Source organism: Panthera leo, chromosome C2, assembly GCF_018350215.1.
Source record: "Panthera leo isolate Ple1 chromosome C2, P.leo_Ple1_pat1.1, whole genome shotgun sequence".
NCBI lineage: Eukaryota > Metazoa > Chordata > Mammalia > Carnivora > Felidae > Panthera > Panthera leo.
The window spans coordinates 132,577,209-132,825,808 of NC_056687.1; the positions used below are offsets into that span (position 1 = coordinate 132,577,209).

A 248,600-nucleotide genomic window follows, 5' to 3' on the forward strand; every position below is an offset into this window, starting at 1 on the left:
TGGATCCTCCAGCCCCAGTCCAGCCTTTAGGTAACTGCCACCCTGGCCAATGTCTTGACTACAACTTTCTGAGAGACTCTCAGCCAAAACAACCTAGCTACGCCACTCTCGAATTGCTAACCCTCAGAAACCTTCAGATAAATGTTTGTTGTTTTAGGGGTACCTGGGTGGCTCAGTCAGCTAAGCATCTGACTTCAGCTCGGTCATATCTCACAGCTCGTGAGTTTGAGCCTCGGGTCAGGCTCTGTGCTAACAGCTCAGAGCCTGGAGCCTGCTTCAGATTCTGTGTCTCCCTCTCTCTCTCTGCCCTTCCCCCACTCATGCTCGCTCTCTCTCTCTCTCTCTCTCTCTCTCAAAAATAAATAAACATTAAAAAGAAAGAAAATTAGGGGCGCCTGGGTGGCTCAGTTGGTTGAGCATCCGACTTTGGCTCAGGTCATGATCTCAGAGTCTGTGAGTTCGAGCCCTGCGTCAGGCTCTGTGCTGACAGCTCAGAGCCTGGAGCCTGCTTCAGATTCTATGTCTCCCTCTCTCTCTGCCCCTTCCCTGCTCATGTTCTGTCTCTCTCTGTGTCAAAAATAAATAAAACATTTTAAAAAATTAAAAAAAAAGAAAATTAAAAAAAATGTTGTTTTAAGCCTCTAAGTTTGGGGGTAATTTTTTACACAACGATAATGAATGCAGTAATCTTCCTGACAGCACCTCAATCCCCTGCCAAAATTCCAATGCATCTGATGCTCTGTCTTCCAGCTGTCCTGACTACTGCCCCTTTACAGGTCTCTCTCCCACTATATATGATACAAGTGCTACTAGTAGTTATTATCTGCTGGACTAGCTCAGAAATAACCTTTCTTTTCTCATGGTTTTGAAGACTGAAGTGCACCTGGGCAATATTCTCAAATAGAGGGAGAAAACCACAAAGAGGGGCCCACAATGAGCAGATGTTGGCTGCTTTGAAATTGGAAGTTCTAGAAAAGGCATTCTGAGAGTGGCCAGGAGAATCTTCCTGTCTCCAGAATTACCTAACCCTCCGCCCCCCTCCCCACACCCGCCCCGTCCCCCCAGCCTGGCATCATACAGACAGTGGTTCTCAAAGGGTGGTCCCAACCCAGCAGCACTAGCGTCACCTGGGAACTTGTTAGGAAAACAAATTCTTGGGCTCTGGGGATAGGTCCCATCACTCTGTGTTTAATAAGCTTTCAGGTGATCCTAATCAAGTGTGAGACCATTACTCCAGTGCTGTGCATTTTTCAAAGCATGTGTGCACGCCTTAGTAATCAGCTCCCCATATCAGTTCTCTGAAAGGGGCAAGTGTGTCCATTTTAAAGAAGAGAGAACTGAGGCTTGGATGGGAAGTGCCTTGCCCAAGGCTAAACCAGTATCCTAGCATCAGAGCTAGAGCCTGGAATCCCCACCCCAGGACCGAGGCATAGCTAGTTTCCAAATGACCAGTTCAGAACACTCTTCTCTCCTATCCTCATGCTAGTTTTCAACCCATTATTCCCCTTTCTGTGGGACTTTTTTTGTCACCCAAATACATTACTTTTCTTTGATCAAAGACAGATCAGTGTGGGGAAAATATGATCTATAGTTAAGGAATTGCCTTGCATCAGGTTGTGTGTAACTTTGAAAGTTCACAAAAGGCTTCATGGGAATGCAGAAATCTTATGGAAACTATCTGCAGATATTTTTAAAAAATTTTTAACATTTATTCACTTTTGAGAAAGAGAGAGAGACAGAGTGTGAGTGGGGGAGGGGAAGAGAACGAGGGAGACACAGAACCCAAACCAGGCTTCAGCACAGAGCCCGATGTGGGACTCTAACTCACAAACCGTGAGATCATGACCTGAGCCAAAGTTGGACGCTAAACCAACTGAGCCATTCAGGATCCCCAATCTGCAGATATTTTCAGTATAATCCCTTTATTCAGTTCCAATGGAAGAAAACTGGCATGGAATGCTTTTGAAATCTTTTAATCTGGTGCTTCAACATTTTGAATAAAATATATAATAAGATGGTTGCTTGTTTTTATGCTTACTGGACATGCCTGTACTAAACCTTCCATGCAAGTCAGATGATCGGTTTTATCAATACTTTCAGTGTTTAAAATTTCTGATATATTACCACCTGATTTGGCAGAATGAAATTCTTGATGCTGTGCCCTTTAACTTCAAGACTTATTTTGTAGTTTATCTTATGAATCCCGAGTTAATTGCCATAGGGTCCTGATGTGATAACTAAAGATACTACTACACTGAAAGTAAAGACACCGCCTTTCTCATTTCCACACTCTAAATATTCCTACAGAACCTGTAAATGGTCAGCATTTACATTTTCTCTGAGTACTGGAATGTTGAAAGTGGTATCTATTGATCTCAAAGAATTGTAGGGTTCCTAAAATGATTCCTGAATAATCAAATAAAGATAAAATTATGTACAGTGTGATTTTAAGATAAGATGTATTTGGGGATTCTAAGTCTTTAAAAATTATTGACTCAATTATGAATATCTTGCAGCTCATAAAATCAGGTGTGAAAATTAAGTGTTAGCTGCACATAAAATACTGTGTTAGAAATTGTACAGTTTGTAAACACATAAGAAAAGACTATTATCTTTAGAGAGAGCTTACCACCTAAGGCTCATTTAAACATGGGATTTACACACGCGCGTGCGCATGCGCGCACGCACACACACACACACACACACCCCAAAAGAAATCAGTAAAGCATATTGTGGTAATTTATTTTCCAAAAATGTCTGCAACATTTCCAGTGCTACTTGTTCCTCCAAAACTTTGCCATTCCCCATCATGAGATCTATGCTCCTTCCCTTGACCCTGGGCAGGACTTCATAACTGCCTCCATGAATGTAGTGTGGCAGATGTGACACAGTGTGGCAGACATGACTTTCAAATCTAGGTCGTGAATGACTTATATGGTTCCTGTCTGGTTCTTTCTTGGGGATTTCACTCTTGGAACCTAACCACACTCCAAGGAAATGAAGGCCGCATGGGGAGATTCATGTGGAGAGAAATTGAGGTCCTCAACTCTCAGCCCCAGTTGGGTTCCCATATGACAGCAGAGCCAGCTTCTCAACCATCAGATCCCACAGCCCTCAGATAACAGCCCCAGCGTGCCGAGCAGAGGTTGGCTTCCTCCACCTTGCACTGACCAAGTTGCAGGTTCATAAGCAAAATGAGTGGTTATTTTAAGCCATTACATTTTGAAGTGGTTTGTTACCTATGACAGTCAGAATGATTTAAATCAACCATAGAAGTTTGTCAAACTTTAGGTTATGCAGGCCCTGGTAGGCCATGGCAGGAGTTTGAGTTTATATGGGAAGCAGTTAGAGGGTATTAAGCAGGGGAATGGCACAGTCAATTAAGTGATTCCTCTGGCTGCTGATGGGGTTTTCAGAAACCCCACTCCTTCCTGAGACAGTCACAGTTCATGACCATCCATGAGGACTCACCAAGAAGCTCTGAAAAATAGTTTAAAATTTATAATAAATTAACTAGTAATTGAAGGGAAAAAGTAATTATTTGGGATTATCCATTTTAAGTTTGATATTTTCTAATATAATCCTGCATCAGTTTTTAGAAGACTACTGAATATGTCAAAACAAACGGAGAAAAAGAACCCCTGTATTCACAGATAACAGACAGACATTTGTTTTCAGTAAAATACACATCATCAAAGAATGGCTGCAGTCCAAATTTTTCAGCCACCATTGAAAAAAAACAAAACCAAAAACAAAAAACCAAAACCAAAAAAAACCCACCAAACCTAAAAAACATAGAAGGATGTGTCCTCTGAATCATAATGTGCTGAGTACTGGGGGTGGGGGGTTGGGGGGGGAGTGAATCATCATACAGTGAGTGTGAAATGTATAAGGATAATTAGTGGGTTGATGGAATATAGAGACAAAAAGATACAATAAGAGCCCCTATTTTGGCATTACAAATGAATCTGAAAAGGGTGAAGATTTTCATTGTTTTGCAACTAGTATACCAAAATTGGCTCCTACATTCCACAGGCCCTGATAACATTCTGTTTCAGACCTTTCCTAGGGACATGGGCACTGTCTGCTGAATGTGTAAAATGGATGTGTCACAAAATAGATTTGTTCCTGCAAGGTAGCACAACAAAAATATAAATAAACCAAGAAATAAAATAGTATTTTTAAAGTTCTGGCTTGAGAGTGCAGAGGCAGGCCTAGCTTCCTCCTAATTGCTGTGTGACCTGGAGCGCCTTCTCTCCCTTTTCCAAGCCTAAGGTCCCATCCGTAAAAGGGGGTTAGACTCATTGATTTCAGTGCAAACACCCTTGGAGACTCTTTTCCCTGTGTCCTTTCTAGGAGTAAATAAGGACATAAACAGCATCCACATATGACAGGAACTCTTGTATTTTGTAAAACAACTAAAATGAGGACCTAATTTGTAACATGAGTCATCGTTTCCCTAGGCTAGAGACTACCCACTCCTTCCAACTCATTCATTTGTTTAGTGTTTAGATTTTCATGATCAGTGTTGTGATTACTGCTAAGTAACAGAACTACCCCGAAATGTAATGACTTGAAATAACCATTTCAATTTGCTCATGGCTTTGTGTGTCAGGAATCTGGGAAGGACTCGTGTGTGTAGCAGCCGGTCTCTCTCAAGCTGGAATGGTTTAGGGCTGGCAACCCCACTTTCAAGATAGTTCCCCCACTCACATGCCTGGCACACTGATGGGGGCAGCTGACAGGCTCTGCTGGGTCTCTCCATGTGGTCCTCGAGCGTGGTGGTCTCAAAATAGACTTCTAACAGGACATCTGTTAGAAAAGACAGGAAGGGGGAGTTGTCAGTTTCTGAAGGCTGGGGCAGTGGCTCTTCTACCATATCCTATTGGTAAAGTTGCTACAGAGCCCATCTGCATTCAAGGGGAAGAAACATAGACACAACCCATTGGTGGGAAGAATGTAAAACAATTTGTGACCATTCTAAATCTACCTCAAAGGAGACTGCAATATTGATAGTTTTTATTTATTATTATTGGGCATAGTGACTCAATTAATCTTTCCAATAACTCTATGGGACAGAGATCTATATTATCTGAATTTCACAGAAGAGGAAACAAAGACATTAAGGTTAAACCACAGGCTCAAGCCCACTCAGTTGTAGGAGCCAGGTTTTGAAACCAGGCAGTGTGTGCATGGTAAATCAATGAATTAACTAGGCTTTCTTATCACAACTTCATGTAATCATCAACATCAGTAATGAAGCATATTGCAAGCACTATGCAAGAGTGTGGACTTTCTATATTTCAAATAAACACCCCTTCTCAGGTGTGGATGGTCCCAGCTGCCTTTTTGGTATGGGTTTATGGATCCAGAAGATGGTGCCTGTGGGTGAGGGGTTGAGCAAAGGCACCTTCTGCAGGAATCTTTGGTACCCTTAATTGAAATCTATTGGCCATAGATGAATGGGTTTATTTCTAGACTCTTAATTCTATTCCACTGATCTCTAGATATGTCTATCATTAAGATAAAGCAAGTACCACATTGTCCTGATAACTGTAGCTTTGTTGTAAGTTTTGAAATTAGGAAGTGTGAGTCTTCTTTGTTCTTACTAAAATTGTTTTGGTATTATGAGTCCTTTGCCATCCCGTATGAATTTTAGGGTCAGCTTGCCAGTATCTGCCAAAAAGACAATGGAATTTTCACAGGGATTGCATTCATGTGATAGATCAATTTAGGGAATGTTGCTATTCTAACATTAAGTCTTCCAATTCATGAATACAGGATGTCTTTCCATTTATTTAGGTATTCTTTACTTTCTTTCAGTGAGGTTTTATATTTTTTGGGTACACCTCTTATACCTCTTTTGTTAAATTTATTTCCAAGTATTCTTTACTTTTGTGGATGCTATTATAAATGGAATTTTCATTTCATTTTTGGATTGTTCGTTGCAAGTGTATAAAAATGCAATTGATTTTTAAAAATGTTTTATTTTTCTGAGAGGGCACAAGCAGGGGAGGGGCAGAGGCAGGGGACAGAAAATCTGAAACAGGCTCTGTGCTGACAGGGCGAGAGCAGCAAGCCTGATGTGGGGCTGAACACATGAACCACAAGATCGTGACCTGAGCCAAAGTCAGGCACTCAACTGACTGAGACACCCAGGTGCCCCCAAACACAACTGATTTTTGTATCCAGCAATCTTGCCAAACTTATCAGCAGTAACACTTTTTTGGTGGATTCCTTAGGATTTTCTATATACAAGATCACGTAACCTACAAATAGTTTAACATCCTTTTCAATGTGGGTATCTTTTTTTTCCTAATTGCTCTGGCCTGAACTTCTAGTCCAATGTTCAATACATGTCATGAAAGTGGACATCTTTGTCTTGTTCCTGATCTTAGATGGTAAGTTTTCAGTTGTTCATCATGAAGTATGATATTGGCTGTGGGTTTTTCATAGATGCTCTTTATCAGGTAAGTTTTCCCTATTCTTCCGTTGTTACCATGAGATGTTGAATTTTTGTCAAATGATTTTTTCCATCAATAGAGACAATCTAGTGCCTCCTCGCCTTTATTGTATTGATAATATATTATGTACTTCATTGACTTAGTTTTGTATGTTGAAACTACCTGGCATTCCTTGGATAAATCCCACTTGGTCAAGGTGTATAATAATTTCTTATGGATTGATGGATTCTATTTGATACTATTTTGTGTGTGATTTTTACATCTGTATTCGTAAGAGATATCCCTGGTGTACAATGCTTTCTAGATAGTGATGGGTTCAGTTTGATAGGATTTTGTTAAGGATTTTTTACATCTATCATCAGAAAGGATATCGGTCCGTGGTGTTCTTTTCTTGTGATACTTTGGTTTGATTTGGTATCAGGTTAAAATCAACCACATAGAGTGAGTTGGAAAGTGTTCCTTCCACTCCTTTAAGGAAAAAAAAAGTTTTTGAAAGAAAGACTGGTAATTCTTTACATGTTTTGCAGAACTCACCACTGAAGTCTTCTGGTCCTAAGCTTCTCTTTTTGAAATATTTTATTACTAATTCAACGTCTTTACTTGCTATGGTCTACTCAGATTTTCTGTTATCTTCCTGAAACCATTTTGATAATTTGTCTTTCTAAAAATGTGTCCATTTTGTCTAGGTTAGCAAATGTGTTGGTATGTAATAATTTGTGTTATTTATTCTTTTATAATTCTTTTTATTTTTATGAAGTCAGTAGAATGCCCCCTCTTCATTCCTGACTTCAGTGAGTATTTTTTTCTTCTTGGTCATTCTAACCACAGATTTATCAACTGTGTTGATCTTTTCAAAGGAACAATTTTGTTTTGTTGGTTTTTCTCTAAGGTGTTTTGAATCTCTACTTCGTTTATTTCGGCTATAATATATTTATTATTTCCTTTCTTCTGCTTGCTTTGGGTTTAGTCTGCACTTCTTTTTTCTAGTTTTTTTTAAGGTCAAAGATTAGGTTACAGAATTGAGACCTTTCTTTCTTTTTATGTTTACAGCTAGATTTCCCTCTAAGCACTGCTTTCACTGCCATCTCATAAGTTTTGGAATGTGGTACTTTTGTTTTCATTTATCTCAGGTATTTTCCAGTTTATTTCTTGACCCATTAGTTATTTAGGAGTACAGTCACTAACAGCTCTTTTGGTTGCTGTTTACATGGTTGTTTATTTTATCATCTTCTTACTTTCAACTTGTGTCACTGAATGTAAAGCGTGTCTCTTCTAGGCCGCGTATAATTGATGTCTTATATTCATTCTATTAATCTCTATCTTGTAATTATAGAGTTTAATCTACTTACATTTAATGTAATTACTGATAAGGTGAAATTTACAGCTGTTGTTTGTTTTCTATCTGCCATATCTTTTTTATTTCTCTAGTCCTCCATTCCTGGCTTATTTTGTGTTAGATATTTTCTAGGGTTACCATTTTAATTCTCATTGTCATTTCTTTTATATTTTATAGTTATTTTCTCAGTGTTTGTCCTGGGGATTACAATTAACACCTTAATTTGTATCAATCTAGTTCAGATTAATAAAACAAAATTTCAACGCTATACAAAATCTTTTCTCCTATGTAGCTCTATTTCCTGTACCTTTGTGCTGTCATAAATTACATTTTTAGGCACACATGGTCCTTATCAACGTAATTTGTAATTGCAGCTTTATGCAGCTTTTATTTTTTATTTATTTTTAAATATTTATTTCTGAGAGAGAGAAAGAGCACAAGCAGGGGAGGGGCGAAGAGAGAGAGGGAGACACAGAATCTGAAACAGGCTCCAGGCTCCGAGCTGTCAGCACAGAGCCCAACGTGGGGCTCGAACCCACGAACCATGAGATCATGACCTGAGCTAAAGTCAGATGCTTAACCGACTGAGCCACCCAGGCACCCCATGCAGCTGTCTTTTAAATCAGACAGGAGTAAAAAAGAGTTACAGAAATACATTTACATATTGTCCTTTAAATTTACTTTGCTGTTACCTTTACTGCTGCTCTTTATTTCTTCATGCGCATTTGAGTTATTGTCTAATGTTCTCTCGTCAGTCTGAAGGACTCCCTTTAGTATTTCTTGAAGGGCAGGTCTGCTAGTGACAAGTTCTCTCAGTTTTGGTTATTCTGAGAATGTCTTAATTTGTCCTTCATTTTTGAAGGATAATTGTCCTGGATAAAGAATTCTTGATTGATAATCATTTGTCTTTCAGCACCTTGAATAGGTCAACCTACTACTTTCTGATCTCCACTGGACTCTGATGAGAAACTAGCTGTCAATTTTATTTAGGATTCCTTGTACACGGTGATAGTTGTTTCTTTCTGCTTTGAACGTTCTTTTTTGTCTTTTGATAGTTTGCTTATAACGTGCATACATTAGATCTCTTTGAATTTATTCTACTTGGTGTTGAACTTTTTTTTTTTAATATTTTATTTATTTAGAGTGTGTGTGTGAGCAGGGGAGGGGGAGGGGAAGAGGGAGAGGGAGAGAGAGAATCTTAAGCAGGCTCCATGCCCAGTGTAGGGCCGACATGGGGTTCAACCTCACAACCATGAGATCATGACCTGAGCTGAAATCAACAGTTGGAAGCTTAGATGACTGATCCACCCAGTCACCCTGGTGTTGAGGGTTTTTTTGTTTGTTTTGTTTTTGGTTTTGAAGTTTATTTATTTTGAGAGAGAGAGTGTGAGTGGCGAAGGGGCAGAGAGAGGGGAGAGAGATGGAGAGAATCTCCAGCAGGCTCCATGCTCAACATGGAGCCCGATGCGGGGCTGGATCCCATGAACCACGGGATCATGACCTGAGCTGAAATCAAGAGTCAGATGTTTGGGGCGCCTGGGTGGCGCAGTCGGTTAAGCGTCCGACTTCAGCCAGGTCACGATCTCGCGGTCCGTGAGTTCGAGCCCCGCATCGGGCTCTGGGCTGATGGCTCAGAGCCTGGAGCCTGCTTCTGATTCTGTGTCTCCCTCTCTCTCTGCCCCTCCCCCGTTCATGCTCTGTCTCTCTCTGTCCCAAAAATAAATAAAAAACGTTGAAAAAAAAAAAATTAAAAAAAAAAAAAAAAAAAGAGTCAGATGTTTAACTGAGTCACCCAGGCAGCCCCTGGTGTTGAGTTTTTTGAATTCGTACATTAACATTTTTCAAACTTGGTCGGTTTTCAGTCATAGGTCTTCAAATATTCTTTCTGTCCCCCTTTCTGTTCTCCTTCCAGGCTTTCCCTTATGTGTATGCTGGTATGTCTGATTATGTCACACAGGTCTCTCCGTGAGTCTCTCCCACCTCCAACACACATTCCTTAGGCTGGCTACTCACAATGGACATATTTTCAAGCTCACTGATTTTTTCTTCTGCCTACTGAAATCTAATATTGAGACCCTCTATTTCAGCTATTTATTGTACTTTCCAAATCAAAGATTTCCATTTGCTTTTTAAAATATAATTTCTAAATAATTTATTGATAATCTTTATTTAGTGAGGCATTCAAAAATACTTTCATTTAATTTTTTAGACATGGCTTCCTTTAGCTCCTTGAACATAATTTAAGGTCTTTGTCTGGTAAGCCCTATGTCCTTGAAGAAGGACAGTTTCAACTGATTGTTTTTCCTGTGTATGGGCCATACATAGCTTTTGTACGTATCAAAACCTTTTGTTGAAAATTAGACATTTTAAATAATATAACACAGTTCTGGAAATCAGATTCATCTCCCTCCCCAGATTTGCTGTCATTGCTACTTGTTACAGAATTCTGAATGAATAGAATAACAAATTCTGTAAAGTCTGCATACTTTGCCATGTGTGGTCAATGAAATTTTTTACTCAGCTTAGCAGCTGGCTAATGATTAGACATTTCCTCAAACCCCCGCAACAACAACAACAATAACCACAACAACATAAAATTTCCCAGTTTTTGCCAAGGGGCTGTGTGTGTATGTGTTAAGGTATGCCTTCCTAACAGCCTAGCAGTTGAAAACTAGCTTCCACTTGTTTGTACAGCCTCAAAATTAGCCACAGGTGAGAGCTTAGGGTGGCCTTAGGTCTTTCACAGGTGGCAACAGCCCCGTGTGTGCATATGACATTGTAGATTCCTAGAACTATGTAAGAGCTTTTCAAAGCTCCTGTGGATATCGATTCCCTCGGCTTTTCCTTTTCAACTCTTTGGTTAGTCTATTTGCTTGACTCAGCTCTTTTCAATCACCTAAGGCGAGTGCAACATTAAGAGTCTTGCCTACAAATGTTTTTAACAAACACCCCTCCAATGAGAGTACTTTTTATACTGGGTCCACTCTGAGTTAGTTCAACTACAGACAGCCTTATAAATGAGGTATTCCAGGAAACCATCAGGCAGGCCAAACAATGGCATCTCTTTGGGAATGAGGCTTCAAAAGAGCTCTAGCTTTGTTTTGTTCTCTCTGGTGACTAATAGACTGCATTGGGAATGTGGACTGTTAGCCATCTGCTACTGCAGAGCTGGAATGAGGAATGGCATTAGAGCAAGTTAAAATGTCACAACGGTCACTGTTCTTACAGGTCCTTCCTCTGCCATTTTCACTGACATCAGTTAGTAAAAGCTATTTGACCACTTAGTGTCTAATCCTATTAGTTGCCTAACTGCAGGCAATTGACAGACTTCTTCCCATGCCTACACATTTATTGCTACCTAGAGGTAGACTGAGACAAATGCCTTCAACAGAATCTCCTATCCCTTGAATTCTCCTCATTCACATTTTCTCAGATTTTAGCATTTCTTACCATGCATATCAGAACCACAAGCTACTTTTCTCTCCTGTGTGCTGGGTCCTGTCATCTTTGTGGCAGACATAAGGGCTCAAAAGCAGGTTATACAAGAAGCAGGTCATGTAAAAAACTTACCTATCAACATAAAAAATGCACTTTGATTATTTCTACTAGGTCTGAGACAGTGTTACTCATAGCACCCGCTATTATTTTGGGTACCAGAAATGAACTTCCCATTTTGGTGGGGGAGGGTTGGCCAACTATTACATTAGCATAGAGCTCAAGTTTGAGAGCTTAGTGCTAACCTGTCCAACCTTAAGCATTGTGCCATCTTCATTTTTAGTTGGAAGGTGAAGCAAGTTACATGCCATAGACTGGGGAAGGTTGACCCAGCAGGCATCTAAGAAACACTTTCAATCAACCCAGATCAAATGATAATCGATCCCTAGGTTGACCTATGACATGCTTTTGGGTCAGTTAGCCTCAGCAGAATCCCCTGGTTTACTTTTGTGGATTAGCTCACCCTCTCAATCTATCCTTTCCTGCTTTTATTATTTTGTTACTTCAACATTCTTCCACTTTCTCAGCAAAATCTGTGTCTCACATCAGAATATTTGTGTAATCCCCTGGTGCACAAATGGCAAAGCATTCTTTATCCTCAAGGACCTCTCCCTCCTATCCAGGTATTCTCACAAATCCTTCTTTACAGAGTAATCACGTTCTGTCATCTTTCTTGTCTGTCTCCCCAACTAAAACATGAGCTTCTTGATGGCAGTGACCTCACCAGGTTTATTATTGTATCCCTGGTACTGCTCCAGTATTTAAACAGTATTTGTCACAGTATATGTACTCAAGAAGTGTTTGCTAAAGGGCTAAATAGGCCTTAAAAGTAAAAACGTGGGGCGCCTGGGTGGCTCAGTCGGTTCAATGTCTGACTTTGGCTCAGGTCATGATCTCACGGTTCGTGAGTTTGAGTCCCACGTCGGGCTCTGTCCTGACAGCTCAGAGCCTGGAGCCTGCTTCGGATTCTGTGTCTCCCTCTCTCTCTGCCCCTCCCCCATTCACGCTCTGTCTCTCTCAAAAATAAACAAATATTAAAAAAAAGTGAAAATGCAGTTTTTCTTAAAGTTTAGAGAAGGGTAAAGAAAAGAAAATATTTTAAGATTAAACTACTGGCTTTTCTAATTAAGGAAATAGCACTTGAGCCTGTATTTCAGTCCTAATTTAAGAGAGAAGACCACTAAAAATCTTAAGTGCAAGAGAGTAAAATAACCATAAAGAAATGAGAACACAAAAAAGAAAAATGAAGTGGAGAAATAGAGACTTACACAAGTGCTGGAGAGGGTGAGATGGAGAAATGATCTAGATAGAGTGGAGCACTTTATACACTAGCTTTTTTTTTTTTTTTTTTTTGCCTTAAAAGTAAGTCACTTAGCCAAGCTTTACTTTCTATCTTCCATTAGACTGGGCTCTGGTTTGAAAGGGATGGTCACAGTTAAGATCCAAAAGGGGACTGGTACTACATTCTTCTGGAGTTTTAGGTAGGCAAAGAGTTGACTTCACCACCTCTGGAAAAGGGCAAATCCAACACCTAACCAATCAGTTCTGTACTGTCAAAAACTTTACAATTCAAAATAAAGTCTTGCTACCCAGTTTTATATGTGAACCACCTACACCACCAGAAGGGGGACCACAAGAAAGGAAGGAGCCAGAAAACAAAAGACTACCAAGAATGCCCATGGACAAATTGCAAACAATGACAGACTGGTTGACTCATCAGTTCAGGGCTAAGTGAATTGTGGGAACTGAACTCAAACTATCCCTCCCCAGTGGGCAGAGCCAAATGGCCCCATCCCACTGAGGCTGGGTTGGCCATGTGACTTGCTCTGGCCAGTGGAGTATTAGCACATGTGACGCACACAGAAGCATAAACTGTGTTTGTGTGATTAGGCTTGCCTTCTTGTGCTTTTGTCATCGTCACTGAGAACTTCTGGACAACTTCTGCAGTCTAGTCCAAGTCCGAAGAACACAGATGGAGCAGACCCGAGCTCAAATCATGGCAAGTAGTCAAGCTCAGCCAGATCTCCAGCTTGAAGCAGTCACCCAGCCAAGCCTGTCAGCCAACCTGCAAAAGCATGAGTGAGAACGATTATTTTAAGTTGAGCAGATTTGGGGCAGCAATAGCAACTGAAACCTAAGTACGTATCATTCTCTTAGACTCATCGCAAGGGCAAATCTTGTTCCCTTTTCCTTCACTGCAACATGCCCAGAACCTAGCAGTTTCTGTACAGAGCAGATGTTCAAAAAACATCTGTTGTGGTCACATTTATGTTTCTTCTAAAACTGGGGACGGAGGAGAATAACACTGAAAGGAACTTACATAATTGAGTTGTCAGGAATGTGGTCCAACTTGAAAATCACCAATTTCAGCAAAGACCAGAAAGCACGTTAGAGATCATTAGTTGGATAAGAGCACAGACAATGGAAATGACTGCTGGGATTTAAATTTAGGCTTCAGGAATTACTGGCCAGGCAATCTTGGGGAAAAGTCACTTCACCTCTCTGCCTCATTCCTCACCTGTTAAATGGTACTATTAATAGTACCTACCTCATAGGATAGTTCGTGGATTAAGAGATGTACTTCAGTTTCTTACAACCTCGCCTCGTACATGACAAACACTGTACAGGCATTTTGACTTATCATTACCAGCATAAGATGATTTTGAGCAAGGTTATTAAAGTCCTTTTTGCCTGCTCCTCCAGTCACCTATTTATATCTATTTGTTCTCACTTTTGTAGCTCATCTCCGTGCATGTGTATAATTAGCTCTTTTGTAGGTCTGCATGGTCTTTTTGTGCTCTGGAGTGCTAAGTGCTAACACCTATTCCATCCTCTCCCTTTCACCAGCCATTTTACAAACTACTGATTTTGCTCTTCTCACCTAGGCTAATATTTGCCCCTCTCGACCTGCCCAAAATATAGCTGTTCCTCCATGTCCAGTCTCAAGGTCATCTCTCCCAGAAAGCCTGTTTTGATCTTCCTTTTGTTCTCTGACCTCCCCTAGCAGTTCATCTCAATTATACTTTTGTCCTTTCTATTTTCAGGTATATGTCTTTCCATGATGAGATGAGAACTCCTAGAGGATACCACCATGCTTTCTAGGTTCTTTCTGCCCATCCCCACCCTCAAGTATATGGCAGGCAAGCAATAAATATTTGTTGAGTGAATATTTGAAAAACCCCATTAGGCTCATCTAAATTCTAAAACAGCTTTTGTGAGAAGTCAAGTTTTTAAAGAAGGGTAAAAACTAGTCTGAATACTAATTAGCCATCAAAAGATAAAGAAGTTTGAAAAAAAAAGTTTGCATGTAAAAATGAAAGACACTTGATTTATTGCATTAAAAAACTTTATTTCGTTTAAAAGGTCCAATATAAGCCAAATTAAACCCCAAATTGACAGCTACACTTAGAGATCTCCTGAACTAAATGGCACTGTTTGAGATGAGTGTCTTGTTAAAGGAAGTCATTTGCTATTACCACCATTTCCCCCAAAGTAGTTCTAGAGCAGAAGCTGGTTTTACTATAATACACATCAGATATTTCAGATGTCATCTTCCATGCAGAAGTTAAAAAAGCAAACAGGCTCTTCTATTCTGTATGAGGATAAAAACCACTTCAGAGCAGGGCCTGAATGCTTTTAACATACAAGGTGTAACTGTAAAGGAACTTACTGTGGCCCTGTGTTCATTCACTGAAGCTGTCCATGTATGTACTCCAACCATACTAGTGCTGCTCAAATACTATTTGGACCAGTAGCTTGGGATTTCCCCTCATTAGGTTCAGACCAAAGAAGTGGCTGATCAGTTGGGGACAGACTATCACAAAATGCGACCACAAAGCAAGGAAACAGATTTCCTAGTGGGCAAGCAATTGAAATAACCACCTCACAAACAATTTCAGCAGTGGCATCATTTACATAAAGTGATGCAAGACCTAAGTTTTGGTGTGTGTGAGGAGAAATTAAAAACAGCTTGTTACTTTATAGCTACACCTTGGATTTCATTAGATGGGTAAATCTAACAGTGTGTTTCATGAGTCCTTCTGGAAATCACTTCAGCAGGTAAGTCAAACAGCCTGTAAAAGAGAAGACATGGCAGAGGGCGTAAGATTCATCCTTCCAACGTTCTCAGCGTTCTCTTGGAGGACAGACCCGGGCACAAGGACAGAGGTTACCGGGAGGGAGGCTTCAACTCCATCTAAGGAAGACCTTTCTAACAGTTAGAGCTGCTCAACAACTGAATGGACTGCTTGGTGAGGTAGAGTCACTGGAAGTGTTCAAGGTGGAAAGATCACCCTTGTAGAAGGGACTCCTGCATTTTGTTAAGAGGTTAGACTGGATGAACCTCAGGTCTCTTTCAATTCTGAGATTCTAGAAAATTCCCTCAGGGAATTCAGAAGAGAATTCCTAAAAGGAAAGAGAAAGCACACATATGTATACTTTTAGAATCCTCTTGAGTTTTTTTTCATTTTTTTCAAAAGGTACAATAGAAAATGTAGTCCACTGTCTTTAAAATGCATATTCACCTTCCTACCACTAACAATTAGGAAGGGTCCATTATGACTTCTTTATATTATAAAGAAAAGATGGAGGATTACATTTATAATTTCTGTAAATATTTTAGAAAAAAAATGCTTAAAATCTAGTAGTCAATGCCCTAGAAACTTTATAGATTTTTAGGTAATATGCACAGATACAAATACATTATTCATTAAATACAACTCACATCTGTGTTTTATTATACTCTAAAATATACAGGTATCTTGATGTACTGAAAGAGTGCAAGTAAATACAGTATTCAAGCAGTCACTATTTCTATGTACATGCTCATTAATTCTTCAAAAACCCCACAAAATTATCAAATAGATCAAAATACTGTTCTGTGTTTTCACACTTTATATTCAGAAAAACCAGCTGATAATTTACAATGTCATAAAGTTTCCAGTTGCACAATACAAAAAGGATAAAATGAAATTGGGTATCATTCTGTGAAAATTTCTGGAACTTCACCCAGATCTGTAACACCCCTTACATACGTGAAATCACTCTTACTGGGAAAGTGACAGTTACAGTAAAAGCAGAACCATATAAATGGTTATTTAAAAACCTAAACATCAGCCTTTCTGTTATTTGAAAGGCAGTCTTCCAATTCGACAGGCAACTGCTTCCTTCCCCAAGTAGTAGCATGTTTAAATCTGAATAGGACCCAATACAGAAATGCCTTCCAAGAGACCCGATGATGTTAACATATCAATAACAAGGGATTTTCTTTTGATTATTCACCAAACAGTGAAAACAAAAATCCCCCAATCCATTGTGGAGGCACAAAAGTAACATAAGAGACAAAGCTGTACCATCCAAAGTAGTGAGGTTGAAAACTCCATTTCCCAGGACCATATAGCTGCAATAGGGTGAAAATAATCTACTTTTTTGATTTCACGAAATTTTCTTCTTCTAAGAAATTCTTTACATTTTGAAACAAAAATAGTTCAATTTTAAACCTAAACCATTCAAAAGTGGGCAACAACAGCCCGACTCCAATCTATCTCATGTCAATATCACCAGTATTTTCACCCTGACTGCACTCAGTCAGCTGGTTTTTAATTCTAATATTATAAAAGTTGGAATTTTTAAATTTTTATGTAAAAGAAAAAATGTAAAAATACATCTGCTTTCTCTCATGGTTTAATACAGTATTCGAAGGCTTTCAGATGTTTTCTTAAAAAAAAAATCAACGTTTAAAACCAAATCTCAGCTTCATTTTCAGAAATATTAAAGTTTGGTTTAGATAATGTCTCATTTCACCTATTCCAGTTTCCACAAAATGGCATTCTATTAAAAAACTTTTAAGTTACTTGGTCCTTTGGCAATTTGCTGTGCACATAATGCCTACTATACCAAACTTTTATTGCCCTTAAATTTAGTTGTAGTTTTATTGGTAAATTTTTAATCTAGTGTCCTTATCTCTTCTTTTAGAATAGTGTTGCTTGTGTAAGCAGATTAGGGTGCACAGTGTCCCAAATTATTCCTGGCACTGCAAAACCAAATTAAACAACTCCACAAAGTAACTTGACATCAAAGTGTTTTTCTCTGGTCAAGTCTATTTCAAGATTCTAGAAGTTCCTTTTGCAAAACTTGCCTTTAAAACTCTTCTTCCTAATGTATCACATTTCTCATACTTGCTCACTCTGTGATCTCTCCTTTTAGGTTGAATTTGTACGTGAGTAAGAAAGTGCCTTTTTCCTGAAAAAGCACAATCTGAAGCGTTAGCGTCAGAACTCCTCACTTAGACCTCTGGCTCAGCCTCTTAGTAGGTCTCGGAATCAGAGTCATTGAGCTCGTCCACATCGGTGTATAAGTACTCCTGTTCCCCGCCAATGTTGTTGAAACTGCAATAGGAGCTAGGTTCATTCCTCATGATGGGCAAGGCTTCAAAGCTGACTGTTTTTGAGGTGTTGGTATAACGGTTAATGGCATTGAATGTCAGGGATGATAAAGGGCTACTTGATGAGACAGGCATCATGGTGGCCAAAATGAGAGCCAGGCAATCAGCCACATCCTTATTGGGAGCACAGGCCAAAGCTGGGGTATAGCCTAGAATTAAAGATAAAATTTAAATAATTAGACATCCTGAGACCCACTGCATGGATATAAGGAAATAAGCTCAAATGGCCTTCAATTTCAGACATGTTTTAAATTACCTGGTTTATAATGAACTGTTTGTTTAAAACGATTTAGAAAATTTCCACTCAGTAGAAAAGAGAAAAGTCATAGAAATCTAGTATGAGAGGAGACCTTAGTTATGTTACAGAAGAGGAAAGAAACTGAGGCCCAGAGATGGTGATTGCTTCAAGATCCCAAAACTTAAACCATATCCACCTGAGTTCACAGAAGATACTGAGCTAGAATTTAAAAACAAAAACAAAAACAAAAACAAAAACAAGAACACCTCAGACTGATAAAGCTTCCTTCAGAATGCCGGAAGAATCTTAATCATTAATTTATAGTTACTTAAGAGTTTACATGCTGAGAAATCTAAAAGTGTACACATTCATGAATGAGGCACTGAGCAGGTGCCCAAAGATGTGTATTGAATGAAAGACAGTTGGCTATCGATCAACTTTTTGGTAAACTTTATTATTATTATTTTTAATGTATTTATTTTGAGAGAGAGAGAGAGAGAGAAAATCCCAAGCAGACCCTATGCTGTCAGTGTGGAGCCCTACCTAGGGCTTGAACCCATGAACTGAGATCATGACCTAAGTCAAAACCAAGAAGTTGGATGCTTAGCTGACTGAGCTAACCAGGCGCCCCAAAACAGGTAAACTTTAAAAACTCCTAAGCCAAAACAAATATTTTGCTTTCAACTGTTTCTTTCGTTAGAAGACTGACTAAGCTTAGCCTTAAGGCACTGCAAAGTATCAACAAACTGAGTAAGTAAACATTTGGTACCCCGGCTGGTACAAGACCCTGAGGATGAAGTGAAAGAGAAGATGGGGAGAGCACACAATATGATGCTCAGTTTAGATCACCCCATATGGAACTTTAGCAGCAAATGTCTTGAAGTTTTAATATACAGCTTCATTTTTGTTGCACATTTGGACACAGTTTTCCCTATTACTATATACACTCATGTTTTAGCTCTCATACTCATATATGTACAAGCTGACCCTTGAACAATGTGGTGGGAAGCTAGGGGCATTGACCCCTGCATAGTTGAAAATCTGTAACTTTTTAAAAAAATTTTGAGAGAGAGCAAGAACACGAGGGAGGGGAAGAGAGAGGGAGAGAGAGAATTCCAAGCAGGCTCTGCGCTGTCAATGCAGAGCCTGACGCGGGGCTGGGAACTCATGAACTGTGAGATCATGACCTGAGCCGAAATCAAGAGTTGGACACTTAACCAACTGAGCCACCCATGTACCCCAAAAATTTGTGTGTAACTTTTGACATCCCAAAACGTAACTCTGAATAGTCTACCGTTGACTGGAAGCCTTACCAATAACACATAACAGTTAATCAACACATATTTTGTATGTTGTATGTACTATAAACTGTATTCTTATAAGAAAGTAAGCTAGAGAAAAAAATCCTAAGAAAATACATTTATAGTACTGTAAAAAATCCATGTTATTAAATGACATGTGGTTCAAACCTATGTTGTTCAAGGGCCAGCTGTATATATTTTGTAAACTCGTATTTATTTTTTTATTTAAAAAATTTTTTTTTAACATTTATTCACTTTTGAGAGACAGAGAGAGACAGAGCACAAGCGGGGGAGGGGCAGAAAGAGAGGGAGACGCAGGATGAGAAGCAGGCTCCAGGCTCTGAGCTGTCAGCACAGAGCCCGATACGGGGCTTGAACTCACGAGCTGTGAGATCATGACCTGAGCCGAAGTCAGACGCCTAACCGACTGAGCCACCCAGGCACCCCTTGTATTTGTTTTTTAAATAGCTAAATGATTTATAAAAAAACATTCATGTAACCACCATCCAGATTAAGAAAGAATATTCTCAGCATACCAGGAGACCCCATGTTCCTTACTAATCACTACCCTTCTTCTTTTTCACAAAGGTAACCACTATCCTGATTTGGTAATAAACACCTGATGTGGTAATAAATACCTGATGTAGTAATAAACATGGCTATGCTTTCCTTTCTAGTTGTATTCATAAACACTATAGTTTAGACTTTTTTTGAACTCAATATAAATGGAATCACACAGTATATATAAGTTTATACCTTGATTCTTTTGCTTAACATTATGTCTGTGAGATTTATCCATGGTATTGTATATAGTATATACCATTTTCACTGTTATACATTCCACTATTGTGATTATACCATGGTTTAGTTATCCATTCTAACTACCGGCATTTGGTGGTTTCCAGATCTCCTATATATTTTTATCCATGCTGTATTAGCCTTCAGAAAAAAAAAGTTGTTTTTTCCCCTTCATAAATCTTCCCTTTGTCAAGGGCTGAAGGGAACAGCTGGTGCCCCTACAAGCTTGGCAGGAGTGACTGAAGCGTGTGCATTTTCAAATTAAAAAAAAAAAAAAAAAAAAAAAAAAAAAAAATTTTTTTTTAAATACTTATTTATTTTTGAGAGAGACAGAGTGTGAGCGGGGGAGGGGCAGAGAGAGAGGGAGACACAGTATCCAAAGCAGGCTCCAGGCTCTGAGCTGTCAGCACGGAGCCTGATGCGGGGTTTGAACCACAAACTATAAGATTATGACCTGAGTCAAAGTCGGAAGCTTAACTGACTAAGCCACCCAGGCACCCCACATGTGCATTTTTAAATTAAACCCTGTTTACTCAAAATGTGTAGGAGAGTACTTCAATGCCCATACTTCTTTCAAGGGCTCTGCTGAAAGTCTGAAGGTACCTATTGTATTGTAGTCAGAGTGACCCATTAGATAGGCCATGATCCCTTGGATGAGTAGGGATTGGGGGAGAAGAGCATCTCAGGAGTGTTTTATAGCTGGAATATGATGAAAACCAGGCTCCTCTCATCTGCATGGAGTTGATATGGTCAGCTAAAGAGAAAAGTAAGAGAAGTAAACTGCCTGAGGACGAGGGTCTAATTTATCCCATGCAAGTATAAAACATTGCGCTTCCTCCAGAAAATCCATGGAAATATATTGCTATGACATATCAACTTTGGACCATGATTACTATTTCACATTGCAAAGTGTGTTAGAAGATACCCAGGTGGTCATAGGTGACCTTCATTATTATGTTATATTATCCCCTGTATTTCTTTATAAGGAAAAAATATATATAAAATCTTCAAAATGATCAACAAAGATTTGAATGTTAGCTATTGATTCAGAGTCTCACAATGTGGCCAAACATATACGGTTAGCATTTTAGGCTCCTCATTTTAAACTATATATAGTAGCTATATTTCCAGAAATGTAATTTACTGATAATGAAAATTTATTTTAAAGCTATGTAAGTCTGGGGTGCCTGGGTGGCTCAGTCGGTTGAGCATCCGACTTTGGCTCAGGTCGTGATCTCATGCCTTGTGGGTTCGTGCCCTGCATCGGGCTCTGTGCTGACAGCTCAGAGCCTGGAGCCTGCTTCGGATTCTGTGTCCCTGTCTTGCTCTGCTCCTCTCCTGTTTGTGCTCTGTCTCTCTCTGTCTCTGTCTCTCTCAAGAATAAATTAACATAAAGGAAAAAAAAAAGCTATGTAGGTCTGAATTTATAGGTGAGAGCATTCACTTCTTTGGATTTCATGACTACATACACTTATGATTCCCACATCTCTATGTCCAATCTAGATCTTGCTTTTGGGCTCCAGATCCCTATGTCCCATTATCCACTTGGGAGTCTAGCTCTAGCTCTTCCTCCTACTTTCTAATCTTAAACAACAGCACTTCCATCTACACAGCACTCGAAGGTAGGTGGTGTGAGACCTCTTCCCTCACACAGTCCCTGTGAGTCCCATCATAAGATCTCTAGAAACAGTTAAATTTTTTCATCTCCAGTGCTTCTACCATAATTCTGGTCACTACCTTATCTCAACTATAAATGTTAATTTGTTTTCCCATTCTAATCTAGCAGACTAACTGCTAATTTCCTAGTGCACAGATCCTTTTTGCCACTTGATCTAAGAGACTCTGGTGTACTCCAATAGTTGGTGTCTTCTGTTAGATTTTTAAACATGTCACTCTCTCCCTACTTTTTTTACTTGTCCTTTGGATTTTGGCTTATAAGTTGCTTTTTGGGGATGCCTTTCCTGATCCTGCAAGAGTCTAAAGATTCTCTTAAGTGTTTGCATTGCATTTTAAGTTTATTCCAAACGAACCACTTCCAGGGCACTCTAACAGCCTGTTTATACTCCATTCAAGGAAGTAGACGGTCTTATTCTACATCGTTATCTTCAGAATTGAGTACAGTGCCTGGCACAATCACTCACCCAACAAATAATCACTATATCCAGGCACTCACCTCAGCACTCAGAATATAACAACGAATGCAAATGATATAGATTCCCTGTCCCCATGGAGCTTATCTTATGTTCATTCTAGTGGGGAGACACACAGTCAACATAATAAAAAAGTAAGTCATATACAATATATTAGAAGATAAGCTCTATGGAAAAAAGGAAGAGGAAAGAATAGAGCATGTTAACCAGGACTAAGCATGCTATGGTAGCTGTCTATAGCAGGTTGCAGTACAGATGGGGTTCAGGATAGGCTTCAATGAGAAGATAAAACTTGAGTAAAGATTTGAAACAGGTGAGGGACTTAGTCAAAGACTGAGTGGGGACAGAGTGTTCCAGGCAGAGAAAATAGCCAGAACAAAGATCACAATGCGTGTACATTCCTGGTGTGCAGAGGGGCTGGCATGGCAGAATGGAGTGAGAGAAGGAAGAGCAGGAGATGAGGTCAGAGAGATAATATGGCCACGGACTAGTCATGTAGGGCCTTGTAGATCATTATAAGTGAAGACTCTCACATATTTTAAAAGGACCCAGGCCAGGGTGGTAAGAATAGAAGAGAAAAAAGTGGGCCTTTTTTGGAGGTAGATCAATAGTATATGAAGGACACTACACTAGGTGAGAGAGAGAGAAGTCAAGGATGACTCCAGGTTTTTGTCCTGAGCATCTATAAGGATGAGAATTGTCATCGACTAAGATCAGGTGGCTGTGGGGAGAAGGGGCTTGGCAGGGAAAAGGAGATCAGTTAACTTCTGAGCAGGTTAGGCTTGAGCTGTTTATTAGACATCCATACAGTACTGTCAATTAGGCAGCTGGATCTGCAAATGGATCATATCTCCACAGAGATTATGAGAGGTCTGGGCTACAGATACAAATCCAGAAATTCTCAGCATGTAGGTAGTATCCAGAACCAAATGACTGGAGGTAGATAGGGAAAGGAAAAAGAACCAAGGACTGAGTCCTAGAGCCCTCCAATATTAAGAAACTGGGCACAAGAGGGAGAAACTCCACAAAAGAAATTGAGAAGGAGTAGCTAGTAACATACGACAAACCCCAAGGAAGTATGAAGTCCTGAAAGCCAAGTAAAGAAGAGTTTTAAGAAAAAAGTATATACCTGAAATTAACATTAATATTGCATGTTAGTTATGCCTCAATATAAAATAAAATAAAAAATTAAAAATTTTGGTTCCACTGAATCTGGTTATTTAATCCAACCATCAAAATACCAAATTACAAACACTCACCTGGTTATTAATTCAAGGAACCATGTATTTGTGGATGAAGGCAGACTGTGTTCACCTAAAGAAGGATACTATAATCTTTTTTTTTTTTAATTTTTTTTTTTTTTAACGTTTATTTATTTTTGAGACAGAGAGAGAGACAGAGCATGAACGGGGGAGGGGCAGAGAGAGAGAGAGAGAGAGAGAGAGAGAGAGAGAGAGAAACAGAATCCGAAGCAGAATTCAGGCTCTGACCTGTCAGCACAGAGCCCAATGCGGGGCTCAAACCCACAAACCATGAGATCAAGACCTGAGCCAAAGTCAGACACTAAACTGAGCCACCCAGGCACCCCTGTAATCTCCCTCTTACCCTGACCTAAAGTAATCTGTACCTATTTATCCATGTAACTGTGTGCAGTATAAAGGGAAATATGGAGACTCTTTGGATTATTTGCCACAGACACTTGCTATGGCAGATTGCAACCTTCACATCCCCAGTTAGTCCCTTATTCCTGTCTATTTTTAATTCCCTATTAAAACCCTTATTCCTATAAAAAAAAAGAAAAGAAAAAGAGAAAGGCATAATCAGTTATGCCAAACTCTGATGTCACTGGTGATCTTGAGACAGTTTACCGGTGTGGTAGGGGCAAAGGTCTGACTGGAGGGCCCATAGGAGAGAATGAAGGAGGAGAAGAAATGGGGATAGCAGAAAGCCAACACTTGAGTAATTCTGCTGCAAAGAGGAAGAGAAATATGGCAGTAGCTGCAGAAGTAAATTAAAGGAAGATTTTTTAAGATGAGGGAAATAATGTTTATATACTCATGGGAATAATCTAGGAAGACTCCTACAAAAGGTCCTTATTGCAGGACACAAAGTGAAGAATTGCTAAAGTGATAGTCTCAAGTAGGCAAAAGGGGATAGGATCTAATGAGTTAGTAGGAAGATTAACTTTAGGGCCTTGGTAAGTATTTGTTGACAGAACAAATTCTTTGAATACTAAGATGAACAAAGGTGGTAACACTAAACCAAAGTTAGTGAAATTCCGAAGTTCATCTGTTAGACAGACTTTTCTTATTTTTCTTGCCCTTATTCCTTTTGCCACAAAGTACTATTCAATATTAATTTCAGCTGTTCTCTGTGACCAATAAAAAATATCCACATTTACTTTACTTCAAATATGGATCAAAAGATAAGAGCTTCTAGTAAAATACAGTTTAAGGAAAGAAAATACAGAACCTACTTACCATTTTCATCTACTGCAAGCACACTTGCTCCTTTCCCCAAAAGTTCCTGAACCACCATCGTTAGCCCATTTCGGGCAGCAACATGCAGAGGTCTAGAGGAAAAAATGTATATATGTACACACAAATAGGTACAAGGCCTTGCATGTGCATGCGCGCACATTCTCCCCCTCTCTCTCTCTCTTTCTCTCTCAATCCTGGTTGTTGAGGAGCACTTTTGCAAAGTTATGATGACCCAGAGATACAAAATTGAGGCACCCAGTCCTAACAGCAATAAAGATGGTAATGGGGGACAAAAAAATCAGCGTGCAGAGTACACTGTCAAATCTTGCCAATGTGCATAAGCACAACCCCGGGCCTCACCAGCAATTCACTTTTACCAATACCTCTTGTTTCCTTCTAAGACTCAATGTTTAAAAAGATTTTACTAACTAAACTGCATTCTTAAGTGGTTGTTTTGAGAAATGAAGTTGGCAAATGCATATAATAGAATATACAATAAAAGTCATAAATTGCAATAGCACAAATTCCAATAGGCTTTGAAAGTAATTTACAGGTTCCATGACTAGTTTCTAGAACCTCAAGAGATATGGCTGATATGTGAATGGGAACCAGTATTATGAATTTTTTGTTGTTGTTGTTGTTTTTACCAAGACTCAAAGTAGAATAGCAAACAGAAATTAGAAGAGAAACATGGGAGATGTATGTCTAAGACTTAAGCAGTCACTTGAAAGATGGCTGCTCACATTAAGAACTTGATTCTTTCTGAAATCTCTCTAGTTTACAGACACATGTAAAGCTTTTACCTCATATACTGCTGGTGTCAAATAACATATCATTCCGGTTCATTTCCATAAAACACACAGAATAGTATTACTTTTCTTCATAAAATTATGGGTAATCAGATCAAGAAAAAAAAAATCCACAGTATTTTCCATTATAAAGTTTCAGTCCAAAAACTTTTAAAATGATAAGCCTTTTAATTGTGATGACTTTAGAAATGAATTTTGTCAATTATAAAAATGATACTCTACTTTTTAACTGCTTCTGTGACTGAGACTGATGCCAATAGTCCCATGTTAGAAAAAAAATAACTATTAATCATTTTTATAATTCTAGGTCACAAGGTTTATACCAGACGTGAAAATACTCACGTTTGCAAGGCTGCATTGGTTGCATTGATGAGGTTTCTATCTGTTATCTTTTCCAGTATTAACAAGGCACTAGTTTCATGACCCTAAAATTATGGCAAATAACTTTTAAAAACGTAGGTATCATTAAAGATAAATTTACAAATACAGTAAACCTCAACTCTAGTCCATACAATATGTACATCACCATATAAATGCCATGAATTTTCTTGGCTAATTATGCCTTAAATATTTGTCCAACATGTGTTGGTGGAGTAGGCTTAGGGCAGAGGACAAGAATATTTAAGATTGGAGAGATTAAAGGAAGATAATAATTACATTTAGGCTTATACTCCAAAACTTACTTGGCCCACTGGAGACTTTCATATATCAGGGTGACTAATACAATATTTTCTTTTTTTTCTCAGGAAATTTGATGTCAGTCAGAGATATCATTACAGAGGTTAAAGAGGTTACAGATCATTACAGAGGTTTGATCTCTAGCTCTGTTCACTTTAGTGAAATGGAAAAATTTTAAATGCCATTGTTGATATTAACAATGAAAACATATCCTTAAAATGAGTACCTACCTTGCTGCAAGCCAAATGGAGGGCGGTGTTTTTACTGTTATCTTGTAAAGTCAGATCTGCACTAGCACTGCTAACCAGCATCTCTGGGAGGAAAATTGCATCAAATCTTATGTTTATGAATACATATCTTGGATTACTAATAAACTCACTATAGAGAAAGATACAAAGCAAAAATATCCCTCTAGTGAAAGTTTAAGGACAAGAAAAATACTGTAATATACAATGTACATACTACATGGTCACATTACTGTCTAAGGCACAGACACAACAGCAACTAACTGTGAGAGTTTAGTGCCCTGGATTCATATTCTCCAGTAACTCTACAAAGTAGGCCCCTGTTATTTTTCTCAACTTTGAAAATTAAAAAATTGAGGCATAAGGTCATTTAATTGGCAGAGCTAGGACTCACATGCAGTCCATCTAACTCCAGAGTCAGTGTCTTAACCTCTATTCTATACTGCCTTGCCACAGTGGACTGTTCAGTCAGTAAGGGCAAATGAAAACATTGTGGCCCTAGATAAAAATGTGGGCTGAAAGCCGGTTAATAAAGGTTTAAAGCTCAAGGGTGGGGAGAAAACTGGCAGATTCAATAGAATCAGAAGGTTTGAGATCCAAGTTTTCCATAAGTTAAACATACATAAGCAACATAGCATTATAATAATAAAAGCCTTAACCACTTTCTTTACCAACTGTATTTGTCTGTCCATTTTCTGCGGCCATCATGAGAGGTGTTTTCCCAGAAGAGTCCACAGAATTGACTTGAGCATTATGGCTGAGCAGCAGCTGTAAACACTCTACGTGGTCTGTGAAGGCGGCCGCATGGAGAGGGGTTCTGTAATGCAAAGAAATGGGAAGACTTCACTAAATCTGTAGGTTGTATACTCTCGAAAAAATTATTCCTGAATTTATGATAAGCAATTTTCAAGGGTTTACATATTAGGCTATAAAATCATTGCGTGGATACAAATAGGTTTACTGGAGCTTACTAATTTCTAACAGAGTAATTTGTATTTCTGATAATGTAAAAGGCCCTTAATCTAATATAACATAAAACTGTTAAAAAAATTACATCATTAAAGAAATAAAGGAAATAAATCCTGACCCAGTATTGCCACCCATTGCAACCACTGGACTTTCCTTCAGTCTTTATTCCTATTTAGAAAGCTGCTAACTTTATTAACAATAACCTCTGGGTAATAAACATACCTTTAAAAAAAGGGAAATCTTTATATTTTAAAGTTTTAAAGAGGAAGACTGGCTAAAAATCATAATAAAAATAAGAAAGTCTTTTATAATGAGAACATAGTTAAGATTTTATAATTAATACTTGCAAATATAAAAATCAGCTTTTAGTTAATAAAGGGTTCTCTACAAATTCTTCCACACTAGTAGTTAAAATTTTTTCCTATTGCAAATCAAACTATTTCCTACACAGTGGAGTTCCTACCTTCCTTTTGAATCTGTGGCGCTCACGATGCTGGCACCTAATGTATCGATTAACATTTCAGCAGCACCTTCGTTGTCATTTATCCTGTGTAAGGTAGCACAGTGATCACTCACAGCAATGGTGCACTTCGTAAATAGTTAAGAACAAATGTGATTCATCTGCCTTTACTTACACGGCACAATGCAAAGGACTGAAAGCATTTCCCTCCATTTTCTGGAAAACTTCCTGTTCTAAAAGGAGTTCTACACATGTCTCATGACCTAAATAAGTAAATGAGAATTGGATATTAAAATCCAAAAAAGATACTGAAGTGCCCACATATACACCCACACATCCCTAACACAGATAAGAAAAAACTTTACATGGATTTAAAATAACTAGAGTTCAATGAATATGTTAAACATCACATTTCTAGGAGTTTGAAATCCAAAGCACAACCTCAAGACCTGAAATTCAGAAGCTTCTTATAATTTTATAGCAGTTTATTAACTGCTATAAGCAGTAATAAACTGACACAACAAATGTTTGTTTTATGGGGAAAAAAATTAGTCTCATTATCTTTTTCATAGTAACTAGTTCCAGTCATTTTTAAAGTCATATTTCTATAGCATAATAGAACTTTAAAATTAACATATTTATACAGCATAATTAACTTCAAAATTTAAATATTTTCTGATTTTACTAATGAGCTAATGATAAAATCTCAAATACTACAGAAGTGTCTGGAGGGAAAAAGTACATGCCCCTATCCCTACCCCCAACTCCAGTTCCACTTTCTAGACTGTAATACTATTATCTTAACACTTCCAGAAAATTTCTAGGCATATACAACTACATGCACATAAACGTGCACTTCTTTTTAAAACTTTTATGTAAATTTTTAATTCTGCAACTTGTTTTTCACTTAATAAATTGTATACATCCTTCCAAAGTAGCATATAAAGAAATTGTATTCTTCAATGTTTAGAAAAACTTCACAGTATTAAAGTCTATCATAAATGATCTAATTTCTAATTATGTATTTTGACCGCTGGTTTGTTTTTGTTATAGGACCAACAATACTGTAAATGAAACATTCCAGTACTTAAGAAAAAAAAAAAAACATTTTGTAGGACAATTTTGTAGGACAATTTCCTAGAAATGATACTGCTGGGCTGAAAGACAAGTATATGGATTACTGCTAGATTTCAGGCTCACACTTTTTAATAGCAACTTTGAAGACAAGGAAAAACCCAAACCTCAGATTTTCTTTACCCAATTTTCAAAGCAGGGTTTTAGTTTTAAAATACCCCAACTGCTGTACTAATTGCTGCCAATGAAAGGTTGCATCCTTTTTTATTTTAAAAAAATATTTATTTTTTTATTAAAATTTTTTTTTAATATTTATTTATTTTTGAGAGAAAGAGACAGAGCATGAGGGGGAGAGGGACAGAGAGAGGGAGACACAGACTCCAAAGCAGGCTCCAGGCTCCGAGCTGTCAGCACAGAGCCTGACACAGGGCTCAAACTCACGAACCGTGAGATCATGACCTGAGCTGAAGTCAGACGCTCAACCAACTGAGCCACCCAGGTGCCCCAAAATATTTTTTTTATTTTTAAGTAATCTCTACATCCAATGTGGGGCTCGAACTCACAACCCCAAGATCAAGAGTTGCATGCTCTACCGACTGAGCCAGCCAGGCACCCAAGATCTTCCTTTATCTTATAACTGTTTTTACCATAAAAGTATGTTTTAGGAAATCTGTAGTTGTTCCATCTTCTGTCAGTTCTTTTCTCTAATCCAGGGATTCCCAACTGGAGCAATTTTGCCTTTCAGGAGACATTTAATCATGTTTAGAGACATTTTTGCTCACCACAACTGAGGATGGGGTAAAGGAGTGCATACAGTGGGAAAGAGGCTAGGGATGCTGCTAAACACCTTCAATCCACACGTTAGTCCCTCACAACAAAGAGTTATCTGGCCCACGATGCCAATAATGCTGAGGTTGAGAAGGCTTTTATTTAAGTTTAATTTTATTTAATTTAAATGTTTTACTTATTTTGAGAGAGAAAGAGAGAGAGAGAGAGCGAGCGAGCATGGGAGGGGCAGAGAGGAGGAGACAGAGAATCCCAAGCAGGCTCTCCACTGTCAGCCCAGAGCCTGACCTGGGGCTCAAACCCATGAATCGTGAGATCATGACCTGAGCTGAAACCAAGAGTGGGACACTTAACCCACTGAGCCACCCATTGGTGTCCCTATGTTTATTTTTGAGAATGAGAGAGGGAGCATGAGTGGGGGAGGGGCAGAGAGTGAAGAAGAGAGAGAATCCCAAGCAGCAGTGCCTGCCACTGGGGGTGTGTGTGTTGGGGCGGGGGGGGGGATCGTAGGGGGCTCAGTATCAGGAACTGTGAGATTCTGACCTGAGTCAAAATCAAGAGTCAGATGCTTAACTGACTGAGCCACCCAGGCACCCAGAGAAGCCTTGCTTTCATTCTCTCCAAATGTCAACTCATTACCAAGAAGTAGCCATGGAAATTTGTCCATTATAGATTTAAGGGTTTCCTATTTTCCTAGATAGCAGTTCTCAAGGTGTGGGTCTGGGGAACCTTGGGGTACCACTGATAACTAGTGTTCTGAACTAGCCTGTAAAGAAATTTGCCACTCTTCTAACTAAAATTCTTTTTTGTTTTGAAAAGAGGTTATTTTTTATAAAAATGTTATTTTATACTATGTTTTTATAATGTTATTTATATTATAAATATGTTTTTTATAAAATGTTATTTATATTAACATTTGATGGATTACTTTAATTAATATTCTTAAGTTTCTGTTCTCATTTCCAATATAGTAAATATTAATAGCTCTAACTCCCAGGTCCTGAGACTGAAAGGTTTGAGAATCACTCTCTGAGCAGACTGCATACTGCAAAGACAGAGTTCTGGGCTATGGATTATCTCCAGCAATGATATCAAGGTGAAAACTCATCACTTTGTGTCCTTGTTTATGGAAGGATGAGAAAACTGGTCTCTTCATGTTTCAGAGGGATATTCTGAAGATACATAGAGCTTCACAAAAATTTATAAATTTTTAAAAGCAACAAAAGGATAATATAAATACCCTTAAGAGTGTCCTGTGACTGAATGACTACATAAACTGGAAATCTGGAACTCTAAAACTTAGCATGTATAACCAATTCTTTTGTAATACTTTGTCATCATTCCATTTTAATTTTTAGACAAAGGTTGTTTTCTGGTCTACTGGAGTGCATCCAGTTTTGTTTTTAGCTATACAATAATTACTAGCGGAAGTAAAACCATTTTATATATTCTACTCTCAGAACACCAAACTATAAAATAGACTTTTGGCTATAAATATGGTATTAATTTTAGACTGTCTGTATGGTCTCTTATTGCATATAGCCAATACACATCTAATTCATTCCAGCTCAATTCAGAATCATCACAATTTTGCTACAGTCTGGAAATTAGACGCATCTGTTATGATCCTTAAATGGCAACCAGGCATGAAGCTCATGCAAAATTTTGTCTATTTTGTCTCTTGTACACAACATGTTTAGAGTCTGAATTCAGCAGTAATACAGCAGGAACTCACTTTAGGGAAACCATGTTCTTCATAAAGATCTGATAAGAAATGTACTAGATAGCAACTCTCCAAAGGATAGTTACAGCAGTGTATTCACACTAAATACTCTGCCTGAGGACAGATAGCTTACTGTGTGATTTTTCCAATGGTTAATTCTGATATGTTTAAAAAAAAAAATCAAGCAATAAAAGTCTGCTTCAAAACACTTTCATTTCTTAAATAAAATTCACATCCATAAGGTGTATCCCTACTATATTAGATCGTTTTGGTTTTCCTCTACTTGCAAAGATGTCAAGTTACATCATAAAAACAAATTCCATTGGCAAAATACAGTATCTTTTTTGACTCTGGACTTCAGCCTGAATATTTGGCCACTTCACTCTACTCATTAAATACCAACTTTACTGAGTTAAAAGGGAAAAAGAGAATCTAAAATCCCAAAGGTTTTAATCTTCAACAAAACTGTTCTGGCTAGGGATCTGAGGCAGTAAAAATGAAACTGACTAAACTAAGCTTGTGAATTAGTAATACATTGAACTATTCAAGTTTTGATGGTACCATCAGTACTCAGAGATGATGGATGCCCAACAGTAATCACAGAACAATCCTTAAGAAGAGATCAAAACTTTCTCACAGCAAAAGATTAGAACTCTCAATTCTGGCACAAGGATTAATATGAGCATTCAAATACTGCATCTATAAAATACTTATGAAAACATTTAAACTATAATTTTGCAAGATTCAGGTTTCTCTTCTTTCACCATAACTCAATAACATTATTTGTCAAAATGGCTCCAGTAGGGGGTGCCTGGGTGGCTCAGTAGGTTAAACATCTGACTCTTGGTTTCAGCTCAGGTCATAATCTCACAGTTTGTGAGTTTGAGCCCCACATCAGGCTTTGTGCTGACAGTGCAGAGCCTGCTTGGGATTCTCTCTCTCTTTCTCTCTCTCTCTCCCTCCCTCCCTCCCTTGTTCTTTATCTCTCTCAAAATAAGTTAAAAACAAAACAAGAAAAAAACAAAAAACCTCAAAATGGCTCCAATGAAGAACCATGAAGCAGCACAGTACAGAAAGAGAGAAACCTAAACTCTCTCATAAAGCAGACAGCTGAATTTTAGAACAGATACTATACTTGCTTTTTTAAGCACGTCAACATTTATATCAAGAGGCAATTTATATTTTCTTAACATTTTTTTTTAAATTTTTTTTAACGTTTATTTATTTTTGAGACAGAGAGAGACAGAGCATGAGCGGGGGAGGGTCAGAGAGAGAGGGAGACACAGAATCGGAAGCAGGCTCCAGGCTCTGAGCTGTCAGCACAGAGCCCGACGCGGGGCTCGAACTCACGGACCGTGAGATCATGACCCGAGCCGAAGTCGGACGCTCAACCGACCAAGCCACCCAGGCGCCCCTATTTTCTTAACATTTTGAGGGAAAGTTGTTATGATTATGAACTAGTTTTTTCTAGGTATGCTCCTGACAACTAATAGTAATCTGAATGCTACAATGAAATTCAAAACAAATAAAAATCTTCTATCCCTGGCTAAGCCCAAAGCCCAAAATTTGACAGAACTGATGTCTGGAATGTATGTCATGTATCTTAGCATTTTATAACATGATCAAATCTGTGGCCCTACACAAGGCAAAAATCATTCTCTCTCAACATGCCTCATTACTTATTTTAGTGATATTTCATAAGCCAAACTCCATTTTGAACATTTATACCTTAAACATAGCTCTATACTTCTCTGAGTGAAGTGAGCTTACCTATAAAAGGAGTATCTGGCTGTGAGCCTCTAGGAAGCTAAAAGTATGTGTGTTCTAACTATGCAGCAAAGTTAACAATAGAAGTTTCTGAAGTTTCTACTTCTGTGATCTGCTAGAATTTTATTCCCTTAAAATGTTGAGCATACATGTTACTATTGACATAAGGATCTATGCAGCAAAGTTAACAATAGAAGTTTCTGAAGTTTCTACTTCTGTGATCTGCTAGAATTTTATTCCCTTAAAATGTTGAGCATACATGTTACTATTGACATAAGGATCTTATCTCACAATATGCTCTGAAAACATGCACAGATTTCAGTTCAGAATGTGATACAGTTTCATTTTCTCCACCTTTTTTTGCCTAACACAAGTGCACTTAGAAAGTAAAAGAACATAATCAAACTACAAGCATACTATCCAAAAGACATCACACATGTTATAAAAGTATGTTAAAAATGCAAAATACCTGTTGAAGCAAAGATTTAGAAAAAATTCAGACTTAATGAAAGCTTATCTCAAAAGATCTTTGACAAACTAATGTCTTGGCTTTAGCATGACAAGGGATAGGAGTAAGCTAGAACTATGTAGTAGATGATGTCTATGCTTCCTACCGATCTTACACTTTGCCTTACAAATATTCATGAATATCAGAGTGCTATATACTAGAGTTTCTTGTCTCTACTTGGTGCATTAATGGTACTTAATGTAGATTTGCATGTGTATACTTAACCATTGTAGCAAGCCCAATGAAGTGCTGTATATCCATGATTGTCTGCTATGGCTGGATTTGCATCCACAGATGCTGCTGACTGCAAAAGGGCTCCAAGAACACCAATGTGTCCACAGGCAGCTGATAAGTGTATAGGTGTCCGGCCCCTGCTATCTCGAAATAAGCACTTAGCACCATGTTGAAGTAATGCATCTACACATTCTTCATGGCCTGTAACTGCCTGAAAGAAAAATTATTTGCAGGTAGTTGAATATGTCATCTTGGGTAACATGCCAATTTTTGCTAATTAAAAACTTTTGAAGTCCGTATTTCCCATATTCTACCATCAATCAAAGCATTTATCATTTTTTGAGTAATTCAATATTTTTATTGAAATTTGCCTAAAAGTTTATCTAAAGCATTAACTTTGTCAAAATACACATATTACAAAAAACAGGAACAAAGGAACTTATAAATCAGTGAAAACAAGGTAAAAAGGTGAAAGGTTTCAAAGGTGAAAACGACAAAAATGTGTAAGAAAATAGTTGTGATGAGAAAAAGTAAAATTGACATTAATTCTACTTAAGGTCTTAGGTTTTTAAAATTTTGTTCCAACATTATTGTTTCCTGGATTAAGTTGTGTTTTACAGCTGTTTAAAATTCGCACTCAAAAACTATAATACTAAAAGAAAGAGTAAAGACTATCTGGGAGAAATTTAATGAAGAAGAATAAACATAGCCTAGTTCAGTTTTAGATAAAAGGAGATCCTAAGAAATTTTTGAAAGGCAATGGGAATATTTTTGCTTACCCCTCTATGCAATGCTGTCCTTCCCCATTTATCTTTGGCATCTACATTTGCTCCTTTGTTCAGCAGTGAGTAAACACAGTCCGTGTGCCCGTTGAGAACAGACAGCATCAGAGGAGTCCTGAGCAACAAGAGTAATAATAGGTTCAGTGTTACAACTTAAGACTACTCCATGAAAAACAAACTCCTGTTTTCTAAATATGCCTTTTTGTGATACAACTTCTAAAGTATACTTAAAGTGAGAAAACTGTATTTGTTGTTACTCAGTTACATAGTATGACAGACTTTTAGGGTTAAAAGTATGAAGATTAACACACATCTTAAAAATAATTTAAAAATTATTAAAACTTACTGTCCATTTCCATCTTGAATGTCGACTGCATTCTGTGGTTCTGCATTTCCTATTAGTAGCCGTAAGCACTCTGAATGACCATTTGTTGCTGTAAAGTGGTATTTTAAAATTTCAGTAATTACAATGATAAAATAGAAAATTTCTATCATAGAGCACATTTTCTGGATATAACTGTGGGATAGCTTCATTGAATTTAATAGTCTAAGAGAAAAATATATAGATACAAAGTTTTATATTGCCTTTGTTGGTGAAACTGACTACAGGTATCAATTCCTCATGGTTAATTATGGCCATAGCCATCCCTCACCATCTGCCCTGGTATTATAACGCTCGTTTTATCTGGTTTTCGTGGTGGCAATGTGGTCAAGGGAATGCCTTCAGCTAAGGGATGAAACCATGATTAGATCAAGTCCATCACAACTCTGTTCTCTGCCAATGACAGCTTCCAAGATAAGTGCTGATCCAGTTCTGACCACTGAGATGCTAAGTCTGAAGGCTTCTGGGAAATATTTTTATCCCTGATAATGACAAGTCCTCCTCCTTTTCCTGATTTTAGAGGTGATACCGTAAAGAAGCAGTAGCCATTCTGTGCCATGACTGCAAAGGCAAGAGAATAATAGAGAGTTCTGGTACCACTGCTGAATCAGTCAATCCTGGAACTGACTCTACCTCTGAACATTTTATGTAAGAGGTTAAAACTCTTGTCACTTATGCCACCTTTTAGTTGGGTACTATGAGAATTCCAACTGATACATATACAATAAAAGAAAAAATGATCTTTCTAAAGAATGCATTTATATGTCCAAATACATAAAATGGGCAACGGTATAAAGTAGAAGTAACCAAAAGAAAATAATAAGCTTTTAAGGTAAATTAAATTCTCTGCAAAATTCAGGTCCTTCCCATAATATAATAAAATCTGAAGTTGAAAGAAATATGTAAGTCACGTAATGATGCAAAAAGGAATATCTGTCACTATTCTTCCTAATTAAAAGATGACAATATTTTTTAATGTTTATTTTTGAGAGAGCAAGCGCACGCGCACGCGCGTTGGAGTGTAGGAGGGGAAGAGAGAAAGGGAGACAGAATCCAAAGCAGGCTCCAGGCTCTGAGCTGTCAACACAGAGCCTTACATGGGGCTCAAACTCACAGATCACGAAATCATGACCTGAGTCAAAGTCGGATGTTTAAAACAACTGAGCCACCCAAGCGCCTCGAAATGACAAATTAGTGAAAGCAAGCTAGGTGCCTAATATTCTATAGTAACTTCTAAAAGCTATATTAAATTCTAATAGCGATTAAGATTTGTGGTAACAACATCACTCCACATCTGTATGCTACACTCAGCCAGCAACTCTCATAGTAATCAATAACAGCTGTCACTGAAGCATCCCACCTGGGGATGTGTCGAGGAAATTGTTTGACCCACCATTTCTTTATTTTTTTAACTGCTATTTATTTATTTATTTGAGAGAGAATAGAATAGAATAGAATAGAATAGGAGTAGAATCTTAAGCAAGCTCCATGCTCAGCTCAGAACCCAATTCGGAGCTCGATCCCACAACCCTGGGATCATCACCTGAGCTGAAATCAAGAGTTGGATGCTCAACCAACTGAGCCACCCAGGTGTCCCAGCCCACCATTTCTTTAAGTGACTCGCTTGCACTCAGTACACAGCAGCTACTGAGGAGTTTTTGTGTTTTCTAAGTTCAGTATCTAAAATACCAAGCATAGTACCACTGTAGGAGAAAACTGGCTCACTTTCAGAAAAAAAATAAAAGATCACAGTGTTCTCTTCATGACTTATGAGTACGGTACTCCCTAGCAATCTCCTAATTTGAAAGACATGTGTAGAACCAAAGCTTGTGTTTACTGAATAGGTTGGCACCAACAGTAAACTGCAGCTGTTTCACTGGATAGAATTTATAGACTATATGACATTGGTTAGCGTCTTGGTTCAATATTTATCTATAAAGAGTGCAAACCACTCCATAAAAGCTTTAAATCAGCTCTTCAAATGATCTGTGCTTACGGCATAATTTTTCAAGTTGCTGAATGATATATAACTTCATTCTTTTTCAGAATAAGATAACAGAAAATGGCAGCATTTTGACTTAATTCTTACCATATAACAATATACACACATTTATAGGCGTTTTATTCCACTTAAAAATTTTTTGTTTTTGAGTCCTGCTTAAATATCTAACAGTTTCTGAAAGGCTGCTCTGGAGCAACAGAGGGTGTCACCTACCTACCTAGTCTTCAAAAAGACAAGTTTCCTAAAGGACTAGAAGTAAAGTTCAAAACCCATATTAAAATGTGGTTCTTAAAAATCACTCTACAAAAATAGACTAAGTGAAATGTATCTAATCATATAAAGAAGAAAATAGTAAGGTTTTAAGGTAAATTAAGTCCTCTGCAAAATTCAGTAGTGGGGGGTGAAAAAAAAAATACTTGGCTAGGATTCCTTCCAGTGGACCAGTCTTATTTGTTTTATTCTTTTAAGTCTATTTATTTTGAGAGAGAGAGAGAGAGAGAGAGAGAGAGAGAGAAAGAGAGAGGGAGAATGTGAGAGAGCACAAGCAGGGGAGGGGCAGAAAGAGAGAGCGAAAGAGAAAGAGAGAGAATCCCAAGCAGGTTCTGTGCTGTCAGTGTAGAGCCTGAGGCAGGACTTGATCTTACGACTGTGAGATCATGACCTGAGCTGAAATCAAGAGTCAGACACTTAACCCACTGAGCCACCCAGGCACCTCCTACCCTTTTTTAAGTTAGTTTATTTATTTTTATATTTATGTATTTAGTTTTTAATTTTTTAAATGCTTTTATTTTTCAAAGAGAAAGAGAGAGAGAGGAGAAGGGGTAGAGAGAGGGGGACAGAGGATCTGACACAGGCTCCGCACTGTCAGTAGACAGCCCAATGCGGGGCTCGAACTCATGAACCCTGAGATCGTGATCTGAGCTCTAGTTGGACGTTTAACCGACTGAGCCACCCAGACACCCCTAGTCTTAGTTATTTAAAATGAATACTGACTTGTAGTAATTCCTGTGGAGAGTCAAGAATTTGTATCTGCTAGACATACACAGCTACCAAGTCCTCACAATGACATGGTTACACAATTTTGCATTCTGACACATTTGCAACATCACAAAATCACACCGTGGAGTAGATCTTGCATAAAGTAGGTGCTCTATAACTCCTGTGTGAATACACGTTAAATGTAGTACTCTGGTACAATAAGTCAAAAATTGTTAACCGTTAAATGAAAGCACATACTAATCCAAAATAATTTCCATCAAAAAGAAGTAAAAAATATTGTATTGTTTTGTTGATAAAGTACTTCAGAAGTTAGACTATTACATAAATCCAACTTCTAAGGTAGACAATGATTTTTAAAAGCAATTATAATCTTGCTGTTGGCTTTTCCCTGAGAGAAAAATCATTCGACCTTTCAAAGTCAAGATTATTAAAATAATTACCAGGAGTATAACATATGAAAAATTGAAAAAGAAAAGAGTATTAGAAAGTGGTAAATAAAATCATGCGTAATATTTGACATACCTGCTGCATGTATAGGTGTTCTCTTCAAAACGTAATCTTTTACTAAAATGGAGGCTCCCTGATTAATGAGTACATCCACACATTCAACATGGCCCTTAAAGGCTGCAAGATCTAAGGGTGTTCTTCCACTACTGTTTCTCACATCAAGATCTAACAAAGACTGTACCAACACTTCCAGTGCTTGGTGGTGACCATGATAGGCCTAGGAATAAATAAAAATATAAATTAAAAAAATACATATTTAGACTGACTTCTCAGATGTCTTTGAAAACAAAGGAAGTAAACTTGTCTTCACATTATTATTATATTTGAGATAATCCAAAACTTGCATTATTGAGAATTCAGAAAACTTAACTGTAAGTATTTCTAATAACCAAATAGTACAACGTTAGAGTATATGTTAGAGAACAGGTATACTGCAGAAAATAAATGTTCAAATGACAGGTGATTTTATCACTAGTATATAACTTTCTGATTCATAGCATTCAATGAAAGTGTAACACAGATCCAATTAAAACTTTCAACCTAAGTCTATAATTCCAAAGCCTGTGTTCTTTTTTTCTTCTTTTAAAAGTTTTTTTTTTTTTTTTAATGTTTATTTATTTTTGAGAAAGAGAGAGACAGAGCATAAGCGGGGGAGGAGGGGCAGAGAGAGAGGGAGACAGACACAGAATCCAAAGCAGGTTCCAGGCTCTGAGCTGTCAACACAGAGCCCGACGCGGGGCTCAAACTCACGAACTGTGAGATCATGACCTGAGTCAAAGTCGCACGCTTAACTGATTGAGTCACCCAGGCACCCCTCAAAGCCTGTGTTCTTAATCACAATTCAGTGCTCCACTTAACTCCCTGATAAAATTTGACTATACTTAAATTATAGAGATGGCCAGCAACTGAAGTTAATACTTAAGTCTTCTGATTTCTCAAATTAAAATAACTATCCTTACCTCATAACATGCTATATCTAAAACAATAAACATTTGTTTTAGCACAAAAACAGACAGACTAAATCTGGCTCGAGTAACTGCTATGTGCCAAGTTCTGTCTTAGCTGTACAAAGAGAACACAAAAATTTTTAAAGATTTGTCAGAATGAAGTCCTCTTCTTTATCACAGTTGAGGAAGAAGCTTTCCAGGTAATTCATTTCAAAAACCAACATATCAACTGAACATCTATTACTCTCGTTGGACTAGATGCTGAGCAAGACCTAAAGCAATTAACAAGACCCAGTTCTGGCACAAAACGAATGTTGTCTCTAGTTCACTCATATTACCACTTTGTAGCTAAAGGACTTTTACAAGTCATTTCTGACACCATTCAGACCTACAGCTTAGCAGTTTGTTATCACAGGTGAACTTTTCACTGGGAACTGAAAAATGTAAAATTGTACCATACTTGAGCTAAATCTGAAAATATCCACTTAGCCAGAAATGGGCCCCACACTGCAGCAAAGGGCTGTAAAGTTATTTCGTGCAGAAAATGTCGGAAAGTACCAGAAAGAGGTAAAGTTGCTCTGGGCCTTACTGGTCTCTTTGATGTTTCTCACTACCTACAGAGTTTCTTGACCACCTCGAAGATTAAAGTAACTGGAGATTATGGAACTCTACCATCCTAGGATCACATCTAATCTTGTTCCGTAATAACCTGGTCAATGAGATGATGCTATTAACAGAAAGAAATGTGAGAGATACACCATATGCATAAGACACTAGGAGTGTATAACAAGAAGAGACACAATAAGGATGACAAGAAGCCATGACGAGTTGCCAGAGAGCCTCCCATCAGGATGTCCTTGTATAGGACTGAGACAACGAATTTGTACACACAGTATGTACAAAGATAAGAACCAAGACCAGTTTCCTTAAGCCTCAAGCTGGTGTGTTTTCACAGCATTAAGGTGTCTTGGATGGGGTGAGTTTGGAAGGGTAAAAAAGCACTTCGAGTCATTTCTGAAAACCTCCTAGGAACAGATATATAATGTGAAAGTGGTGATATAATCACAGTTCACTGAGCCTAATTTACTAAATTTTAACAAAATTGGCTCCATTTCAGCTTAAAACCACTATTTAGCATACCCATGTTCATATTTTGTACCACTATTCATAATAGCCATGGAGTAAAAACCTAGCAACCGCCCCCACCCCAAAACAAAAAACCTATAGTTTCTGAGGTAACGTATTCATAAACTTGGCAAAATGCTTAGTGTGGCACCTAGTAGATGGGAAGGGACAGTGCTAGTGTAAGAATGGTGGTGACGGAGCAGGAAGAACTGCCTTGCCATCTGCTCAGACTGCATCTCTCGCCACCAACAGTAAAATGGCTGTTTTCTCCACGCTGGCTTTGCCCTTTCACAGGACTTATTTACTGGGCACATCTGGGAGAGTACATAGTATTTCCAAAGATCCACAGGGCAAGGAAGCAAGAAGCTGCAGCATGCCTCCCTAGTTATTTAGGAAAGGGCAGGAAGTACTAGTGGGGAAAAGGGCAAGAAAATTCAATGAACGTGTGTTGGTGTTACGAAATACGCAAGGAGAATATTATAAAAAATAATAGCATATATAAGAAGAAACAATTAAATGGATCACTGAACTTGTAGTGATCCATTAACTTAAGTATACACCCTCCTTATAAGCATTTTACTATATTTAAAACCAGAAGTCTCCCAAAAAGCTGGTGACTATATCGGAGTCTCCTGACTCTTAGTCTCTTTCTCACCCCCAACAACTGTTAATGTGCTCTGTTCCAAAAACAGACTCTTCTTGTAGCACAAAAAGAACTAGACTGGGCCCTGCTTGAAATTTCCTAAAGTAATTCATTCCCACATTTGATTTAAAGAATTGTTACACTTCGCTAACCTTCTCCTCTTAGGGACTAATCATTAAGAGGAAAAATCCAGAGGTTTCTTTTTTTTATAAGTTTATTTATTTTTGGGGGGGGGGGGGCACAGAGAGGGAGACAGAGAATCCCAAGCAGGCTCTGCACTGTCATCATGGAGCCAGACACAGCGCTCGATCTCATGAACTGCGAGACAACGACCTGAGCCAAAACCAAGAGTGGACACTTAACTGACTGAACCACCCAGGTGTCCCAAATCCTATAGCATGAGTAACTGAAGGACCAGTGAGCACACACTTAGTGCTCCAAGATCAAAAAGTAAGCAAAAAGTTGTAGAAATACCACAGAAAATACAGTTCTGTTTAGCAAGTTAGAAGCCATTCCTTTAGGGCAGTGTTTTTTTTAAATTCACATCATAGGTATATTCTCTCCCTTAGAGTAGAGTAGGCCTTTGGGGGAAATCCAAAGACCACAATTTTTTTTTTTTAATAAAACAAAACATAACAAAGTGCACTCAAGAAGTCTCTGAATTAAAAAAAAATTCTTAAGTTTTAATTTCATGATCATCATACATGGGTACTAGTTTGAGTCAAACAAACATATATGAGATATTTTCAGTAAACCAGCCATCAAGTTGGCTGTGAAGGTAGTACTCACAGCCAAATGTAAAGGGCTTATTGTCGCTCTATTGTCTGAATCACTCAGCATGTCTGTCCCCGAGGTTTCCATTAACTGGGAAGGAAAAGCGTTTGAAATGTCAGAAATGGTACTTTTGGATATATTCTAGCAGTTATTCCTGCTCCCTCTCCCCCAAGTTTAAATCAATTTTAGAGTAAAAATTGACACTTGAACCATTGTATTTTAAAATCTTAGTCCATTATATTATGAAAAACTCCACTCAGCAACCTTACACAATAGATCATCATGCATGTGTGGTAAGTACCACAGAATAAGAACTCTGAGGGAGGGCTATAAACTAGCTTGAGGGAAATGCTATTTACTCACCACCAAGTAAGAACCCCTTCCCATCCCCTGCACATATGATTTCTGTCACTATGTTTGTTCTTAGGAATGTGTAAAACAGGCTTCAGCTCTAGTGAGAGCAAAGAAATAATACTCTGAATAGTAAAGGGGATATTCATTATTACTTACAACATCTAAAGGAGTTTCGTTTGCAATCTGAAATAAAATTTAAAATAAGAATATTTAGCTTAGGAAGTATTCATATATATTAGAGATAAATGTTAACTACAGGTCTATTTATTCAAGGCTTCTGTTAAATTCTATTCTGAACTTGTGCTTCCTTTGTCTCCCAAGATTGAGTCTTTTAAATAAACAAGTGTATAACAGACCACAAATCTACATTCATGGGTCTAAGATATTAGTCTACAAGATACATAGTAACCTAAGATAATACCTGTTATTTCTGACAGCAGGTTTTAAGTGCTATATTGAATATGTCAACCTGCTTTTTCAATCTTTAATACTCACTCTCTTTGAGGGGAAGCAAAGTTTAATACAATTTATAAGGTAAATCTAAATAAAGAAACCTTTAACTTGAAGCATTTGTTACACACTTGAGAATCTTTTAACTTGTCTTTGATTTGGCAAAATGGAGTGAATGGTGCATATATTCAAGGATGAGACCATAACTGAAATAAAAAGTTCCTTTGCAGTATTGTCTCCCCTACCAGGAGAGGCTGTAAAAAGAACGGGCTTTTCAGAACTCTAAATATGTGGGAAAAAAGGCCTCCTCTCACAGAAGACATGGTTACAGTTCTTTAGAAATTTCTAGAAAACATTTATTTAAAGGAAGAGAAATGCTACACCAATGTGATGTGGTAATATAAGGGAAGGACAATAAGTAGCCCTCTCCAGAGATCTAATTTTCTCCTTCCCCCTTTTTTTTTTTTTTTAAAGTATGAAACTTATTGTCAAATTGGTTTCCATACAACACCCAGTGCTCATCCCAACAGGTGCCCTCCTCAATGCCCATCACCCACTTCCCCTTCTCTTTCTTTTTGAAAGGGAAAAGGGAACGCAAGATACTGAGGCAAGCAAGTATGAATTTAAGAGGTATATAGGTTCTAAAAATATTAAAAAGTGATAGTTTGTATCTTGATTCATTTATTCTCATTTTCATTATGTTATTAGAATATAAAATCACATTAGCCCTTCCACAAGAATTCAGGAATCTTACCAGCTGAAGACATAGACGGTGACCATAAGCAGCTGAATAATGAACTGCATTGTATCCTTGCTTGTCACGGATCCCTGGATTTGCATCATTTCTTAATAAGTATTCCAGGCACCTATATATAGTAATAACACATTCAAAATTCTAAATCTTGCATTTTACCAAGGATTAAAACAGCCTGCAACCAAAAACTATTTTTTTACAATTACAATTTCTTACAATTCTTTTCTTGAGTAATGTAAAAATCATAAATATATCTACACTACATAAATTTATCTTTAAATGACATTGACTGTAACTATCGTAAGAATACAAGCAAGATGTTCCTAAGAATGAAGAAAATTCATTCAGAGTGAGTATCTCCAGAGTCTGTCAATAAGCTCAGTGTACCTGCGGGCTGTCTTTTACACAGTCACTATGTATGGCACCACCTATTCCACTCAAACAATATCTGACAGGATTAAACTTAGTGGTGGTGAACATCCAATGTTGGCAATATTACTGCTGACGTATCTGGAACACACAGTGAGTGTAAGATCTCATTAGGAAGCTGAAGAAAGGATATAAAAAAAAAATCTCAGGAAAACAAGGTCAGATTTCAATGATCTCGAATCAGAGGACTGAGAAGGGTGTTCTCAGTAGAAAGTGGTATGGTGGTAACAAGAAAGACCTTCCCATGGTAGATTTACTTCATTTCTGTGCTATTAAAACATGAGAAAAATAATTTTCAAAGGCATCATATGGTTCATGACTTGTTACAATTTTATTACATGTTATTGTTACTGCAGCAACAAAGAGCACTGAATTAGAAATGAAAAGATCTGTCCATAGAACTTGTTATATACTAGTGATCTTGAACAAATCAAATAGAAATTTCAACTTTATGGTGAAATGGCCTCTGTTTATTCATTTGACAGATGGGGGGGAGGGCAGAAATCCAACTAAGGAAGCTAAACTCCATTCAGGCTCAAATTCCAAGTTCATAATTATTCATTCATAATTTGTCTAATATTGCAATATTGACTGTAATATTAACTAAATATTAATACAACTACTGGGGGAAAATTTATAGTCAAATATTCCTTGTTAAAAATTGAAGTTTCCTTAAGGAGTGCACTTGTCATGATGAACAATGGGTAATGTATGGAATAGTTTAATCACTAAATTGTACACCTGAAACTAATTTAACACTGTATGTTAAATATACACAAAAAATTAAAAAAAAAAACCTATGAAAAAATTCGAGTTTCCAAAAGCATACTGAAGTTACACAAAAACAAAACTCTAAAGCAACGTAATTGGTCTTTCAGTAACTATATCATACATACACATAACTATCATCTATATCTTATCTATATTATCTATTATCTACCCAGGCTATTCTTTTCAATGCCAACCCTTATTTCTTTAACACTGAATTGCTTAAAATCCTTTCAATCCCCTAGGAATTACTTGCAGAATCTATATTTATTATACTATCCTCAATGGTAGCAAATGTCTATGCTTTTAAGTGGGATTTTTATATTTATGTACAGCTAAAATTATTGGTCAAACATGGTGAACTGGGTATCATTGTGATTAAAACAAACAAACAAACAAACAAACAAACTCAATCTGACTCTATGGTAAGAAGACTGGTATTTTTTGGTATTCATAAATTAGCTCTGAGGAGCCAGTACAAATTGTTCTAGGCAGGGCATAAACTGTATCCAGTTTTCCTAGGTATCCAACTCAGAGGTCAATGCTCACTGGAATGCATAAAAGATCTGCAGGGCTGGAGGACAGTCTCACTGCTTTGCAGGCACAAACATTTCACACAAGGGCATATCTATCTTTAATCAAGTTCTCTAGGTGAGAGAGAGAGAGAGAGAGAGATAGAGAGCGAGAGAGCAGAAATAGTTCTCCCGAGACCTGAGTACCAGGAAGATTCTATCCGTGGAACAAACTATTTTAAGATAACTTGCTGATATATGAGTACTGAAAAAAAGATTTATTTAAGGAAGGCAAAACAAGTAGGTAAGTTCATGTTTACTTTCTGAAGTAGGAAAGCACATCTCAAGGCATTATCCATAGTGACTAGTCCAAATATACAGCATTAGTGCAGTGTTGGTGGTATAGCGGTGAGCATAGCTGCCTTCCAAGCAGTGAATGGTTTCAAATAATTTAAGTGTTACAGATGCAGTAGGTAGTTCTTATCATATTATTTATTATTTTTTACATTCACATTATTCAGATAATTGGTCTCCTGTAACAAAACAAAGGCTAACAGTTGATTCAAAATGATAAAATTCCTTCTACTGGCATGTCTTTTAGATTTTGCTAAGCAATATAAAATTTCTTAACTACTTTGTGAGATGAGCATTACCTTTAACAACTGGAAAAATTACTGTGGCTCACGAAAATCAAATCATTTGTTCCAAATCTTTTGGCTAGCATATGGCAAAGCAAGGACTAGACCTTAGGTTTTCTTTTTATCCAGTGCTCCTTTCATGCTACCAAATGCCTTAGCACAGGAATTAATGAATTAGAGTGATACTTTAACCTGGGTACTTACAAAATACTGAACCACAAATTATGTGATCTCGAATATCTGGACCTCACATTTAATTTGCAAATAAAATGGAGGGGAGAAAGTCTAATTTTCCTTTTTCTGAAATTGTAAGTTAGCACACACACTGATTTTATACAAGTCAAAAAAATTAAGATGAATATTCTCTTTAATCTCTCTTTCCCCTAATATAAGCTGTATGCAAAACCTGGAGCAATATTCATGGTGAAACAGCTAAGTAATAAACTGTTCTTACTGTTGCATATTTTGTTTCCTTCATTTAATATGTTAGACAAATTAAGTATCATTCCAGTTAAGCACATAATTTAAACCAGAGTACATTTCGAACTATTTAAATTTCACCTACTCTTCCCCTACCACCCATGAGTCCCATGGCTGGTCAGAGCTCTTGGTAAGACCCACTCAGCCCGGGGCAGGGAATGTGGCATTGTTACCAGAGGCCCTCCTTCCTCTATTTTCTCCCATTATGGTGTATAATAGTGTCTGTTCTTATCAAAGAAGAAAAAAGAAAAAGATATCAAGCATAGTTTAAAAAATACAGCTCATCTTTATAGGAAGATTAGAGGTACTGTTCTAGGCATTCAGATACCCTACACCTTATTTGGCCATTTGAGTTAGGTCAGACTATTTCCCCCATTTCACAGACAAAATGGGTAGAGAGATGTAAAGTAACTTGCCCCGAGTCTCACAACAGGTAGCAGAGCCACTATCAAACCCAATGTTGTCTTACATACATTTTCAAAATGAGTTACACAAGCCTGCTGAATATAAAGTCATGTACAAAAGCTAAATGTATTTCCTCTGTACCACAACAAAAGGAAATTTAAAGATAGGTTTATTTTGGCAATAAAAGTATTAAGTACTTGGGAAGAAATCTAAAGATTATAAAGCTTCTACACAAAGAACTGTATGATGCCATTTATATAAAGTTCAAAACAATGATATTAGAAGTCAAAATACACCATTTTTGTGAAAAATGCCAACTATCACCTTAAAAGTGGATCTCAGTGAAATATATATACTCATAAAAACATTTATATACAATTACATGAACACAGAAAAGGCTAAGGAAAGGCACATACCAAGGCTTTAACTTTGATTAGACTATGATGGACATGAAATGATCTACATACACACACAGAAATATTCAGGTTAATAGTGGTTATCTCAGGAGAACAGGCATGAAGAGGATTTCTTCTTTATGTATAATCAGAAACCCCCCCCCCCCAATCTTTTCCTTCTCTTATACATACCACATGGGTATGGAGGAGATCCTTAACCATCTTGCTCAAAGACAGCCCTATTTCTCTTCAACTGGCAAAGAGAATTTTACTTATTAATATTTAGTACATTAAATTAATATTTAGTACATGTTTCTTGTGACAGCAACTATGTATTTGAGTCATGACTGTCTATAAAGAATGCAGACACTAGGACAATGGGGGTGACTAAAAGAATGAGTAGAATGAGTCAAGAAAGATTTTACGTATTTTTCTAATATTTATTGAAACTGAAGACAGAGGGACATTAAGGCAGAGGAGAGTTATAAATACTTATATCGCTCTTGGATAGCAGAAAACCAACGTCAGGTATCAAAAATTCCAAAATATAAATAACTTTCCCTGGGGGTGCTGATAGGAAATTAGTAAGTCATCATCAAAAAAACAAAGCAACACTTATTACTGAATAATAGTAACATGAAACTATGGGATTTTGTGTTTTAAGAAAATATTTCATACTTGCTTTGCCAGAATTATATATGAAATCATGCCAAATTCTCTTATTATTCGACCTATACCTGGGAATTAAATGAGCACAACGTAGAAAAAATAAATCTTTAATGCTACTATTTAAGCCTCCAAAACAATCACTTATTGAAAGGATGCCTCTGGTATCCTAAAATGGTTACTGTGGCTTATAGCTTCCACAAAGTTCTCAGGGAACAAATCACTGAGTCAATAAATGATGGCATTAAACAGGATCTCTGGGATTCTGATTCTTTAAGGAAACAGAGGCTCTAAGAAACAGTGCTAGATTCTTTTATACCCATGATCTCAGTTTTCCCCACAATTCTAAGAAGTACATTTCTTTCTAATCTTACAGATAAAGAAGATTTTGCTTGGCAATTACTTGCTCAGGCTCAAAGAGGTAAAATATAGAAACTCCAAGATTTAGACTGGGTCTTTTGGACCCCAAAGCTCATGTTCTTTCTATACATTAGGCTGCTTGGTGTAGACACTGAGAATTAAACGTTTAAGCAATAAATATTAGTAGCTATGGCTCTAAACCATTTATATGGCATGAGAAAACTAATGATTTAATTCACTTTAGTAGTAGTACACCTCTAAAGAAACAGTACATTGGCTTAAAATAAAACCACAAATCCTAAACAGTATGGGCTGAACACTGTTGCTCTTTTGATTTTTGTGCAAGAAGTAACATTTAATGTAATTTTCTAAGGACAGGAGAACTTTGGGTAATCTCAATGTGCATGTGTGTGTGTTTATGTGTGTGACCTCTCAGTGGAATTTATGTAGATTCTGCTGAGCAACACCCAATAACCAGTCTGTGGGAGCAATGGTAAAGGATTATTGGTAGTGATATAGTCATTTTAGGCATAACCTATTTCAAGAAAATCTATAAATCGAATCCTGAAAGTACAAAATTTATAAATCAGAGGATGATCTATTTTATCCAAATTTACCAAAATACTTTCTTATTTACAAAGTCTTTACCATAGATTTTCTTTCTTTGAAGAGGCACTACCTAAAAACATAGTCAAATAATTTAACTTCTCCCAAAATCTATCTGTACCTAACTATTCTGGGTATATATGAAATTGTACAAAGCGATATATTGTTGTAAACAAAAAGTACATTTTACTAGTGCTTTCAAGATTAGAGTTTTAGCTATAAACCAACATAACAAAGTGCTACTGATAGAAATGGCTTTGATATCAGTTATAAAATTTATAACAAATTAACATTTGTGAATAATATCATCAAATTATGCTTTTTATTTTGAGGGTAAAAAGCAAATAGTAAAAACCAAAGAAATAGTTCTATGTTAAATAAGACTTCCTTGACATATATTTTATAAAATCCTTCACTAAGAATCACTATTTATTTTTTCTTAAGGTTATTTTTGCTCTTAACTGACCCAGACACATGGAGAATACCACAGACTGAAGATCACGGTCTCCAAGGAGGTTATTTTTTTCCAAGAAGGCAATATATATAAGGTACTATAAACAGTTCTGATCAACTTTAGCTGAACATTAATTATAAAAATAATTTACACATCTCTCAATCCTTTGTTCTTATTCAGTCATTTTTGGCCAATATTTAGTTAGCCTATTATCTCATTTACTTATTTAAGTAATATTTAGCAACAACTACATGTCAGATTCTGCGTTTGGTTACTCCCTTATTGGATACCAATTTATAAGGGTCTCTTACAAATATAAACTCTCTACCTCTGACGGATACTGGTATTCCAATCTCTGCCCCATCTTCTGTTGGCATTGTCCATCTCTCTTCTCCTTCCCTTTCCCTACGATAAACTCAAGGCTGCTGCCTCTGAGAAGTCAGAGGGAAAAAACACGGAGGTGATATTGAGATGTGCTTTTGGCAGAGAGGACGACAAGAGGCCTTTATCTTTCTTCTACCAGACCAGTCAATAAGGCAGGTTGCTGAGTAGAAATAGGTAGTAAACTATGATTTAGGAATAATTATGAAACCAATTTATTTCCCACACCAGAGACTAAAAAAAAGTACAAAAAGAAAATATAAAATTGCATAAAAAACCAACAGCCATCCACATGGAAGATGCTGGTTTATAGAAACAATCCTTCATTCTCACCACATGATACTTACTTGCCATCTGTGTCTGATGTAGCTGCATAGTGCAGGGGTGTGCATCCTCTTTCATCAAGGTCATTCACACTTGCTCCTGATCCCACAAGAGCAAACAGGCACTGGTAATTGCAGTTGGCAGCAGCATAGTGAAGTGGAGATCTTTTGTGCCCAAGTTAATATCAGAAAAATAAAAGCCAGGGACATATACCAGTAAACAAGAGCTTACTCTTACTTGACCCAGTTACAAATAATGTATTTATAGTGAGCCTGAGATTGATTTCTGCCATATACTAAGTCTTTTGGAAGGCTGGACAGAAAGCCAGCTGAAGAAAGTAAGATGGCAGAGAACCTCTAAGAATAGGGAATAAAACAGAAACACAGTTAAATTATTTCATGGTCCCCACAGTAACAATTCTAGTCTTTTGAGTATATCACAGATACCTTCATATTCTGCTCAGAAACTTCAAAACTTTCATTTTAACAAGGCTTTTCTTATACTAATAAAATGTTTTGCAGTACAGAGGTAGAAGAAACGTCTACTCCAGTCTCAGTAGAAGAATAAAGAGAAACATAGAAGCATTTAAAAGAATGCCCAGTTGTAAAGTATACAGTAAAGGTGCACAGTAATAACAGGATTCTTAAGCAAAAAATGCATATTGTTCACTATTCAGAAGAGTTAGAGTACTGTTTTTAATTTCTAAAGAATGAATATTTATTTGTAGCCATTTTCATCTCAGTTACTGAAATGCAACAGAATGTTACTAAAGTTAGGAGTCCCTAGTCTTTGGATTACAACTCTATGATGATCCCATGACTTTTCACTTTAAAAAAAAAAAAAAAAAAAAAAAAAAAAGGAGGGGGGGGAGGAGGAGAAAAAAAAAAAACAAACAAACAAAGTGAAGGTAAATACAGTCCAGAGTCTTCATGGTATAATCTCTTCTAAAACATTTACTGAGTGAGATGACAGTAAAACATTATTTTACTTTATTGGATAACAATATACTGTAGTAATCGCATTTTAAGAAATACAGTTAACCCTGAATTACTTTCAAGCTTCTAAACTCAGAATATGCTTCCGAGGCCCTCTCTGCATCTGTAGTAAAAAACTCTTCAAGTACTACAAATTAACTAATACAAGATGGATTACAGTACAATTATAAAAGCAAATTGGCTGTAAAAATATTGCATTGCAAAGCCAAAGTGATTTTTGATTTTGCAGGTCATTAGTTCTTTCTATTAGTAAGCCTATGAGAGCAGTCTATTCCTCAAAGTAATTATGGAGTCAAGTAGTTTTTTTTTTTCTTCTGTGCATTTCTGATTCCCTACCATACATAATTCTGTTTACTTCTGTACTGGCCCATCACATGCACTGACATACATCCACACATTTCCTTCTGACACACACTCTTTCTTGTCATGTACTTTGATATAATTCTCAAGACACACAACCTTTTTTGCACTGCCACTTTTATTTTTTAAAGTAGGCTTCATGCCCAGCACAGAGCCCCACATGGGGCTCGAACTCAACCCTGAGATCAAGACCTGAACTGTGAGATTAAGAGTTGGATACTTAACTGGCTGAGCCACCCAGGCACCCCTCCACTTCTGTTTTTTAAACCAATGTGAACTGCCTTCCATCATTTCCTGTATGGCTTTAGCACATGCTGTATCAACTCCTACTCGAAATAACTTCGCAGGTCGTGGTGGATATAAGTACTGCTACCATGAATGCTAGTCACAAAGAGGCCTGGGGCTACACAGTGAGAATAAGGATTAGCTAAAAAGACTACAAAGAGACTGTCACTTCACAGGTGCTTTCCTACCAGTCATATGAAGGGGTATGTGTGGATGTGTTGTTATGTGTGTATGTTTACACGGGAGAACAAAAATTTCATATATATTTATAACCTATTTCCCCATAGGGGAAATGACCATGAAATGACTTATGGGGAAGGAGAAATGTATTACTGAGTTCTGGGTCTTATGAGTTTCTTGAAGGAACTCAGGCACCATGGGGGTTTACATTTTCATGGTATAAATATGGGAGGAGGAGGAATGATACCAAGATATACAGAGGTGCTCATAAGGTAGACCTGGTAGCCTGGGGCTGTGGCAGGGGCCCAAGTGGAAGACGACTGTGGGTAAAAATGAGTATTTAGAAGTTACTGACTTATTTGGGCTTCTCAATCGTGATCACAATGCAAATGATACTGAACGGTTCAGTTAATTCTCAGAAGCCAGTTAGAAGGTCATGCTACTCATTAAGTAAATAACATTAATTACGTTCTATAGAGGAACTATATCACACCGTACCTCCCAAATTTGTCCTTTTTGTTGAAGTCTGCACCAGTATTCAGCAGAAGGTTTAGGCACTCCAAATTCCTAGATGGGAAAATACAGTTATAAGACTTAATTGTCAATAATTTTAAAATGAAATTGGTAGGTTTAAATAAGTATCAAAGCATGCTTTCATTCAAGTGAAGGTAAAGTGAATAACATGATTTATATTTTATAAAAATTAAAACGTTAAAATTCACCTTATCTAGAATTTTTAAAAGTTAGGTACACACATATTGATCGGCACGTTGATAGGAAATAACAAATGAATCACGTTTAACCGCTATTTAAAAGAAAGTTCACATTTGTAGTTTTCCTGAGAGTTTTTAGGAACCTTTAAAACAAACTTCAAACAACATGCTTTTAATGGAATGGTTTAAATTTAAGTGGTTTTTAATACCAAAATAAATGAAAATGGGCAAAAAAAAAAAATTAAACCTGATAACACAGATAACATTCCAAGATGCTTTCCTTATTTTCTCCTATACTATAATTGCTTAGATGTTTCCTTAGTTAAAATTACAGGGGAGTACATGTGTGGATATTTCTATAATTTCATTTTCAAAAACCAGAACATCAACTTACTACATTACAATAAAAACTGTGACTGCCAAGTGATCAGATACTCATGTTTTCTTTTGTCCCTCTCTGTGGAGGCAAGTAACACGGAAGCTAGCTTTTAACTGGAAGGTTCTTTGGTGACCTTGGAAGAACAAGAGGACCCAGTCATAATAGTTCACAATCCATCTCTGGAACTGAGACTGACCTAGTGGCAGTCTTGGTTCAGCACACTTGTCATCTGAAACCACTGGGAATTATTAAGGAATTATTATCAGGAATAAAATTCTTATAAATGATGTTTTTGATAAATCATCATGAATTAAATGGCTTATTATAGATTTAGGATCTAAACGATCAGAAACATTAGATTAGCAGCATGCTTCAGAGACCAAGAGTTTTAACTGAAGCTTGTTTATTCAAACCAACAGCCTGTTTTCCCGTAGGAGTAGTATTTAAAACTTTGTCCAAAATCTTTCAATCTCAAATTTTCTTCTTCCTATATATTAGCGCTGAGTAGAGGTAAGACATAAACAAACCATCAACACTTTTTTCCCTAAAATTATGACCAAAAAGCCCCAAATACTTTCCCAAAGAACACTAATATTACTCAAAACATCTCTAAATGTTTTGCTGGCTCTCATTTGAAGACATATATTCTTTTCACTTATCCAGAAATAATTTTTCTCTGATAGAAAGCAATAGTTCCTTTTACAGTTTCGCTCTATCTCTCCCAATCACAATTTATGACTCAGGTGGAAGATTTAAAAAAAAGCATTTTCTACTATCCTGGACTTTTCTTCTCCCAAACCACTCTTATTACAGTTTGTTTTCTATTTTGAGGCAGCTCAGAACTAATAAAGAGAAACAAAGAGAAGAGAAAAAACTGGCACAACCAACTACCTTCTTCTTTAAAAAGTAAAAATTTTGTTAACATACCCTCCAGCTGCAGCTGCATGTAGACAGGTCCTGCCAAAATCATCTGGGGTATCTATGTCAAATCCTGTAAAAATGGATATATCTTATATAGTATCATAGATATGTTACTTCATACTAAAGTTCTAAGTCAAGAAATGTCAAGTGTCACATACACCACAATCTCAAACAAAACTGAATTACAAATAGGCACAAAATTATTGAAAATAGCTTAATAATGTCTAATACTACCAAAATATGCCTCTAGAGGACTGGGAGTTTTAGGACAAGTGCTGGCATACTTGTTTAAAAGCCATAGGATACAATGCTTAGTTGGTTGAGCGTCCAATACTTGATTTAGGCTCAGGTCATGATCTCATAGCTCATGATATTGAGCCTCACGTCAGGCTCTGTGCTGACAGCGTAGAGCCTGCTTGGGATTCTCTCTGTCTCAAAATAAATAAACACTAAAAAAAAGCGCCACAGGATACAATGGAATATTATTCAACAATAAAACAACAACAACAACAACAACAACAACAACAACAACAACAAAGTACTGACACATGTTATAATATGGATGATCCTTGAGAACATTTGGCTAAGTGACAGAAAAGACCACATCTTGGGTGACCATTTCTATGAACTATCCAGAACAGGCAAATTTATAGAGACGGAATGTAATGATTGCTTAGGGAGAGGCAGGAGGAAATGGGGACTGACTGCTAACAAGAGGATGAGAATGTTCTAAACCCGACTCTAGTGATGGTCACACATCTCTGCGACTATACCAACAAACACTGAACTATATACTTTAAATGGGTGAAATGTATGTTATGTGAACTATCTCTTAGTACAGTTGTTTTTAAAAGAAGCCATAGGTGCTCTGCTATCTGTGGACTATTTCTAACACTGAGGAGAAATTTTAGACTTCTCTTTCATAGATAAATGGGTTTGTGAATACTTGTGGAAATACACAAACTTTTAAAGACTTAAAGTAGAATTAACTTAAAAAATTACTAAGAAAAAAGAAGTGTTGTCTCACACAAAATGTTAATTTTCACTGAAACTTTCCCGTAATTCTTTCGGTAATCGTGAGTATTAACATACAAAATATGTTCAACTTCAACACTCTGAGAAACAGACTATCCTTTAAAATCAATGAAATCATATATATTCAGTAATTCTATGCATTTAATAAGGATCATAGTTTTGTAATGTTTATAGAAAGCTATAGACCCTGTTTTGTTTCAAACGGACTATGATTATGGTATTTTAACACAGTAATTAGATATGGTATAAATATTTCACAAACCTGGGAGACATTATAGAATGGCTATCAGCTCCTAAAAAAGGAGCATGCAAATGAAGATACTGTTTCTAGGCATAAAGGGACAATACAAGAAAACTACCATCCAACGAACAGAAACTGCTCTAGAAATATTCTACAACCCATTCCCCCACTAACAGAAAGAAGGAAATCCCTGAAAGATAAAACCTTTCCCAGATCTGAAGAGAAAATTGAATGTTAAAATTAAAGAACCCAACATCTTCTAAGAGGACTTAATAAATGATTCACATTTGGACATATCTATAAGTAATTTTGGGAAAGCAGGATAAAGAGATTAAATTTTGGGGGATTTTGTGGAGACACACACACACAAAAAAAAAAAAAAAAAAAAAAAGGAGAATCAGTCTGTAATGGTTCCACTTACCAGAAGAAAGAAGTTTCCTGCAGCAATCTGAAAAACCACTTAAAGCTGCCAAATGGAGGGGGAACATTCCATGTATGCCACGCCTAAAATAAGTAGGACAGTAACCTCAATACAAGAATAATATAATCATTTAAATAAGTGACAAAGAAACTAGCTACAGTGAAAAGATAATGAGTCCACACTTTTACACTTTGAAGAGCAATGTGGCAAAAGGCTAAAGGTGACTGCAGCTTATTTATTATCTAGCAATTTTCCTCCAGGAGTAGGGTATTTCAACCAGGGCATTATTGTCCTGATGAACTTTGTTGGATGTGGGGGGGTGGGGGGTGGGGTGGCGGCTATCCTGTGCGTGCAGGATGTTCAGCAGTGCCCCTGGGCTCTACCCACACCAGATGCCAGTAACATCCTTCTACCAAATTATGACAACCAAAAATGTCTCTGGACATTGGCCTAGGGTGTGAAATTCAATCCCCCTGCCTCACTCTTATTGAGAATCATTACCACAACACAAAATGTTCAAGAAGTTTCACTGTAGTAATTGTTGTAGCAATAAAAAATAGGAAGCAACTTATGTTTGCAAATAAGTCGAATGAATAAACTGTGAATTCTTTATAAATAATTACATTTTATAAAATGAATGAACTAGAGGTATTTGTAGAAATGTGAGGAAAAAGCCTGAATTTTATCTACGTGGCTAAATCAAAAAAGTTGCAAAAAGCATACAGTGGCATCACAGTTACAGAAAGTTTACAAGGAGGTTTAAAACATGTTAACGAATATATATAAATGTAATAAAATGTAATAAAAATATAAAGGCACACAAAGGAATGATAAACATCAACTTCAGCAGGATATTTACTTTTGCAGAACATGCAAGAGAATCCATCTTTCTAACAACATCTTTTATAGAAACTTTTATAAAACAGACAAAGCGAGCTGTTCCCACCAAATGAGGGGGCAAAAGACCTACAGGTAGTAGTATTTGGATGAAAAGGAAAAGCATTCAGCATATAAACATTTTTAGGTCTTTCATTTACATTTAGATTACAAATAATTAGATCAAAACAATGAAGAGCTCTAACCAAAACTGCTTATTATTCATAATCTAGAATGAACTGGGGTAAAAAACATAAAAATACACTATGCTGCCTTACCAAATGAAATCATACTAAACATCTATTCTAGCATATCATCAACACAAAGGGGAAAAAGCTCAAGCAATGAATACCATATTGGGCACAAAATCCACACTTCTACTTGAAATATCTAGAAAACTACAATTCACTGCCATCTGTGTTTCCCAGTCATCACAGCTATCGACGCTGTGTTAAGTACTTACTTTGCAGTGTCAGCACCACTTGTAATAAGAGTGTTGATTAGCAGCTCATGGCCGTACCTTGCTGCTATGTGCAAAGGGGTGTTTCCATTCTTATCCTCACAGTCGATTACAGCTCCTGCAATAAATAGCATACCATCAGATAGTGGACTAATATTAAGTCGCATCTGTTACGAGGAAAGTAACATAAAACACTATTCAAGCATAAACTAATGAATATAGAGATCTAACTAGAGTTCATTCATAGGACATTTATTGGGCCAGGCACTGCAGTTATAGATCTTACACTTAAAACAATTTTGTAAACTAAGCATACGTTTTTAACATTTTACAATGACAAAAGGGTTCTGGGGTCCAGTAAGTTTGGAAACCACTGTATTAAAACAAAAGTAAACATATTTCTTTAGAGCAAGACGTCAGAGCTTTAATGTGCAAACTTCATGTGTCATCAAGATTGCAAGCAATGCTTCAGGAATTATTTGATCATGAAACTACTACTTTTTCTTTGCAGAACCGTAACAGCTATTATTTTGAGAACTACTAACAGTTGCTTGGAACACGGCTTGGCAAACACTAAAGTAATGTACCGAAGAGTTTTTATTTAAAGGTTTAGCTTGGCTAGTGCTACTTCAAATGCAAAAGAATATAAATTCAGAAAATAAATGAAAATCCTAAAAATAGTTCAAAACATTCAAAGGGGGAAAAAAGATACATGCAACAGAGTTTTGTTAACGTGTAATACAAACTGCGATGGAAAGGCAAAGTCTTCTATTCAGCAATGCTTCAAAAAAGCCCACACTAACTGCTGGAGAAATTATATTTATAATTCAGGGGAAACAAAATGAAAACAAATGAAAAACAAATTGTGAAAGATACATATACATGGCATTTTGTACTCTTCATTATTTGATTTTCATAAGATCTGAAATCAAATATTAAAAATATATAGACTGTTATAACAATTCCACAATACCATTCATTTTGTGGATGTTTTTACTACATTTAAGAAAAAAAACAAACAGAAATACTTTTTACCACTCTGGATAATGGTTTGTGATCTGGAGAATCTACCGTGGAGGGCAGTCATGTGCAGTGGGGTTTTCCCATCCTTGCTCTGAAATAATCAAATAAAAGAGATTTAAAATTATTATTACATCTGTCATATGTAATCCTTAGTTTTATTCTGAATGTCCTCTCACATCTTTATTTTGTAAAACTATTACTCAAACATTAAGTTTAGTTCAAGCTTATGGAGGCAGAACAGTTCAAGCTGTTCAAAATTAGGCACTTTTAATTAATTAATTAATTTTTAAACATTTATTAAAAAAAATTTTTTTTAATGTTTATTTATTTTTGAGATAGAGACAGAGCATGAACAGAGGAGGGTCAGAGAGAGAGGGAGATACAGAATCCAAGGCAGGCTCCAGGCTCTGAGCTGTCAGCACAGAGCCTGATGCAGGGCTTGAACTCATGGATGGTGAGATCATGACCTGAGCCGAAGCTGGACGCTTAACCGACTGAGCCACCCAGGTGCCCCTAAACATTTATTTTTGAGAGAGCATGTGCACATGAGCGAGCACGTGCAACATGGGGGAGGGGCAGAGATGGGGACAGAAGATCTGAAGTGGGCTCTGCACCAACAGAGAGAGACCAACGTGGGGCTTGAACTCCTGAACCATGAAATCATGACCTGAGCCAAAGTCAGATGCTCAATTGACTGAGCCATCTAGATGCCCCAAGAATTTTTTTTTAAGTACAGATATTATAAAGCACAAATATACAAAAAACCCTCAATACCGACCATTTATAAAAAGCTATGCATGGTAGATATGGTATAATCTTAATATCTTTCCTATTTCATAGGTGGGTAAACTGAAGCACAAGGATGTTAAATGATTCAACCAAGGTCACATAATCAGTAGTGGTACAGCTAGGATGTGTTTCCCACATTTTAAAAATTCACATTGCTACAATTCTTTCATTCTAAGAAATGCTAAATCCCTCCTCAACAAAGAAAAAAATGAATATCTGAATTAACTCCACCACTATAATTCATTTAGAATACTTTATTAATTTGGTCATAATTATTGATAATAAATAGATTTTTTCTCAAATGACTTAAATTAATCAGACTGGCTGTGCATGTATGTATTTAATATTCAAGTTCTGAAATTCGAAAGGACTTTGTCAAAACATGCAATATGCGGGGCACCTGGGTGGCGCAGTCGGTTAAGCGTCCGACTTCAGCCAGGTCACGATCTCGCGGTCTGTGAGTTCAAGCCCCGCGTCAGGCTCTGGGCTGATGGCTCGGAGCCTGTTTCCGATTCTGTGTCTCCCTCTCTTTCTGCCCCTACCCCGTTCATGCTCTGTCTCTCTCTGTCCCAAAAATAAATAAAAAGCGTTGAAAAAAAAAAAATAAAAAAATAAAAAAAACATGCAATATGACTGTTACAAAGGAAAGAAAATATTTTGCAATTCCTAATCCCTCAGCAATACTCAGCATACTTTCTGTGTGCATATGTATGTTTATATATATATATATATATTTTTTTTCTTCCAAACTGAAATGCGGCAAGTGTCCTAAGGTTACACTAAAATTGTATAATGCAGATCTCCTTAAGAAATGCTCCTGTCATAATAATGGAGTGTTAGACGAACTTCATAATTACTTATATATATTTGATTCCATAATTTTATATTAATTTTTTCAAGCAAACAAGCCATCCAATTGGCAATTTATCTCAAAGAACTTTCAAACCTTTGCAGGCAGTGTGTGCACAGGAGGGAAAACAAAACAAAACAAGCAAGCAAACAAGGTAGGCTCTGGAGTCACAATGACCTGTGCTGAATCCCAGTTCTCCAATTACCACAGCAAGATTTAGGAGAAACTGCCTACCGTCTTGAGCCCCCACTTCTCGACTGACAGTGGACACAAATTACCTCTACCTCATAGGTCTGTGGTACAGAATAAATAGAATAATCTTTGTAAAACACCCATATAACATACCAGTGTCTGTTATGTTTGGTGTTTTTATCAATGTACCAGTTGTTATTCTTTCAACCAGAAAAGAACAAAACAAAAAGTACAAAAGCATTTTAATAAAGGGATTCTAGTTTGTAGTATCTTTTCAAAATGTTCCCTATATAACATATCTTGATTTTTTTAAAGTTTCTTTACTTTGAGAGAGAGACAGAGTGCGCGAGCAGGGGAGGGACAGAGAGAGAGGGAGAGAGAGTGAATCCCAAGCAGGCTCCGTGCTGTCAGCACAAGCTTGATGCAGAGCTTGATCTTACAACTGGGAGGATTAGGACCTGAGCCAAAATCAAGAGTTAGATGCTTAACTAAGCCACCTAAGCACCCCAACATACCTTAATTTTGTAATGTTAATTTTTACCTATAGACAGACATGTTTTAACAAAAGAAAAAAACAAAGTAAAAAAAAAAACAACAAACTAAACTGTAATATATATTTTGAATGCATAAAATGATGAACTTTGAAATATAGCTAACATTTACATAAATAGTAAGCACTATGTTCCAGGCAGTTTTATTTTTATTTATTTTTAATCTTTATTTATTTTTGAGAGTGAGAGCAGGAAAGGGACAGAGAGAGAGGGAGACACAGAATCTGAAACAGGCTCCAGGCTCTGAGCTGTCAGCACAGAGCCCGTTGTGGGGCTCAAACTCACAAAGCATGAGATCATGACCTGAGCCTAAGTCCAGCGCTTAACCAACTGAGCCATCCAGACGCCCCTGTTTCAGGCAGTTTTAAAATATTTCATATACATTAGTCATTTACTTCTCAAAACCCTATGAGTTACATACTACTGACCTGATTTTATAGGCCATGGGGTTAAGAAATGTAACAAGGTCTCATAGCTAGTATGCAGTCCTTTACTATATACTATAAGGCTATAAGTAGCACTGGATTAACATTTTTACTTTCTGTATACTTACTGATTACAAAAAGTATTCCAAATATACTAAAAAAAAAAATTCAGATTACCAACTGAAAAGTCCACCATAAGCCATGTTAGGAAGGGGGAGGGCACATTTATTTCCCTCTGAATTGGGGAGACAATGGGTAAATTTCTTTTTTAAGTCACCTTAACTAATTTGAGAATCAAATTAGGAGTTTTAAACAAAAAATAAAGATCTACCAACATTCTAAGAGTTGGTTTCACAGGTGACCATAAACAGCAACAACAATAAGTAAGCCACACATACTACTTCCTAGATTTAAGTTTTAAATAAAATATTTGGGTATTTTATCTGACCAATATTTATTCTTAAGAATAAGGTTAAGTGGGAAGATACACATTTCAGTGATACAATCAACACAGTAGGGCTCATGTAAAGCAAGGTAAAAAAACCCGACCTATATTGCCTTTTAAACTCCATTCACTTTATGCAGTACTTTGAAAGACAGCCGATTTAAAAACTTATAAATGAATAACTGAATAATTTCAAGCTTAAATTCACATTCCAATTTCTAGTCATCCACAAGTTGATCAGGGACAGAAACACCAAAATGGAGAAAGAGATGACTTGATACAGAGAATATGAGGGCTACACCAAGTAGTATCTTTTATAATGTAAGGCAAGTGTCAAAGCCTTATTAGCTTCTTAATCAAGCAACAATTTGATAGGCACTATATTTGGCAATGATAGTAAACACAGGTGTCTGGAATGAAGATATATTCTTGAATGAATATACATTCTTATTGGTTGAAAGCACATAGCTATCAATAATTTTTATATAATTTCAGATCTGGAAGGTACCTTAGAAGTCATTAACAACATGGGAATTGTGTTCCAATGGAACTTAGCTAGAAGATAACTACACAATTGCATTTAAATGGGATGTCGTACATCCCTAGGCAAGATTAAGGCAACTTTTATGAAATCTATTTCTTTTTATCTTTTTTAACTTTTATTTATTTATTTTGGGGGGGAGGGACAGAGAGAGGGAGAGAGGGAATCCCAAGCAGGCTCTGTGCTGTCAGTGTGCAGCCCCATGCGGGTTTGATCACATGAACCGTGAGATCATGACCTGAGCCAAAACCAAGAGTCAGATACTGAACTGACTGAGCCACCCAGGTGCCCCTATGAAATCTATTTCTAAACCAACATCATAGGTTGTTGCCTTAAAATCTACTTAACCACCACATCTCAATTGCTTTCCTAAAAAATTCCCTTGTCGTGTATAAAATCCACCATTGGTTTTTTTCTAAATCAATAAAGAGGTAGCTTCAAATAGGACCACTGGTCTAAGCATTACACTGTAAATGAGCCTCATGTAGGACTAATTCTCATTTCTATATTTCAAAAGAAAACAGAGTTAAAACAAATCACAAATAGAGTTAAAACAAGAGTCAGCTACATAGGCAATGACATATGAATCAAGTGATCTATCATCAAATTATATTCAACATTCATGTCTAAATGGCATTGTACAAATAAAAAGCTTAATTTTTACCCCTTAAAGACAGCACAACAGAAACTAAAACATGTGTCACAGCTAATGATACAGGTAAGCCATGATCCTTAATATTTCACACACAAAAGATAATTTAACTATAGTCACTTGATCATAAACAGATCTCATAGAGACTAAAAAAATTTGGTTGTGGGGCGCCTGGGCGGCTCAGTCAGTTAAGCACCCAACTTAGGCTCGAGGTCAGGATCTCACAGTTCATGAGTTTGAGCCCCACTTCGGGCTCTGTGCTGACAGCCCAGAGCCTGGAACCTGCTTCGGATTCTCTGTCTCCCTCTCTCTCTGCCCCTCCCCCACTTGTGCGCAAGCACGTGTGCACGCGTTCTCTCTCTCTCAAAAATAAACATTAAAAAAATTAAAAAAAAAAAAATCAGTTGTGATCTTTTGAGGAATGTTAAGACCTAATCTGTATTAAAAAATATTACTAGGCTTTTGAGGAAACAATTAACAAATTTCTTTCCTTCACAAATGTTTAAATATTGTTCTGGTCCCCAATTATCCAAACAGCAGGAATTCTTCAAACCAAAACAAGGAGTTCAAATTTATTATAAAAAATTTTTAGCAATTTTTTAGATGATTAAAAAAAACTTTAGTATGTAATATGACTGAGAACTGGAAACCTGAAACATATATTAGGTATTTTAAATTTAAGCATATAGGGGGCGCCTGGGTGGCTCAGTCGGTTAAGCATCTGACTCTTGACTTGGGCTCAGGTCACGATCTCCAGGTACATGAGTTGGAGCCCCATGTCTGGCTCTGTGCTGACAGCGCGGAGCCTGCTTGGGATTCTCTCTCTCCCTCTTTCCCGGCCCCTCCCCTGCTTTCTCTCTCTCAAAAATAGAAAAATAAACATTTAAAAAATAAAAATAAAAAAATAAACCTAAGCACATATATAACAGGAGTTCTTTATGATACCTTATATCATATCCTTTCCTTCCTTAAGTATAGTACGCATAAATTTTGTCCTGTAGCTGAGAGGGTAATTTATAGAGCAAAGACCTAATTATGTATGGACTTGCTGCTATTGCAGCTGTCAGACAGGAAGTCAGTGGCATCACTAAAGGCTTATCTAAAGTTAAGAGACATAAGAAAATGGATTCTTTTCTCTACCAGTCTGAAGGACACTGGCTCATCATACCCACAAAAGATGAAATCTTAAGAAATTAAAGTTCTGAAAAACACATTTTAAGGTTAAATGTTTTCACTAATCTGAAACAGTTCAATTTTTTTTTGTGCTTTTCTTTTCTTCATAACACAAGATATGGACTGGCAAATACTCAAATAATGAACTGATGAATTAACACAGAATCAATGAAAATATCTTGGAAAAATCAAAATGATGATTACACATTATAAAGTAGTGATGTTCAAAACTGTGGCTGCATGTGGCTTCTCATAGAATTATATACTGACAGTATATTTATCGGGGCTCCAGAATTCTCACGTATTTCAAAATTCAAATGCTCATTCCTAAAAGTAACCGTAACCAAAAAACAAAAAACCAGCTATTCCTTACATGTAACGCATTGATACTGGTCTTTCAATTTTTATAAAATTGAAAAAAAAAAATTGAAAACAGAAATGTTGAAAGATTACTGTGAACACTCATATACATAGCACCTAAATTCTATCACTAATATTCTACTATAAGCACATCATCATATACCAGTGTGTCCACCCTGCCATCTACCCAATTATTTCATGTTTTTCAAAAGTCGCAGATATGTCTAAATAGGTTGGTATGCATATCATTAATTAGGGTTCAACATCAGCTTGGTGTGTTACCTCCTAAGGGAAAATTTATAAGCAATGAAGCACATAAATCTTAAACGTATTATTTCATGAGTTTTGACAAATGCTTACTTATATAATATAAAGCCTGTCAAAATATAGAATATTATCATCACCCCAGAAAGTTCTTCTATGTCCCTTTTTCATCAATCCCTCCTCACAGGGGCAACTGTTTTATTTCCACTACAGAATCTGGAACCCAATATAGATGGAATTTCATCTGTTCTAGAACTTCATATAAATGGGAATAATATGTATAGTCTTGTGTAAGGCTTTGACTCAGCATAATATTTTTTTTAATGTTTATTTATTTTTGACAGAGAGAGAGAAACAGAGCATGAGCAGGGGAGGGGCAGAGAGAGAGGGAGACAAGAATCCGAAGCAGGCTCCAGGCTCTGAGCTGTCAGCACAGAGTCTGATGTGGGGCTGGAACTCACAAACCGTGAGATCATGACCTGAGACGAAGTCAGACGCTCAACCAACTGAGCCACCCAGGCGCCCTGACTCAGCATAATATTTTTAAGATTCACCTGTGATCTTGTGTCTATCAGTATTTTGTTCCTTTTTATTGCCGAATGGTATTTGTTATCAATATTGTTTTAAACACCCAACTCCTAAATACTATAGTATGGATTCTGATTTTATTTCATACCTTCATATTGACATCAGCCCCATTGCCTACTAGAAGCTCTAAACACAACGCTCCATGTGTTGATGCAGCAGCAAAGTGCAAAGGAGTAAATCCTTTTTCATTCTTTTGATTTACATTAGCACCACAGTCTATAAGTTCATTCACTACAACATCTTGTCCATTATAGCAGGCTACATGAAGAGGTGTATTTCCATAGGCATTTGGTTCATTCATCTATTGGAAGAAAAAAAATCTCAATGTTATGAAGCAGTCTTGCTTCTTGCTTCAAGAATGAAGGTTATTTTAGCACTGTTGTGGTCGCAATCAAATTATTAAAGTGAGAAACAAGGATAAATACACAGATAAGGTTTATAATCCTAAAGTTCTTTTAAAATAATGAATATTCACAAAAGCATTTTGGTGTGAAATAGATTTTGTACATTCAAGGAATATAATTTATACATACTATGTCTGCTTCATGACAAAATTCAATGATTTTGAGAGAGAGATTTTAGGTAAACGAAAACTAAACGTATTTCTAAAAGCTTTCAAAGTAAGGTACAGTTGTAAGAGTTAAATCTAAGAATCATGACAAATTAATGTAAACTGAAAATTCTGAGATATACTGAATAACATGCATATTTTCAATCTTTTCACTTGAAGTTGTTAATGAAGATTAAGATTTTAAACAATGAGTGGCATCTTTTTCTACTTCATTTTTGCAACAAAGTTGGAGTCTAGATATTTTCCAGCCTTACATGTTGATGCTGTAATAAAATGAATGTGTTCAAACGAATATGCTCAATGTTGAGAAGTAATTCTTGCAGCTCAAGTTTCTTTTTCATTTTGTTTCTAATAAAATAGGTGAATACTTTATAGTTTTTTTTTTTCGTTTTTTTTGTTTTTTTAGAGACAGAAAGCATGTGAGATAGAAAGCATGTGAGTGGGGGACAAGGGCAGAGGGAGAGAGTAAGAATCTTAAGCAGGCTCCACACTCAGCCCAGAGCCTGATGGAGGCTTAATCCCATGACCCTGGGATCATGACTTGAGCTGAAATCAAGAGTTGGATGCTCAACCAACTGAGCCACCCAGGTGCCTCTCTATGGCTTTTGTGTAAAGAACCAGACCTTTGTCCAAAGAGATACCTGGCCTTTGCCCTTGTCTTCTGGGAGGTAATCTATGGCATACTTGATAGAAGGGTCCTTTATTTAGGGTGGGAGCTGGCTACACTGGATCTTAGAATAGGCTTGGCCACAGTCAATAGTGTAAGGGCAGGATCTGACCATGCCACATAAACCAACTGTGTCATTTGAGGAGAAGGGGGAGCTTTGGCGCTCTCTGTTATCAGTGGACTTGGAGACTGAAATCAACCATGTGGGTAATTGATCAACCAATCACACTTATGTAATGGAGCCCCAATAAAATCTCTGAAAACAAAGCTATGGTGAGCTTTCCCGGTTGGCAAATACCATGAGCATATTCTCATATATTGATGCTAGGAGAGTAGGGAGTCCTAACTTCATCAGGAGAGAACAATGGAAGCTTTGTGTTTAGAATATTCCTGGGCCCAGCCCTATGTGTCTGTTCCTTTGGCTAATCTTAATTTGTATCTTTTTGTGTAATAAACCATGGGTATAATAGTTTTCAGTAAATTTTTTGAATCCTAGTGAATTATCAAACCCGAAGGTAGTTCTGGGCAACACTCCAAACTTGTAGTTGGTTGGAAGTAAGGGTGGTCTTGTGTGGAGACTGTGCCCTCTAACTTTGAAGTTGGCCCCAACTTACCACAACTCTATTTTACATTTTCTTTTCTGAAATCTCTGGGAACAGAAACTGAAGGAAGTGAAAAAGGAACACACTTAACTTTGGTCAAAGTACCTAGATTTCATCACCAAAAGCTAAGACACATGGAATAGATTCCCCTGAGTCTCCAGAACTTTGAGAGATTGAATCTGTTGTTTTAAGTCCCTTACTTTATGGTAAATTGTTATGGCAGCCCTGGGAAACTAATAAATTATGCAATTGGAAGCCACATGTCACTAAACAGCTCTAAGTCTGACCACTTATTTTGAAGAATGCTGTCACCATGGTTTACAAATGTTATTTTACTGTCAATAAAAGAAATTTTAAAAACTGCACTAGAATGGATGTGAAACAGAGCTATAGAACTGCTGAGCTGAAATGAAACTTCTATCTGTTCATACTCTACAGGACCCTACTTAACAACGTTAGGATTTTTGCAACTTCTCACAATCCTGACACATTTAGTAACTATTTGCTTGCTTCAGGCAGTGTTTCATATAATCCTTAAATTGAGTCTATTCAGCTCCACAATTCTGCCTTGCATTCTTTGTCCAACCAGACTACCATTTACCTTTTATTGTTTTTATAATTGATCTAAAACACCTCCCTCTGAGGCAAACCATAAGACCCTCTTAAATACTGAGAACAAACTGAGGGTTGATGGGGGAGAGGGGAAAGTGGGTGATGGGCATTGAGGAGGGCACCTGTTGGGATGAGCACTGGGTGTTGTATGGAAACCAATTTGACAATAAATTATATTTAATATTAAAAAAATAAATCTTATGTGAAACTAAAAAAAATAATAATAAAAAAAATAAAACACCTCCCTCTGGCAGAGCCTAACCCTCTCTCTCCTTCTAATTTGTTCTTTAAAAAAAAAAAAAAATTATTTTCAAGAGAGAAAGAGCTTGAACAGGGGAGGGGCAGAGAGAGGCTGGGGACAGAGGATCTGAAGCAGGCTCCACAATGACAGCAACAAGCCTGACATGGGGCTTGAATTCACAAAATGTGAAATCATGACCTGACCCAAAGTCAGATGTTCAACCAACTGAGCCACCCAGGTGCTCCCTTCTAATTTGCTCTTTTTAATCTATTTTGAACAATCAGGTGAGTTTGTCAAAACTGTACCTAAAATAAATATACTAAGAGAGGTATATAAGCACAAGTGCTTAAAGGATGGCCTGTGAAAGTGACAGGCATTCTTAACTATCTCAATTCAGAAATCAAATATATTCTGATAAAGCAACAACCTTCCTAACCAAACAGATTTATACAGTAAGGAACACTTACAGTTGATGGGCAAGAAGCCTTGAGTTTTCCTGCCAACTCTTGCCATTATTTTGTAATGTGAACTGCTACAGTCATTTAATGGGAATACTAGACTAACTACTAAGCAAGTAAGACTAACAGTAGAGACCCAGCCATTTAGGAAAAATAATCCAGGTGTGTCTGATCTGCTCATTTCCATGGCTAAAATGGAGCTACAGGGCTTGAAATGTGAAGCAGAAAAACCTGCATCGTCATTCCCCTTTGGAATGTACTTTACCTCTTGATATACTTTGACTAATTACATGATCAGATATTAGTGCACTATTATTATGTAAAGAACTATAAATATCTAATTAAAAGACAAATATTATTGTATAAAATTATCTTTTAAGTTTGAAATAAATTCTGCCAACAAGGTAATCACAAACATACAAAATGCCTCCTTCATTTATACTGCTCAATCTATATACCTACATCAACTCCAAGATCCAGAAGGTACTTGACCACGCTGATCATTCCACTAGAGGCTGCTGCATGAAGAGGTGTATAAGACTTCTTATCCTTGCATGTCACTTCAGCTCCATGTGCCACAAGTAATTTCACTACTTCGATGTGACCTGAAAATGTGTTTAAGAGAAAAAAATAAAAGCAGAGGAGCATATGGAAAATATGAAATATAATCGTGGATATCTTTTAAAAAAAGGTAAAAATGCAAATTAATAAATAATGCACAAGTCACCAATAAATCAAGTTATAACCAGAGAAAGGATGGAAGAAAAAGAAGTATTCAGATAATTTCGATAAATCTTGACAGCAGTAAGTAATTGAAAACTATTGTATTTATTATTTTATCCGGTGACAACCTTACAATCTATAACCCTCCGTTTGTCTAGATCTTGATTTCAAGGTTGTTTTAACACATTCGATTTTTTTTTTTTTAAATGTTATTTACTTTTGTGTGTGTGTGTGTGTGTGCGCGAGAGAGAGAGAGAGAGAGAGAGAGAGAGAGAGAGTGCGCGCGCGAGCGCAAGCGGGCGAGAGGCAGAGAGAGGGAGACACAGAATCCAAAGCAGGCTCCAGGCTCCAAGCTGTCAGCACAGAGCCTGATGTGGGGCTAAAACCCACGAATCATGAGATCATAACCTGAACCGAAGTCGGACACTTAACCAACTAAGCCACCCAGGCACCCCAACACATTCAAGTTTTGAAGTTAGCTTTTTATGTCTGATATAACACATAAGTTTATGTTTCTCTGCCTTAGTGGAATCTTATACTTGAAAATCTGGGAGTGACATGGGCTTGGGTTTCTTTAAAATGTTACTCTTTAGAACATGTGGTTAAAGACTTCTCCCCTATTACTTCCACCAGATGTCTTTAATCAACTTAGTTTGTTATTCACCTTTGTATCAATCAGGATAGGCTAGGTTATGTGTGCTGTGGTTAAAAATCAGTTCCCAAATCTCAGCGGTGTTTTATTTCTCATCATCACCATGATTGCTTGGCCAGAGGGCTCTGCTCAGTCACTCAAGGACCCAGGTTCATATAGCTGATACCACCTTGCATGTGGCCAGCCAGTACCAAAAGGAGGAATAGACTGCAGAATCTATCTTGAATCAGCAATTAACTGCTCTGGTCCAGAGGTGATGCTGCTATCAATTCACTAGTCAGAACTAGTACCAGGCCCCACCATACCAAACAAGGAAGCCAGGAAGGGGGACATGTATCCAGAAAGTAGGAGAACCACTATTCTCTTTTTATATCCCCTTGGTCTTTATCAGATTAGATTATACAGCGCTTTTTCCTCCTCCCATAATGCTTCCCATCCTTGTGCCTTTGTTTATGGGATTCCTTCATTGCATGGAATGTTCTGCTTGGATGTCTCTTTCCAAGGATTGTTACTAACCCTTGAAGGCCCACATCAGTTCCCATCTTCCCTGATCAACCCCGTTATCTCTCTTCCCTAGAAGCCTTATAAGCCAAAAGCACTACATACCTGTAAATACTATCTAATAAGTATATAATACCTTCTGATGGTTCTTAAACTTAAATCATTATTTAATTGCCTCTAATTACTTTTATGTATTAGCTTCCCAAATATATATTTTCAAAGGCAAAGCTATATTCCACAGGGCTGAGAACAGTGTTATAAACAAAGAGGCACTCAAATATTTGTTAAATAAATTGTTCATGACACCATTTTTTTATATCCCTTCATAGGGAATGAATATGTAAAGTTAATAACTATAAAAATGAAGCTTTCAAACATAGGCCCCTCTTCCTTGACAAAATTAGGCCAGGTTATAAGATGCACAAAAATCAAGTAGATTTAATTGTTTATATGTAAATTACCAACTAAAGTGGATACTTTCAGCTATTTTTGCCCCCATCTCAATAAGAAATCTCTACCATATTTTTAGGAAAAAAACCAAAGGAATATCTATCAAATCATTAGGTGCCAAATCAAATGTAATTATCACATAAGAGTATCACCTGGCCCAAAGATCACTCACTACACATTACACCTTCTGATCTATGGCTCTAGAAAGATAGCTACTTGCATTTATTGTAATGTGTGAAAATCAGTACCTAGAAGCCTCACACATAAACATAGCTTTTCAACTGGGCAAATGCATATTATTCACTAATACACCAAAAAGAAACAAAGTTCTCTTGATGTTTAAGACTAAAAGGCTCATAATACTAACATACTAGAAAAACTGTTCAAAACCAAAACATCATTCATATAAATGGCACAGAACGTATTAATTGTGCATATAAACTAGTAGATTTCAGGAAGTATGAACTTCTCCTAACATCAATAAAACTTGAAAAGGGGCTACGCATAGGCAAATTTACAATTTTAAAACTGACAAATACTTATTTAAGCACATTTCAGAAATATGGATAATTTCCTTTAACTGAACCACTGAAAATATGAAAAAAGGGGCCTCTCCACAGCCAGTTTGAGGGTGACTTATTTAAAAGAAAAAAGGGAATAAAGTTCCAGAATGAAATAAATGATATTTGTTCTACCTACATTGTGGCCCTGGCCAGAACAAGTATGTGTCCTCCCTGTCAATTTATAGACTTATGCTACCAGGAAGACTAGATTTCATGTAATTTGTCTAGGTATAGTTTTAGAAAATGGCATTCTTTGGACATGTATAGTATACATAATTTTACTTGAAAAATTCCCTGAATTTTTCTTTTGTTCATGACTGTGTAAAAATAAGGAAAATGAACTGTGATCAGAATTTGTAAGTCTTTATGAAAAGGAAAGGAAGGAGAAAAAAATACTATTTCATATTCATTCAAATTATGCACTGCTTTAAGAAGAAATTCGGGAATGAGTTGCTAATCAAGGTAATTAATATTTATTCAGTACTTTCTATGTCAAAGTCATCATGGTAAGGTGATTTGAGGTAGAACTTGGCTGAATATTGCTAAAAGTACTGAAAGCAACAGAAAAGATGAGTGTATAAAAGGGATATCAATGGAGGTTCACAGTCAGAGTGAACATAGGGTAGGGAGGGGGATATGATGAACTCTTGGGGGATAGAGATATTGTTGCCAAACACTGACACATAATTCAGTAACAGCATAGGGATAAATGGTAGAGCCTAAGAGAAGAGTAAGGGGAACTTCAACCAGGGATAGAAGTCCAGGGCAAACTGGAAGTTTGTGAGAAATAAATTATAAGAAGACTACATGTAATTTTAATGTCTCTTTCACAAATACTGACAGATTCTCTGAATATAACCCTAGTAGGGCCAAAGACCTGGACACGGGGCTTGTCTATTAGACCAGTCAATAGCTCCCTACTTTTACATGTTTAGCTCTCTTTAATCCTGAATGCTTAGAACAGCTGAACAGTTTTAGAAACTATGTGTCAACATTCTTCTTCTTCCATGCTGAAAGAGATAGGGAAAGGAGAATTATAAATCCCTGAATGTTTATGCTCAAAAATTAAATGAGGCCCAAGAAACACAGAATACCTTTTTTAATCCACAACTGGCCTGAAAAGTGACATTCAGTGCACCAAAGAAAACAAAGCTATCAAAGGAGGGCTCCTGAGATATACACACCCAGCTATTCTGGGAGCTCAATTAGAGGCAACCCACAAAATCTGCTGGCCTTCAATTTCATGAAAACAACTGCTTAGTTAAGTCTTAATTCTTTGGAGGTAAGAGGCCTGATGAATTCTGCTTCATGTTTAAATCCTTTAACATAAGGTGTACCAAATCATTCAGAATAGATGCTCCAAAACTATCTGGAAGGATAAGCTACAGAAGAATATTCAGAAAAGTCCCCAAGACTTAAAATATGAAAAATATACAGGCTGTGAGGAAGGGACTTCCGGATGCTACAGGAGACGGGCTTCTGGATGTTTTACTTTCAAGTTACAGAAGAAAATTGCCCATGACATAACTAGAGGCATGAATCTCTGGTGTGAGAGAAATACCAGAAGCCCAAATGTTCAGCATCTGGCTTTCAAAATGGGGACATCCGACAAGGATATTAACCTTCAAGAACCTTCATTTTTGATCATTCCTTATACTCACACTAAAGGTCAGACTTGCAATTCACTATGGATTCTGCTGCTTTTGGTTTTTTCTACTACAGGCAAAAAATGCTGGACCTTGGGGTTATCTACACAACTGGTTTGAGCTCATTTATTTTCTTCCAATGTCATATTTTACAATTTTATATAGTTTTAAAAATTAATAATCTTCCATCAAATCTTCCTTTAATTTTTTATTTTTATGTCAGAAACAGGAAAAGACAAAACCAAGAGCAGGGAGTCCTGAGGATAAGCTATGCCTATAAGAAGGGTAGCCAGCTAAATGTCTTTGTAATTAGGTAGTATGCATGGCAAATCAGGGAATGACTCTAGTATTACACATAAGGTGTCAATCCATATGTGATTTTTCTTAAGCCAGAGGAGCCAAAATAGCAGAAGGAGAATTATAACCTTTGGCAGGGAAGAGAAAAAATTCTGAGGCTCCATCACTACAAAGGGAGGAAGAGTTCTTTCAGTTTTATTTTGAGAAACTTGAAAAATGAATGTCTATATCCAGCTCTTCCTCCCAGAGGTACAACCCTAGCCTTGTAGGACTTGCAAGGTTCGTGGCAGGTTGTACTTCATCCATACTTCCACCTGCATGGTTTTAGCACCCACAAGCCTGTTCTTTTTGTGCACTTAAAAATATCTTGAGGTAGGCTCAAGATCTGCCTGCACTCTAGCTGTCCAAGTCACCTTAAGAACCAATTAATGTTTCTGTTAGTACTCTGGTTGCCTGGTTTTGGGTAGTCTACCCCAAGACTGTTTTCCCACGAGCTCTGTCAGGTTGTAGGGTGCAATTTTGCAAATCCCAAGATTTTTCAAGAACATATACATGTCACAGCAGAAAAGCCTACACTCTAAGCCTTAGTTTCTTTCTGTGAAATTACTGTTGTAGAAATCAAACACGATGTTGCCTATTCAACCCAGTGGCCCAAAATAATAGGCTTCTTAAAGCATCTTCATAACTTCTATCTTAATATTCCCATGAAAACAAGGATGGATATAAGAATGGGCTTCTAGTAAACCACCAACTAAGATTATGCTTCCCAGACTTGTGTCTAGGATGTCTCTCCCTTTAAAAGTAAACAGAATTATTTTCAAACAGCTTTAAGAAAACTGGACCTGACATGTCCCCCACTACCAGGCTGGGTCCACTTGGGCAGCAAATTTAGATATGGTGTAACTTCTCACTATCCTTAAAAACAGATGTTATACCAAATGCAAGAACTAAAATGTACAAATTTTCCTGAATACATAATGTCAAAAAATGAAACTTAAAACATACATACCCATATATGCTGCCCAATGAATTGCCCGTCTATCTTTCTTGTCAAAAGCATTAATATTGGCACCTCTAGACAAGAGTAGTTTGACCATCTGTAATAAGAATAAACACAGTTTCATCAAAATTCAGTAGAAGAACTGTTCATGAATATCCCTTATGATGACTACTCATCTCAATCTCTGTGGCACTGAATTTCTGTGTTGTAGACTAAACAGTGAAGACCCTTTAACATAATTCAATAAATAATAGGACAAAATATGAAAAAAAGATTTACAGTGCACGTTACTGAAGTCAGGCATCAGTATCTTTTAAAGATGCCCTTTTGTGTCCTGTCCTGGTATTTTATGAACAAAGAAGTACAAATATGGGAAGTCTAAAGGTGGAATATTTAACAACAGGTTTTATTTCTTTTAATAGCCCAAAGTGCTGTTAAGATGTAAAGTGCATTCTTATCCCAGAAATGTCTTAAATTTAATTCAAACACAAACGTAGTATCTACAATACGGTTAGATCCAAAGGTCACTGGGTAGTCTACTTACCTCATGATGTAGTACCTCATAGATTTCTATTCTGTCTAACCATATTTATGATAAGTTTCCCCACAGGAAAGGGCATTCCATGTTCCAAAAAAGGGGACGTATCTTGTGACCTTAACTGCAGTGAAGGCAAGGATTCTTTATGTTGCAAAAACAGAGAAACAGTGAAAACAACACTGCAGCCACTAGCACTCAGGCATGGAATCTTGGGAATGTCACTTTATCTCTGAGTTTCTGTGTCTGCAACAAAAATGAAGGATGGGCAAGCTGGCCTCAAAGGTTTTTTTGTTACTCTGTCTTTCCTTCTTTACTAAGTCTTTTATGTACACATAAACCTTACTCTTTACCATAACAATATCTAACATGAAGCAATGATTGTTGTAGAAGATAACTAAATATTGGGGTGCCTGGGTGGCTCAGTCAGCTAAGTGTCCACCTTCAGCTCACATCATGACCTCATGGTTCGTGAGTTCAAGCCCTGCGTCAGGTTCTGTGCTGACAGCTTGGAGCCTGGAGCCTGCTTCAGATTCTGTGTCTCCTTCTCTCTCTGCCCCTTCCCTGTTTGTGCTTACTCTCTCTCTCTCTCTCTCAAGAAAAAAAGAGAAAGAAAAGAAAACTAAATATTAATTTTCTTAAATTATTTCCTTTCATGGTCTGTTATCAAAGAATTCTTGACTAAACATTGATAATAAATGATAAGAAAATATTTTCTAATCTCTGTTTTCCTTTTTTACTATCTTTCTGGGAGCAAAATGAAACTGCTCTATCTTTCTGGATTATTTTTTCCACAATGCCAGAACATACTTTTCACATTGTGTTTAGCTGGCAGTGCTCTCCTTCATCTTCTGTTGTCCTTTGACCATGAAATTCAAGTGTATAGGGCTATATCTGATACGTAAACTTCAAAATTTGAGAATGTTGTGTCACAAATTTTATCATGAAAAGAAGTCGAGGATTTGCTAAAGGCAAAATTAGACAAAAATGAGCAAGACGGATATTTCTGTTTGCTACTACCATGGATTGAGTGGCTAAAAAGGGCAAGTTCATTAATAATTAGATTGGTGAGTGGGAGGATGATGGGAGAGAGAATCACTGTCTAACTGAACACTACCTACCTCACCATGTCCACTAAAAGCTGCATGATGTAATGCGGTCCTCCCCGCTCGATCAGACACGTTTACATTACTTAGAAGAGGTACCAAAGCTTCAGCACACTTTACAGCTTTATTAGCAGCAGCGATGTGTAAAGGGGTTTGCCAATTTTTGTCTCGAGCATTAACATCTGCAGAATGCTTCAAAAGTACCTGCACTGCTTCCTAAAACATATGAAGGTAAAAGTTACAAAAGACAAATGGGTTAACAGTTTTAGAAATTATATATATATATATAATATATACATATCATATATATTAAGGAATCATATATATAACTTATATATGTAATATATATATATTAAATTTAATTCAAGGTTTATATATGTAATATATATATTACATATATAAATTATATATATTAAGGAATTAAAATTTCCTAAGGAAATAAAAAGTCTGGCAGAACCTGCTATAAATGAGTCGGATTTATTCAAGAAAATAAAATATTCTGAACTAAAGGCAGTACTACTCAGAGCCATTATAAAATGCAATGAGATAAAACATTGCCCTTTTCTGTTGTCCAATTAAAGGCATACCAACATTAAAATGTGCAAGAAATACTAACAAATATTCTTTAAAAACATTCATCAGTTCTCATTTTTCTAGATGGCAAGATACAATTAATTTGTACTCTAAATAGTTTTAAAGAGAATTATTACTTTGACAATAAATACATAAAAATTTAAAACATACTGTCTCCCAAATTAATATACACGTTGTATTTTATAAAAGGAGAAATCACTATTATCTGGAGAGAAACAGACCAACAGGTAAATAAAGAAACAGATGCTGTGATGCTAACTGGTGAGAAAGTTAACAGGCAATTTAAGAGTTTAGTATCCAAAGGGATTTGTCTTCCAGAAACACAAGGAAAACTTCACAACACATCTATAAATTGGCCTCATGGCTAGATACTAAGGAATCCAGTATGCAATCTACAGTAAGCAATATAGTCAGAACTAAACTTAGCAAGAAGTTTTTCCTTGTAGTAATAATCCTATCTTTGGCAGATGAATGACAAACTATGTATGAAATAAAAAGGCCCAGAACAGAAATCATCTCAGTTCATTTACCAGGTATAACTATTTAAGTCTAGTAATAATGACCCTTGGTTTTCTTAAAAAAAAAAAAAAAAGTACATGAAAAGTGTTCGAAAGTGTCAAATAACTAAGTAGCGAGGAAGACTAAACAAAATACTATTATCTCTGATTCACACATAGCTTTCAAAGCCTTTCAAATAAAAAGTAATCAGAACTGTCTGAAATATGGGAAACAGCATAAATACTTATTAACAGGACTGACAAAGGCTAGAGAGAGGCCCAGTAACCTATCAATCTGCTAAGGAAGTCAGCCAGTCATATACATGTATATGTGCGTATATATATGTATAGGCCTACTCTAGACCCCACAATTCCACTCGTTATCTGCCCAACAGAAATTTAAAAAGACCCATCCAAGAATGTCCACAGTAGTTTTATTCAGAAGAGCCACAAACCAGAAATGCAGACAGCCATTAACAGGAAAATGGATAAACTATTGTACATCCATATAGTGAAATACTCTTCAGCAATAAAAGGAATGAACATTCAATTCACGTAATATGGAAGACTCTCAAAAATATTAAGTTGGGGGCCCTGGTTGACTCAGTCAGTTAAGTGTCTCTTGGTTTTGGCTTAGGTCATTATCTCAACAGTTAGTGAGATCAAGCCCTGAGTTGGGCTCTGCACTGACAGCACAGAGACTGCTTGAGATTCTATCTCTTTCTCTCTCTTTCTGCTCCCCTGCTCTCAAAAAACAAACACCCAAAACCAAAAGACAACCAACAACAACAAAACTTAAAAAAGTATTAAGTTGAACAAAAGAAGTCAAGATACAAGAGTACATACCGTATGGTTCCATTTTTATAAAGCTCTAGAATAAGCAAAATTATTCTATGGTGGAAGAAATCAGAACAGTGGTTGCCTCGGGGACAGGGAAGACTGACTAGAAAGGGACATGAGGTAACTTGCTGGAGTGATGGAAATCTTCCATATCTTGATTGGGAAAAAAGGTTACATGAGTGGATACATGTGTCCAAACCCAAGACTACACATGTGTTCATTTACTGTAAATTATACTTCAATGAAAAAAAGGAGTATAAAGAAAAGGATACAGACAGGAAGTGGTACAAACACACCGTCAGGATTCTCCAACTCAAGAAGGGTATATTGTGATTTGGAGGATAAAACTAACATTATCCTGGGAAATGTTAGTAGATATGTTGATGGATGTACTAGAAAATAATTAAAAACAAAATGAATTTATAATTGGATTAAGTTAGGCAAACAGTGGGAATAAGTGCCAGGCTTCCCTTATTCATTCCCACTCTGGAATTCACAGTGTATACTTCTCAAAAGTATGGAGAATATTTATGTTCCATTAGCAAGAAATAGAAAAATCAAAACTATTTTTTTGTTTTGCTGAAAAACAAGAATAAATCCAGTTAATGGTAGGTGAGGGTGGGTAAGACGGCACCTAAGAAACGCTATAAACATAGTTACCAAGATCCTAGAATCAAGACAGACCAAAGTTTGAACAAGGGGTTCACTGCTATGGACCGAATTGTGTTCCCCCACAATTCATATGTTGAAGCCCTAACCTCCCAGTGTGACTATATTTGGAGACAGTGTCTTTGGGAGGTAATTGAAGTTAAATGAGATCATAAGGGAGGCAACCTGATCTGATACTTTAGAAGAAGAGAAGTGAGAAAGATCCCCCCCCTCTTTCTCTTTACCATGTGAAGATACAGTAAGAAGTAGCAGTTTGCAAAGCCCAGAAGATAGCCCTCATTAGAAACTCTGCTGGACCTTGATCTGGGACTTCCAGCCTCCAGACTATGAGAAAACAAATTTCTGTTGTTATGCCACACAGTCAATAATATTTTGTTATGGCAACCCAAGCTGACTAACGTATCCACCATTTATCATTCACAATAGGAGGTCAGATCACAACAGCAGTAATCTTCGAAAATTCAGAAAAAAACAAATCGCTACAGACTGGAGGGAGACATTAAACCATACCAAACGCGGATTTCTAGAAATTACAATCAATAAGCCTGCTGTCAGAACTAGTAAAACTCTAGATCATATTATCAGCACATTATAAGTATTTAGAAAATAATATAGGAATAATAAAAGGTATATACGGTTCCACTAATGATAAATATTACCATAGCAACCTTAATTCCAATTTTTCCATTATTAGAGGCTATGTATGAGTAAGAAATACTCCAGGTGTGCCTTGACTTTAAAAAATCAGCTAAGTAGGGCGCTCGGGTGGCTCAGTCGATTAAGCAACCGACTTTAGCTCAGGTCATTATCTCATGGTCCATGGGTTTGAACTCCGTGTTGGACTCTGTGCTGACAGCTCAGAGCCTGGAGCCTGCTTTAGATTCTCTCTCTCTCTCTCTCTCTCTCTCTCTCTCTCTCTCTCTCTGCTCCTTCCCTTTTCATGCTCTGTATCTCTCTCTCTCTCTCTCAAAAATAAACATTAAAAAAAATTTTTTTAAGAAAAAACTCAGCTAAATATCCTATGACACAGATTTTAATAAAATTATGACATATGGGGTGATGACAAAAGGTTAAATAATTTTATCCAAAGAGTATTTATTCATTGCTTGGGGTCCACCTAGAAGAGTTTCTACAGCACTAGCTGTCCCTGGCTCTACCTTTTTAAAAGCAATTGTTACCAATGATTTGAAGTCAGGCATGGGAAAAAGAAGGGCTAACACATTCGCAAATAAACGTAATAGTGGGAGGGACTGCTAATATCTCATGTGATAATATAAACTTGGGGTCTTGACAGAACTAAGATGTAATTCCTAAAGTTAAAAAAGTAAATGTATATCTTCCAGAGGATTTAGCAGTGTGATGTGGCTTCTTAAAAAAAACAAGCTAAAAAAAACCAAAACAAGAACACACAAAAAGCCCTAATACTCAGTAATCAATTTATTCAGAAGAATACTCAGCATTGAGAGAGCTAAATTGTATGCTCCGACTTGAAGAATGGCAGTCACAAATCACCACTGGAGATGAGATGAGTCAGCCAGCCAATACGATGAGGTGTGTGGAAGCCATGTCACTGAGGGAGAGTGAGGAGTTTAGGATTTGTAACCCAAAGCAGCCTTTCTCAACCCAGGTAAAGTGCAGGAATTAAGCACTAAGGCATCCTCTTTGTGATGAATTAACTTCTCCACTAGTTTCCAAAGGCCTTGGAGGATTGGCACCCTCTTTAGGGCTTTCTTCTCTCACAGTACTTCAAAAACATGAACCAAAGCTGCCTAAAATTTTGTCTTTTCCATACCCTTCTGTGGCTATATTTCCTTATTCAATGAAATTAAGTACAGCACTCTTTTGCTCTCAGGATGTAGTAGAAAAAATGAAAAGAACATGGGTGCAACTGGTATTCTTGACTAGGTTTCCTACAAAAGAATACTACTACACAGCCCAGTAATTTTTAGGCTGAAAGCATACTCAAGAAACTTATTAAGATCACTGCTTTCTAACCTACAGCTTGCCTGTAAGTTCAGGCTAAGTACATAGTTTTAAAAAATCAGCTGTTAATCTTTGGGCGGAACCTGCTACCTTCCTCTAATATTAATTATCTTAAGAATTTCTGGTCTGTTTTAATTATCTTAAGAATTTCTGGTCTGTTTTACAATCTCTACAAATATGCAAAGTGTCCCTTATGACTTAATTTGGCAAAACTCCATTAATTTTAATAATCATATTCCCAAGGGTCATACTAAAAACTGGATAGGTATGACTAACTTATTAATAGGTCCCAATGACAGTAATGTTTATCTTCCTTAACTGCCTTGTTTACAGAAACTCTTTATAAGAGGGCTAACCACAAACTTAACATTACCAAGGAATTTCAGAATTCAAAATATTTTGGTTAATGTCTTAGTTTTCATGATAATCCCCAGATCTGCCTAAGATCACAGAGCTAGAAAGTGGCAAGTGATATCTGTAGCCAGTTTCTCCAGATCCAAGTTGCACATTCCAGCAGCTACAGCACATCACAGACCCAGATGTGGTAAGATGTGCTCCAGTGCACCACCCACGGTTCTCTCCCTCCCGTTCCTCCCAACTAGGAGGCTACAGCTAACAGACTGCCGCAGTCACGTTGCAGGGTTTGAAATCCCTCCCAGCCGCTCACCCTCTACTTCTCTTCACTTGTTTAATTCGTGTTCTGGGTTCAAGATGTAGTTCATAATGAGAAATACAAAGAAAAGTGAAGAGATAAGAGTTCTTTGGACACAATGCATTTTTAAAATGCACCGAATACATTTTAGAAAGAGTAAAATGACAGAAACAAGAGGGTCTAGGTTTTCATCCCATTTCTGCTACTCAAAAGTTGAGTGGTTTCTGGCAAATGATGAACTACAATTCCCTCAAAATATCTATCCTACAAGGATGTCATGAGGACTAGAAGTATGAAAAACATAAAAATGAATGTTCTCCAAAAATGTCAGTTATCTTGAAGAGTAAATAGTATAGGGTTACAAATAAGAAGAAGCTGTTCTTCCCCATAAGACACCTAGAATTGTTAGGTTATATATTTAGAACTGGTAAGATGTGAGATCGAGCAATGTTTTTGAAGCTAATTTCAGTGTTTAACCAAACAATACTTCAATGAATCGTTATATACTGCTGAGATTATTTCTTGATTACACTCAGCAGAACCTCTGCAGCCTGTCCAGTAGAGATACGATTGAGGAGGATTTTATAAGATAACAAATAATTTCTCTTGTAGGACATATACAAGGAGGGTTTTCTATTCTTTGCTATTTCAGACTCTTCAAGAGACCTTAGTCACAAAAGAGAAATGGGGAACACTTAACTTGGTTTGTACAAATTCTAAAGTCAAATAACCAATCTAGGTATTTTCAGTTGCTTTTTCCTACTTGTGAAAACACAGAATTTTAATATGGGCTCACAGGCAGGCCTACTATAATGTTTTTATATATGATGTATTTACTAAGAGAAATTTCATACCTCACTACAAGATGCAACTGCTCTGTGTAAAGGTGTCAACCATTTGCTGTCTTTGGCATTAACTCTAGCTCCTGCAACAAGAAGAAAAAAATAAATTGAAATATTTTACATAAAATATTTTAAATAAATTTCCTGAAATATTAGTTATATATAGTCCAAATTGGGTAAGTAACAACTGAAAAAGTAGTACTTCATTTTTTTATACTTTCTGCTAATAAATTACCATTAAATCACAAAACAAAATTCTCCAATAAGGTATTAGCTCTTTTTATTAAAAATAAAAGAAACATCCTTTTATATATAGACTAGAAAAGCACCTTTATACAGAGCATATTAAAGTAAAAATAAGATCCCATTTTAAATCGTGTCTTAAAAAAGTCAAATACTTAATAAGAATACTCCTATCTAAAACGCAGACCATTACAAAGTCTTCATTACATTTCTTTACTAGGAATCTATCATGGTATAAAGCAATATAATATCAAAATAGTTCTTCAATGAGGATAAAAACTGCATTGGGTATTCCTGTGTAAAATGGATACAATGGCTACCGACTTAAGGAAAAAAAACTGAGAAAGAAATGAATGAACCCACATGTCTTTCTAGGTTACACCTAAAGGTTTAAATAATTACAAAAATATCAACTACGTACAGTTACTTAAAAATCATTGCTGGGGCACCTGGGTGGCTCAGTCGGTTAAGCATCAGACTTGGTCTCAGGTCATGATCTCACAGTTTGTGAGTTCGATCGAGCCCTGTGTCAGGTTCTGTGCTGACAGCTCAGAGCCTGGAGCCCGCTTCAGATTCTGTCTCCTCTCTGCCCCTCCCCTACTCACACACTGTCTCTCTTTCTCTCTCTCAAATATAAATCAATGTTAAAAAAATTATAAAAAGTCACTGGCAATGGATAAAAATTATCCTTAATAGAATATAAATACATTTAGTGAGACCAAAAAAAAAAAAAAAAAAAAAAAAAAAAAAAAAAAAAAAAAAAAAAGGAGGGAAAAATCTATTGGCTATATAAAATCCACTGATTTTGTACCTAAATCCCAACCAAACAGAAGCAGCAACCAAACTGTAGCATCAGTGTATATCTAAGTAAAAACACACAGCCCCAGCTCTTAAAAGTGTAGAAGGACTGGCAATAGGTCCTACACTATAAACAATCCTATATTTATATCCAAGATCATTACTAGCTAGTAAGAAAGGCCTTTAGATATCTAGTCCAAACTCCTTATTTTCTAGATGATGAAACACAGGTACAGTGGATAGCTTAACATCAAAGTATAGTAGAACCAAGGCTAAATTCAGATGTCTAATGTTTACACTGTATGTTTTGAGTGTGAGGTTCCAGGGAATAATCAAGTGCAGTGACTCGAAGTTACAGCTCTAATAACTACTAGCTATGGGTTCCTAACTAGCTGTGTGATCCCTCTCAACCTGTTTCTTCATCTATAAAGCAGATCTCCTAATACCTTGTTACAAAGATTAACATGATAAACACACAATACATGTTTATTAGAATAGATTTAAAAGTCTTGAATCTGAGAGAAAAATGAAATGAAATGTAAGTGTATAAAACCATCCACAAATGTAAGAAGTTGAAATTCTGAGAGTAGCTAAACTCTGAGCAGTGACAGTGAGGACACTGAAAGAATCAAGAACCAACATGAGAGCTTTTCATGATTGTTCAGTTAGGCTTTGGGTGAAAGACAGGGGCTCAGCAAAATGAAGAACAGCTACAGAGAGTAGTATAATATTCATGTAATAAACATCTGAACAACCATCTGCTAGGCTCTTGGGAGACCAAAATGGTTAAAACACAGACTGCCTGAGTACAATAAAGTCAGCATTTATTTTGTGTAAGATCATCATCAAAAATCATCATGTAGATAGTGCAAACATTTTAAATGTTTACTGGTTAGGAGGTTAGAGTCCTTAGAGACAATAAAGGGGCAATATAGAAGCTAGGCTTCTTCATTCTCCCATTTATCTGGTTGGAATTTCAATTCTTCTCCATTATCCTTGTACCTCTCTCTACAATTTTTTATTTATGTGTATAGTTGAAAGGCAAGAATTGGCCTTAAAGCCTCAAAGGTAGTGACACACTCAGAAAAGACAATTACTCTGGACAAAGGCAGAAAAGAATGAGGCCTGATTATGGATCTTCAGCAAATGGGAAGGGTCAAAAGTCTGGTTGCAGATATTAATTAACAAGGAAATAGAATGTGGCTGTCATGAAAAATGAGAAGAATCTTTATGTGCTGATAAAGATCTGAGAAATAAAAAGTGAAAAAAGCAGTGAGAACTGTTCGAATAATATTCTTTAATTTTATGTAGAAAATGGAAGAGATAAGTATCTACGGAAAAGATAAATATCTATATTCATATTTGCTTTATATGCAGAAGGAAACTCTGGAGGAACACTAAGACATTAATAACAGTGGTTGCCTATACATTTGTGTAGGTGGTGGGGTACAATGAGAACTGTGTGATAGAGGACTGGGGTAGAAAGGCAACTTCACTGTACCACATACCTTTAAATATATATTTAAAATTTTTAAAATAAAATTGAAATACGACTTACTAAAAAAAAAAAAAATGTACTGAAGAAGGAATAAAAGGAATGGCCATAAAAAATTCCAAGAATTTGGCTTCAAGTGCTTCAAATTGGAAAGTAACTAGGAAGAAAGTAGTTTTGTCTTTCTTTGGAACAGTTATCACATACATAGTTGAAGGACGAAAATCCAATTTTCATGGCCATTTGTCAGCCCAAAGTAAAAGACTCTGCTGGTACCATTTTTCCACTTTAAGTTATGATAATTAAGTAGTCTTTCTTTCTCTTCACTTATTTTTTTTTAATGTTTTTTTTAATGTTTATTTAATGTTTCTCTTTGAGAGAGAGAAAGAGGGAGAGAGAGTAGGGGAGAGGCAGAGAGAGAGGGAGACACAGAATCTGAAGCAGGCTCTGAGTTGCCAGCACAGAGCCTGATGTGGAGTGTGAACCTACAAACTGTGAGATCATGACCTGAGCCAGTCTGACTCTTAACTGATTGAGCCACTCAGGTGCCCCATCTCTTCACTTTTAATAACAAATTTTATTGTTTTTATTATTTTTTAAATGTTTATTTTTGAGAGAGAGAACGTGAGCGGGGGAGAAGCATAGAGAGGGAGACACAGAATTGGAAGCAGGCTCCAGGCTCTGAGCTGTCAGCACAGATCCTGATGTGGGGCTCAAACTCATGAACTGTGAGATCATGACCTGAGAGGCAAATTCGGACACTTAATCGACTGAGCCACCCAGGTGCCCCATAATAACAAATTCAAAGTTAATTTATCAAAAAAACATGAGTGACTGTAACAATCCACTGATAGTTTACTGAGGATACAAAATACTACTACTTGCTATTAATGTAACAGGCAACTTGATTAAAAAATCTGGCTTGTTCTTTGTAGATTCTAAAGATAGTTATCTGAAGGAAGAGGAGCACCATAGGATTTTAGACATCTGATCATATCTTTTTCAGAAGACACTCATCTTTTGTTTAAACCATGTGTTTCTTCTAATAGCATTAATCAAATGTTTTAATTCCCTGGAAATTAAAAGTCAAGTAGATGAGAAATGGTTGAACTACTTCTAAGGACACCAACAGAATATCTCGCCTGCCCACATCCATTAATTAGTATGCGCTTTACATATTAACAGGCAAATACAGCATAGCAATGCACATTATAAGAGCAGCAGTGGGTATAAAATGAAAATGGAGTAAGAGCAACAAGCATGGCGGCACACTTCAGATGGCCAGGCTCCCAAAAATCATCTTAGGAGAATTGTGAAGGTAACCAGACTTCTGTTCTACACAGAGGGCTCCAAAATTAACTATATATTCATAAACACAAACTACAAAGTCATTCCACTAATGGAAAATATATTTCTAGAGTAAAGTTTACTAGTCTAATAGCTGAAAACCAGTCACAATGGCTAACAATGAAGATGGAGACAGAGGAAAAAAGATCATATCAACTTAAAACATAAAACAGCCTTCAAAGAGAGAAAATCAAAATGTAACAGCTCTAGTGACTACACCACATACTCTATACATGGCAGAGTACAATATTTGTGGTTTCTAAATCACCAAGAAAGAATTAATTCCTTTACTATTTCCTAATCATCAAAACAGAAGAGAATATATAACAGCAGCTCCATCCCTAGTGTTGAAGTTAGGTTACTGGGAGGCCCTCGGGTAAGAGGAAGAACTGCTGAGAAATTGAAGAAAATTAAGATAGGAATTTAAGAATGGTATTACTGACTACTGCAAACCAACATTTACAGAAAATCTCTCAGTGCAAGAAGCACATTTCATTAAATCCAAGACAGTTATGTCCAATAGTATACCAAATACTTTCTTTACGAGACTCCCCCCGCCGCCACAAATCCACGTATAAGGGAAATCTATGAGCCTTCCCTTAAGATAATAAATAAGCGGCCAGCACATATGCCATGTCAAATATCTGAATTTGGATCCATCTTCCCAGAGTAGAAATGTGATTAGATTTCTGCAATATTAAAAGCAAAAAAGAAAACAAGCAAACAAAAAACTGCAAGGTAACCAAAACAGGTTGTATCCATTTGATACCAGAGTTAATGATTATATAGAAAAATTCAGATAACCAGCTTCTCTTTTCATTTCACACAGTCTTTTCATTTAATAATGCATATATATAAAAATGTACTCTGACAGTTTATAAAAGAAAAAAAATTAAGGTGAGATTTCCAAGATTAAGCAAATGCCTAGTTCATTTGAAGATAAACAGGAAAGTAATTTTTTTAAAAATCTGATTTACTTACATCAGTCTATTCTGGGCTCTAGACAACAGTGTAGCTGAAGAGAGGTCTGCACTCATGAAGAGACAGTCAGGGGTTAGTGGAAGGAGCCGGGGAGCAGGAACTGTGATCTAATAATGGCTCTGTAACCAGCAGGCTGTGTGACCTGGGGCTGTTCCCCACAACCCAGACCTTCATGTTGTTAATCATAATCCCTGTCTCCTATGCCTTGCTGTGTACATGGAGGGTGGGGTAGAGGGCGAGGGAGGATGGGCCCCAGGTTGAAACAACAGAGGGAGCTCCTGTTTCCACAAAGTGGGTTCCACACGTCAGGAACTCAGATCAGGAGCATCCCACTTGACTCTAGGTCTCAACTCATCTGTTTTTTCCCCTAATCAGTCAACAAAATGTGCCAAATCTCTGAGCTTTGAAAACTCAGTTATTAGTAAAACAAGGGTTTTGCTAAGTGATCTGTATGATCCATTTCTAGTTACAACATTCTATTCTATTTTGAAACAGGTACCCAGAATGAATTATTTCATACTTATTAAAATACCTTGCCCTACCTTAACATTAGGTAGATGAGGTAGCATCTTCATAATCTATACCAGGGTGTCTTCAAATTACAGCCCACAGATTGCCAACCACCTACTGGGTAAATAAAGTTCTACTGCAATACAGCTACACCTATTACAATGTTAACTATGTGGCTTTCACATCAGAGGAGTAGAATTAAAAGTAGTTGCCAGGTGTCTGTCTGGCCCTTTACATAAAAAGTCTATTGACCTCTGAGCTAGGCTAAGTACTTGATAGTAGATATTATTAAAGTTATTTCTATTGTCAAGGTGTTTATAATCATTATAAGTACTCCCACTAATAATATTCTCAAGCTTCTCCTTACAGAGAATAATTCTCTTTGCTACTCCTAAGCTTCAGAGGAGACTGTCCAAATCCAGTGAGCTGGGCCAGGAGCCAAACACTTTCATTACTCTTTTCAAACTGGAAATAATGCTTTCCTTTGGCTGCCTACCACAAGCAGTGGTAAAAGCTTCAGATTCTGTTTTCAGGTTGGGAGTGGAATAAGCAAAAAACAATTACATTTCCACTTTTCCACCTGCAATGCTAAAAAACAAACAAACAAACAAACAAACAAAAAATCCAAAAGCTGCTGAACTGTATCATTTATGATGGTATTATGGACACCAGATACCGTGGTTAAACTGTGTCCCCTCCACCCTTCCCAAATTCATATGTTGAAGTCCTAAACCCAGCATCTCAGAATGAAAACTTATTTGAAAACAGGGTCTCTACAGAGATAAGTTAAAATGAGGTTATTAAGGTGGGCCCTAATCTAATATGACTGGTATCCTTTCAAGCAGAAGAAATGTGGACTCAGATATGTACAGACAGAAGACACAAAAAGAAATGGTCATCTACAAGCTATGGAGAGAGGCCTAGAACAGATCCTTCCCTCACAGCCTCATAATAAGTGATGCCACCAAAACCTTGATCTCAGACTTTTAACCTCTAGAATTATGAAAAAATAAATTTCTGCTGTTTAAGTCACTCAACTTGTGGTACTTTTTTATAGCAGCCCTAGCAAACTAATATACCAGCAATGAAGGTTTTCAAGGGCCACATACTTTATGTCTAATTCCTAATACCAAAAACGTAATATTCGTATTTCCTTATTAAGGACTATATTTTCTATAACAGACTAACCAAATGAATTTTTGACTTACACAACACAGTCATTTACCAGTTAATCACACACTAGAAACAGTCTGAGGTACTGCTAAACCTATCATTTTAAATACAAGCATTAAATGAATAGCTGTCATAAAAATATATATAGTTTGTAGCCAAGAACATTTAGTCCTTAAAACAGAAGTTCTTCACTAAAAGTAATTATCTACACAAATTTTGCTAAGTCAGTGGGCAGAATGGAGGGGGCAGAGTGAAGAGGGGAGCAAGACTACAGCAGAGTAACTTTTGGCCAGTTATTATATCTAAATACCTTAGTTTCCCTCTCTATAATAATAATACCTTCACAGAGTTAAGAGTGAAAAAGTAAATTTAGAATAGTACTTGAAAGGTAGTAAGAGCACAAAGTTTCCTCTTACTATTTTACCTCAAAAAATAATAACTGTGAAGTTAATTCCACTAGACTCCAGTGTTACTATAGATTCTACAGAAGGATTTACTTGTTTGATTACACATAACACGTCAAGAATGATACCCCTGATCCAAAAATCTTGGAGGTGCATCATGTACAAATGTATGATTTCCAATGAATTTAGTTCTGGACTGCAGGTTAAAGAGAGTCTGTAGTTTTGCTCTTAACAAAAAACCTAACCAAAATATAAAAGAGAATATGAGGAAATAACATCCTTAATACAACGAGAAAACAGTTGCACCTGTAAACCAAACTATGAAAATTTCCACCAAATACAGTGAAATCTATACCAAAATGAGGGAGGATACCAAATGAAGCTTCTTTGGATTTGGGGAAGGCCACGGAGTCTTCTAAAAGAATGTGTTTGTGTGTATGTGCATCTGTCCTTTTTTCCCTGCTGTGTCCCAGAACCTCTTTCTAACAATCTTTTAGATGATCTACAGCAGTATGTGGGTAATTCACAGAACTCTAACTTCACAATACAGAAGAACAAAGTGGGGCAGTTCTAAAAGAGGGACCAACCAGGCATCTTTACTACTTTTGACCCAAATGAAGATGGAGGGTAAGAGCCAAACACCAGCAGATGACTACCTAAGGACCTGTGATCTAAGGAGGTAATGACATGAAGTACGCAAAGAACTGAAGGAAGCTCCTCTGCTAGACTGAGAAAACCCATTTAGCGTGAGAGCTACTGGAACAGACAAACCTAACTGATGCTCACTTTTTGCCCCTGCCTACTCTATTTGTTAGCAAATAGCTGTTTCAGAGAGAAGAATATTCTTCAAAGATACGTAAAGATGCAGCATGGGACACTAGGGAAAATATATATGGGAGCAGAATAAACTGAGCAAACAGTCAATAGGTATATCTGAAAGAAATTATCCCAGGAAAGCAGAGGATGAATCTATAAACTACTCTATACACAACCTCAGAGAAAGTAAGCTCTGAAGAGAGACCTTAAAGAGTTCCAAGACAGAGGAAAAACAATGCAAAGGGATGAGAGCTGGCAGAGATAAGAAAGAAAGAAGGAAAATAAGACATTCATAGATAAAAGCCTAGAAATTACAGAAGGTAAAATAAACATGATTTAAAACACAGCCAGGAATCTGAACCACAGTCAAAAAACCTACATCAGACCAGGTCACTTCCCTCAAAAACTCTCCTTTGGCTTTCCACGTCACTTTAAGGGCCAAACCAAGTCTTTGCCAAAGCCTATAAGGCCACACATGATCTGGAACCTTGCTACCTCCTCCACTTCTTTTCCTGTTTTTTGCACTTGCCTCCAAACATGCCACCACCTCAGGGTGTCTGGTCTTGTTCTCTCCATTTCCTCTAAATATCTGCATGGTGTACAAGGTTTGCTTCCTCATCTCCTTCATTTATCTGCTCAAATGTCATATAACACTGAATCTTTTCCTAATAACCTAATATAAAACAGGAACTGATCCCCACCCAATATACTATTGCTTTAATCTTCTCATAGCAATTATCACTTACAAGACAAGCTACAGGTATTAACTTCTGACTCCTCCATCAAAACAAACTCCATGAAGGCTGGGACTTCCATCTATTTTATTTACTGCTCTACCCACAGCACCTAGAATAGTGCTTGATACACAGACACGCTCATTAAATATTTGATGCATGAATGAAGGACAATAACCTAAAACTAAAAGGAAAAGATAAAATTACAATCAGAGAAAAAAGCTCATAGAAAAATATACAGTAGAAAAAATTTACTGACAGAAAAACACAGAAATAAAATATTCAAAGATTCAGTGGACAATAAACATGAAATAAAAATCTAAGTTTTAGGGGCATCTGAGTGGCTCCATCGGTTAGTCTTGATTTTGGCTCAGGTCATGATCTCATGGTTCGTGAGTTTCAGCCCTGCATTGGGCTCTGCACTGACACTGCAGAGCCTGCTTGGGATTCTGTTTCCCTCTCTGCCCCCACCCCCCTGCTCACTCTCTTATCACTCTATCAAAATAAAAATAAACTTTAAAAAAAAATCTAAATTTCAGAGCTAGAAGTGCATACTGACATTTCCCAGCAAAAATAATCAACAGATTTAGCCTACGTAAGTTAGTACTGGATTTTAGGGATAAAGAATTGAATCCTACAGGCATCCAGGCAAAAGAGAAGTGACCATAATGGTGGAGGTGGTATTGGGGGCAGGGGGGGTGGGGGAGGGGGGGGGGAGAGTGGGGAGATGGAAATGGTCAGTAGAGAAGAGCCTGATCCAAGACTTGCATTTAATGCTAGAAGATACTGAAGTAACATCTATAAAGTTGAGAGTAGAAAGCATGAATCAAGAATTTTATAAGTAGCCAATCTACCTTTCAGTTAAATAAAAAAGGCAACAGTCCCAAATAAATAAGAATGAGCTCTTACTGAAAATTAAAAAAAAAAAAGAAATAACAACAACAACAACAAAAAAACACCCAGCCCCCAACAACTTGATGCTGTCTATACAACCAAGAGATACACAAAAATAAAAAAACCTGGGGCTAGAGAAGCAATGGATAAAGACTGGGGGTGTGTGTGAAAACAGTGGGAATTCTGATTACAAAATAGAACGTAAAGTCATAATTCTTGACAATGAAAACACAAGAGTGAAACAAATTAGAGAACACGGTTTCCTACTTCCCACCATAGGAAATCAGAAAACAATCAAAATCCAAACACGAACATGGAAGGACAGGACTATAGGCTGATGTCAACCTTTCTATCTTCTTCATTTTTCATTTCAGAGAAATATGTAGCAACAAATAACCTTGTTATCAACACCAAAGTAGTTTTTATAATATAAAATTAATGCATTTACTTTATTGTGTTTTTATTCAAGCATATCATGACTTTGGTATAATACAAGAGCTAAATGGGGATTGTTTCACATTAATTTTCTTAAGATTATTATTTTTTTAATTTAAATTCAATTTAGTTAACATACACTGTAGTCCTGGTTTCAGGTAGAACCCAGTGATTCATCTCTTACATATGATACCCAGTGCTCATCCCAAAAAGTACCTCTTTAATGCCCATCCCCCCACCATTATGACTATAAAATGTCACTAATTACTATTATTTTCCATTTTTTAATGTTTATTTGAGAGAGAGAGAGAGAGCGCGCGCACGCACACATGAGTGGGGGAGGGGGAGAGAGAGAGGGAGACACAGAATCCAAACCAGACTCCAGGCTCTGAGCTGTCAGCACATAGCCCGATGTGGGGCTTGAATTCAGACCCGAGATCATGACCGGAACCAAAGTCAGACACTTAACTGACTGAGCCACCCAGGCACCCCAAAATGTCACTAATTATTAACATGAAAGGCAGGAGCAATCTGCCCTGAACTTTCTATGTTAACAGTTTTCACCGCTAACATGGGCAGATTAGCCTACTTTTGTTGCCTACTTTCTCCTCTCCATGTATTCCATTCTCTTCTTTGTTTAGAGACTCGATCAGGTCAAACACCTAGTTTCAATTCTAATTCCTAAGTAAACTTATTAAAAGTTCATTCAATATGATTATAAAGTTGTTTGATGGACACAGAATTTGAAATCAAGGGTATGGAAATCAGAGTCTAACCTGGGCCTCAACAACCACAGCTTTCACACCAAATTTAAGTAGAACTCTTAAAGTACCACTACACAAACTTAAAGTCTACTTTTGCAGATTTAAAGTATACTATTTGGAGACTACTGTATTGAGTGATATTTATACTTTTCCTCACAGTTTTATTGCAATATAACTGACTTATTGACAACAAATTTGATATTAAAAAAAGATATAATTGACTTATATAAAATGTATTAGTTTAAAACATACATGATTTGAAACGTATATTGTGAAAAAATTACAGTAAGTTAACATCCATCACCTCAAATAGTTAAAAAAAAATTTTGTGACAACTTTGACGATCTACTCTCCTATAACTTTCAAATATACATTATTGTTTACTATAGTCAACATGCTATACATTACATCCCCAGGACTTACTTATAACTAGTAGTTCCTACCTTTTGACTGCCTATACTCATTTCCCCCAACCCTGGCAACCAGCAATTTCTTCTGTTTCAATGAGTTCAGTTTTTTTCAGATTCCACATATAAGTGAGAATATGCATTACTTATCTTTTTCTAACTTATTTCATTTAGCATAATGTTCTCAAGGTCCATCCATCTTGTTGGATCATTGACCAGTTATCTTTTTTATGGCTGAACAATATTCCAGTGTACACATACACACGATTTCTTTATCCATCCATTGACAGACATGTAGGCTATTTCCATGTCTTGCTTATTGAGAATAATGCTGCCATTAACACGCGAGTGCAGATATCTCTTCTAGATAGTGATTTCATTTCCTTTGGGTATACACTCAGAAGTGGAATTGTTGGATCCTATGGTAGGTAGTTCCATTCTTAATGTTTTGAGGAACCTTCATACTGTTTTCCACGGTAGCCCTACCAATTTACACTCCTACCAACAGTACACAAGGCTTTCCTTTTCTTTACATTCTTGCCAAAACTTTTCACCTCATCTTTTTCATAAAAACCATTCAAATGAGTGTGAGACGATATGTCATTGTGGTTTTGCTTTGCATTTCCCTGATGAATAGTGATGATGAGCATCTTTTCATGTATCTGTCAGCCATATGTAGGTCTCTTTTGGAAAAATGTCTTTCCAGTTCCTTTGCCCAAGATTTAATCAGACTGTTCTGCTATTGATTTGTGTGAATTTTCTATATTTTGGATATCAATCCCTTATGAGATACATAATTTTAAATATTTTCTCCCATTCTGTACATTGCCTTTTCATTTTGTTGGTTTCCTTTGCTGTACTGAATGAAACCTTTTAGTTCAATGTAGTCCCTGCTTGTTATTTCTGCTTTTGGTGTCAAATCCAAAAAAATCACTGCCAAGACTGAGGTCAAAGAGCTTACCCCCTACAATTTCTTCTAGGAATTTTATGGTTTCAAGTCTTTAATCCATTCTTAGTTGATTTTTGTATATGGTAGGAGACAGTGGTAAGGTTTCATTCTCTGCATGTGACTGTTCAGTGTTCCCAACACCATTTATTGAAAAAACTGCCCTTAACCCATTGCATAGTTTTGGCTTTGTCATAAATTATCATATACACATGGATTGAGTTCTGGGCTTTCTTTTTGCTCCACTGATCTGTGTGTCTATTTTTATGCCATTACCATACTAGTTTGGTTACTACAGCTTTGTATATAGTTTGAAATCAGAAAATGTGATGCCCTTAGCTTTGTTTTTCTTTTCCAAGATTGTTTGGGTTATTTGGGGTCTTTGTGGTTCCATACAAATTTCAGTACTGTTTTTCCTACTCCTGTTACAATGCCATTGGAATTTTGATAAAGACTGCATGCATTAAAGCTGTAGATTGCTTCGGGTAGTATACAGATTTAACAATATTAATTCTTGTAATTCATGAGCATGGAATATCTTTCCATTTATTTTTATCTTCTTCAATTTCTTTCATCAATGACTTATTTGTTTTCAGTATACAAATCTTTTACCTCCTTGATTAAATTTGTTCCTACCTATCTTACTCATTTTGATGCACTTTATATCTTTTTGATGGGACTGTTTTCTTTATTTCTCTTTCTGATAGTACATTATCAATCTATAGAAAGAAACACAATGATTTATGTATACTAATTTTGTATCCGGAAACTTTACTGAATTTATTAGTTCTAACAGTTTTTTGGTGAACTGTACAGTTTTCTATATATAATGTCATGTCATCTACAAATAGAGATAGTTTCACTTATTTCTTTTCAATTTGGATGTCTTTAATTTCTTTTTCTTGCCTATTTGCTCTGCCTGGGATTTCCAGGATTATGTTGAATCAAAGTGAAGAGAGTGGGTACCTCCATCTTGTTCCTGATTTTAGAGGAAAAATGTTCAGCTTTTCACTGTTGAGTATGATGGTAGCTGTGGGTTTGTCATATATGACTTTCATTAGATTGAACACTATGTTGAGTGTTTTTATCATGAATGGATGATGAATTCTGTCAAATGTTTTTACTGCACTGAGATGATCATGTAATTTTTATCCTTCATTTTGTTAATGTGGTGCTTCTCAATGATTTGCAGATGTTGAACCATTCTTACATTCCTGCAGTAAACCCCACTTGAAAATGGTGTATGATCCTTTTAATGTACTATTGAATTTGGTTTACTGATATTGTGTTGAGGATTTCTGCATCTGTGTTCATCAGGAATACTGGACTATAATTTTCATTTCTCGTAGTATCCTTGTCTGGTTTTGTTATCAGGACAATGCTTGCCTCATAAAAAAAGAAGTCTGGAAGTGTTCCTTCTTCTTCCTTAAAATTTGGTATAATCTACCAGTGAAGCCATCTGTCTTGACTTTTCTTTGTTAGGAGGTTCTTGACTACAGACTCGATCTCCTTACTAGTAATTGGTCTGTTCAGATTTCCTATTTCTTCATGATGCAATCTTGGTAGGTTGTATGTTTGTACAAATTTATCCATTTTTTCTTGGTTGTCCAATTTGTTGGTATATAACTATTCATTGTCGCTTACGATCCTTCATATATACATATTTTTTAATGTTTATTTTTGAGAGACAGAGTGTGAGCAGGGGAGGGGAAGACAGAGAAGGAGACACAGAATGGGAAGCAGGCTCCAGGCTCCCAGCTGTCAGCACATAGCCTAATGCGGGGCTCAAACTCATGAACCCCAAGATCATGACCTGAGCCGAAGACGGATGTTTAACCGACTGAGTCACCCAGGCGCTCCTGATCCTTTTGTTTCTGTGGGATCCGTTGGCATGATTCCTCCTTCTGATCTTATTTAACTTGAGTAACTCTCCTTTCTTCTCGATAAGTCTCATTAACAGTTTGCCTATCTTTTGGGGGAAAAAAAAGTTCTTAATTTCATTAATTTTTCTATTGTTTTTAGATTTTCATTTATTTCTACTTTGATCTTTGTTATTTCCTTCCTTCTGGTAACTTTGAGCTTACTTTCTTCTTTCTCTTGTTCTTTGAGGTGAAAAGCCAAGCTGTTTGAGTTCTTTCGCTTTTCTTAATGCAGGCAATTACTGCTATGAACTTTCCTCTTACAATTGCTTTTGCTACACCTCATAAGTTTTGGTATATTTTCATTTTCAATTGTCTCAAGATATTTTTTGCTCTTTTATTTCTTTTTTTCACCCATTGGTTGTTCAGTAACATGGCACACCCCTTCTGTATAGTTTTAAAATCCGCCCCCCCCCACCTTTTTTTGATTCTAGAATTGAGTAAGAATACTGTGTACAGTCTATTTTGTTTCAACCTTTGTCTTTCTTGGTTGTGGAAATAAACTCTTATCTGTATTTCCCCAATAGACAAGTCACTCCTCCAGTTAATCATTTCAGAATGTGAGTGGATTACACAATGGGGAGAGGAGAATTTTTAGGAGATTGTATCTAAAAGTCACAAAAAAGGTAATTCCTGATATCAGGAATTTATTTATTTATTTGGCAGGACCAAAATAAAGTTGAGGAAAGAAAGGAGTGCTTAAAAAATAATAACCCAGGGACTCCTGTGTGGCTCAGTCAGTTAAGTGTCCAACATGGTCTCAGCTCAAGTCATGATCTCACAGTTTGTGACTTCGAGCCCGCATGAGGCTTCTGCACTGACAGTACAGAGCCTGCTTGGGATTTTTCTCTCTTTCCCTCCCCCACTCTCTCTTTCACTCTCAAAATAAATAAATAAACTTAAAAAAATAATAGCCCAAATTTTAATTATCTATGATGTACCAGGAACTTTTTCTAGATATCTTAATAACATCATCTCATTTGCTTCAAACCTATAAAATTTATATTAGAAATACAAATGATTTATATTTAAAATGTAAATTTTAAAATATATATAAAAATATTAAATCTGAAAATAAATATAAATTTATAAATTCCTTCAGAAGAGGAAGTTAAAGCTGAGAGATTAAACAACCTCCCAAAGTTCACAAAGGTGCTAAGAGGTAGGACTAAGATTTGCACCTAAATCTATCTGGCCACAGAATCTATGCTCTTTATACTATCTTCTATCTACTATCTACTATGCTTCTCCTGGCAACACAGAGCCTGGTTCATTTACTTTTTTTTCATTTGTAAGTAGAAAATGGAGGTTCTGGTTTAGCAGAAACTTAGCCTTGGACTTCATTCCAACTCATTTTATTCCAGATCCAAGTAAGTTTTTATTTATTTTTCTTAGAGCCTACGTGGTTGTCTGAAGAGAAACAAAGTCTAAGGAAGAGCTTGAGTTGCATCCATAAGAAACAAATCATTTGTCTTCTTTCCTTTTCTTTTCTTTTTTTTTTTTTAAATTTTGGTATTTATTTATTTTTTTTTTAATTTTTTTTAACGTTTATTTATTTTTGAGACAGAGAGAGACAGAGCATCAACAGGGGAGGGGCAGAGAGAGAGGGAGACACAGAATCTGAAACAGGCTCCAGGCTCTGAGCTGTCAGCACAGAGCCCGATGCGGGGCTTGAACTCACGGACCGCGAGATCGTGACCTGAGCCGAAGTCGGATGCTTAACCGACTGAGCCACCCAGGCGCCCCTCTTCTTTCCTTTTCCACTTACCCTGCACCCCCACATTCCTACCTCATTCCCACCTCTCCCATTCTCACTTCCACGAAAGACCTTAGAAACTGAGACCAAAATGTGAAGAGCCTAAACTTATATTGCTATAACCACACATTCACTCAACAAGTATCCAAAACTATTGTAGGTATTGGGAATAAATATGTTAGAAAACAAAGCTGACTAAATCCATCCTTGCCTTGGAGTTTGCATTCTAGTAAGGACAGAATGATTGGAAACAAGTAGCAAAATTTTAAAAGAATATCAGATAATAAGTACTAGGAAAAAAGATAACACAAAGGAGAGGGAAAGGATGGTGGCGGTGGTGGCAGTGATCAGGTGTCACTTCCCCGAGGGGGTAACATCTGAGCAAGGACATAAAAAAAGGTAAGATCACGTGGCTATTTGAGAAAAGACAGTTTGAGGTTAAAGAAGGAGCAGTTCAAAGACCCAGAATGGAAGGCCAGTGGCATTAGAGCAGAATGTGCAAAAGGGAGAGTAGTAGAAACTGAAGGCAAAGGAAATTTGGAGCCAGGAAATAATACAGTGAGAGGTTAAGGTAAAAATGTAATTTTTTATCCTGAGAACTATAAATACAACTATATGAACTATTACCCATGAAACTGATAAAACATAGTATTAAAAGTATTTTTCAGAGACAAGCTGAAATAGTTTTTAATAAATGTATGGTGGTTAATTTTATACATTATTTCTATTCATATTATTCAAAAGAAATTAAGCATCCTCTCAAATGTTTATTATTTTGAAGCTGATATCTGATATTATCATATCATAAGGTTCATCTGACTATATAATACAGAGACAAGGAAGTCAACCTTCTATAGGTAGCTAAAAATCCTTGGTGCATTCACTTTAAAAGCCAGGGATTAAGTCAAACTTTGAGCATTTGAAAAGCTTCTCCTAGGTTAAAAAATTAAAAATGGGAAAAAAGAACCCTCCATGTTAAGTCATAACATCTTTGCATTAAAATGTGAAGTAAATAAACAGAATTCTGTGTTAAAATTAGAAACCTAGCAGTATAGTTCTTATCCAAAGTCCTAGACATTAAATTAGCAGGAACTGTACTGTTTGTAGCATACCTATTTCTTAACAAAAAAAAGAAACTGTTTCTTGGAAAATGTTTGTAAAGAAAATTCCATATATAAATCTATATCCATCAATTCATATTATTATAGTAGAAACCTTAATTAAGAGGAAATATGATTTTTCTCTTGTACCTCCTCCGTTCTTATCTCTAGTAAATTTAAGCTAGAAACTAGGGAGCTAGCATTCACAGAGGAACAGACATCTTCAAGGAAGTTCATCTGTGATGAAGTTACTCATGAAGAAACTAATATAAGAATATCATCTGGGAAGCACTGAGTAATGTGTTTGTTGTACACCTGAAACTAATATAACATTGTAGGTTAATTATACTTCAATAAAAAAAGAATATTAGCTGGGTCAATATTTAATTATATTTAATTCTATATAAGCATACAATTTGTTATAAAACCCAGATTTTAAAACTTTCATAAACTTATAAAATGGCAAAAGTCTATTTAGGCTATTGAATTGGGATCTTCATTCAAAAATTCTCTCAGTGGTCTTACTCCCCAAAATTAAATGAATGATACTATTTCTCCAATTGCACTGTGTGTATATCGCAATTTGACAACACAAGCACAATTCAAGCACGTGCATCCTTTTCCAACAAATATAATTTATAATAACTTGGCTACAACAAAAATGTATCTGAACTCTGTTTGACGACAGACCGTCTGATCTGTACAATAAAGTACAAGTTCCTAAAATGTATTTTACCGGCCCTCAAAAAGAGTTAGATAGAAGCTACTTACAGATAGACACCTGGCTGCCATCACTTTCAAAATACATCAAATTACTACCACTTCTCAATATCTCCACTACAGCACTTGGTCTGAGCCACATCACCTTCCCCTTGAAGAACTGCAATTGTCTCCCAGTCACTCTACGGTGAATCAGGCCTACTATGAATAGTCGATGTACTGCCTGAGCTTATATACTGCTCATCTCACCCCATAATTCTCACCTACCTTTTTATTTTTCTATAGCAGTTATCATCTTCTAACATGCTATAACATTTATTTACTTGTATTTATAGCCTGTTTTTCCTTATTAGAGTATACACTCCAGAAGGGCAGTAATCTTTGTTTTGCTCTCTGATGTACTCTACGCACTACAGTAGGACCTAGCACCTGACAGAAGGTCAGCTGTAGAATGAACAAGCAAGTTTCAGCTTAGGAAACAAATATAAGGAAATAGTCAACTAGGTTTGATAAACATTAATTATGACAAAAATATGCATCATGTGCTCTTATTATATAGAGCTTTACATACCAGATAAAATAAGCAGTTCAATGATTTCTGCATCTCCAAGATAGGCAGCAGCATGCAGTGGAGTTCTCTTTTCATTGTCCTGTGAGAAGAAGGAAATGTGGAACTTAAGTTTTAACATAAACTTGATTTCAGTGTACTTTAAATGAAGAAGAACCATGAACTACCAACTTACAAGTTCCACAACCCTAGTCTAAGTCAGCAAGTCCCATTAACAAAATATTTCCTTGCTAGGAGAAGAAAGACCTGAAAAAATATTTTGGCCTTAAATATAAAGTACAGCAAAAATAAAACCCAAGGTGAACAGAGAAATAGCTTCTTAGGCTTTCTTTGACTAAAGATGCCTATATGCTGCTGATATACGAATGCAAATTTCTTTGACTTCATCCTATTCCTCCTCAATACATTTCCACAATTTTACATAGTTTGGAATTGTTAACCTAACTAAATAAAACAAACCCTAACAAACCAAAAGTTTTGCCTATCAAAATGTTTCCACAGGTACCCCAGAATATTTCTCTGGGGATTTGAAGCTATCCCTTAAAACAGTCGTAAGGTTTTTCTTAAAATTCCTGCCAATTTTGTTTGTGGCTCTAAAATATATTCCTATCTTTTTAAACATAAAAAAATATACAGTTTTCCATTTTGCACAGCAAAAAAAAAATAAAGCATCAACAAAACAAACAGGCAATCTACTGAATGGGAAATGATACTTGTAACTGATCTATCCTATAAGGGGTTAAATCCAAACTATATCAAGAATCTGTATGACTCAACCAAAACAAACAAACAAACAAACAAACAAACAATCCAATTAAAAAATAGGCAGAGGACCTGAATAGACATTTTTCCAAAGAAGACATGCAGATGCCCACCAGACACTTGGAAAGTTGTTCAACATCACTAACCATCAGGGAAATGTAAATTAAAACCACAATGAGATATCACCTGTCAGAATCACCAAAATCAAAAAGAGAAGAAATAACAAGTATTGGCAAGGATATGGAGAAAAGGCAACCCTTGTGCACTGATAGTGGGAATGCAAATTAATGCAGCCACTGTGGAAAACAGTAAGAAAGTTCCTCAAAAAATTAAAAATAGAATTACCATATGATCCAGTAATTCCACTATTGGATATTTACCTCCAAAAAAGAAAAACACTAATTCCAAAAAATATATGCATCCCTATGTTTACTGCAGCATTACATACAACCATGGAAGCAACACAAGTGTCTATCCATAGATACATGGATAAAGATGTGGCATATATACACAATGGACTACTACTCAGCCATAAAAAAAAAAAGAATAAAATCTTACCATTTGCAATAATGCTAAGTGAAGTAAGTCAGGCAAAGAAAGACAAATATATGAATTTATGTGGAATTTATGAAACTGAACAAATGAACCAAGAAAAAAAAGAGACAAAAAAAAAAAAAACCAACATACACACACTCTAACATACACACACTCTAAAATACAGAGAACAAACTGGTGGTTGCCAAAGAGGAGATGAGTTGGGGGATGGGTGGAACAGATAAAGGGGACTCAGAGTACACTTATCTTGATAAGCACTGAGAAATGTATAAAACTGCTGAACCATTACATTTTACACCTGAAACTAATGTAACAGTGTATTTAATTATACTGTCATTAAAAAATACATAGTCTTCCAAATCTTCCTTCAAGAAGAGAAGCTACAACTAATGTAAGGCGTCATGTACCTCCCCTGCTCAAACACCAATGATCTCCAGTTTCAGAAGCAAGATTGTGGGGTAAAGTGACATTCAGGGATTTTTAATTCATGTTTACACCTCATCTAAAGTTACAAGGGTATTGCTGACTTGGTTGCATCTGAGAAAGCTATTTACATAGAGTTATTTTGAAATTTACACCCAAATTTTTGGATACAGCTTTGTGATAGACTGTTAGTTGTTTTCCATTATTTATTTTCCCTTTTGTCCATACAAATAAAGTCGTAGCTGGTTATTTACCCATGCAGTAACAGAATATACTCCTAGTCTGCCTTTAGGTTTTGTTACTTAGTGTGAACCAGTGTGGTATGTAAGGTGGAAGTAAAGACACAACTTTCAGGTCATCTTTTTTTTTTTTATTTTTTTTTATTTTTTTTTTTTCAACGTTTTTTATTTATTTTTGGGACAGAGAGAGACAGAGCATGAACGGGGGAGGGGCAGAGAGAGAGGGAGACACAGAATCGGAAACAGGCTCCAGGCTCCGAGCCATCAGCCCAGAGCCTGACGCGGGGCTCGAACTCACAGACCGCGAGATCGTGACCTGGCTGAAGTCGGACGCTTAACCGACTGCACCACCCAGGCGCTCCAGGTCATCTTTAATTTAGCAGACAACCACCTTAGAGAAGGACTAATACTTTCCCACTTCCCACAGGCTGGAAGGCAGATGTGAAACTGAGCCAGCTTTGATTCTACAGAGGTTAGGCCAATATACTAGAAGACTATCAAGCAATTAGATGTTGAATGATCTTCTATAGAACAGAGTTGCTCTACAAACCTGTACCACTAACTCCTATACTATTAGGAGAAATAAATTTCCTATTTATTTATCTATTTATTTGAGAGAGCACATGCATGTGGGGGAGAGGGGCAGAGGGAGAAAGAGAATCTTAAGCAGGCTCCATGCTCAGCGCCAAGCCCAACGCAGGGCTTGATCCTACAAACGCCGGGATCATGACCTGAGCTGCAATCATGAATTGGGAGGTTCGACCAACTGAACCGCCCAGCTGCCCCAATAAATTTCTCACTTAAAGAGGTTTGGTGTCTCTTACCGTATTAGAATATGATAGCTTTCAAATTTTAAGAAAAAGAAAAAGTTTATTTCACGATGCAGTAATTTTCTAGTTTGGCAATACCCCAAATACTTTAAGAAAGAATAATTGGACAATTGAGAATAAATTAGGAAAAAAGTTGCTAGTCAAAAGAGAGATGAAAAAAATATTAATAGGCAGTCCAAAAAAGGTTTAACAGTAGCATATAAAAAGGTATTATAAAAATGTGTGTATTTATCACTTGCTCTTCATTGGCTTTTTCATATAACTTTAATACATTTGTGATACTGTTTTTTATCATTTAGGTATTAACAGATGTTTCAGTAACGGGAGGTTGGTACAGTGGCTATTAAAATTGTTTAGTGATAAGAGCTCATGTCTCTCTAACCACAATTAATTTCCACAAGATCATGTTTTTTATTCCAGTATATACCCCACCAAACAGAATTCTTTGCACAGAAATCACTGAATAGTTGTTGATAACCAACATTAGAGCCACTAAAATCTCAGACTTTATTCAAAGCTGAGTCCTAATTTAGTCATTTTAATAAAAGGATCCTTGGTTTAAGGCTTTTCAGTATTAATCATTAACACAGCAAACTTCCCCAGAGTGTTTAAATATGATCAGACTTACTCAAATTGAGAAACATATCTATTGCAAAGGATAAACCACACACACAGCACACACACAAAGTGAGTCATTTATGTGTGAGAGATGTCTGGAATTCTATGACTCAATGCATTGAATACTATTCATGTATTTTATGACTCATGAACATAGTTTTCCTCTCTACAAATCAAACTAAAGGAAAAAAGGAACACATTGGATAATTTTAAAAGAAATAAATCTACCTATATTTTACTTTACGATAGTTAAGTATTGATAATTACACAATATTTAAGATTTCCCTCTAGCAAAATTTACTAATATGAAAAAATGACTATCCCCTTGTATACACTAATTCTAGTTCAGGGAATTTTTAGATAAAGATATTCCTACGTATATGCAAACAAAATGATTAAGTATATTTATTGATTATTGTAGGAAGCAAAATGCTGGAAACAATTTAAATGCCCACCAACAGGCGAATGGCGATCTAAAACGAAATACAAGAAGCTCTTAACCAACCTTCATTTAACTGACTCACATGATTAATTGATACTCTGTTTTCCTGTGTAAAACTAATGAAGACTCTGGCACACGGTGTATTTTGACTATTAGGCTACCACTTTTATTCCCACCACTGGGTGTCTATTTATCAAGGATAAGATGTGTTTGTTACCACAAATGTTCGTCCAAATTGCAATCATAACTATGTAATTTAAGTATTATTTAAGCTGATAAAATAGGAGTGGGAAAAGCAAATTGTTTCTATGATCACTAGACTGAATATCACATAAAGACTCAATAAAGGTAAGCTATCAAAAAAAGTGCTACTGAACTGGGTGTGCTGAGAAACGAATCACTAAGGCAAATAGTCAACAAATGGGCAGTTTTGCCCTAAGTTTGATTCTTTTTTTAATGTTTATTTATTTTGAGAAAAAGAGACGGAGAGAAAGAGAAAGAGAAGGAGAAAGAGAAAGAGAAAGAGAGAGAGAGAGAGAGAGAGAGAACAAGCAGGGGAGGAGTAGAGAGAGGGAGAGAGAGAATCCCAACCAGGTTCCATGCTGTCAGTGCGGAGCCTAACCTGGGGCTCAATCCCATAAAGAGTGAGACCATGACCTGAGTCAAAATCCAGAGTCAGAAGCTTAACTGACTGAGCCACCCAGGCTCCCTCTAAGTTTGATTCTTAAGTGTCTAAATTCTCACACCACTTAAAGAAACCCAAAATGGGTTACAGATAATGCACTGGGGGCAGGGTCTATACAAGGAAGATAACAATGAACAGCAGAATCCACATTGTCAACAAAAAAGCCTCGGCTCAATTAAAAAAAAAAAAAAAAAAAAAAAAGATGGCTGTCAAGTAAACATTATTACAATAAAAAGCTCAAAGATCACTTTTTATAGTTCCCTCTGTCAAACTTATTAACTACCAGTTATAAAAGCTATCAGATGAGAGAACTTCTAGTTGTACATTCATAAAGTGAAATACCATGTAAGGGTTCTACATCCAGTTTCATTGTGTAGGTTTTTTTCCCTCCACACATCTAAGCAAAGCCCCAATACACAATGGTGTTACCATTCAACTCAGACTAGGGGAGAGCATCAGATCCCATAGGCTAAAGGTTCAGTCTTACAAGACCTCCCCCTGCACTTGAAACGCCAATAGCAAGTCCAGGTTGTGTACCTGTACTTCTAACCAAATGGCTATTAATCAAAGGTTCCCCTGACACCCTCCTTGCTACAGTGCTCACAGGGTTCAGTAAACCAGTTTTTCTCACTAGACTGCCAGTTCATTACAAGGACATTAGAGGGTACGAATCAACAGCCAGATGGAAAAGAAACATAGAGTGAGATGCTGAACAAAGAACTTTAATCCTGATAGTGTTTCAGGTCCAGCACAGTGGCAGGTGTAAGGGTTTCTGGTCAACCAACCTGGAAGTTCTCCAAACCCCCTCCTTTGGGACTTTTATGGAGGTTTCCTTAGTAGACATGACTGATTGCATCAACACCTGCTGGCAACTAAGCTTAATCCACTCCCCAGAGGCAGTGGTACTGGGGAAAGGGAGACTGAGAGTCCCCACCCTCTAATCACAAGGTTGGCTCCACTGGCAAGGAGCCCTCATTCTAAGCTTTCCAAAAGTCACTTCATTTACATAAAAAAGACATCTTTCATTGCTCTCTCACAGGAAATTCCAAGGGTTTTTAGGAGCTCACTGCCAGAAATGGGAACAGAGACCAAATATATGCTTTTTATTATAAATCCTAATATCACACCATGCCCCCAATTTAAAAAAACAAGCAGACCTCAATGTTCCTTATCAATGGAAAAGTCTTTAAAGCACAGTGTTAAATGAAAAAATGCAGGCTTAGCAATTGTATGATAAAAGGTTCTACATCCACTTTGGCTTGATTATGCATAAAATATCTTTGGAAGGATACTCAAGAAACTAATAGAGTGATTACCTCTGGGTGAACGGGAACTGCCGGACTAGGGTTTAAAGTGTGAGAAAGAGTTTTCACTATTTGTAGCCTTTGGTATTGTTTGGAGTTATTACCATGTACATGTTTCAAAAAGTAAAAAAGGAAAAAATTAAAAATAACATTTATACCAACTGAAAAGCTATTTATTAAAAATCCTAAAAATATTTTAATATCCCAGGCATTTTCACAAGTACCAGGTACACATTACAAAAACAATGTTTCTCAGATATGAAGTCAGTTTTTTAAGAAACCACTGCATCTCAATGTAGTATTCTTAAAATAATCCCAACTAGAAATATTGAATATATACACTAGACTCAAACAACAAATATTAACTTTGATCACATAGATTTGATCATATATTCTGAAGTACACTTGTCTTACAGTTCTTATGTAACTACTCAGAAAAAATATTTTGTGCACATGATTAGGGCAACCAAAACTTAACTGCTCACACTCCCCAAATAAGAACAAACAAAAAATAGCTATAACTCTTACAAATGATAATCCTGAAAGAAGATGGCCTACAACAGATGGGTTAAGAAGATCAGGGATTGCTAACAATTTGGGGTTGGGCCAATATGCTGAGCTGGTACATACAAAAGAGAGATACGCAAGTGATCGGAACGTGAAGGAGTTCTTCACAGTGATGCAACAGTTCTGTATCTTAAACGTGTTGGTAGTTATACAAATCTACACATGTGACAAAATGTCATACGATTATTCATAAAGACGATGCCAAATAAATGAATGCAAAATAAATAAATGAATGCAAAAAAACTGGTGAAATCCAAGAGAAGTCTATTCTGTAATTAGTTGTATTGTACCAATATCAGTTTCCTGGTTTTAATAATGCACAGTATGATGTTACCACATTTGAAGAATCTGGTTGATGGAAAGAAAGGATCTCTCTGTACCACTTCTGCAATTTCTGATGTATCTATAATTTCTTTAAAGTTTTAAAAAAGTATTCAGAAAAATCCTATTATATTTTGGTTTATATGTTGTGTTATAGTGAGCTCCAAAAGGAGTCTATAAAACATAGGCAAGCAAGATTGGACAACCTAGGGAATGAGGCTGTGAGAAAGAAGGGAATCCATGGTAGATCCCAAGCACAGGTCAGGAAAAGGATTGTATCTAAGGGGAAGTATCTTAAGTAAAATCTGGGAACTAAAACTGTACTTGTACATTCTCAATATTTTGTGTAGGAGCTTTTAATATAAAGCAGATTTCAGGATCAGGTTGGAATGAGAGGAAACATATAGAGTAGGAAAACCAAAAAGTGAAAAGTCAGAAATGCTAAAGTGAAAGTGAAACAGAACATTCGTACAAGAAATACTTAGAGACTGTGAGAATTTATCCACTTACATGGATTCAACCACGACTTTCATAGCAAGGACTCAATTCTGTAATTCTGCCCTTGTCCAGTAACTGAAAGTGTTTATATATATTAGCTATAACCTCTTAAGAATAGTAATCCTAAAAATCTCAACAATCAACACTTATCTAGTGCTTACTTTCTGCTAGGACTGCCCCAAGCACTTTACCCTGCAGTGTTAAGGAACCAATGTATTTCCTTATTCTACAGATAAAGAAATCAAGGCACAGGAAGGTTTAAGGAACTTACTCAAGATCACGTGGCAGTGGCAGAATCAACATTCAAACACAGGCAGTTGGGCTCCTAACTTCTTACACAGCCTCTATTTGTAATGTTCCATTATGCACGGGAGCTTTAAGCACCATGGTCTGCTTAAAACTAATAATTCTCCTTCAAAACATTCTGTGGCCTGACTTCACTTTTCTTACCAAATTTTAATCAAAATTTTCTTAGTAATTTTTTTCCCTTTCTCTTTTATCTGTACTATCAGACTGAAACTCCCATGTATAGTAGTCAGCTATTAACTTTCAATGCTGTTTGTGGTCCACAGAGTTCAGCTGAACTTACCTAGGACTTTATCAGACCCAATCTTGTCTTACCCTTTCATAAATAAGTTATAAGGCCTGGCTGTTCTCAAAACTGCACACAAGGAACCTCAGCCTTGGGATACAGTTCTGTAGGGTGCTGGTGGATGTCTGTAGCTGCTTCAAATAAAACTCTAGCTTACTCTGGTACATAAGTGGTACTTTGTATACTTACAGCTGTTTGGAACAATCCTTACATTGTGTTTTATTTACTTTTTTAGTTTTTAAAATTTCATTTTGGGAGAGACAGAGTGCAATCAGGGAGAGGGAGGGAGGGAGGGAGGGAGGGAGGGAGAGAGAGAGAGAGAGAGAGGGAGAGAGGGAGAGAGGGAGAGAGGGAGAGAGGGAGAGAGAGAGGTAGAGAGGGAGAGGGAGAGGGAGAGGGAGAGGGAGAGGGAGAGGGAGAGGGAGAGGGAGAGGGAGAGGGAGAGGGAGAGGGAGAGGGAGAGAGAGAGAGAGAGAGAGAGAGAATCTTAAGCAGATTCCACACTCAGTGTGGAGCCTGATGCAGGGCTCAATCCCATGACCTGGGCTGAAATCAGAGTCAGATGCTCAACTGACCAAGCCACCCAGGTGCCCTGATTATGTTTTATTTTTAAATTCACTACTATCCTCCAACCTTATCCTCTCATCCTCAAATCACGTTAGAGATCCAACTGGTTTACCTGCTAGCAGATCAAACCTGGAAGGCAATTTCACATTCATTAGCTACCCTCCTCAATCCCTGTAGTGACTGTGACCACCACCAATCATCTCCACTCTACCTCTATAACCTGATATTCAAAAGCCACTAACCTATAGCTGGAACCACAATAGTTAATTTCTATTAACAGAATGAGTAATGGCACATTGTCATCTTTCACCTTTGTTCCCTTTGCCCAGAATGTCTTTCCCCTACCCAAATCCCTTCCAGTCTTCACAGCCCAAGTTCTATCTCCTTTACCAAGGCTTCAAGACCATGTGAGTACACTCAAATCACTCTGTGTTCCCTATTATGACATTATCATCTGTACCACACAGCTGACATTTTGGTTATTGTTCAATTTTGGGTTTATGTCATGGCTTCATTATTAGGTAATAAATATCTAGAGAAAATAAGTTGTCTAATTTTATGCCCATATAGCACTTGACTCAAAGTTATATACCTCATAGGCACTAGAGAGGTTTAAATAAATTAAAATATTAATGAAGAAAATTTGCCATGAATCATGATATTCTAATGTATTATAGGTTGTAGAAGATTTCTATAATTGACTTTGGGGTCCTAGAACAAAGCACATTCTAGAACTGCCTTCTAAGAGATGGCTATCCAAATTCCTGGGTACAGACAACTCTTCATAAATGAATTAAAAACCAGTTCTAAGATGTATGCTATCGCTCTTTCCCAAGAAATATTATGAAAACCTCTATGGAACCTTAAAGTTTCAGATTATGACATGAAAAATCATTAGCATTTAGCAGACTAATATAACTTGAAATAAAAAGTGTTTCAACTAAGTACATTATTGTCTTGTTCTCTAATTGCCCGTAATAGTTACTATTTATTTAATACAGGTATTAGATATTACTGGGTGCAAGTGACAGAAATCTAAATTAAACTAGTTTAGGCAAAATGGACTTATTAAAAAGAGTGAAATGCCTCATGGAATTGGGTATCAAACAAACAAAATTTAGGTAAGGAAGGGGCATGGCTAGACCATAAGAACTAAAATCAAGCACTTTACACATTCAGGACCACTTTTTGTCTCTGTTTTTCCATGTATCAGCTTTTTTTTCCCCCCTTCACCAACAACACTTTTCCTCATAGTTCAAAAAAACAAAAAAAACAAAAAACAAAAAAAAAAAACCATCCATACAGATCCTGAGATTTACTCTTAGAACTTCAGTAGTCCAAAGAGAAGTCTTTTAATTCCAAATCCTAAAATAGTATTCTGATTGACTCTATTTTGGTTAGATCCTACTCATGTATCAATCAAGTGAGAATAGGTAAAGAAGTTATATTTTATGTACAAAATACAATATCAACATACTGATCACAGTAACTATGTGGAATGGGGAGAGCTTCTCAGAAAATGAGGGCAACCCTACAGATCTTTATTTTGTGGTAGGCATTGCATAAAGCACTTGAAACAGTTGTTTTACTTTGCAAACTTACTGTATAGTTTAAATATTATTTTTAAAGATGAGGAAACTACCTCCAAACTCATGCTTTTCATTAAAATGTTCTATTGACAATTATAATTAACAACTACAACTAAATGTAAGCAGCCCATTCAATCCCTATCTATTCGAAGCTGGACCAGCTGTAGCTTCTCTTGAGCGTCTTTGAAAGCAGCAAAACTGCTCCAAGTAAACTGCTCAGCAATTTGGGCTGGAGGTGGAATTTCCCCACACCTTAAGCTGGAGGCGGAGTTTCCCCACACCTTAAGGAAGCTGAAATCTAGCTTATTACTTTTAGACACAGGACAGAACTATCACTAACCTATAAATGATGTGTTTCTCTATTCCCTTTCTATAGTCACACAGAAAGGAAAAGGAATAGCTAAGGAACAATCAGGTAATAAGAATACTACCTTTCTTTTCATCCCTTTAGAAAAGCTGTATTAGCTAGATCGAGATCAGGATGTATATATTTAAATACTAGAGACGCTGCATAGGTATGTATGTCTAAACTCCTAAGTTTCTGAAAATTTAGCAATAATAATTCTACCAGACAATTTACCAATGAACAATGTAATATAATCAGCTATGTTTCAAATAATATAAATGAATCAGTTAATTCTTCTGGTTAAACTAAAAAACAAAAACATTTCATCTCAAATAACATATCTTATACATGGCAAGGGATTCTTCATAAATCCTAATCTCTTCACTACAACAAAGGTAATCCAATCTTTAAGAAACCCAGAACAATACAATGGATGTTTAATAAATATTTCCTAGCTTGAATTTATCAAACTCATGGTCAAAACTCCTAAGACAGATAAAAATTAAAGTCAAACAGAAGCACAATTCAAAATGTAAAGTAACTACAAGAGTTTAGTTTTTGACAGTGACAATCACTTTGGATGACAGTAGACAAGGAGATTTTACATGACCCCTCAGTTATTTTACAAAGAACACTGTAATCAACATATTCTAGGGAAGCTAGGGAAGGGGAGTAAGAGATAAGGAAGGAGAAAGAGAGGCAGGAAAAGGGAGAAAATTATTCTCTTAGTTCAATTCTGTATTAATGGGATTTTTAAAGCAGCACTATCAGGACACAAAATTAATGTTTACAATTAGTGCTTTAATTGTATTCTATGTAGCTTTCCAAGTACAGAAAAACACTAACTAAAAATGGTTTAAGGGGCATCTGGGTGGCTCAGACAGTTAAGTGTCCAACTCTTGATTTTGGCTTAGGTCATGATCTCACAGATCTCACAGCACAGACCTGCTTGGGATTCTCTCTCCCTGTCTCTGTGCCCCTCCCCGGCTCACACTCTCTCTCAAAAAAAATAAGCATTTTTAAAAAATGCTTTAAAAATAAGATTTACTCTTATACAGGACAGGGGTAAAACTGGTTGATTTAGCAACTCAAAGACATCAACCAGGTGTAAGAAATTCTACCTTTCTACTTTGCCAACCACAACCACATAACCAAAGTATAGGCTCATCCAAGCTAGTTCACCCCAAACAACAGCCAGTAGCAGGGGGAAAAAAGCCATCTCTTCCTCTCTTGTGCTCTTACTTTTTATATTAAAAAAATGTTTTTTTAGTTAACATTATTGTTGGGGCACCTGGGTGGCTCAGTCAGTTAAGCAACCAACTTCGGCTCAGGTCACAATCTCACAGTTTGTGAGTTCGAACCTCGCATCAGGCTCTGTGCTGACAGCTCAGAGCCTGGAGCCTGCTTCAGATTCTGTGTCTCCTCTCTCTCTCCCTCCCGCCTCCCCCCCCCCCCCCCCCCCGCCAAATAAATAAACATTAAAGAAATGTTTAAATAAACATGAAAAAAACTATATAAAAAAGAGACAATTGTTTTAGATTCACAGTAAAATGAAGGGAAAGTACAGAGATTTCCAATATACTCCCTACTTCCAGGCGTGCACAGCACTCACCATTATCAACGGCCCCTAATAGAGTGATACATTTGTTACAATGTACAGTGTAGGTGATGGACCCACACTGACACATCATAATCATCCAAAGTTTACCTTGGGTTTCACTCTTGATGATGTAAATTCTATGGGTTTGGACAAATGCATGATGACACTTATCTATCATTATATTATTAGAGTATTTTCACTGCCCTAAAAATCCTCTGTGTTCTACCTGTTCATCTCCATCCCCCACCAACCCTTCCTGTTTATACTATCTCCATAACTTGATACTCTGCTGTTAGGTGCATACACATTAAAGTTTGTTATTTCTGGGGCGCCTGGGTGGCGCAGTCGGTTAAGCGTCCGACTTCAGCCAGGTCACGATCTCGCGGTCCGTGAGTTCGAGCCCCGCGTCAGGCTCTGGGCTGATGGCTCGGAGCCTGGAGCCTGTTTCCGATTCTGTGTCTCCCTCTCTCTCTGCCCCTCCCCCGTTCATGCTCTGTCTCTCTCTGTCCCAAAAATAAATAAAAAACGTTGAAAAAAAAAAAAAAATTTAAAAAAAAAAAAAAAAGTTTGTTATTTCTTTCTCAAGAAATGACACTTTTATTATTATTTAACACCCTTCTTTATCCCTGATAACTTTCCTTGCTCTGAAGTCTATTCTGTCTGAAGTATATATAGCTACTCCTGCCTTCTTTTGATAAGTGCTAGCGTATTTTTCATCATCCATTTACTTTTAATCTATAGATTTCTTTTTATTTAAAGTAGGTTTCTCAAAAACAACATATAATTGGGTCTTGTTTTATGATCCACTAATGACAATCTCTGTCTTTTAACTGGTATACTCAGAGCATTAGTGATACAGATGGATTATTATCTACTATATTTGCTACATTTTTGTTTGTTTCCCTCATTTTTTGTTCCTGTTTTTATCCTTCACTCTTTTTCTGCATTTTGTGGTTTTAACTGAGCCTGTAGTATGACTCCATTTTCTTTTCTCAGAATATTGGTTATACTTGAAAAATAATTTTTTTAATGGCTGCCCTAGAGTTTACAGTAGAAATTCACAACTAATCCAAATCTATTTTCAAATATCACGATACCACTTAATAGGCAATGTCTTATTAATAACAAATTAATCCTAATTCTCCTTCCTGTCCCTTGTATCATTGCTGTCATCCATTTCACTTACATAGAAGTATAAACAATGAAAAAAATATATATGTGCGTATACACACACACACGTTGTATATACGTAGGATATATATATATACACATATATAAGCACACATAATACGTTACTTTAAACAAGCTTATACATTAGATTAAAAATAAGAAAACTATTTTCATTTTACTTTGACATACTCAATTCTCTTCCTTATGTAAATCTGAGTTTTTGATCTGTGTTATTTTCCTTCCATGTAAGAACTTCATTTAACATTTCTTACAAGGCAGGTCTACCAGTAACAAACTTCTTTAATTTTTATTTGCTTAAGAAAATCTTTATTCTCCTTTACCTTTTTATTTCACTTATGTATTCATTCATTCACTCATTCATTTATGAGAGAGAGCTAGTGAGCGCAGGGGGAGGGGCAGAGAGAGAGCAAGACATAGAATCCCAAGCAGGCCCCACGCTGTCAGTGCAGAGCCCGACACAGGGCTCAAACCCACAAACCATGAGATCATGACCTGAGCGAAAATCAAGAGTCAGATGCTTAACTGACTGAGCCACCCAGGCACCATTCTCCTTTACCTTTTTAAATATTTCACTCCACTCTCTTCTTGCTTGTATGGTTTCTGAGAAGTTGAATATAATTCTTATCTTTGCTCTTTTATAGGTACGGTATTTTTTCTCTATCGTTTTCTACAATTTGCAAAATGATACACCTAGCTGTTGTTTGTTGTTGTAGCTGTGTTATTTATATTTATATTGCTTAGTGTTCTCTGAACTTCCTGGATATGTAGCTTAGGGTCTTTAGTTTGGGAAAATTCTCAGTCATGATTGTTTCAAATGTTTATTCTGCTCCTTTTTCTTCCTTTGCCTTTTGGGATTCCTATTACAAGTTGGTTACACCTTTTGTAGTTGTCTCATAGATACTCTGTTATTTTAAGTCTTTATTTTCTTTGCTTTCTCAGTTTATGAGGATTCTATTGTTAGGTCTTCTAGCTCAGAGATTTTTCTTCAGCTATGTCCAGTCTATTTAAGAAGTTCAACAAAAACTTTTTTTTTTTTTTTAATCTTTTACTGTTTTTGATCTCTAGCATTTCCTTTTGGTTCTTTCATAGGATTTCCATCTCTCTTCAAACTGTGCTTTTTGCCTTTTATATATCTTCTAATTTTTTCTTGATAACCAGACATGATGTACTGGGTAAAAGGAACCACTGTAAATAGGCCTTTCATAATTAATGTGTTGTGAGGTGTGAGGGGAGGGGAAGTGTCCTATGATTAGGTTTTTTATTTAGTGAGCTTATACCTCTGGTCTGTGAACTTCACAAGTGTTTCCCAGCCACCCTCCCCTGCCTCCAGTGGGACAGAATGGCTAGAGGGGGCTGGAGTTGGGGATTTCCTTTCCTCCAGAGTCAGTCAGCCTCTGGTTAACTAGTCTCCCCCAGAGGGCAGGCCTTGTTAAGAACAGAGTGCTCTGGGGGCACCTGCATGGCTCAGTCAGTTGAGCATCCAACTTCAGCTCAGGTCATGATCTCACAGTTTATGAGTTCAAGCCCCACATCAGGCTTGCTGCTATCAGCGCAGAGCCCACTTCAGATACTCTGTCCCTCTCTCTTTGCCCCTCCCTGGTTTGCACTCTTTCAAAAATAAATAAAACATTAAAAAATAAAAAAGGAGAGAGTGCTCTGTCATATTTCAAAATGCTCCCCACCCCCCCACCCCGGGCCCCTGCTAGAAGCGTGAGGGGTTTTCTCTGATATTTACTGTGAGAACCTCATTTGGCTCCTGGAGGTAAACCTTACAATACTGTGGTGGCCTGTGACTGGATCCCCTGGTGTTTTCAACTCTCAGAATTATCCACACTGAACCCTCAGCAATCTGTCAATTAAAGTTCAGTTTTTCCTTCCCAGCACTGATTCCTGAGCAGTTGCTACTCACGAGTCTGCTCTTCAAGCCTCAGCTTTCTATGTTCGTTTGTGTCTATCTGATCTTAGGGGCAGTGGTTTGCCCTGGGTCACAAGAAGGGCTGTTATGGACCCAAGAAGAGCTGTTAAATTTTCAGTCTGTTCAGCTTTGTACTTGTTAGAACAGAGTGGCAACTTCCAAGTTTCTTACATATGGAACTAGAAACCGGAAGTGTCCTTTATGTCTATTTTTAATCAGTGAGGAAACTGCCCCAAAGGCATCCATGTAACTTTCTCTCACTTCTCATTGTCCAGTCTTGTGTCACCTGCTATGCCTACATCAACCACTTGATTATGACACCCTGGAGGTAGGAAGGGGATCATTTTCCAGTGACATGGGGGATCAAATGCCCAAACAAAATCAGAGCTCTGCTCATTAGAGGAAAATGGGAAACAAATGGGCACTAACAAAATAGTCAAAGTTTCTGCCACTTTGTGATTTTTATATAGCCTTTGATGTGTGTAAGAAAAGTAGAACAAGAAAGACACCTAGAGAAAATATTCAAATCAATATTGTTACCACTCACTGAAAAGGGTAACAGAAGAAAAAAGGAACCATTAACCTGATTCTTAACTAAATCTGCTGAAATACCCTCCCGTTCCCCCCAAATTGTTGTGAAATAACCCAGACTTAAGTGATATAATTTAGAAAGCAAATATAATAGTTTAATGAGTTGTCAAAGTAATATATTAGGGATAGAAATAGCCTTAGAGAGCAAGTTCAATCACCTCATTTTACAAATGAGAAGAACAGGGCTCAGAGAGGCTAAACTACTGAAAGACAGACTAGAGTCTAGTTTGCCTGATTTACAGATCAAGGTCCTTCTTGCTGTTTACATTCTGGACCTCTTCACTTCCTTGGAGTTTAAATAAGTTAATAGCAACAGTGATGTAAGCAATCAGTCATTTTTCATGTGCATGTGTTTATCTCTAAATATCTGAACATACGTTAGATTCTGGAAAATAATGTATTTTTAAAAATCATACCAGTAACAAGGGATTCCTCACCCTTACGTAACTGTAGAAGTATGGTCCCACTCTAGAAAATTTTTTCACAATATGGCAATCTTAATATTATTTTCTACAGCTCTCTATTTGGGTTCGTTACAAGTAGGTGATACTTACAAAGTCTGGGAAAAAGAGTGAGAGATTTTCATTTCTTAGAAAAGAATCAGAACACAGGTGAACCTACCATAAGACAAATCATTTTAGCATAAAAATACCACATTCTTGTCTACAAGACTATACATGCAACTGAAAGATTTATATATTTAAACCAATTACTAACACTTTCAGTTTATGGCTAGTAAACAAGTAAGATACATCTAACAAATAGCTTCACTACTCACACTTCTTGATCAAACTTTTTTTTTTTTTTTTTTTTGATCAAACTTTTTAAAAAACTAAATTAGTGCCTTGGAGTGACAGGACATTTCACTCCATTAATAAACAAATACCTGAATGAGGCTACCCAAACATGCCCTCACTCAACTTTAAGTATTAATCTACAGCAGTGGTAACATTTTATACAGTAACAACTTGAAGAAAAATAAATCTAGACTGTCACAAATATATGCACATACACTGTCTATAACCATGATATTTAACTGTTAAATTAAGCATATATTCCAACTTAATAAAGGTAATCTGAATATGCAACACTTGTAAATTATACATTTCATAACCTTAAACCTTAATTTAGAGTAGAACTTTAAAATCATGTAAGTTTCAGATTCTACAGCTACTATCAAAGGGGGGGGGGAATCTTGAACTTGAAATATACCAGTTATTTATTTTTTTTTAACCTTTTTTTTTTATCATGAAATTTATTGTCAAATTGGTTTCCATACAACACCCAGTGCTCATCCCAACAGGTGCCCTCCTCAATGCCCATCACCCACCCTCCCCTCCCTCCCATCCTCCATAAACCCTCAGTTTGTTCTCAGTTTTTAGGAGTCTCTTATGTTTTGGCTCCCTCCCTCTCTAACCATTTTTTTTCTTCCCCTCCCTCATGGTCTTCTGTTAAGTTTCTCAGGATCCACATAGGAGTGAAAACATACGGAGTCTGTCCTTCTCTGTATGAGTTATTTCACTTAGCGTAACACTCTCCAGTTCCATCCATGTTGCTACAAAAGGCCGTATTTCATTCTTTCCCATTGCCACGTAGTATTCCATTGTGTATAGAAACCACAATTTCTTTATCCATTCATCAGATGATGGACATTTAGGCTCTTTCCATAATTTAGTAATTGTTGAGAGTGCTGCAAACTTCTTTTTTTTTTTAATTTATTTTTCAATATATGAAATTTATTGTCAAATTGGTTTCCATACAACACCCAGTGCTCATCCCAAAAGGTGCCCTCTTCAATACCCATCACCCACCCTCCCCTCCCTCCCACCTCCCATCAACCCTCAGTTTGTTCTCAGTTTTTAAGAGTCTCTTATGCTTTGGCTCTCTCCCACTCTAACCTCTTTTTTTTTTTTTTTCCTTCCCCTCCCCCATGGGTTTCTGTTAGGCTTCTCAGGATCCACATAAGAGTGAAAACATATGGTATCTGTCTTTCTCTGTATGGCTTATTTCACTTAGCATCACACTCTCCAGTTCCATCCACATTGCTACAAAGGGCCATATTTCGTTCTTTCTCATTGCCATGTAGTACTCCATTGTGTATATAAACCACAATTTCTTTATCCATTCATCAGTTGATGGACATTTAGGCTCTTTCCATAATTTGGCTATTGTTGAGAGTGCTGCTATAAACACTGGGGTACAAGTGCCCCTATGCATCAGTACTCTTGTATCCCTTGGGTAAATTCCTAGCAGTGCTATTGCTGGGTCATAGGGTAGGTCTATTTTTAATTTTCTGAGGAACCTCCACACTGTTTTCCAGAGTGGCTGCACCAATTTGCGTTCCCACCAACAGTGCAAGAGGGTTCCCGTTTCTCCACATCCTCTCCAGCATCTACAGTCTCCTGATTTGTTCATTTTGGCGACTCTAACTGGCGTGAGAAACATACCAGTTATTTAATGGTGAAAGAGTAAATGTTTTCCTTCTAAGATCAGAAACAAGGCAAGGATGTCTACTCTCGTCATTCCTATTCATTCTCATACTGGTAGTCCTAAGTCAGTAAGAATAAAAAGAAGCAAAAGGCATATAGATTGGGAAAGAAAACATAAAGCTGTCTCTATTTATAAATGACATATTGTTCATGGAGAAAATCCCAAGAAAATTTATTGTAAAAAATCCAAAAATGAGTTTATAAAAGTTGCTGAATGCAAGGTCAATATACAACAAGCAAATGTATTTCCACATACTAGCAATTAACTGGAAATTAAAAATGTTAAAGACTTTACATTTACAATACAAAAGAAGGAAAGAAAGAAGGAAAGAAAGAAAAGCCAGAAAAATGCTTGGGTATAAATCTAATAAAATCTTGCAGGATCCGTATACATTCACTGTAAGATACTCATTAAAGACTTACAGAAAACCTACATAGAGATAACATGTTCATGAATTAGAAGACTCATTATTGCTAAGATGTCAATTTGATCTATGGATTCAATGTAATCTTACTCAAAATCTCAGCAGGATTCCTTTTAGATATTAACGATCTAAAATTTACATGGAAAGGCAAAGATACTAGAACAGCCAGAGCAATTTTGAGTGAAAAGAACATAGTTGGGGGATGGGGGTCTTACACAGTGTGATTTCAAGAATTTCTATGAAGGGGCGCCTGGGTGGCTCAGCTGGTTAAGCGTACAACTTCGGCTAAGGTCATGATCTTGTGGTTCAGTTCTTGAGTTCAAGCCCCACATCAGGTTCTGTGCTGACAGCTCAGAGCCTGGAGCCTGCTTTAGATTCTATCTCCCTCTCTCTCTGCCTCTCCCCCATTCAAGCTCTGTCTTGCTCTCTCTCAAAAATAAAAATAAACATTTTTACAAAAAGCTCAAAAGCATTAACCATAAAGGAAAATATTGAAAAATTTTACTGCATTAAATTAAGACCTCATGTTCAATGACACAAGAGTGAAAAGTCAAGCTGGACTGGGAGAAGACATCTGCAACATACACAGTTCACAAAAGGTTCATATTCTGCATACATAAAGAAATGTAAATTAATAAGCAAAGAAAGAGAACTCAAAAGAAAAATGGGCAAGAGATTTAATAGGCATTTGATAAAAGAGGCTATGTGAATGTCTAATAAACATATAAAAAGGTATTTGACATTGTCACCAAAAAAAACTCAAACTTTGTACAAATAATGAGACACACTAACTACTACATAACAAATAGAATGGCTACAAAACAAAAAGGATGTAGTCCAAAAATGTGGAGCAAAAAGAAATCTCATACAATTTTCATGGGAGTATAAATTGCTTAATACAGCATTCTCATTTAAGCTGAATGAACGTATGCAGAGCCTATATATCAGAAATTCTGAGTGGGCATATATCCTAGAGAAATGCATGCTCATGTGCAACAGAGGCACGTTTCTGAATAGCTGCATTATTCATAATAGGCAAAAAGCTGGAAACAACTATCTATCAATAGCAGAATATGGATAAACTGTGGTGCATGCATTCAGCGGAATATTATGAATAATCTTAGGCTCACATAACACGGGTAAAGTTTTGAAATAAGATAATGCCGTGCAGAAGAACCCAGATCCGAAAGAATATATGTTGCAAGATTCATTTAACTTAAAAATATGCAAAATTAAATTGTATTGTTTGGAGAGGAAAGATTAAATGGCAAAATTATAAAAGAAAACAGAGAGAGACTATTATACAAGTCATAGTAATGCCTATATTGCAGGATGGGAATAAATACTTCTGATCATAAAGCGGGCACCAAGACAGCTTTTGTAGCAATAGCAACATTGTCTTTTTTGATCTGGGTAGAGGTTACATTTAAATAATTCATTATAGTCTACATTTGTTTTACATATTTTTGAGTATTAAAAGATTTTTAAAAGATTTTTAAAGGTTTTTAAAAGATTCAAAGAATCTTTTTTAAAATTTTTAAATTTTTAAAAGATTAAAAGGAGAAAAAACATTGAACATGAGTGTTCAATCACTTGTCTAAAATATCAATTAAAATACAACTGAACTAAAAGGAAAAGCATATAAAAACCTGGCAGAAGACACAGGACCTAATATGGTATTTCAGCTTAAGAACAACAATAGTAGCTTCCTTTGTTGGTTGGGCAAGTTTTGTTCTCTTGAACTAATGTTCAAAATGAAAACGAAAAAAAAGTCACCTGAAAATTGAAAAAGAAAACTACTCACCCCTTGCACCCATGCCCTTCCCCCAACCACCAATTTGGGTCTACAAAGGAATTAAGAATAAAAACGGAAATTATGTTGACAGAAATTTGTGTAAGGCAATCTTAAAAAACCCAAACAAAAAAATTAATGTAATCTAGCTTCTATGTAAACAAAACCCAAAACCCTCACTGTACACATTTATCTTCCAAACTAATGATAAAAACTTGACATAAAGCATTTTATAAATCATATTTTTCTCATATGCAGAGATAAATGTATTCTAAAATAACTTTATTATTAATTTATTGAGCTTGCACAAGAGAACATGATTTAAATCACTGTGGTAAGTAATATTCAAATCATTAGTTCTGTATAAAAACTACCAAAGAAAACAATGGTACATTATTAGTTTAAAATATTTATGTTGTTTACCTGTTTTACACAACAAGTAATTATAATAAGATACAGAAAAACATATCTCAAGATGTGTCACTGTAATTTTATGGAAAATGTTTATTCATTTAGTAATTAATCTATTATTAATTAAATCACTCACTTTCATCCTAGGTAATTTAAGATTATGTAATTAAAATATGTTTTCTTGGGGCGCCTGGGTGGCGCAGTCGGTTAAGCGTCCGACTTCAGCCAGGTCACGATCTCGCGGTCCGTGAGTTCGAGCCCCGCGTCAGGCTCTGGGTTGATGGCTCGGAGCCTGGAGCCTGTTTCCGATTCTGTGTCTCCCTCTCTCTCTCTGCCCCTCCCCCGTTCATGCTCTGTCTCTCTCTGTCCCAAAAATAAAAAAAAAAATAAAAAAGGTTGAAAAAAAAAAAATTAAAATATGTTTTCTTTGTGACTACATGATTTGGGTGGGATGGGAGAAGTTGTTTCCTTTCCCAAATCTGACTCTGGCTATTACAGGTACTTTGTTGCTGTTGCTGTTTTCTTGTCAAACATTTATTTATTTATTCCATGAAACACTCAAAGTTTAGGTCAGTGGGAAACAATTTTAATCAAAGAACTGTACAATTTCTTCCCACATATTTTGATTTGTAATAGGAAATGACATTGCAACCCATTTTACTAAAATATTACAAAATATTTACAAGAAAATATTAAAATAGGTCAAACACAAAAGGCAAGATGGGGTAAAATAAACTTTTTTCAGAAATCTCTACTCCAGTGCCAATAGCACACAAGAAGAGAATCAAAACAAGTAACAAAGATCCCCTGACCATGTTTCCAAAGAATTGGAGAAGGGAAACAAACGGGATGAAAATGGTGGTAAGAAGGGAATAGATGTTAGCAGCCTGGCTTCAATAACCAATCTATTCTGAATGAAATAACTCTCTCTTATATGCAATAAATTCTGAACAAGGCTAAATTTTAGGATATTTCTTGAAATGAAATTTAAAAATACCCTGGCAGCTCTTTCACTAAGTTTAATACGAGCCTCTTTCCCCATGAACCACACATGCGAATAGAAACCCGTTCTGGCATTAAAAGCTGTCACGGCAGGGGCGCCTGGGTGGCTCAGTGGGTTGAGCATCCGACTTCAGCTCAGGTCACGATCTCACGGTCTGTGGGTTCGAGCCCCGCGTTGGGCTCTGTGCTGACAGCTCAGAGCCTGGAGCCTGTTTGGGATTCTGTGTCTCCCTCACTCTCTGCCCCTCCCCCACTTGTGCTCTGTCTCTCAAAAATAAACATTTTAAAAAATTAAAAATAAAAAAGCTGTCACAGTAGTCCTTCCATTTCTTTCATGAAAGCTTCATAAACATCATCCTTAGTTTGCCCCGAAATGGGAACAGATGGACCAGATTTGGGGGCTGCTTTGGCAAGAGGCACAGCAAAATCATCCTCTGACTTTCTCTGGGGAGCAGCAGCGGTCCCTTTATTCTCTTGATGTACCCTCATTGCAGTGGGCACAAATCAAGTAATCTCCGCCTAGGGATTGGTGATCCGTGGCTTGGCACTGATGGATGCTGTGGCTTTCTTCTCAATGGTGGCTGCGCTTGTATCATCCGCCTTGGGTTGCTGAATCAAGTTGGGTGGAGCACTTAAAACCCCCGGGTTCAGCAAGGGAGCTGGTGGGAAAAGCCCAGGTGGGGCAGGTCCAAGTAGAGGCACCAAAGGTGAGCACATCATGCCAGGACAGGGTGGAGGAATACTTGGAGGTGCAGGGGGAGGTAGCCTTGGTGGGGGCCCCCGAAGAGGAGGGCCAGGAGGCAGACCTGGAAGTGGACCTGAGGGAGGGCCAGGGGGCCAGCCTGGGGGTGGGCCTGGAGGTAAAAGTCAAGGTAAAGGCCCTTGGAGCCCTGGCATTCCAGATGGTCTCAGGAATGGAGGAGCTCCTGGAAGTGGTCCAGGAGGAAGGCCAAGTAGGTGGTCCAGGTGACTGTAAAGGTGGAGCAGGTGGTGGTCCAAGAGGAGGTGGTTCTGGCATGGGAGATGCTTGTATCTGAGAAGGAGGAACAGACTGCGTGGGAGCTTGCTGCTATGAAGAGGCGGGAAATGTGCCATCAGAAAGAGAGATTCCTCTTTATGCTGTTTTTGTGACTGCTTTTCCGCTTCAGAATCATCAGAATCACCTTCATCATCATCCTCTGAAATTTCTTCTACTGCTCGTCCCTCCTCTGGGACTTCCTGACCTGCCATTTAAAGCATCATGGCTTGAAGAGGAGTCAGCTCCTTCATGTTCTTTTTCTTCCTTGATTTTCCAGGCATATGTGCAAATCTTACACTCAGACCTGACTTTTTTTCTTCATTGTTGTCTCTTTCATTATCATCACAGTGCACAAATTCAGACCCTTCACTTTCTCCTTCTGACCCATCAGTGTCACTGTCATCAGTACTGTCATCATGCTTATCTTGATCCATGTCCTCAGAATACCATCATCTTCACTGGTGCTGGAAACATCATCATCATGACCCTGGTGAGCAAGTTCAGGACTATATAAAATGTCTTCATCCCACCTATGAGGGGGAAAGATCTAGAGCAAAGCCTACTTTACAGCCATACATTTGCAAGACTTGAGGAGGTGGTGGACCAGGGGGAGGACCAGGAGGTTTTCTGCCAGGGGGCAAATGTAGAACACCATGTCCAAGAAGAGGAAATATAGAAACTACCTGCGTTGAAGGTCATAGGCGAGGACGTTTTAAGGATGGAGCGTGGCTGGGCACCAGGAAGTGGAATGTCCTGGATCAGAATGTTGGAAGGAGCATGTGGCATATCTGGCAAGGGAATGCTCTCCACTTCCACATGCTGAGCATTCTTGACAGCATCAAAATATTGGCTAGGTTGAGCCCTCTTCTGTTCATACTCTACTTCTAGCTTTCTCAATTCTTTGTAAATATCCAGATTCTCTTCCACAGAGTTGTAGAATATGTTAAAAGGTTTCACGCAGCTTTTTACACTTATCTTCAGCACCTTCTCATTTAACTGTTTGCTGCACTGGGTTAAGCTCCATTTCATCCAATTTCTCCATGTCCCGAATAATCTGTTTGGGATCTTTCATCCTTAAAACTGCAGCCCGTACCATCATGCACCGTTTTTTGTTCTTCTTTAATTCTCTCTTCTGGGCTTCTTTTTGATTATTACAGGTACCTTGGTTTATGCACAATTACCAATATATCAGCTATTTAGATTTGTTCATATGTGGCACTGCTCTGGCAACATGAAGAGTGAACCCCATGTTATCAAAAACTATACACTGGGCTTATGAGGCAGCTTTTAACAATGACTGGCAGCTTCCAGCATCTCCTCTTCACCTATGAAGTTTCCATCATTTCCTGTGCTGCTTCTGTGCTGTGTGTTCAGCAATTGTGCAAACTTTACTTTTATTTAATGATGATGATTTGGACGTTAATACAATAATATGAAAGCTGCTTTCTAGTTGGTCAGGGAAACTAACACTAAGAACTTTATTAAATGCCTTCCCTAGAACCAACTTCTATTCCTAAGCATTGGGGGCAAGATGGGATTTAGTCCCCTTGACAAAGAACTCGGTAGAATATCCCATCTCATTGTCTCTTTAAAGTCAATGCTCTGACAGATCATCAAGAGAATACTGCAAATGATAAAGTTATTACAGAAGAGTGCCTTTGTCCACATGCTCCCCTCCATGTTCAAAGTCAGCAACACAGAACCTGCCTCACATCAAATCCCTTACTGTCTTTGTTTCTGACTCTAGATACACATTTAATTTTTTTTTAATATTTATTTTTGAAAGAGACAGAGTGTGAGCAGCAGAAGGGAGAGGCAGAGAGAGAAAGGGAGACCTAGAATCCAAAGCAGGCTCCAGGCTCTGAGCTGTCAGCACAGAACCCGATGCAGGACTTGAACCCATGAACTGTGAGATCATGACGTGGGCCAAAGTCGGCTGCTTAACCGACTGAGCCACCCAGGCGCCCCTAGGTCCACATTTAAAGGGTTCATGTAATTAGGTCAGGTCTACTCAGCTAATCTCACCTTCCTAGTCAACTGTGCCAAATGTTATAAAGTAATCACAAGAGTGCTATCCTATCATATTTACAGTACAGAAAATTATACAGGATATGTACATGGAGGGGGAGTAAGATTCTTCTGGGCCATCTTAGGAATTCTGCCTACTATCAGGGGTAACCTAAAGAACAAAGAGAAACTGAAGATGAAGCAAAGACTGAATTGGAGACAACGCAGGCACAAGCGATATCCTGAGTCAGGAAAGAGCAGGGAAGAATAGGGGGAAAAAGTATGTATGACTGGACTTGTCTCCCCAGTACCCAGCATAGTAACTGGCACATAATTTTTCAAGGGAATGGACCAACATACCAAGTTATACCAAATTAAGCTAGCAGGTATTTACTAAGAGTTTACATACTTAATAGCTATAGGACAAAAGCTAAGAAACTTACTGTAATGTGAAACCACTAGGCAGAATTGAGGGGTGACAAACCAATGGAGACAACATGGACAGAAAACAAACTGGACATTAAGAAAACTAGGCTCTTATGCTATCTCTGCTAAATATAAGTGACCAAATCAAATAAACTCCAAGACTTTAGTTTTGTCTCATCTTTAACAGAGATGATATAACCACTTAATTTCTAAGATCCCTTTCCAGTGCTACCTATCCTACAAAATGGAAGGCATGGTTCTTGCCCTCAAGCATATTCTATTTAGGAAGTTTAGAATGTAAGTATTAATTCATGTTGTAACCCACACATTGCTCTATCAGTAGTAATATTAAAAAGACAATAGGAAGAATCCTATTTTAAACACTGAATTTACCCTCTTCTATAGATTTAGCAGTAAACAGATACTCCTATGCTAAGATTTACTTGCTCTTCCCAGTAAAAAAATAAAACACCAAAATTACATATCTTTATTTTATTATTTTTTTTAGGTAGGCTCCATGCCCAACGTGGGGCTTTAACTCACAACCATAAGATCAAGAGTCACATGCTCTACCAAGTGAGCCAGCCAGGTGCTCCCAAATTTACATATCAATACCAGGTCCTATTAGAATAAGGCAAAGTAAGGTAATGCCACAGTCTGGGGAGAATAGGGACTAGAATTCTCAGGACAGAGTAACAGAGAGAGGATGGTACAGCTAGAAAATGCCAGAGATCTTCAGATTATGCACTTGTATACTCAACTAAGTACTGAGCAGCACAAGTGTATAAAAATACTACCCAAGTCTGGTGAAAAGAAGCATCTAAAGCAATTAAAGTAGTGCTTCTCAACCATTTTCTCCTTATCATCCTAATCCAGGAGGTTTTTGATACTTTATTTTTCCTAACTGCCCTCATGAAATTTTACTACTACTGTGTATCTATCTAATTTCTACAGTTTAATCCTTTGGAAGGCCATAATCATTGTAATATGCAAGATTCTCTCTCTCTCTCTCTCTCTCTCATACACACACACACACACACACACACACACACACACACACACACACACACAGCAAAAAAATAAATTTTGCCAAGTTGGAGGTGATAGCATCACCAGTGAGGATACATGGATTTTGAAGGAATAGTGCCTGGATTGCATACAGGGAAGTAATCTGTTCCCGCCAGCCAGGGTAAAAAACTTGTGTTTCCTGGAGCACTGGAGAGAGTACTCAAAAAGAAACTTACCTCAGCAGTACTGGATATTTAACATATTTTGAATTAAATACCATTTATAGTAAGAACAAAATTTGTAAAATATAAATTTAACAAAGTATGTAAAAAGGCCATCCACACTGAAATTACAAAATCTGCTGAGAGAAATTAAAAATGACCTAAATAAATGGAGAGCTGGGTGAGAAGACTCAATATTGTTAAGATGTTAATTTTTGCCAACTTCACCTACAGATCAACATAGTCCAATTTTCTCCCCAGAGACGGACAAGCTGATTCTAAAATATATATAAAAACACTAAGTACTCACACAATTTTGAAAAAGAAAAAAGTTGATGATTTCAAGACTTATTATAAAATGCTACCATATCACAACAGTATGGCACTGGCATTAACAACTGACTTAATAAAGACACAAAGACAATTCAGTGAAATAGTCTTGTTTTTCCACAAGTATCTAAGAACTGAATATATCTACATATTAAAAAAGTGAACTTTGGCATATACCTTGCATAATATGCAAATATTAACTCAAAATAGTCTGTAGATCTAAATGTAAAATACAAAACTTCTGGGAGATACAAAGAAAATCTACATGATGCGGAGATAGAGATCTTTTTAGATACAACACCAAAACCACAATCCATAACAGAATAAACTGATAAACTGGACATCAACAAAATTTAAAACTTCTGCTCTTCAAATACATTCTTAAGAGAATGAAAACACAACCACAGATTGAGTACTTGTATCCAGAACATACAAAGAACTCTCAAAACTCGAGAGCAAGAAAACAATCCAATTAAGGGGGGAAAAAAAAAACAAAGAAACTAGCAAAAACATTTGAAAGACACTTCACCAAAGAGGATAGATATACAGATTGCCAAGAGGCACATGAAAAGATGTTCAATATCATTAGTCATCACAGAAATGTAAATTAAAACTACAATGAGATACACTGTGGGATGGATACACATCTATTAGAATTTTTAAGATTAGAAAAGACTGACCTTACCAAATATTGGTGAGAATGTGGAAAAACTGGCATTCTCATGTCTTGGTGGTGGGAATGTATAATGATACAACCAATTTGGAAACAGCCAGCAATTTCTTAAAAAGTTAAACATATAGATACCTACCATATGGTCTGACCTTTCCACCACTAGACATTTACCCAAGAGAAAGGAAAGCCTATATTCATACAAAGACTTGTACAGAAAGGTTCATCATAGCTTTATTCGTAATAGATGAAAACGGGAAACAACTCAAATGTCCATCGATAGTTAAGTGGATAAACAAATTGTGTTTATAGTTACAATGGAATACTACTCAGCAACAGAAAAGAACTGTTAATACCATGCCACAACATGTGAGATTCAAAATAATTATGCTGAGTGAAAAAATGCCAGACAAAAGGAAGACATATTGTATAATCTCATTTATATAAAGCTCTAGAAAATACAAATTAATCTGTAGGGATACAAAGCAAATCAGAGGTTATGGAGGGGCAAATGGAATCTTTTGGAAGTGATGGAAGCATTAGCTACCTTGATTATGGTGAAGGTTTCACAGGTATATGCATATGTCAAAATTTATGAAACAGTATAATTGAAATATATGTAATTCATTGTATATCAATTATACCTCACTAAAACCTAAAAAAAAAAAAAAAAAAAAAAAAAAAGGCTGAGGTACTAGCTGAGACTAACAGACCAATTAGTAACTTTAGCTCTGTCTAAAATTTAGGACAGAATTTATGCCATTTTTGTTATACTACCTAACATATTACTTATATACAGTTATGAGTATAAAAACTCATCAGCATTATTTCAGACTATGCAAGTAAAAGTACCTGATCTCTATTAAAAATATCACAGTTGGGGTACCTGGGTAGCTCAATCAGTTAAGTGTCCGACTCTTGGTTTCAGCTCAGGTCATGATTTCACAGGTCCTGAGTTCGAGCCCCGCGCTGGGCTCTGTACTGACAGTGCGGAGCCTGCTTGGGATTCTCTCTCTCCCTCTCTTTCTGCTCCTTTCTGAGCATGTGTGCACACACTCTCTCTCCCTCTCTCAAAATAAATAAACTTTAAAAAAAACATATCACTGTTTACCCAACATCTATTTATTTATACATGTCCAGTAAAATTGCTTCAAAGAACTAAGAGGACATTTAGTCTATTTGGAAAGATGATAATTTAATAATTTATAATAACTATAAACATTCCAAAATTTTTGCATGTCCACTGAAGCAGAATTTTTGTTTTCTTGGTGAAAAGATCTCAATTTATTTCCAATTAGCAAGATTTAAAATAATCCAAATGCTCTCTAAAAGGGGACTAGTTAAATAAATTACATTATAAACAATGGAAAATGATGTGGCTATAAAGAAAAATGAGAAGTTCTCATTACTAATATGGACTAATATACTACATTCCCAATATATATTCCCCAAATATATTGGAGATGAAAAATGAAAGATTCAGAATGTGTATATGCTAAATAAAAAACAATACATGAATGGAATATAAAAATAAGTCACCATCAGTCTCTAGCTGCAAAAACAGCTAGTTTCATTAGATAATACCTTCTTTGTTTCAGAATCTTCCAAAGCCATTTATAGTCACAATGACAGGATGTAAACTCATTTAAGATCTTGGGGGAAAACTGACCATTGGTGAAGAAAATTTAAAAATCTGAGGCTAGATGCTAGAAGCACTGGCAAGAATAGAGGAGAGGTGTCATCTCTAGGCACCTAGAAACTATAGAGGAATTCTCTCCTGGGTGTTAACTGAGTTGGTTCCTTGCTCTTCTTCACTCCCCCCCTTACTACTCAATGTTCCATGGAAGCCAGCTAGAAGTTGGGTGGGTACACTTGAGAAGGGGTTGAAGGGTTGGTCACAGGTTCCATTACTAATTACTGTAAGTAGCTAAAAAAGACCATGTGCACATGTACAATTTTAGGGCAGAGAGTGCACATGACCTCAAGTAACTGAGTGAAGAGGTTTTAAGAACTTAGAACACCAACAGTGTGGTATACTGACAGCCAGCAGAAGTGACATGTGGCCACAAGAAAGACTGGTTAAAGATTAGAGCATTTCATGGGGCGCCTGGGTGGCGCAGTCGGTTAAGCGTCCGACTTCAGCCAGGTCACGATCTCGCGGTCTGTGAGTTCGAGCCCCGCGTCAGGCTCTGGGCTGATGGCTCGGAGCCTGGAGCCTGTTTCCGATTCTGTGTCTCCCTCTCTCTCTGCCCCTCCCCCGTTCATGCTCTGTCTCTCTCTGTCCCAAAAATAAATAAAAAACGTTGAAAAAAAAAAAATTAAAAAAAAAAAAAAAAAAAAAAGATTAGAGCATTTCTTGTTAATTTCCAGAAAAGACTAGAGAACACAGTGAAGGATGGGGGTGGGTAGAATTCAGGCAACCTGTGTAAACTCAGGGTTTACTACTTTGTGTTAACTGCCAACAATATTATTATAATAATAATGAAAACTAATGATCTGTTTGTATGATGTGTATATATAGATTTGCTGAGCACTTCATCTGACAAAGTAAAATCAACATCATTTCAATGATCCCAGAAAGTACTTTTGAAAGCTTAACGATGTTAATAATTTGGAAGGCTATTTTGGCAAATCAATCCCAAAATACTTTGAATGACAAAGCTAAATTCAGAAGCTAATAAAATATACAAGATAGCATTTTCAAAAATACTAAGTTATATGGTAGATATAGGGAAGATCTACTTATTGACTAGCTCTTAAATCAACTCTTTTGTGTTTAAAAAGGGTCACTCATAATCTAAGCATTCCTGTTTTGAATACTGAGAACAGCATTGGCTAAATTATAATTACCTCTAGTTTGGTATTATCTTGAATGACATTTTTATCCAGCCAAAAATTAAGACATCAGGGAGGCTTATGTAGTCACTCATTTGCAATGCTAACATTAACAGCACTTGGTATCATGAAAATTAGGAATCCACTTGAATTACAGTTTAAAAGATAGGAGTCCATAGAATCGACCTAACTTTTTGGGGGAAAATCCACTTCTGAACCATTACTGCTTTATGGCACTATTTGACAAAAGAAAAAAACTATTTCTCTCTCTCCAATTTACTTTATTTTCCCAGTTACTATCAAGTCTGACATGGGTTCAAATTCCTGTTCCTGCTATACTTACTGGTCCTGGAGATATTTAACCTTTCTGAATTGTAGTTTTGTTATCTATTAGTGGAATGTAAATGCTAACCTACCAACATTACAAGATTGTTGTATGAACTGAATCATAACATAAAAAGATTTAGGCATATCACTGTCTCTGAAATAAAATTCTATAATTAACACCAATTTCTATCACTCTGGATACAGGAAAACAATTTCTTTGTGTAGAAATAATTTTCTGACAAAGTCAGACCTTTCCTCTGAAATATGTTATTGATATTTTAGACTAAATTATTTGGACTCTACAATAGGGCATTAAGTTCTACTAAATCCTCGGGAAAGGAAATAACAATAATTATTATTTTGGCTACATATATTTAGAAATACAAATGAAACCTTCTGGGCAAAAGCAGGAGGTCATTCAAGGTCATTCAGAATTTTTAGACCATCTTAAAAAATTTTTTTTAAATGTTTATCTGATTTAATTTTGAGAGGCATGCAGGGGAGGGGGCAGAGAGAGGCTCCAAAGCAGGCTCTGTGCTAACAGACAGCCTGATGTGGGGCTCAAATTCATGAATGTAAGATCATGACCTGAGTTCTGAGCCCAAGTTGGATGCTTAACCCCTTAATCTACTGAGCCACCCAGGCACACCTTAGAGCATCTTAAATTTGGAGAGGCAAACACCCTGAAAGCCATTATTGTAATCCACGCATTTTATAACAAAAGAGAGCCTCAAAGAACTTAAACGGATTTGCTCAAGTAGTATATACAGGCAATAAGGTAAGAAAACAGGAGTACTTAGGTCTAATAACTTAAATTCCAATTGTTCTTTACACTATATATACATACCACTCTGCTTTCATAAATTTTTGACAGTATCACCTTTTTGATTAACAGTGTTTCTTCCATAACCAGGTAACTTATTTTTCCAAAAGTTTGCTACTTCAACTGCTTCTAGGCAATCAAAAATCTTCTATTAGGTTACTACCGAAACAACTATTTCCCCTTTATGCCTTCCTATGAAAATGCGAATTTTCTCCACATATGGAATGGTAATATAACCAGTGATGATAAGCCTCTATTCTTGTCCCAGGGGATGAACCAGGTGAAAAACAATGACTAATCTAAGCAAAACGCTAATCCCATTCTACCTTTGCTGGTGGATTGGTTTAGAGTAAGCCAGTAACCAATCCAATCTCAGGGGGAGTTTGGAGGGGATTTGGAAAAAGATAGTTTTGCTTGATTAAAAATACAAAGAAAAAGGAAACTTACAGGGAGAGTCCCCTTTCCATTTCTTTGGCTGTGTGTCATAAGCACAAAATGCATCAGTCATCTCTACTAGGAGAAGAAAGCTTAAAGCCTCACAGAGCCACTCACCCAGAGCTCTGACAGTACGATCTTAACCAACCAAACTGCCTTCCTCTAGAGTAAATTATTATAAAAGCAATAAACCTGTATTTAGTTAGGCACTCAATTACTTGTGGCCCAAAGCCTCCAAATATGAAACTCCAACATTTTTAAAAATTTATTTGAGAGAGAGAGAGAGAGAGAGAGAGAGAGAGAAGAGAGCGCACACGCATGAGCAGGGGAGAAGCAGGGAGAGAGAATCCCAAGCAGGCTCTACGCTGCTAGTGCAGAGTCCGATGCAGGACCCAAACTCAGGAACCGTTAGATCATGACCTGAGCCAAAATCAAGAGCTGGACGTTTAAGCAACTGAGCCACCAGAACTCCAGCATTTCTAGTGAAATCATCTTACCTAAGCCTCCACAACAGAAGACTTCCTTCTCAACCAAATAATACACATGTATTTTAAATTAAGAGTTTTGTTAAAAATCAATTTAGGTATGTTACTAAGAAAAATGCTATTTGGTGATTCACAGTATCCAAAACTTCAGGACATGACTGAAGAAACTAAATCTAAAAAAATACAATGTTCATTTAACAGTACAGAAACAAATCTGAATTTGTATACCCATTCTAAAAACTGATAAAAACAACTTCAAAAACTGTACGTTTCAAAGAGATGTTATTCTCAATTACTTATTTAAATAAAATTATTTTTAAAAAAACACCACTGTCACACTGACATAAAGCTTAAACATACTTTATTACCTACCAACAATCACAGATTTAACTCAGATCACAGATTTAACAAATTGTAAAATTATGACAATACTCTCAACTACTAAGAGTCACATGAGAAAAGACGTAAAAGCAGCTGTAGAATAACTTGTCAAAAACCCATGAATCACTGAAGACTACTGAAGTCACCCACCCTCAAGAAAAGCCTACTGATTTGAAGTACTAACCTTTTAGTTCTGCCCTAAGTCACAGTAAGGGCACCAGCTAGGAGATGTTAAGAAATGGTGGTTATTATGGAAAGAGCCTAAATGTCCATCAACTGATGAATGGATAAAGAAATTGTGGTTTATATACACAATGGAGTACTACATGGCAATGAGAAAGAACGAAATATGGCCCTTTGTAGCAACGTGGATGGAACTGGAGAGTGTGATGCTAAGTGAAATAAGCCATACAGAGGAAGACAGATACCATATGTTTTCACTCTCATGTGGATCCTGAGAAACTTAACAGAAACCCATGGGGGAGGGGAAGGGGAAAAAAAAAAGAAAAAGAGGTTAGAGTGGGAGAGAGCCAAAGCATAAGAGACTCTTAAAAACTGAGAACAAACTGAGGGTTGATGGGGGGAGGGAGGGAGGGAGGGAGGGAGGGGAGGGTGGGTGATGGGTATTGAGGAGGGCACCTTTTGGGATGAGCACTGGGTGTTGTATGGAAACCAATTTGACAATAAATTTCATATATTGAAGAAAAAAAAAAAGAAGTGGTGGTTAAAAGCAAGTAAAGAAAGGAATCTATAAGTAGAGGCTAAAAATCATAAATGTTTGGGGTGACACACTAATGACACATACACAATAGTTTCCAAGGACATCACAGTAGAATAAACTTATGCTCAAGATGATTCTGAGTAATTTTTAAAAATTTAAAATAATTTGATCAATATAGCAGAAAACAGTGTTGGCTATGAGACTGCATAATGACAGGGAAATTAATCATGGTAAGTAGCATTATAGTCCAAACTTTCTCACCAAGATAAGATTTGTTAGTACTATTAAGAAAACTAGCAAACAAACCCAAAAAACTAGAGTTCAACAGAACAGAAAGCCATTTTTTTCCTTTTCATTAACTCTATACCCCTGTAACTATTTTCTGTCCTAAGAAAAAAATAGACTCTTCAGAACACCCCAATTAGGTAAAGTAACCAGGCACTCCATTTAAAATAAATAAATATATCCTGAATTAGGTGCATGTTTCCAATAAATATAAATTTAAAGGCAATTCATTTAGGAAGGTTTAAAAAAAATGTAGTAATAGCATTTTGATCACTCTAATGTTAGAATGAACCATTTTAGCTAAAGATTAAATTTATTTGGATAATCCAACTTTTAAAAGATTAATACTTTTTATATCTACTTAACATTATCACAGTAGTACTGTATGAAAGAATGAAAGAAAGATGAGAGCTTGAGATGACCTTGCAGGCTTTTGCAGAACTACCAATCATTTTAGGTCATCTGTTTTGGTGTTGCTATGGCAACTTTATGAATCATGACCCCCTCACCACAATAATTCAGAGGACTGAATTATGTATGAAGAATGTACTGTCAACCTGTTTCCCGTAAAAATATACACATTAATGAATTAGATCTTACTATAGTAAATTATATATCTTTAGCCTCAATTCAGTAAATTAAAGAAACTACTGGCCACTAGAGAAACAGAAAATTATCCATATGCCCAATCTGTATAAAACTGTCTCTCATGTCAGTCCTGAATGTTAAATCCACTACATCTTTCAGTTTGGAGACTTTTCAAACAATATGTCTTTCTTTACTGAGAGGCTCAAACAGATGAGTCTGTGTATAATGCTTACCATACTTATTTACAGAAAACAAATTCGATCTATTATAAACTTAATAGAAATGTCTTTTAGAGTTCACAAAAAAGAACCCTCATCTAAAATGCATACAAGTATTTAACAGTCAAATGTCACGATGTCCACAACTTACTTTCAAATGGATTCAGCAAAAGAAAAAACCGTATGTGTCTGTATATAAAATATGTGTAAATATGAGAGGGAAAGCAAATGTGGCAAAATGTTCTCACTGCTGGATCTACGTGGAGTGTATGTGGGTATTCAGAATATTGTTTCAACTTTTCTGTAAAATATTCCCAAGTAAAAAGCTGTGGAAACAAAGGACCCTCACTGGTTCCTAGTCCTCTTGTGTTAGTTTTTACCCTGAATATACACCCAGTCCCCTTCTTTTGAGGCAACTACTTCAAGACCCTCTGCCCTCATTTAAAACAACTGTTACAGAACTGTTACGTCTTTTTTAACAAAGTCATAATTCTAGAAAAGAGTTTTTATAAGTAGATTTAAAGGCCAGTATCAGTGAATTAATTGTTTTACCTGAAAGTTAACATCTTCTTTCTTAAATATTAGTGCTCGAACTTCATCAGGATCTCCATTAAATATAGCTTGCACCAGTGATGGCTAAAACACAAGAGAGTAATAAAAATATTAATCACACTGCATGGATAATTCTAAAGATATTTCCACATAATTTTTAAACCTAAAATTTTTCTTCTCTTTAGCAACAATAATCAATTTGTTTTTGACATTAACCAATACTTTTATTGAGTCAAATTGTATGAAAGTACAGGATTCCTCCTTGAATAAAAAAGGCCTAATTAAAAAAAAAAAAAAATCAATTCAGTATGGCCAAAATTAGGTAGTACAATAAACACAATCAAACCTGAGTAGAAGCCTTTTGTTCATATATATGGTAAAAACAAAGTCTCTTCCAAATACAAGTGTGACATCTCAACATCTACTTGGGGGACATAAGTTGTCAAACAAGCCATTGCCAGGCCACACTGATGCCCATGAAGGCAGGCCTTTTTGAAAAGTTCTGTTTGGGGCATTCAATAACTTGCATGGGTTAGCATTACCTGTTACACAGATTTAAACCCGAAGAAAGAAAATCTGGCAATTGATGAAAATCACTATTATTCAAAGACCAAAAAATAGCATATACCTGAATAACACGAAGAGGCAAACACGTGCATGTCTAAATATAACAATTTCTTAATCAACAACAGTCTCTTTGATAAGGTATCATATTATACTAGTCAAACAAACCAATTGACAACAGCATTAAAAATAAGGTTAAGGAAGTCTGATTCTTTTTCATATAAAAGTGCTGCATGTAAATACATAAAATTCATTACAGAAAAGGTTGTGCCTCGGTGTTGCTAGCAGTAGTAAACCTTTCCTAAAACATACAGTTCCTCATTCTCATTACATCATTTTTTAAAACCACAAAATGAAAACAGAAACGTGGTTGCCAGGACTACAATTCTCAAATTATTTTTTAAAAAGTCTTTGTAAGAGAGTAATACATAGTAAGGAAAGTCTGAGAATGTTAGCTAAACGTCTGAAGAAGTAAAAACCAAAACTGTGTCCATTTTATACACAAGTAATACTGCATCATATTTACATACCTATACTGCTTTTATTTGGGTTTTTAATAAAACGAGTGGAAGCTACCTTATGTTTATTCTTAAAAGATAAAATTTACCCCATTAGTTCAGTAGAAGATAATAAACATAAACTCTCATATCTTACCAATACACTTCCAGAAGGTGGTGGTGAATGTGGGGATTTATTTTCCTGTGGCAATTTAGAAATGAATGCAGGAGATTCATCTTCTACCTCCTCCAAAACAACAATACACACTCGACTCATTCGCTCTTTTAAAACACTAAATTCCAAGCTATGTGATAAAAGTCACAGTTGGAAGAGCACAAATAGTTTTTCCTCCTCTTCTGTACAACACTTAGGATCATTCTCTGAACAGCGCAGCTGGTTTTTTAAAGTTAGTAAGTACTATCAGAAAAACTGAAGTTTAAAATTATGACTACATAACATAACTTCCTAAAAACAACAAAATTCTGTTATTTTCTGTTGGGTTACTGTAATACTTAAAAGAAATTTCATATCAACATGTCACTAACTAAAACGGAGTCCAGTACAAGCTCATCTAAAAATATTTTTCCCTTACCAAAATAATCATATTGCTCTCTGTCTCACAGAAATTTACTTGCATAAAAAGATTATTGTTTGGGGTGACAACACCACACAATACAGAATGAAATGAGAAACAACTACTGTGACAGAGAGGATTACAGCTATACCCACTCTTGCCTGCAAGGTCATATAGTTACCAGTAGCTGACTTGCTTATAATTGGAAAAAAAAAAAAAAAATCTCACTATTCTGTTTCCACTTCTAATTTGTCTTCATTTCTTCAGCTTCTGGTTTAAAGCAGATACTATCCAGAGGAAAAAAAAAATATCTAGAGCTCAGCATAAATTCTTAAAATGAAGCTCAGAGGTTGACAATTCTTTCTGTGTTTGGGAAAGAAAAAAAACAACAACACTCTGCATTAATAGCAAAGCTGCAGTACATTTACATGCGATGAGTCAGACCCCAAGAGACAATAGGACTCTTGGTACTAGAATACAGCTTGATTAATCCAGATATCCCATATAAAGAAGAAACACAGATAGCTTTATTCCCATCGATAGCATAAGCAAGGCAGAGCGTTCATTCTTTCTCCATCAGGCAGTTGTCTGTGGCTGCTCCAGCAAAAGGGCACAGCACCAGGCAGAAATAGTGTTAGCAGAGGATCCTAACGGAACAGGCAGGCTGCGAAGGAATTAGAAGGCATTTGAGCTCAAATTACTGCTTCAGGCTTTTCATTTAAAAAAAGAGAGAGAAAAGCCCAGTAGTTTATCATTCCAGTGTTTCCTTTGATCTCCACATGAATACAGCTTCCATTAAATAGTCTTCATTCACAGGAAAAAACAGCAGACTGTGCATCTTCTTTGAGCCAACTACTTTATTCAATCATCTGCTCTGTGCCAATATAGTTTCCTTCCACTGTGAAAACCGCTACAGTTATCCTTTTCAGTAGATTTCAGATGTTTTCCTGTTCCCCAGATGATCTTGCAAAACGGCCACTGATACCTCCAAATAGGTCCTTAAAAAATCTCTACAGAACCTCAGGATCGGCCCCACAGAAGCATTCCAACTGAGCAACAGTCTGAATAGCAAAGACTGCAGAACCGCAGGATGAAATGCCTAGTAATGCTCACATGTTACACTTACCAGAGATCTGAGCTACTGCTCGGGGATGTAACTTCCTCTAGCAGGAGAAAAAAATAGTGCATTTGGACAGCCTTCACAATTAGAAGGTTCATGCCAGTTCTGTGACTAATCCAGATCAAACTGAAAAATTCTATAACTGAAAAATGAGTGCGCTTTTAACATTTTCCACTAAAAGCCACAAGGAAATCTGGTGTACTGCCTCTGCTGACTAACACTGGTTTTAGCAAGTAAACAATTCCAAACAGCTTAACTGCTTTCGTATGTTACAATATAGCAAATGTTTAACCCTATAAATGACAACTGCAATAAGAATGTCTGCAGTGGACCCATAAAAGAGATGGAGAAATATTTTATGATAACAGAAAAACACAAATCTGAGATTTTATTTTTTTACCAAGATCATTTTTAATATACCAGATGCATTTATTTTCAAAAATGCAAAAAAGTTTAAGCACAGAAATTTAAAATTTACAATTTCTGTTGTTGAATTTAATCAATCATGTCATATTTTAAAGGGAAAAAACAAAAATTTCATAATGTAAAAATCCTAGCTCTAAGCTTCTGTGGATCATCTGAATTTCACTGAAGAAATTAAATAATTCCACCTTCCCATCTGGAAATGGAATAAAGCCTTAAATCCGTTAAATAGCGGCATAAAACTATTGTTTAATGCCCTAAGTATTCATTTTCTCTATGTCAAAAAGGCATGAGGTAACATAAAAAAGTCAGATGTTCCTTCCTCTATAAAATTAATTTCCCCAAAGCTACATGGAAGTGTCAAAAACAACCAATCTATTGTAAGCTTTCCCTTCTTTCTCTATTTATTAAGCATGCGAGTTATTTTCTAACAGAAAAATTACAAATACTATGGTTTCCCTTCAATTTTTGTTCTTTCTCCTATCAACTAGCATTTTTTTTTAAATTAAGGAACATAATAGCTATTTTTGAACATTTACGATGTGCTAATAAGTGTTGTACATTCTCATTTAAAACTCACAATAACCTTGCTATGTTTCCATATAATAGACGGAAAAAACTGACTCAAAAATTAAGTATTTTATCCAGTCATACAAATTACTAAACTTGTGTCTAATTCCAAACACATGCTCTTTCTTTCTAATCTATTCTGCTTCCACTGAGTGTACGCACTTGTGCACACACCCCCACCCCACTACTCTCTCAAGATCTTTGCAACCTATACTAGATTGTCAAAGTAATCTTAAAAAACAGGTAACCTATAATGGCTATGAAAAGTTAAGGTAACAAAGAATATACTATTTATTGTCATAATACTCCTAAACAAGTTATTTTTAAATGGGTATTTCAGGGCTAGTGTTATCTCATGTGTTTAAGCTAATTTACTTACCAAAACACAAAAAGAAAAAAAAATCCGCATGATATGGATAATATAAGAAATGCCAGAATTTAAGAACAAAAACCATTAAATATCAATCTATTAAAGAACCTGTAATCCTAACATAATTGTACCAAGGTACTGAAATACGCTAACAATTTGCAGAGTTGTATTTTAAAGTAAGCAAAATGGTTTTAAGCCAAATTAAAGACATGCAAATATTTTTGCATACAAAATGATGTTAACTATCTCCACATGACTAACTCAAAAATATCATCTTGATATATGAAATATGTAAAAATTAAATCACCGTGGTGACAATATCCTATATTCTGTCTTCAGGGGTTTTTTGCACCCCAAACAAAATCTCTTTTTATACAGACAATTTTAACTCGTTCCAAAGTATTCAGTGTGTAAGTTCAGCTACTTAGACTTAAGCAGGTATATCCTATTTCTTGTTCTAGGTCAACTTCCGTACTTAGGTCTTTCCCAGCCAGAGAACAAGCTCTTTGAAGGCAGAGACTATGTTTACACACACACACACACACACACACACACACACACACACACACACACACACACACACACAGAGTTTCCTTCTACTTTCTCCCACTTGTAAACAATTTCAATGAAATTAATTCTATTATGTCACAAGACTCTGGAATAGAGTGGTAAAATTATAAAGACAACAGGGGATTCATGTGTATATATTAAGAGTGTGTGTGTGTGTGTGTGTATATATATATATATATATATATATATACACACACACACATACATACACACTTACTTTAATCCAAAAACACAAGAGGCATTAAGGTGTAGAAGTTGAGCAACTTAAAATGCAGAAGTTGACAGGATATAAACCAATGATACAGGATGACAGCTAAAATTAAGGCCTCAGGAGGTCAGCCTACCTGGAATTCAAATTCTGATTCCATTATTTATTAGTTCTGTCCTTGGGCAAGCTACTTAAATGCCCTGGGCCTAAATGTCTTTGCACTTATAAAATAAGAATAATAGTCTTCAGAGATTTTTACCTAGGAGAAATACAATAATAGCACAGTGATTGAGAATGTAGGCTTTGTAGCCAAACTGCCTGTGTTCTCATCCAGTTTCTGCACTAACAAACCTAACCGTGACCTTGAGCAAGTTACTTAATCTCGGTCTCACTTCAACATCTAATAAAGAACATTAACAGAATCTACTTCATAGTGTTATTCAGAGTGAAGTTTAAAATAAAATGTAGATAATCTTATTATTATGGATATTTAGGGGAGTAGAATGATTTCCCATGTGAAGGTAGTGAGGAGAGGACTACTGTCGATTTCTCCCCCTACTGGTGAGATGATTCAGACTAATGTCTAGAGATCTCATTCAGTTGCTAAGTACACTCCCCTCACCCTACCCTTTCCAGGCTTCTGGAGAGACTGCTAGAAGCTTGTCTTAACACTGGAATAACCAAACAAGAATTAAGTAAGCATTACGGAGGGGAGGAAGGAGTAAACTTAGGCAAGAAGTAGGATTATGGGTTTTGCCATTCTTGAACATTCACTGTACTTTACAGTCTACGGAAAGAGAACTGGCCCATGAGGTGCCTAGCTGGCTCAGTCAGTACAGCACAAGACTCTTCATCTCACAGTGGTGAGTTCAAGTCCCACGTTGGGCATGGAGCCTACTTAAAAAAAAAAATGTAAAAAAAAAAAAAAAAATTCATTAGGGTGCCTGGGTGGCTCAGTCGGTTAAGTGTCCGACTTAGGCTCAAGTCATGATCTCACAGTTCGTGAGTTCGAGCCCCGCATGGGGCTCTGTATTGACAGCTCTGAGCCTGGAGCCTACTTCTGGTTCTGTGTCTCCCTCTCTCTCTGCCCCTCCCCCACTCGTGTGCTCTGTCTCTTGAAAATGAATAAACGTTAAAAAAAAAAAATTCCTGGCCCATGATATCCAATATAATCAAAGGAAGATGAAAAAACTGAGATAATTGCTGCACTATTTTTTATTATTTAAGTTAACAGCACCATATAGCACTGTTTTAAATCTTCTACTGAATGAGACAGATCCCTAATACAAGGAATTCACATCTTAAAGAAAAAAAAAAAAAAAACAGGTAAGTAACTATTTAAAACATTAGGAATGTACAAAGTATTTATGATAAAAAATACTGACAAAGATAGTGCAAACTTAAGTTCAACAATTTTTTTTTCAATTGAACAATGGTAAGGGGATGTGGTTTTTATCTTGAGGCATTTACTCTTTAAGCCAAATTAAGTTTTTAATAAGCCAATAAATTACAATTCTGACAACTTCATAATCCTTCCATTCTTTATACTAAAATGTATCCTATCAACAGCTTACTCCTACTCTTCACAGAATCACATAATGGAAAGCTGGTTTAAACCTTTGTTTAACGATAAAATATTTTAACATCGCAAAAGATTTTTTTTTGGTTCCTAATTTTGTTACACCAAAAGTTTTTCGGACACATGTGATTTTTTCTTTCTGCATACAGATTCAATCCAAAGTTATCTTATCTCTTGAAAATCTGTGACCTCCATATTGATTATCATCGAATAGGAATTTTACTCAGGGTGGATAGAGCAGAGCACGCTAGTGTCTTAGTATTGAAAAATAAAAAGCTTGTGGTGAAAGATGGTAAGAAATGGATTTAAACCATGTTTCAGAAACATTTCTCATAGTTCAAGAATCCTGAACAATCTTTTTGAGCTAGGCCTCATCTGTCCATATATTTTAGAAAAATCCTATGAACAGATTTTAAAAGAAAATGGGGGAGAAGGAGGGGGGGGGGAAATCTTAAATAGCTCTTGTTAGGTTATTGGTTAGCTTCCTCAGTATTAGTACAGCCACTGAAAAAATAACATTACGTATTTAAAAAGTGATGAATTCAAGATCCTTATAATACATGCAAATTAACTCTCTGCATGTCTAGACCACTTTTTAAATGTTTACCCAACCATACTTCCAAAATGGCTGACAACCAATGTTATCCAATGATCTCAAGTGGTTTGACCCCACTGGTATATTATAATGGTATAATGAATTGTTACCCCTTCCATTAATACTATCATATACTGCATATTGTTAACATATATTAATGTTACCTATTATTACTCTGATGTGTTCTACTACGACCTATCTATATTCTGCATCCATTCTTCCCATATTCCATTTGCCCAGAAGACTTAATTTTTAGGTAAGTACAGGGCCTCCTAGAACAATGTCTATACTTCTCAGCCTAGAAGCCTGAGACTTCTAGGCTAGAAGCCACAAGACAAAGTTGTGACCAGCATTTTAAGTAGAGGTGTTGTGTGGCTTCCAGAAAACTGCCTATTCCTACAAGGACAAATGGTATATCCACCCTGCTTCCTGGAACATGGATGACTCACCACCATCTTAAACCAAATAAGGACCAGAGTCTAGGGTGATGGAACAGTATATTAGAGGGGATCTGGGTCCCTGAGGACTTTGTGGGACAAAACTGCCATAAAAGCCCTAGACTGCCCACTTCCCAACTCTTAGGTTACAAAGAGAAGTTCCACCTTGTATAAGTCTTTGTGATTTTTGAGTCTCTTTACTCAGAGCTGAAACTAACACTAAGTGGTACTCTTCCTCTTCCTCCAATCATCAATCAGTGATCCATACTACAGTACAGTATAGCTACTTAAATTTTCAAAAATTAAAATGGATTATAAACATTAGCTGCAACAAACTGAAATAGAAATAACTAACCAGAAAACAGCTCAAAAAACAAATCCACTATATTAATCCGTGGAGGGAGAAGGAAACATATTTATCACAAATATTTTCATTGAATCCTCAATCACGTCTTGTGGATACTATTATCCAATTTATATACGGAAAGTAGAGGCTCAGTAACATCCAGTCAGACAATGACTCATCCATTCATCTGTATTTATTCATCAACTACTATGTGTCAGGCTTTCTGCTAGGCTAAGGAAACAAAATTATGAATAAACAGTCAATCCTTATTCTAATGGAGCTTACATACAAATAAATATTATATACTGCAAACTGCAATAAAGTGTAGAAGGAAAAAATTTCTTGGAAAAAAACTAGGTCCACAGGGCTGCAGTAAGCAACTATGAGTAACTATGAGGAGCAGATGTAGTTGGGAGAAACAGTTAAACTCAGATTATACAGAACTTTGTAAGCCAAGTTATAAAGTTTGTATTTCCTAAGTGATTGAAAAGTCATTAGAAATTTTTAAGCTAGGCAGTCATGATGATTTGCTTTAAAAAGATTATGTGGCTTCAGTGTAGAGAACAAATTTGAGGAGAAGAAGGAAGTCAGAGGACTAGTTGAAATAATCCAGGAGACTGTTGAAATAATCCAAAGAGTGGGTAATCTGAACTAGGATGCTGGGCATGTAAATGCAGAGACTGAGATATATTTTAGAAATAGGATTTATAGGACATGCTAATAGACCGGATTTAGGGGTGAGGGAGAAGATGGTAACCACAAACAACTCCTAGGTGTTTTATGCAAGCAACTAGTGCTTGCAAGACTTTAAGCAATCTAGGCCTTCTTCAGTTTCCAAAGGTATTAAAATGAGTAATAAGACTTGTTCTATCATATCTAAGGACCCTTCAAGCTCTAAGTCGGTTCCAATCTTAATCCAAAATATGTATCTTAACATCTACTCTCATGATTTGAAAACAAAGTGTTAACAATCCTGAACCTGTCTAAATTCAAAGAGGAGTATAAAAAAGTTCCTAAAGGATGGTAAGATTGGGTTCCATATTACCCAAGATTCAGTACATTGAAATAATCTAAAAAATGTTTGGCAAAAATACCTTAATCTAAAACATTCAAAATTACAATAGCAACTAATTCAACAAATATTTCCTATTAATATTTCCACTCTACTATACACACACCAAGAGATTATGAAATGTCATATATCATCTCCACATTCAAAGGCCTTACGCAACCTAATGATTTTTTGGCTATGACACCAAAAGCACAGGCAACAAAGGCAAACAGAAACAAAAGGGACTACATCAAACTAAAAAGCTTCTGCAAGGCAAAGGAAACTATCAACAAAATAAAAAGACAATCAATGGAATGGGAGAAAATATCTTATCTGTAACCATATATATCCAATAATAAATTAATATTCAAACTATATAAGGAACGCATACAACTCAATAGCAAAAAACATATAAATAACCTTATTTTTTTTAATGGGCAAAAAACCTAAATAAATATTTTTCTAAAGAAGGCCATACAAATGTCCACAGGTACATGAAAGGGCACTCTTGTGCTGATAAGGATGTGGAGAAAAGGGAACCCTTGCACACTGTTGGTTGAATGTAAATTGGTACAACCACCATCAAAAACAGTATGGCACTTCCTCAAAAAGTTAAATATAAAACTACTATCAGATCCTGCAATCTCACTTCTGGGTATACACCCAAAAAAAATGAAATCAGTATCTCAAAGAGACATCTACCCTCCCATGTTCATTGCAACATTATTCACAAAGACAAGATATGGAAACAACCTAAGTGTCTGTCAAAGGATGAATGGATAAAAAAAAAAAAAAAAATGTGGTGTATGTATACACAATGGAGTATTATTCAGCCATAAAAATCAAAGAAATTCTGCTATTTCCTACAACATGGATGAACACAGAGGACATTTATGCTAATAAAATAAGCATAAATAAGCCAGACACAAAAAAACAAATACTGTATGATTCCTCTTACTTGAACTCCTAGAAACAGAGAGTCGAATGGTGGCTGCCAGGGGCTTGAAGGTAGAGATGGGGAAACTCTGGTCAAAGAGTACAAACTTTCAGTTTTAAGAATAGTAACTTTGGGAGATCTATACATACAGCTACAGTTAACAATACTGTACTGTATACTTCAAATCTACTGAGAGTATATCTTGTGTTCTTACCACAAAAGAAACAAAAAAGGTAACTATGAGAGGTGACAGATGTATTAATAAACATACTTTTAGCTTGATAGTAGTAACCATTTCACAATGGATATGTATTTCAAATTATCACATTGTACACCTTAAGTAATACAATTTTTACTTGTCAATTATACCTCAGTAAAGCAGGGGGGGAAAAGACCTTATATAGTCTAAATGAGGTACACAAGAAAAATTAACCAGTACAAGAACACAAGTGATAGTAAAAAGTAGTGTAAAAAGTAGTATATACAGAGACCTAAATATGAAGTAGAAGACAAACCTGCTACTAATAAAGTCATTGGTAAGAGTATAGCATATTAACAATTGTAATTGGTACATAAAGATATCTTCTAATTGTCCATTCTCTTAAAAAAATGATGGCTTTTATGAAACTGTTCATAAACTTCACTGTTGCTACTTTTTCCTCTGATTTATTGGAAGGGTGCTTTCACAAACCAACCGTCAACTAGCTAGAATATCTAACCAAAACCTCCTCTTGACGATTACATTTCTAAGAAAATCGTTCAAACCATTTTATTTGTTAGTTTTATTTAACATTAATACTATTTACAGGGGCTTCTGGGTGGCCCAGTCAGTTAAGCTGATTGATTTCAGCTCAGGTCATGATCTCATGGTTGGGGAGATCAAGCCCTGCAATGGGCTCTGTGCTGACAGCTGACAGCACAGATTCTCTGCCTAGGATTCTCTCTCCCTCTCTCTCTGCCCCTCCCCACTAGTGTGCACATTCTCTCTCTCCCTCCCTATAAATACATAAATAAATAAACATTAAAAAAAAAACTATTTACAATGCCAGACTAATAGTTTAGTTACTCAGAGAGTAGACAAGTGCCAAACAGAAATAAAAAATAAGCCACATACTTTAAAATTTTCTAGTAAATACATTTTAAAATGGTGAAAATTAATAATAGCAGTATTTCATGTAATTAAATAGATCCCAAATATTATCATTTCAGCTTGTAATCAATATAGTTATTGGATATTTTACATTTTTTATTACCTTCAAAATTTGTTGCATATTTTATACTTAAAGCATATCTCAATATGAACATTAAATTTTCATTGGAAATAATAGATCTGTATTTAGAGATAAAAAAATTTACAGTTGAGAATGTAAATACATGTGCCTGAGTTGTTACAATCATATATATATATTTTAACATTTACTCATTTTTTGAGAGACAGAGCATGAGTGGGGAAAGGGCAGAGAAAGAGACACAGAATCTGAAGCAGGCTCCAGGCTCTGAGCTGTCAGCCACCCAGGCACCCCACAAACATATTTTTTAAGTTCCAGTAACTAAATCATGTATTCTTAAAATTTAGATTAAACTAAATCAAGAATTCAGTTCCTCAGTTACATTAGCCAGCCATATCTGCCTAGTGACTATCGTATTACACAACATTGGTTTAGACCTATAAAGACTAACTTTTTAAAAGTTTAACTGTTCTAGACAGAAACCTAAAATATGCTACCTACATCACTGTCTTACAGAAAAGAACATCGATTTTTATGATGGCTTGGAGTCAATAATATGAACATACACTGTTATTGTTAGACTGCTTCATAGTAAAATAATCACAACAGCCTTAGTTGACTGTTCCTAAATATTTCTGTCATAACTTGAATGGTTCACTAGTTCTCTTTCTTTTCCCCTTTGTTTCTTCCCTAAAAACACATACATCTCTCTAATTTTTCACAGTATTAGCCCTGGCTTGAAGGCAACAACATTATTTTCATATGAAACAAAGTACATGAACTTCTTAAGGTCCCATTTTCTTCAGTATTCAAAGGTCTCTTCACATACACTAGGGTTCCATACAGAATTCATAAGTTGAAGTTAACAAAAGTTGACTAGCTATCTGTCAGCACATTACTTCATTTCTTTAGGCACCTTTGTTTTGCTGTTGAAGCAAATGAAATTGATCAAGTTGTTTTCAGTTCTGGCATTTTATAACTTTATGTCCCTTTTCTGATAAGAATAGGTTGATTCATGATGAAAGGAAGGTACCAAAAGTAGTGGTAGTGACCATCGATTAGATTTCTTCAATAAAATTGGCTCTGAGAAAAGAATAAGTTGGGTAATATTTAACCCAAAAAGGGCTAAGGGGAAAAAAGGCAAAGATCAAGATAAACACGTAGAAGGCTAAAGAACTTGATTTTCAAAAAAGAACTAACCAATCAAAAGATATGGTATGACTGAATGGATTTTGAAAATCCAAGATCCAGGGCTCCTGGGTGGCTCAAGTTGGTTAAGTGTCCGACTCTTAATTTTGGCTCAGGTCATGCATGATCTCACAGTTTGTGAGTTTGAGCCCTGTATCAGGCTCTGTGCTGTCAGCTTGGGATTCTGTCTCCCTCTTCCTCTCTTCCTCTCTCTCTCTCTCTCTCTCTCCCCCCCCCCCATAAATAAATAAACATTAAAAAAAAAGATCCAACTCTATGTGATCTACAAGAGACTAACTTTAGATTTAAGGGCACATGTAGGCTGAAAGTGAAGGGATGGAAAAGGTATTCCATGTAAATGGTAACAAAAAAAAGAACAGGGTGGCTAAACTTCATCAGACAAAATAGACTCTAAGTCAAAAAGTGTCAAATGGGACAAAGGACTCTATATAATGACAAAACTAGGAAGAGAAATACACACACCCAACATTAGAGCATCTAAATAGATTTAGCAAACACTGACAGAACTAAAGGGAAAACTTGACAGCAATATAATAATAATAGTAGCAGACTTCAATATCCCATTTTCAATAATGGATAGAACATATGACAGGTAATCAGCAAGAAAATAGTTGGCTTGAACAGTATAGACCAAATGGGCTTAACAGAACATTCCACCCAACAGTAGCAGAATACACATTGTTCTCAAGCACACAAAGAACATTCTCCAGGATAAGTTGACATCTTAGGTCACAAAACAAATTTCAACAATTTTAAGAAGAAATCATACCAAATATCTTTTCTGACCAAAACAGAATGAAACTAACAATCCATAGCAAAAGGAATACTGGAAAAATAATGTGTGGAAATTAAAATAACACACTCTTGAAAAACCAACAGATCAAAGAAGAAATCAAAAGGCAAGTTAGAAATATCTCAGTATCTTGAGACAAAAACAGAAACAAAACATACCAAAACTTATGGGATGTAAAAAAGGCAGTACTAAGAGGGAAGTTTATTTTGATAAACACCTATATTAAAAAATAAAGACCTCAATGTCAGGCACAGAGTTGGCACCAAACTTAGGTCTCTGGAATTTTATTCCAGATTTCTGGGGTCATTTCATTCACCCATACTTTCATTCATTTCTTCATTCAATAAACACTTATTGAACAACTATTACACACAAAATAAAGATAACATTATAGTTAAAAGTGCCAACTTTGAAACCATATTGCATAAGTTATCATTCAGATGATACTTTGCAGGAAAAGAAAAAAGTCAAACAATGGGAAGTAGAAAGAGCAAAAGGTAAACCTCTCCTTTTCTACCAATATTTTTTAGCTGTGTGACCTTTATTAAGTCATATAGCCTCTTTGTATCTGTTTCCCCAAATTTAAGTGAGAATAATGATGGAGCCTCATAAGATTGTTGAGAACACATGAAAGGGGCTTAAAACATCTTGTACTATAAAAATGGTAGCTACTAAAAAAAAAGAAAAGAAAGACCTCAAATAACCTAACTTTACACCTGAAGGAGCTAGAAAAAGCAGCAGCTAAACCCCAAGTTAGCAGAAGGAAGAAAATAATGATTAGAGCAGAACTAAATGAGATAAGGGGAAAAAAACTGGATTGGTTATTTGAAAATATTAAATTGTCAAAACTTTAGCTAGACTAGGAAAAACAGGGAACTCAAATGAAACCAAAAGTGAAAAAGGAGATGAGACATTATAACTGATGCCACAGGAAAGGGGGGAAGGGGCGGAGGGGTGGGTGGGCAGGATAAGGGATTACTATGAACAATTATAATGCCAAGAAATTGAGTAACCTAAAATAAATGGATGAATTCCTAGAAACATACAACATACCAAAGACTGAATCATGAATAGAAAAAGACTGAATCAGTAATCAAACACCTCCAACAATGAAAAGCTCAGGACCAAATGGCATTACTGGTGAATTATACCAAACATTTAAATAATTAATGCCAATCCTTCTCAAACTCTTCCCAAAAAATTGAAAAGGAACACTTCTGAACTCATTTTATGGGCCAGAATCACCCCGATACCAAACCAGACAAAGACACTACAAAAAAAGAAAATTATAAGCGAAAACAGAATTCCTGACAAACATAGATACAAAAAGTGTCAACGAAACACTAGCAAACCAAATTCAACATTACATTAAAAACATCATATGCCATGACAAAGTGGGACTTATGCCTGACATGAAATCATGGTTCATCATACAAAAATGAGTTAACACACGGTATTAACAGAATGAAGGATTAAAAAAATGACAGAATCACCTCAATAGATACAGAAAAAAACATTTGAAAAAATTCAACACCTTTTCATGATAAAAACTTGCAACACACTAGGAATAGAAGGAAAGTACCTTAACATAGTACAGACAATATATGAGAAGTCCACAAATTCAGTGGTGAAAAACTGAAAGCTTTTCCTCTAAGATCAGAAACATGGCAAAGATGCGCTCTCTCATTACTTCTATTTAACATAGTACTGAATTTTCTAGCCAGACCAATTAGGCAAGAAAAAGAAATAAATGGCATCCAAATCAGAAAGAAAGAAGTATTCTGTGTGTAGAAGACATAAACTTTGTACAAAACCCTTTAGATTGCACACAAAAAAACCTTAGAATTAATTAATTCAGTAAAGGTGCAGGATACAAATATTAACCAAATCAGTTGCATTTCTATACACTAAGAATAAACTATCTGAAAAGGAAATTAAGAAAATAATCTCATTTACAATAGCATCATAAACAATAAGATAATTGGTAATAAACTTGACTAGAAAAGTAAAAGACTTGTACATTAAAAAATTACAAAACATGGATGAAAAAATTAAAATGACATAAACAAAAAGATATCCTGTGTTCATAGATTAGAAGACAGTATCGTCAAAAAAGAAAAGATTAAAAATGGGGAATAACTAAAAAACAAACAACAAAAAAAGAATAACTGGGGAAGGAAGATCTCACAGATGCAGAAAAAAGGGGGTTGTAGTATGGAGGTGGAAAATTACCTTGAGTTATGAAGAGAAGATCTCTGTCTTCTGAAGCAAGAAGGAAGGGTTGATGTAGGTAAGGTAAGTGGAAGTGAAAGTATAAAGTTGAAAAGGAATAAGTGTGAATGTTTAGCAGCTGAAAGTAATGGGTCATGAGGTCTAGGCTGGATAATAATAAAAATACAGAAGTGCAGGTAGTTTCAGTACAAGAAACAAATTGTGGGATGTGCTTAGTGGAGTATATGGTTAGAGCCAAGTGGAGAGTATCGCTGGTGTGGAAGTTGGTACACTGGGAAGTATGATATTCAAAATGTCATCTACAAAGAAATGAAATCATGTAGATAACTGATATAACTCTGACCCAGATGTAGAACTGCAGAGTGAGATTTGACAGACAATAGCAACAAAAAACAGGAGTCACCTAGCCAGATGGCATGTGCTTCAAAAGATTTTTTATAGATAGGTAGACTTGTAACATTCAATAGCTGTAGTGGACGACTAGAAGAATGCTGACGCCGCTCCCCTCCCTCCTACACACACACACACACACACACACACACACACACACTCACTCACTCACTCACACACACATTCCCAAGATATACCGGCTATGAGCAGAGGAACAATAATACTTAAGCAGACCTCTGGAGAAGAATGTACTTATGAAAACACAGTTTCAATTAAGACAGGAAATGGAATGGACTTCCTGAAAAGAGTAGAGATTCAAGAGTTATACATGAGACGTTAAGGTCTAAATCAATATTTAAATGACTGTTTTTAGATTTGAGTCCTCATGGCTCATGAGTTGAGCCCCACATCGGGCACTGTGCTGACAGCTCAGAGCCTGGAGCCTGCTTCAGATTCTCCCACTTGCTCCGCCCCTCCCCCACTCGTGCTGTCTCTCCCCCGCCTCCCAAAAATAAACATTAAAAAAATTTTAGATTTGAGTCTTAAAAGAAACAATTATTTCCTTCAAAAAGTATGCAAGCAAAAAATTTAACAAGACGAATATAACAATTTAGGTAGTTTTCTAGAGTACACTCAGTATGCTAAAAGTAACAGAGAAAGGGGAGGAAACCATTCTGTTGTCAAGTATGTAGTACTGTATTTAAGCAATATTTTTAAAAGTTAAATTATTTTCTTCATAATTTTGATTACCTCAAGAAGTAGTTTGAAATTAAGCAAAAGTATTTATCAGACTGAAGGCTAGAATGAATTAGTTATTTAAGCTGTGTTACTTTTAAACACCTTATTTGATCTGTCTCTTATTAGTATAATTTTTTGGCTGGGATGTATGTTAACTAGCAGAATCTCTGGCATATGACTTATGTCCCACCAGGCCCAGGATAAGCACATTCTCTGAAGTATAATTTTATGTTATTATTTACATAATTATTTCTCAGCAACTGCATCAAAGACAACTTATGTCCAATATTACAAATTAGCAGAGTGTACGATTTTTAAACAGGCTGAATTTCTGCCCTCCTTTAAGAAAAAACTAAGGAGAGGTTATTTGCAATTCATTCTGGTTTCTACAATGTGGTGACACTGGGATAAATAATATCCCTTTAAAAACTGGAGAAACTTTTCAATTTAAGAATAAGTTGCTATGGTTACCCAATGTTTACGTTTATAACCAATAATTACATGAGACGTCCAAGGGATTCCCACAAAGTGCAGTAAAATCAGTAAGTAAAGTGTATGCTAGTTATTTCACACACAAACTGGGACCACATACACCACTTCCCTTTCAAAGCAGCTATCATTTGGGAAATACTAAAGAAAATGATTCACATCTTTCTAAACTGTAGAAGGGTGGAGACAAAAATACTAAAACTTGTAACTATTTTAAAGTCCAAGTGATGACTCAGATAGAAAAGAACACTTTTCATATTCTTCAGCTCCCTTTACTAAAAAGTGCTATCTAAAATTTTATAAAATAGCTTCTATTGTTAAAAGAAGGAAAGGGTGTTTCTAATGTGTATCAGGCATGGAATTTTTTTGGATAAAAAAGATTTTCATGCTGTTGATAAACCTGCAAAAAGCCATGCTTATAACTTGATGTTACTTCAGAGTAAGACAACATCCAATTCCTTTAGATGTAGTCAATTTTGAACTTCTTAAATGGAAAGAAAGGGCCCCTATCAGAATTGATAATTAGCTCAACTCTTGACTAACTGGGTAATTAAATCTGCATCAGTTACTGCAGTACAGAAATGTTTTTGCCTGTTTTGTTCATAGTCTGAACATTCAGTAGTTGAGAATACCCATGAAGTTTTTGACCCGAATATAATTCTAATGTGATCTTAAAATTAATGAGACTCATCATTACATCTCTGTTTTTTAATGTTTATTTTAATTTTTGAGTGAAAGAGGAGAGAGAGAGAATCCCAAGAAGGCTCTGCACTGCCAGCACAGAGCCTGATGTGGGGCTCAAACTCACAAACCGCAAAATCACAACCTGAGCTGAAGTTGGACAGACATTCAACCAACCAAGTCACCCTGGCGCCGCTCATCATTGTATCTTAATGGGCCTTCCACAAAGTGTCTACTTTTCTGTATAGCAGACTTTCAAATATTTTGTTCTTTAACATTAGGGCTACCCTAAACTAAACTAAAACAGCATGTTATAGTCAACTGGTTTAAACAATAAAGAAACTTACCATAAACAACAAGAAGTGAAATTATGGTGGTTCTAAGGTAACTGACTGACATCTAGGCTCTGGCTGAGTCTTCTCTGTCAGACTCAGTATGGCCCTCAGGATAATTCCCTTCATAGTCACAGATAACCTGCCATACTTCAAGGCCATCATATCAGACACATATTGTTGCCCAGCAGAAAGGGAAGTTTCCTGCTGTATCTCTCATTTTAGGTGCAAGGAAGACTTTCCTAGAAGCTACCTAACCTGACTTTTCCTGACATGTGACCAGTCTTGGTTCTTATGTTCTTCCCGAAACAAATCACTACTAGGTAGAGGAGGATTAGCTTTACACTATTAAGGACTTTTCCAAGTCATGTATAAGAGGAGTAACCAACCAAACAAAACTGGGGTCCTGCAAGGAAGGAAGTGGGTGATGGCTGGTGAATGGACAACAAATAGTATGCTTTATATGACACTGAAAAACTGAATCTTGGCATTTTATTTCAATAGTTTACTTTACTAGGGGTGCCTGGATGGCTCCCCTTGATTTCTTGATTTCAGCTTGGGTCATGATCTCATGGTTCATGAGATCAGGCCCTCAATCGAATTCTCTCTCTCCCTCTCTCTCTCCAAATAAATAAATAAACTTTAAGAAAACAGTTTATTTTCTCATTCTTGTTAATGAATCACAACACACTAGTGCTAGATAATACTGAGGGCTATAGAGATTTATTTTTAAAGGGGGAAAAAACAGTTACAAGTAATTTATCTTAAAGCAGACTAAAGGCAATCACTTTATAAATGCCATTAACAAGAGTATATTTTAGTGTATGAAATATTAAAATTACACTTTAATTTTGACCCATTAAAATTAAAGTTTTATCTCAAAAAAAGTTTCTCATTAATCTCATTTTCCTTCTCTAGGAAAGGTCAGGCTAATTCCTAGACATAGGTCAAACTACATCTAGAGTAATGAGACTAGAACACATTTAAAGCCAGGATGATGGTGGATCTAAAAACCATATCCTAAGTGTCAATGAAGCTGAAGGTATTTTGTCTGAAAAGGAGTCAGGGAGAATATGATAGTGTTAAAATATCTGAAGTGCTATCACTGTGAAGAGATACCAAATGTGCACAGGTCTAGAGATAAGAACTAGATCAATGAATAATAATAACAAGCAGCAAGATTAGATTTGGTTCAATATAAGATAGTACTTTTATCTAGCATTATTTTATGTGAAGATGGAACAAGGCTGGCTGATCATATGAGGCTGGGATGAACATCCCAGGTAATGTGAATACCTATGACAATTCTAGGTACTTTATGTGTACTCAGTTGTAACATGTCTGTCAAGTAATTTCTACTTCCAATTTCACAGATAAAACTCTGAGGTGGAAAAGTAAAACACTGGAAATTACATGGCTAACAAGTAGAGAAAAATGGACTCTAACCCAGGACCATTTGTTTCCAAAGCCTAGCTCCTACAAATCACACATCTAAGAGATGTTAAATTAGCAGTTGTTAAGGAAGCAAACAGGTTCTGAGTTGGTGAGAACCAAAACGCATCTGATTTGAAGTCCCTGATTTCAAAATTAAAATGCCAGAAATGAAAAGTATTACTCCCTTCCATTTGATTCAGCAGTTCCTAGTTTAAGAATGCTCTCACATCTATTCCTACATTGCTTCCTCACAGCTATGCTCTAAGGTAAGCAAGCTAGGGAGACACTATTTCTTGGCGTTCTACCTGAGAGAGAAAGAGAACAGCAAGGATGAGTTCCTTCAACTTTCTTCTGGTTTACTTTCAAAGATATTTGTACCTTTGATTTTCCTCTCTGATCTTTCAGTTACTCGTGGCCATTTATTAAACACTTCTTACATGCCAGATACCATACCTTAATGACTTTGCAGTCATTGGGAAGGAGCTTATACTCACAGAAGAAAAAGTATTCAAAGCCACTTGTTTCACCCTTGTTTCACCCTACTGCAATCTGACTTCCATACTCACCATTCAAGTGAAATTGCTCTAAGGTCACCAGTGGTAACTTATTACAAAATCTGCATTTTTCTCAACTAGTCTGTAATACTGGATACCAATGATCTTTATTAAAACTATCTTCCAGGGGCGCCTGGGCGGCTCAGTGGGTTAAGCATCTGACTCTTGGTTTCTGCTCCGGTCATGATTTCATAGTTCAGGAGTTTGAGCCCTGTGTCAGGCTCTCTGCTGTCAGCACAGAGCCTGCTTCGGACCCTCTGTCTCCCTCTCTCTCTACCCCTCCCCTGCTCTCTCTCTCATTCTCTCAAAAATTAATAAATAAACATTAAAAAAAAACTCTCTTGCATAAAATTTTCACCTCTATTTCTAAACCTTCTTTTTTGGCCCCTTCCACTTGACTTTTCTTCCACCATCCATATTTAAATACTGGCTTTTCTTTCAGCCCACTTTTCTTACCCCTGTCTAATAACCTCCTCTTGGACAATCTCATCTATAATATCAGCCATCACATTTGATACTTTCAAGTCTTTATTTCCAATCCTAACCTCCAGACACAACTTCCAAATGTACAACAGGCCATTTTACCTGCATATTCTAGACTATCTCAGACTCAGTATGTCAAAAATCAACTTACCATCTCTAGTCCACTCCCCCAAAGTGTTCTTTTCCTAACCTTCCCAGATTGGTTAATAATAATGGCATCACCATATATATACAGTAGCCCAGAACACAAAGAATTATCTAGAAGCCTACTCTCACTTCACCTCCCACTTCTTTTTCTTTTTTTTAATGTTTATTATTTTTGAGAAAGAGAGAGAGAGACAGACAGAGTGCGAGCAGGGGAGGAACAGAGAGGGAGACACAGAATCCAAAGCAGGCTCCAGGCTCTGAGCTCTCAGCACAGAGCCCGACGCAGGGCTTGAACTCACAAACCATGAGATCATGGCCTGAGCTGAAGTCAGACGCTCAACTGACTAAGCCATCCAGGCGCCCCCTTCATCTCCCACTTCTAATTGGTCACCCACTCCTAGGCATTTTACCTAAAATCCTCCTGAACTTTCTTCACAGTGATCTATTTCAGACCCACTTAAGTCCTCAACCTGAGTTATGAAAACCACCTTTTTTTTTTTTTTTTTATTTTGATAGAGACAGAGAGCGAGTGGGGGAAGGGGGGAGAGAGGGGGAGAGAGAGAGAGAGAGAGAGACAGACAGACAGACAGACAGAGGATCCAAAGCAGGCTCTGCACTGACAGCAGAGAACCCAACACAGAGCTCAAACCCACGAACTGCAGGATCATGACCTGAGCGGAAGTCAGACACTCAACCAACTGAGCCACCCAGGTGCCCCGGAAAACCTCTTAACTGGTCTCTCAATTCCTGGTTCTCATTTCTCCACTTCTATCCATCCTTATAGTAAAACATAGATTCTTTCACAAGAATGCTTTCCTTTCGGGAGTTCATCTGGTCCAAAGATATACAAGAGACCCAGGGATGGCCAGAAGACCACTTACTCCTAGTCACATGCTAATTCAGGGATGAACATATGATCAAAGCCAGATAGGGTCTTTCTTAGGACTTGCTTTCCTGCCAAGGCTGTCAGGAAAGATACTCTCTTTTCTTTTATAATTATAACTAAGGACAATGTAAGCTAAACTGCCTGTAGGAGAGAAAAAAAAAAAGGACAAAATGTTAAAGGGGTGGGTGGTGATGGGGAATCTACTGTCACCAAGTCCTGGATCTAGCTCTGCCTGGCCAGTAAATTTCCTTTTGCATGTAAGTCATTTTGAGTTGGGATTTTTGTCATAACCAGGAGTCTTGATTAATAATTCTCTTCATCACCAGTTACTTTCTAAATCATAGATAAAATATTATTTGCCTTTTATTTAGTCACTAAGTTTTATTAAAATACACTAAAGACATCCACCACTTATCTCGTCTTTAAGTTTCACATATATAAATGTACTTGGTGCAATTCAAATATACCATGTCGTTTCCTGTAGCTGTGCCTCAGAATATGCTGTTCCCCCTGCTTAGAATGTTCCCTTCCTACCTGCTTACATAGCAGGGTTGCATTACAATAAGGCTGGAAAATCAGACAGGGGCTAAATCATGAAGGCCCTTGGATGCCACATTAAAGTATATAACATTTTAACCTGAATACTGGGGAAACCACCAAAAAAGTTTAAGTCAAAAAGTGACATAATCAGATTATATCTTGAAGCCTCACTGTGCATACAGTGTAAATGATGGCCTAAAAATGAGGTGGTATTAAAGACAGAAAACAACAGCAGGCTGCTGTTATTGTCCAACCTAGGGACTACAAGGGATGATGAAAGGAGTAAACTGGGACTTGGGACTTTTCTGGGAAAAAAGTTTGCCAACTCTTGTCAATAGCATTGATAAGTCTTTCAAATTTTTTAAGCTAGCATTTCTTACAATAGTGTAAATACAAGGAAAAGGGAGGCCTACAAAACTTTGCATGAAAGATTTTACTGAAGTATCATTTATAACAATAAAACTAATTTTATGTTGAATAAAATGATTTAAAACACAGTATATATCATACAATAAAACTGAATGATATTTAGTAACAAAATTTTAAAGAATTTCTAAAAATATGGGACAAACAATACTCATAAAAGTATTAAGTGAAACACAGTATATAAAATATATTCTAATTATGTTAAATAATGATCAGAAGATTTTTAAGTAACAACAGATTAATTAAACTCAGTGGCAGGATTATGGGTACTCTGTTCTTTCCTTCCTGTGTGCATATAATTATTTTTTTCTGATTCTTATCATGATTCTTTCATGATTCTTATTTGCTAAACCCGATCACTACTTTAGAGGTAAGAAAAATAACTTCTACAAGGGTTAAATGACAAAAGTTCACATTCCAAAAAGTAACAGAAGTTAGGACCAAAATTTGAAGAGTGCCTAAGTGAAGACTGACTGTTCAGAAGCAAACTTGCCAAGCCAGAGCCATTTAACAACTCCATACCCATAGCTCCAGGGACTAGAACCACTTAGCACTGAATGCAGAGCAGAGCTACAGAGACCTGAAACTTGCTGGGCTAAAACTGCCTCTCAATTCATACCTCAAAAGCTATCAAATATCTAGTGAAGAGCAGAATGCAAAGGGTAATTTAAGATGCCTGTTTTCATAATTTTGTTCTCATATAAATAATCCTTTAAAGAACAGAAAAGGAAATAATAATAACAGACTGAATTGGAGAACGAAGGCCTAAGCAAAAGGTGTTTAGAGACACTGATGCTCTAGACTCTGTACTTACTTTGCTCTTTAAAACATAAGTGAATGCTTTATTACATAAGATTATTATTTCCTTGAACTGGGATCTCTACAACCTTGTTACAATCCCAAGTAAACTCTACAATCCTACATCAACTCAAATTGCTCAAGCAGGATAACTAAAAGTCACTTGGCTACCAACAAAAGAGAATTTCAATGTGTTATTTGTGAAATAAAAGACTTTAATGGATGGCTACTAGATAGAAAAAATGATCATCAAAAACAATTTTAAAAGCCTGAGCTATCTGTATGTATTTTCTAACATTACAAATCAAGAAATGGTGTTTTATTTAGGTGCCATTTAAATTATAGTATCATCTAAAAAAACCAAAACATCTAAAATGTTTCTAAGGTAGTGGACTGAAGACTGTATTAGAAAATATGGTCAGGCTGGGGTGCCTGGGTGGCTCAGTTGGTTGAACGTCCGACTTTGGCCCAGGTCATGATCTCACGGTTCGTGAGTTCGAGCCCCGCATCGGGCTCTGTGCAGACAGCTTGGAGCCTGGAGCCTGCTTCGGATTCTGTGTCTCCCTCTCTCTCTCTGCCCCTCCCCAGCTTGCACTCTGTCTCTCCCTCTCGCAAAAATAAATAAATATTAAATAAATTAAAAAGAAAGAAAGAAAGAAAGAAAGAAAGAAAGAAAGAAAATATGCTCAGGCATAGCTCTTAACCATTTCATACATACTGATTTATCTTTTTAAAAATAATTACTATATATATATATATATATATATATATCACAAATAATGGTTCTGTTGAACTAGTTTGTCTATATGAAGAACTGTATCACTATCAAAATTTAATTTCATTGTTCTTTATGATGTATTTTAAAATAATATGTAAATTTAGACAGTCTGTAGAAACCAACGCAAAACCACCATCTAGTGGTAAAAGATGAAAATTACAATTTACACAATGATCGTATAGCAAAAGTAGTTGAATTTGTGACTGCATGATCTCTAACACACATTATCAGGAAATAAAAAAATAAATGAGCCATATGATATTGATGATGTCTGCTATTTGTTGCCATTTTTCTAATCAAATTTTATCCTTACTATCTTGACACTTTTTCCTTTTTCTGTCTTGCCTACCCATTACTCAAATCCTTGATTGAATTAGGATAGGAGTACTTCAAGACTCAAAGCTTTTATTGAGCTAATAGTTAGAAAATGATTTATAAACAACAGAAATAAGGTGTGTGAGGGGATGTGTTTCCAATGGAATTCTAGCCAGCAAAAGCCATCCAGGTAACAACAAATGAGAGGCATCCTGTGTGTGTTGTGTGTTGTGTGTTGTGTTGTGTGTGTGTGTGTGTGTTTAAGTGATAATTTAGTAGATAATTCTGAAAGGCCAAGTAAAGAGTCACAGCTGGTTAGTTCAAACAGAATTCAAAATTTCAAGAGAATATGAATCTTTAATGTCATCAAAATTATTCCAATTTGAGGCACACAAACTAACGTTTTCCCAATACTCTTTCCCCTCCTACCAGAATACAGATGGACAAAATCTTTCAGCTTTCAACATAATAGCGTTCTATTCACTTCCTCTTTTTTAAAAAACAAAGAAAATTTTAACTAAGAACAAATTGTAACAAAAACCCGGAAAGGGTTTTTTATTTGTTTTGTCATAAAACAACTTTGCATTGAGTCTACTTAATATCTAATGGTACTACCATTTAGGAGCAAAAATATTTAACAGAAAGTACAGCAAGGTGAAACTTGATAATAATAAAGAATCCACTTACTGGGCCATTGGTTTTTCCTTTCTACACAACTTTTCGGTATGTTTGAATTTCAAATAAGAAGCCTAACAAACAATGCCAATGATACCAAACCAGTTTCTACTGTCTTCACAAGCACCTCAAGTCTAACACTCCTAGGTTTTGTGAGATTTTTAAACTACTTTCACTAAAAACATGGGAGTCACTCACATAACTGCTTCCCCAGTGATTAATGAATGGCTGACGTTTACAGAGTGCACCACAAACATGTAACATGTAAGAGAATGAGCTATGAGCAAAGGGATGCATACAACTTGACAAGAATGAAACATCTAGTAATTTACTCGTTTAAAAAAAGAAACTAACTACAATACCATTATTTTCAGCTATTTCATATTTCTCTTCTTCAAACTACAACACCGAGATCTTAAATCAGATTTTTAAGCCCCTCCACTGAAAATCTATTCAAATTAAGTTGTTATAAATAAGTTTTCCAGGAATACAGGGACCACCACACTTCTAAACAAAATGTCTACAACAAAGGATTTATGTAGAAAAGCTATGCTTAATTTATGATGAGGCATAAATACCAACAAACTAACACATTAAGAGAGCTGCCTATATTACTGCAGAGAGACTACTGGAAAATAACCTACCATAATAGGAATTCCCATACTATTTTCCTCTGGTGGAAGCAGTAGTTGTATTGCTTCAATTCCAATCTCAGGCCTGTGGCAGAAAACAGATATCAAAAGCAAGAATATGCTGACCCTAGAAATGAAGGGCTATGTTATAAAAATAACTAGCACCTTAACAAAACCATGAATTATTAGATAATATTCAAAACCTACTAACTCAGAAGTTTTACCCTTCTGTCAAGAAAGAAAATTATTAAACTATCCAACAAGGCAGTTTTTGTAAAGGTTTCGTTTATATATGAACCAATTAGAAGAGACTCAAAAAGTGGGCTGAGTCAAAATTGCCTGCAAGAAGACATTTTCATCATTCAAAAAGAAAAAACCCAAAACTATTCAAATATATTCACTATAATAAATGAATATATAATAAGTGCTTCCATGGGGATGTTTTAATCTAAGAAACTGTCTATGAAGTATAAAATATTCAATCTATATAATTTCTGAACATTTAAAAACATGTTCATTTTAGAAATACATAAATTTAAGAAATCACAATAGTATCTCCCAAAGGTAAATGTACTTTTTAAAAAACTGTGAGAATACACTGTTTAGTAACTTGCTTCTCCCCATTGCTCTCCATTTAACCACATGGACCTTTATCCATCTCGTTAAATATGCCTCTATTACACTTTCAATAACTACATAACATAAAATTAAAAAGTATTTAACCAGTTTCCTAAGACTGAACATTTGGGTTGCTTCTGTTTCTTTACACTCTTATATAACAATTTTTCCAGAATATCTTAATAGCCATTTTTAGTGAAATGGCTTATCTTCAAATAAAATTAGGCCTAAAATATTCTGGAACCATCTTTCTCAGATACGATAACCTAGAAAGAACAAAGGTCAGAATTAAATTCCCTGCATAAAAATATGTTGTCAAACTTATTTCTTATTAGGTTTGAGGTACCAGTTTTTATCATCTTTGTCATAGTGATTTCTGCTTTGCTCTATCTAATGCCTTATAGAAACCAATCTATCTACTCTGGCTAGAAAAAGGTTAGCTACAGTTCTTTTTTTTTTTTTTTTTTTCCCCATTTTTTAATGTTTATTTATATTTGAGAGAGAAAGAGAAAGAGAGAGCATGAGCGGGGGGAGGGGCAGAGAGACAGAGACAGAATCTGAAGCAGGCTCCAGGCTCTAAGTTGTCAGCACAGAGCCCAAAGCAGGGCTTGAACTCACGAACCGTGAGATCATGACCTGAGCCAAGGTCAAACACTGAACCAACTGAGCCACTCAGGTGCCCCTAGCTACAGTTCTAAACATATTAAAATTTGTTTTTTCTTCTGTTGTCAAAACTCTTTCTGAACAAATTAACCCTCCCAAAACAATATTAAAAGGGACATTACCTTTAGTAGGTCTTTTATAGTGTTGATATAACAGACATAGTAATATTATTAATTTGCCATTTGGTGGCAGTAAATACAAAGGAAAGTAAATTTCCTGTGTACTGCTACTGTATTATTACTACTAACACAAAGGTAGTCTTCTCTGAGTCATGTATTTTAAAGAAGAGTTTCAACTTTAAAAAAAGGTGCTTTATAGGTTTTAAAAGTTGTATTTTAATCTTGTTAATAGTCAAGTTCAAAACAATACCAAGAGCAAATTCCGGATTATTTGAAAATAGTCTTCTGTTACTATAGATTTATAAATAAAATTTAATTGCCTCAAAAACTATGCAACTCTCTTGATGCTTATCAAGCAACATGTGATTATAATAACTTTCATTCCTATTAACTAAAATCAACAAATTTCATGTAAAGATTACATTCTCTTACTCTAATCAATACTAAATCAATAATCATTGGTTAATAACTACTTATGTGCTAAGTACAAGGAATGTAACAGTAAACAAGAGTAGTTTCTGACTTCATGAGGTTTACGCAAAGTCTCCCATATATTCTTTTTTCCAGACTTACAGAGTAGTAAAAGACCAGCTTGAAAGCCTAAGTATTATACAAATATATATAACACAAAAATATTATAGTTTCCCTCCATATATAATTTACTATAAAAATTTACACCAAAAATTGGAGTATTTATATTTTTATATTATGTTATAATATAAAACAGTTTTCTGTTTTTCTATTATGATTTCCCTAATGCCTTTTTTTTTGTATTTTTTTAAAGCCTGTCTTTTTTAAAATATTAAGTTATTCCAAAAGGAAATCTACAAAATACCAAGTAACTGAAATAACTGTCACATTAAACTGAACAATGTATGTATTTTTTCACATACAATTATCACACACAAAATTATGTCAAGCTTCTCAGTAACTTACAGAAATCACTGCCAAAGTGTCTTATAGTCCAAGACACTGAGAAGTATGAACCTAAGATCACAAGTAGATTCAAAATGAGAGTAAATCTGCACATATATTGACAGATACATGTGTCTACATTTGAAAATTGTAAAGACACTGTCTTCAACAGAGAAAGTATCTCCTTCAAGGGCAGGGGTTATATCCCATTTACATCAGTATATTCAGTTCTGGGCTTTGCTTATAAGCATACAACAGTGATGAACAATTTCTTATGCACTAACATTTCTCACACTGATAACTAGACCTTGTTAGCATAAGAGAATTTTCATCTTCTTTTCTTGTTTTACTGTTTGGGTCCCAACTAGACATAAGATTTTACAGGTTAAATATTAGAAATGGTAATTTCATTTGGTCTAACCTAATACCCATTATTTACAATGTAAGTTCTTTGAGAGGAGGCACTATTTTTATTCCGCCCCAAAATGCTCATCTTCTATTAAGAAAAAAAGATAAGTAAAAAGTAAACAGTGAAGCAGTGCAATAAGTGCTCTGACAGAAGTTCGTGGGGGGGGGGGGGGGGAACATGGACATACATACATATGGTACACTAGTCAATGAAAGATATCAGGAAAACTGGAAGCCATCTGGAAAAAAATTAATAGCATTCTTCTCCTAAGTGGTCATTATACTGAAATGTATGTGTTAAAAGAACTATAAAAATCCTAGGAAATGGACTGATTTCTCCCTGAGGGGAAAAAACAAGACAGGGATGCCTGCTCTCATCAATCCTATTCAGTATCATATTGGAAGCCCTAGAACTGCAATAGGGCTAAAAGAAGAAATAAAAGGCATACAATTTAGAAAGAAAGAAAACTACCTGTATTAGCGCACATGATTATCTATGTGGGAAATGCCATGGAATCTCTGAAAAAGTTTCCATATCTAGTAAGTTCAGCCAAGTCATGGAATACAATTATATTTATACATACTACCAATGAAGTGGAAATCAAAATTTTAAAAGCAGTAGCATTTATAAAAGCACCCCAAAAACTGACATGTTTAAGTTTATGAATTTAAAAAATATATGCAGAATCTGTATGCTAAAAACTATAAAATACTGAAGGAAATCAAAGACCTAAATAAATGAAGAGATACCACATTCATGGGTTCAAAGACTCAATACTGTTAAGATGTCAATTTTTCCACATTTAATCTACAGATTCAACACAATCCCAATCAAAGTATACTAGTGGTATTTGTAAAAATGAATAAATGGATTCAAAAATTTATATGGAAAGGCAAAATTTACAGAGAAGAGCCAAAACAATATTTAAAGAGAAGAATAAAGTTTGAGGATTCACACTACTAGAAAGCTATAGTAACCAAGACAATGTGGTATTGCAAGACAGACAGACATATAGATCTGATAAAATGGAACAAAAGGGTCCAGAAATAGATGCACACATACATGGTCAAGTGATTTTTGACAACGGCACAAAAACAATTCAACAGAGAAAAAATAATCTTCCCCACAAATGGTCTGGAACAACCAGAAAAGACATTGGCAAGGAAAAAACAAAACAACAAAGGATTTATATCCAAAATAAATAACTCATATAACTCATTAATAGAAAAGCCCATGGGGCGCCAGGTGGCTCAATTGGTTGAGCGGATAACTTTGGCTCAGGTCATGATCTTGCAGTCTGTGAGTTCAAGCCCCGCATCAGGCTCTGTGCTGACAACTCAGAGCCTGGAGCCTGCTTCGGATTCTGTGTCTCCCTCTCTCTGCCCTTCCCCTGCTTGTACTCTGTCTCTCTCTCTCTCTCTCTCTCTCTCTCAAAAATAAATAAACATTAAAAAAAAAAATAGAAAAGCCCAATTTTTTAAATGGGCAAAGATGTAAACAGTTTGGCATTTCACAAAAGGCGATATACAGACATTAAACACTAGCAGAATTCAAATTAAAGCACAATGAGATACTATTACGCACCTAGTAGAATGACTTTAAAAAAAAAAACTGACTTGGGGCGCCTGCATTGCTCAATCAGTTGAGTATCTGACTCTTGACTTTGGCTCAGGTCATGATTCCAGGGTAAGTGGGATTGAGCCCTTGCAGTCTCTCAAAACAAAACAAAACACACAAAAAAACAAAACCTGACAATCCAGAATGCTGGAAAAGAGGCAGAGCAATTATAATTCTCATACATTAGTGTTGGGAATGCAAAATGGTACAGCCACTTTGGAAAGTGACTGGACAGTTCCTTAAAGTTATACATATAATTAACACATAATTCAGTAATTCTATTCCTATATATAAAACCAATAAAATAAAAATTTATGCTCACAAAAATCTTATACATGAACACTATATTGGCTTTATTCATAACCTCCAAAACCTTGAAATAACCCAAATATTCCTCAACTAGAGAGTAGGTAAATAAACTGTGGTAAATCCATGTAATAGAAAACAACCTGTCATAGAAAAAGAAGCAGTCAATAACCGAACACACCAACAACATGTATGCTAAATGAAAGGCTACATAATTAATCAATTTCTTATGGCATTTCACAAAAAGTAAAACCTTAAGGACAGAGAAAAGTAGTTGCCAAGAGCTGGGGACCTTAGGAGGCGATGAATACAAAAGGACACAACTGAATTTTTAGGGATGATGGAAATGTTTTATATCTCAATTTCAGTAGTCATTAGATGCATTTGTAAGATATCACAAAACTGTAAACCAAAAAGAATATATTTTACTACAGCTAAATTACATCTTAATAAAAAAGAGAAAAACTATAAAAGAAAAAAGCACACAATAGTTTTATTAAAATAACCTAATAGGAATGGGGCACCTGGGTGGCTCAGTTAGTCAAGCGGCTGACGTTGGCTCAGGTCATGATCTCATGGCCTGTGAGTTTGAGCCCCGCATCAGACTGTGCCAACAGCTCAGAGCCTGGAGCCTGCTTCAGATTCTGTGTCTCCCTCTCTCTCTCTCTGCCCCTCCCCTGCCCCCACTCTGTCTCTGTCTCTCAAAGATAAATAAACATTTAAAAAAAATTTTTTTAAATAATAGGGAAGACACAAAAATTTAGAAAGCCACAAAAAATTCATAGATTTAACCATTTAAAAACATTAAAAAGGAAAAACCATTCCACTAAAAACTAGGTAAAGAATAGAAACAATTCATAGAAAAGGAAACACAAATGTGCAAGCATACAAAGATGTTCAATTTCATAACAGAAATTCACATTAAAGCTACACAAATAAACCACTGTTCATCTCTCAAACTGGCAAAGATCAAGAAGTCTGAAACTATTCAGGTTCTAGACTTAAATAATGTTTTAATATAATCTCTGTGGGAGAGCAATTTGTTAATATCCAATCAAACTGTGAATGCATATTCTACTCATATGTCCTGGAAATGTATTTCTGTATTTTTAAGGGAAAAAACAGCAAGTTACATTAGAAACTATACAGTCGAGAAAAAGACCTATACATTTGCTTTTATTTGCATATAAAAACATAAAGGATACCAAGGAAAACATAGATACTCATTTGGAGTGGGTTGCACAAGTTTTATTTGTGGGACTCAAAGTGGGAGAAAGACTTCTCAAATATAGCTTTCCTTGGTTTTGGTTATTAAATCATGTGAAAGTGGGAAAAGAAAGGGGGAGGAGGAAGAGGAATTTATCTTATAGTTGATGTATCTACACACAAAGTAATATATGTAAGTGTTAAATAATAAAAAATTTGTCTGGCCTTTGTCCTGGGTACCTGAGAGCTTCTAGTAATTAATTACTAGTAAACCTAGTAATTAATTTCCTGAGTGATACAAGTGTCTTTGTTATTCATGGTGAGCCCCTAGACCATATCAGGGTTTATGCTTAATGAGGTAACTCATGGTAGGCCCTAGATTGTTCCATATTGGGCTGGCCATGCTGAAAAGAACAAACATGTGATAAGAGGGTTTGGACTGTGAGCCATGTCATAATAACCTGACCAGCTGACCTCATGGAACAGGGCTAAAAATTGAGTTTAATCATATAACGAATGATTCAATCTATCATACCTATAAAGTGAATCCTCCATAAAAAATCTTGACACTGAAGCTCGAGTATCCATATACTAAGAGGGTGACATGTCCAGAGGACATAGAGACTTATGACTTTGGGACCCTCTCAGACCTCCTCTTATGAATCTCTTTTGCTGATTCAGATCTCTATAAGAAAATTGTAATTGTAAGTATAGCACTTTCCTGAGTTCTGGGAATCATTCTAGCAAATTATTGAACATGAGGGGATGATGGGAAACCCCAAATTTACAGCCAGTTGGTCAGAAGCCATGGGTGGCCTGGGAACCCTGGAGCTATATATAGTGTCTTAAGTGTCCTGTGGAGGACCTTAACCTACGAAATCTGCACAACTGCACTGTAGTATGTGGGTATTCACTGCAGCATTGTTTGCATTAGCAAAAGATTAGAGACAACCTAGATGTCAACAGGGAACAGGATATAGGACCATAAAATACTAAGCAGCCAGAGGAATGTATAAACTCCTTAAGTACTGATGGGGAATGAACTCAAGATACTGGAAGTAGAGTGAACAATCAAGATGCACAACGGTGTATCTAGTATACTATCTGTTGTGTAAAAGGTGGGGAGTAAGAGAGATACTTGCTTATACAGTCATAAAATCTACAGGAAAAAAGAAAAAAATAATACTGACCTATATTAAGGAAATACAGCTATATAGTAAGGGAAGTAAGGGAAGAAGAAACAGAAACTTTAAACAGACTTGGAACAGGCAAAGAGATTGTTTCAGTATTCAAAACTTTCCAACAAAGAAAAGCCCAGGACTAGAAGGCTTCGCTGACGGAAGCTTACCACACATTTCAAGGAAAGTTAACGTGGATCCTTCTCAAAACAGAAAGGGAGAGAACAGATGCACACTTTCTTCAACACACAGTGCTCAAACAAATGGATATCCACATTTTTTGAGGCCAACATTACTAGAACACCGAACCTAGAAAAAGACATCACAAGGAAAAACAAACTACTGACCAATATTCCTTACGAATACAGATGAAAAATCCTCAACAAAGTATTAGCAAACAAAATCCAGCAACATATAAGAGTTCTAAACCATGACCAAGTGGGATTTATCCCAAGAATGCAAGCATGGTAAATACTAAAAAGAAAATTAATATAATATAATATAATATAATATAATATAATATAATATTAATATGCCAAATAAATAGATGAAGGGAAAAAGCCACACGATAATCTCAAATGACCCAGAGAAAAAGTATTTGACAAAATCCAACATGCTTTCATGATAAAAGCACTCCATAAACTAGAAGAGAAATTCCCTGATATGATAAAGGGTGCTTATGAAAAACCCACAGTTAACATCATAGTTAATATTGAAAGACTCAAAGCTTTTCTCCTAAGATCAGGAACAAGACAAAACACCCACTTATGCCACTTATATTCAACACTGTGCTGGAAATTCTATCAAGATTAACTGAGCAACAAGAAGCTAATAAAAGGCATCCAAATTGAAAAGGAAGAAGTAGGGGCACCTGGGTGGCTCAATCAGTTAAGCATCTGACTTCAGCTCAGGTCATGATGTCACATTTCGTGAGTTTGAACCCGGCCTCAGTGAGCTCGAGCCCCACATTGGGTGAGCACAAGCCCTGCTTCTCTCTCTCTCTCTCTCTCTCTCTCTCTCTCTGCCCCTCCCTCACTTGCACCCGCTCTTTCTCTCTCTCTCTCTCAAAAAAAAATCTATTAAAAAAAAAGGAGGAAGTAAAACTATCTCTTATTTGCCAATGATATGATCTTATATACAGAAAATCCTAAGGAATCTCCGAAAAAAAAACCTGTCAAAACTGATGAACAAATTCAGCAAAGTTACAGAATATAAGATCAAGTCACAAAATCAGATTTTCTATGCACTAGCCATGAACAATCCAAAATTAAAAACATTATTCCATTGGGGTGCCTGAGTGGCTCAGCTGTTTAAGCATCTGACTTCAGCTCAGGTCATGATCTCTCGGGCTCGTGAGTTTGAGCCCCATGTTGGGCTCTGTGCTGACAGCTCAGAGCCTAGAGCCTGTTTCGGATTCTGTGTCTCCCTCTCTTTGCCTCTCCCCCACTCACACTCTGTCTCTGTCTCTCAAAAATTAATAAACATTAAAAAAAAACACCCCACATTATTCCATCAACAATAGCATCAAACAAACAAACAAACAAAACCGCACAAAATACTTTGGAATAAATTTAACCAAGGAGGTGCAAGACTTGTACACAGAAAACTATAAAACAGTGTAGAAAGAGGGGCACCTGGGTGGCTCAGCTAGTTAAGCGTCCAACTCTTGGTTTTGGCTCAGGTCATGGTCTCATGATTTCATGAGTTTAAGCCCTGCACTGGGCTCTGTGCTGACAGCATGGAGCCTGCTTAGGATTCGCTCTCCCTCTCTCTCTGCCCCTCCCCCACTCACACTGTCTGTATCTCCCTCAAAATAAAACTTAAAAAATCCATGAACCTGTGTTCGTGGATTAGAATACTTAATATTGTTAAAATGGAAATATTCCCCTAAGTGATCTACAGATTCAATGCCATTACTATCAAAATCACAACAGCCTTTTTTTTGCAGAAATGGAAAAACTGATCATAAAATTCATATAGAAATACAAGGGACTCAGAATAGTCCAAACATTCTTGGAAAACAAGAACACAGAAAGCTCACACTTCATGATTTCAAATGTTATTACAAAACTACAGTAATCACAACATTGTGGTACTAACATAAGGACAGACCTAATACATAGGTCAACAGAACATAACTGAGAGGATGAAAATAAACCCTTACATCTATGGTCAATTAGTTTGGATTAAGGGTGCGAAGAGTGTTCAATGGGAAAGAATAGCTTCTTCAAAAATCAGTGCTGAGACAACTGGACATCCACATGCAAAAGAATGAAATTGGAGCTTCACCTTGTAACATTCAAAAAAGATCAAAGACCTAAATGTAAAAGCTAACACTATAAAACTCTTAGAAGAAATTTTTGAGTAAATCTTCACCACCTCGGATCTGGCGAGGGTTTCTTAGATATCACACCAAACCGACAAACTGAACTTTACCAAAATTAAAACTTTTGTGCAAAGGACACTATTTAAAAAAGTGGAAAGATGTCCTGAAAGAATCAAAAACTATTTACAAATTATGTATCTGAGTCTAGTATCCAGAATGCATAACGTATTCACACAACTCAATTTCTGCAAAAAGACTAAACAATGATTTTAATGAGTCATATTCATATATGTAAAGCATCTAGCATAATGAACTGTGCTAAATGAAAAAAGTTTAGAAAGCTACATATACCCTTTGTTTAGAATTACGTATTATTCATTCCAACAGTTAGAGTTGTTATTATGTGCTAGGTGCTGCCAACAAAGAACTAGCACAGCACTGTTCTAAAGGATTTATAGTTTAGTAAAGGAGACAAACACATACCCAATGTGTTTATGATAGAAGGATATACAATGACAACTAAAAAAGCCCATGCCTACAAAGGGTCACAAAGAAAATGTTCATAAATAATTAATAAAACATGTGATATAATCAAAGAGAAAGCACAACTATCCTAATATAGTAGAGTAAGATGACCTAAGTATATTCATGTGCATGCATATTGCTGGGTATCACTTCTGCCAGGATGACTTCAAGGTCTTTAAACAACAAAGAGTTTATCAAATAAAGGTAAAATGGCATTTGTAATAGGAGAGAGCAGGATGCAAAGTTAAGATGCAAAACAATGGAAGTGACACACTATGGGTGGAAATATAAATTGATACAACCTCAGGAGAGGGCAGCTGACAATAGTTAGCAAAACTATGAATGTAAATCCCATTAAAAAAGATCTCCAAAACATATCAGTTGAGGGGAAAAGTATACAACAATCAAGCCACCTTGTATGTTAAAAGGGAGAAGAAAATAGGAACATATTTGTATATGCTTGCTTGGCTTGTGTACTGTGGAATCTGCATCATCAATACCCTATTCTATAGTCTCCTCTGCATCACAGGGCAGAAGTTTGGAACTACACCGGAACTACATTTCCCAGAACCCTCCTCCGCCCCACATGCCGCTACCCCACCCCCTCACCCCGCAAATATTCAAGGATGGAATCTGCCAATAAGGAACACTCATGCAAGATTTAATGAAGAGAAGGTAAAGCTATTATTCTCTGATGTCAACTGTGAGAAAAATGCATGGGGAGACAATAGGAGTAAGGTTTGAGGTAGCTGCTGCATGAGAATCTGCTTTTTCCAGACTCAGTATTGTATAAGGTCAATTTTCCAAATTAAATCTGTAATTTCAGTGGAATACTAGTTAAGCTCAAGAATTTTCATGGGGATTTGAAATTTTTAAAAATGTTTATAGAAAAACAAAGGGTAAGGAAAAGTCAATTTTGAAAAAAAAAAATTGAACCTCACACCATAAACAAAAATAAAATTCAAGGTGGATCAGAAAACTAAGTGAGTAATGAAACTGCAAATTTTAAGAAGAAACTGAATACTTTTAGAACCTTGATGGGTTCCTTACATAAGAAAGGAAAAAAAGAACATAAAATACTGGTAAGTATGATTATGCCACAATTAAAAAGCCCTGAACAAGACCCCATAAACAAAGTGAAGACTAGAAATCTACTGAGATGTTTACTTGGCAAAACCAACAAAATTCATAATGAATACGAACACACACACACACACACACACACACACACGACTACACTGTAAGAAAACAAACGGGTGATGCACACAAAAACTTCCAATTGGTCAAAACACATGAAAACATATTCAATCTCACCAGGAACCTGGGATACAAATTAAAACAAGATATTACTTCACACCCGTCAAACTGTAAAAACCAAAGTCAAACCAAAACAACTATTAACAAGTTTGAGAGTAAAGAGGCAATATAATTGGTATAACCACTTGGGAGAAAATAAAAATCACATAATAAAGGTGAATGAATATGTATGTATGCTGTGACCCAGGAAGTCTACTGCCCCACACGGACCTCAGAGAAATTGTGATACACACACAAGGAGACACACCAGAACATCTACTCCAATACTCTTTCTAGTAGCTCAAAACTGCAAACTACCTAACTGCACTATTAAGGAAATAAAATGTTTACTTGTATGAGATATATAGTGATTGTAACAAATGTATCAACACTGTTAAATTCTTAAAAGAGAGTTGCAAAAGATACATATACCATTTAAAAGTTTAGAAAACACAAAAATAACATATATTGTTTATAAATATGAAATACGGTATAAATGTTAAAAAAAAAAAACAAACCTTCAAGCCGATTACCCAGGGAAAAATGGGAATGGGGCTCCAGCTGTAGATGTAACTATTTCATTCTTATAGAAACACAAACGAAATGTGTTTATTCCTGGTGATATTTAGATTTCTATCGCATTTTATTTTATCCTGTGTGTCTGAAAATTTCAAATCAAAAAATATAATCTAATTTTGAAATCTAACTTAAAAATCATCAAGAAAGATCATTCTTACAGATTGATGAAACCAGGAGCTGGTTTGTTGAAAAGACCAACAAAATTGATAAACCATAACCTACATACATCAGAAAAAAAAAAAAAAGAAAGAGAGAGAGAGAGAGAGAGAGAGAAGGTGAAAGAGAGGACTCAAACAAAATCAGAAATGAAACAACTGACACCACAGAAATACAAAGGATTATAAGGGATTATGAAAAATTACATGCCAACAAACCTAGAAGAAATGGATAAATTCCTAGAAACATATAACCTCGCAAAACTGAATCAGAAAGGCAATTTGAAAATTACCAGCAATGAAATTGAATCATTAATCAAAAAACTCTTAAACAAAAGTCTAGGACCAGATGAATTATACCAATTAGTTAAAGAGTCATACTTACATCAAACTTTTCCAAAAATAGAAGAGGAAGAAAAAATTAAAAAAAAAAAGAGAGGTTAGAGTGGGAGAGAGCCAAAGCATAAGAGACTCTTAAAAACTGAGAACAAACTGAGGGTTGATGGGGGTGGGAGGGAGGGCAGGGTGGGTGATGGGTATTGAGGAGGGCTCCTTTTGGGATGAGCACTGGGTATTGTATGGAAACCAATTTGACAATAAATTTCATATATTGAAAAAAAAATAAAAAATAAAAAATAAAATTAAGTTCTTTTGACAGGGGGACCTCTGGAATAAGTTTAAAAGCTTTCTTAAAAAAGGCTGCCAGAGAGCCAGTAAAAGTCTATTAGTGTCAACCTAATATTCCAATAAAAGATTCAATAACTTTCAAAAAAAAAAAAAAATAGAAGAGGAAGAAAAGATTCCAAACTCCTTATATGAGGCCAGCATTACCCTGATACCAAAACCAGATAAAGACTACCAAAAAAAGGAACTACAGGCCAACATCTCTGATGAACACAGATGCAATACCATCAATAAAATATTAGTAAACTGAGTCCCACAATACATTAAACAAATTACTCACCACAATCAAACAGAATGTATTCCTGGGATACAAGGGTAGTTCAACATTTGCAAATCAACGTGATACATCACAACAAGAGAAAGGATAAAAACTATATGATCATTTCTACAGATGCAGAAAAAGCATTTGACAAAGTACAACATCCATTCGTGATAAAAACTCTCAACAAAGTAGGTTTAGAGGGAACATACCTCAACATAATAAAGGCCATCTATGAAAAACCCACAGCTAACATAATCCTCAACAGTGAAAGAGCTTTTCCCCTAAGATCAGGAACAAGACAAGGATGTCCACTCTCAGCACCTGTATTCACACAGTACTGGAAGTCCTAGCCACAGCAATCAGACAACAACAACAACAACAACAACAACAACAAAGGCAATCAAATTGGTAAGGAATAAGTAAAACTGTCACTATTTGCAAATAACATGATACGATATATAGAAAACCTTAAAGGCTCCACCAAAAAACTACTGGAACGGATAAAATGAATTCAGTAAAGTCACAGGATACAAAATCAATATACAGAAATCTGTTGCATTCTATACACTATCAATGAAGTAGCAGAAAGAGAAATTAAGAAAAACAATCCCATTTACATCTGCACCAAAAATAATAAAATACCTAGAAATGTACTTAACCAAGGAGGTGAAAGACCTATACTCTGAAAACTATAGAACAATGATGAAAGAAAATTAAGGCAACACAAAGGGAAAGATATTTCATGTTCATGAACTGGAAAAACAAATACTGTTAAAATGTCCATACTACCCAAAGCCATCTACAGATTTAATGCAATTCCTATCAAAATAACAACAGCATTTTTCACAGAACTAGAACAAATAATCCTAAAATTTGTATGGAACAAAAGACCCCAAATAGCCAAAGCAATCTTGAAAAAGAAGAACAAAATTATAGGTATCACAATCCCAGACTTGAAGACATACCATAAAGCTGCAGTATTCAAAACACTATGTATGGTACTGGCACAAAAAATAGACACATAGATCAATGGAACAAAATAAAGAACCCAGAAATAAACCCATGAATAAACCCAATTCATCTTCAACAAAGGAGACAAGAATATGCAAAGGGAAAAAGACAGTCTCTTCAACAAATGGTGTTGGGAAAACTGGACAGCTACATGCAAGAAGAATGAAACCACACCACTTTCTTATGCCATAAACAAAAATAAACTCAAAATGGATTAAGACCCTAAAAATGAGACTTGAAACCATAAAAATCCTAGAAGACAGCACAGATAGTCATTTCTCTAACACTGGTGGTAGCAACATTTTTCTAGGTATGTCTCCTGAGGCAAGGGAAACAAAAGCAAAAATAAACTATTGGGAGTACATCAAAATGCACAGTGAAGGCAATAATCAATAAAACTAAAAGGCAACCCACTAAATGGGAGAAATATTTGCAAATGTCAGATCTGGTAAAGGGTTGGTGTCCAAAATATATAAAAAACTTACACAACACCAAAAAAACCCCCAAATAATATAATTTAAAAATGGCAGAAGGCATGAACAGATTATCTCTCCAAAGAAAACATACAGATGGCCAACAGACACATGAAAGGATGCTCAACATCACCCATCATCAGGGAAATGGAAATCAAAACCGCGATGAGATATCACCTCACACCTGTCAGAACAGCGAAAATCAAAAACACAAGAAACAACGTGTTGGCAAGGATGTGAAGAAAAAGAAACCCTCGTGCACTGTTTATGGGAATGCAAACTAGTGCAGCCACTGTGGAAAACAGTATGGAGGTTCCTCAAAAAAGTAAAAATATAACTATCCTATGATCCAGTGTTTGCACTACAGGGTATTTAACATAAAAACACTAATTCAAAGGGATACATATACACACCTATGTTTGTTGCAGCATTATTTACAAATAGTCAAACTATGGACACAGCCCAAGTGTCCACTAATTGATGAGTGGATAAAGATATGGTAATATATACATAAGAGAATGTTAATTCAGCCATAAAAAAGAACGAACTGTTTCCATTTGCAACAACATGGATGGATATAGAGAGTATAGTGCTAAGTGAAATACATCAGTCAGAGAAAGACAAATACCATACGATTTCATTCACATGGAATTTAAGAAACAAAGCAAATGAACAAAGAAAAAACTTAAATAGGGTCAAGACTGGAAAAGGATAGATTGGTCAGAGAACTACTACATCAATCCAAGTAAGATAAGACCAATAACATGGAAGGAGAGAAATCTATAATACATATACATAGGAATTAGGAACCCACACAGTTATGAAAGACTGGTAGGCTTATGAGTTATTTTCTTTAGGATCTCCCATGTTGTTGAAATGTTTGTGCATATCCATTAAACCAAAGTAAAAAAAAAAAAATAGTCCAATATGAGCTTGATTTTTTGTCTTTCTTCTAATTCAAGTTTAATTACACCACCTTCTAGTTAGGGAACTTAGGCTGCCTTTCTACAAAATTCTACAGTTAAAATCAAAGCCTGAGGAGCCTCTATCCAGAAGCTCTTCATTTCTATTACTAAATCTGATTCATAATATTATCTTATCTGTATTACTAATACAATGTACAAAAGACACATCCTTGTCAACCTGCACCAAACTTGTCACTTTCACTATTTGTGTATCACACAAAAGCTGGCAGCTTATAAACAAACTCTAAAATTCATCATCTCTAATCATCAACTGAAAATAATTCCACTGACATGGGCTGCAACAGTCATTAACATTGGATCCAAACACAATTTATAGGCAAAAACATAGCAAATTCCAAAAAGACATGTAAGAACACTTAAGATAATGAGTTAACCCTACTGAACAACAATGTTCTGATACATATAATTTGAATCTGAGAGTATCCTTTCATCAAAACTAAGATTTCAGATGATTTCATCTAATATATGTGTGTATGCCTTCACCTTCCCACACATTCATGAGAATGTATAGACAGATGACAACCAAAACAGACCCCACTCTGATTAAGAAAAAGAATGCAGGCCCAGAGGTCCACCAGGTCACCACTCCAATTCCAATCACAAAGCACTTCAGTGAGACCCTAGGACACAGAGAAACACCATACGAAATGTACTGCTCTCAGAAAATTAACAAAAATATGCTAAGCCTCAGCACCCATTTTATATATATGGGTACAGTTTTTTTGTTGTTTGTTTGAATATTAAGGTAATGCAAGTTTTAGAACTGAGTACTAGTTTCTTTCAGGGTTGTCTGCTTATCCGTGTAAACTGCCTAAGAGAGACTTTAAAAAAAAAAAAAAGGAAGGAAGAAATAAAACAATGCCCTTTCCTTACCCTCTACTCTACTTAATGCTTATAGAGAGCTGCTTTTCAGTTTGTAATACCAAGGTCATCACCCTTCAGAAACTCCACACATATCTATTCATTTCATTTGGGAAAAGAAAAAAGTTTGTTCCTATTAATTTTGAAATAGAGAAAAATTCTTATCTTTTGAGAATCATTCATTTTTTAAGGCAAAGATGTAGGTCTTACAACTTTGGCTGTCTGGCTGATAACAGCACTTTGTATAGAAGTGTGATAGAGATACTCTTTCTGGGTATCACTGAGCATAATCCAGTTAGCTATTACTATTGACTATCATCATTTTCATGTTTCTTTTCTTTTTAGTCCTTTATAGAACCATTTTCCTCTTGTTCCTGCTCCTAACCTTTGCCCTGCCTTTGTCTTTTGTTAGATTAAGTCAGATGCAACTAACTCTGATCTTTGGCTTACATACACGAACAACTGCGCAGCTATTTGTTCTCTAGTAGTTATATGAAATGGTCAAATTTTAGACTTAGAACAGATCTGGGATTAGCCCTGTGACCTTGGTAAAGTCATTTAATCTCTTTTGAGCCTGAATCCCCATAACTGTAATAAGAATACCACTTATGTCAAATTCATATAAAGTACTCACTACACTTTAAGTACTTAATAAACATATCCCTATCATTTTCCTTCTCTATCATTTTCTTTCTTTCCTCCACCAATCCCCAGAGTAGCTGCTATCTCTCTGGTCTTTAAGAACCTACAGAAGGGCAGACTTTGGAAGGAAGGAAAAAAAAAAATCCTTCTAGATAATATCAAGATGTCTCAGGTAGCAGTAGCCAAGAAGAGGACAGAAAAGAGGTAGGAAGAGGAGGCCAGGGCTCCAAACACTACTCAACCAGAAGAGCTCTGCCTGTCATAAGATTTCAGTATACCACAGGCTGCATTTGGTTAAATGGATCCAGTGGCTTTTAACAAATTAATTCTGAAAAATAACCACTGCTGACAACTCCACTTTTCCCCAACATATACACACACACACACACAAAAAAACCCTGCACGTTCAAGAGCCACTGAAATGACAGTCTTCTTCAGTGGTTAATTTCTTCCCTATCAGAGAGTTTCCCCAGCACATAGCCCCCACAGCCACCTCTCATCTATCAAAAGTAACCAGGACTGTTCAAGGCCCTAATCAATTCTTTCCGCTACTGCAAAAAGGCAAATTTTTTGAATGCTACTAGGGAGGTCTCAAATAGGAGAAGGGTGGAATAACTAATCATGGCAAGGAAAGGATTGTAGATGGGCATCAGGAACAACTGGAACCACACATTCACGCAGCCAAGACATTTGTCAGACAATAGGTGTCATTTTCTCTCAGTGCAGTCCAGCTTCCTTCAAAGAGTGGCAAATATTGACAGCTCTCAAGTACAGCACCTTTCTGCATCTATCACCACAGAAGGATGATTCTCTTCCCTGGTTTTAGTTAAAAACTCCCAGGGAATTCTGACTGGCCTATGTGAAGGGAGGTGGGGGGTGACCAAGTAGTAGAAAACTCTGGGCAGTCCCATTAGAACTATGTGGTGAGGTACAGAAAGATGGAGAGATGGAATCCAAAAGTAAGGTGGTACTGTTACCCAAGGCACCAATATGGTAGGTATGGAAAACAATGTATCTATTGTAGTGGAATGGTAGAAAAAGCAGTCTTGGGAATCAAAGAGATCTTGGTTAAAATCCTTACTTGATCCACTAGTCAGCAATAAACCTGGGCAAGTAACAATCTCTGAATCAGTTTCCTCATCTATAAAATGAGACTAAAGTAAGATTTAGAAAAAAAATTCACAAAATTCCTAGTATAGTTCCAGTATACAATAGGTATAAAGATGTGTTTTACTAGTTCACTAATTCATTAAATCTCACTTTTATTTAATTTTTTTTTAACGTTTATTTATTTTTGAGACAGAGAGAGACAGCGCATGAACGGGGGAGGGGCAGAGAGAGAGGAAGACACAGAATCGGAAGCAGGCTCCAGGCTCTGAGCCATCAGCCCAGAGCCCGACGTGGGGCTCGAACTCACGGACCGCGAGATCGTGACCTGAGCCGAAGTCGGACGTTTAACCGACTGAGCCACCCAGGCGCCCCTAAATCTCACTTTTAGTAATAATTACCTAAATGTTTGCACACTCATTGTATTAAAGTGTTTATGAAAGTTCTTGGTATATTGACAGGTATTCTTCATTTAGCATCACAGAAATTCAGGGGAATCAATCTGATTTTGATTATCTGCAGGAAGAAGTACTGTACGCCACCTCTAAACCAGGATAATTCTTCTCTACAGTGAACTGAAATCACTTCCTACAGTTTTCACCCACTAGTTCTTAGTCTGACATATGATAAATTCATTCCTGCTTCTACACAGCACATCTCCAAATATATGAGGAAGTCATGATGCCTCCCATTCTCCTGTCTAGGATAATTTTCCCAGCTATACATTCCTATTTGCCTTATTCATTTCATATACTCAATTTCAAGTGTACCTCCCCTCTGAACATGCATCTATAGCCAGAAATGTGATAATTCAGGTGTGGAATAGTCAGAATTGAGGCCTCCTTGTCATTTCCCTTGCACCAATGACTACGCTTCTTTTTGTCACATGTGTTGATAAGCCAGTAAGATGTACCTCACCACATCCCACCTTCCATCAACAATATGTTATTGGAATTAATTTTTGGATGGAAAGACAGGATCTTACACTTCTCCCTATTCAATTTCTCTTTGATTCAGCTGATCACATCAGCCTATCAAAAATCAATCCTCTTAGCTTAATATGTCATCATATATCTTTATTCATCTTAGTTGATATTGATATTAGCAATATTTCTGGGTCTCTTCCTTCCAAGTTATGGTAGAATTACACCCAAGTTGGATGTGGTCATATAACTTGCTTTGATCAATTAAATATGAGTTGAAGTGATATGACAGAAGACTTTGAGGGTTGATAAGTAATTCATCAGGTTCCCTTTCTCCTACCACAAATACAAGTTGATGTTCCACAAGTTAAAAACTCCAGACCAGGTTCCTGAATGAGGACAACACAAAGCAGAGTACTCTGCTGACCTGAGAATGGACACGTTATACAAGCAATAAATAAATCTCTTATTTTGGGGGCACTGGGTGGCTCAGTGGGTTTAAGTGTCCAATTCTTAATTTCGGCTTAAGTCATGATCTCATGGTTCATGGGACTGAGCCCCGTATCGGGCTCTGCGCTGATGGCACAGAGCTTGCTTAGGATTCTGTCTCCCTCTCTCTCTGCCCCTGGCCCCCAACTCTCTCTCTCTCTCAAAAATAAACAAACAAAGGGGCGCCTGGGTGGCTCAGTCGGTTAAGCGGCGACTTCGGCTCAGGTCATGATCTTGCGGTCCTTGAGTTTGAGCCCCGTGTCGGGCTCTGTGCTGACAGCTCAGAGCCTGGAGCCTGTTTCAGATTCTGTGTCTCCCTCTCTCTGTGCCCCTCCCCTGTTCATGCTCTGTCTCTCCCTGTCTCAAAAATAAATAAAACGTTAAAAAATAAACAAACATAAAAAAAATAAATCTCTTATTTTTAAGCTACTGAGATTTAGGCATTATTACTACAGCAAAATCTAGCCCACCCTGGCTAATGCATTATCCCTCCCATATCTGTGCTATCAGCAAATTTGAGGAGTATGCCTTAAATCTCTCGCATTCCATTTAAGATAGCAAGCTTCATACACAAAGAGTTAGGCTCAATGAATTTAGGCTAATTCTTAATGATTAGTGCTTCACCTGTCCTGAAAACAAGTAACTCTTTAAATAATTTATTCTAGAATCTCACTTGAGAGCCACATCAAGGTTTATAATCTTCTTACCCCTTTTGAAAAATGTAGTAACCTTTCCTTGTCTCTAGTTTTCAGGCACTTCCTTTCTTAACCACACAAGACCTGAAAACATTAAATTAGAGAATTCATTTTCAAATTCTTACAATCCAAGAATATAATTAATTATATCAAGAACAAATAATTGCTATTTTTAATCATCTCCCTGGGTTTCATTTCCCTCATTCTATTACCTCTCACTATTTTGCTTTAACCCAAAGACTGAACTTGATGCATATGGCCAATCAGAGCAATCTTTTCCTTCCAATGTAATACTCATGTCTTTCCACACTAGGCTGTTTTCACTCTCCTGTGCTAGTCACTCATTGCTTAAAATCTACTCAACTCTTACCTAGTACCTACTATATATTATGCAACTACTTGGTCTGGGACATGATCTCTACCCTCAAGGAACTTACAGTTAAAAATGTCAACCAAACACTAGAAAAGTGTGTAAGAATCATAATATGAGGTGTCTTGAATACCCTACTTAAGTAGCATAATATAGTGCCTAGGAACATAAAGTTTGAAATCAGACAATCCTGCATTTAGGCCCCGGTCTCAGCTTCCTCATCTATAAATCTGGGATAATTAACAGCAAAGGCCTATTTAAAGAATTCAATCAGGGGCGCCTGGGTGGCTCAGTCAGTTAAGCGTCCAACTTTGGCTCAGGTCATGATCTTGCAGTCTGTGAGTTCGAGCCCTGCATCAGGCTCTGTGCTGACAGCTTGGAGCCTGGAGCCTGCTTCGGATTCTGTGTCTCCCTCTCTCTCTGACCCTCCCCTACTCACACTCTGTCTCTCTCTCTCAAAAATAAATAAACATTAAAAAAAAAATTTAAGGAATTAAATCAGACAACATATGTAAGGGACTTAGCTGTTATTTAATGCTAATATTATCCCAAAGATAATGGCTAGTAAATGAAAAACTGACACACTGATACGACTAATCACATTCATATGTTAGAAATATTATGCTCTGGATTCAGTAGCCAGAATAAATTAAAGGATGAGTCTAAAGTCCAGAAAGATAGTTACAGGCTATTGCAGTAATCAATGGTTCAGATAGACAGAATAAGAGAAAAATTACTAAAAAGGTTTTAGTCCTGGCTCTGACAATTAACACTACAATCTTGTGTAAAGCTAACATCGTCTCTAGGCCTCAGTTCTCTCATCTAAGATTTTACCTACATGATTAAAGTTCATTTCCAGTGTACAATGTGCTTTTAATGACCTTACATTTTATATATCTATAATGTCAGTTTTAGGCATCTCTTACACAAATATCTTTAACAACAAAAACTCCAAAGAACAATTAGATGCTAATTAGATACTAATTAGTTACCTTTAAAAGCAAGCAGAAAACACAAAAAATGTGCAAAAAGTCAGGGACTGGAAGATTAACTGCCTATGTGATTAGGCTTTCTGAGATAGCAAAACAAAAACAAAACAAACCCCGTTTTAAATCTATAATCTATTTTCTTTGCAATGTAGGCAGTCTTTATCACTCTGTAAATAAAACCCCCAAGCTTTCCAATGGAACAAAACAGAAAACTTTCAAGATGTATTTTCCATAGTAGGTCTTTGGATAAAAAGGTTTCTAAATCAACTAATATCATATCCCATTTAATTTCTCCATCAGTTAAAAGTAATACACACAAAAAAAGAAAAGGCATCCAAACTGGAAAGGAAGAAGTAAAATTAGCCCTGTTCACAGACAACATGACTTTACAAATAGAAAAACCCAAAGATTACACACACATCCTATATATATTAGAACTAATAAGTGAATACAGCAAAGTTGCAGGATGCAACATCAACATACAAAAATTAGTTGTCTTTCAATACAATAACAACAACCCAAAAAGGAAATTAAGAAAATAATTCCATTTACAACAGCATCAAAAAGAATGAAATACTTGGGAATAAATTTAACCAAGGAGGCAAAAGATCTGTACACTGAAAACTACTTTAACACTGCTGAAAGAAATTAAAGACAACACAAATAAATAGAAACATAATCTGTGTTCATGAATTGGAAGACTTAATTTTGTTAAAATTTACATAGAGAAATCTACAGATTCAATATAATTCAAAATAATATATTGAATATAATCCCTATCAAAATCCCAACAATGTTTTTTATAGATTAAAAAAAAAAAAATCCATCCTAGGGCGCCTGGGTGGTTCAGTCAGTGATGTGTCTGACTCTTGATTTCAGCTCAGGTCATAATCTTAAGGTTCCTGGGTTCCAGCCCTGTGTCAGGCTCTGCAGTGACAGTGTGGAGCCTACTTGGGATTTCTCTCTCCCTCTCTCTCTGCCTCTTTCAAAAATAAAATAAATAAATCAATAAATCTTAAAAAAAAAATTCATCCTAGACTCCATATGGAATCTCAAGGGACTCTGAATAGCTAGAACAATCTCAAAAAAAAATTTTTTTTAGAAGTTTCACATGTCCTGATTTCATAACTTTTTACAAAAGCCACAGTAATCAAAACAGTGTGGAATCGGCCATTAAGACATGCAGACCAAAGGAACAGAGCCCGGAAATAAACCCTCCCATACATATATGATCAAATGATTCTAACAAGGGTGCCAAGACCATTCAGTGAAGGAAAGGACAGTCTTTTCAACAAGTGGTGTTGGGAAAACTGCATAACCATAAGCAAAAGAATGAAGTTGGACCCTTACCTCACACCATATACAAAATTCAAAATGGATCAAAGACTTATACACAAGAGCTAAAATTATGAAAAAATCCTTAGAAGAAAACAGGGGAAAAACTTCATGACAGTGGATTTGGCTATGACAAAAGCACAGGTAACAAAAGAAAAAATAAACTGAACTTATTCAAAATTTAAAATTTTGTGCAGGAAATAGTAAAATTTTCACTAGCAATGGAGTGAAAAAGAAACCTACTGAAAGACAGAACATATCTGCAAATCATGTATCTGATAAGAAGTTAATATCCAGAATATATAAAGAACTCCGACAGTTCAAAAACAGTAACAGCCCAATTAAATAATGGGCAAATGGCAATAAGCACATGAAAAGATGCTCAATATCACTAGTAGGGAAATGCAAATGAAAACCACAAAATACCACTTCATACACATTAGAATGGAAATTACAGAAAAAAAGAAAAAAGAAAATAACAAATGTTGCCAAGGATGCAGAGAAAGTGAAACTCTCATGCATTGTTGGTGAGAATGTAAAATGGTACAGCCATTAATGCACAGATCACAGTACGGTATTTCCTCAAAAATTAAACACAGAATTACCATACGATCCAACAATTATAGTTTTGCAGATATACCCAAAAGAACTGAAAGCAGGAACTGAAACATATTGATATGTACAAGTTCATTATTCACCAAAAGCCAAAAGGACCCTTAGGAAATAACCCAAGTGTCCACAGATGGATTAAACAGACACACAAAATGTGGCACATACATACGCTGAAATATTATTCAGCCTTAAAAAGTAAAGATATTTTGGGGTGCCTGAGTGGTTCAGTGGGTTAAGCGTCCAACTTTGGCTCAGGTCATGATCTCACGGTTTGTAAGTTCGAGCCCCATCTTGGGCTCTGTGCTGACAGCTCAGAGCCTGGAGCCTGCTTTGGATTCTGTGTCTCCCTCTCTCTCTGGCTCTCCCCCACTCTCTCTCTCTCTCTCTCGCTCTCTCGCTCTCTCTCACTCTCTCAAAAATAAACATTTAAAAAAAAAAAGTAAAGATATTTTGACATATTCCACAACATGGATAAACCTTGAAGACATTATGTTAAGTAAAATAAGTTAATCACAAAAGGATAGGGAATTTTTTTCCTTCTGCAATTGTCATTTTATTTTATTTTCATTGAGCAATAGAGTCACATCTTTTTAAATAATCAGAACTGTATTAAAAGAGCATAAATTGAGTGACAACTGCATGGGTTAGTCGGTTAAGGATCCGATTAGTGATTTCCGCTCAGGTCATGATCCTGCAGTTTATGAGATCAAGCTCTACATTGGGCTCCACACTGCCAACACTTGGGATTCTCTCTCCTTCTCTGTCTGCCCACCCCCTGCTTGTGTTTGCTCTCTCTCTCAAAATATATAACCCACACACATACAAAAGGGCAAAAATTGAGAAAGCTCATTCCCACCACTGCCCTCCCACCTTCCTGCCTCTATAATCACTTTTCTTGGTTTCCTGTTGTACCCTTCCAGTGTTCTTATTTATGCAGATACAAGGACGGGGGATTTTTTGACAAACCTCATTTTGTTCAGGGGTTGGGGGGTAAAGTGAATGAAAAGATAACATTCAATGTGTATGGAGTTTCATTTTGTGAAGATTAAAAAGTTGCAGAGGAGCTAGATGGTAATGATGGCTGCACAATGTGAATGTATTTAATGTCAATGAATTGTACACCTTAAAATGGTTTAAATGATAAATTTTATATATGTATATTTTACCACAATAAAAAATATAAATAATGTTTTGTTTTTACATAAATAAATAATTTACAGTTTAGGATAATATGTATTTTTGTTTGATTAATTTTAGAATAAGAATTTTTTTTAACACCTGAGGAAAGAAAATAGTATTGATGGATTCTATTGCACACACACAAAATTTATAAAGACCTGTGCCTCTAAAAATCTCGTCACTGTTCAGTTAGAATAGAAAATATAAATCTAAAATGAGAAAGTGGAGAGTATAAAAGAAAAAAAATAACATGGAATTTATACAACAGTACCTGCTTAAATGTCTCCAAAAAGTACACCAGTAATTAGAAAAAATCTATTCCCTTTTTTTTTTTTTTTTCCAAGAGAAACAGAGACAGCGCAAGTATGGGGAGGCAGAGAGAGAATCCCAAGTAGGCTCCGTACTACCAGCACAGAGCCTGATGCAGGCTCAAACTAACAAAACTGTGAGATCATGACCTGAGCCAAAATTAAGTCAGATGCTTAACCAACTGAGCCACCTAGGTGCTTCAGAAAAAAAAAATCTTTGTTCCAAGGTGAAACGTGGGGGGGGGGTTTTTTGTTTGTTTGTTTGTTTCTGTTTTGCTTTTTTGAGAGAGAGAGAGAGAGACAGCGAGTGCACAAGCAGGGTAGGGGCAGAGGGAGATGGTGCAAGGGGGAGAGAATCTCAAGCAGAGCCTAATGTGGAGCTTGATCCTGTGACCAACCATATTATGAACTGAGCCAAAATCAAGAGTTGGACACAACCGACTGAGCCAACCAGGAGCCCCCAAGGCAAGATTTTTTTTAAAAACAGAATTTCCTCACATTTAACTAGTGAAAAACATCCAAGTATACAAATATCGATGTTAGTATTATTTCTACTAGGACTTGAGAAAAAAACAAATTATGACCTTTTCCTAATACTCTAGTTCTTAATCCCTGCTAAGAAATGATTAAGGGTCATAAACCCACGATGAACTAAATAAAGTACTACATATAAAAAAGCATATACTTTTTAATATTTTATATATTTTATAATTAATACTTTATATTAATACTTTATTATACTTTATAATAATAAACTTATTAATATTAAGTTTATTAATATCTGGGGGGGGAACCACTGCCTATAAGTTTTTAACTTGACCCCTGACAAATTTTCCTGATTTCTTCTGAATCTTCTACAGCTTTGCACACCACACTGCACTTATTCACGGACTTCACAGATATTTCTCAAAGTCTTACCTAAACAAGCCAAACTAACCCTCTACAAAGGTTTAACCAGACCAGGATTTTAAATCAAAGTATTCCTGATTAATGTACAGATTAAAAAAAAAAAAATCCATGGAAAGTCTCTTTTCTTCTAAATTACTTTCAGTAAGGTTCTCCCAAATGTTGCCTGAAATAAATTCCATAGTAACCCACCAACAATTCACTCAACCCACAGAGCTTATTTTCAGTGTTTACAGAAACAGAAAACCTGTTATTTCTTTATGGTTAGATAAAGCTATAGTGCATGTCGATAATTAAAATGATTCTATCATAACCCCTTTTCATGAGCATGCAATCTCTTATATGTAAAGTGCTTGCTCAATCTTATCCTGTTTCTCTGAGACTCTCATACAATGCTTTTTCTATAATCATTTGCCTAGAAACTTCTAGAAAATAATTTATTTACCATTTCCTGCAATTCTTTTTGTCATTCTTCCAGATAGAATTCTCCACTCATCTGATCTAGAAATAATACTTTTCTAGCCATATGAAATCAGAATGTAACCATGATAAATTCTATGTATTTTGCACATTAAAAATATACTCAGGTAAAAGTAAAAAGCCAGAACTTTCTGCCAAAGCCCAAGGAATTTAAACCTGCTAGCCTGTGGTAGCCTAACCCCACAAGAGACACAAACTTAGGTTCAACAATATCTATGGGATGAATCTCAGGAAGTCATGTGTTCAAAAAATTTTGGCCTCAACACTCCTTCACACTTTTAAATTACTGAAGAACCTAAAGAGTTTTGTCTGTGAAAGCTATTTATGTTGATGTCTCCTATACTCAAAATTAAAACTGAGAAATTGTTTAAATATTTATTTGAATTCACTTAATACATTACAAATCAATATAAATAACTGTATGAAAGTAAGTTTTAAAAATCAGTAGGAAGAGTGGCACTGTTTTACATTTTTACAAATCACTTTAATGTCTAGCTTCATAGAAAATAGCTGTAGTCTCATATATGCTCTGTGTTCAATCCATGATAAATTATCCTGATTCAAGTAATATGAAGAAAATCTGTACTCATAACTAGACAGAAAATGGTAGCATATTTTAAAAGCCTTTTCAGATAATTATGGGTATCTTCCTTTGATTTTACATCAAAACTTGTCAAGTAGGATCTATTAAAGGCTAGTTGCAATGTGAAATATAAAACTATTATCCACAAACTTTTCATACTTTTCACATGAAATCCATACACTTTGAATGTATCTTTGACCCATGAGTGTTTTTATAACATCACAAATCAGTCCTTAAGAAAATACTATTTCATGGAGTTATTCAGGTCTTCCAACCCTTGACACATTTCATTATCTACAATATCAAAAAGTTACCCTTATTAAAATCATTACTAACATCATCAGAAGTCTTTTAAGTACTGTGAAGCTGCTAAACTCAAGGTGAACAATACAGATTCTCTCTACAGAAAATGAGTTTTCTGATTTCTTTCTGGAAAACTCAAATTTTATTAATAGTAACAAATATTGACAACTCCTTTCCTCGAAATGACGTCTCCTTTGTTCCTTTTCAAGAAAATATTTGCCAAATATCCAACTCTGAATAACCAGTCTGTCAGTTCCTCTTTCAAGTAAAAAGGGATTTATTTCATAGAAAATGCCTAGTTCAGCTGGCAAGTCCATCCCCAAAGTGCTTTTCCTGTGCAGTACATACCCATTTTACCATACAGATGTTCAAGATTCAAGCATAATAAAATTATATTATACTTAAAAACATTCTTAAGGGAAATGGGCGGTTTTTGTTTTGTTTTGGTAAACTCTGAGTGCATGGCAGTAAAGGATACACACAACTAGACAGATTGGTGCCACTGGTGAGATTCCTAAAACAGTTATCAGCAGTTTTACTCACCATGACTTTTGTACCATTAGTTCAAATGTTAACAAAGTAAAAGGGGCACATAATATTTTACTGTTACTATGAGAACAGTTTTGATCTCAGGGACTCCCAGAGGTCCACGAAGCACACTTTGAGAACCACAGATTTATATGTACCAACAGGTCTCTAACATATAAGATCTAGGTATAAACTACTGATCAATAACAGAACATCCTAAACTAGCCCCCTAAGAATCACTCGGATAGCTGTTTCCAAAGAAAGAAAAAAACAGCAGGCCCAAAGTGTGCAGTAAAGGCTTCACCTTGCAAAAAAAGATTTGGCCTTTCCCCAGCTTCTAGAAGGTAACCTCTAAGCCCTTGGAATGTCCTGTTTGGCAAAAGTGTCTCTGTTTACCTGGAGAACATGGGCCACAACAAATAGTCTAATAATGTGATTTATGGTGAAGGATTTAGGCCATGCAGCATCAGCCTGACCTCTTAAGGGACTGAAGACTATGTGACTGACCCCCAGTAAAAAGCCTGGACCCTAAGGCTCAGACAGGGTGGCAACACTCCTAATTGCTAATACTCCATGTAGGTTGTCATACATTGTTGCTGGGGGAAATAAGCACTGTCCACATGACTCCACTGGGAGAGAACAACTAGAAGATCGTATCTGGAACTCACCTAGACTCTGGTCTGTGGGCCTTTACCCATTCCTGGTTTTAATCTATATCCTTTCACTGTAATAAATCATAACCATGAATATAAAAGCTTTGCTGAGTTCTTGGAGTCCTCCTAGCAAATTACTGAAGCTGATAGTGGTCTTAGGGACCTCCCAAACTAGCACAAGGTTAGTTACAATCAAACTCCTGAGTATATAAAAGCCAATTCCACACCTAGAGATTTTTCTACACAAGATACTCAGTTTTGCCCAGGGCCAAAACCTGGTGTGTATGTGTGGATGTACGCACATGCAAGCTCCACGGGCTCCCTAACTGCCAAACTCCAAGGTAACTACCAATGTTTTCTCCAAGCAGCCTGTTTAAAGAACAGCTTCTCAACCTCTGCAACGTTGACATTTCAGAACAAACGATTCATTGTTAGGACTGGATGTCCTGTTCATTGTTGGACATTTAGCAGTACCCGGACTTCTATCCAATATATGCCAGTATTATCCTTTCCCCCTGCCCAGTTATATCAAAAATGTCTCTAGTCATTGTATAATACACCTACCCCTCCTACTGAGAATCACTTTTTTAAAGGAAAATCATCTAGGAAGACTGTCCTTGCCGTTTTTTAATGTTTATTTATTTTGAAAGAGAGCATGCTCGCACATGCATACACAAGCAGGGGAAGGGCAGAGAGAGAGGGAGAGAGAGAATCCCAAGCAGGCTCTGTGCTGACATGGCAGAGCCTGAGGCAGGGCTTGATCTCACAAACCATGAGATCATGACCTGCACCAAAACCAAAAGTCAGATGCTTAACTGACTGAGCCACCCAAGTGCCCCTTCTTTTCGTGCTTTTAAAAAAAGGAATAAATTTCATTTTAGCTCTATCTTCTCATCCTCCTCTAAACTTAATTGTTTGATGATGGAAAGCAATTGTCCATTCTGAGTCTTACCTGCAAACAATACTTGGAAAACAGTTCTAAACTAAACTCTTCCTTCTAGGGAACTCAGTCACAGGTTTCCAATTTCAAGAGTGAAGGATGCCTCTAACAGTGATCTTTTAGTAAAGGTACATATAAATCTTCTGTACTTCATACACATTACTGCACATAAGAGAACGAAGATATAGGCAGTGTTTCTCAACCTTAGGAATGCACTTCAAAATAACTGGAGATGCTTCTCTTTAAAAATACAGGTACCAGCATCCCATCCCAGATACACCTAATCAGAATCCATTATTAATCCAGCAATTATTTGAGTGTCCACCATATATGCAAAGCATTACTATTAGGTAATGGGGATATGACAATAAATAACAGACAGATATGGTTCTTACTCTCTACAAGCTTGCATTCCAATATAGAGAGAGACAGACCATAAACATGTAAACAAATAAACAGAATTATTTCAGAAAATGCTACAGAGAAATAAAACAGTATAATGGGACCAATTTCCTGCATTCCCACCAATATTAGTCAAGATATTATCGAAGTATTGAATGTGATAGGTAAAAATGTTATTTTTGCATGCTAGTATTTAAGAAAGCCTGTGACATAATTATATGCCTAAACTCCTTGCTATGTGATTGGTGCTGGCCAAAACTGTGGCCCTTATTCTTTGGGAAATTATAAGCTCAGGACTAAACAGATAAGTTTCCTTGTAGTTTCAATTCTAACTTCCATCAGTTAAATGAAAACAGTATATTCGACTCTGGAAAAATATAGTTTATTGACTTTATGAGTAAGGAGAAAAAGAGCTCCTGCATTCCTAAAACCTACTGCAGGCAATAAGTGAGAGTAGTCCAGAAACAAGGTCGTCTCCTGCACAAGTTATTCAAAGGTGAAAACAAATTGACAAGTTGACAATCACAAGGATAGTTTAGAATAGAATCTGAGAAGACTGGAGAAGGGGACTTATTTTTCCTTTCATTTTATACTTCTGGAAAGAACTGGTAGCAAAAACCTAGAATGAATAAACTTTCTGCTCTTTAATTTTTCCTAACAAGTACTATATAAAAGAAAACTATATAGTGTGTGTGTGTGTGTGTGCACCAAATAAGAAAAAGATCAAACACTTCCCTGTCATAGAAAAACTACTAAAAGATACAGCTTAGGTATACCCAGCTTTAAGAATAAAAAGAGAGAGAAGAAAAAAAAAAAAAGGTCAGATCCCACAAGATGTTTCTATGTTTCAATATACACTCCATTCCATATACACAAAAGGTAAGCAATCTGTTCATCCTGTAACAGTGGTTCTCAAACTTTGTTTCACAAACTTCACAGACTGCTCCCATGGTTCCTACTCTACAAACTATATTACTCTGTCACAAATCCATAAATATTTTATGACTGCAAGGAAGTAGCTACTTGGATATAAACAGCATTTAATTGCTCAAAAGAACAAAGAAGGAATTCCAGAGAAAAAGGCAGATTTACTTTCCTCTTACAGCCCACGGTTTGTCACTGCCATCTCTAAACAAGCATTCAGAATCCAGTCTTTGCAAAGTCCTTTCCTCAAGGCTCAAGTATGACATAAGAATTCTACATAAAATCTTCCAATAGTTGCTCCCCACAGCTATAAGGTTCAAGTTCCATAGCTTAGAACATAAGATACTCCAGGAATTGACCCCTACATACTTCCCCACTCCAGCCTCATCTCCTGCCAACCTTTCTCAATCCTCACTCAACTAATACCAGTGTGTAAGATAAGGCATATGAGTCTCCAACTGAAAAGATGGGAGAGGGGCTCACTAATACTTACATGTATTCTTTGAAAGATATAGATGTAAGCCAAATACTAAAGGAAGTTATTCAGGATGAAAGGAAGTGATAACAGATAGTAATTCAGAATCCATATGAAAAATAAACATTGGCACAGATGATTACAAGTAAAGGAAAAATGGCTATAAATACATTAAAAATAAATGTTTTACTATATTGATTTAAAAAGTAACCGTATAAAACAATTATAAAATTGTATTATTAGGCTTATAACATATAAAGATGTAGCATCTCTGACAATAATAACACAAAAAGGAAAAAGGGAATGAAGCTACACTGGAGGAAGGAAATGACGACGCCAGAAGGTAACTCAAATCCACAAGAAGAAACAGAGATCAGAAATGGTAAACACAATGTGTAAAATACATTTACAAAAGACTATAAATATTTTACTCTTTTCTTCTCTTCTTTAAAAGACATACATTGTTGGGGCACCTGGGTGGCTCAGTTAAGTGTCCAACTTTGGCTCAGGTTATGATCTCACAGCTCCTGAGCCCAAGCCCCACGTCAGATTCTATGGTGACAGCTCAGAGACTGGAGCTTCGTCCAATCGTGTCTCCTTCTCTCTCTGCTCCTCCCCCACACACATTCTGTCTCTCAAAAATAAACATTAAAAAAACCTTGAAAGACATACATTGTTAAAAAAAATAATAAAAACATAAAAGACATATATTGTTTAAAGCAATAATTAAAACACTGTATTGTCCACTTTATTACATAAGTGAACTTATTATATACTGAGCATCATTAGTATTAATCTGAAGTAGACTGTGATAAATTCTAAGGTATGCTGTAATCCCTAAAACAAACACTAAGAAAGGTATAAAATCATTATTGCAGTATATGCTAACTTGGATGTAAATTATGAGTATTTTTAAAAAAAGGATTGGGAAAAAAAAGGAAAGTATAATTTTAAAAAGTTATAAAATTTAAATGCTAAAAAGAAAACACAAAGGTGATAAAAGAGAAACAAAAAAAATACATGAGGTATACAAAAACCGAAAATCAAAATGGGAGATGCAAACCCAACTATTTCAAAAATAATATGAAACAGGAAAGGATTAAAGAGTCCATTAAAAAGACATATCTGTTACATGGATAAAAAAGCAATACCCAAATATATGCCATCTACAAGATACATTTTAGATTCAAAGGCACAACTATATTAAAAGGATGGAAAAAGATATAACATGCAAACAATAACATCAGAACTGGAGTAGCTCAAAAAATATCTGACAAAATAGACTTCAGTAAAAAAAAAAAAAAAAAAAAAAAAAAAGTTGCTTGAGACAAAGAGGGCTTTTTTTTTTCCAAAGAGGGTTATTTTATAATATTAAAAGCATCAATTTAACAGGAAGATATAGTAAATGTAAACATATTCAGCTAACAAAATAACCCAAAATAAGGTAAGCAAAAAATGAAAGAGATGAAGGAAGAAATAGGCAATTAAACAATAGAACAAGTAAACAGGAAATCAGGAAGAATACTGAATTTAAACAACACTATTAACCAACTTGACCTTACCAACATATGTGGAAGGCTCTACCCAGCAACAGCAGAATTCACATTCTTCTCAAGCATGCACAGAACATTCTTTTTGATACATCATATGCTAGGTCCATAAAACAAATCTCAAATTTAAAAAATTGAAATGAAAATCAAAACCACAATGAAGTATCTCATACCAGTCAGAAAAGGCCAGTATCAAAAAGACAAGAGGGGCACCTGGGTGGCTCAGTCAGTTAAGCTTCTGACTTCAACTCAGGTCATGATCTCACGGTTCACAGGTTTGAGCCCTGCATCAGGCTCTCTGGGGTCAGTGTGGAGGCTCTTAGGATCTTCTGTCCCCCTCTCACTCTACCCGTCCCCCCCCCCACTTGCTCTTGCAAGCCCATGTGTACAGGCTCTCTCTCTCACCCACACTCACAAATAAACAAACATTAAAAAAAAAAAGATGATAAGAAATAACCAGTTTGGGCAGGGATGTGGGGAAAAGGGAACTCTTGCACACTACTGATAGAAATGTAAATTGGTGCACCCACTGTGGAAAAGAGAATGGAAGTTCCTCAAAAAATTTAAACAGAAATACCACAGGATCCAGTAATTCCATTACTGGGTATTTACCCCCCTCAAAATGAAAACACTAACCTGAAAAGACATACACACCCCTGTTTTTATTGCTGCATTATTTACAGTAACCAAGATACGGAAGTAACCTAGGATAAAGAAGATGTGGCATATATACAAAATGGAATATTACTCAGCCATAAAAAGAGTAAGATCTTGTCATTTGTGACAACATGGATGGATCTAGAGTGTGTTATACAAGGTGAAATAAGTCAAAGACAAATACTATATGATTTCATTGTATGTGGAATCTCAAACAAAGAAACAGAAACAAGAAACAGACTCATGAATACAGAGAACAAAGTGATGGATGCCAAAGGGAATGGGGGATGGGCACAATAGGTAAAGAGGACTGAGAAGTACAGACTTCCAGTTATAAAAGAAGTCACAGAAATAAAAAAATGCAGCATAGGGAAAATAGTCAATAACACTATAATAATGTTGTATAGTGAAAGATGGTGACCACACTTAACACGGTGAGCACTGAGTTACGTATAGAATTTTTATTTATTTATTTTTTTAATTTTTTTAATGTTTATTTTTGAGACAGAGAAAGACAGCATGAATGGGGAAGGGTCAGAGAGAGAGGGAGACACAGAATCTGAAACAGGCTCTGGACTCTGAGCTTTCAGCACAGAGCCCGACGTGGGGCTCGAACTCACGGACCGCAAGATCATGACCTGAGCCGAAGTTGGACGCTTAACCAACTGAGCCACCCAGGCGCCCCCGTATAGAATTTTTAAATCACAATGTTGTATACCTGAAATTAATAGAATACTATATGTCAACTATACTTCAATAATAAAAATTTTTTTAAAAAGTATGTAACTTATCTTACTCATTATTCTGGTATGGATTATAATTCAAATAATGATGTTGCATTTCTTAGTTAAATAAATTGTTATAAAAATGTGGGAAAAAATGATATGAAGAATACAAAAAATATTCCTCAATCACAATGGAATTAGAAAAAAAAAGAGAAAGAAACTTGGGAAATCCATAAATGTCTGGATATTAAATGAAACACTTTTTTTTATTTTTTTTTTAACGTTTATTTATTTTTGAGACAGAGAGAGACACAGCATGAACGGGGGAGGGTCAGAGAGAGAGGAAGACACAGAATCCGAAACAGGCTCCAGGCTCTGAGCTGTCAGCACAGAGCCCGACGCGAGGCTCAAACTCACGTACCGCGAGATCATGACCTGAGCCAAAGTCGGACGCTCAACCGACTGAGCCACCCAGGCGCCCCTAAATGAGACACTTCTAAATAACCTACAGGTCAAAGACAAAAATCTCAAGATTCTAAGCTAAATGAAAACAAAAACAAAACAGGGGCGCCTGGGTGGCTCAGTCAGGTAAGCATCCGACTTCAGCTGAGGTCATGATCATACAGCTCAGCTTGTGAGTTCAAGCCCAGTCAGGTCTGTGTTGACAGCTCAGAGCCTGAAGCCTGCTTCAGACTCTCTGTCTCCCCCTCTCTACCCTACTTCCACTTGTGCTCTGTCTGTCTCTCTCTCTCTCTCAAAAATAAACATTAAAAAATTTTTAATAAAAAAAAAATATATCAAAACTCCTAGGAAGTTTACAGCTGCACACAGCAATATTAGAAAGACCTCAAGTAAGCTTCCATCTTAAGAAATTAGAAAAAAAGCAAACCAAACCCAAAACAAGCAGAAGGAAAGAAACTGTAAATATTAGAAGGAAAATCAATACCATAGAAAAGATAAAAATCAAAACCCAAAATTGGTTCTTTGAAAAGACAAACAAAATTAACAAACCTTTAGCTAGGCTGACCAGTTAAAGAATGGAGACAAATAACTAAAGTCAGACATGAAAAGGGGTACAAAACTATCAACCTCAGGTAAATTAAAAAGTTTATAAAGGAATACTATGAACAACTCTATGCCAAATTAGATAAAATGAGCAAATTCCCTAAAAAAACACAAATTACCTAAACTTAAAAATAAAAAATCTGAATAGACCTACAAGACTGAATTAGTAATTTAAAAGCTTACCACAAAGAAAAGTTCTTGCCTACACAACTTCATGACTGAATTATGTCAAATATTTAAATTAAAAATTATACTAGTCCTTCACAAACTCTTCTAAAAAAAGTTCCTAAATCTTTGGAATTTCCAGTGCTGTGAGCTATAAGTCTTTTGTTATGTTAAGTGACTTTTGGAAACCACCTCAAGATAACCAACCAAGGTGATCAGAGGGTTTGTAACTTTCAGTCCACCAGCATCCCTACCCCTACCCCTGACTTCTAGGGAGGAGAGAGGGGCTGGAAATTCAATCATCAATGATTTAGTCAATTGTGCCCATGTAACAAAGCCTCCATTAAAAGCCAAAAGGATGGGGTTCAGAGAGCTTCTAGGTTGGTGAACACATTAAGATTGGGGGAGAGTGGCATACCCAGAGAGCACAGAGGCTCCATGCCCCTTCCCACATACCTTGCCCTATGCATCTCTTCCATCTGGCTGTTTCTTAGTTATATCCTTTTGTAATAAACCAGTAATCTAGCTAGTAAAATGTTTCTTTGAGTTCTGTGAGCCACTCTAACAAATTACTTGGGAACTTACAATTTATAGTCAGTCAGAAGCACAGGTGATAACCTGGATTTGCAACTGCCATCAGTAGGGGAAGGGGGGGGGGGGCGTCTTGTGGGACTAAGTCCTTAACCTATGGAATCTGATGCTTTCTCCAGGTCAACAGTGTCAAAATTGAGTTGAATTGTAGGACACCCATCTGGTGTCATTAGTGTGACAAGTGTGGTAATGGTATGAGAATAAGAGAGCAACACTAGGAGAAGAACTGATGTTTTCCAAAACAGGTATCTTTTTGGGTGATGGAAATGTTCTAAAACTGGATTGTGGTGCTGAGTGCAAACTCTTTAAATTTACTAAAAGAACTGAACTGTGCTCTTAAAACAGATGAATTTTATAGTATGTAAATTATACCTTAAAATTGTTTTTAAAAAAGGAACCACTGGTCTAACCAATTGCCAGGTCCTTGAATCCAACTTGAAAGGTTGATCAGCCACACAGGATCCTTACTATAGACAACAGAACAAAAAATGACTGAATTATAGCTGGAGAGAACTGAATTGGGTAAAAAGGAAGATTTTCCAACAGGGTGCTTAGGGACACAGGAATGTGGAACCAATGACAATTATACAAAATCAGCACATTTTACAATCAATGTGGTTCAGAGAGAAGACTACCTGAAGGGTGGGTCAGATTTGTCTCCAGGAATAATAATAAAAGGATACTCTTTCTAAAACATTACATGTAATTAACCTTAACAAAGGACAATGAAAAGGAAAATGTTTTCACTATTCTAATCAAAAAATTTCAACTCAAATGACCTTGACTTACTGCTTTACAATGAAGTAAGCAATATTTTAAAAGTTATATTATAACATATGGCATACTCAAACATAAGTAACACTTGTTAAGGCCGAATTCTACAAGGGGTATTGCTTACTTGGTTTTGCACAATCTGAGTATTAGAATCTTGATTAACAGGTAGTGTCCATCCAGACACCAATATATAGCAATGTGTGAGAGCAGGGAGAGAAAGTGAAAAAATATGAAAAAATAAGAAATAATACATTTAAATCACAGATGAGGATATGACTAGGATTACAGCAGAAAAAAATGCTCTGAGAAAGAAAAACGTATATTCATTTCTCTCAGCCAAAATAAGAAAAAGAAGATAGAGGGGAAAAAGCAAAGTGCAGAAATAAAGCATGTGCAATAAGGAAGGAGATCCATAAGAAAGCTTCCATGGGTAAGGAGACTTCTCTTAGTAAATTAGGAGACACAACTATGTGTTAAAATGGAGAAGTTAGAAATGAAGATTAATGGACACAGAAAAGAAATGATAAGGATTAAGCAGCTTTGAAGGTGCAACTGAAGTTAGATATCAGCAAACTGGAGTGTATTCAACTTGGGTTCCTTACTTTCCTCACCAATTTTAGTGGTCCCAAAGCTAAAATAAGAGAATATATATTGTAGAAGTAATTGATTAGTTGACTGAGAAAGTCAAGGGAATACAGGAATTTAAGTTGTTTGGTTAAGAGATCATTAATTGAGCTACTACATACTACATGCTTTATCAACATACCCACAATTCTCACAATTAAATGAAGATATCGCCATGCCATTTTACTTCATTCAGAAAGTAGAAACAACCCAATACAGCAATAAAAAGAAATGAACTTCTGATACGTGCTACAGTATGAATGAACTTGAAAACCTTATAAATGAAAGAAGCCAATCATAACAGATAACATATTTTATGACTCTATTTATATCAAGTGTCCAGAATAAGCAAATGCATATAAACAGAAAGGAGATTAGTGGTTGCCTAAGACTAAGGGAAGGGCAGGGCAGGGCAGGGGGAAGGGAGTAGGTGGGGATTTAGGAGGAATGGGGTGACTGCTGGGTATGGGGCTTCTTTCTGAGGCGACAAAAATGTTAAAAAATTAAGACTACAGTGATGGTTGCACAACCCTGTGAATTTACTTAAAAAAAAAGAAAGAAAAAACAACACTGCTCTGTATATTTTAAATGGGTGTATTTTGTGGTATGTCAATTATATCTCAAAAAAGATGTTAAAACAACCAACCAACCAAACTCAGGCTCAGATTTAGCTTCTTTGCCCGAGGTCATCACACAGTAAGACAAAGGTAGAGCTGCCCAGATCACTCAAGCCAAAGTCATCTTCAGTACAATAGTAGCTACCATTTAGCAAATACTAACTATGTATTAGAGTTTTTATACACTCTCATCTTAATTCATTAACTCTGTGAGACAGACACTATTATCTCCCTTTTTAGGTGAGAAAGCTCAAATTCAAGTGAAATAACTGGCCCAAGGTCACAGAGGTGATAAATTAATGAGCCAGAATTAAAAGCATGTATTCTACCATTTCAGACATTCAATTAAGATTATCATCAGTGTTTGCCGTATCCATGCATGGTGACATCCACTATTATTTACTTAACATTTTTCTTAAAGTCATTTGCTTCCCTTGCCTGACACAGCTGCAGGGAAGAATGGAGCTACAAGGTAAAAGGTGACACTGGGGCTAAAGACAGGAGTATAAAACCTAGAGGACAGGACATAAGACTGACATGATAACAGCATTAAGGGAAGAAACTGCAGGGAAAGTTCCCACTGAGAAACAAGGCTTGCTGAGGAAAGGATCCAGCCTGAGAAGGGTGTGGGAGGGGGAAAAATGGACAAGTTGTAAAAGGCAGAAGACAGACGAAGAGGAAGAGACTGTAAGTTTGTAGTTGAGGTTCAAGAGGCAGGGTCAAAAAGGATTAAAAGAAAGGAGGTAGAGGTGGAAAAACAGAAATGAAAGCAGCAAGATGGTTAGGAATGGGGTGATAGTTGAAGGGAGGAGGGAAGCGTGTTGAAGAGGACAAAATGAAACCTACAGAACAGTTACCACGAAAGGCTGCAATGGAGTGAGCTGGGAGATTTCCGAATAGGCAAGAGGAAAGTGAGAACGAAGCAGGATACCAGGAAATACTCATGAGTCTGGATTGGAACCAAGGAAGCATCAGTCAACATCTGGCAATCAAAGTAGACAGGTCACCCACAATAAATCTCAAGTAAAAGTTGTCCCATGCTTCAGAAAACACTACCCTAACCAGTACTGCTCAAACCAGGAGGTCAAAGCTTCTCATTAGGCCAGTTTGTGGCCAAATCAAACCCAGTGGACTAGGTAAAGCAGGTTCCAATACAGCAAAGCTCAGGTTCACTAGGGTGAGGAAGTAAGAGAACCAACAACGAAAGAAGCTGCTGTAGTCAGAGAAAAGAAATTCCATGTTCAAAACTGTGGCTCCAAGATGCTGAAGAAACTACAAGGTGAGCTGGTAAAAAAGTTCATTTGACTTCATAATGGAATGTTATAGTCTAATAGAAGTCTTAAAAAGTAGAAATTGCTGGTAAGGAAAAGAAAATACAAATAGGTTGTTTAGTGACATTTTAAAAGCAGTAATTCAACAGCCAAAACAAAGGAGTTTCTAAAGCCAATAATGCACCAGGACATCCAAAATAATCCATGTGTTACTGACCATCTATAATAGCTGAACAGCCAGTATGTCTAAACTTAAGGAGATATATACAATTTCAGCTTTATGGTAAAAGATAAACTGAAGGATAATTTGTTTTATTAACAGACTCTGTATTTAAAGTAATTTACCCTAAGTTTCATTAAAATAGAAAAGTTACTCTCTTAAAAAAATTTTTTAATGTTTATTTATTTTGAGAGAGAGTGTGTGTGTGTGAACAGAGGAGAGGCAGAGAGAGAGGGAGAGACAGAGAATCCCAGGCAGGCTCCACACTTTCAGCGCAGAGCCCGATGTGGGGTTCGAACCCAAGAACCATGAGATCATGACCTGAGCCAAAATCAAGAGTCAGACGCTGAACTGACTGAGCCACCCAGGTGCCTTGAAAAGTTGCTCACTATTAAATGAGTGGATTAACCATTATTTAACATGTATACAATGTTCCAGAACATTTCTATAGTACATCTATACTGTATTCACTTACACCTTTTGATGTTTCTAAATTGGGAAATACTCCTACCAGGTTCCTTCTCTCTGTCCCTGCTACAGTATCAAATGAGAAGGTCTGAAAGGTTATAGCCCTTTGGCTTCATCTATTGAAGTCCTTTGATTTCAGACATCTTCTCTGTATGAATCATTCAAGCTCTAACAGACATGCTAGTTGTTAACTACCTGCCCATACCCTGGATTAGGCTACTTATTGGATCTACATGATAAATACTACATATGCTATTCTGATCTATTCATCTGATTTCAACTCCACTGCTCACTCCTGATGCTGCAGTTTGCTTTTACATCCCTTAAAAACCAGGTGTTTTCAACCCTCAAGTTCAACTCCTTTTCTTCAGGACGTGGTCGTTGCTTGCCTAGCTGTTTTTAGTTCTCCCAGAGACACTCTTCTCACCCTTGGCATGACCCAGTGTAACACTTTGGAACTACACACTGCCTAGCATGTAAGCTTTCAAAAACTGGAGGAAGTCTCTCACCATTCAGAGAACTAGTCAATATAGAAGGCTCTTGTTTACCTATTTACACACACACACACACACACACACACACACACACTCTTTCAAAGTCCTGTTTGAATTATCTGACTTTTTCCTAATTTACACTAATAAGAATACAACACTAATAGTAAGTAGGTCCTTTCTGACTTTCACCATTTCTAATCAGAAAGTTCCCTCAAAAAGACAACATATAGTATTTCTTTAAGAACAAGACAAAGCAAAAAACAACAACAAAAAAAAAAACAACTTTAGTTAACTCCAGGAAAAGTTTAACAATATAATCTGCATCAAGACTAAGATTTGCAGTTCTCTAAATAAAGTATTCTATTCTTTCCTGGTGGTAGAGATTAAGAAAATATATATACACATGGGGTGCCTGGATGGCTCAGTCTAAGGTTAAGCATCTGGCTCTTGGTCGCAGCTCAGGTCAGGATCTCACAGTTTCATGGGTTCAAGCCCCGAGTCAGGCTCTGCACTGGCAGTGTGGAGGCTTCTTGGGATTCTCTCTCTCCCTCTTTTCTTTCCCTGCCCCTACCATATTCACACTGTCTCTCTCTCAAACTAAATAAACTTAAAAAGAAAGAAAGAAAGAAAGAAAGAAAGAAAGAAAGAAAGAAGAAAAGAAAAGGGCACCTGGGTGGGTGGCTCACTCAGTTAAGCATCTGACTTTGGCTCAGGTCTTATCTCGCAATTCAGGAGTTCAAGCCCTGCATGGGCTCTGTGCTGACCACTTAGAACCTGGAGCTTGCTTCAGATTCTGTGTCTCCCTCTCTCTGCCCCTCCCCTGCTCACACTCTGTCTCTCTTTCTCTCAAAAACTGACAAACATTAAAGAAAATTGAAAAAAAAAGGAAAGAAAAAATATACACTCAAATAAAATACCCACATGTAACACAAACCTACCAAAATTGACTTGTATTATTTGTTCCTCTAAAAGGATATTTTATATAGGCTATGTATGGCTCTTATCTACCAACAAGAAGAGAGAACAAGATTACAAAAGGAACATAGGTAAACAAAATCCCATTAAAATAACTTTGAGGACCCCCAACTCCACAACTGGGTTCAATCTGCCGTTTCTCCCTTGATGCTCTCAAAGCACACGTAAGATAATTGCCCTTATCTAATTCCATCTTATCCCATACTAGAAGACAGAGACCATGTTTTATACACAGCTGTATCCCTAGTATCAAGGGCCAGCACATAGCAGGCATACAAATGTTTGTTAGATAATAAAATAATCAGGATGTTAATTATAATCATTTCCATGAAAATTTTTACAAAGAAAACACAATATTAATGTATAAGGTCTGGAAGTCAATAGCTGAAGACTAACTTACCATATAAATGAGTTTTAAAATGCAAAACAGTATAAACCAAGGGCAATGGATCCCAAAACAGAATTTGTGGTTAATAAGCTAAGGAGGTATACTGACTAAAGTAACAATGGATGTTATAATAGATAAATCCCAAAGTGTGACATAATAGCTTATTTTTATTTCATGCTTACATGAAGTCCAAAAATCCATGTTAATGATCAGCTGTGGGCATGAGGAGGCTGGAGATGACCCAGGCTGACAGAAGTTCAGCATCCTTGGACCCATCAATTCCAAAGTTGCTTTGGCAGACAACACCCAGCCAGCAGGAGAGAGGAGAAGAGAGAAGAGAGGATTGTTCAAGAAAGGTTTGTATTTGCCAGGTCTGAAGAAACACTCAACACTTCTGCTTAATTTCCTATGGCCATATCTCAATCATATGGCCATCCCAAATGCAAGAGGGGCTGGAAAATATAAGTTAGCTGGGATCCAAGAGAAAAGGAAACAAGCTTGGTGAAGAGCAAACCACTCTTTTTACCTTAAGAGGTTTTACAATATAGATTCTGGGACATTACCCCAGGTGATTCTTATTCAGTATGTCTAGTAGGACACTAAAATCCTGTATTAAAGCTGGCCAACTGATTTTGATGTATGCCCAACTTAGGAATTACTGGCTTAGGAAGTAAACAAATTGGGGCAAATAGGAAAAATATTTCCACGGAAAGTTTACAACAATGTGCTGGATAAAAAGAAACCTGAAAAGTGATGAAAAAATCGAGACTTTGTGCCTAAGAGAACAACACAGGTACAACTTGGGAAATTCCTCCCTCCTCTAGCCTGTGATCAGTCTCTCAAGGCTCTCTTCCTAACTCTGGTAGCTTCTTCTCAGGCTTCCTTTCCTCCACGCATTCCATATTCCCCATTATACTCTCCTAGGCCATGAACTTTTCCCATTAAGTGATCTCATTCACCTCTATTACTACTGAAAACACTTTTCTCTGAGCCCAGCCTCACATTTAACTGCCTCCTATAACAACTTTCCCAATTAACTGTTCTACTAGGACCTAAACGTATATAAAACTGAATTCATCTCACCCTCAAGCCAACTCCTCTTCTTGCATACCCTACCCACGTAGGCTCCCTAGTCAAAACCCTATGAATCAGACAAGTTGGACTTCATAATTAAAAGCTTTTGTGCTTCAAAGAATACTAACAAGCAAGCAGAAAGACAGCCTACAGAATGGGAGAAATTTTTTGCAAATCATATATCTGATAAGGGACTTGTATCTAAAATATTTAAAGAACTCCAACTCAACAATAAAAAGACAAATAGCCCAATTTAAAAAACTGGGCAAAGGCTATGATGAAAAGATGCCCAACATTATTAGCCATCAGGGAAATACAAATCAAAACCACAAGGAGATACCATGACTAAACAATGAAAGAAGATAAACAATAATAAGCATTATTGAGGATATGGAGAAACTGGAACCCTCATGCACTGCTGGTGGGAATGTAAAATGGTGCAGCCACTCTTGGAAAATGGTCTGGCAGTTCCTTAAAAGGCTATAGAGTTCCCATATGACCCAACTAGTCCATTCTAAGCACCAAGAGAAATGAAAACTTTTGTCCACATAAAAACATTTGTACACAAATGTTCTCGCAGTATCATTCATACTAGCCAAAAAGTGAGAATAATCCAAGTGCCTATTAACTACTGAATGGATAGGTAAAACGTGGTATGATACAATGTAATATTATATTATTCAGCAATAAAAATACTGACACATGCTACAATACAGATGAGCCTTACAAACATGCTAACTAAAATAGGTAAATATATAGAGACAGAAAATAGACAGACTAGCAGTTGTCTATGGCTACGAAGGATGGGGGGTTGAGGGAATGATAGTTTAGGGATAAGAGGTTTCTTTTCAGTATGACTAGAAATGATCTAAAATTGATTGAGGTGATGCTTATACAGCTCTGTGAATATACTAAAAATCACCGAACTGTACAACTTAAATTGGTGTGAATTATATTGCAGTAAAGCTGTTTAAAAAAGAAAAGGCTATCAAACTTTTTAATCCAGAAAATGATGCAAGAGAAAAGGCTGCCTCTCCAGACTAATTTATACTTCCTATTATAAGATACAAAGCGGGGGGGGGGGGGGGGGCTGGTACCTTAGGTAACAAGAAATAAAGTTAAATGTAGTAATAAACTATAATAATTCTCATTCTAGGCTTCTGAACAAGTAGATATTTCATAAGCAACTGCTTTCTGATTTTCCTTTTTAAATATTTTAACTGTCACATGCTGTATGTTTTAATATTATCTGTGTTCTTAAATCCTTAAGAGTAGAAAAGATATACCTTTAAGTTTATAATAAATTTAAATAAACCATCACCAATTAAGAAGTTGAACTTAAATTTACTAGGCAAAGTGAACTTTTCACTAAAGTTGTGGGAGTAGTAGTTCTACCCAGACTTTGCCTTGCATGCCAATCAGTATACACAGAGAAGAATTCTTCATTCTTTTCAATTTTAATGTTAATTTTTGTTTTTAAAGAGAGAGTGAGCATGCACACAAGTGGGGGGAGGGGTTGAGGGAAAGAGAGAGAGAATCCCAAGCAAGCTCCACGCTCAGCCTGACACAAGGCTCAATCACCCAAACCTGGGATCATGACTTGAGCCAAAATCAAGAGTTGTATACTCAACCGACTGAGCCACCCAGGTGCATCCAGAAGAATCCTTTTTTAAAAAACCAGTATCATATAAGGAAGGTGGATGAATCACTTAACTAAGAACTGGGACCAAGGAGCAGGAGTAGAAATTAAACTTGAAGTATTTGAGTACCTTTAACCATTGTATACCAATGTACCGTTACATTTTAAAACATTACTGGTTAAAGTAACTGGAGATTTCATTAATATTTGCTTTAAATGAGAAGCACTGTATAACTATATGATTCAGTATCACTGTGTGTGTTTGATGTGAACTGTCCACAGAATACAATCTCCAGAACAAAAAGACTTTACCCTAATATATTCTTCCCAGGCACAAAACTGTCTCCATGAGCGTCTCACTTCAACCCAGGCTGAGTGTATTCACTGAATACTAATTTTACATTAGACTAGAAAAATAAAAAGGAAATAAGATACAATACTGGAAAGAAAACCTAATACAACCCAAATTTAACCACTTGGATTATCTGCTCTTTTTTACTACCATAATCAACATTAATTGCATTTTCATATTTAATTTACCCTAGTGGAACTATGCAACAAAAAACTGTCAGGTGTCATATAAGACACTCTTAATTGTATACTTAAGTGAGCCATTAATATAGCTATGAGGATCCTTTAAAGATATACTCATTCCCATTCAAACTTCTGCTTATTACTTAATGTGCTTGGCTTGCACTAAAATGTTTTACATATGTTCTGAATGATAGCAGTAGCCACCTAACTGGTCTTGGGTGTTCCTGTTTGTCTTCTGTAATCCACTCTTCTAAAACCCATAACATAGTGGCTATTTAACTTGTGGGTGTTGTGGACTCCTCACAGGTTCTAATAAAAGTTATGACACCTCTTAAGTACATATATGCATATTCCTCCAGAAGCCCTTCACAGACCTTAGATTAAGAAAGCCCACCTATTAGAACTTCCCTCAACTACCAATCAAGTCCAAACTTCTTAATATCTTGTATTCAAAGTACTTCACAATGTAGTCACTGTTAGTTTAGCTGATCTACCTCCCATCCTTTCCAACTACCCACACCAATCAGATCTATCTCCTCAGTACCCCAGCATAGATAGATATACTGTATTCTTTTTTTGGCCTGTCTTCATAGCTCTCTCTTGTTGCTTTCCTTCAAAGTATTTGCTTTCAACAAATCCTTCCTGTGAACCTCAAATACTTCCCTTGCCATAAAAGTTTCCTTCCACCTACAACCAGATCACCTAATCCTTTCTGAATTCTGAAACATGTTATCTACATCTTTTATGTTCTACAACTTTACATGTTCTATTACTGTACAAGGCATCAAAAACCCAGTAAACACAAGAAACACTTACTTTTTAACTGTTAGATACATGTCCAAATAACATGCTCCATATGCTTTCTTCAACCTCTACAAACCCTTTCAGGTGAAGTGTTTCAGATACTGTGCATTTATGTATCATTTCTCCTTTTCTAGCCAATAAGACTTTTAAGGGCAGAGATGGTGGCTACTGTACCTTTGTGTGCCCCAAAGTCTCCAACACAAAGCAAGGGAACACTCAATAGAGAATACTTGGATATATAAGCATTCAGTGTTTTTCATGCATTTCACATATTCTGTACCCCTAATTATAAGTTTTTTTTAGGATCTTTCTTTTTCTACTGAAAGGTCAAAAAATGCTCTACCCTAAGTAGATACTTGATCAAGTGAGAGCATACTAACTATCCAAAACAGCAGTCAAATTATTCTCACCCATTCAATATCTATTTATTGATATATGCTAACCCTGCTCAAAAAAAAAAAAAAAAAAACCCTTCAACATAACAAGAATCCTTACCTAATGACCATTAACCCAAAAGAGAACACAAAGATGGCTCCTACACAAAAATAATCCAAATATAAAAACTATTATCCTTTAGTGCTACTGTAAACAAAGTCTAACTCCAGTTTTAAAACAAATTCAGAAAATAGAAACATCCCAGATTATACATGTGCACACTACAAGAAGCAATAAAACAACATAAAAGTATAGAAATTTTTAAAAGAAACTCTTTAATATGATAAAAATTTTATGAACTGATTCATACTACATGAATGGATGACCTTAAAGATATTATACTAAGTAAAAGAAGTCAGACATAAAAAGTCACATGTTGTATAATTTCATTTGTATGAATATCCAGAATAGGCAACTTCATAAAGACAGAAAGTAGTAAATCAGCACTCCCCAGGGGCTAGAGGTAAGGGAAAATGGGGAGTAACTGCTAATGGCTACACAATTTTGCAACTATACTAAAATCTACTGAATTGCACACTTTTCTGGGGGTGTTACTTACTGAATGTTTTTTTAAAATTGAAGTACAGCTGACACACAATGTTACACTGGTTTCAGATATACAGCACAGCAACTCAACAACTCTATTCATTATGCTATGATCATCACAAGTGCAGCTACCATTACAATGATGGTACTGTGATATGATACTATTATATACTACTGACTGTATTTCTTATACTGTATGAAAATCCCTGTAGCTTATGCATTCTGTAACTGGAAGCTTGTAGCTCCTACTTCCTTCATCCCCTTTAGCCCATCCCCCACTCCGTTCCCCTCAGGCAACCACCTATTACTTATGGGACTGTTTCAGATTTTTGTTTGCTTGGTTGTTTCAGATTTCACATGTAAGTGAAATTCATATGGTATTTGTCTTTTGCCTACTTATTTTACTTACCATAATACCCTCGAGGTATACCCATGTTGCTGCAAATGGCAAGATCTTGTTCTTTTATTATGTCTGACTAATATTCCTGTGTGTGTGTGTGTGTGTTTGAGGAGCCTCTATACAGTTTCCCACAGTAGCTACACCGATTTACGTTCCCAGCACACCTTTTTCTCCACATCCTCACCAACACTTGTTTCTTTTCTTTTTGATTCTAGCCATTTTGACAGGTGTTAGGTGATATCTCACTGTTTTTTTAAATTTGTATTTCCCTGATGATGAGTGATGTGTAGTATCTTTGCTTGTATCTGTTGGCCATCTGTATTTCTTTGGAAAAATGTCTACCTAGGTCCTCTGTCCATGTTTTAATCAGATTATGATGTTTCCCCAATGCTGAATTGTGTAAATTCTCCATATATTTTAGATATTAACCCCTTATTAGATATATCATTTGAAAATATCTTCTCCCATTCAGTAGGTTGCCTTTTCTGTTTTTTTGTTTGTTTTGTTTGTTGTTGTTGTTGTTTGTCTTTTACCCATTGTATATTCTTGCCACCTTTGTCATATGGTAATTGACCAAATAAGCAAGTGTTTATTTCTGGGCTCTCTATTCTGTTCCATTGATCTATGTATCTACTTTTGTGACAGTATCATACTGTTTTGGTTATTACAGCTGTGCAGTGCATCTTGAATCTGGGATTGTGATACCTCCAGCCTTTTTTTTTCCCCCCCTCGAAATTGCTTTGGTTGAAATGTACACTTTAAAGGATGACTTTTATGGTATATGCATTACATCTTATTTTTTTTAAGTTTATGACCATTCTAACTACTTTATCTGAAAGAAAACTGCTCTTTTAAAATAAGAATCTTATTTTGTAGTTTGTTTTCTCAAGCTAAGCTAAACTCATGATTACAAACTCGTCCCCTACCAGCCTATTTGTAAAACTACAGCTTTAACTTTTTAATCAATGGTAACTACCAACTTACCTACCAATACTTATAGAGAGATTTTTTTCATAAGTATCTGGATCTCTAACTTCTTAAAGAAAATTGGAATTTTAAAAATACTAGGCACACCTGCACAGTAACAATCTCCTGGAGCTAATAAGCAGCAGCTAATATACCTGCTCCTATCTGCCATGATCGCCATCACTCCCTACTATCTTCTAGGTGCTAAAGCCAGGACCAGTTACCATTTAGCTTCCCAATTGTGAGTTTGTTACCCTACACAGTCTGAACAAAGACAGTCTTCTCTCTCTTATGAGGGCAGACTATGAATCATTTCTGATAAATTAAAATGTAATTGCTGATAAATTAAAATGTAATTATGTAATTGGCCAAAAGGTACAAATTTCCAGCTATAAAGAAGTTCTAGGGATCTAACGTACAGCAAGCAACTACAATTAACAATACTGCATTATATATATGTGCATGCATGTATGCATACACACACACACACAAACTTCAAAGCTGTGAAGAAAGTAGACCTTATCTCCACACACACACACACACACACAAAGTAATTGTGGGAGGGGACGGAGGTGTTAACTAACCTTATTATGTATTCCTTTTGCATTATATGTATGTATCAAAACATCACACTGTACACCTTTAACTTACATGTTATATGTCAATATTTCAATAAAGCTGAAAAATATATTTTTTTAATTTAAATATAATCATATGATTACATTTTTGCTAACTGCAAAGATAAAAATCTGGATAGTGATACCTGTTGAATATAATCCTACAATTGTAAGAGATTCATGCTGTATAAACACTTTAATGTGAAAAAAATCGAGGGGACAGTTCATGTTTCTAGTCCTCAAAGAGAAAACAATTTTCGCCTCATTTACAATTAAAAATTATTTTCATCTACTAACAAAGAATAATGCACTAGTCCAAGTTCTTGTCCAAATATCCTAAAGTTCACAGGTGACATTTCACATATTATCACTACAGTGAGTATTAACAGATACTATATAAAACCAGAGTAGCATCCCAATTGCTTCATAATTGCAATTCATGAATGCAATGGTACAATCAGATTTGATGTCCAACTGAAAACTCAATCCTGTTCTTACCCCCATATTAGGTATTGCCATGGAAAGGGGGAAAGCTGTCTTATCCAGATTTACCGGACATGAAAACAAACTGCTTTATTTAATCACTGATTTTATATTTAAACCATCTAGAACCCACCTGATGCTTATGCACACAAAGAACAACTCCTATCCATTAATAGGTTCTATTTATAATAGTTGTATTTGCAGAGCTAGAACAAAATACAAGGTAAATATGGCAATAATAGAAAAAAAGTAGGTTGAACTATTTCCTATCCCAAATGTAAATGAGGACGGAGTTAAATGCTAGGTTAAGTATCTTCCAGCTTTAAAATTATGTGTACTTATCTACACTGTCAGCTCCTTTTCCCCAAATAAAATAATTCATCTACCTGAACTGTTTTTCATGTAGGTTAAAATTATATTTGTATTCCATTTCATTTTTACTCTCATTTCTAATAGCCAATAAAATATCAACATACAAGATGACTTATAAAAGCAGCTATTCCCTTTGAAATAGGCAAATCAAACTCATTTCTCAAAGTCTTCCAAAAGAGAGACCAGATGAGTCAATTACTTTGTAGTTTAGAGGTAAACCTCAACGTTCTTCCCGTCTGAGCTATGTCACTTCATTAACTTGTCCAAGTAGCCTTAAGTTTACAGGTGACATTTTACATATCATCACCACCACTGAGTATTAACAGATGCTATATAAAACTGGAGAAGCATCACAATTATTTCATAATTCCAATTCCTAAATACACAAATGCAAAGGTGCAAGTAGACTTTATGTCAATCTGAAAACATAATCTTGTTTCTGTTTAAACCTGATGGTGAATAAAATGAGATAATCTCCTAAAAGTGCACCAAATTCCTAATGCACGCTATGATCCAAATCGCAGAAGTAACGTTTTCAAAAAGGAGGACTAGAAACAAAATAAAAATCAATCATTACTTCAACTATAACCTAGGGAAGCACAAAGTGCCATTAGATTGGTAAAGATTAGAGAATCTAGATCTTGAATTTTACACCTTTAAGAGTATATCATGACTTGATTATACAGGAATTAGTTATGTTTTACCTGTTATTCTTCAACAGTGCTATCCCATAGAACTTTCTGATGATATAAATGTTCTGTATCTGTGCTGTCCAATACCACAGTCAATAACCACATGTGGCTACCAAGCACTTGAAATGTGGCTGCCAAGACTAAGAGTAATGGACTTTTTATTTTATTTAATTTTAACTAATTAAAACTTATGTTGCCACAGGTAGGCTAGTAGCTATCATAATGGACAATGCTATTCTATCACTTGAAATACAATGTATAAACTTCACTGAACAGGAGAGTTTTTCAAAGTATCATTCCTGACGCTGCTAACACCAGCTAAAACCTTCCTGATACCCAATGATACACGCGTTAAGCCAACGGCCTAAAAAAGAAAACAAAATTCACTTATGAAATGAGAATTCATGATACCAAGATTCAGAATTTAAGGCACAGTATTCACTAAGAGATTATATTAAAAAAGACATCTCGGGGCGCCTGGGTGGCGCAGTCGGTTAAGCGTCCGACTTCAGCCAGGTCACGATCTCGCGGTCTGTGAGTTCGAGCCCCGCGTCAGGCTCTGGGCTGATGGCTCAGAGCCTGGAGCCTGTTTCCGATTCTGTGTCTCCCTCTCTCTCTGCCCCTCCCCCGTTCATGCTCTGTCTCTCTCTGTCCCAAAAATAAAATAAAAAACGTTGAAAAAAAAAAATTAAAAAAAAAAAAAAAAAAAAAAGACATCTCAAGTTTTTCCTCATTGTTTCTGAAAAAGGGGTACTCACTTTAAGAACAGTTTCCCAATATATGTAAGTTACTTTCCCTTCAAATCTGCCCAGTACCTTCTGTTCAAAAAAAAAAAAAAAAAATGGCAAAAATAAATTCTCAGCACTATTACGTCTACTGCCTCTCGGTAAATTTCATACGTTAATTTCCCTCTCCTTAAAGAGACACAAATGTTTGGAAGCCTCTGCACCGCCTGAAAGCCTTCTTACCCTTATTTCCATATTTTCAGGTGTACAAATCATTCTGATATAGTTGCCATTTCGTTCCTAGACACAATTTTTTTCTTCAGTGCGAAAGAGTCACTACTCTTTTCGGCACTTCAGGTATTCTTCGACCAGCTCTTCGTAAGTCAAGAAAAGTAACCAAAATGGTGCACAAAATGTCAAAAAAAAACAAGTCTAGGAACTTGCAGGTTGAATAGCTAGTCCCGAAGCAGAATCAACCGACTTTAACCCGGAGAGAGCGTGCCTCAAACTATCCGGCGAAGCAAACAGGCGAGCAAGGTCGTGACCTAAGGTCACGGCCGCCAGCACCGCTCCCGCCCGGCAGCGGAAAGCCACCTGTTAGGCCCGAGCCTCACCTGGCAGGAGAGAGGAGGTGCACACCCGGCAGCGCGCCGGGCGCGGGCGCCTAGGCGGCCAGCGCGGGACCCGCCCCTCACGCGGCGGCGACCGGAGACGGCGGCGAGCCCCCCAGCCGCACGTGGGCTTCACCCGGCCGGTGCTTCGCTGACAGGAGGGTCGCCCGCGGTCCCCGGCCCGGCCTCAGCGCGCTAGTCCCCGGGGCGGCACCCCGCCTCCCTCGCACCCACCCCGCCGAGCGGGCGCCCGGGCGGCCCACACAGCTGGCCCGCCGCCCTCCCTCCCTTCCTTCCTCTCCGGTCGGCGCGATCCCGCCCCGCCGCCCCTCACCTACCTGGTCACGGAGTTTGAGGAACGCCATGGCGGTCGCCTCCGCCGCCGCCCCGGCCCACCGCTTCCGCCCCCGTAGCTTCGGTCGCTGCCCGGAGCCAGCGGGTCCGCGGCTGGCTGCGCTGAGGAGTCCGCGGGCAGGGGGCGGTGCCGCCTCCCGGGCCGCCCGCCGCCGCTACCGAGAGGTAAGGAGCCCGGTCGGTCCCGCCTCCTCCTGAGTACTCCCCCGCCCTCTTCTTTCCTTTCTTTCTCTTTCTCTCAGCTGCCTCCACACGCTGCCGCAGCCACAGCCGCCCACCGCCGCAGCCGCCGCCTCCTCACGCCCCCTTCCCGAAATACCCTGGCAGCCCCCGCGGCCGCGCCGCTCCAGCCCGCGGCAGCGGCGGCATCCAAACTCCACTCCACAATATTACCACCACCGCCCGCCGCGATTGGCGGCTGCGCGGGGGAGAGGCCAGAGTAAGCCGAGCGCCCATTGGCCACGCCACCGCGCCCGTTCGTTGCCCCCCCCCACCTCCTGGAGAGGGAGGGGGCGGAGAGAAGGAAGCTGCGAGGGGTGGGCTGCGAGCTACTGCGCGCGGGGCGGGGGAGGTGGGAGGGGAGCGGCGCCAAGCCGGGGGAGGGGTGGCCAGGTACTCCTGGGCGCGCGCCCCGGGCGCGGTGGGCGGAGCCCTGGCTAGAGGTGGCGCGGGGGTGGGGGGGGGAGTATCTGGAAGCGGGGTAACGGCCCTGGGCTCGCACGTGGAGGTGGAGTGCGGACGCTCCCCAAAGCTAGAGGACGCTGAAGGAACTGGGTGAGGGGCCGGAAGGGGCGTGAGAGGTGGGCACCTGGGGGCTGCTGCCTTCCTGCGAGGGGAGAGAGGCGAACCGGACGCACACGTGGAGGGAGAGTGAGAATGCGCCCCTGGGCTGGGGGAGGAAGAAGGAGTCACACGAGTGGGGGGAGAGGCGTTCGCCAGGAGGCTGCTGTCCTCTCGGGGACTGTGGGCAAGGCCAGAAGGAGGGGGCTACAGGGGAGCGTAAACTCCCCGGGTCTCGCGCGTCGAAGGAGAAGGAGTGCTCTTCCCCAGCACACGCCCCTCCGGACTTGGACTGGGCACGGCAGGGAGTGAGAGGTGACTCTTGGGGGCTGCCGCCCTCCCAGGGGCAGCACGGAGCCGGAGGGAGGGGGGAGGGGAAGGGGAGCGATGCTGCACTCGGGGCGGAACAGCGGCATCTTTGCAGGCCAAACAGGTTGTGGACGCTGGCTGGAGTCTTTCTCTGCCTGTAGTCCCAATCCGAAGCAAAGCTGTGGTTCTCCAAAATCCTCCTGCCCGGCTTGCATTTTTTTTTTCCTTTTCTTCTCTCGCATCTAAAGGGTTTTGCCTCCCACTCGAGAGAAATCAATTGAAAAAAAATAATAAAAGATGTGCTGGATTTCCAATAAATAGCATCCTTGGATGGAGAAGAAGAGAAATGATTCCCTCACCCTGCCACACACACACCCCCACGCCACCCCACAGTTCTGAAACGGCTTTTCTTTCTAAGGCAGCAGCACACTGTTGCCATTCCAGGCTTGTGTGGGAGAAGGCTGTTGTGCGCCTGTGTCTGTCCGCCTGGGCGGCTCCAGCCCCTGGTTAATAAAAGGTACAGATGGTTAGAGCACAAATGTGTGACGTCAGGCTCGGTTTAAAAAAGTCCTCTTTTCCGACATCAATTGTGTCTCTTGGGACGGACTGTATTTAGAGGATCGATTTGAGTCTAGTGGCAGTCAGGAGAAAAGGGGACCTATGCCAGGACTGTCAGCTTATAATAATGCTGTCCTTAAAACAAAAAGCTTATCTTTAGCCCCATAGAAAATGAAAATATCAGAGTGCAAAATGAAGAACACTGCTGATTAATAGTATGATCCTTCCAATATTCTATGACATATCAATGCCTTGATTTCATAGAAACAATTTCTTATCTAAAATTAACAATCCTCATCATAAATTATATTTTCTGCTTGAAATGGAAAGATTCTCCTAAGAGGTAGCAATCATGCTGAGGCTAAAAAGGAAGCTAAACTATTCTTGCTTTGTATTATTTTCAGTATCTCACTCTCCTATACTTCAATAACTTCAGCAGATATTGTCATTCAGCCATTCCTTGTCAGTTCAGTGAGTGTGAATGAGTTAGGTTGTGAAAGCATTTGAATTTTCCAAAACAAAAGTGTGATGATATTACTAGACTACTTTGTGATTACAAGTCACCTTTGTAAATAATTACCCACAGGCTATACCCAACATAGTTCTTAGTCAAGGGGTGTAAGAATTTACCCTCATTCCTACGTGAACCTGTTAAGCACTGTGGATGTCTAGCCAGGAATTAATATGTCCCCTTCTCCCCCAACTTCACTCTCAATATCTTCCCCAGGTTAAAGTTCTAAAATTTAAAAGCACAACGGCAACTTGATTCACAACACGGCAAAGATTAACTTTTGGGAGAACACAAGTGCATTTGAGAGTATGAATTTAAGTTGTGGACAGAGTGCATTTTAATAGGTTTTACAGTTGAGCTAATGAAACTTTTCAGAACTCACCTGAAAATCCTAATGAACAATAATTAGTGAAAATATTTTATAATGTGTCATCTTTGACAGTCTTGCAAATGGTAAGCTCTGAGCTCTCCTGGTAGAGAATGCTTAATATCTAGCTCAGTTCCCACCCTTGTTTGTCCTGAACAACATGTAACTTGAGTCTTAATTTCACAATTTGTAAAAATTAATCGTAACATTACCTGGCCTGTTCATCTCACACAATCAAATAAGATAATGATAGGAAAGGCTGTGGGAACTCTGCAGGACCATTCAAATATAATGTTATTACAACTACATTTCCAAAGCTGGAGAGAGGATAACAATCATTCTGGAAAGTAAGAACAAAAAATGGATATGATTGAACAATACAATGAAGTAAGATTTGTGTTCAGATTCTGATAAAATTTTTCAAATCTTTATGATAAGGTTATTCCTCCCTATTATAAAACATTCAAATATTAAAGGAATCTATAGTATTGAAAAATCCCATATCATCAAAGCTAATGAAGCCAGGAACTTGAATGGTCAGCAATCTCTCCTACCCATTCCCTCACCCCCACCCCCACACACACTTCTTAAAATGTCATTTTCATTCTTTTTTACTACAGCCAGCAGCTCTATTCACATTTTAAGTACTCTATAGTCAAAAAGGAAATGTCAAATTTAAAGTTTCAAGGAATGACTAATCAGTTGGGCTAGACTCATGTGACCAGGCCTCAGTCCAAAGGAGCAAGGTCTTAGAACTGAAAACAGCTTCCATTCAGAATTCATGTCTAAAATGGTAGAAGGAAAGGTGTCATACAGATGTGACCACCAGGGAAACTGCTTTGATTTAGGCAGTCACAGTAAATTTTATGTAGTGTGCTGCTATGTCTGGAGAACTTGTCAGCACCTTAAATGTGTCACTTCATTTACATTTTTCAATAACCTCAGTTATCTCTTTGTGTTGGGAAACGGGCCCAGAGATGTTGTGAGCCCATAGTTACCTAACTAATGTCAGGGTCTGGATGCATGAGAGCTTTGAAAGCCAGAAGAGCAATTAATGTGGTAGGAAATTTTGAACCAGATGACGCTTATATAAATGATTTTTATATAGAGACTGAAATACATGGAAAATGCATATAATAACCTGCCAGAGCAGCCAAGATAAGTTCAGAGACCTGAAGGATAGATATAGAAGAGCCAGTATACATCTAAAAGAGTTTCTGGAGGAGAGAAAATGAGAGGCAATATCCAAAGAGATGATTGTGAGAATTTTTCAGACCTGAAGAAACCATGGGTTACCAAATCAAAAGAAAATGCTGAGGCTCAAGCAGAATAAATTTTTGAAACTAAGACCTGTATAGAGGAGTGAAATTACAGAATACCAAATGCAATAAGAAAATGTTAAAAGGTACCATTTTGACAGGAATGAGCTGTCAGCAGATTTATAAGCAGCAATAGGTGACAGAAGGAAAATATCTTCAAAGTACTGACAGTCCATAACTGAAAAACTAGTATTCTATACCTAGCTAAACTATCTTTCAAAAGGAAGACCAAAATAAACACATTTTCAAATTTAGTACTCACAGATGCTCATTGGAGGACATACTAAAGAATTTGCTCCAATAAGAAAAGCTGAACCCAAAAGGAGTAAGTAAGTATGGGATAAGGAAGAATAAACAAATAAATTAACAAATATATTGGTTAATCTAAATCAGGATTATTTTTTTATATTACAGTATTTTGGAATTTTAAAACCAGGTGAAATTAAAATATGAGCCCTTAAAAATATCATAGATGATGGCAGAAAGGGAGTTCTGAATTAAAGACTCAATTTCTTTTACTCAGGAGTGAAATATGCCTTAACTTCAGACTTTCACAAGTTATTATATTGGTTAAAATCCTTTGTTGCAAACAACAGACTTCAAGCAAGAATTTCTTAAATTGACATTCAGCAGCTCCAGGGTCATTGGGTAAGAAGAAAAAAGAAAAGCTTGGGTTAAGGTTCTAGAAAAAAATTGCCCTAAACCATGCAGCAGAACTTTCATGGTAAAGAAACTGCTGCTATTCCCATCAAACACTAAATGCCGTGAACTCAACTTTTCTTCCCCTGTTCCTGCTATCAACATCAGGACTTTGCAATGACCGCCGCTGTTATAAGCTTGATGTTTTCATCTTTACCTACACCAGGAAAATGAAAGCTGTGTGCAGAGCTTGTATCCTCACATTCCTCACATTTCCACAGGTGCTTCTGGCTAGCACAGCATATGTCATAGGCCCGCATCTTGGTTGCAAGGGAGGCAAGAAATCAGAGTTCTGAATTTTATATTGGGAAGGTGAGATTTATAACCAGGGAATTATCCTAAATATAGAAATGTTATTTAAAAGATTATGGCGGGGCACCTGGGTGGCTCAGTCAGTTGAGCACCTAACTCTTGATTTCGGCTCAGGTCATGATCCCAGAGTCCTGGGATCAAGGCCCCCATTGGGCTCCACACTAAGGGTGGACCCTGCTTAAGATTCTCTCCCTGTCTCCCTCTTGCCCCTCTCTCCTGCTAGTGCTCTCTCTCTCTCTCTCTCTTTCTAAAAAATAAATTAAAAATAAAAGATTATGGCAGCCTTGAATATGACAGTCTATTACTGATATATATATAGATAGATATAGATATAGATATATATTAAACATTGAAAGGTATTCACCAAAATTAGAAAGTAGAATAGAATGTCTAACTTCCGAATCTATAGAGGAAAAAAATGACCTACAGAAAACTTAGTTACTGGATTAGCAGGCAAAAAAGAAGAGAAAGAAAAGCAAAGGATAAATAGGAAACAAGATTCTAGAGAGAAATCAAAGTGGTATTAATAAATATAAATGGTTTATATTATTAAAAAATGACACAAAAAACACATTTAGACAGGGTTTTTAAGGGAAGAAACACAGCCATGTGCCGTTTGCAACTATATAGTTAGAACATATTACCAAACATTTGGAGAAAGGCAATTTATTTTTTAAAAAACTACCAAGAAAATACTAACCAAAAAATTGTTCATCTAATAATATCAATATCCAACATAAGAATTTAAAACAAAGATTGATAGAGATAAAGAGTGACATGTAGTAATTATAGAAGGAACTATCCACCAGGACAACCTACAGTCATGATACAATGATGAACTAATGCGCACTTAACCACATAGAGCAAAGTTTGCTAAAACTACATAGAGAAATTGATAAATGCAAAAACTAATAAACAAGCAGATAAAAGATTAGAATACCATGGGATCAATAAGCTTGATATCATGTGAGATTATAGATATGTACACACACATACACACCAATAATCAGTAGTAAAATATAGTCCATACCATTCCTCCAGACATTTAGTCCAGCCATTTTATAGGTAAATTTTACAAAACGTGCAAGAGAAAATGCCTCTCTTTTGTTTTACTTCACAAAGTAGGAAGCTAAAAACCAAGTGCATAACCAAGACTTCTGATGTACCAAGTGCTTTTCAGATACCTTGTCTTCCAAACACCCTCTGACATATCTAGTATTGTGTTTTTGTTTTTGAGAGAGAGAGAGAGAGCATGAGCAGGGGAGAGGGGCAAAGTGAGAGAGAATCTTAAGTGGGCTCCATGCTCAGCAAAGATCCAGATAAGAGGCTTGATCCTATGACCTGAGATCATGACCTGAGCCAAAATCAAGGGTCAGAAGTTCAACCAACTGAGCACCCAGATACACTTGTCAAAAACATACCCAGTTTTTGACAAGTGTAATTGTTTCAACAAGGCCATGCAGAACCATTTCATTTGGTCAAAAGCTCTTCCAAGGAGATCTCTGCTTAACTGCTTCAAATATCTTTGCTGGTGATATGCTGCTTTGTGTTTGAAACACAGAAAACGCATATAATAGACTACATAGGATAAAGATAAATGTGTGCAGAGTATGATATAAACTATGTAAACAAAAACAAAAAAAGCAAAAATCTGAATAGGGAAAATTTTAAGCCTGCAAAAAATATATACCCCAATATTAAATAAAGTTATGTTTAAATAACAGAAGTAGGAGTCATTTCTTCTATTTTTTGTACCCTGCATATTTTGTTCAGTGAGAAATTGTTTAAGTAGTTTCCAAATATATTAGTGCTTCATGGTTCCATTACTTCACTGGAATAAAAAACACATGAGACATACAGAAGACAACTGTCAAAATCGCAAAAGAAATTCTTTTTTTTTCTTTTGTTTTTTTTTTTTTTTTTTTTTTTTTATTTATTTATTTTTGGGACAGAGAGAGACAGAGCATGAACAGGGGAGGGGCAGAGAGGGAGACACAGAATCAGAAACAGGCTCCAGGCTCCGAGCCATCAGCCCAGAGCCTGACGCGGGGCTCGAACTCACGGACCGCGAGATCGTGACCTGGCTGAAGTCGGACGCTTAACCGACTGCGCCACCCAGGCGCCCCAAGAAATTCTGACTATAGCAATAAGTACATAAATATGATTGGACTAAACATGCTACTCAAAAGGCAGATACTATCAAACATAATAAAACAGCAAGACCCAACTCTATGTCACAGGCCTACAAGAGACACACCTGAGTTTAAAGGTATTATATTGAAAGTAAAGGATGGAAAAGATAGACCATACAAACAGTAACCATAGGAGGCCTAGAGTGACTATATTAATATCAGGCATATTGAAAGACAAGAAATATTATTGGAGATGTTTTTGATAAATGGTCAACACATCTAGAAGATATAATAGTTATATATACATCAAAGAACCATCTCCCAAAATGTATGACACAAAAACTGGCAAAAGTGAAAGGAGAAATAGATAATAATAGACATTTCAATATCCCACTTTCGATAGAACAACTATAGAAGACTTTAACAACACTATCAACCAACTTGTCTTAACTTTTATAAAATACTCTGTCCAAAAGCTGCAAAATGCACATTTCATTTCACGTGCATATGGAACATTCTCCAGGCTAGACCATATACTATAGCCTAAAACAAGTCCCAATAAAATAAAGAAGACAAATTATACAAAGTATGTCCTCTGGCCACAATGGAATTAGAGATCTATACAGAAAGAATCTGAGAAAACACTAAATAGTTGGAAATTAAGCAACACACTCCTGAATAACCAACGAGTCAAAGAAGAATCACAAGGAAAATTAATCAAAATTCATGGCATGTATCTAAAGCAGTGCTTAGAGAGAAATGTGTAACTTTAGATGCCTATATAGGAAAAAAGTTCTTACATCCAGATGGCAAACAGACACATGAAAACATGCTCAACATCACTCATCATCAGGGAAATACAAATCAAAACCATAGTGAGATACCACCTCACACCAGTCAGAATAGCTAAAACTAACAACTCAGGAAACAATAGATGTTGGCAAGGATATGGAGAAAGGGGAACCATTTTGCACTGTTGGTGGGAATGCAAACTGGTGCAGCCATTCTGGAAAACAGTATGGAGATTCCTCAAAAAATTAAAAATACAACTACCCTATGACCCAGCAATTGCACTACTAGGAATTTATCCAAAGGATACAAAAATGCTGATTCAAAGGGGCACATGTACCCCAATGTTTATAGTGGTGCTATCAGCATTAGCCTAATTGTGGAAAGAGCCTAAGTGCCCATCCCATGATGAATGAATAAAGAAGATGTGGTATATATATGTACATATATATACATATGCATATGTATATATATATACAAGAAATGTATATATATGTATATATATAAACACATACGTACAATGGAATACTACACAGTGATGAAAAGTGAAATATTGCCATTTGCAACAATGTGGATGGAACTGGAGGATATTATGCTAAGTGAAATAAGTCAGAAAGATAATCATGATTTCACTCATGTGGAATTTGAGAAACTCAACAGATGAACATAAGGGAAGAGAAGGAAAAAGAAGATAAAAACAGAGAGGGAGGCAAACCATAAGAGACTCTTAAGTACAGAAAACAAACAGGGTTGCTGGGAGGTGGGGGAGTGGGTTAAATGGCCAACGGGCATTAAGAAGAGCACTTTTCAGGAGAAGCACTGGGTATCATATGTAAGAGATACTCACTAGGTTCTACTCCTGAAGCCCAAGACTACACTGTATGTTAACTAACTTGAAAATTAAATAAAAGAAAAAAAAGTCTTAAAAACCTAAGATTCTGCATTAAACTAGAAAACAAAGAGCAAGCTAAACACAAAGCAAGTAGAAGGAATTAAGTAATTATTATAGCAGAAAAACAATAGAGAAAATTTTTTAAAGCTGATTCTTTGAAAAAATCAATAAAACTGACAAACCCTTAACTAGACTGACCAAGAAGCTAAGAGAAGAGGCACCAATTACTAAAGTTATAAAAGATAGAAAGATATTGCTACCAACTCTGCAGAAATTAAAAGGATTATAAGGGAATATTATCAACAGCTAAATGTCAATAAATTAAACAACTTAGATAAAATGGAGAAATTTCTATAAGTACACAAATAACCAAGACTGACTCAAGAAGAAACAAAATATCTGCATAAACCTTTAACAAGTAAAGATATTGCATTAGTAATTTAAAATCTCACAAACAAAAGCCAGGCCCAGATGGTGTAACTGGTGAATTCAATCAAACGTTTTAAAGAAGAAATAAGAATGGGGTGCCTTAGTTGGTGGCTTAGTTGGTTAAGCATCCAACTTTGGCTCAGGTCATGATCTCATGGTCCGTGAATTTGAGCCCCGCGTCAGGCTCTGTGTGGACAGCTCAGAGCCTGGAGCCTGCTTCGGATTCTGGTGTCTCCCTCTCTCTCTGGCCCTCCCCTGCTCATGCTGTGTCTCTCTCTCAAAAATAAGTAAACATTAAAAAAAAAATGTTTAAAGAAGAAATAAGACCAACCCTTCACAAATTCTTTGAGAAAACAAAGAGAATACTCCCCAATGTATTTTATGAGGCCAGTAATATCCTGAAACCAAAGCCAGTCAAAGACATCACAAGAAGAAAAGACTGCAGACCAATATCCCTTATGAACAAAGATGCAAAAATCCTTAGCAAAATATTACCAAATAAAGTTCAGCAACATGAAAAAAAAAAAAAAGAATAATATATCATGGCCAAGTTGGATTTATTCCAGGAATGCAAAGTTAGTTTAACATCCGACAATCAAGTAATGTGCTATATTAATGTAATAAAGGACAAAAAAACTCATAATCTTCTCAGTAGAGCAGGAAGAGTTAGCAAAGGAGATTGAGTGGGATAGGAAAAACCAGAAACCAAGAATGAATTTCAAGAAAGAAAGAGTAGTCAACTGGTTGATTGCTGCTAAATCCAATAAAAAGAGAAATTGGATTTTTTTAGGGCCATTGGATTAAACCATATGGAGGTTGCTGACAACTTTAGGAAGGGTTTCAGAAAAAATGGTATAATTAAAAACCTGATTGGAATGAGTTAGAAGAGAATGAAAAGTGAAGAGGTGGAAAAAAGGAATAAAGACAACTTTTTAAAGGAGTCTTATTCTAAAAGGCTGTAGAGAAATGGAGCAGTAGTTGCAGGGAAACGAGAAGCCTAAGGGAAGCTGTTTTTGTCTTTTAAGGTGGTAGATATTACATCCCATGTATAGGCTGAGGTGTGATACAGATGAAAGGGAAAAATTGACTATACAAAAGAAAGAGCAGTTACCTGTAGAACAAAGTCCTTGAAAAGGCAAGAGGAAATGAGATGTAATTCAGAAGTAGAAAGTATCAAGAACTCTGCAATGTATGAGATTTCATCCACCTTGCATGCTAACAGTTAGCCTGTCATAATTTCATGGATGCTGGCAAAAAAAACAAAAAAACAAAAAAAAAAACAAAAAAACATGAGACCCCTGGGTCAGAGACAAAGGATTTCATCTCTCACAGTAAAAGCAGTAGCCAGAGATCAGAATTTTATTATATCAATTTCCTGAGCCTCAGTTCCCACAGAGCAATGTGAAGAGGGCCAGGAGATGCCTGTACATGCAGTGGGTTGCATTACAAGTAAGGAAATCTGAGCTTAGTGAACCTGAATCTTTTACACTGGGAAGTAAACATGCCTATCCTTTGCTCCAGAGAGAGACATTATTTTTATTATAGTGGACAGTAAGTATTCCTGCTTTTTGCTCCAAAGGAAGATACTATCTCTGTCTTCCCAGGCTATTCACTCTACAAATATCCTTGATAAGATCGCCTGAATCAAAACAAATATGAGAGACACATGGAGAACTATCTCTCAACAGAGAGTTTAGCCTTATTAGAATGGACACTTCATTCATTTTAGGACATGGAGGTTGGGAAAGTGGGGAAGATAAGATTATTGGAAAAGATGCTGGTACCTCTCTTTTGCTTAATTTTATTTTTTCCCCCAGTATATCAGTGGGTGAGAATATCAGGTAAGAGTGAGTATTGGGCATTGAGAGTGTGGGATTTTTTTTAATTTTTTTAATGTTTATTTATTTTTCAGAGAGAGAGAGACAGAGCAAGAGTCAGGGAGGGGCAGAGAGAGAGGGAGAATCTGAGCCGTCAGCACAGAGCCCCACGCAGGGCTCAAACTCGGAACTGGGAGATCATGACCTGAACGGAAGTGGGATGTTTAACCAACTGAGCCACCCAGCTGCCCCGAGAGTGTGGGATTTAAATTAAAAAAGTCTAGAAGAACGAGAGTGGGTTGACTAAGGAAATGAGGGATTACTGGGCATTGTTGAGGGCCCTCCTCTAATTTATAATCATAAGTTTAAACAGTCAGCACAAGTTTTGACTGTTTTAACAAGGTTTTTTCCACTGCTTAGGTGTAGGGACAAGATAGGTAGAGAGTTGGCTTTAACCAGGATTGGCATTTTTCCAGGCAAGTGATAAAGAAAGTGGCAATGGAGTTGTGGATGTACACAAAGGACTGATTGCAGTGAATGACCAGGGATTCTAGGCTGGATGAAGAAGAGAGTGAGGAGAGGAAGGGACAGTTGAAACACTGATGGGGCCAAAGGATCAGAGCTCCTGATGGGGTTGCAGAAGGGTTGGAGTCAGGCTATTATAATAAGTGAACTGGAAGACAAGAGGCAGTAGTCAAACAATGGAATGCTTAAAAATCAAGATTTAGAATTACAATACATAACCATGAGAATGGATGGCTGAGGTGGGTGGAGAAAAATCTCATTGGAGGTGAAGAGTTCAGTAAACTAAGTGGTCAGAGTGTCATATAGTTCATTTATGAGCTTATTGAAGTCACCAAGAAATTAAATGAGTCACATGGAAAGAAAGGTAGTGAACCAGTTGCTAAAATTTTCAATGAATGAGGGGAAGTAGCTGGAAAGTTACAGCTAATTATGACAGGGAGGGATGGCAACTACTCTTTTTTTTAATGTGTTTTAATTTATTTTTGAGAGAAAGCGAGAGTGGGGGAGGGGCAGCGAGAGACGGGGCCGAGGATCCAAACCAGGCTTTGAACTGACAGCAGTGAGCCTGATGCAGGGCTTGAACTTATGAACCGAACTGTGAGACCATGACCTGAGCCAAAGTCAGACACTTAGCCAACTGAGCCACACAGGTGCCCCTTTTTTTAAATAGATATTTATATATATAACCAAGGAAGCACTGTGGGAGAGACAAATTATCACTATCTCCAAGAATTGTGTGAACTAACTTGAAGATAATACAGACACCCAGGAAAAGCTAAACAACAGCAAACATTGCAGTAGGGGAGGACAAAAAACACTGGTCTAAGGGTCAGAAGATATGAATTCTAGTTCCAGTCATGCTAGTAATTAGCTGTGAGCTTAGGTAAGGTATATCACTTACCCTCACCAGGCTTCAGTTTCCACATTTGGATATGGATTAGATGATTCCCAGGATACCTGAGGGCCTAACATTCCATAATTCTATGATCTAAAATAATGCATATTTCACAAGGAAGTCAGGAAGAATAAGCACTATTATCCAGATGTTACAGAAAGAGGAAATTGAACGATGAAGGACTATATAATTTGCCCAGCGTAAGACTGTTAAGTCAGGTTCATTGTCATTTGTGTTAGATCTTACAGCGTGCAGAGTAGATCCCCTAATCTGTGTTTGTTTCCCTTCACTTAACACAAAGTTGTGTTTGTCTTTCCATTATCTCTATTTGGTTCTAGCTAGGTCATGATTGCATATGTCAAAGAACAAAGAAAGTACTATCAGAAACCGTAGCTGGAGCACCAATGTTTAACACAGCCCTGAAAGAACACATTTTTTACAGGAAGCAAAGAGGTGTGTTGCCCTCTAGGAAATGCATACCACTGTGGAGTAATTAGGCTGACGTGCATTTCCCTGGTGGCAAATGTAATGAAGGGGTCCAATAATTCTTGACATCAGCATAATGTTGGGGTGGGATTGGAAGTCAAGATTTAGAAGGATATGATTGGAATAAAGGGTATATAAACAGTTTTTCTTCTATAACAAATTCTTCCTTTATAACTAAAATGTTACTTCTGTAATTTTTAATATACGCAAGCACATTCAGTCATACAGTTAACAAATATTCATTGAGATCCAACTATATGCTAAGTGCCATCATAAGAGCTGGAAATATTATGGAGAGTAAGACAGCTACAGACCCTTTCCTATCTCCCTTTGCCAATGTATACTGAATAGAGTGGGAGATGGACCTAAATAGGAAGATGATTAAGATATCTTTCAGAGTATGATCAATGCTATGGAGAATATAACAATAATATATCCCTTACCATGTAACAATATATTCCTTACCATGTTCTGCATTCTCTCCATTTAAAATGTTAAGTATCCCAAGAGCTAGAACTTTGTTATATTATTCATCATTGTGCCCTCTGTGCCTTGATTAGTGAATTTTAACTGTGGGCTTCTTTAAATTAGGTTGTCAGGAGAGGTATCTCTAAGGAGGTGCCATCTGAACGGAGACCTAAAAAATGAAGAGTTTGCAGTCATGCAAAGAAGAGGGGCAGGGAAAGAGCAATGTAGAGTTCCCAAGAAAGCCACAACTTCAGCATGTTTTGGAAACAAAGAAGTCATTGTGGCTGGAGAGCTGTAAGGGCGGTAAAGTGTAACGTAAGGTGAGGCTGAAGCAAGAGTCAGGGCTAGAATAATATTGGGCCTTGTAAGCCAAGGCTAGGAGGTTGAATTTTAATGAAATTGCTATGGTAAGCCATTGGAGGATTTTTTTTTTTAATCCATTGGAGGATTTTAATGAGGGATATTATATGACCTTACTTTTATTTTTTAAAAGTTTACTCTGATATCTATGTAGGTAATAGACTGAGGGAAGCGTGAGAGGAGGCAAGAGATGGGTTAGGTTGTGAGAGGTGATGGTAGTTTGGTGCAGGGCAAGAAGCGTTGAGTAGTTGAATTTGAGATCCATTCTGAAGGTAGAACAAACACCAGGACCAACTGATTAGTTGGAGATGGCGTGTTAGAAAAAGAGAGGGGTCAAGAAAGACTCCAGTGTTTTGGCTTAAGTAACTTGGTGCTGGTGGTGCCACTAAGTGATAGGGAAACGGGAGGAGGAGCAGGGTTTTTCCAGGGAAAATCAAGGATTCCATTTTGGCCATGTGAAGCTTATTAGACTTCCAAATGAGTATGTAGATTATAAATGGTTGATATGTGAGTATGGCAAGATGTCAGAGCTGAAGATGTCCTTTTGTGAGTCATTGGCATTTCGATACTATGTAAAGCCATGTAGCTGAGTGAGATCACCAAGGGAGAACATGTAGATATGACAGCCAAGGACAAGGCCTTGAACATCTGTCATAGAACTCCCAATTTTGGCCTTTGAATAATAGGATATTTTATGTAGAACTGCATTTTAAAACCCCATTTGGGGGGCATCCAGGGAGCTCAGTCGTTTATGTGATCGACTCTTGCTTTTAGCTCAGGTCATGATTTCACAGTTCATGAGTTCAAGCCCCGCATCAGGCTCTGTATTGACAGTGTGGAGCCTGCTTAGGATTCTCTCTCTCTCTCTCTCTCTCTCTCTTAAAATAAATAACCTTAAAAAAAATCCATTTTGCCTTTCCCTTTCTCTCAGCACGTAGTAGGAGGCCATCTTGTAGGGAAGCCATCTTGGTGAGAACCTTTAATCACACAACAACCCCTGGGACTTGCCAATATGTCATCAGAGACACAGAAGAAGCCTCTGGTCCCTACAATACCTCTCTCCCATAATGCAGTGTTCCCTGACTTCCCCAGGCCACAATGATCCCTCCTTTCCTCTATTTTCCTTTGAACCTCTCCTTTCCTCAGATTTGTACTTCAGCGGTCAGTCCTGTTAGTGTTGTAGCTATTTATGCAGAGCAGGTACTCTGTGTTTGTGTCCCTCCACTTGTACAAAATGGTATTTGCCTTTCCATCATCTCTATTTGGTTCTAGGTAGGTCATGATTACTTATCATCCCCACTTTCAACTGTACATTGAAATTTCCTCAAGGGCAGGATATTCTCTTACATATCTTTCTATCCCTTACCATGTTCTACATTTCCCCATTTAGAAAGTAAGTACTACAAGAGCTAAGACCTTGTCTGTTATTTTCACCCCTTTGAACTCTTTGAACCTGGAACAATGTTCTTGAATAAACAAACAGAATGGATGAATATAATAGCTGTTAGTAGATTTATGTTCTAGATAGGTGATCAGGAACCATGCCTCAAAGCAAGACTTTCTCCCTTTTCCTTGATAGATGTTATCTCCCCTTTGGGTCCCCTTGAGCTTTACCATGCCCCACACTTAACACTGCAGCATAAAAAGGTGTTTCACTTACCACCTTTATGGACTCTTTCCAGATTCTGCTGATGCTGAAGGAGATAAGAATAGGGCATGTGTTTTTGGTCTATATAATGCATATGCAGTGGTGATCTGTGGTAGATTGCCTGAAAGATGGCCATTAACAATTGTTTTCATCTCTATGTACGCATGTTATTCTTCCCACCAGAGGGTAGGGTTTATTTTCCTTCCCTGTGACTCTGGATGGCCATGAGACTTGCTTTGGCCTGTGGAATGCAGAAGTAACAGTCGTATGAATCCAGGCCTACACCTTAAGAGGACTTGCAGTTTCCTGTTTTACTGTCATGCTTAAGAAACTTGGAATTGTGGATAACTTGAGACCACATGGAGAGAGAGAAGCCCAGGCAGCGTCCAGCCATTCCAGCCATACAGCTGAGGCATGAAAGGTGTGAATAAAGTCCCATGGATTCTGTAGCTTCAGCCAGGCTGTCCCAGTGAACCGAATGGAACAGAGAGAAACCATCCCTGGGGAGCCCCACCCACACTGCACAATGAGGAGAAATAATAAATGGTGTTATTTTAAGCGACTACTTGTGGGGGGGATTTGTTATATTGCAATAGATAATTAAAATAGGATCTGTTCCAGGATCCATTTTATAACAAAACTTCTGGAAACACATTGCATTTAAAAGCAGAACTTCTGGGGCGCCTGGGTGGCGCAGTCGGTTAAGCGTCCGACTTCAGCCAGGTCACGATCTCGCGGTCCGTGAGTTCGAGCCCCGCGTCGGGCTCTGGGCTGATGGCTCAGAGCCTGGAGCCTGTTTCCGATTCTGTGTCTCCCTCTCTCTGCCCCTCCCCCGTTCATGCTCTGTCTGTCTCTCTCTGTCCCAAAAATAAATAAAAAACGTTGAAAAAAAAAAATTAAAAAAATAAAAAATAAAAAAATAAAAGCAGAACTTCTGGAGGCGCCTGGGTGGCTCAGTCAGTTAGGTGTCCAACTTCGGCTCAGGTCATGACCTCACGGATTGTGGGTTTGAGCCCCGTGTCGGGCTCTGAGCTGTCAGCACAGAGCCTGGAGCCTGCTTTGGATTCTGTGTCTCCCTCTCTCTCTCTGCCCTTCCCCCACTTATACTGTGTGTGTGTGTGTGTGTGTGTGTCTCTCTCTCAAAAATAAATAAACTTTAAAAAAATAATTAAATTAAATTAAATTAAAAAGCAGAGCTTCTGCAATTTCTAGCAAAATTACAAATGCAATTATCCTTTGTCTCAACAGTTTCCCTTCTAGGAATCTATTCCAGAAATACCCAGGCAAAAATACAATGAGAAGTATTGGCTATTCATTGCAGCACCATGTGTAGTAGCAACAAACTTCAAACAGTTCACTCGTCTATCAGTAGAGGACTGGTTGAATAAGCTATGTAACATATGATGGAGTAATATGCAGCTATAAAAAAGAAATGCGGTATTCCTCTGTAAACTGTGGTGGAGTGATCACCAGGATATAACATTGAGTGAAAAAAAGCAAGGCAGAGAAAGTGTGTATGGTATGCTACATTTTTACTCTTGTTTTTTAATGCAAGGATAAAATATAAAAATCTCAAAAGAAATTATTACCTATAGAGGGACAGAATGAATAGGGGTAAATGGTACAACAGAAATATAATATGCAAACTCCAGACTGTGGGAAACCTTATAGAACAACCAACCCAGTTTCTTCAGCAAATAATTTTTTTTTTTAAAAACCCAAAGGGGGGTCCATGGGTGGCTCAGTCGGTTAAGCATCTGACTCTTGATTTCAGCTCAGGTCATGATCTTACGGTTTGTGAGTTTGAGCCCTGTGTCGGGCTCTGCGCTGGCAGCATGAAGCCTACTTGGGATTCTGTTTCCCTCTCTCTTTGCCCCTCCCCAGCTTGCTCTCTATCTCTTTCTCAGAATAAAATAATAATAATAATAATAATAATAATAATAATAATTAAAAACCCAAAAGGGAAAGAATGAGAACCCAACAATTAAAAAGAAGGACTTTTTAATTGTCAGTTGGTTCAGTCGGTTGAGCGTCCGACTTCAGCTCAGGTCACCTCACTGTGAGTTCAAGCCCCGCGTCAGGCTCTGTGCTGACAGCTCGGAGCCTGGAGCCTACTTCTGATTCTGTGTCTCCCTCTCGCAGTCCCTCTCCCCCTCACACTCTGTCTCTCTCAAAAATAAATAAACATTAAAAAAATTTTTTTTTAATATTTGATGATGTTAAGGATTTATTAAGTGTGATAATGACAGTGTGGTTATATTCTTTTTTTTTTTTTAAGTTTATTTACTTATTTTGAGAGAGACAGGCGGCACAAGCCAGGGAGGGGCAGAGAGATAGGGAGAGAGAAACCCAAGCAGGCTCTGTGCTGTCAGCTTAGAGCCCGATGTGGGGCTCAAACTCATGAAATGTGAGATCATGACCTGAGCTGAAACCGAGGGTCCAACACTCAACCTGAGCCACCCAGGCACCCCAGTGTAGTTATATTCTTAAAATAATCTTCAAATATTAGAGATACACACTGAAACTTTTTATGTATGAGCTGATATACACTGGGGGTTGCTTCATAAGAAATACATGTATTACTGAAGTGAGTGAAGTTATAGATTAAACAAGATTTGCCAAGAGTTGATCATTATTGAAGCTAGATTATTCGTTCATGAAGGTTCATCGTATTGTCCTCTTTACCTTTATATATATTTGAAATTTTCCAAAATAAAAAAAAAAAAAAAAAAAAAAGGGTCTCTGAGACCAGTGGGTTTATTTTTATTTTTTTAAAACATTTCTTCATTTTTGAGAGACAGACCATGAGCAGAGGGAAGGGCATAAAGAGGTAGACACAGAATCTGAAACAGGCTCCAGTCTCTGAGCTGTCAGAGCCCAATGTGGGGCTCGAGCCCACCAACCACAAGATCATGACCGGAGCTGAGGTCACAGGCTTAGCCGACTGAGTCACCCAAGCGCCCCTGAGACCCAGTGATTTAAGGGCACCGAAAACATTTTCTTCATAATAACATGCCTTACAAGTCTATCACTCCAAGTAACAGCATCTATGTCAAATGGAAGTTGTGTCTGTAAAACCATGATAGGTGTTTAGAACTGTGTGTGATTGACACCATGTAAGTGATATTAAAGTTATAATGAGTTCTCAGGAGGTCCAAGTGTGTCTGTTGTTTTTTGGGTTTTTTTTTTTCTTAACAATTTCTTGTGTCATTGTTATCTCTGATACTTGGGAAAGTTTTAACTAACATGTGAATAGTCCTCTTCTTGTTTTCCAAACATGAATCATTCATTCACTCAATCATTCAATACTCTTTGGCTAAGAGAGTTCTATGAGAGGTCCTGGTGTTAGGGAGAGGGTGCTGCTAGCCAAAAGAAGTCTCCAGCCCTACTGCACATGACTGTCAACATGCATGCCCAGATGCTTACAACATCAGAGAACAATAGAGGGCTGTAAAAGAGGTCTGTGAAAGACAGAGGCCCCGTTGCTCTGCCTCTAGCAGGAGACTGGGGGAGAAATCTTGGAAGAGGAGGTGTTTGAGCATGCTAAGATGCTGGTTCAGGGGAAAGAATAATGACAGAACTGGGTTTGACTTATTTTGGAGGAAAGATGTAACCTGATGCTTTTCACTTCCCCAAATTCTTTCACTTTCAGATACCCAAAGCCTCTCATCTCCTTCCTGCACTGAAATGAAAGGTAAATATCAGTGGTTCTCAAAGTGTGGTTCCTGGACCACAGCACTGCCATCCCCTGGGAACTTTTAGCAATGCAGATGCTCAAGCCCCACCTCAGACCTACTGAAGCTGAAACTCTGGAGCTGGACCAGTGATTTAACAAACCCTCCAGGTGAGGCTGATGTTCACTCAAGTATGAGAACCACTGGTTTAGGGAAAACCAGTAATGGTGCCATAAATGCAGTTTAAAGAAGAAAAAGGAGCCTGTTCTTTTCTCCAAGTTAAAAAAATTATGGTTATAGGAGAAACTTTGAAAGAATCCAAGGTAGAAAAATGGTTCAGCTTTGCTGAGGGCCCGATAGAACGGTGGTTGTGGAGAGACCAGTGTTCCACAAAAAGAACCACAAATGCCAGGCTGGGCAGCTGCTGCCTATCACCCAGCAGTAAGACTAGAGAGAGCTAAGGCTTGGAGGGACCAGGCCCCCAGTCTCCTCTGAGATACCAGTCCTTGGCCAGAGATACTCCAATAGCTAAATGTAGAGATTATTCTCTAAAGATGACAGTATGTACACAAGGTATAGAGGTAATAAAACTGGTCGAATCCTTGTAAAAAGGTGTTAATTTCTCTTCACTTTTTCATATGGCTACTAGAAAATTTAAAATAACCTACATAGTTCACATTTATGGCTTGCATTATATTTCTGTTGGTCAGCACTGGTCTATAATGTGTATATAAAATGGAGGATAGATAGGAGACAAAATGTGACCATTTTTTCTCCAGCTCTGAGCAGGAGAGTGAGTGTCCAGAACCACAAACCATCATTTCTTATTTATGTGTCCTTTGTGTTTATACTGTGAAGATGCCTCAGTGATACTAACCATACAAATCTTGCAGCAAACATCTTTTATATCCTTGTTCGCAAAGCAGTTTTTCGATTCTAGAAAACAGACTCTCCTATCAGGGATCCAGCATGCATTCATTGGTTAAAAACTGGAACATATAACAGTATGTACCAACAATAGCCACTCCCACTTTCCCCATTTTGACTGCTTCAGACATAGTTAATTAACCAGGACATTTTTTCCTACTGACCCCAGACACAGCGTCAATGTCCTTATCAACAGAATGCTATGGACGAGCTTGTAGCTACTGAGAGCTGCTGCCGTGGTGCAAAACTAGGTCTGCCTGACTCCAAAGTTCCTTCATTATGCCATTCAAGTTCCCATTTAATAACAGGTGCACATTCGCAGTTTCATTTCTAAATCAAGTCAATAAACTGTCTTTCTGATTTATATATCAGTTTCTTATAAATTTGGTTGGTGCGAGTCCATCCCTGAGATATCAGATATGTTTTTGTATGCTGCCAGACTTGGATGGCTGACCTTACCAAGAGGCAGCCTCTAGATTAGGAATGGCCTGTCCAGAGCAGATACCCTTACTCTCCTCTCCCTTAACTGTGACAGACGTTGCTAATCAATTGCGATGCTTTTTTCTGTTGAGCCTAGACATCGTCTGAAAGTCCTTTTTATTTATTTATTTATTTATTTATTTATTTATTTATTTATTTTAACGTTTATTTATTTTTGAGACAGAGAGAGACAGAGCATGAATGGGGGAGGGTCAGAGAGAGGGAGACACAGAATCTGAAACAGGCTCCAGGCTCTGAGCTGTCAGCACAGAGCCTGACGTGGGGCTCGAACTCACGGACCGCGAGACCATGACCTGAGCTGAATTCAGCCGCTTAACCGACCGAGCCACCCAGGCGCCCCTGAAAGTCCTTTTTAACACAGTAATCCAGGAAGGTACTGTCACTTGACCCATAAGATTCTCTTGATTGCTAGCCTGGATGGATAGCGACTTCACAAAACAAATTTCCTTTGTGCCCAGCTGGCTTTCCTCAGGTAAAAACTTGACTTCTTTTCTTTTTCCCAGAAGGGTAGATAGGTTCCAAAACCAAAACAATGCCTTGTGGTGCACCCAAGGGGGTCCTGGGGAAGAACAATGGCATTTTAGGAAGTCAGTACTCAATAGGATGGGAGAATTCATATAACAACATGCTTTTTTGCTTGTCCAGAGGCAGACTCCCAAGGTTTGTGGACAGTTCTCTTCAAGTGCTACTACTATAACTGATTTAGAACTCACCAGGAAGTTTTCATATGGAATTTACAACAATAATAGTAATAATGCTTCCTATATCATGATTATTTGGGTTGCAAATAATACATAAGTTTCTACAGTGAGAATGTTGACACTGCAGCTATTCAAGAAACATAGGTACACAGCCAGAAGGCAAATTTATCATCAGTGAGTGGTGTGGCAAAAAGGAGGATGTCTCAGGGGAAGTGACATGGACAAAATTTTCATATTTAAAAAACTCTAAAGTTACACTTACACTGTAAGTGTAAAGGATAAAATGTTAGAAGCTGCTCTAAACTTAGAATGACATGACAATTTGCCAAGGCAGAGAAAAGATGCTCTGAAGATAAGCACTGTTCAAACGACTCAAATTTTTCAAAGAAATAGAACATTTAATCAATGTTTCCAATGTTTTAAGTAACATTGTATCAAATAAATGTAACTTTTACCATTTTTAAAGTACCCCCATATGTTTATAAATGAAAGTAAGAGTTTTTAGTATTTTAGAAAAAACTTTCATGCAACAGTTGTAATTTTTCCTGTTAATTATTAAGATTGCTTGGTATAGATTCAGCTTTCAGGGTCATTTTTTTGCTCCTGCACTATCCTGCAAAGTGAGGACTGAATGTGTATGGGTAAAACAAGAAGAAATTCAAAATGATAGGATTATACTAATGCTTTGGCAGTATAAGTCTTTTAAAGTGTAATTGGAGTTTGAAAAAAAAGGTGCAATAATATTGTAGACACATATGCCAATGCAAACCAATAATTCACATAGATATTTCAAAGGTGTGTGATACATTTGAGACAGAGATTATCTGGATATTCATTTGCTGGGGTGGGGGAAGAATATAAGAAGAAAAGGCTGGAGAGCAGGTGTGAATCACTCTATAATGTCTCATCCTCAGAAAACACGGCAGCCACTGTCAAACTATCTTAACATTTGCTTCCTTAAAGAATATGTCTGTGCCAATTAGAAAGCCATTGGCTGCAGGTACATCAGGACTTCAGCTCCTCTTGCTGGGCATTTCTCTCGGCTCTCCTTTTACTTGCATATTGGCTCTATTTCAGGCGGGCAGCAAATGGTGACAGCTGTACCAGGCATCACATCCAAATGCCACGTCATCCAGAGGCAGCAGATAGGGGCTGTCTCTCCTACAGTCTGCTTCTCAGAGGTAAAGAAAAGCACTCCAGCCTATCGGTCAATACTGGACCCCTGGCCACTGTATCAGTCAGGGTTCAGGATGGAAAACTAAAGCCACTCGATGCATCCTGGATCTAACAGACCTATCGTAGAATCTCCCACAACTCCTGGGAGAGCCAGGGGAGCAGAGTTTAGAAACTCTATCCTTAAAGATCAGAGGAGCTGACCCTGAACAACCTTAGCCTCAAACACCTAAGTGTGTAATTCCTTACATTTGTGCCAGGACTTTCTCATCTGCCCACCCATGCAGCTACAACTATCTCTAGAGGAATAACACCGTCCTCTTTGCAAATCCTGACCCGAGTTCCTCTTGCGAGCAATGAGCTGGAACAGGGCAGAGATGGTCATTCTGGACAGCACAGGTCCTCGACTTAGAGGCAAATAGTGGTACCATGCTGGCAGCAGACAGTCCAGTACACCCACCCCTGAAGTAGCTCCAGCGAGGGGAATGGGTCACTGGGATTGGCTGAGGCCCGTGAGGATTTCCCTTTGATCCTGGGGGGAGGGCGAAGTCACTCTCAACCCTGTCACTTGGGGGAGAGTGGAAATCTAGCCACCCCCTCCCAACTCAGTGGGATTTCCTTGACTAGCAAGGAAAATGGGGAAAAGCTGTTGGTTAGACAACCAGCAGCGCCTGCTCCATGCTGAGTCACACCATAATCGTAATTTTCTCTGCAAATAAACATATTCGTTACCAAAGTAGCCCGCTATATATTTTAAGGAAATATGCTATACAACATCACCATGCATACCTATTATTACCCACAAGGTACAATCTCCTGCAGGCAGTTCAAATTCCAGGCTAAATTGTAAAATTATAGTCAGCTGATTGATAATGCCTAGTGTTATTGCATTCAGTAAAAAGTTAAAGTTCCTTTTAGAAAAATTCCTCCATTAGCTCTTCTCCTTCAAACAACTGGCTAGATTTATTTGTCTGCTGCTCCTTTATATGCCTTACCAGCACCCTGAGCATATCCTAGACTTAATGAACTTATTTGCAGGGCTCAAATTTACAAGATCGGCCATCCCCCCTTCCTGCTGCCTGTCTTCCTAATCCCCATTTGGCTGTCGCTTTACATCCCAGTTAATGCCATTCCAGTCTCCTCAGAGACTGTGGGACCAGTTTTCTCCTGGGAAAAGGGAAGCTGATGGCTCTGAATCCATTTGGGGGCTGAGGAAAGCAGGCAAATGTCAAGGATGCTAATTTCTGATCTTCTCACCAGGGTCGTATACAGTAAATCCTTTTTATAAGAAAGCCCTGAAGATGAGCCTTTGGGATGGTGGGGGGGTGGGGGGGAGTAGTGCACGGAGGGATGTATCAGGAAAGTTATGTATGTGCAGGTGCCAGGGAGTGGCTTCTGTTCTAGAAGGGCCCCACAGCTCAGCGTTTCCTCCCACATGCCTCCTCGAATATGCAAGCTGCATATGTATTTATAACTCTGCAGTAAAAAAGTGAACTTTATTAGCAGAGATAACTGTCATAATTCAAGCAACTGTACTCTGCAGAGCAACCAGAGACTACAAGCATCAGGATTATATATGTTCAGTCAAATCATGTGCAAATGCAGGGGAATTATGAGTCACTAACTGGGCATAAACCAGGAAGGAGGAAGGGCTAGAATTGACTGTCCCTCTAGGGGACTCTGGGGGTCCAGAGAACCTGTCGGAAAGCTTCTTCTAGGGGGTTGTTATATCCTGGAGGTTAGTGACTTTATCATGCATTTTTGCATCTACCCATTCTAGTGGCGGGCCTCAATAAATGTTTGTGGACTGAATGAGTGAATGAAATGTTCACCCTGGCGATGTGCAACAGCCCCTGAATTGTTCTGTGTGTGTGTGTACATCTCCTCCCCTTCCTAGTCAAACATTTATTCTAAATCAGTGGAGCCACAGCTGTGCAACTGAAGAGCTACACTCGCAATCACTATTAGCCAAGTGAGGCTCTGAGCCAGTGGTTCTCAGCCTTGGCTGCACACTAGAACCGCTTGGAGGATGTGTGAAGAGCCCAGTGCTCAGGTCTAACCTCAGATCAGTTAAAATCAGAATCTCTAGAGCGGAGGCCGAGGCATCAGAATCCCAAGACTGAGAACCACTGCTCTAAGGGCAGCATGGAAACATCTCTGGCTCAGGAATTAGGAGACCTAGAATCTATTCCTCATCACAAAAAAAAAAAAAAAAAAAAAAAAATGCCAGTGCCACTTTCACGGAGGCCCAAAGTGCAGATAGAAAAGAAATAATTCTGATGCAACTTAGGAATTTGTTTTTGTACTCATCTGGAATTTGAGGAGGGGAGGGTGTGTCACATGTCTTGGGAATACATAACACTTCAAACAAAGTGATGCCATGCTGTGAAATGAGATGGGAAGCTAGTGGATGTCCCCGCTCCGCCCTTGCTAGTGACCCCTCTCCAGCCTTCCCGCAAGATCTGGGGCTCTCCGCATGCTTCCCAGGAACCCCAGAATCCTCTCTGGCGGCCTCGTCTGGTTCTTGGGAAAGGCTGTGGGGAGGTAGGTAACTGTTTGGGTTTGTAGACACCTTGGGGGAAGGGCGGCTGAGCTGGCACGAGGGGTAGGGGAGCTGTGACTCAGGGGAAATTCTAAGTTGCTACAAGCTGCAGAAGTGTGTGTGTCCGTGGGAGGTGAGAAAGGCAAACAGAGGGCTGAAAACCGTGCCAGGAACCTGCCTAGAGGATAATCAAGACTTGACTATAAATAACTGATGAACTGATGAACGCGTTAGCGAAGTTATTTTGTAAAGTAACATAAAGGCAAAATGAGTGCTTCCCTTGAACAAATCCTCACGGTGTTTTCAGAAGGCCAAGTGAAAATGCAGGACCCCTGTTTGGTGGTGTGCCTCTGCATAAACCTTTTTTTTTTTTTTTTTTTCCAGATAACTGAAAGCTCACCTCACAGATGCCACAAAAACCCAAACATTTTAATCGTGTAAGGGAAATATTTCTAAAATAGATTATATTCTCCCCAGAAATGGTGAACAGAGCGTATAGTCATATAGTGGCTTTTGGTGGTCCGGGAAGCAGAGCCCAGATTTCCTTTTGAACCACCCTTCTCACACACCCTCAGTCCAGGCTCCAGGAGAAGAGCATGAGACCCAGGCTGAAGGCCATCAGGGTGTCTTGTTTCTCCTGGCTACAGGTCAGGGTCTCTAGTGCATGGGCTTTGCGACAACTATTCCCTTTGCTTTGAGCCCTTTCTGGCTCTCACGCACTCAGATGTGTTTTGAATAGATACAATTACTGCAAGTCTGGCCCCCATATAAGCAGAGAATACAGAAACGAATTATTTCTTTTAGTATCCTTCAAATTCACTTTGGAGTTTGAATATTTTCAAAAGATTTGTAAAACTGTGGCTATTCCACGACCTGAAAACACACTGTGGAAAAAGAGCTCAGGAAAGTAATCTAAAATAATCCACACCAAGTTTCCATCTCATTTCTTGAAATATTTTGTGCACAGTCCTATCCTATCTTGGTACCCTAGACATGGCAATATTGACATACCCACAGTGGCACAATAAAAAAAAAAAAAAAAAAACCAAAAACCAAAAAACATCATACCATTTATCCCGCAAACAGCTTTCATGAGACTCACATCATTATACACCTTTAAGAAAAAAAAACTGTGTATTGTGGAAAATTTTATACAAAACCCTGTGTACCTGACTCAGTTGTGAAACTCCCCCAGGCCTAATGGTTTAGAATCGTGGGTGAAATTAAGCTCACTAATGGATCAAGTTCCTGTACTTGGTTCGTTGCTGAGCTAGTGAAGGGAGGTGGGATGCTGTCAGAAGCCACCACATCAAGATGTGACAAGGAGAGAGGAAACAGCCAAATCGCTCCCAGCTGTAGAGACGTTAAGTGTGGGGAAGACAGCCCTGTAAGCCTCACTAGGCCCTGTTCTGAGGGCCTCATTATTATTCCCCAGAGTGACAACTGAGGTTCACACTTGGTGTTATTAAGAAAAGTCTACAATTACGGCCACATGGCTTTTTTCCAAGGCAGGGACGTGTGCAGTACACTTCAGAAAGCTTGACATCAACGAATGGTTAGGTGTGGACACTTAAAGTAGCAAATTTGAATTACCTGGGAAGATCCTTTGTGCGGATTCCTCAATTCCAACTAATGGGATGGAAAGATTTTAAAGACAGAGGAGAGCAAGCATTCAGTTCCAGTTGTGTTATTAACTAGCTATGTGGTCTGGGAGCTCAGTTTCCTTATCTTTAAACTACACTGCCTGGTATGGTGGCCACTTGCTATATATGGCTATTTAAATTTAAATTAAAAGTAAATAAGATTAACAATTCGGTTCCCCACACACATTTCAAGTAGTTGACAGCTCACATGTGGTGAGTGGCTATCACATCTGAGCGTGCAGATACAGAACATGTCCGCCATCCACGGAAGCCCTACTGGTCTCGCCTGATCTAGATCCTGAGGAGAAAATGTGTTTCATCTTATGCCACTGCCTGTTGATTGATAATAGTAATAGAAAAGATCTCTGACTTTTCTGCTCAGGCTGTGAGCCATCCCTGCCCTTTCTGAGAACTGCTCGCCATTCCACAGGAGCGGGCACTACATAGCCATTTTGAACGCTGTCCCTACCTTTTAGATGAGCGTTGACGGGGTCAGAGGTAGTCACCTGATCTAAGCACAGTCAGTCAGAGCTTCTCCCTTGGGAATCTGATGCTGAGATTCAGATACAGTCGCTGTAGGAGGCTATAATTGGAATAAGAAAACATGGGTGCTAAGAGTGGCCGCATGACCTCAAGCAGATTGGAGATGAAGAGAAAGCCTGACTGCAGAGAAAAAAAGTGAAAAGAAGCAGGCAGAAACATGCAGAGGTAAGGGACAGAGGCCTGATGGCTTTCTGGTTCCTGGTTCCTGAGGCCTAGCTACATACTTGTGCTGGACTTCTTTAGGACACCCTTGTATGTTTCTATGAATTTCCTCCTTATTTGCTCAAGGTGGCTCAAGTTGGTTTCTATTACTTGTAACTAAAGAGCCTTATCTAAAGCAGTAGTCATTTCTGGGAATGGAGAACTCAGAAGCCCTATTCAGACTCAGCAGAGGAATGTAGTGATGAATTGATGATGTCTGCCACGGGCACCAGTTGGGAAGTTGAGGCATCCATGCTAAATATTTGCCATTCCTGATTAGTCAGTCTCTGGATTGATCTTCAGTTCTCAAATTCCTTTTGTTTCTCTGGTGATTCTTAAGGTTTTCTTTTTCTGATAATGCTTGATGAATAACTTGTTTTTGTTTCATTCCCTAACATTTACTATTTACTGTTTTCATTGGTGAAATAAAGTATAATGACACTTTAAGACCTCAGAGAGGTAATAAATTGGAGGTATTAAGCATCAAAGTCTTCAAATTTTACATAAAATGTGAGCTCTAAATTCAACAAGCTTTCAGCAAAATGTGACTTTTAGTAATGCCGGCCAAATTCCCTGAAGCTGGTATCCTACAGATGTTGTTTAAAAATTACCATAAGGCTAAACTAAAAATCTAAATGATGTCAAATTTATCAAGGTAGTCAAGTACAGTTAATCTAAAGTAACTCCTTGTTATCTGAGGAAATTTAACCAAGATTTGCTTTTTAATTTTTATAGTGTGTTTTGTTTGATCCAGTGAGCTGTAGCTTTTTCCCATGTGACAGTTTTGATTGAATATATGAAAACCAAGGCAGGAAATTAAGTGAAAAAAAAAAAAAAAGACTATTAGGTGTGGGACCACAGGCAACAGCTGTAAGAATGCAGAGATAGGGCTACATAACTAGCCAGGGCAAGCCCAAGACCGCACCCGTGGTCTAGAGATACTGGTTGAAAATGTGTTGTCAAAATGCACACAGATATGAGAGGTCAGAAAGCAAGACAATAGATCAAAATCATTTAGGGTCTGCACAAGAAAGACCTTGCTTGCTTGCTTAAGACCAGGTTGGTATGAATGGAAGAATTAGAAATATAGCAATTCTTTCTCTTACATGGCAAGGCTTTTACCAAGAAGCCTCCAATTAAACATCATTCCTCTATAACCAGTGTGGTGGATAGACACTAGTATGGCCCCATTTTTATGTCCTGTATCATGTCCTCCCTTTGAGTGTGGGTAGGACTAGGAACTCACCCTAGAACATGGCAAGGGTGTCACTTTCATGATTATGTTGTTATATATCACTCATGATTATGTTATTATATACATATATAGCTCTATCTTGCTAGCATAGACTAGAGAGACTTCATTATGCCTTGAAGGAGTAAGCTGCCTTGTCACAAGAGGGCCTATGGAAGGGCCCACCTGGCAAGAAACTTTGGGTGGCCCATATTTGCTGACAGTCAGCAAGAAAACAGGCCCTAGTCCTACAGTTACAAGGAGATCAATTCTGCCAACAGCCTGAAGGAGCTTGGAATCAGATCCTTCCCTAGTCAAGCCTCTGATGAGACCACAGCCTCTGTCAATACCTAGATGGCAGCCTTATGAGACTCTGAGCTTAGCTGTGCTTGGACTTCTGACCTACAGAGACTGTGAGAAAAAAATGTATGTTATTTTGAGCTTCTAAGTTTTGGGCGATTTGTTATCCAGTGATAAAAAAAAAAAAAAGTAATACACTTATTTTGACCACGGCCTATCACTGTAGTTTTCAAGGCTTTCTTTTAGCTGTGGAGACCTCTGGTTAAGCAAAATCATCCTTGGAAACCCAATACATAGGAGAAAATAAAAGTAGAACTGCTTCATTTTTAGCCAGGTAGAGGGCATGGAGCCCTTACCAGCTGGGCTCTCCTGGATTTATAGTGACCCAAAAGGAAACTCTGTAAGAACAGTCTGAAAACCAGAAGGTGAATTGAAGAGAGCACATAAGGTTGCTGATCCAGCTACACTCTTCAGGCTGCAGGGAAGAGTTGTACGCAGGTGACCTTCCAAGATGGAGTACAGTGGAGGCTGTTGATGCACTACCCAGAATCCTTAAATTTCTTTACTATGTCTGGTCACTCCTCCCCTGGCTTCAGCGTGCTTTTGCCTTCAATAGTCTGTACATGTAACTCTTTTTCTTAGAACTCTCTTTGGGCTGCTAGAGCTGCTTTGCCTAGGATCACAAGTAGGAGGTACCCAGGAGTTTAGGTCTCCTGCTGAGTCCTTTGACAAGGGACTGATTGGTGGGGGGCTTTGAAAACCAGCCTCCCTCACCTGGAGTTGAGACAACCTCTGAAGTATAACTTATACTCCAGAATTTGCCATCTGGGTGAAGCTTAAGCTGCCCTCTGCAGACTGCTGAAATCATTCCCGGTTTTCCCCGTTTCCCTATCCTGTCCTCCACTTCCTACCAGCTTTTCGGCAATAATTGCTTTGCACATTAATCCTCATATCAATGTCTGTTTCTGGGGAACCCCACTTGAGACACGGGAGTTGCCTGAGAGGATATATGAGCAACTGTTTTATCTTAACATCTCTGGGGCTCAGTATCTCTAAGTCCTTTTTGGTCACATTTCAGTCTGGACTCCAGTACCCTGCCTGGTCCTTGCATTTAATTCTTATTACACATGTAATTAGTACATATTCTTATTATGTACATAATTAAACATTTTTCAAAGCCATAGTTTAAATACTAATAACATTTTATTTAACAAAGTAAATAAAATATTATTTTAACATGTAACCAATATTAAAAATATTAATGAGGGGTGCCTGGGTGGCTCAGTCGGTCAGGCATCCTACTCTTGATTTTGGCTCAGGTCATGACCCCAGGGTTCGTGAGATCAAGCCCTACATTGGGCTCTGAGCTAACAGCTCAGAGCCTGCTTGGGATTCTCTCTCTCTGCTCCCCCCCTCCCCCGCCCCTTCCCAACTCTCTCAAAAATAAATAAATAAACATTTTTTAATTAAAAAATAAATAAAAATATTAATGGTATCTTTTATGTTATCTTTTAATACTAGATCTCTAGAATCTGGTGTACCTTTTTAATACATACAGCACCTCTCAATTTGGATGCTAAATTTCCATTGGAAAAATCCTTGAACTGTATTTGGATTTCATAAGATTTGCAACCTGAAATTTATCCAAAGGATCCTGGTGTGCTGTTTCGAAGGGGCACATGCACCCCATATATATATATAATATATATAACATATACATATATATATAATACATATATATATATATATATAATGGAGTATTACTCGGCAATCAAAAATAATGAAATCTTGCCATTTGCAACCATGTGGATGGAACTAGAGGGCATTATCCTAAGCAAAATTAGTCAGAGAAAGACAAATGTCATGTGACTTCCCTTATATGTGGAATTTAAGATACAAAACAGATGAACATAAGGGAAGGGAAGCAAAAATAATATAAAAACAGGGAGGGTGGCAAGATATAAGAGACTCTTAAATACAGAGAACAAATTGAGGGTCGCAGGAGGGGAGGTGGGTGGGGGGATGGGCTAAATGGGCAAGGGGCATTAGGGAGGACGCTTGTTGGGATGAGCACTGGATGTTATATGTGGGAGATGAATCACTGGATTCTACTGAAATCATTATTGCACTCTATGCTAATTAACTTGGATGTAAATTTTTTTAAAAAAGATTTGCAACCTGCAAAGATGTAGATTTACACACCCAAGTTGTTACAAATATGCTTAATAGTTTCCTAATAACTGAATTGAGTACCAATTTTTTGTTTTTTTAATTTTTTTATTTAAAAAAAATTTTTTTAATGTTTATTTTTATTTTTGACAGAGAGAGAGAGACAGAGCATGAGCGGGGGAAGGGCAGAGAGAGAGGGAGACACAGAATCCAAAGCAGGCTCCAGGCTCTGAGCTGTCAGCACAGAAACAGGCTCCAGGCTCTGAGCTGCCAGCACAGAGCCCGATGCGGGGCTTGAACTCAGAGACCACGAGATCATGACCTGAGCCGAAGTCGGAAGCTCAACCGACTGAGCCACCCCGGCACCCCGAATACCAATTTTTTAAATTAAAATAAAGTGAAATTAACTATTTGGCTTTTTAATTGCATGAGCCACATTTCAAATGTTCAGCAGTCACCTGTAGCTAGTGGCTACCATTTTGGACAACACGGCTCTAGATTCTCATCGCTCTCTCTTAGAGTTGGCTCTGGGGCCTCCAGGGGCTGATGGGAGTGGGCGGGAGATGCCAGTATAAGTCATGTCGGGCTGGTGTCGAGATGGTGTCTGCTGAGCCCTCAGGATCCTGAACACAGAAACCTTGTTCTGCCACTCAATCCCAAAAGCGCTGTTTTCGGCCAGTTTTCCTGGAACCAGAGCCTGGCAAAGAGTTTCAGGTGCACACAGTTTATTGAGGGATGCCCTAGAAGAAAACTTGTAAAGGAGTAAAGGAAGCAGAGGAATGAGCTGGTCGGGGATGTGGTCTCAGGTAAATTCTAGCCTTGGCCTGATCTGTGGGAACTCTGCAATGTGAACTGCACTACAGAGTTCTCTCACCTGGAGACAAAGGTGCTGGCTTTTATACCCCTATATCCTTCAGTCATTGGTTCCTTGGGGTGAGAGTGAGGATGACATATATCCTAATTTTCTAGGTGAGGTGGCTCATTCAATAGCAATTGTCCAAAGAAGGTCACAGGTGGGAGCTTCAGGCCCTAGCACTTGCAGCAGCTGGGTGACGTGCGTACTAGCCAGTGAAGATTTGGACAGGATACCGATAGCCCATAGCCACCTAAGCACAGAAGGCCAGGCCAGGACCTGACAATACTTTCTGGCAATTTGGTCTCAAGCCCCAGCATGTTATCATAGTGAGCAGGGCTGGACCCTGGGGGCCACAGGGGCTCCCTTGCATAGAGAATTGAGGTCTAGAATCGTAACAAGTCAGGCATTCTCATTGGTTCTTTCTTTCTGGGTCAACATTGAATCTCAGCCTTCTGCATCACACTTTTGAGATGGCAAAGAAAAGTGGGAAAAAGGAAAAGCAGAGACTGAATCCCCAAAAGGAGATACAAACCCTGTGGCCCAGTATGAAGGCTTGTTCTTCATTCATTCCTCTAAGGAATATTTAGTTAGTGACTCTGCTGGGCCAGGCACCGTGTGAGGTTGTAAAGGCAAATTCCAAGGAGTGGTTCCAAGGCCATTTTGAGCAATGGCAGCGTGACTAAAATACGTGCTGTTGTGGAGTTTTTGGTGTCCAAAGGCAGCGATGGGCCAAGAGAGGTGGGGCTTGGGGAGAGCAAGGATAAGTCTAGGACAGTCTAGGTCAGCAGGGAGTGCTGAAAAGTATAGCAACAGGCCCCAGTGAGTCTGCCAGGGACTCCAAGGAAAGAGTTTAGGTCAGTCTGGGGCACTGGCCAAGTGGCAGGGTCTGAGTAAGCAAGTTAAGGTCAGCTTTCAGAAGCCCAGGCCAAGAAGAAGGGCTCAGGCAGATGGAGACCGAGCACAGAGGCAGTGCAGGGTGCCGGGTAAAGAAGAGGATAAAAATGTATTTAGCACTTAGTTCTTGCCAGCCACTTTGAACATATTTAATCCTCACAATAACCTTGCAAAATAAGTATGAGGCTCAGAAAGATTAAAACAGTGCTTCTCAAACTTTAATGAGCATACGAATCACCTGAGGATCATGTTAAAATGCAGATTCTGATTCAACAGGGCTGAGGTGGGGCCTAAGATTGTAGACTTCTAACGAGCTCCTGGTGATGCTGATACTGCTGGTCCACAGACCATACTCTGAGTCTGGAGATGTTAAAACCCTTACCACAAAGTCAATGCTTTCATTATCATGAAGGGAAAGGCAGATCACGAGAGGCAAGAAAACAAAAGTAGTCTGGTTTGAGAGTCTAATTTCCCAAAAACACAGTCATGGCTCCGGGCCCTGGGCCCTGGCCTATGGCTGTCTTCCCGGCTGGGCGTGGGCAGGGAGGTGTCCTGCCCTGAGGAGGGGAGTGGTCCACTCTGGATGCCTGGGGAGGTGGGGGAACTCCTCTAGGTGTTTTCCTGGGGGGACTCACTCATTTCAATGCATCTGATCCTGTGTGTTTTAGTCATTGTTCATACGTGGCTTAATGATCAGTGAATTTGGAAAATATATTGTGGTAGAAATTCCTTTTCAGGAGGTGCATTTAAATGGGTAGGCTTAGAAATGAAACCAAATCCATTTCTCAGAAGTTTTCTTAACCTTTTCTTTCTTTCTTTCTTTCTTTCTTTCTTTCTTTCTTTCTTTCTTTCTTTCTTTCTTTCTTTCCTTCTTTCATGATTTGTTCTTTACCTGAGACCTTCTCATGGGTCTTATTATTAAATTCCTTCTCCATCTCATTATGGATAATGGCATGAAGACTTACTGAAACATGTCTTTAGGGCCCCCGCTAGTTTTTCAATTGTGGTAATTATTATTACATTTTTTTTTTTTTAAACAGGCCTTGTATTCATAAGATGCTTAGAGCTTCTAGAATGGTTTCATTGACATTTTCTTCATTTTGATCTCCCTGTAATGCAGGAGGTCTGTGTTACTTCTCCAGTTGATCAAGGAGGAAATGGAGGCACAGAAAGGTGAAGTGAACTGCCTAGGGTCGCGTGGCTACGTAAGCGGTGCAGATAGTAACAATTTTGAGCACTGGCTGATGTCAGGTGCTGTGCTAAGAGCTGTATATGTAGTAGGTCATTTAGTCCTTGCCCCAAACCCATTATTATCCCTCATTTTACAGATGAGAATACAGAGGCCCAGAGGGATTACCTATTTATTCAACGTCACACAGGTACCAAGGGGTAGAGCCAAGGTCTGAACTGAGGCAGAGGTGCATCTAGGTTCATGCTAGAAAGGGAGTGTTGCAATGTTTGCAAAAACAAAAGCAAAAGCATATATGGGGGTTTCTCCAGCTCTGTCCTGGAGTAATGGTGTCCTGGCTGGCCACAGTGAAGACCATAGGAGGCTTGGATTATCATTCTCCTATAGAAGGAAGGGCTTTGCCAGGCTCCCCAAATGGGTGGATGGTAAATAAGTCCTCTTCGAAGCATCTGTTGGGCCCAGCCAGCACTATGTCTGAGAGTATCTGACATTTATACTTTGGTGCAGGGCCAGCTCCCAAACACTCCCACCCCAATCTGCCCCTTACTTCTTCTGACTCACCTTGCTCAGCCCATGTGCACACCTGGGCACCTGAATCAGAGTCTCAGCTGAAATCAACTTCACCCAGATGGTACAACCGAGGAGACTTTCAGGAGGGATCTGCTTACAAAGGTGTGTTCAGGTCAAGGGAACAAACAGGATGTTGAGGCATCCAGAGACTGGCGGGAAGATGTTACCACCCTTTTAGGCTTGGAAGGAGAAAGGGGCAAAAAGGCGGTCTTACCAGAGCTCGTATGAGCTGGAGCCATTGAGGAGCTGTGTCTGTGGAGGGGTGCAGCCAAGGCCACAAATACGGAGCAGAGCTGAATCCTCTCTCCTCCCACTTTCCAGTCTCCGGCCAGTGCCTCTCATTGCTGAGTCCGATCAGTATCCACCTGACAAGGGAGCCCAGCTGATGCAGTCCCCTGGGATCAGTTTCCCTGAGCACAGAGCAGGGCAGAGGAAGGGGGAGAGTGCATGCAGGAGAGCAGGGCCAGGCAGAGAATAGCCAGCACATGACCACATCAGTTGTTTACCTCACAACCCAGACACTAGGCAGACCCCCTACCTCCTCCCCACTGCAGTTCCACATGTTGGGCTGAACTTCCCTATCGTGCATCATTTACTCCCTTGGCTCTGAGTTTTCCGACCCCAAGTTCTTTTTCCAAAGAGGCTCCCCTGCTATGAGGAAAATGGAAGACTGGCCAACAGGAGCGTCCTGATGTGCTTGAGAGTGGATTTGCTGGATGTGTAAGCTGGTTTTCAGGAATTTGAATTGCTCTGGTGTGAAACTGAGTGTATGCCATGCCTGGCTGACGGAGAACAAGAACTTACAGACTGAGAGAAGCAGTGGTGAGCCAGAAGTTACATCACGGTGCCTGGAGCATCATGGCCCCATAAAGAACAACAGTCTGTGAGGTCCACACCTTCAACATTTGAATGTTGAAGAAGGTTCTGAGTTTATGTAAAGCCTTTGACGTTGTGAGAACAGACTTAGAAGCCAGATTGCTTGCATCCAAATCTAGACACCACCACTTACTGGGTAAGTTACTTCACTTCTCTGACCCGCATTTTTCTCCTCTATAAAATAAAAGTAATAAAAGCACCTACCTTGTTATCTGTTGCCATATAACAGATCATCCCCACAGTTACTGGCCTAAAGTAACAGGAGTCTATCAGGAATCTGCAATTTGGACAGAGCTTGTCTCCGCTCCATGCCACGTCTGGGCCCCCAGCTGGAGTGACTCAAATGGCTGGGGCTGGATCTGCTGAGGGCTGGCTGGGCATTTCAGTCTCTCTTTGCACAGAGCCAAGACTCTCTATGAGATTTCTCATGTGGTACTTCCAGCTCGTGGCCTCAGGATAGATGTGCATCTTACATGCAGTTCAAGGCACTAGGAGCAGGTAATCTGGAAGAATAAAGTAGAGGTTTGGAGGCCATTTTGCTCGAATCCAGCAGTCACACAATCTACTAACACCAAATTCTATTTGTCACACAGGCCAGCTCTAATGCGTTTGGGAGGGGACTCCATAAGGTCATGCTCACTGAGTGGGGAGCAGTGTGGAGGCTGGGTAATAAGAGTTCGTACATCTGTGTAGACTGAGTGTGCGAGAGGGCTGTTCTGGGGCCTCCGAGGGACTTGTTCAGGAGCCATAGGTTATTGTGGTTGGCTAACTCTTAGGCTTCCATTTTGCAGAGTGAAGTATTATATCTGAGAAGATCTGAAGTGCTCGGGGCAGCAAACAGGGCTTTGGAGGCTGTCTGGGGAAGGAAGCAGGGAGCAGCGAAGGAGCTGACTAGAAGAGGATTTGGAAGGGAACCAAGATACCCCTTAGGAATTGAAGAAGTCTGGTGTTGTGGTGTGTGAGGTCAATCCTCTCCCCATTCTCTCCAACAAAACCTTCAGTAAATTGTCTCTTCTGTGAGTGCATTGTGGATCTGTCTTGAGGGGCACATCAAATGGTGGGTTCTGTTTCCAGGAGGTTCAGGGTGAGAGCAGGTGCTGCCCAAGGGAGCCTGGTTACACTGGGAACACTAAAGAAAGGAAACACTAAGCAAATAACTGAGTGAATACGTGAACCCTGGAGCTCCCGTGATCCTCCACTAAATCATAATCTCTGGCAAGGCCTATAATCTCTTCAGC

The 248,600-nt window shown here is 37.3% G+C and overlaps 1 protein-coding gene and 1 pseudogene across 10 annotated transcripts; both read right to left on the reverse strand.

The window, feature by feature from the left end:
* Positions 1-14,623: 14,623 nt before the first annotated feature.
* ANKRD28 (ankyrin repeat domain 28) lies at positions 14,624-212,471 on the reverse strand. 10 transcript variants are annotated; one of them, XM_042903088.1, is made up of 29 exons: positions 212,061-212,471; positions 160,221-160,293; positions 134,606-134,689; positions 99,525-99,603; positions 81,527-81,597; positions 75,453-75,653; positions 73,806-73,893; positions 68,427-68,569; positions 64,902-65,114; positions 57,996-58,074; positions 56,964-57,078; positions 55,625-55,707; positions 53,934-53,997; positions 52,413-52,481; positions 50,118-50,258; positions 43,677-43,788; positions 42,629-42,655; positions 42,134-42,208; positions 38,645-38,846; positions 35,086-35,173; positions 34,737-34,854; positions 33,949-34,168; positions 28,041-28,128; positions 27,869-27,952; positions 27,108-27,253; positions 26,422-26,504; positions 25,856-25,938; positions 24,705-24,796; positions 14,624-17,886 (listed from the first exon to the last, which is right to left on the reverse strand). In XM_042903088.1, exons 2-29 carry the CDS (start codon positions 160,236-160,238, stop codon positions 17,600-17,602), a joined length of 3,153 nt encoding a protein of 1,050 aa, XP_042759022.1. In that variant the 5' UTR covers positions 160,239-160,293; positions 212,061-212,471; the 3' UTR covers positions 14,624-17,599. The 10 variants fall into 10 exon arrangements, with proteins under 10 accessions (XP_042759022.1, XP_042759020.1, XP_042759021.1 ...); XM_042903086.1 differs by lacking the exon at positions 212,061-212,471 and adding an exon at positions 202,007-202,114; XM_042903087.1 differs by lacking the exon at positions 160,221-160,293.
* Positions 121,585-131,448, reverse strand: LOC122230377 (annotated as a pseudogene).
* Positions 212,472-248,600: the final 36,129 nt, after the last annotated feature.

Bases quoted from the DNA above. Each gene is read 5' to 3' on its own strand.
- ANKRD28 (XM_042903085.1), bottom strand. From the start codon at position 135,943: ATGAGTCGAGTGTGTATTGTTGTTTTGGAGGAGGTAGAAGATGAATCT. The intron at 43,789-50,117 runs GTAAGTATCATG...TACTATATATAG, and splicing joins ACATCAGACACAGATGGCAA to GTGCCTGGAATACTTATTAA. The intron at 17,887-24,704 runs GTAAGTAGGTTC...CTTTAATTCTAG, and splicing joins GCTTGCAGTAGATGAAAATG to GCTATACCCCAGCTTTGGCC.